Here is a 288,358-nt window from a genome sequence, read left to right on the forward strand (position 1 = left end):
GCGCGCGCAGGCTATACAAAATCGATAGCCTTGCGCGCGCCGATCCATGATTTTAGTGGATACGCGCGGCTCCGCGCGTATCTACTAAAATCCAGCGTACTTTTGCTTGAGTCTGATGCGCAAGCAAAAGTAGGCTGATCGCGCTTCTTTTAAAATCTACCCCATGATGTAACCCAACTTTGGTGAGTGATGGGGCCCAACAAACAGTATGAATGGAAGAGGAAGGGGGGGGGGGGGTCGATGCTCTAAAGGTTTGCTCACCCCTGCTCTAAACAAAGGGAATTTAACCCTAACTGCAGGCTAAAGGGGGCATTTCACCCCACAAAGACCTACAAGGTAAATAATTGTCTGGTTTTGTTTCTAAACTGTTGCTTTTTTAGGTAAGTGACACTGACTCCCTAGTATACAATACCATCAGTCTTATTTAATTACTACAAATGGTTTGGCCTGTGCTCTTGAAAAACTGATGGAATCCAAACGTACCACTAAATGGAGTCCATCTGTAACCTTACCTGGGTGTGTTTCCCCATAAAGGATTCATTTACACAACATCAGTATTCCAATCAAACTTATTTTATTTATTTATAAATAGTTGATATTCTGCTTTTCCCTAAATTTCTCTCAAAGCAGATTACAATTCAAATTACAATCCAAATTGCAATCAAGCAAATCAAAGACACTAAACAAAACCGATAGAGGTCCATATTCAGAGGCATTTAGCCAGATAACCCACAAATTAACTGGCTAAATTCAGATTTTTTTAAATATTTTGGGCACTTATTCAGCTAAACTAGCTGAATATCTCATTATCGAGCTAAAATTTAGCCAGATAACATAGGAGCATTTCAGGGGTATTTCTAGGAGGACTTAGATTAGCTGGATAAGTTGCCCAGCAAAGTCTGATATTCAGAGTTAGCCGGATGACATATGAAGTTAAATCTGGTCTGGCTATAGAGTTGTCCCAAAGATAGCCATCTATATTCAGTACTGTGGCTGTACCACTGACTATCCCTCCAAAGTTAACTGGACAAGTTTATCCAATTAATTTTGTAATCTGGGCAGTGACTGAATATGGACCTCTATATAGATAACAAAGAGTCCAGTGGGTGACATGGATAACAAGAATATGACAATGAGGACAAGAATACAGATGTATATATACTATAATAAGGCAAGCAGTTTTGCTTGTTGCGCTCCTGCCCGCGGGCCTGGCCACAAGCAGGCGCTTACCTTCGCGGCCTGGAGGCTGCCGACGTCCACCTGTCCTTCCCGCGGCATGGAGCCACCCCAGACCTTTCTACGTGGCAGGAGCCACGCTCAGCCTGCCTCCTGCGGCAAGGAGAGCCACCTCCTCCATGGCCCTTTCCTCGGCCCAGCCCTGCTCCTCAGCGTCAGCAGCAGCATGGCCGCTGTCCATGATTCTGCTTCCTGTTTCCCCTAGGTACGGGGCCATGCCTCCTTCTTAGATTTAAAGGGCCTGCGGCCGGATATGCCCCGGGCCCCACTTGAAACTCCTCCCTGGGCGTCTTCCTTCTTCAACCCTATAAAAGGGCCCTGCAGTGATTCCGTCTTCGCCTTGGCAAGGGGTTAGTCCTCCCTAGGAATCTTCGTTCCTGCTTCTGCCCGGCATCTCTTTATGTTCTTCGTGGGATCCCTTGTCGTCTGTGTTCCTGGTATCTGCTGACGCTCCTGATGTTTCCAGATGTTCCTGATGTCCGTCCGTCTGTATCCGTGATCCAAGTCCTAATTTTTCGTAATTCCAAGTCCTGATATTCTGTGATCCAAGTCCTGATGTCCCTGATGTTACATGATCCAGCCTTGATGTCCTGAACCCCTGGGTTCCTCGTCGCCACCTTTCCTGGCATGCCATGTCGTGTTCCGTGACAGGCCTGCCTTATCGCTTGCTGCACAAGCCTCCGTAGGGTCATCCCTGCCTGACGCCACGTCCCGTCTTGGTCCTGTGTACTGAATTTTGTCCCAACCCTCGGATTCCCTTGTGTCTGCTCCGTCCATATGTTAGACGCTGCTGGAACCTGCGCCACTTTAGCGTGGCCCATGACCAGCCACAGGCGGCAGTGTAGGGTGTGCCCCAGTGCAGGCCTCTACAGTAACTGGGACATGTTCCTCGCACTTGCTTCACTTCTTGTCTGGAGTCTGCCCCGCATCCAGGGTGGTTCATGACCAGCCTCGTTGGTGGGTTGTGTAGGGCGCGCTGTGTCGTAGCCTCAACCTAGTACTTGAACTTGAATCCTCGTCTAAGTCTTCCTAGAGCTCAAAGTTCTTCCAAATTCCAAGTTCCTTGTCTGATTCTCCATGTTCCAAGTTCCTCGTCTGAGTCTTCATGCTCCAGAGTCTTCATCCACCCTTGTCTCCTGTCCAGCCTGCTGCCTCTGCCGTTACCCAGCGGCAATCCAAAAGGTCTTGGAGTGGTCGGAGGACTACTCAGATACTAACCTTGCGTGGTTGGCCTCACCAAGGCTGGGCAGGTCAGCGGGGGGCCTGGGCTCCCAGTCTCAGCTCAGATGGGAAATCATCTCACCTGCCTCGGCGCTTCCTTGAAGCTCCTCTCCTGGTTCGCCGAGGTCCATGGGCACACAATCCCCTTGGAATGGGACCGCTTTCCTAGTGCTCCCTAACAGTGCTGAGGTAGTAAGAATAAATTAAGTAGAACTAGTCCAGTGATGGATGAGGTTATGGCCTCATGATCAGGAAGTTCTATCATTCAGTAGAGGGAAGTGTCTCTGCCTTGGAATCTAGGGAAAGGTTTGTTCAAATATCCACATCTTTATGTTTTTTTGAAAGGTGAAATAGGAAGTCTCAAGGTGCAGAGGTAATGGTGTCTTGTTCCATATCTTGGGGGCATAGCACTGAATGCATGATGGCTCATGAGAGCTAATCTGGCTGAAATCAGAGGAGGGGAAGTTAGGATGGCCATTTGGGATGAGCAGAGTTCTCTCACGAAAGTGCAGAACAGAGGGTTGGAGAGATACTCAGGGGCCTATTTATTAAGGTTCTGGTTCCAGATATGACTTGTCATTTTTTGGAGTGACCTATGGATCAGGGTACATTCAAAGTTCAATATAATCCCATGTTTGTTATACTGTGTTTAGAAGCAAAATTACATTTTGCAGGAAATAAAGCCTTGTTTTTCTGCTTCTAACCAGCTACACATCTCATCTGAAGCCTGTCTCTTCTCTTCCGTCAGAAATTTTCATTAACATATCTCCTTGAGCATTTGAACACCTTGAAATATTTCAACAATAGCCTCATAATAGGTATCTTTGCCCCATTAGTGCACGCAAAGAAGAAAAAGCAAGAAAGAAGGCAGAAACTATATAGAGAGAGGATAGAACTTAGATCCAGTGAACTCAACAGTATGTATTTCTGATTGCTTCTCTGCATTGATTAAAGGGGAAAATGTTATTGTTTGCTTCTGCTTGAACTTTCCAAGGAGTATCCTGTCCTGTATCTGACCAGGCAAAGGTATGTGATGCCTGAAGTTTTTCACTGGTGTGCTCACTGGTATCCTATTTCTTACATTTCATTGTGCCATTATGTTATTTGTTTCTACAGCCCAGAAAGTAAAAGGAGTGAAGCTGCATATCTTAAGAAACAATTTGACTATTTTTCACAGGATAATAGAGGTGATTCATCATTTTAGAAATATGCCAATTATCCATATTTTCTTTCAGGGCAAGATGACTTCTCTGAACCTAAATACTTCATTTACCATGAATTCATTCAGCAGTGATGGAAAAGAGTTGATGGTACCAGTAGCCATGAAGCCAAGTCCTCCAGCGGGACAGAAAGAGGAGCATCACATAGCTAGTATGGCAGAGGCAGACCCTATGGCTTCTCAGTCCAAGGTACTACAGCCACCACTTCATGAAAACATTCTGAATGCTGCCATCAAAAAAAGCAGAAATGGCAGGTTATGGCAAAAAGCTCCACAGCAGATGTGTGGCAAAATGGTGGCCAATGACATTGTGCATGAATGAGAAGGGCCAACATGAACAAGCTGGAGTAACAATAGTTCAGAAACTTTTTCCTATAGTTTATTAATTATTGTGAGAGAAAAGAACAGGGAGGCAGAGTTTAAGTTCAGAGTGGACCAAAAATCATCCTGATAACATAAAAAGATGGAAATAGCTGTTTGATACTTGTTGCGTTCGTGCCTCTTCTCGCCCCTCGCTCCACCCTCTTACCTTGGGAGTGACTCCCTTCGACTCTGATGGACAGTTGCAGCCGTGGCTTCTCTCTGCCTCTTGGTCCCGGTGTCCCCGGGCTGGCTTGACGCTACGGATCCACCATGTTCCTGATGACGTAAGGGCGCACGCGTGCTCCAGACTTGTACCAGCAAGGGCGCGAACCTCGGGGGCGTCCCCCCGTAGTGATGTCAACAATTTCCACTTTAAAAGGTCTTTGTTTGCTAACCTCTAACGAGTTAGCAAGGAACTCCAATGGGACTTGCTTCGGCAGTCCACGATACTTGCAACAACGATCCGAGTCAGCCCGGGGAATCCATCCCCACTGCTCAGCCTTTTCAAACTTACCAGGAGTACCCGCTCCACGGGGGGTCCGCTATCTATTCTTGATTTCAGATTGCCGGAATACTCAGAAGACTCCTCATTGCCTGGAAGCGATCGCGGACGTGAACACAGTGAGTTCTATTGTACATAGGAATTGGTACTCGCTCCACAAGGGCCTACATTCCTATAGCTCTGAAGACTCCCTTCCGTCCAAGATGTTATCGCAGGTATGGAGATCGAGAGTTAGATTGGCAAGATTGCAGCTAGGAACCGGTACTCGTTCCACAAGGGCCTATGTTCCTAGAATCCTTTACAGACTCTCTTCTATGCTAGAAGCCATTTCATATACAGCTATTGTGAGTTCTTATTACAGACTGTGTAGAGGAACGAGTGCTCGCCTATGGCTCCTGTTCTTGAATATACAGAAGACTCTCTGTGGCATAGAGACCATTGCAGACATCTACTATTGTGAGTGTACCATCTTGTATCCAGTATACCCTGTCTACTCACTACTTCTAGTCTCTCTCTACAGCTCAGCGATCCAGAGATTACATTCCAGTATCAAAAGGACTTCAGCCCTACTGGACACCTCAACTCTCTACTGCCACCTCTGGTGGTCCAGCTTCCAGCTTAATAAAGAACTATTTGTGTTTACTTCATGTTCTAGCCAAGCCGGTGGTTTCTCTCAGGATCTCCTCCTGGGGGCGCTGTCACTTGCCATCGGCCCAGGGATTCACCATTTCCTCCTAGTGGTCATTCCTTACACTACTATCACTCTGTGGGAGCCAACCACTACAGACTACTAGCACCGCTCACGGAAGTATTATATAGACAACTACCTTCTCTTTCTTTGAGACTTGCCAGCAGCTTATATATAACAGATTGCTACTCCATAGCAGAGGCATGATTGATTGCTATCTCAGTAGCGAAGTACAATATCATATTGTTAGTTCCTCTCCTCAGAAGAATATCATAGAACAGACTGCCAACTCCTCTTCCCTGGGGAGTTGGTCCATAACAGATTACTACCTTCCTTTCTTACAGGAACATCTAACAGTAGTTCGCTACAGATTACTAACTCTGCCCTCCTGGCAGGGTCAGCACTACAGATAGCTAACTCCTCCCTTCTGGAGGAGCAGATCATGACAGATTGCTACTCCTCCTCCTTTCAAGAGAAAAGCAGAACAGTTTGCTACTCCGCCCTCCTGGCGGGGTGAGTGACAGCAGATTGCTGACTCCTTCCCCCTGGAGGAGGAGAGCGAAGGCCATGAAATCCTAATAATTTGTCTTTTCCATGTAGAGGGTGTCAGTTATAATTAAATTAGGTTAACAACATGCAATATGCAGATTTGAAACCCCAGACTTTATCATATGCATTAATCAATATTAAAACCCAGCAACCACCTACCTCCCCTCTCCCACTTCACACACAAAAATCAACCAATTAAAAACACTACCCAATCTCCCACTCCCTCTGCCCCATCCCCAGATCCTACTTCATCAATCTCTATCCATCCCTCTACTTCCCTCTATCCCCTATCACTCCTACCCTTCACTATTACTCCTAAAACTATATAGGAGCAAAGGAGAGCTGTGTGTAGGTTTGTTGACCTTCCATTGTATGTGAATACTAGGAATATATTTATTTTGATCCAAATGGGTAAATATGATAAAGACAAGGAATCAGGAACAAAATGCTGCCCACCGGCAGTCCAAAGCAAGGTGCTGCACACCAGCAGTCTGGAGAAAGGTACTGCACACCGGCAGTCAAAAGCGAGGTACCGCACACCGGCAGTCAGGAGCAAGGACTGGGACAGGAACAATAGGAACCAACATCAAGGAACATCAGGAACGTGCAAGACACCGGACACCAAGCTGGAACAAAGAACGAAGGCCTGATGGAGTGCTGGAAGAGGAGACATCCAAAGGTGAGTGACTCCAATGCAAGGCAATGCATGAGTGCTGGAGAAGAGCTTTTATACCTTAGGAGCAGGCAACTCCCTGGGAGGAGTCAAGATGGGCTGCACCTCACTGGCCCTACAAGAGTGGGGAGAAGCCGCGGGCCCGCCCCATAGGAGAAGAGCGTGGCACACACCAGAGCATCCAGGCTGCAGAGGAGTAGGCCTCGGGTAGGCCTGAAGACACCAAAGGCCTCCCAGGCCGTGGAGCAAGATCTGGACAATCCTCAGGCAAGGCCCCAGCTTCAGAGTGGCCTCTAGAAAAAGGTGAGAGACTTCCAGTGGCACAGCTACGGGAGGAATTATAATACCCAGTGTGAGAGGACAACACATCACCTTGCTACAGGATCACTTCCTGCTACACCAGGGTGATGCTCTCTAACCAGGAGACCTTTCCGATCCAAGGCAGCACTGGGGCTGCCAGACTGGATGGGACTTGGCTACTATGTCCCTGAAGGTCTCATTAATGTACCTCTCTGTCTCAGCTCCACCAAGTCTGCTATTCTAGCCTCCAGAGATCGGACTCATTCCCTGAGAGCCAGGAGCTCTTTGCACCAAGTGCAATCTCTTACTGGCAAATAAAAATTCATACATGTGACACTCGATGCAAAAAACTGGAAAGCCCTACCCCTCCAGCCCCCTTCTAACTCAAGGCACATGGTCATTCCAGGAGAAACAATTTCAAATCAATTTCATCGAGTTGAGAGGGATAAGATATGGTCTAACAAAGTTCACTCACCTCCTTCAAAGGAAGAACATTCTTGTTCAAATAGACAATCAAGTCACTATATTCTCAGTGAACAAACAAGGAGGCACAGGATATTGGACTCTGTGCCAAGAAGTGATAAAAATACGAGAATGGTCATGCAAATGTCAAGCTGTCCTGCAAGCAACCTACCTTCCCAGAATCTCCAACACATTGACAGATCACCTCATCATAGTTTTTCAACCACATGAATGGCTTCTGCCGCAGTCAGTAGTCAACAGACTATTCAATCTCTGGGATTTCCAAACAATCAACCTATTTGTTTTAGAACAAAACAGAAAGCTAGAAAAGTTTTGTTCCATTCTTCCCAGCAAACTCAGATCTGCTGAGGACACTTTCTGGAATGCAGATTATTTCAAGACACGTAATTAAAAGAAAACATTCTTTCTTTCATTATTCTCTTCTTTCTTTCTGTTGCTTTTTAAATCACTTTACTTTTGTTACATGGCAGCACCCTGAATTTTAGGTTCAGCCAGTTTTGGTATTCATTTATTAGTTTAAAATGAATATTGTGCGGGTTTACTGAGAAAATCTGTTTGCATAGTTTGCCTTTTTATCAGATGATGTGACTAATTAACACCTACTCAGATGATGGCAGAAAGATTAAAAGCTTTTACATGTAAACATTTGCAAACAGTTGCTAGGATTCACAAAATAAGATTTGCATGACATGGCCTGTTGATTATTTGGGAAGAGGATTCTGAATTTTTTTTTATGCCCTTGAAACTATTAAAGAAACAAAACTGAAGTAGATAGCAGAAATATTTGTGCATATTTAACTTTGTAATACAATGTTTCTGGAAGGAGACTGCAAAAAACCACATTCCTTTCATTACTGACGTTGTTACTAAAAAGGGTGCATTTAGGAACTTATGCAATAACATGCATATTATGAGACTTTTGTGCATATAAAAAATATTGCTCTATGCAATAATGCCTTACTGTGCATGAAACATGATCCTGCAATTCTTTAACTTGAACATTCTAAAATTAATGCATATCTGAATGTAACTTAGCCAGGATATTCAGCAGTGCGGCAGCGGCACTGAATATACCCATCTAACTTAAAAGTTAGCTGCATAGGTATATGCGGCTAACTTTAGACCTGCCTTACAGCACAGCCAGAGTTAGCCAGTTAGGTTAGCCAGATAACATAACCGGCTAACTCTGCTCCTCCCAGAAATGCCTATTGCCTGCCCTCAGAATGCCTCCAATTTACCCAGCTATATTCTAGTTGGTTAACTCATTATCCAACAAGAAATTAGCCGGGTAAGAGTTTTAAAACTGTGATTTGGATAACCTTACAGTTATCCATCTAAATGGCTTTTGAATTTCTACCTCAATAAGACCAATATTCAGTAGGCTGTTTAGTGGACAAGTTATTTGGCTAAGGTTAGTCAGATAACCTGCCCTGAATATTCATTGGGATGAATGTGCCACTGAATACCTCCAATTAAACTTAACCATCTAACCTTAGCTGCATTGAAGGTATGTTTCATCGGCAAAAATCCTTAAACTTATTTACCATTAGCTGTTGGTCCTAATGTAAATAACCTTATATATGTATTGTTTATATTTTAGCTTTAAAGAGTGCATTTCATCCCTCCCGATGCAGCCTTCGGGCGAAACATGGGTCCGTGTCAGGGGACCCTAAAGAGAACTTTTCATGTTTGACCATTGAGCAATGGAGTTGCCGCATGGAAAAATAAAAGAATCTTTATTTGGAATTATAAAAAGTGTTGGACTAAGTTTCTTTGCATCTCCTTTGGCATTGAATAATAATCGAGGGGTGTCATAATGAGTGAATGAATTACAGTTTTTAAATTATTTTCCTCAATATGGGTGTATTCTCTGTATTAAATGTAATTGTAATAAGCTGTTCGACCTAACATTCTGTTTGCTTTTTTGGCTGCCGCAGCACACTGAGCCAACTTCAATATCTTATCCACTATGATGCCTAGATCTCTTTCCTGGGTGGTAGCTCCTAATATGGAACCTAACATTGTGTAACTACAGCATGGGTTATTTTCCCCTATATGCAACACCTTGCACTTGTCCACATTAAATTTCATCTGCCATTTGGATGCCCAATCTTCCAGGCTCGCCATCACTTGTGATTTAACTACTCTGAATAATTTTGTATCATCTTCAAATTTAATAACCTCAAATGGAAAAGAAAATGAATTATTAACATTTAAAATGCAGGAAGCAGGAGCAGGGGGATGGAGGGAAGGGAATAAATGGCATGGACTCGCCATGATATATTCTTTTAAAGCTAAAAACGGAGCCCTTTGGGGATGAGGTGGCAAGTTTGACCCCACAGGACTGGATCTGGAATGTCTCTGTCTGTATGGGTCTGAATATCTGTTCTCTTTGTGTCTGTCTGGGTATGAGGTATCTTCCTCTCTATGCTAGTGTATGTTTGTATGAGCTTAACTCTTTTCAGAAATTCAAAGAGAACAAAATAGGAGCTTTGAGCTATTGGTTGGCAGTGTGGCTGCCTGGTGAATACCCTTTATATATAAGGGTTAGAAAAGCATCATTGCATTGTTGACATCAGTTGGCTTTGGAACAGTTAGATGAACAAGAAGATTGGAATGACCATCGCAAAGGAAAAATGAATGGGAATGTACTAAAGAAAGGTATTCTCATTGAAGTATGTTGCTTTTCTGGCAAAGCAAGCTGTAGCAAACCTTTAAAGCATTTCTCTATTGTAAATGTACCCTTCCTGCCTCTCTCCCCCCTACCCTAAAACAAAGGGGGGGACTTTCTGAGTATCTAGAGAAAGTGAATTTTTTTGTTTCTGAATTTTTTAAATATTCTTCAGAGTTCTTTTACTGTGGCATGTCTTATTTTATTTTCTTGTTTTGATAAGTCTGTAGTGTTTATTTTTGTTTATGTCTGTAGTTTGATTTTATAATATATGTTTATTATTATTCATTGAGATTTGTGGATAAGTGGAATATAAATTATTTAAATAAATAAATAAATAAATAAAATTACATAAATTGGAGAACCACTAGGCAGCATCATTCTGAGCTCAGCAGCCATGCCAGAAGGAGGGATCTGCAGTCTTTCCTGCCAGTGAAAGAAACTCAGCACTTCTGGAATGGTAAGAATGCATTGCAGAGGAGTGGATTGGGGTAGATGATGTTCAGTTGCCCCTGGAGGAGTTGCTACATCACTGCTGCAGGGGGACTGTGGAGGGTAGTATGCTGAGGAGAGGGACTGTGTAATGTGTGTATATGTATATGTGTGTGGGGGGGGGGGTTTCAGGACATGGGAATTTTGAAGAAGTAAATCCTCTCTGCTAAGCATACCATTCAGTTTAGGTCATTAGCACAAGAGACTTCCCAGTCAGCAAGCATGTCTGTAACACTTTTCTGTGTTAATGTGCACACTGGTACTGAGCAGAGCCCTGTCTTAAGGGAAAATGTTATCATGCCCTAGGTAAAATGTATTCATAGCACATTAAGACTTCATTTAATATACACAAAAATTGCATTGAGTTGCAAACAAAAATTCTTTTGCATGAATTATTTTGCACAAGCCACCTTATTTATTTATTTATTTAACATGTTTTGTATACCGTCATTCGGTTTAGCCATCACAATGGTTTACAGGAATATATATATATATATATATATATATATATATATATATATGAGTACAGAGTAAAATTAGGGATTTAACAGAGAGTATAACATAGTTGAAAATAGGTAACATTGATGGAAATAATAGTAGAGGTTAGTTCTTATAAAGTATTGTTGGTTTCATGGTTGTGTTGAGATTTCATGTGTGTACCGGTTGGTACCTCTGATTTCTTGGTGTAGTCTGGTTGGGAGTCTGTTGGTGTTGATGATTAAGTGTTTCTGAGAAGGCTCTGGTAAATAGCCATGTTTTTTATTCTTTTTTGAAAGTTTTGGTGTCAAATTGCATTCTTAGATTGAGGGGTAAAGAGTTGCATAAAGAGGGACTGGCGATGGATATTACTTTCTCTCTGGTTGATGATAGATTCGTGGTTTTTGCATGAGGAATTTTGAGGAGGCCTTTATTAATTGAGCAAAGGTTCCTTTTTGGAGTATGTAATTCTATGTGTTTGGTTAGCCAGTAGTTTTGTTGTTCAGCAATTCTTTTGTGAAGAATTGATAATACTTTATATTCAATTCTGTATTTTATAGGGAGCCAGTGTAGGGAGATCAGAGTTGGTGTAATATGTTCTTGTTTCTTAGCTCCTGTAAGAATTCTGGCGGCTGTGTTCTGCAGTATCTGGAGTGGACGGATGGTAGAAAAAGGGAGGCCAAGGAGTAGGGCATTGCAGTAGTCCAGGTTTGCAAATAAAAGAAGTTGTAGGACTGTACTGAAATCATTTTGCGAGAGGAAAGGTTTAAGATGTCTTAGTATAAGTAATTTGTGATAACCTTCTTTGATTTTATTTGTTATGTGGGTTTTGAAGGATAATTCTTTGTCATTTGTAACTCCAAGGTTTCTGGCATGGACAACAGGAGAGATTAATGTTTCTGGGTTATCGGTTTTGAGTGGTCGTATGGGTGAGTCATTGATTTTTTTGTCAAGAATAATGAATTCTGTTTTCTCAATGTTTATTATGAGTTTTAGGTTGGAAAGGCATTGTTTGATTTTTCAGAGATAGAAAGTTATTTTCTCATAGGTTTCTTTTAGTGTATTTTGAAATGGCACAAGTATTTGAATGTCATCAGCATAGGAGAAATGGGTCAGTCCTAGACAATCCAGCATGTGACAGATTGGTAGGAGATAGATGTTAAAAAGTGTGGCTGATAGGGCAGATCCTTGTTGGACTCCTGTATTTAATATAAATTTATTATCATGCTAATGAAAAGTAGAGATGTGGTTCGTTTATCATGAATTAGGCAATTTCAATGAAATTGCCTAATTTGTCGTGGGTCGGGGGCCACGAACCCCGAAACGGATTTTCCACGAACTTCGGGGAAAATCCATTTTTCGGGTTTGTACGGGGAGAGGGATACATTTTATTTTTTTTAATTAAAAACCACCCCAAGCATTACAATTAAATATAATACAAACCCCCCCCCCCCCATCCTGATCCCTCCCCAAGACTTATTAACATCCCTGGTGGTTCAGCGGGGTCCCATGAGCGATTTGTCCCTCCGTGCCCGGCGTGCCTGCCTCGCTCAGAATGGCGCTGATAGCCTCTGAATTACTATGTCACAGGGGCTACCAGTGCCATTGGTCAGCCCCTGTCACATGGCAATTGGTGCCATCTTGTGCTCCGCAGGCAAACCCGAAAAACGAAATTTCCCCGAAATTCGGGGAAATTTCATTTCGGGTTTTGGGACCTCCGAAACCGCAACGAATTAGGAAATTTCGTGCAATTTCCTAATTCGGGCGAAAAACGATACACATCTCTAGTTGCTATCAGCTCACCTCTGCCTCTCGTCTCAGTATTCTCCTGCTCCTCCTTTTACTTTCAGCTGGGGATATCAATCCCAAACCTAGCCCTTCAAGGCAATTTTCACTCCATCATTCCATATCAAGCTGTAACCCCTCCAATTTAATCACTATTCCCCCTTCTCCCTCCCTCTTCTCTTCCTTTCTCATGCTCCCTGCGGAATACAAACTCCATCTCCAAGTGGGCTTACCTTTATTCATTACCTTTTTACCTCTAGCTCTCTTTATCTCCTTGCCTTAACAGAGAACTGGCTTTTCCCTGAGGACACTGCTTCAGTTGCTGCTCTCTGTCATGGAGGTTATTTTTTCTCTCACACACCTCACCCGGTAGGCCGTGGTGACATAGTATGGGCCGTGGTGACATAGTATGGGCAAAGGCTATCGGCGCCATTTTGGTTACTGGCAGCCGACAACGAATTGCTCCCGGACCCCCACTGGACCCCCAGAGACTTTTGGCAAGTCCTGGGGGGGTCAGGAGGCCCCCCAAGCTGGCCAAATGTTCCTGGGGGTCCAGCGGGGGTCCTGGAGCGATCTCCTGCCCTCGGGCCCTCGGGCCGTCGGCTGCCAGTAACCAAAATGGCGCCGATAGCCTTTGCCCATACTATGTCACAGGGGCTATCGGCGCCATTGGTCAGTTGCTCCTACCATGTGACAGGGGCTGACCAATGGCACCTCCATGAAGTTCTGTGTGATGGCGGCGACACAGCCTGGAGCTGCCATCTTGTTAAGGGCCTGAGCCCCAAGCAGAGAATCCCCCAAGGAGTCTGGGAAGATCCCTTGTGCCACCACCACCATACGGCCCCCCACTCCCTCCCCTTGAAGTGGTCCCAGTGCAGAAATAGTTAAAAAAAAAAAAAAGTAAGAAGAGCATCAGTGAAGGCTCCTCCCAAACCCACCCCTTTTCAAAAGTCCTCCTCCGACTCCTCTTTTTGCCATACCTTTACATCCCTGGTGGACTAGTGTGGTCCAGAGCACCCCATAGGCGCCAGGCCCAGTGATGTCACTAACAAAATGGTGCTGGTCAGTGTTCCTGTTATGCTCTTATACCACACATTATTGCTGTATTAAGACATTTGCTGTGCAGTAAATGCCTAACACAGTTTAGTAAATGACCCCCCTTAGATTGTTAGCCCTCTAGAGATAGGGAAATACCTACAGTACCTGAATGTAATCTGCTATAAAATGGTTGACATCGCAAAAAAGTCATAATATATAAATAAAAAAATACCATCATACCATAACTATCAGCTAGCCTAAGATGCTATTGTATTAAAGATATGGTATTATTGTTAAAAAAAAATGTGCTTACATATCATAAAGAACAATGCATCTGTGCTCAGTAGTCTGGCTGTAAGACTGCTGTGTTGTAGTGCTCTCTGTGGGAGTGCGAGTGCAGCTGTGTGCTCTCACTTTTAACAAGAGTGAGCAAAGAGAGGGAAACAACCCAGCCCTTGTTTAGTCTTGGTCTCCTGCTGTCTCTGGGCCTTTAGACCCTCCCACCCTCTCCTCACCCAGGGGTAGGTCTAGCTTTCTTACAGGCCGATACAGTAAAAATCGCAGAAAAGTGGGCGAGAGCCTGCTCTCCCGGCGTGTGTGATTCAGTAAATAAAATTATTCAAATTAGGGCCCGTGGTAAAAAGAGGCACTAGGGACACTAGCATGTCCCTAGCACCTCTTTTTTGACAGGAGCGGCGGCTGTCAGCGAGTTTGACAGCCGACGCTCAATTTTGCCGGCATCGGTTCTCAAACCTGCTGACAGCCACGGGTTCGGAAACTGGATGCTGGCAAAATTGAGCGTCCGGTTTTCAACCTGCGAGCCACGGGCCGATTTTAAATTTTTTCTTTTTCTTTTTTTTAATTATTTTTAACTTTTGGGACCTCTGACTTAATATCTCCATAATATTAAGTCGGAGGGTGCACAGAAAAGTAGTTTTTACTGCTTTTCTATGCACTTTCCCGTTGCTGGCAGAAATTAACGCCTACTTTTGGGTAGGCGCTAATTTCTGAAAGTAAAATGTGCGGCTTGGCTACACATTTTACTTAGTGAATCACGCGGGAATAACTAATAGGGCCAGCAACATGCATTTGCATGTTGCTGGCCCTATTAGTTTCGGGGGGGGGGGGTTTGGACGCGCGTTTTCGACACGCTATTACCCCTTACTGAATAAGGATAAAGCTAGCGCGTCGAAAACGCGTGTCCAAATGCGAGATAACAGTGCACTCCACCGGAGCACTCTGTACTGTATCGGCCTGTTTAATAGCTATCATAATAACCAGATAATTAATCTAAATTAGATTCATCATGTATAATTGCGATTTTCCATTTAGAATACCACCCTCAGGTTCTGAAGTATTTGCAGGCCTCTTCTTATTTCCCATGCCTCCAATATATTTTCTAGTCCTGTTGCTAATCCTCCCTAATCTTATTCCCTGCTGCAAACCACAATTACTATCAAATTCACTCACCCCTATCCCTACATTCTCTCTCTCACCTGCCATTCTGTCATTTGCACTGTGGCCACTGCTCTTGAAATTCAAAGTTTTCTTCCCCTCATCGTGCCTTTTCCACTATCCTTGACACCATCTTATTGCAGCTCACCTCTGCCTCTCGTCTCAGTATTCTCCTGCTCCTCCTTTTACTTTCAGCTGGGGATATCAATCCCAAACCTAGCCCTTCAAGGCAATTTTCACTCCATCATTCCATATCAAGCTGTAACCCCTCCAATTTAATCACTATTCCCCCTTCTCCCTCCCTCTTCTCTTCCTTTCTCATGCTCCCTGCGGAATACAAACTCCATCTCCAAGTGGGCTTACTTTATTCATTACCTTTTTACCTCTAGCTCTCTTTATCTCCTTGCCTTAACAGAGAACTGGCTTTCCCCTGAGGACACTGCTTCAGTTGCTGCTCTCTGTCATGGAGGTTATTTTTTCTCTCACACACCTCACCCGGTAGGCCGTGGTGGTGGTTTTGGGCTGCCGCTCTCCCTCTCCTGCAGATTTTAATCCCTTCTCCCACCTCAATCCCACTATTTTTCTTCCTTTGCAGCCCATTCTATCCCCCTACTCACTCCACTACCTCTTTGGGTAGCTGTCATCTAGTGAACCCCTGATAAATCTCCCTCCTCCTTTCTCACTGACTTTGATTCCTGGCTTTCATAAAAACATAAGAAATTGCCCTGCTGGGTCAGACCAAGGGTCCATCAAGCCCAGCATCCTGTTTCCAACAGTGGCCAATCCAGGCCATAAGAACCTGGCAAGTACCCAAACACTAAGAAGATCCCATGCTACTGATGCCAGTAATAGCAGAGGCTATTCCCTAAGTCAACTTGATTAATAGCAGTTAATGGACTTCCCCTCCAAGAACCTATCCAAATCTTTTTTAAACCCAGCTACACTAACTGCACTAACCACATCCTCTGGCAACAAATTCCAGAGCTTAATTGTGCGTTGAGTGAAAAAGAATTTTCTCCGATTAGTCTTAAATGTGCTACTTGCTAAATTCATGGAGTGCCCCAAGTCCTTCCATTATCCGAAAGTGTAAATAACTGGATTCACATCTACTCGTTCAAGATCTCTCATGATTTTAAAGACCTCTATTACATCCCCCCTCAGCCATCTCTTCTCCAAGCTGAACAGCCCTAACCTCTTCACCCTTTCCTCATAGGGGAGCTGTTCCATCCCATTTATCATTTTGGTTGCCCTTCTCTGTGCCTTCTCCATCGCAACTATATCTTTTTTTAAAGGCAGCGACCAGAATTATACACAGTATTCAAGGTGCAGTCTCACCATGGAGTAATAAAGAGGCATTATGACATTTTCCTTTTTATTAATCATTCCCTTCCTAATAATTCCTAACATTCTGTTTGCTTTTTTGACTGCTGCAGCACACTGAGCCGACGATTTTAAAGTATTATCCACTATGATGCCAAGATCTTTTTCCTGGGTGGTAGCTCCTAATATGGAACCCAACATTGTGTAACTACAGCAAGGGTTATTTTTCCCTATATGCAACACCTTGCACTTGTCCACATTTAATTTCATCTGCCATTTGGATGCCCAATCTTCCAGTCTTGCAAGGACTTCCTGTAATGTATCACAATCCACTTGTGATTTAACTACTCTGAATTATTTTGTATCATCCGCAAATTTGATAACCTCACTGTTACGGAAGCCAATCACGGAGGCCCGTGACTGGCCCCCTCCACTTATATGTGCTGCGGCATAGCCCAGACCAGCCCCAGGAACATGGTGGCGGTGGGGAACCGTGGCAGATGCGCTCCTCTCGCGTAGACTCCCCACCTGACGGCCACCGCCGGCACTCCTTCCGGCCACGATGCAGCCAAACACCACCCGGGCCCTCCTTCACACCCTGGGCGCCTTAGGAGCTTGCGCTCTGCTTCCAGGAATTTAAAGGGACCTCGGCAGGAGGAGCCGCGGCCCCTCCCTCCTAAGGCTATGCTCCAGCCTATTTTAGGCAAGGCCTGACCTGCAGAACTTGCCTTGGCTTCTTAGATCCTGCTTTTGTTTCCTGGGGGTTCCTATTCCTGTGTTCTGTGTCTTCTTTGGATTCTGACCTGCTATTGGATTTTGACTCTCGCCTGTACCCCAGACCACGAGTTTTGCCAACTGCCAAGACCCACGCCTATACCTCGAACCCCGAGATTCATTGCCAGCCTCAGCCGTGCCAGAGACCCCATGCAAGTCCTGCTCAACCTGAGGGGAGCGAGGGCTGGTAGTGGTGAAGCTCCAGCGGGGTCTCTGCTCCCTTCCGGCCTTGCTAGCTGATGGAGGGGGCCTGTGGGTCTTCTCCCCATAGGCAGCACCAACTCCCCCTCACCCCAGGGATCCATGACCCATAACACTCACTCATCTAATTCCTTTCCAGATTATTTACAAATATATTGAAAAGCACCAGTCCAAGTACAGATCCCTGGGGCACTCCACTGTTAACCCTTTTCCACTGAGAAAATTCACCATTTAGTCCTACTCTCTGTTTCCTGTCTTTTAACCAGTTTGTAATCCACGAAAGGACATCACTTCCTATCCAATGACTTTTTAGTTTTCTTAGAAGCCTCTCATGTCACAAGCAGCAGACAGGTCAAGGAAGATAAGGATATAATAAAGACCTTTGGCTTTAGCATAAACAGGTGTTTGGAAACTTTCTTGAGCAGTGCTACTTGCCAGCATTTTCTTGTATATTCCTGATGTTCCAGCTTCCTGCCTTGCTTCTGGTGACTTTCTTGTGAGTCCTATTGTTCCATGTTCCATTCTCTCTTGTTCTTGTCTGCCCTGGCACTTGTTCCTATGTTTCTCGCCTCAAACTCAGATCGGCCTCCAACCTCACTCAGCTCGACCAGCTATCTAGCCTCTGTCTCCACCTTTGGATCACGACAGGAAAGTTCTGCCACCCATCAGAACCCAAGGGTTCAACACAAGGGGGATGTGGTTGGCTAAGCAGAAAACCTACTCCGGTGGTGCATCACCTGTTGAGGCCTATCTTGTACTCCTATAATATAGGCAGCACAAACTAAATAGGCTTACTACCCCCCCCCCCCCCCTTCCCAACATGACATATGTGGAATCGTTTGTGGATAATATGACATATAAATATATTTAAAGCATAGTGGGGAAGGTGCAGAAACTGATTGAGTTTTCCCACTTAAAACTGGGGCCATGGGACACTAGCGTTGCTGTTCTGTCTTTTAATTTTTAATTTGGTGGTTTGGGGAGCTTGGGCACTATACCTGCACTTTTTTAAAGTGTTTTCGGGGGTAGGGTACTGGAAAATTGGGCCTGAAGGCCCCAAAGGGTTTTTTTGTTTTTTCCTTAATTTTCCAGAAACTATTAGCAGTCAAATTGGTTAAGTTTGAAAGTTATAATCCGACTGCATGTGGATGGATAACCTGCTCCTTAACTGGCTATATATAAAATGTAACCGATTTGAGTTAAATATTAAAGTTAGCAGGATAATTTTAGAAAAGTATATTCAGTGGCATATTTATCCTACTGAATAGCAAAGGACAAATTATCTAGCTAACTTTAGCTGGATAACTTGTCCACTCACCGGTTTACTGAATATTGACCTCAGTAAGAATCTTTAAATGCTCCTTTAGTTGATCTGCTAATGATTATTCTGATTTTGCCAACTAACATACAGGTGAATTTTCAAAGGAGTTACACATGTAAATGTAACATAGTATCGAAGAAATTTTCAAAAGCCATTTACCTGTGTTAGGTGCACTTTAATGCAGGTAAAATCTATTGACAATTCAATGGCATATATTGTAGCAATTTTTAAAAGCCCACTTACACTGGTAAAGCACATTTATACATGTAAAACCCAGTTTTAAGCATGTAAATGCTTTTGAAAATCAGGCCCTTATTGTCACAGGTTGCTGCCTAAAAGGTAGATATTAAAAGAAACGTGCGGGCGTCCATGTATATGCAGTTTCCAGCGTGCACGCATGTTATAAAATCGGCTACCCAATAGGAGCGGACTGGGAGGGAACTTTCTACACCCCCTACCTACCCTTCTTGCCTTTTCCCCCCTCTTCTCCCTGACTCTAAATCCTCTCTACTAAGTTTTTTCCCTATACTTACCTGCTCTCCGGAGCAGTAGTAAGTAGCACATCCTGGCCAACTGCTGGCATGCGCTTCACCAGGACAGCGCCTAAGGCCGCTGACCCGGCCGGCCCCCACCCTGCCCCGCCCATACCCCGACCCTTTAAAAAAAAACGTTGTTGTGGGAGATACATGTGTGGTCGCGATCATATGAAAATTCTCACAGTACACGTGTGGCCCGGCCATGCGTGTATCTCTCCCATTTTGGCACATGCCGGGCTTTAAAATTTAGCCCCTAAGAGCTGCACAATCTGCTGACAGATTCTGGAAAACATTGCTCAGAGCCAGCCACTTATAGTAAAAAGAACTTTATTCCAGACACCAGTTTTACCCCTGAGAGATACATTATTGAATAGACATAGGCCAGCCTTCCTTCTCAGGACCATGTAGTACCTACTTCCAAACTGTTCCTATTTGCAGATTTCAATCCCTAACTGCAGGCTATGGGCATTTCTGCATCTGGGTCCAGGTAAAACTTTCCTCTTGGCTTCTCATCTGGTTCTCTCCTTCTACCTCTGAAAAGCAGTGGTTTAAGAGTCAGGCTGAGGTCCGTGCAGGCTCTAATCTCAGCTCTGTCTCCCAATTAGCAACACATCTTTCCCTAACTACCGGCCTGTTCCTAATTAATTTCCTGTCAAGGTTCTTAAAACTACCTTTCCCAGCAGTTCTGTGCTTCCTGTCCCTTCTGGCTTTTCAATCTCCTAGTCTACTCTGGTTTAGTTTGAAGCATTGTTCCCACTAGATCTCCCATCAGAGCTTCTTCTGCCTTCTGAAGTTTCTAACTGTCCTGTCTCTCTAGGCTGCTTCAGTGTGTGTGAAGCCCCTACTTCATCACACTTAGTTATTGACATTTAGTTATACACATTATAATATGGTTTCTTAGTAGTACAGTATATGATAGGGTTAATTTGTCAAACTCAAAATTTTTACTTTGAATCTGGCCTTACTAACATGCTGTATATCTGAAAAAGATATGAAAAGAAAAATACTATCATACATTGTGGCCACACTCTCAAGCATGACTGATTCCCACTAACTACTTATAGCACTAAGTAGTACTATTACATATACAGGAGATAACTTTTAAACTGCTCCAGGTGGCCCCATATACAAGCATATATAAGCATGCAGAGATCTATAATAGTATTTTATAATCCACATACATCAGAATCACACATTTTATAAAATACGCACAATTCTACCCAGCAACATACATGTGTGTATACATACTTATCCACAAATACTTGCAATATAGTGAGAGCAAGTATTTCAATGTATTGAACAGGTACTTTTCCTATCAATTTAAAAAATGTAAAGTAAATTTTAAATGTGTTATGTGCGTAAATTTCAGGGTTTACGAGCGTGGCCAGGCCTTGCGTGCGCTGCGTGTATTTTACAACAGGCCCGGCCACGCACATAAACCCCCATACTTGCTGAAGTGCTGGGCCTCTCCAGAGGAGCAGTAAGTACTAAAATAAAAAATTTGGGGATAGTTAGGTTAGGTTTAGGGGGTGGGGAGGAAAGGGGAAGAGGGAGGAAGGTTAGGTAGGGGGGTAGGGAAGTTCCCTCCCAGTCTGCTCCTTAATTGGAGCGGACTGGGAGGGAACTGGGGGAGGCCCAATTGCGTCACCACACGTATTTTGTGAAAATCCCCCCCACGTGTGCTGCCCGCACATTCATGCGCAGATTTTAAAATCCAGCGCGCATGTTTGTGCGGCCATCGGATTTTATAACATGCGTGCACATAACTTTTTGAGAATTTTTCTAACACAGAAGTTAGGATGCAAGTAGTTCAGTAGTCCATCGCGGCTTCATATGTATCTCATAGATATCAGAGTGGAGGGCAGCAAGGTTATGATATAAAAATAGAAAATACTGAATGAGCCAGCCTTGAGCTAAGACTGAAATAGTATTCTGACTGAATTAGATTTTAGTTTATAGATATATATGTTATTTCATGACTGAGCCCTTGTATGCTGGGGTTGAAATGAAGGAAACAATTTACTGAAGCTGAACCTCATATTATGTTTGCTAGCAAACATCCAGAAGCGTGAGAGAGGAGCACTGTGACAACTGAAGTCATACAAGCGTAACCCCATCCCCGGGTGTGGATTTCTACGCAATGAGGCCATAGAAGAATTTGTTGTACTCTTTGGAGTAGGAGCCCTCCCGGCTAGCTTGGCACGGTTTCTTTATTGCAGGGCCTGGATCCTTTGTCGAGTGGGGGGAGAGGGAGATTTCTCCCAAGGCCCCGAGTATTGTGGGTGACCCTAAGTGTCCTTGCTCTGATCCCAGGGGAAAGGGGTATGTGTCTGTCCCAGTGTGTGCTGAATGTGCCAAAGAAAGTCACCGGAGTCACGGTGTTGGTGTCCTGTAAATCTTTACTATTGAACAAAGAAGAATTGATGGCACAAACTGACCCACAGCATCACTAACATACTTCCTTTATACAAATCCTTCCTTAATCTGTGCGGGAAGGTCTATAGCCAACGTAGGGATTTCTATCCTCAATGTGTGGAAAAAAAGTGTCCCCAGGTAGATAAAGCATCCTTTAAATGGGCAGAACACCCCTCCAACTGGCTATGATATGATGTTACACACTCTGCACAGAGATAAACTCTCTCTCTCCCCAGGCTTGATCGAAGCACCAGATGGGGCTTCAAAGGTGTTAGGTTTTTCCTTTTATTCACAGTTAGTTGAATTTTAGTTCTCTTGCACTCCTTTGTTCTTTTTGTCAGACCCCTGATGGGAGGGATCCCCTGAAGCAGGATTCTGGGTGTTCCAGACAGGCGGGAAGGGCAGTCAAAACTTCCTCCTGGATCTTGAAATTAATTTTTAGCAATAATGAAGATACCACCAGAGTGTATCCTTACATCAGGTCACCACCACTTCTGGAGCAGGTCTTCCCTAACCTGCCCATGCCTAGACCTAGGATTCCCCATTCCCTGGGCCCAGAAGCTGAACAGGCTCCAGTAAGGCTCCTACAACTTAAAAGGTTAAATTCAAAAAAAATGTACCAGAGGGAAAAATCTAGACCAGCCAGGTTGTGGACTAGAATAGAAAGATCCATCCCAACCCTGGTCAGGACCACCAAGCAGGGCTTGCTTGGCTCCTCTAACTGGACCTAAAAAAACAACAAAAGCTATACTCCTTTCTACCACTGAACTCTTGGTCAATCTAAAAGGAATGCCTCCCACATTATATATATATCCTACTTAGGGGGAAGGCCATTCCAGAACCCACGGAAGGAGGGCTGTATTTGAATGGAACCTTCCCATACTTCATCCTGCCTAGCTAGATGATCTCTATGAACCCAGGGCTTACTAGTAACAGAACTGAGTGTCTATTACACAAGTTTGTCAGCAGTGGCAACAATTATTATTTAGGCTTCAACCCTAGCTATTATTCAAACATATATATTTTAAGTAATTGAATTAAGAATGCTTATGAGAGAAGTGTGAATCAACAGTAGCTAGGGTTGAAGCATTGATTAGTGTTACTGCTGACACATTTCAAACTTGTGCAAATTTAGCTCCTTTATGTGTAAGAGAGAAAAGTAAAGCCACAAAATAAATTAAACCCACAATCTTATATGTGTAGGCTATGATATGGTGAGTAATAAGGAATGTGATGGTTATGGGAAATTAAATCCTTGTAAAACAGTTGCACTGTTTCAGAAATACCAAGCAAACTGTTTTTGGTTTTATTGGGATTTGTTTGTGCTGTAGAAACATAGAAATGACGGCTGAAAAGGACCAAATGGTCCATCCAGTCTGCCCAGCAATATTATGGTAGTATCTGCTTTGTTATTCTATGTTTGCCCAAAATTTGGCTCTTCATATCATAATCTAAAAGAATCAAAGTTTGCCTTGGTTGACTCTTAAAATTAATAAATTTAGTTTAATTTTGTCGATATTTCCCTTTTTCCATATAGCATATGCATACCTTCCTAGAGAAATGTATTATATTTTTCATAATAAAATCTTGTATTAAAAGAATACTTTTACTGCTCAGTAATATACTCAAACTAAGTGGATTTCATAGTTGATTAGACATCGCAACTTCACTTTTGATTTTAATCAACTGAGTCACAATCTTGACATTTACCTACAACAAGTAATTGCATTAGTATGTAAATATTAAAAAGGGCTCTAAACTTGCAATGAATATGATCCTGTAATTAAAAATGTGTCCTTCTTAATGTGTATATGGCTGCACGGAGATCTATTGTATGCCAGTATTTTATATCCTGTGTGCATTGTATAAGAGTAAATTATAAAATACACATATCTCGACTCCGCAACATACATGCTATGTATGCTTATATGTGAAGGCATGCAATGCATTGAATGCAAGCATTTCAATGCATGAACATGCATACTTCTCCAATCTATTTTAAAAATATACATGTGTATATTTTATGTGCAAAAATAAAGGAGGACTCACATAAAACCCAATTTACATGCATATCTCAGCATATTTTAAAAATATGCATAAGGAATTGAAAATTACTTCACTTAGGTCTGGATTTATCAAAATGCGGTAAATATCGCATGCGATGGGAAAAGGGGTGTGTTTTATGGTAATAGGGAGTTTATCACAATTTGCACTAATATATATGTAAAGAGCTAAATTACAATCACTTTTTTGCACTTTGAGATAAGTGCCAGAATATGGTATTTCCTACATACAACCACTGGAGGGGGAGAGAGAGAGTACCTAGCCATGATGTCCTGACCCTAGATAGGTATTTATATCTCTATGGGAGGCCCACCTAGTAACGTGAGGTGAGGTGAGGTTTAGGTATTAGTGTAGGGGTTAGGGGCCACTATGACATTCAATGTGAGACGTACGAATAGAACAGTGCTCTCTTGTGAACATTTGATGACCCTCTGAGTGCGGAAACTCACCCAAAGATGAGATTTGGGCAATGTTCTCTCAACCTAGCTTGATGGACTCTCTACCTGGGTAACATCAAGCTCTGTTGAGAAAACATTGCACAAATCTCATCTTTGGGTGAGTTTCCGCACTCCGAGGGTCATCAAATGTTCACAAGAGAGCACTGTTCTGTTCGTACATCTCACATTGAATGTCAAAGTGGCCCCTAACCCCCTACACTAATACCTAAACCTCATGTTACTAGGTGGGCCTCCCATAGAGATATAAATACCTATCTAGGGTGAGAGCACTATGGCTAGTCTCTCTCTCTCTCTAGGTGGGAGCTTCAAACTACCAAAATCAGCATCCACAAAAAACTTCACAACAGGTGATCACTCCTGAAAAAGTTGTAGCTAAAATCAGCATTAAAGCCATACAATAGGGTTTCACAAAACAGTAAACCCAGCCGGGCCCACTCCTTCTCTTTTTCGGATTTGCATCGCACCATACCATATGGTGCTATCGCATGCATTAAAGGCATTTTCACATGAATTAACGGCACATTTGGCATGCGATAAGCCCTTAACGCATGCGAAAATGCCTTAGCGCATTTTGATAAATAAGGGGGTTAGTTTGCCCAGTCCTTCTTCAGGTGAGACCCTCCTGATTCTTCAGCATAAACTCATGCAGTTCATCCAGACCTCCTACCCAGCCAATAATACACAGGGCCAGATTTTAGTAGCTACGCGCGGGCGTAGATTTGTGCACACAACCCGACTCGCACAAATCTACGCCAGATTTTATAACATGCGCACACAGCCGCGCGCATGTTAGAACATAAGAAACAAGAAAATGCCATACTGGGTCAGACCAAGGGTCCATCAAGCCCAGCATCCTGTTTCCAACAGTGGCCAATCCAGGGCATAAGAACCTGGCAAGTACCCAAAAACTAAGTCTATTCCATGTAACCATTGCTAATGGCAGTGGCTATTCTTTAGGTGAACTTAATAGCAGGTAATGGACTTCTCCTCCAAGAACTTATCCAATCCTTTTTTAAACACAGTTACACTAACTGCACTAACCACATCTCTGGCAACAAATTCCAGAGTTTAATTGTGCGTTGAGTAAAAAAGAACTTTCTCCGATTAGTTTTAAATGTGCCCCATGCTAACTTCACGGCACGCGCAAAGGGGTGCACACTTGTGCACCTTGCGCATGCCGAGCCCTAGGGGAGCCCCGATGGCTTTTCCCGTTCCCTCCGAGGCCGCTCCAAAATCGGAGCGGCCTCGGAGGGAACTTTCCTACCGCCCCATCCCTACCTAAATCCCCCCCCCACCTTTGTTTTGTTTACGCCTGCCTCTGGGCAGGCGTAGGCTGCGCATGCCGGGCGAGTGCTGGTGCATGATCCCCGGGCTCAACGGCAGTGGAGAGGCCTCTGGCCATGCACACAATCCGCCCCCGGACCGCCCCTCCCTGCCCCTTTTTTCAAGCCCCGGGGCTTGCGCGCATCACCGGGCCTATGAAAAATAGGCTCGGCGCACGCAGGAGCGGGTTTTTGCGGTTACGCACGTAACCCTTTTCAAGTCCACCCCAAAATGTATAAGTATCAATTGCGCCAGATAATTAGCAGGAATAAAATTATACAAGTTGCCAAATGTATGCGCGTAAATGTCTTTTAAAATAGCAACTTACAGAGGTAACTGTTGGCTCCGCCCCAAAACTCCCCTTTTTTTTACATCAGTATATGTTCACATGTAATGTACACTCGTGCTTTTGACTTTTATAAAATAGCGATTACGAGTAATGTGTGCATGTTATAAAATCCAATGGCCACACGCACATGCATGCTGGATTTTAAAATCCACACGCGAATGTGCAGGCGGCGTGCGTGGGGGGATTTTCGCAAAATACGCACGGCGACACAATTGGGCCTCCCCCAGTTCTCTACCCCCCCTACCTAATCTTCCTCCCTCTTCCCACCACCCCTAAACCTAATCTATCTCCACATTTTTTTATTTTAGTACTTACTGCTCTTCTGGAGCAGAAGAAATCTCTGCGCGCCGGCAGCCGGCCATGCACACTTCCCCAGGACAGCGTCGAATGGGGAATTTATGCGCGTAGCCCATTTAAAATTTACACGATGACTCATTGAAAATTAACTTCATAATGCAATGAAAATGTTAACAAGCAGAAATATATAAAGTGATAATTTTCTATCTGAAAAATTCATATATGAGGGGTACAGGCAGAATTCCAACAAGATACACAATAGGTGCTCACACAGGAATACATTGAACTAAATAAATCTTATCAACTTATTTCCAAAGCAAGAACTGTCTCAAATGGAAAACCTGACACAATCTATCCTTCTGTTGGTATCTGCTACATGCCTAAAATCTGCAAACTTGGAAACCTTTGCAAACCAAACATATCTGGTATTAATACACACACATTGGAAATATCTGAACTGTTACAGGGGATTCTCATACCCACTAAAAATAATAATAAACAGCTTTGTTCAAGACACCAAAGCTACCACCTGATACTCTCCTGGTCACAATGGATATAGAATTATTATAGGGCAATATTCCCTGTACAGATGACATAACTGCATGTTATGATTTTCTAAACAGCCACCGTAGAGCTCCAATACACACCAGAAATGTATTACAAAATTAACTTCGTCATGACCCACAAGAACAGGAAGAGACATTTGTAAGTGGATGCCAGACTACACCTTTCAAATATTACCAATATATGCCTGACATTTTTGTGATTTAGTCTTAGGCCTGGATTTTCCATTCTCACAGAGACTGGAGAATCCAGCGGTAACGGGGAGCAGGGGGGGGGGGGCAGGCCTGCGAAAGCCAGCAGCGATCGCACCACCGGGGTGTTATCACTGCCGGCTTTCGCACCCAATAGCGCCACTGTGAAAGGCGGTGCTATTGGGTGCGCTACTGGCGGCGATAATGTGGCTTACTTTATCGCCGCCAGTGAAGACACCGTGAAGTCCAGCCAGACTCCGCCCCTAGCAAGCTATCGCGTGCGATAGGCTTACAAAATAACCCCCTAAAGGAGAAGTGACTTTTAAACAGTTTTACAGTTCTTTTAAGGCATTCCATTTTTCAATTAGATTCAAAATAGATTACCATAGTCACAATCAATAATGGCCATGTACAAACATTTGTACATAGAAAACTGCCTGACAGATGCAACTGCCTCTACAATTCAGACTTCCACCCATTGCACACAAAGAAGTCCTTTATATACAGCCAATTCACATTGTACCATCATATATGCTCTGACTCAAAAGACAGGAGCAAACACCTTAAAATCCCAAATGAATCCTTATTTGAATCCTTCAAATAAGATTATAACTCTTCACTTAAAATATGCAGAGCAAATCTAAAGCAATAGAAAGAAAGTAAAGCCATGTAGAAAAATTATAACAGCCACTACCCTTGGAGGATGAATCACTCAAATATTCCCTGTTACTTCAGTAATAGCTTTCCAGTAATCAGCTAACCTGAAGTAAAAAGTAGTGAGAAGCAAATTTCTTTTTTTTTTTTTCTATTATCACTTTTACACATTATTTTCCAAGTAAATACACTTGAAAAAGGAAACACTTGATAAATACACAATAGCTCAGTGCATAGTCTGTAAACCGACTAACACCTCAGCAAACAGGAAGTCTACTAGATTTGTCCACTGCAGGAATCTTGTTTAAATTTACAGTACAGAACAGCTCAAATGCACAAGTCAGCGTCTCAGCATACCGGAAGTAAATAAAGCTTTTGTGCCTAAGCTAATGTCTGCAGCTGTACTACTAGTTACTGTGAAGGCAGTGTCTTTAAAACTTTCCTAAAACATTTAAAATTTGCAATCTGATCCAAAATGACCAGAAGAGCATTCCAAATTACAGGTGCAACTTCGGAGAAAAACTACTCCTAGTAGTGACTAGTCTAACAGATTTAGATCCTGGAATAGTTAACAGCATTTGAACTGTAGAGTGCAATGCTCGTTGAGGCCTCTACTCTATCACTAACTGTTGCAAATACTGAGGACATTTACCATAAATTTCCTGGAATACCAACAATAAAATTTAAATTTGAAATGGAACTCAACTAGAAGCCAATGAAACTGTCTCAAAACTGGGGTGATATGCGAGTGCATTGGACATCATGCTACTAAACGGGCAGGTGCTTTTAATAAGAGTTGTAGTGATCACAAATATATCTTAGGTAAACCTATACACAATGCATTAAAATAGTCTAAAACTCATAAAACAAAAGAGAGAATTAACGTTTTAAAATCTTGCTGACTAATTTTAAAAAGAATGTGCATGCGCCCATAAATGCGCATTTCAGCACAGGAGCAGAGAGATGCTGCAATTTTATATTGTGCGCACAAGTATGCACTTATCATTTAAAATGCCCCTCCCATGTGTATGTAATCTTAAGAGGCAGCTCGAGTAAATGACCAAGAGATGAGAAGGACCAGTGAACACCAGGAAATCTTTATTCTGCACAAACCATCATAAAAAGCCCGACTCAGGCCGAGTTTCGCTCAATGAGCTGCTTCAGGGGCTTTTCAAACCACAGTTGATGCCGGTGGTTGCCTGCATTCAGTAGTTCATATATCTTCCTTTAAAACAGCTTTCTTGAGTATACACCAAAGGTATGAGTTGGCGCGATCACTTCTTACCAACCGGAAATGAGCACATTATTTTAATGCTTACTGCTCCTCTGGAGCAGAAGTATCTTCCACGCACCAGCCAGCTGCCGGCTTGCGCTTCCCTGGGACAGCATTCTAATGGCACTGTCCCGGACCACCCCCTCCCCACCCAGACTATGTCCCCCGGACCACCCCTTTTACTTGGCCTGGCACTTCTGTGCATAACGGAGGATATGCACATGGCATGCCGTTTCCAAAATGCACCCGGCGCATGCAGGGCTTGGCCATGAGCATAACCAACTATTTTTATTCACGCAGGGCTTGAATGAATTATCAAAGATAAAACCTAAGTCACATGCAGTTTCCATAGAACCAGTATTCACTCCCTCTAAATGTACATTTGGAAGACTGAGAGGAGTTGCTACAAAACCAGTAGGAAGAAACTCTATCTTAGTAACATTCAAAAGCAAACCATTGTTTTTAAATCACTGATCATATCCAGAGTAGCAGATAATGATTTTGAGACATCAGCTAAGGCATTCCTAACAGGGAATATCAATTGGATATCATCAGCATAACAGTAAAAAGAGATCCCCTTGTCCTCCAATAATCTACACAATGGATGCAGATAGACCTTAAACAATATGGGAGACAAGGAAGAGTCCTGAGGTGCTCCGCATCGTATTGGTCCCCATTGTGATCAAGAGGTACCCACCTTCACCTGTTGAGAACGTTCAGTCAGATATGACAAAAACTATTGACCTACTCTCTCCTCAATGCCTATATCCTTTAACCTCTGTAATAGTGTCCCATGTGGAATAAAATCAAAGGTAGTAGTAACATCCAGCAATAATACAATGACTGGATGCCTCTGATCTAATTTGCATAATTCATAATCATGAACAGATACTAAAATAGTCTCTGTGCTGTGCCCTTGTCAAAAGCCATGCTGGAAATCACTCAAAATATGGGCGGATTCAATATATTCAGTAAGTTGAGCAGTTATAACTTTTTCAATAATGGAAGAACTGAAATGGGACAATAATTTGCTGGATCTTTTTATAATTGAGTGAACAATAGCACAATTATACTGTGCCAGAAAAACGCCTTCCACAAGTGAGAAGTACACTAATTTTGTTAAAATAAGAAAGAAAGTATCAATTAACACAAGTATTACCCAAAAAAGTACAGACATCTAAAGGAAAATTAGAAGCTTTCAGGGAAGCTACAATTGAAGTTAATTCCAAAGTAGCAATATCATCAAAAGAAGACCAACCTCTATCACGGACATCTTCAAAAGTGAGCAACAACACTCCAAAAACATCAGAAGGCAAGGAAGCTATAACCTTAGAGCCTTAGTTATTTTTGTAGCATAATATTATGCAAAACTTTCACTATCCACAACCACCATCTCCCACACTTCCAAAAAAGTAGTAAAATGTGATGCTAAACTAAATAAATAAATCCCATGGATGGTTCAATGATGCCTGTATCTTTGAGGTTGCGAACACTACTTCCTGGACTTCCATCTATCTGATGCTGCAGAGGTTAGTGGAATAGCAGATACCCTTTTATGATCTGTCTCTGGAAACAAAGAGAGCTATTGATCACTCCCTGTGGCATCATGATTGGGTAGTGATGACATAACTGATACAAATCATGAAGCCCTTCAAGGATTCCATTGAGGATCCAAGTTCTAGAAGCACCACCCTAGGTGAGGTCATCCCCATAGTAAATATTCTGGTTTCTATGAACAAGAGGGAATGGAAGCAGAGGTGATGCAGTTTGTGGACTCCTTGCAGTAGCAGGTGCACATGAGACTGAAACCTCTGACAGAAAACAATACTTACATGGTTTCCTCACTTTGTGATCCATGGATGAAAGATAATCTTGTCTTCCAGTCCCAGTGTCTTGTCAACATGAAGGAAATCCTGGCAGCTAGGGTGCATGAACAGGAGTGCAGGAGGCAGAGTCACATTGGACATATAGTACAAGAAAGAGTGGCCACCCCAGAGAGTACTGTGAACACAAGCAGCACTCTGTTAGTTAGCACTTCCTCCTCAGTCTTGCTACATTGCCCCAAAAGAACCATCTCTCTTGACACAGGCCATAGCTAAAGAAACTGGCAAGAGAGAACCTTGCCCCTCCACAGCAAAGATGACCTCAGCAGAAACGCCTGTGCTATGCTATCTAACAGCTGAAAGGCGGAATATAAATCCAATAAATAAATGAGACCATTGAGAACATGAACGCAGATCCACTAGCATTTTGGGCACACAAGTCCACAGTCTTACCAGACTTCACCAAGGTGGCTTAGGGGGTTATTTTCTAAAGCTATCGCACGCTTGCGCTACCAGCACAAGCGTGCACTAGCTAGAAAGCTTGGCGCTTGCATGCGCTAGCTACATTGCGGCAGAGTCGGCCCCGGAAGTGGAGGAGTCAGGACGTCACCGGGGCTGACTCTGCGAAGACGGCGCAGGCAGTGAAACAGTAAGGTTCCGTATCGCTGCCTATTTTGTGCCGAATAACTACACCTTTTATGGTGTAGTTATTCAGCACGATGCCGGCAGCGATCGCACCACAGAGGTGTGATCGCTGCGGGCTAGCACAGGACCACTCCCCCGCTTCACCCCCTCACCCACCGTTACCACCGGGATTCACTATGCCTTGCGGCATTAATGAATCCAGGCCTTAGTATGCCCAGTGAATGTCTCTTCTCAATGGCAGAGGGCATCGTAAGCCCTCACCATTCAAAAATAGCACCAGAGGTGATGGATAAGTTGGTCTTTTTGAAAATGTATTTGCTTTTGCTTGGCTTTCCAGAATTTTCATGCAGCTGGCAAGATGACTGAAAGCATCTTGGAGGTCTTGCTGCCACGCTGCCTACCTGTCATGTACCTGACACTATATCTTGGGGACTATGCTGCCACGCTGCCTAGTTGCCATGATCCTGATGTACCACCCTGTGAGTCTTGCTGCCACACTGCTTTGCTGCCATGTGCCTGATGTACCATGCTGGGGGAGTCTTGTTGCCACTCTGCCTTGCTGCCAAGCCTCTGATGCACCATCTTGGGGGGGGGGGGGGGGGGGGGGGGTCTTGCTGCAACTCTGCCTGTCTCACCCCTGATGTACCTCCTTGGAGGTTTTGCTGCCTCTTTGCCTTTCTCTTATACCTATTAGGGGTGTGCATCCGTTTTCCACGTATTTGTAATCCGCAACTTATCTGTTAAATACGTGGGGAGGCGAAACGCATCGCGACTCCCAACGTATTTAACAGATTTCTGTTTTATTCGGCCTCCTAAATAAAAATTTAACCCCCCCCCCACCCTCCTGACCCCCCCCAAGACTTACCAAAACTCCCTGGCGGTCCAGCGGGGAGTCCAGAAGCCATCCCTGCACTCGTTTGCCGGTTTCATCATGGCGCCGATAGCCTGTGTCACAGGGGCTACCGGTGCCATTGGTCAGCCCCTGTCACATGGTCACCGGCGCCATCTTTTGCTCCTACCATGTGACAGGGGCTGACCAATGGCACCGGTAGCCCCTGTGACATAGTATGGGCAAAGGCTATCGGCGCCATTTTGAGTCCTGGCATCGGATGGCCGGCGTGCAGGAGGTCGCTCCGGGACCCCCATTGGATCCACAGGGACTTTTGGCCAGCTTGGGGGGGCCTCCTGACCCCCACAAGACTTGCCAAAAGTCCAACGGGGGTCCGGGAGCGACTTCCTGCATGCCGGCCGGCCGATGCCAATACTCAAAATGGCGCCGATCGCCTTTGCCCTCACTATGTCACAGGGGCTACCGGTGCCATTGGTCAGCCCCTGTCACATGGTAGGAGCACAAGATGGCGCCGGTGACCATGTGACAGGTGCTGACCAATGGCACCGGTAGCCCCTGTGACACAGGCTATTGGCGCCATGATGAAACCGGCAAACGAGTGCAGGGATGGCTTCTGGACTCCCCGCTGGACCACCAGGGAGTTTTGGTAAGTCTTGGGGGGGGGTCAGGAGGGTGGGGGGTTGTAGTTAATTTTAATTTTAGCTGGGACACGAATTTAACTCGCCGTATTAACGCATCGGGGCGCCATACGGCCGAATGTAACGCATTTGCGCCCCGACGAATCCGAATCACGAATGCAACAAAAACTTTTTGGCTGCACATCCCTAATACCTATCATACTACACTTTGAGGGTCTTGCTGCCTCTCTGCCTTGCTGCCATATCCCAAACTCTACACCTTGCCACTGAGGGTGGCTGTGTTGTCCATCATGCCATTCTTTCTGCTGATTTGTTTCTCTGTTAGTGACTGGGTATTTCTCCACCACCTTTGCTGCTTCATTCCCCCATCATGGTGCCTTAGGATATTCGTGCCACTCTTGCTGCCATGTTGTCCCTGTTGTGCTGCCTTTTGGGGTTCATGCCACAGCTATCAGTATCTTCTTTTAAAGCCGTAGGGTGTTCTTGACATTCTTGCAGTTGCTTTGCTCCTCTGATTGTGACTTGGAGAAATCCTGCCACTGCTGGTGGTATTTTGTGCCCACTGCAGGTCCTTGTTCTTCATGCCACTTTTAGTACCATGTTGATAGTCTTTATGTCCTGGACTTCTCTACCTCCTTCTGATGTATTTTACTCACAAGTTTCATTAGAATTGATCAGAAAACTCCAGTTTTGAAACTCAAATTAGGACTCATTGCTTCCCCCATTAACTTTAATGGGAAACAAAAAGACTATTTGGGGTGACCTACAAAATGAATAAAAAAAAAATACAAAGAACGATTTTGTCTCTGCACATCCCTATCAATGGCCTTCAGAGCTATCCAGAAACATAAGACATTGAAAATTAAAATGATCAGACACTTCAAAACAAACATTAAAGCACTTAACAGAGACATGGGCTTTCTAAATTATTATAAAAACTGCCAAAATTACCCACACACACTTTACTGAAATTTCTTAAATGCCACTATGCCAGCATCCTATTGTGACTGAAGTTTATTTTAGATAAGTTGAAATTATTATAATGGGTGCACTCATACTTGGGATAAATGGTTCACATCTCTTGTCTCCTGCGCTATAATCATCTTTCCCAAAAAATAATTCCACTTTTTTGTCTTTTTCGCTTTTGCACATAAAAATCATCTTAAACCCAATACTTATGACCCCTCTTGTGCATACATATCTTGTCACAATAAGATGCTGGCATTCAAGAAAATGTATGTAAAGTGTACAGCAGGTAATTTTGGAAGTTTTTATAGAAGATCTTTTATTCTGCTTGTAGATTATAAAATACCTTTCTAACTCTCTACAAGACATAATCCAGCTGTCTCGCTGTCACCTTCTTACCACTATGATAATGCATCCCCTAGAGTTTGGGATATGGCAGCAAGGCAGAGAGGCAGCAAGACCCTCAAAGTGTAGTATGATAGGTATTAGGGATGTGCAGCCAAAAAGTTTTTGTTGCATTCGTGATTCGGATTCGTTGGGGCGCAAATGCGTTACATTCCCCCTTCCTCTTCAGACCATCATTATAATGCAATTTGAAATTCACCTCAAACATCATTCTCTGCTTTTACTTGCTCATTTTGAGGTCAACATTTAAAGAATTTAGTCCGGGTAACTTTCAAGTTATCCAGCAAAAAACGTGAAATGAAAATGTCAACCCTCCAGCTAAATTTTACTTGCTTTAAGTTATTACTGGGTAAAATTTAGCTGAGTAAAATGTAGGAGGGTAAGGGCTGCTCTGAGCGAGGGGCTTAAATTTAGCTGGGTACTGCAGATATTCAGTGTTATTCACCCTTCTGAACTTACCCAGGTAAGTCTGGTCGGAACACATGCAAGACTAAACTTACCTAGATAAGCTTTGGCACTCTGCACTACAAAAAATATAATATATGTAAATAAGTGTCCTGTACCCAATCTATCTCTCCTCTTCCTCTCCCTGCATTGCCAAAAAACATGAAGCTGTGTGTTGGTCTTCTGAAACCTGCCCCTCACTTCCCAAGCCCCTTGCAAAAAAAAAACAAATGGTGCCTGCTGGTGCCCGCGGCCCCCTTGTGGAAAAGAAGTTGTACATGGCTCTCCTCCCCTATCCATTTCAATTGTTAAAAAAATAAAGATAAACTAAATGACTGTGGCCCATATCTTCTATCCCCCATCCCTCTTCCTGCTGAACAAATACCACCCCACCCCATTTCCTTTCAGACCCCGACTCCCACCATTCAGTCCAGTCCAGTGCAGTGTCTGCAAAAATATTTCCCAAGTCAAGCGGAGGAACAGGCAGGCTTAGTTCCTCCCCCTCCGCATTCTGCATTGCTTTGACAATGGGTAAGAATGAAGACACTGAGGGGGAGGATTTAAGCATGCTTGCTCCTTCACTCAACTTGGGGAATGGTTTCCCAGGTATTGCACTGGAATGGATAAGCGTATACTTTCTCTTTGAAAACTGGTACAAGTTATGTGCATATGTGCCATCTAATTTACTTGAATTTTTACAAAACTACCTCTTTTAAGTAGCCATGCAAGATAGCACCATTCTGTGCATCCTGCTGTAGCCTGTCCATATCTTCCCAGATTCTGAATCAGTATGATTTGACTCAATGCCCTCATGCAGATATTCCATGTTGTTTTTGCCATAGTGTTCAGAACATAACATGTGAGACAAAATAGTACAGGACTTTGCAGAGTAATGCAGTGTCACGGTGTGTGAGCCCTTGAGCTGTGGTAAGGATGATGCTGCCCAACTGGGGATCCAGCTGAGCCCTCACCAACAGGAGATAGACTTGCTCGGACAGGGACCAGGTCGGGACTTCACCTATACCAGCCTCTTCTCCTACAGGTTGAACCCTTGGGTTCTGAGGCTTGCAAGACTTAGGTGAGGGTCCCAAAGGCAAGCAGGCAAGGTCAGGGACAGGCTGAAGTCAAGGTGGGAAGCAGACAAGGAATGAGAGAGTCTAGGCCATTGTCGGGGCAGGCGGAAAGCAAGCAGTGTCAGGTTCCAGGCAATGGTCAGGGCAGACAGAAAACTAGCAGCGTTATGTCCAAGCAAGGTCAGTCCAAGAAGGAAGAAGACAGATCAAAGGCAGAGGCTGGGCAAGCTGGAATGAGGTATGGCAGGCTAGAGGCAAGGTAAACAGGAACGAGCAACATGCACTATGACAAGGCAAGAGGACCTGTTGCTGAGGCGCTGGTTGAGAATGTAGACGGAGTTTAAATAGCCCGCTGTGCTAACGTAATCACAAAGTGCCTCCAGTCTTGTTCCCGCCGTGGGGCCTTTATAGTAGAGAGCAGTATACATACATGCGTGCCTAAGGAAGCAGGACCATCATGCTGCAATCTCGATGGTGGCATCTGAGCCGCATGTCACCACTTTGGCATCCTGGGTTGAGTGTAGGCTGGTTACGGTATGGGGACTGCTGTTGACCAAACATTACGTACAGTAATGTACCTTGAAAGGTAACAAGTCATATAAAATTGAATTTTAAGATTCCAAAAGTCATTAAATGACTGATCTGTTGAATTTCTGAGCTTCATTATAATGTTCCTCTTCAGAAGTTTGAAAATAAGTTATAGGAGTCATTAGCCAGGTCTTAAGAGGACAACCATGGTCACCTATGGGGGAAAAAAAAAGAGACTTAAGTACTGGACAAATATTCAAACAGGCAATGAAGACATTTAAATATAATAACATTCCTGTACATTTTTAAACACTTATCCTACAGCCTATTTTTATTTTTTATATTTTTAAGGTATTAACTCTTTAGATATTAAGTAAGTAAATAATAATAATAACACTGATAATATTGTTTAGATTTGTGGTGGTTTGCATTTTCTTTGATATCAACTAATTGTTGATGATTATTTATGATTTAACTTGGGACTGATGAATGATACATTGTTGGATCAAGAATGACTTAATTAAGTGAAAGCAATTAGGCTAATGAGCACACTATGCAGATCTGAGCATTGCAAGCTGGTGATTTGAAAACATATACTTTCCTTGAAACCATCCACCTCTAATTTGGCTACTGTTGTGGTCCCGGTCCGCGGACCATTCCCCCTTCCTACCTCTGAGCCGCTCCGAGCAACTGTGGCATTTTTTAGGCATGTTCAGGCCTGGCTGGCTCCTTCTCACGGTGCTCCCTCTGCGAGAGAGACGCTGCCAACGTTCTCTGGTGGGTCCTGCCCTTCTAGGCGCGTGCACGTGCAGGGGCTCCAAAGTTAAAGAGACCAGCGCGGGAAAGATGGCTCTGCCCCCGGGAGGATGTCAGATGCTGGCAGGGATTTAAACCCTGCAGCCAGACTACACCTTGCCTTGCAACAAGGTTCTCTCTCAGAGGTTTGCTAGTTGCTGTCTTCATTCTTGTTCCTGTGTGTCCCTGGTTCCTGCTCCAGCCTTGTTCCCACTCCAGCCCTTCCTTGCCTGCTCCTGTTCCTGGCTCCTGACTTCGGCTCATCTTCCTGGCTCCTGACTTTGGCTCATCCTGTGGTATCCTGCTTGCTGCCTGTCTCGACTCCTGGTTTGTCTTCGGTCTCTGCTGTCTGCCGCCTGCCCTGACTCCTGGTCTGTTCCACGTCATGCCTGTCTACTGCCTGTCTTGATCCGGACTGCTCTGTTTTCACTCCTTCCAGGAGAACTCGCCTAAGTCCAAGCGGCTCGGGTCCACACGGGCTCCTCCTGGGGGGACCTTGGGCTTCCAGTGGTGAAGTTCCTGTTGGTCTCCTGGCTCCAACCTCTCTTCCACTTCACAACTTCAGGACAACTCTTCGGATTCTCATCTTCAGGAGACCACACATAATTCCAAGCGGCTCGGATCCTCAAGGGCTCCTCCTGGGAGGATCTCGGGCTTCCAGTGGTGAAGATTTGGTGGGTCTCCTGACTTGATCCACCTCCCAGCTATGACCTCCGCTGTGGGTCTTCTCACAGTGCACCTTCATCATCCCTAGCCGGCTCAAGGGTCCACGAACTCAACAGTTTGCAAGGCCATGGACCCGGCGGACCTTGTCGGTCTTCAGGCCATTCCTGGTATCATCCAGTGGCTACAACAGCAACAACACTGCTTAGATGTCCTGATGGCGACAGTAGAGAGACTGGCAAACCATTTGGATTCCACACCCCCGGTAGCACCCCCTGTTTCAGTTCCGATGCCAAGCCCTGGACCTGCGGCATCCACGCAGCTACCAGCTCCGCCCAGGTACTCTGGTGAAGCCAAACAGTGCCGAGGGTTCCTTAATCAATGTTACGTACGGTTTACCCTACTGCCAACACAGTTTCCGTCGGATCTGGTGAAGACCAGCTATATAATTTCCTTGTTGGAAGGGAAGGCTCTGGCTTGGGCCTTGCCATTATAGGAACATAATGATCCTATCCTTGGAAACTTGCAACAATTTGTGTCTACATTTAGGCAGATATTTGATGAGCCAGCTCGTAAATCCACGGAGGTTGCTGAGTTGTTGCGGCTACATCATGGCTCTCGTTCTCTTGCCAAGTACACGGTCAAATTCCACACGTTGGCAACCGAGCTAGACTGGAGGGAGGACAGTCTCCATGGTATATTCTTGGAAGGATTGTCCTCGTGCCTTAAGGATGAGCTAGCGCAAAGGGACCTTCCGGATGACCTAGACAGAATGATAGACCTGGCAGGAAGGGTCGACTGCCGACTCCAACAACATTTCCGAGAAGGGAGATCGGTTTGAAGACTGGTTAACCTAGCACCCACATTCTCTCAACCGAATCTCTTCAATTCATGGAACTTCCCTCCCGGGGAACATCTCTACCAGCACTAAGGCTCTAACTCTCCATACTGGCCACCTGCACACCAAAGAAATTTCATTCCTTGTACTAGAGAAGGCCATTCATCCTATTGTCCTAGGCCTACCTTGGCCCCAGTTATCCACTGGGATACCCTCCAAATCACATCCTGGAGCCCATCATGTTTTGCTTCCTGCTTGACCACTGTTCCACCACCCTGTGTTCTATTCTTGACCACATCCCTGACTATACCCAAACACTATCTGGACTACATGGACGTCTTCTCTAAAGAAAAGGCCGAACTCCTCCCAGAACATCGGCCCTTTGATTGCACCATAGACTTGCTTCTGGGTACCACACCCCCCAGGGGATGTGTATATCCCTTATCGCTACCTGAAACCTGAGCTATGTCCAGCTACAAACAAGAAAACTTAGATTGTGACTTCATCTGTCCCTCCATGTCTCCCGCTGGAGCTGGATTCTTTTTCGTGGAGAAGAAAGATGGGTCACTCAGACCCTGTATCGACTACCGGGGCCTCAATGCCATCACGCGACGTGACAGATATCCATTGCCACTGATTCCAGAACTTTTAGACCGGCTGCAGGGAGCCAAGATTTTCACCCAGCTTGACCTCCAGGGTGCATACAGCCTTGTAAGAATATGTTCTGGTGATGAATGGAAAACTGCATTCAATACTTGAGACGGGCACTATGAGTATCTAGTCATGCCATTTGGCTTATGCAATGCCCCTGTGGTTTTCCAAAACCTAATGAATGAAGTCTTAAGAGATATGCTACACACTTCTGGCATCGTATATTTAGATGATGTATTGATTTACTCTAAAGACCTCGCTACGCATCGCTTACACGTGCAAAGAGTGTTACAAAAACTTTGAGACACCCATCTCTTTGCCAAGTTGGAAAAGTGCCAGTTTGAACAAGAATCCCTGCCCTTCCTTGGATACATTGTGTCTTCTGCAGGCTTCCACATAGATCCGGACAAAGTGGCAGCCATCAAGGATTGGCCTCAGCGAGTGGGGGTTAAAGCCCTTCAACGCTTCCTTGGGTTCACCAACTTTTACCACCAGTTTATTCTGCACTACTCTCAGATGGTGGCTCCACTCACCGCCCTTACCAAGAAAGGAGTGGATGCTAGGAACTGGTCCCCGCAGCACAACTAGCCTTCCAGGAGTTGAAGAAAGCCTTCCTTCAGGATACGTGTGTACACCATCCAGATCCACAGCGTCAGTTCATTGTGGAAGTAGACGCGTCTGACCTTGCGGTAGGGGCTGGAAGGCCAGTGTCTCTCCCTTCCTTTGCTCAGCTGAGGGCCTAATTCTGGAGAGCACATGGAAACAAGTCCTTCCTTCTTAAATCAAAAGTATACTGCTTCCTAGTTATATGGTCTAATCCCCCCCCCCCCCCCGTGCCTAACAAACTGCTTATTCCTGCAAGCCTCTGGGGGAGGAGCAGCATTGAATGGCATAGCCTGCAGTGCAGATGGATTAAAATTAAAGGCTGTGGACTAGGTCCACTGGTAGATACCTCATTGTTGTGAACGTGGACCCTTGGGCCTGTTACAGTGTGTGGTAGACCCACTGATGGAAGGCCTGCAGTGGTACTCGTAGCCGGGAGGTGGTTCAGAACCAGGAGACCAAACAGGACCTTCACCTATACCAGCTCTCATTCCCCGCAGTTTGAGCCCTTGGGTGCCAGGGCCGGCAGGACTTGGGAGAAGGTCTCCTGGTGAAGAGGAGTACAGAGAGCATTCCGAGTCGAGGCAGGCTGAAGATGTGGGGAGTCAAAGACAGTCCAGGGGTTCGAGGCAGGCAGCAGAGGTGCAAGATTTATTTATTTATTTATTTAACACTTTTCTATACCGACCTTCATGGTAGAGACCATATCAGATCGGTTTACATCGAATTGGGGAACTGAACCAAGAACAGTAACCAAAAACAATAGGTTGAACATGAAAAAACAAAGTTACATTTAACAGGGAAATTAAACTTGGAAGCATAGACTGCTAGAAGGAAGGAAAGGCTTGAGATAGCGGAGAAATTATTAGTATAAACAAAGCAGAGTCCGGGCTCTTATTCTGGACTCGGGCCAGAGGTCAGGGCCGGCTGAAGACAGACGAAACCAAAGAGCAAGCCAAGGGTCAGGACAGGCAGCAGATGGATGAAACCAGGTACCAAGCCGAAGCCAAACCGAAGAAGCAAGCAAGTGGAAAATGGAATTCCGGAGCAGGAGAGGAGCTGGAGTGGGCAGGAAGGGATTCAGGAACAAGCAGGATAATGGAATGGAGTCAGGAACAAGCAGGATACTGGACGGAGTCAGGAACAAGCAACTAGATTCTCCCAGGAGACGACCTGTTGCCAAGGCAAGGCAATGAGGTCTGAGGCAGACTATTTATAGGCCTCCAGCAATGACGTGGGATTTGGGGCCGGGGCGAAGTTTCCCGCAGCGGCCCCTTTAAATCCCGTGCAGTCGTGCGCACGCGCGCCTAGTGGGCAGAGCCGTCCGAAGATGCCGACGGCATTGCCCTCGTGGGGAGAATGCCGCGAGAAGGCCCCAACGCAGCCCAAGCTGGGCCGGGACAGCCTGCGGAGCAGGGAGCATGCTTGGTGGTAAGGGGACCCCGACCGCAGACGGGATTCCCAACTTTCATACTCTGTGCATAAAGTTGTGAGTTTGGGTTTATCTGAGAGCAGTGTGATTAAATTAATGTTTTTTTCGTGCCAGCACTGAGGGATAATTATAAGAGCCAGGATTCATGGGGGGGGAGGGGGGGGCTGTGTTCTCCCTGTCCAGTTAGAGGAACGTTAGCTACCAGTATTGTCTCTATTCAGGTCCACTTCACCATCTGCATGACCCATAAATTTGAACCCACTAAATACATTTGGGAGATAGACCCTAACTCCAATAGGGAAAACCCTCCTATCATTTTATGTACCCAAGGGTGGGGGTTAAATATAAAAAGAGATAGGGCTCCTCAGCTCGGTGTGATTAGTAGCAGGAGTTCAATGTGAGCAGTGGCTGCAGCTCGTGCTCTTTCTTGAGAAAATGAACAGAGGAAAGTTCAAAAAGTATACCCTGGGTTTCTTTTCACAAATTTCTGCTGTGTGAGGCAAGAACGTCAACCTAGCTGAAGTTGAAACAGTGCTAGCCGAAATCTGCCCAATCAGTGTGGGAGCTGTGTGCTGGGGGCTTCCTCTGCATGGCAGGGGCCTATTTTTATTTGCAAACAGTTAAGGCTCAACCACTTACTGTGATTAGCAGCTGGAGTTCAGTGTGAGCAGTGGCAACTGTATGCTTTCTGTCTTGAGAAAGTGAATAGGAGTACAGGAATTGTTTTTTTACTTTAATCCCTCCCACCCTACCCCCTCACTCACTTACCCCCAGGGTCTGCCTTTCTTAAATAAACTTCCAAGGGCATAGTTCAAATTTCACTCAAATTAAGTGGCACGTTAAGGGATTCTAGAGACCCATTGAAAATAATACAGGTGTTCCACATAGAAATTAATCAACACAGTGATTAATCAATGTATAGGAGAACTCATTTTACTGTACTGAATGTGCTTCCTTTCTTCCCAAACAGGGGAAACCATTACACTATACTGAATTTGTTTCCTTTCCCAATCAGAAGACATCCTTCTATTATTCTGAATGTGCTTCCTTTCTCACCCAAGAGGAGCCTTTCAGCTACTTTAATGATGACATAGCCCCAGAAATGAGGAAGAAGTAAGAATAGAATTCTCCCTTACAATGTGTCTTAACAAAAACATCTCACCTCTTTGCTGGATATCAAATGTTGATGTCAGAAGGCCTGTAAATAGAAAGGCATAAGGTAGCTCATCTTATCCACTGGAAATTGTGTAAACATTATAACATTACTTTGCCCCAAAAGCACTGAGAACACCACCCTGAGAAAATTGTACAGAATGAAGTTGTGATCACATGGAACAAATAAAAAGTTTCAAATACAATAATCAAAAAAGGAATTTGTTATATATTAAAATTGTTTATTTTCTATAAATACCCGATTTCAAACATGTGCAATGACCTCGCAAAATGCACAATATATCAATTACAGATGCATATAAAATATTCTTTTTTTTTATGCAAGTTTTACAATTATTTCAAGAACATCTTGTACTGAAATCAGAGAAAACATTGTAATTAACACGATATTATTTTTACACAGTATCGTCTATTATATTCAACAAAGGAAAAATTTTCTTTTTTTGTTTCTCTGACGAGATCCACAAAAGGAGGGGAGCGGATCTTACCAAACCTTAAGAAACAGATACAAACTTAACAATTACAGGAAATTCCGGATTTAAATAGCGCCTCTAATTACTTATGAGGTACTAGGGATCCTTTCTCAGGGTACTCCATCTGTTGCTACTGGTATCTTACCCACCAAGAATTGTGTTAACTGGGGTGGATCAAAAAAAACATAGGTATTTTGCATATATTTTACCACACACTTGCATGGAAATTTAAGGAAATATCTTGCCCCAATTAATAAGACCTGAAGTCTCAAAAGCAAAAAAGCCTTCCTTCCCCTCTTTGTCTCACGAGACAGATCAGGGAAGGCTCTAAACAATAAACCAAGAAATCTCTCATTTCTATGTTTTATACTCAATCTTAAAAGTCTATCCCTGTCTGCCTCTGAGGCAAAAGTCACAATCATTGTTGCCGGGGTGGCCATTTCAGTAACCGATGTTTCCAGCAATGCTGTTATATTGAGAGGTTGGTCAATCACTGGTACCTCCATCTCTGATCCTGCTCCTTGATTTTCTGCCTCTACTCTGAGCTTCGACAAATAAAATGATTTCAAAGTCATTGGACATTGATCAGCAGGAATTTTCAATATTTCAGACATATATTTATTAGGGATGTGCAGAGCAAAAGTTTAAGTTCATATGTCCATATGTCCAAAGGGGGTCCCATTTGCGGTCAATATGGACATAAACAGAATTCAATGAGTTGAGTATATGTCCATATGTGTAAATAAAAATTTAAACCCCTCACCCTCCTTAATCCCCCCCCCAAGACTTACCACAACTCCCTGGTGGTCCAGCGGGGTCAGGATGCCATTTGTGACCAACTTTGCAAGGAGCACGTGACGTCGGCGTCATGTCGGAGTGACGCGGCGTCACGTGATTCCCCGCGGGTTCGCGCCGGAACGCTCGTTCGGCCCAAAAGGAACTTTTGGCCAGCTTGGGGGGGCCTCCTGACACCCCCAAGCTGGCCAAAAGTTCCTTTTGGGCCGAACGAGGATCCCGGAAGCGACCCCGCGGGGAATCAAGTGACGTCGGCGTGACGCGGCATCACGTGATTCCCCGCGAGTTCCCTCCGGCACCCTCGTTCGGCCCAAAAGGAACTTTTGGCCAGCTTGGGGGGGCCTCCTGACCCCCCCAAGCTGGCCAAAAGTTCCTTTTGGGCCGAATAAGCGTTCCAGCGCAAACCCGCGGGGAATCACGTGATGCCGCGTCACTCCGACGTGGCGCCGATGTCACGTGCTCCTCGGAAAGGCTTTCAGAAATGGCGTCCTCACTCCTCGCTGGATCACCAGGGAGTTGTGGTAAGTCTTTGGGGGGGGATTAAGGAAGGTGAGGGGTTTAAATTTTTATTTTGGATCAACAATCGCGATTTCCAACTTATTCAACATAGCTATGTTGAATAAGTTGGAAATCCGATCGTTTATGTCTTATCACTTTTTTAAGTTAAAAAAAAAAAAAAAGTAGCGTTTTACATTTATGTTCAATATGAATGCACACCCCTAATATTTATTACAAACTTCCCTTGAAGATCTCAATGGTAATTGTGGAAAGTTTATATATTTTACATTCCGGTTCTTTGCACAGTTTTCTAAACTTTCAATCTTTTGCACCATAGTTTTTAGGGATGTGAATCGTGTCCTCGATCGTCTTAACGATCGATTTCGGCTGGGAGGGGGAGGGAATCGTATTGTTGCCGTTTGGGGGGTAAAATATCGTGAAAAATCGTGAAAAATCAAAAAAACGTAAAATCGCAAAACCGGCACATTAAAACCCCCTAAAACCCACCCCCGACCCTTTAAATTAAATCCCCCACCCTCCCGAACCCCCCCCCCCCCCCAATGACTTAAATAACCTGTGGGTCCAGCGGCGGTTCGGAACGGCAGCGGTCCGGAACGGGCTCCTGCTACTGAATCTTGTTGTCTTCAGCCGGCGCCATTTTCCAAAATGGCGCCGAAAAATGGCGGCGGCCATAGACGAACACGATTGGACGGCAGGAGGTCCTTCCGGACCCCCGCTGGACTTTTGGCAAGTCTTGTGGGGGTCAGGAGGCCCCCCCCCAAGCTGGCCAAAAGTTCCTGGAGGTCCAGCGGGGGTCAGGGAGCGATTTCCCGCCGCGAATCGTTTTCGTACGGAAAATGACGCCGGCCATACGCATATGGCCGGCGCCATTTTCCGTACGGAAAATGGCGCCGGCAGGAGATCGACTGCAGGAGGTCGTTCAGCGAGGCGCCGGAACCCTCGCTGAACGACCTCCTGCAGTCGATCTCCTGCCGGCGCCATTTTCCGTACGAAAACGATTCACAGCGGGAAATCGCTCCCTGACCCCCGCTGGACCTCCAGGAACTTTTGGCCAGCTTGGGGGGGGCCTCCTGACCCCCACAAGACTTGCCAAAAGTCCAGCGGGGGTCCGGAAGGACCTCCTGCCGTCCAATCATGTTCGTCTATGGCCGCCGCCATTTTTCGGCGCCATTTTGGAAAATGGCGCCGGCTGAAGACAACAAGATTCAGTAGCAGGAGCCCGTTCCGGACCGCTGCCGTTCCGGACCGCCGCTGGACCCGCAGGTTATTTAAGTCATTGGGGGGGGGGGGTTCAGGAGGGTGGGGGATTTAATTTAAAGGGTCGGGGGTGGGTTTTAGGGGGTTTTAGTGTGCCGGCTCACGATTCTAACGATTTATAACGATAAATCGTTAGAATCTCTATTGTATTGTGTTCCATAATGGTTTAAGACGATATTAAAATTATCGGACGATAATTTTAATCGTCCTAAAATGATTCACATCCCTAATAGTTTTATTATCTTTTATAAGCATTGCTTGCGTTTGCTGAATCATTTTTATCTCAGTCCGAGTAGCTGCAGACTGTTGCTCTAATTCCATATTTGACTTTTCAAACACCTCTAACTTCTTTTCATATCTTCTCAATTGTTCCATTGCTGGAGTTAGTTGTAAAATATTAGTCCTCATTTCATTTATGGCGTCCCACAAAGTCTCAAAGGAAAAAACCAAAGGCCTTACCATAGATGGTATTTCCCTCGTGGAGAAAGAGATAGCAGCTATAGAAGTTTCCCTGGGTAAGGTTCCTCCTCCTTCACCGCCCTGCCGCAGATCTTCTATAGGGTTAGAAACCACCGTCGGCAACACTTCTGCCCCCGCCAGGAGGATATCTTGACCACTTCGGTTCAGGGTGTCCTCCCCAGGTAATGGTGCCTCTCTCCCGGCGGCTGGATCAAGCGGTGGAGTCCTCACGGCGGGACTCAAAGGCGACATGGAGCCAGGCAGAGAGGGGAGCTCCAATTCCCCTTCCCCACTCTGCAGCGGCAGGTCTCCCGCCACTCTAGCGCTGCGTGTGACATGGGCATCCATCGGGCCGAACGGAACACTCACCGAGGATTCAGCGGGGTAAGGAGTCCTTGGTTTGCGCTTCCTTTCCATACCAGGCAAAATTTTCGCAAGAAACAGTTTTTTTTTTTTTTTGAGAATTACTCGAGGACGCTTTGAGCACAGCTACTCATCCGGTGGCCATCTTGGATCCACCCTAAACTATTCTTATTACAGTCATCCTAAATTTTCATGTACACACACACATTTAAAAATATTAAATCATGCCTCCATACTATACCATATGTATCACATTCACACCTCCTACATATTATATCTTATAAAAAACAAAATTACTTGTACAAATGTGTTCAAATATATGATATTTCAATGAAACGATAGTCTACCCCAGCTTATAGACAATGGTATAGTCAGTTACAATAAATGTCATTTTCAAATAACAGACCATAAATTTTCAATTGACATATGGTAAAATGTTCTCCTACAGGAAATTACCAATAATTAGAACCTTCAATTAGTATGTAATATAATGAACTCTTACAATAAACTCTCACAATGAATTTTCACAATAAGCTCCCGACATTAGGGTCCCATATATTTTGCCTAAATATGACTTCATTAAGGGAAATGTTCCACTGTTATATAGATTTTGCTAAAAATGCTCTTTTCATAATATACCAACAACATACGAATGGATTCAGTACCACAACTAACAGATGTTCACTAAAATCTCAGTATTCAATGATTCCTCTTCATGAATTATCAACCGCTTAACCCATGAAAACATAAGATGTCAATATGCCAGGCTTGAGCTAATAATGCCTATCCACTGTAACAAAACCACAATATACATATTTATTTGTAACTTTTATTTCAACAATAAGTATCATCTACCATTATTAATATTATATATGTATTACTTACCAAGTAATCACAATTACTCTGAAGCTGTGGCCTTCTTTAATGCTCTGGTAAACCACATTTCGTTTTTTTCCTTTTAACGATTTAATACTTATTTCTCACTTGTCAGTGTCACTCTGCACATGTACTCTACAAATTAAAATACAAATTACTAAACCCCATCAAGAAACTACCCGAGTTAACAAATATGGCTTCTGACATTATTTTATTAGGATATCTTTTATTCTTACTTGTTAAATTTTATCTCTTATTATTATTGTTTGTAATTTTCATTTATTGTATTTTATTGCTATGTTAACCGCTGTGAAGGCTATGCCGAGACAACGGTATATAAGTACAAATAAACCTTAAACCTTATTCATGCCTACTCCGACATTGCCGGCATGGATCTTAAAATGTCGTGACTGTGTGTTGCGTGTCCCACCCACGGCAGGCCCGTGACTGGGCCCACTTACCTCCAGTGCCTGGCTGTATTTTAAAAAAGTTGTGACAAGTTCCAGGAGGAAAAGTCCATTAACATTTATTAAGGGAGAGTTGCAGAAATTCACTGCTTATTAGGATAAGCAGCTTGTAATCTATCTATCCCTTAGGATCCTATCAGGTCCTTGTGATCTGGCTTGGCCATTTTTGGAAACAGGATATGACCCAGTATGGCAAGCCTTATGCCCTTAGGCTCTAAAATGGCCGCTGTAACATGATCCTGGTTTTACCCCATCGCATGCAGGGAACTGTAATTCTGATTTCCTTATTGCATTTCCTTAGAAAAGCAAGGCTACATATCCTTGCATGCGATGGGGTAAAACCAGGACTGGAACAACCTGTCCTGAAAATCTGGAGCCAGTTGGCAACTCTACCCATTCCTGAAAACTAAGAAAAGCCTCTTATTCCCTCACCCCCAAGCTACAGTTGGGCGCCTAAGCCCATGACTCCTTCAACACTCAAACCAGCAAAGATACAGGGGAGCTTCTCATCAAGTAAGTGGGGATTTAGGGAATGTGTGTGTGTGTGGGGGGGGGGTACTGCAGGCCTGAATGTCTGATTCTGACATGGGAGGAAGAAAGATCACAGGCAAGTGCAGGGTGAAGGAGTCAATGGCCCAGAAGGCCTGGCTATATCATGGGGGAGGTACAGGTTTAATGGGTCATGGGCCTAGAATTTCTAATTATGGTTTGGGGGTTGAAGGAGTCAGAAGCCTAGGAAGATCACAGCTTGTTGGAGGTGGGGTTCTAGGAGGGCTCAAAGGCCCATATGGTTTCTAATGAAGGGGAATTTTGAGAAGCCCAAAGACTTAGAGGACAGATTGCTATTTGGGGGGTTTAGTGCTGGGTAGGATTATGATATTCAAAGCCCAAAGACTCTTCAGGAATCTTTATTATTAGGCCTATACAGTAAGGAGCGGTAGGGAGAGCTGCGTTAGTGCCGGGCGCACCCGCGGTTGCCGCATGCACAGTCCAGCTCACCTACCGCTCGATACCGTATTGAAATGTCATGCAAATGCAAGCTGCGTCCGTGAAGCGTTAGGCCCGTGCAACCCATTTTACTGTATAGAGCACTATACAGTATCCTGGGTGCGCTGACCAAATGCTTCACGGACACGCTGGTATCTGTCATTTGAAATGACATTTGAAATGACAGGTACCAGTAAGTGGACAGTTCTCCTACACTCGGGATTGCCAGTCCTCTCTCCCCTCCTCCCGAAGCAAGGCGCAGGGAGGAGGGGAGAGAGGACTGGTGAAACAACATGTAAAATGTAAAGCAACGAAGCGACTTAATTTTCTTGCAGCCCTCCTCCGGAGACGGACCGCGGCTCCCCTGCCTCCCTGGGGGGGGGCAGCCGGTGGCAAAAGCGGCCCTGCCAGCGCAGATGGATGCCTGCACGGGCGAAAGCAGCCCCTGTGCATGCAATTTGGCCTCTGAAGACGTGACGTCACATGCCGTGATGCCAAATGTCGTGATGTCATGCCTTGAGCGGTCAAATTGCATGCACAGGGGCCGCTTTCACCCATGCAGGCATCCATCTTCGCCAGCAGCTGCCTCCGGGAGGCAGGGGAGCCGCGGTCCGTCTCCAGAGGAGGGCTGCAAGAAAAGTAATTCGCTTCGTTGCTTTACACTTTAGATGTCGTTTCACCAGTCCTCTCTCCCCCCCCCCCCCTGCGCCTTGCTTCGGGAGGAGGGGAGAGAGGACTGGGGCTGCCCCGGAGACCAGCACCCATGGACACGGCCAGGGCAGGTGAGCGGGGGCTGGGGAAAAGTTTGCCGCCTACCCTTACCTCTGCCTCTAACACAGGGGTAAGGGTAGGCGGTAAGTTAGCAGGTTAAACGCGCGGCAAAACTGCAGGTTAAAAAAGCGATAGTCGGGGCGCGCGTTACTGTATGGGAGGGAATAGCTAATTTGATCGTTTACATCTAATATACATGCCGCGGACAGAAGGGGTTACCCGGTGATTTAAAGAGGCAGTAAGAATGGGTTAAAGGGGATAGTGTATCACGGGTTGGACTAATGCAGCCGAAAAGTGAGTAGAAAGCAGGTTAGAAGCAGGGTAACCGCGGCCGCACTTTACTGTATTGACCTATATATTTATTTAAAAATGTGTCTTATAAACTGCATTCCTGACCCAACAAAGGGCCGCCCAGAGTGGTGTACAGAAAAATATACATAATATCAAGACAAACAATAAAATTGAATACCACATGCCCTAAAATTAACGGCTTAACCAGCATTTTATCATGTAAAACTCCCTAAAACAATTTTTTGGGATCCCAATCACATCTCACGCCCAACAACCTCACTGATCTTCCATTTAAAAGGTCCCAACATAAGGGACATCAAAAATTCCAACCAGGTCTTAACTTTTGTTTTCTTTTATAAAAGAACCATAGTCCTTTTCCAGCCTAATTAACTCATAATATCAACAGGAAGTGAATTCCACAAAGAAGGAACATTAACTGAAAAGGTTCATGCTCAAGGCCTCACTTACCTCATTTATTTAAAAGAGAATGCTCCCTGACTAGATTTCAGCTGGTTGCTTGAACGTAACAATTTAATTTGCTTCTCGAGTGTGCTGGACAATGCCCAGAAAGTCAATACCAAAATCATAAATAGTAACTGAGTCCTTATGGGCAACCAATGCAAATAATCTAAAATAGAAGAAATTGAAGCTCTTGGAATTCAGCCAGATATTACCCTGGCTGCTGCATTCTGGTCTATCTGAAGCCTATATATATGCCTCCCAGGGAGGCACACAAATAAGCCATTACAGTAGTCCAGATCTGAAATCACCATAGCCTGGATTATAGATTTGAAAGCTTTGAAATTCAAAAAAGGGCAAAGATTTTAAGCCAAATGCATTCTCCAGAAGGAACTCCAAGCATTTTGAGAAATCTTCTGTTCCAAAGAAAAGCCAGAGTCAAAAGCACCTAAATCTTTGATATAACCTGCCTGTGACTCAAGTTGATCATCAGCGGAGAAAAATCTTGACCAGGATTCCCAATCAGCATCACATCTGTCTTTTTAGTTTTTATAACCAAATTATATTTTAAAATCCAATTTGAAATCTCCAGCAAATTTATAATCAGTTTAGAGCAAAACATATTTGTTTATTTTAAAATTATTTATCTTGCATGATCTTTGGATAATTGCCAGGTTCTTGTGGCCTGGTTTGGCGTCTGTTGGAAACAGGATGCTGGGCTTGATGGACCCTTGGTCTGACCCAGCATGGCAATTTCTTAAAGGTACACAAATGGGTTACATATTCATACATAAAAGAAGCAGTTATAAGAAACATAAAAAGACAAAAACACAAATTATAATAGAACAATTAATCCAACTTGAAAAAATGCCAGCATTCTGATTCATCCTCAACAACAACAACAAGGAATAATTTTTTAGGTCTCACTGCCATAAATTAATTTTAAAAAGTGTGATTTCATCTGCTTCCTAAATAGCAAATAGTCATTGATTTGCTTCAACTTGTCAGGAAGCTCTTTCCAACATGAAAGGGCTGCACATAAAAAGGTCTTTCACGTGTCTCAGTCATATCTGCTGAGCAGAGGTGATCTCCAGCAAATTGTGGCCCACAGATCTTAGTGCTCTAGGGGGCTTGTAAATTTTTAATAGAGAACTGAAACAAACAGCAGTGTCTGCACTCAGATCCCGATGAACCAGGCATACGTTCTTAAACTTGATTCATCAAAAGATCAGCAACCATGTAAAGGGAACATAATACTAAAAGCCTAATTTTAAAACAAGCGCGTGAGCACCCATATACGTGAGTATGGGCATGCGAGCGGAGATATGCAGGAATTTTAAATCATGAGTGCGTTTACGTGAATAAGATTAAAAGACGCCTACTGCACTTAAGTATGCTCCTAATTTTAAGTCGTTACACAAAGTACATTTGCTCAAGTATCTTCCTTAGGACTTTGTTGGTATGAACACAATGGGGGTCATTTTCAAAGGAGTTACGCATGTAAATGTGACATACTATCGTAGCAATTTTCAAAAGCTATTTACTCGAGTAAAGTGCACTTACTTGAGTAAATCCTATGGACAATTCAATGGCATATATTGTAGCAATTTTGAAAAGCCCACTTACTTGAGTAAAGTGTATTTACTCGAGCAAAAACCAGTTTTGCTCGAGTAAATGCTTTTAAAAATCTACCCCAATATGTAAGCAGATTTTAAAACATGCTCAGGCAAGGGACATTTCTATTTTTTCCCAATTAGACCACCAATTTGCCCAGTCAATCTAGATCCCGCAGGTTCTTCATCGTGAACACTCCCCGGTTTACCCAGACCCTTCACCCTGTCATGTAAGCCCTAAAATACAATTTCTGCAGACTTGCTCCTTATCAGGAGCAGCAGTAAATATTTGCAGCTAACAAGCCAATGCATGCTGCAGCCTCTGATTTTAAAATACGGAGTCACATGTGCAACTGTTGGCCACGCCTTGGAATGCCCATGCCCCACCCCCATCTCCACCCCCCCCTTTTTTTTTTTTTTAAATTATCTCTTTATTACACTTTTAAACTATTACATAAAGCATTATTACACGCCTTATTTTCAGGAGGAGTATACATTAATCATCACCATAAAAGAAAATGAACATTAATTCAAAGGAAAAATATTCTGAACTTATCCTTTAGCAAGATTTTATCCATTACCAAGAAATATTTCTCTCTACTCCTTAACCTGTATACCATGTAATATTGGGGAGAACAAACAGAAAATTAGAGAAATGCTGACCACTTACATCTATATTCGAAGTTTTTCATTTACATTGAAATGAAGTAACAGGGTAATAATTATATACCAGTATCACTGACTGAATCTGGCCTAGATTCATTTCTTGAATTCAAAAATATTTCCAGCTGGTCAGGCTCCATGAAAACATATCTATCAATTGTTAACACACATTTACAGGGAAACTTTATCAATATTTGTGCACCTAATAAGCGAGCACTTCGACAGAGAGACATTTTTATCTACCCAATTGTGTTGATCTTATAATGGCCGGATATATCCATATTTTTTCACCTAAGTAAAGCTTATTTCTGTTGAGGAAAAAACATTTTAGAACATTGTCTCTTTGTTGCGACCGTCGCTGCCCGACGGCTCCACTCCGCCTACCTTTCCTTATCTGCGACTCCTCCTGCTCTTGATGGACGCCTGCCTGCCGCGGCATCTGTCTGCCGTCCTCTCCGGCGTCCCCTGACCGGCTTGGGCACTACCTCCCGCTGTGCTCTCCAGGTACCTTAGGGCATGCGCACCACGCAGCCCTCATTCTTATTTCCTCATTGGCACGTTCCTCAGGGGCATCCCCCTGTATTGATGTCATGCTGCCCGGATATTTAAGCCTACTGTTTATTGCTAGCCATTGAGTTAGCAAGGGTGATCTTACAGATGGGATTCGCTCTCCGTACCCAGCTACTCTGCCTTCCAACTTCTATTGGACTCTTTCTGCTAACGGGGTAACCGGTACTCGCTCCTCGAGGGCCCATGTTTCCTGACCTGCTGCCTGCACCTATCTCTTTTTCTACTTGGAGGAATTCACTACAGACACCATCAGTGAGTACTACTATCATCTACTCCTCAGAGCTGTCTCCCTGGAACCAGGTACTCACTCCTCGAGGACCTGCCCCCGTTCCAGCGCCAGTGCCATCTCTTACGTGGAACCACTGTGTGAGTACTTTGCCAACAAGTCTCTCTACCTCCAGGGATCTGGTGCTCGCTCCTCAAGGGCCAGCTCTCCCTATCTTGGGGCTTCTCCATACTTGAGACTCTGAATGTTCTATTGTACTCACTTTCTCAGTTCTTTCCACTACAGCACTGCTACTGGAGAAACCGCTGTTCCAGCGCCTGGGGAATACTAGTCCAGCTGGGTTACATCTTCTATTCACTACTGTCACCTCTGGTGGCTTCTCAAACTGTCTAAATAAAGAATTATCTGTGTTTGTGTGTCCAGAGCTGAGCCTGACCTGTGGCCCCTCAGAGGACTCCCCCCACCATGGGTGTGGTCAGCTGCCACAGTGTCCAAGGATCCACCCAAAACCTCACTAACTATAACAGATTGCTAACTCCATGGATCCGGCACAGCTCAATGCCTTGCAGGCCATTCCCAGCCTGGCCCTGCACATTGCTGAACAACAGGACTCATTGGAGAAACTCACTTCTGCGTTTCATCAGCTGTACGCACAGAAGAATCAAAGAGCTGCTTCCAGTAATGAAGGTCAGTTACCTGAAGTAACTATAAAGACTATGGTACCTCTGGCTGCTCCAGTTCGTTTCTCTGGAGAGAGTCAAAGAACTAGAGGTTTCCTAAATCAGTGCTGCATGCATTTTGCATTACAGCTCTCTCACTTCCCCACAGCCTACGCCAAGACTACTTATATTCTATCTTAACTTGAAGGAATGGCCTTGTCTTGGGCCTCAGTGCTGTGGGAACGTATGGATCCAATTCTGCAGGATATTGATGGTTTTCTGGATTTATTTAAATCCGTTTTTGATGATCCTGCTCGAGTGACTGTTGCTGATTCTGCTTTGGTGGTCCTGAAGCAAGGCAACCGACCACTGGATGATTTTGCAATAGAGTTCAAGACTCTTTCTACCGAATTATGCTGGGATCCTAAATGTCTGAAAACCCTCGTCTTCAGAGGACTGGATACTCGCTTGAAAGACAAGCTGAACGCTGATGAGACACCGGAGTCACTGGATGAACTAGTGGCTTTGGCTACTAGAATTGACCACTGGCTTCATGATAAGGTGAAAGAACTCAAGCCTAGTAAAGGACCAGTTCAGAAGGAGGTTCATGCTAAACCTGCATTTCAGATGGTTCCAGCAATACCTGTCACCAGTGGAGAGGAACTGATGCAACTTGGTTGCAGTCACCTGACTTCAAAAGAGAGAAGACTTTGGAAGAGGCATGGCCTGTGTATGTACTGTGTACAAGTTGGACCCAGAAAACACGAAGGAAGGAGATCTATAAAAGCCGTCAGGATGAACAAAGAGGATAGATGCCAAATGTCTTGTAAATTCCTTTATTGAAGTGGAGACACTGGATTTGCCCGACTCAGGCCGAGTTTCGCCGTTTGAAAACGGCTGCCTCAGGGGCTACAACGTAAATAAATAAATATAATATATAAATATATAAAAACATAGTAGTATAAATTCAAACATATTATTTTTAAAAAGATATTAAATATATTAAAAATTGGTGACATATAGGAAGCGCATTAATTTACATAAAAATGAAACTTTGTAGACAGCTATCATAACACTTATAATTTAAAAACTCACGGTTTGCATAACAAACCTCAATTAATAAAACTTGAAAGGACTTTTAGAATAAAAACCAAAATTACCTGTATTCTCTCTGATTCACAATGAAATATCTGTATGTCGAAGGTCGCACAGTTAGCTATGTGACCAACAGCATTATTGAATCTGTAATGGTTTAGAAAGGATGGCATAATTATCTAGGACATTGTTATAGATATCTTATTACTAAGAGGCTGTGTGAAAAGTTGCAAAACGCAATAGTTCATTTTCAGTGAATGGATGTGTAAAAAATAGTATATTTTATAGATCATTGATTGAATGATGATAAGAGGATTAATACAATTTGTATGAATATAGATATTAAATTAAAAGAGCTAGATATAAAAATAAAAAGTGCTTGATTCAAATAAAAAAATTTTGTGAGTGCATTATTTAATAATCAATAAATATTTGTGTGTCAATTATAATAATGTAAATCCAAGAATAATTTTGTATGTTGCACTTATAAAGTGTTGAATGTGTAGATGTGTAAATACATGTGAAAAGATAGAGTTGATAACCCGATCAAATAATAATGTGAAAGTATGCATCTAGCTAATAGTGAATGAATGCTGCCGTGACTTAGGTGTTCTAGATACCCCAAATTGATGTGTCTTTAATTGTAAATGCTTATAACAAAATTGTAATTAATGAAATGTAATACGGTGTCGCATAAGGTTGGAGATTATTATGCCTGTGTTGAAATAAATAATGATGGATGTATGAGAGTGTAAATGTATGAATGTATCGTTGAAAAATATAAGGAGGCTCATAGCAACACATGCCGCCTAGATTATCTAAGAGCGCTGATGTATTTTAAAAAAATAAGTTACTTTAAAGACATGCCGGTTCCTGGCATAAGCGCTGAAATTTTATTGTTGGCAAGTCAGAAAAAATATCGGCAAGTTTGATTCTACTATGTGTCAACAACTAACTTACTTAGTAGAATCTAAATTATAAAAATGTAATTAATGAAATGTGATACAGTGTCGCATGAGGATAGAGATTCTTATGACTGTGTTGAAATAATGAATGTATGAATGTTTCATTAAAATTATAACAGAGGCTTATAACAACGCATGCCGCTTAGATTATCTAAGAGCACTGATATATTTTAAAGTCTAAGTATCTATAAAGACGTGCCATTTCAACACAAGAGTTTACTAGCAAAATCAGAACGCTGAAATTTTAACGTTGGATGCCGAGTCAGAATAAATATCGGCAAGTTAATTCTTTTATGTGGTCAACAGCTAACTTGCTTAGTAGAATCTAAAAATCTAGTTTTATTCAGAGCATGCTGATCCAACAAATAACTTTCTAAAATAGCGATTACTGCAATAAAACGTTACCTCATGAGCGTATGCATGCTGTTCACCTGCAGGGAAAAGGGGTGCGGTTAGGGGAGAGAAGGGATATGTGCACATTTCATTTTGAAATTCCCATGTATACTTTCACCTGCAAATGCAAAGTTTGCTGGGACAAACTACCAGCATTCCACCACCATACCTAATTTAGAAAGGGAAACTCCATGGGGAGTTCACCTTCGAAATTTAGCTGGCAGGCTTTGCAGGCAAGTATTTTGAAAATTGGCTACATAGTGATCAAGACAAATACTGCAAAGATAAAGATGAAAACAAGGTAAGGATGTAATCTTCATCTCATTTCTCGCCCTTTATCACTTCATGTACTTCCTTCGTGATCTAGGATCTATCAGCAAAATAAATTGTCCTTGACAACATTTATGAGCTCCTGCCTATGATCTGGTTGTATAATTCATTTGTGATTCATTCCCTCCCACTATATACTAAAGTGATGGCGTGATTATAAAACTCGATTGTAAGAATATTGCAAGTTATTTATTAGTTTCTGTTCAGTGTATTAACTGCCTTCAAGTTTTACAAGGTCTTTGAATGAATTACTCTTATGATCATGTGAAGCTCTGCATTATTATGGTACCATTGCTGAGTAGGCTGGCTCCCATACATTGGGCAAATAAATGTTTTAACCTGTGCAACATATTCCTTTGCTGCCTCCCCTCTTAGCTCCTCCTTGCTTCTGTTTTGCCATTAACTCACTTTCATGATCTCTTTCTTGAGAAAATGTATACATGCAGCAGTGGACGTAAAAAGGCAGCAGTTTCTTTAATAGAACTTTTAGTGCAGCATTCTTAACCATTTTAATGTCCGATGTAGCATCTTCTGATCCTTACTAAACACGTCCGGACAGATACTAAATCTTTGGTGTGCCCTACCATATCTGGTTACCTCAGCCCTTGGGAAGATAATAGATATAATGTCATGTAGACTCTTTGCTCACTCCGAGATTAATTAATACATTATTCAGTTCTGAATTAGGTAGTCTGACTTCACTCCTTGTTTTATTGGGGGGGGGGGGGGTTTCACATTGTGAAACTACTCCAGGAATAAGCGTATAATAGTTTCTGTTTATATTAAACTTAATTCTGGAATTGACTGTAAAACTCCATTCACATACTTAGAATATAGTATTTCACTCCTGGAATAACTAATCCAGGAGTGAAAATGTCTCCCAGAGGAGGATTAGTTGGTGTAGCACTAATATGCACTAATTCACTGTTCATTTGGCAATATGAATGCAAATAGGGAGCAAGTCTAGCATTAAGAGTCCTATTCCCTTTTTACCATAGTAATGACAGCAGATAAAGACCAAAGGTGCATCTAGTCTGTCCAGCAAGTTTCTTTTGGTAGTATCTGCCAGTTTGAGTAGTTTATTTCCTTGCCTGTTGTTAAGGGTAGTAACCCCCGCTTTGTGCAGGTTATCCTCCTGCAGAAGTGGTATTCTGTGAGGGAATATAGAGGAAACTTCCTCAAACCACCTTAAAGTACCGGCCACAATTATCTAACCCTTAAGGATGAGCTCCACAAGGGGTTCTGGGTGAAGGGAGGCTCCCCTCTCCATAGTATAAGAAGTCAGAAGGATTAGAGAGGTCCCAGGGAACAGGCAGGAACCCAGTATAGGTGAAGACCTAATATATTTAATGTTTGAGTGCAACCAGAAATGCAAGGTGAGCTGCATTATTTTCTGTATTGCTCTTCACTGTAAATAAAAATTGCACATAAGGAAACAGACAGAGTCTGCCTCCTTTATCCCACTGGCTGTTCCCCAAACCAAGACCGCCACAAGTTACCACATACTCCTACATTTAATATAGGTTATCCCCATTTTTTCTTTTCTATTCTCTAGCCTGTAGGGATCCACAGTGCTTATCCCATTCCCTTTTAAATTCTATTTTCATCTTCACCACCTCATCTGGCAGGGCATTCCATGCATTCACCCCACTCTCAGTAAAGAAATATTTTCTGATGTTGGTTCTCAGTTGACACCCTTGGAATTTTTCATTGTGACCCCTAGTTCTATGATTTTCTTTCCAATGGAAAAAATGTGATGTTTGTGCATCATTAAAACCTTTCAGGTATCTGAAAGTCTGTATCATATCTCCCCTGCACCTCCTCTCCTCCAGGATTTACATATTTAGAGCCATCAGGATCTCCTCATAGATCTTCCAATACAAACTCCTAACTATTTTAGGTGCCCTTCTCTGGACCACGTCCATCATGTCTCAAGTCTTTTGGAGATACGGTCTGCAGAACTGAACACAGTACTCCAGGTGAGGCCTCACCAAAGACCTGTACCAAGGGCATTATCACCTCTTCTTCTGCTGGTTATTCCTCTCTCTATGCAGCCCAGCATCCCTTTGGCTTTAGCCACCACCTTGTTACATTGCTTTGATGCCTTCAGATCTCCAGACACTATCACTCCAAGGTCCCTTTCATTGTCTGCACATTAGTGTTTCACCCCCCTACCACATATGATTCAGATGGACTACTGCACCCCAAGTGCATGACTCTGCACATCTTGGCATTGAAACCTAGCTGCTAAACTTTGGACCAATCTTCAAGCTTTCTTAATTTGCCTTTCATTCTCTCTATTCCTTCAGGCGTGTCCACTATGTTGCAGATCTTAGTATCATCCATAAAAAGACAATCAGGCCGATACAGTAAAATTCGTGGGAGAGCGGGCGAGCACCCTCTCTCCCGGCGCGCGCACAGGCCACTCTCCTGTGTGCGTGATTCACTAAAAAAAAATATTAAAATTAGGGCCCACGGTAAAAAGAGGCGCTAGGGACACTAGCGCGTCCCTAGCGCCTCTTTTTTGACAGGAGCGGTGACTGTCAGTGAGTTTGACAGCCGACGATCAATTTTGCCGGCGTCAGTTCTCAAACCCACTGACAGCCATGGGTTCGGAAACTGTACGCCAGCAAAATTGAGTATCCGTTTTTCAACCCGGGAGTCGCGGGCCAATTTAAATTTTTTTTTTAAATTTTTAATTATTTTTAAAGTTTGGGACCTCTGACTTAATATCGCCATGATATTAAGTCAGAAGGTGTACAGAAAAGCAGTTTTTACTGCTTTTCTGTGCACTTTCCTGGTGCCAGCAGAAATTAACGCCTACCTTTGGGTAGGCGCTAATTTCTGAAAGTAAAATGTGCAGCTTGGCTGCACATTTTACTTACTGAATCGCGTGGAAATAGCTAATAGGGCCATCAACATGCATTTGCATGTTGCAGGCGCTATTAGTTTCGGGGGGATTGGACGCGCGTTTTCGACGCACTATTACCCCTTACTGAATAAGGGGTAAAGCTAGCGCGTCGAAAACGCGCGTCCAAATGCGGGTTAACAGTGCAATCCGCCGGAGTGCACTGTACTGTATCGGCCTGTATGTGACTCACGAAGACAATGAACAGAACCGGTCCATAAACAATCCTTGAGCGACTCCACTTAACTCTGTTCTTTCTTCAGAGTAAGTTCCATTTACCATTACTTGCTATTTCCTGTCAGTCAACCAATTTGTAATCTATTTCATCATGTTGGCATCCATTTCTAGACTTCTTATTTTATTTATGAGCCTCCTATGCAAGACCATTTCAAACGTTTTGCTAAAATCCATTGATTGCTCTTCCTTGATCTAATTCTCTAGTCACCCAATCAAAAAAATCAATCAGATTCATTTGACGGACCTTTCTCTGGTGAAACCATGTTGTCTCAGGTCGACTAATCCCCAAGATCATAGGTAGTTCACTATCCTATTTTTCAGCACTGACTGGCCTGTAGTTTTCAGCCTCCTCCCTGCTACTAACTTTGTGAAGTAGGACCACAATTGTTCTTCTCCAATCTTGTGGCACTATTCCCATTTCCAGGGATCTATTGAATAGGTCTTTCAGTGGACCCACCAGCAGATCTCTGAGTTCTCTTAATATCCTGGGATATACCTCATCCAGCCCCATGGCCTTGGCTGCTTTCAGTTTTCCTAGTTCTTCACATACATTCTCTTCTGTAAATGGGACTGCATTACCCCACTTGCATTTGCTCTTTTGTCATGTAGCATCGGTCCTTCTTCAGAGTGTTCTTTAGTGGACACTGAACAGAAGTATTTGTTTAATATTTCTGCTTTTTTTATTACCTCCCTCCATACATTGCTCCTTGTCTCCTTTCAGTTTTACAATACCACATTTGACCTTCCTTCTCCTCTCACTGATATATCTAAAAAACATTTTGTCTCCTCACTTGTCCTCATTGGCAATCCTTTCTTCTGCTTGATGTGTTGCTCTCCTGATTTCTTTCCTCATATCCTTCAACTTCACCAGACATTCTTCCCTGTTCCCCTCTTTTTGGGAACCCTTTTATTTCTTGAATGCAGATCTTTACTTTTTTAGCCACCTCCTTTGAGAACTAAATAGGTTTATTTTCCTCTTTCTTTTGCTTACATTTCTTACAAAGAGATTTATTGCCTTTGTAATAGTTCCTTTTAATTTGTTCCACTGATGATCCACTTCTCCCATCTTTTCCCAGTCTCCTAGTTCCTCCTCAAGATATGTCCCCATTTTACCAAAGATTTTAGTTTTGAAATCCAAAATATGGATCTTAGAGAGACTTCTTTCTGTCCTGGCTGCTGTATCAAGCCATGTCGTCTGATGATCACTGGTTCTCAAGTGAGCACCTACCTTGACATTAGGGATAGTATCTCCATTTATAAGCACCAGATCGAGTATTGCGTCTCCCCTCTTGGGATCCATCACCATTTGTTTGAGCATAGCCTCATGAAGGGCATCCACTATCTCTCTGCTTCTTACAGATTCTGCAACAGGGATATTCCAATCCACATTAGATAGATTAGAATTTCCAACAAGCAATGGGGCAGATTTTCAAAGGGTTATGCGCATAAGATACGTGCGTAACCCCCGAAAAGCTGCCCCTGCCTGCCCTGCGCGCACCGAGCCTATCTTGCATAGGCTCAGCGGTGCGCGCAAGCCCTAGGACACGCGTATGTCCCGGAGCTTGCAAAAAGGGGCAGGGCGTGGGCGGTCTGGGGGCGGGGCGTGGCCTGAGCCTCCAGGCACAGCGGCCATTTGCTGCTGTGCCCGGGATCGTGGGCCGGCTGTTGGCCGGCGCACGTAAGTTATGATTTCCGGGAGGCAGGCGTAACTTCTTCTACAAAGGTATGGTGGGGGGGGGGGGGTTCTAGGTAGGGCTGGGGGGCGGGTTAGGTAGGGGAAGAGAGGGGAATGGAAGCAGGCTGTGCGGCTCAGCGCATTCAAGTTACACAATTGTGCACCTCCTTGCGCGCGCCGACCCTGGATTTTATAATACGTACAGCTGCGCACGCATGATATAAAATCGGGCATAGATTTGTTCGCGCCGGGTTGTGTGAATAAATCTGCACCAGTGCGCAGGTTTTAAAATCTGCCCCAATATGTCTCCCTTCATTCTCACCTTTTTGATATCTTCTTCCAGATCTCTGTCCAAATCTTCCATCTGATTTTGAGGTCTGTAGACCATATCACTGTAAATGGAAGCACTATCTTCTTCTTCTTCTTTTTTTTTTTTTTTTAAGACAGTCTACAGTGCTTCTTCTTGTAATGAATCCTTCTGTCCGCAGGTTTCCCCACGAGCAGGCACTCACCCCATGCTGTTTTCTGCTTCACCAACGCAGCAGGACGCCGCCGTCGGCCTTCCCTCACTTCCGGAGCCGCAGACTGTGTTTTCCCTCGTGGCCCGGAGGCCGCCCGTGCTGCTCCTCTTCGCCACGGCTGGAGCCGCGGACTTCCTGCCATTTCTGCATGGCTGGGACCGCCACCGACGTCACCTGATCTTCGTGGCTGGAGGCCGCAAAAGCCTCGGCCTTTCCTGGTGGCTGGAGCTGCCCTTGATGCTGTCTGCAGTGGCTGGAGCTGCTGCCGTCTTCGGGGTCTGCGTCCAGGCCCAGCCCTGTGTCTGCGTGTGGAGTCGTCGGTGCAGGTCGCTGTCCGTGGGCCTGCACAGCCCTGCTTCCTGCTCCTTAGGTGCCGGCGCGCGCCTCTCTGCAAGATTTAAAGGGCCAGGCACAGGAAGTGTGCTGGCCCCACCTAGGGAGTGGATTTCCTGCCCAGCCCTATAAAAGGGCTGCTCCTTCATTCAGTCTTGGGCTTGCATCAGAGTTGCTTCACTCTGGAGGCTCCTGCCTGCCAGAGCTCTGTCAGGTCTTCTTTGTCTTCTCCATGGAGTTCTTCCTGTCACGCCATGTCAAGTTATGTCTTCGTTGCCTGAGGTCCCTGTCCAGGTGTCCTGGTGTCTCGCTTTGATTCTCCGTTTCCTGATGTTCCAGGTTCCTTGATGACCTGCTCCTGTGTCTTCGTCTTCGTCACTCTTGAGCCTTCTGGTCCTGTAGGCCGGGGGTCCCTCGGATGATGTTGTGCCCGAGTATGGACTAGCCTGCAGGTGGACTGGTGTCCTGTGCTCCTGAGCCATCATGTCCTGCCAGCCGTGGGTGGAGCTTCGGATGACATTGGCTCCGTTGTTGGAGTTCTGCTTCGACTGGATCCTTCCCTGCGCTTGTCCCGCTCCCAGCGTGGTCCGTGACCAGACTCCTTGGGCTGTGTAGGGCGCTCAGTGGGACAGGGTGGTCCACAACTCAGTCCCGTGGGTGGGCTGAGTAGGGCGCCCTGAGAGACAGTGCCAATATCCTTCCGCCCAGCTTCTTGTCTCGTCTGGATTTCGTCAGTTCCTCGTCTCGTCCTGGATGTCGTTGCATTACTCTTGGTATCATATCTTGTTCCCGATGTCATTGCATCGACCCTGGTCCAGGATGCCGTCGCATCGACCACTGGTCTGTGATGTCTTCACATCAGCTTTGGTGTCAAGTCTTCGTCCACGATGCCGTTGCATCGATCCTGGTGTCTTGTCTTCGTCCGCGATGCCGTTGCATCGATCCTGGTGTCATGTTTTTGTCCGCAATGCCATTGCATTGAGTCTGCTGTTATGTCTTTGTGTCAAGGCCTGTCTGCCCTCAACCTCAGGCCAGGCCTGCTGCTCCATGCTGTTCCATGCAGCAGGTCTGAAAGGGCTAGGAATGATTGGAGGACCATTCACATTCCAACATCATCTGTTGTTGGCCATGGGAGCTTGCAGGCCTGGCAGAGGGTAAGACCTTCAGCCATGGTGGATCACGCCGTCAACCCTCGGTTCTGTCCTGGATCTGTCTGGGGTCGGGCTGAGGCCCAAGGGCACACTAAAACACCCGAATGTAACACTTCTTTTCCCCATGCCCCCTATATTTCAGATACTCAGATATTGCTTTTGATATAAAGAGCTACTCTTCTCCCGTTTCTATCTCCTCTATCCTTTTTGAACAGGTTGTAACCTGTTATGGCTTTATCCTATTCACAAGCCTCACTGAACCATGTTTCTGTAATAGCAACAATATCTAAGTTTGCCTCCACATTAGGGCTTGCAGATCTGGAATTTTATTACCCAGACTATTAGCATTTATGTTTATAGCTTTGTAGCTTTTCTTATTCAGCTTGCTTCTCCTGACACCTTATCTGCTGTATTAAGCTAATTATTATTAATTTTTCTGCCTATTTCACGTGTTTGTTGGAGCCTTTAAACAGCTGAGATTATAAGCAAACATTTTATTTTGAAATGAAACAGCTGCAAATTGCTGCTCTGTAGTCTGTAATAACTACTTTTACTATCTCCTCTTTCTTTCCAATCTTATACCTTCACCCCTTTCTCTTGGTCAATGTAGTCCAGGCAGCCCATTTTTCAAGATTTCACAGTAAAGTACCCCTGACTTGAGAATTCAGTTGTTTTCTCTTTACCATAATTAATTTGTAGTTGGCTTGGTAGGCTGGAAGGCAGCTGATTGCTTTTGTACTTTTCTACCTAGAAATAAGTGTCATCAAGTTATAGATGAACCTTTTAATGGTACTAACTTAATACATTTTTAGCCTGCTTTCAAGGGCTAAGCTCACTTCAGCAAGTCAGTAAAAAATGAGGTAAGGATGATGCCGAAATAGGCAAGCTGGATTTACAACATCAGCATTCAGTTTCAAAGCTGAAAAGAGTTTTAAAGTAAACGAATGAAGGAGTAGGATGTGTTTAGAGAGGGGTGAGAAAATTGAGGAAGAGAAACAGAAACAGCAGAATTAAGTTACAGAAAGACTGGTAAGGAGTTAGGAAACCAGTACCCCAATTACATTGTGAGTGATCGGTTTAATTTCAGATATTGTTCTGTATGTGTCTGATAACATCAACAACTTGTTTGTTAAGTTTATTTATCAAAGGGGACCAACATGGCAGCCAACGCTACTTTTGAATCTGAATGCTTCTGTCTTTTACTTTTTCTCTTGGATTATTTTATTTCCCTGACAGAGAACAGCTCATTATTCCTATTTTCTATTTTTCTCCTATCATTTCTCTGTTAATTCATATTATTCCATGCTTTACATGAAGCTCTCTTTGGCTCTAATCAGGCTGCTGTCCCCCTTTCTGAAGGGAATTGATAGAACCACTTTTTTGGTAGCCTTCGTCTTCAAGCAGGGTAGAGAAATTATTTTTGGTTATTTTTTTGTTTTAAAAGCACTTTATTTCTAGGACCAAAGGTCTGCTTTTACCCAGATTTACGTAAGTCTACAGAAGGCAGGAAGAAAAGCCGGCACATGGCAGCAGCAGTACGTTTTTCTGTGATATGAAACTGGGCTGTTTAGGGATGCTTTTTTATTAGTCCTCTTTGCTGCCTTGAGGAGCTGGTATCTTCAGCAAGGCAGGCTCAGGGCAAATGGGAACTGTAGAAGAATGTTATGGCTCTCCTCACAGATCAGGTCATTGCATAGGACCAGGAGATCTAAGATGGACTAGAAAGGAATGTGGGTAACTTTCCAGGAAATTTCGAGCATGGCAACCTTTCCATTAGCAAATGTGCAATCGTTTGTTCAGCTCGGGAGAAAAGGAGAAGGTGTGTTTTTCCTTCATAGTGATGATAGAGCCCTTTCAAAACTCCAGGTTGCAGCAGTTGTTAAAGAAATATTTGTGTTATGCTGGGTTTGACCCAGCATTTTTTGGGACCCATTCCTTCAATGTAGGGGCAGCAACAATTGCACTCTAGGCAGGGTTGCCTTGTGAGAGGTTGAAAGTATAGGGAGATGAAGGTTAGACAGGTTTAAAGTTTATGCTGTGCCTCAGGAAGTATTTTTTTTTTTAAAGCGTGGGGGGTGTGTGTGTGAAATTTTACGGAGAGCAATAGGATTACATTAGTTTGCTGTATAGTCACTAACAGAGGGCTAGTCTTGACCAAAGTTTTTCTTTTCTGGTTTACATTATAAGGTGGATCTGTGGCCCATGATTTGGGCAAGGGGAAGAGCAATAGAGAGGTAGCATCAGATGCTAGGATTCAGTGGCTGAGCAAAAGAGGGACAAAATAGGATCAGCTGCTATCAATACTGATCGTCACAAGTAAAATGAATCTGGTCCCACATGTCAGTGTCATACAGCTTGGTGCAGGGCTGGAGTTTCCATTAGAAAAATCAAGCAATCACCTAGAGTGGAAAAATTTTGGGGGCAGCAAAATCCTGCCAGTGTATGGCCCAGAGGTGTGCTGTGCCAAAGTCAACACTGCCAAAGAAAGAAGCTGCAACCAGTAGGTAAGTTGGGGACAGGGATATATAACCAAAGGTTATTGCCACCCAGTCTTGCCTGGGTGGCAATAATTTCATGGAATTCAACAAGGGTAAGGAGGTGATCTTAAAGATTAAAAAGGGCATAGTACAGATGTTAGTTCTATTCCCTAGGTCTTGCATTACTTGGTCAGTCAACATGGCTTGTTGGGTTAAGCAGTCCCCCATAGAAATGAAGGGCATTAAGGCAAGGAGCAAAAGGATCAACAGGGAGATTTTAAGTTTGTTTCATTTCTAGGAGGTATAGCAATGAGACATTAATTGATATCAATCTATGCCTAGGTCTTTACAGACAAGATGGAGCATATTTCTGAGAAAGGCATGGATATTCTGTTGAGCACTTTCCAGGATGCAAAGGAAGCAGGCTTGTGGCTTCTAATTTAGGCTGCAGCTATGGGGGGAGCTTGGGGCAAGTAGAGTGCTATCCCAACTCTTGACGGGGTGAAACAGTAGATTTCAGGTTCAGCAGGACATTAGTTGGCCCAATCAGTTCACCTCCCAGATTGGGCCAAACTTTGTGTAAACGGTTGTGCAGTTCAAATTTTATTTATGCAACAATGCAGTTGGGCCTGTGTGGCAGGCAATTTGCATAGTACGTAGCCAAGCAAGGAAGCAGCCAGGTCTGTCTAGCAGGTCGCATGCATGAGAGGTACATTTTTTGATGGAAATGCTGGCAAAACATAGCTGGTTCAATGTGGCAAAAAAAATCCTTTGAGTCAGTTGGGTCTGCTGGCAGGTCAACAGCAGTCAGGCAAGCAGGCCAAACTAAGCAAAATGTATGATGATATTTATATAGTAATGTATACGTCAAACTTGGAATGTTAGGATGCATTTCAATTGTGCTTGCTCATTCTTTGACATAATTCATCTATGCCTTCCTCACTTGGTATCTGTCCATAATATGTAAGTAAAGGATTTGAGGATAGGAGTGAGGCTTGGATGACTTTTCCAAGAGGACAAGACAGAGACGGCCTATAGTGCCCATGTTTTAATACATGTGCTCTTATGCTTTGTTTAATATCCTTATATGGTTATATTGGAGAAATACTGCATAGCTTCATAGTCATATTTCATGAAAAATACACTTGCTTAAACCTTCCCTCAGTGACCTTAACTTTTTATTAGCTGAAGATATTTCCTAATAATGCCAACTTTATTTCTTAATGGTTTATCATTGTCAAAGTCTTTGGTTTTTATTGCCAACACTGTTTTTTTATTCTGTTAAGTTCATTGCTTTGTTTATGACAAATCCATCACTAACAAATGGTTTGCTAATACCTGCAATACATAAATGGAATATCTGCCTATTACTAGGACACATATCGCAGTTAAAAACTCAGTCAAATCTTGAATTTATTTCATCTTCTTATTAAAAACAAATTGACTGCATCAACTTTTATGGTGAATAAAAAGCAGGGGTAACATGAGGGATGGAAAGTATGTTTATAAATGGTAATAAAGGGGCTATGTATTATAGGATTTTTTTTCCCATTTCCATTGGGAAAAATTGTTTAGTACATTAGGTCAATAATATGTAATGGCTGAAATCCATTACAACTAGAAACTAATGGCAAGCAGCGGGAGATCCACTTTGGGCCATTAATCTCTTAATTATTAATTCAACAACAAATACACTGGTCTAAAGTGACTGTTGCTATCCTATAATAAAATAAATGTTACATTGACCTTTTTAGAGAATGTGTAGTACATTAGGAAGATGCAAACCATATAACATCTCTCACACACACATTTAATAGAAAACTGAACCCAGGAATGATTTGCAAAGGATGCAGTGTTACAGACTCTATGTAAAGTTTAATGGTGTATGGAGTTATCTGGGAAGCAGCAGATACAGGTAGGTAAAAGGACAGGTTCCTACATGTTAAATTAGCTTTTGTAGTACATTTTACACTGACTAGCTTGAGGTATGCAATGAATCTGTTTTGTTATTTCTTTTCCAAGTTGTGAGTTCTGCTTGACTCTAACTCTGATGATCCATCCACAATTGCTGTCAGGTTCAAACTATCACCGGAAAGGCCCAGATCTTTCTGTCTTTCTAAATACTTACCAGATGACAAAAAGAAAAGTTAGAACTGGTGGAGTACACGTTACTCTCAGCAAGATCCAATCATACAGTACTCAATGAGTGAGTTCTGAATGTCTACATAAAGAGCATATCATGTGACTTTAATAACAAAAAAACAGTCTTACATATCTATAGGAGATGTGTCTGTTAAGCATTTATTTAAAAAACAAAACAAAACCATATACTTTAATTCACATTGCAGGCTCTGCTTCTTTTGGAACCCTAAGAATTTCTATAGAGATGTTTCTTAAACGCTGCAAGCGGAGTGGGGGGATGGGGAGATTAGAAGGCCATACCAAAGATGGAAGCTTAATTTTCTTTTACTCCTCCTCCCCAGAGCATATTTCATTTCCCAGCCTTGCCTTTCATGGAAATCTCCTGAATGGAGGCTCTCTTTTATTCTTTTTCACTCACTTGGGATATTGCTGAGTTGATTCTTGGCTTTGGGAAGTTTGGAATTTGCTCTCTGAACCCCATGGGAATCAGACCTGCAGTGCTCTCGTACGGGAGAAAGCCAGCCCAATGAACAAAGTACGGTGAATGCGTGGTTATTAAAGGTCCAGGCCACATCTCGTCATGTTGGGGTGGGAGAGAGATTTTTGGAGCACCTGGTTTATTTATCTTTTTGCAGAAAATGAGGGGTGGGAAAATTGATAGGAGGTGCTGGAGCACAACCCATTGGTGTATCGGCTCGTTGGAAGTCTGCCATGCTGCAGGATGTCGGATCAATGATCCTGCAGCATGGTAGAAGGCCCCACTGATAATGTACTGCATGTGGCAAAGGGTTCAGCCATGGGAAGAGACTGGGGCACACAGTGAGTGCTAGGGAGGAGGTCCCACAGTGCCTGTCATATGGTCCTGAGTTCTGTGCTAGAAAGAGGACAGAGGCCTCATTGATTGTTTTGCAAAGTGCTAAAGCTGTGAGCGCACGATTTATTCTATTTTGAAGCCTGTGTCTCTCTCTGCTTAAGAGCTCCAGGTCTTTTTCAACTGCCTTTGTTTTTGTTTTGAACAGAGTGTCATGAAATTTAGCATACTGGACAAAACATCCTAATTTTTTAGACTGTTTTCTCTCATTTAATAGCGTTGCTATACTCCCTGGTCTTGCGGCATATTTTCTGCTCTATGTCTGCTAAAATGGAACAGAAGCCCTCGTATGTTGCTACCTTAGTGAAGTTCAATAGAGTGGCTAACAGCCCGTCAGACAATAAGGATTTTTCCTCTGAAGGGCAGGTTAGCAAGTCCTCATCTGGTGCTGTGCAGACCTCTGAAATCACAGTGCCGGACTCTATTATTTCTGATCTTGTCAAGGAAATTATATTGTTGTACACTGATGTGAGTAATGCCATTAATGACCTTAAGGATAAATTAAAAGTCTGAAGGAGTGGATCTCTCAAAATGAGATCCGTATTGGAGAGAAGATTGATTCTACTGAGGATTTTTATAGAAGTATGAAGGAGCTGAGAAAAATGACCATGGAAATAAAAGAGCACCAGAATGACCTGGAAAATCATCAGCAACATAAGAGTTCTCGAAGTCCCTGTGCTTCACAGAAACAAACATTCTGCTAAGTTGCTCAACAACAACTTCCCAGGCTTTGGTGAGTGTCCGATTAAATTTGATAGGGCCCATAAGGGTTGCTAAACCTGTCTCTGGTTAATGTAGACTTCTGAGAGTCATTGTGGCATGTGTGCAATATTGTGAAGATAAGCAAGTCCGCCTTCATTATATCAGGAGTAAGGATGGGCTGGAATATAAAGAAGATAAAGTTAAAAATTTTCAGGACCTGTCCCCCTACTCATTGGAAAGAAGGAAAAGTTTTCACCCCCTTACTTCTGTGCTGAAAGACAAAGGGATACAATACCAGTGGAGTTTTCCTTTTGCACCTCCATTTCACAGACCTGGAGGAAGGTAAGGACACTATAAACTAGGGATGTGAATCGGGCTTTGGACGATTGAAAATATCATCGATATTTTCAAAATCGTCAGAAATCGGGTCTGCCCCGAAACGATAGGAAAACCCCACGATATTGATCATGGGGGTTCTCTTATCGTTTTGGGGGAGGGCAGGAAAAACAGCACACAAAAATAACCCCTAAACCCACCCCGACCCTTTAAAACTAATCCCTTTGCTTCCCCCACCCTCCCGACCCCCCAAAAAACATTTTACAGGTACCTGGTGGTCCAGTGGGGGTCCCGGGAGCGATCTCCCGCTCCTGGGCCGTCGGCAGCCACTAATCACAATGGCGCCGATGGCCCTTTGCCCTTACCATATGACAGGGTATCCGTGCCATTGGCCAGCCCCTGTCACATGGTAGGAGCACTGGATGGCCTGCGCTGTTTTTAAAGATGGCGCCGGCCATCCAGTGCTCCCTCCATGTGACAGGGGCCGGCCAATGGCACGGATACCCTGTCACATGGTAAGGGCAAAGGCCATCGGCGCCATTTTGATTAATGGCAGCCGACAGCCCGAGAGCAGGAGATCACTCCTGGGACCCCCACTGGACCATCAGGTACCTGTAAAATGTTTTTGGGGGGGGTCAGGAGGGTGGGGGAAGCAAAGGGACTAGTTTTAAATGGTCGGGGTGGGTTTTTTGTTTATCGGCTCGGGCGCAGCTGATAAACAAAACCGCGATCGGGCCCGATGAAAAAAAACCCCACATGTGAATCGGAACCGGAATCCAAACCGATTCCGGTTCCGATTCACATCTCTACTATAAACTGCCTGGTGCATAGGCCAAAACCTAGATGATGTCATTCTTCCCTAGCAGAGCTTGAATGGTTGGAGGCCTCCCTAGAAGGAGCTGTCATCAACTTCAAAGGAAAAGTTGAGGTTCTCCTCTCTAGAATAGTTGGATGGGGAGATGGACCAGTCGGCACCAGGCTGATAATTGTTTTATTGTACAGATTTTGATCACTATTGTCTAGAATTTGGCACTATCGCCATTTTTCTTATTGGGTTGTTTATCTGTTCTCTTTTTGCCCTAAGTTGTTGACTGATATTTTTATGCTATTTAGAGACTGCATGCTTTAGGTTCTATGGATGGGCATGTGAAGGCTGTATTCTGTGGACTTTCTTCTTTTTTATGCTTTTGTTTTTTCTTCCACATTTTTTTTCTCTCCTTTTCATAGGTACTGGTCCAGAATGCTGTGGTTTTTGTCTTGAGGTTTGCATTTCTGGGGTTATTCTGTCTGTTTCTTTGGGAATTTTCTAGAGAGTGGAAGTAGAATCCAGTTTCCTTTTCTTCTCTGTTCTGCCTTCAGGGAGGCCTTTTTGCTCCCTGTCTGCACACTATGAAGGTAACTTTTAAACAGCTGCACGGGCATACATGTGTGCATGTATGATGGCTCGTGCACTGGACGTGGCCATTTTATAACATACAAGCGTATATGCGTGAATGATCTAAAATCGGCTGTACATGCAATTTTGTATGGATGCGTGCTTATGCACACAAATGCCAGCTCTACCACTAAGGGGAGGAGGGATTTTATTAGATATGTGTGCCGATGCAGTTACCAGTTTCCCCAGTCCATTCCCAGTTCACCCAGGTAAAGACTACTGACTTCCTAACCCCCTAATTAACCTTCCTTGCTTTTACCTTATTATCCCCAATCCTTCAAACCCTGCTGACTAGTCCTGATTTTTTTATTTTAAAACTTACACACCGTCCATAGCAGAAGTAAGGTTATGCGGCAGGGGACCCTGGAGCGCGGTTAGATACTTACGCGCGTACTTCAGGTTCCACACTCGGAATGTCCATGCCCTGCCCAGACTCTTGTGCGTGTACCGGGAGATATGCACGTATTCGCGTGCTTTTTAAAATCGGCGTGGCGCGCTGGCTGGACTTGTACACGTATCTCCTGGCTTTGGCACGCACAGGCCTTTTAACATTCACCCACATCTCTTTCAAAGCTGGATACATTTATGGGTTAGTGTCATTCCTATTTGAAAGCAAGCTTGGGATGGGGGAGGTTGTTTTTCCTTTTCATCCTTGGGTATCAGGCTGGCAGCTGTTGGCTAGTTCCTGGTGCTGGCTCTGCTACCCTGGGATTTAGGGGTTGTTGGGGGGGGGGGGAGGCGATGTTGCTTCTGGGAGGTTCTTTTTGTGTTTTCTTATAAGTTATCTGTACTTTGGCCTACAATACATTTTCTTATGTATATCTGCTCGGTAAAGGGCCCCTGATGTCAATGTTATTGTAGTTTTATGCCCCATCCTTTTGATTTTCCTGTCACTTGTTAAATGTAAAGAGGCTTAATTCCCCCTACTAAAATGGGTTTACTCCTTAGGGAAGCTGCTAGGAAAAAAGAGAAGTGTTTTATTTTGTACTAGAAATATATTTTTAAAAAGACAGTAAATTTTGTCTTAGGAGAAAATATATCACCTCTTTTAATTTGATGTTAGGAAGGGGGATGTGGGTATATGTTTAGCCGTGTGCTTTCTTTTTGCATTGAGTACGGTAAAGAAGGATCCAAGGGGACATAATATTTTTGTGAAAGATAGGGATGTCCCATAACCTTGGCGTCAGTTTACTCCCAAAACGTGGATCAAATTTCTTTCATTTCAGCCTGGTTTGTTGAGCTGTTTGCTTTGTCAGAGGGATAGTGTTTGTTGGAGAGGGGGACTTTAATTTAATCCTTTTTCCTCGGTTAGATAACATGGGTCCAGTTTATACAGATCTGCAGTGTAAGGCTCAGTTGCAGGTCCAGCAACTCACCGAATTCTAGAAAGTTCATTATCCTTTCCTTCAGCAGAGTCTCCATTAATTTTACCACCACCAAGGGATATATCTTCTTTTCTACATAGTCTTTATGTGATATCTTCTTTTCTGGACAGTCTTTTGTCTCTCATGAGAGAACGGGATATCTGGAGGCCTTGACTATATTTCAGAAGGTTAAGAAAGCAATTATAGCTTTGAAAGTAGGTAGGAGCCTAGGTGACAATGATTTTTCAATTTTATTCTACAACACTGGAAAACAATTTTTAACATAATTCCCGTTGAGTTTGATTTTTCAGCAGTTTTAGACTTAAATAGGCATTCTGATTTCAAAACTGCAGTTAGTTTTCTTCTATCATGTCAAATGTTTTCTCTACAGCCTGGATTTATCAAAACACAATAAATATCGCATGCAATAGGAAAAGGGGCGAGCAGATCTCGTGAGAAGCATTGGGTGCAGTCGAATTGGCCTCCAAGATCTGACTTCAAACCTGGTGATCCAAACATTCTACATGAGCCACTTGTTGACAGAAAGAACATTATATTTCCACCTCTGCACATAAAACTGGGTCTCATGAAGCAATTTGTTAAAGTTTTGCCAACTGAAGGAGACTGTTTCAAGTATCTCATTTTGGCATTTCCTAGCCTGTCGTTTGAAAAGATAAAGGCCGATGTGTTTGACAGTTCACAGATTTGGTAGCTCATTAAAGATGAACATTTCATCGGGACAATGTCAGAACTCCAAAAGAATGCTTGGTTGTCATTCAAAAACCTTGTCAAGGACTTTCTTGGAAATACATGAGCACAGAATTACACGGAAATTGTCCAGAAACTCTTGGAGAGCTTCAAAACGCTTCATTGCAACATGAGCATCAAGGTGCATTTTCTGCACAGTCATCTTGCTGACTTCCCGAAAAACCTTGGTGCAGTCAGTGATGAGCAAGGTGAACGATTCCACCAAAATCTGAAGGCATTGGAGGCACGGTATCAGGGTAGATGGGATGCACATATGATGGCTACTTGTACACAATATGACTTACAGTAACAATATATAGCCTTTGCATGAATAAAATAACTCTAAATAAACAGTATATTTGGGTAATTTTTTCTTTTATTTCCTTTGTATGTACATTTTGTATGATTTTTGGGACAAAGGGAGGGTATCCTATATCTTAAAAAGTTGACATGTTAGAGAAACACTGGGGTCATTTTTGGATTCAGATGTCAAAAGTTAGTCAAAAACAAGTGTCAGATCTAATTCAACAAAAATTGTGTTCCCCAGTGTAATACTTTTTTGGATTCCCTGGCTCACAGATTGGTGGCTCTTTACAATAGGGTTTTACAGGAGAAGTCTTTAGCACAATCATCTCTTTTAGTCTCTATTTTGGTAATGCGTAAGGTAGGTAAGGACCTGGAATGTAGTTTCTACAGACAAATTTAATTTTTAAATTATAACAACCAGATCTTGGCCAAAGTTCTGGCAAGCAGGTTGGAGCAGGTGCACCTTCTTAGTGGCTAGGGATCAAACTGGTTTTATAAAAGGGAGGCAAAAAACAAATACTGGGCTAGAATTTATAATGTGCACGTGCGTCCATGTGCGTGCGCTTCCCGGCCCCTCCGAGGCCGCTCCGAAATCGGAGCGGCCTCGGAGGGAACTTCCTTTTGCCCTCCCCTCACCTTCCCCTCCCTTCCCCTACCTAACCCACCCACCCGGCCCTGTCTAAGCCCCCCCCTTACTTTTGTCGGGGGATTTACGCCTCCTGGAGGGAGGCGTAAATCCCCGCGCGTCAGCGGGCCTCCTGCGCGCCGGGACGCGACCTGGGGGCAGGTCCGGAGGGCACGGCCACGCCCCCGGGCCGCCCTGGGCCGTAACCACGCCTCCTGGTCCGCCCCCAAAACGCTCCCGGCACGCCCCCTAAACGCCGCGTGGTTCGGGCCCGCCCCCCGACACGCCCCCCTCGGAGAACCCCGGGACTTACGCGAGTCCCGGGGTCTGCGCGCGCCGGTGAGCCTATGTAAAATAGGCTCACCGGCGCGCAGGGCCCTGCTCGCCTAAATCCGCCCGGATTTGGGCGGATTTAGGCGAGCAGGGCTCTTAAAATCCGCCCCTATGCGCGTATCGGCACTTACACGCGTGGCTGGGCCCCTTTGAAGATTCACTCGGCGCACGCAAGGCCAGCCACATGCATAAGTGCTGGAATTTATGTGCAAAGGGCTTTTAAAATCTGCTTTAATGTTTGTAGGTTTTTGGATTGATGTTCCATTTGAGGAATGGGGAGAAGAGTTTATATTATTTTACTTTAGACTCTGAGAAATCATTTGATAGGGTGAAATGACCTTATATGTATGCTTCCCTTATTAAGTTTGGTATTAGGGAGAATTTTCTTAATTGGGTCCAGTATCTTTATATGAATCTTATTGCTCAGATCAATGTAAATGGCATTCTTTCCAGATCTTTCCTCTTTTTAGAGGTACTAGATAGTGTTAACCCTCTCACCTCTTTTGTTTGCCCTAACCATAGAACCTTTTGCAGCAGTGATTAGACAACATCCTGGTAATTCGGGGACTATTGGAATGATGACATAGACAACTGTATTGTGCTGTTTGTGGATGATGTGTTTCTATATTTGTCATATCTTTTCCAAACTTTGAAGGTTGTGTTAGGCTTCTAAGAAAACTAAAAAGTCATGGGATTTGAGGTGATTTCCTTTTCTGGATTGCAAGCTGGTTAAAGACAGGAAACAGAGAGTAGGATTAAATGGTCAGTTTTCTCAGTGGAAAAGGGTAAACAGTGGAGTGCCTCAGGGATCTGTACTTAAACAGGTGCTTTTTAATATATTTATAAATGATCTGGAAAGGGGTACAATGAGTGAGGTTATCAAATTTGTGGATGACACAAAATTATGCAGAGTAGTGAAATCTCAAGCAGATTGTGATAAATTGCAGGAGGACCTTGCGAAACTGGAAGATTGAGCTTCCAAATAGCCGATGAAATTTAATGTGGATAAGTGCAAAGTGATGCATATAGGGAAAAATAACCCTTGCTATAGTTACACAATGTTAGGTTCTATCTTAGGAGATTCTACCCAGTAAAGAGATTTAAGCATCATAATAGATAATACATTGAAATTGTTGGCTCAATGTGCTGTGGCAGTCAAAAAAGCAAACAGAATGTTAGGAATTATTAGGAAGGGAATGGCAAATAAAACAATGGATATCATAATGCCTCTGTATTGCTCCATGGTGAGGCGGCATCTTGAATATTGTATACACTTCTGGTTGCCGCATCTCAAAGAATATATAGTTGTACTGGAGAAAGTGCATAGAAAGGTGACTAAAATGATAAAGGGACATGGAACCGCTACCCTATGAGGGAAAGGCTAAAGAAGTTTGGGCTGTTCAGTTAGAAGAAGAGACGATTGAGAGGGGATATGATAGAGGTTTACAACATCATGAAAGGACTTGAACAGGTTATTTACTCTTTTAGATAATAGAATGACCAGGGGACACTCCATGAAGTTAGCAAGTATCTCATTTAAAACAAATCGAAGAAAATTATTTTTCACTCAGTGCATAGTTAAGCTCTGGAATTCATTGCCAGAGGATGTGGTTATGGCAGTTAATGTAACTGGGTTTAAAAAAGGCCTGTAAGGTATCGAGTGTTGATTCTGGCTGGTGATGACATTCCAGCAGGATCTGCAGTTCCCTCTTCCTCAACACATTTGAGCACTGAAGCACATTGCAGCTCTTCGGTCTCTTTTGTCAGTCCTGCACAGCTGCCATTTTCAGACACAGAGCTGGTGGTGTCACCCATGTGGTAAGACTGAGGGAATTGTTTGACTCCAGGTGGACCACTCCCTCCAGAAACCCACCTATAGACTTTATAAACACCGCAGGAGCAGAGAGACGAAAGTAAAGAAATCATTCAGGATCTGTCTCTCAGGTCCCAGCAGAGGAGACTCGGGGAGATAGCTCCTCACCTTCCTTTCATTTTTTGGAGTCATATATCAACAGGTACATTTAATTATAATTCATCAGCAGGCAGTGTTGATGCTGGAGCTCCCACTGACCCATCCATCTAGGTTGCTGCATCTTGATTCCCCCAAAATTCTTTAAACCACTAAAACAGGTGGCCAGTTCTACTCTATGGCTCTGCTGGAGAGAAGGATTCCAGCGTCCTTCCATCTGCTCACATATCTTACTTCTGGTTTGTGGTGTCAGTTGGGGTTTAGTTTACATTTCATCTCTTTAGTCACTTCTTCCATAATCAGGGTGATTTCCAAAGTTTCTCATTTTTATAGTGTTTAACAGTTATATTGGTGTTCTTAGGTGAGTCTGGGAACTCCATTATTGCCCCTCTCTCCTCAAGTACAAAACTGTCTTATTGGTTAGAGCTCAGCTTTTATTCTTATTGAAATATGAACCTTGTGGTTTTAACTTCAAGGGGTGAATTTTCAAAGACTTATATGGAGTTTGAACATATAAAATCGGCATATACACATGTTAAGTAGACTTAAAGTGAGCCAAATACATGCGTATTTCCTCTGCAATGTGGAAAAGTATGTGCAGAGAAAAAGGCTGTTTCATGGACATTGCAAAGGCATTCCCAGGTGGGTTGGAAGGTGTGTGCGCACTCACCTAATTTATAAGCAAAGTATGTGCATAAATTATCAATCACGTGCATACTTTTATGATTGCTAATCAAGTTGCAGAAATCTGATGTCTCTTTTGTCTTCAATTTTTGAGTGGGGAGTTTGGGGCAAGTGGTGGAGAGTGTGAGTGAACCAGTGGGGGGGCTGGATCAAGTGACAGAGGTCTGGATCAACTGGTAGAGATCTTGGCACCTTGATGCTTGGAAATTATATGCATGCATAAATATTTTCAAAAGCAAGATGTGCACATACATCAGCTGACTTTATAAAAAATACCTCCGTGTTATTATTTGCACGTTACAGTTATTTTGCGCATAAAAGATGGATTTTAAAAGCCTGTCGCTTACATCAATTAAATGATATGCGAATATGTTGGGCCAGCACGTGCCGAGTGGATTTTAAAAAGTCACCCAAATATATACATATCTCCCGCTGTGCGCATAAAATATTTTTCTAAATGGGTGGGGTATGGGTGCTCCTGGATTTCATATTGAAATTAGTGAATAAATACTTATGCACACAAGCACACACTTGAGTCCCCTGCTGCGTAACTTTACTTCTGCTATGGATGACATGTAAGTCATGACACAAAAAAAAAACTAAACAAATCAATGGGGTTTTAAGGGTTGGGCTTAACAAGGGGGAAGGAGGACTATTAAACTAGGGAAATTTGGAAGTCCTATCCCTTAACTGGGAAAACGGGCAATGATGTCGGCACGCGTGTCTATTAAAATCCCCCCTTATCTGGTAGAAGCAGCATTAGTGCACATAGGTGCGCACCCACTTAAAATTGAGCACACATGTGCCCGTGGTCATCCTATTTTATAACATGCAGGTATATACATGCACATGCTATAAAATAGCCATATCCCTGGGTGCAAGCCGGTAAACATGCACACAGGTGTGCCTGCGCACCAGGTTAAAAGTTATCAAAATATATGCCCATATTATTGTAAAAATAGTTGTGTAAACTATGAGAATCCCTGCATAAAAACATGCACATACTTTCAGGGCAGAGACATGCACTGTTTTATAAATTGTGTGGGCTCTGCGGCACAGTTTATAAAATACATCTGTAACTTTAGGCACACCTACTCACTCATGTATGTGCTGAGTTAGTTGCATTAACTGAAGTGTAATCTCCTGTATACCAGGGGCGATCTTCCCAAGGTGGGAAAATAGATCTCCAGGGCCAATACCAGGCTGAGAACACTCCACATAAACAAACCACTTTGCAGACTCAAGCTATGCTCCAAATAATAAATAGTTTACAAAAGAATCTTTGGATTGAAACATATCGACAGTTCAAGTAGAAGCAGAAATGAAACAAAATTACAGTTCCAGAAAATCTTCAGTTCTTCTCCTTAAAGCTCCTCTTCTTAGAAACAGTTTCTTCTGATAGCAACACAGATTACTTTGTTTCTTTTCTCCCCTCTGCTTTGGCTCCCCCTAGCCTGGTCCTCTCTTTAATTTCCTCAGTTATCAAATGGTTACTCACAGGGGTGTCCTGTTGAGCACAAGGCAAAATCTTTCTGATGCAGCATCAGGATCCTCTGAACCCCCAAACAAGTTCCCTCTGACAAGTTTGGCTTCCTGGTCCAGAAAAATTCCTGTCTCAGTTAAGCCCAGGTTGTATCTTTTAACGTCCAACTTCCAGGCTGTATTACACTCTCTTCTCCTCTGCTTTCTCAGGGGTTTTTTTAAAGAGAAAATCCCTGCACACTCCTTGCTGCTCCCTGCTGTAATCCTGGAGCAGCCTCAAACTCTGTACAGTCAGGGTTTTTATCACTTCTGCTTTAATGATCGGACCCCTAAGGGATGTACCCCCTTGATCTTCTTAGTGTTTGGGTAATTGCCAGGTTCTTGTGGCCTGGTTTGGCCTCCGTTGGAAACAGGATGCTGGGCTTGATGGACCCTTGATCTGACCCAGTAATGGCAATTTCTTATGTACTTCTGTTCTGTCAAGAAGGCAGGTTACACCTTCTGACACTTACAGGTCGATACAGTAAGGTCGAGGTAGAAACAGTGCGGTAGTGTCAGGTAGTGTCAGGCGCACCCTTCCTCCCCGCACGCACAGTTCTCTTCACTAACTCCCCGATACTCTCCTCTAATCGCATGCAAATGCATGCCGCGGCTTTAAAGCGGTAGGGAAGGGTTATGCCCGCATAACCCATTTTACTGTATAGGCGCTTAATACAGCGCCTATACAGTAACCTGGGTGCACTGGTACCTGTCATTTCAAATGACATTTGAAATGACAGGTACCAGGAAGTGTAAAAATCAAAATTTTTTAAATACCTGTCGGAGGGCCGCGTGGGTCCAGGCGGCCGGCGGGATCCGGGGGGGCCGGTGGTCACGTGTTAAATCTAGGCCGCGGGCGGGTGGGCGCCTGTTCCGGGCGGCGGGTGGACGCGCGTTAGTTTCAGACGGCCGCGTGGGTCCAGGCGGCCGGCGGCGGCGGGAGCCGGGTGGTTGCGTGTTAAATCTAGGCTGCGGGCGGGTGGGCGCCTGTTCCAGGCGGCGGCAGCGGCGGGGGGACACGCGTTAGTTCGAGACAGCCAGCGGGCGGCGGGTGGTCGCGTGTTAAATCTAGGCCGGGTCCGCACAGGCGCGCATTCATTCACCCACCGGCATTGAATGAATGCGCGCCTGTGCGACCCCTGCGATTCGGCGCTCAAGGCGTGACGTCACGGCATGTGACTGCCTTGAGCGCCGAATCGCAGGGGTCGCACAGGCGCGCATTCATTCATCCAGGCGGAGGAGCCGGTGGCGAAAGCAGCCGGCTCCTCCGCCTGGATGAATGAATTCATTCACTGCCGGTGGGGGCTGCCTCTCCGGCAGCCCCCACCGGCAGTGAATGAATGAATGTGCGCCTGTGCGACCCCTGCGATTCGGCGCTCAAGGCAGTCACATGCCGTGACATCACACCTTGAGCGCCGAATCGCAGGGGTCGCACAGGCGCGCATTCATTCATCCAGGCGGAGGACCCGGTGGCGAAAGCAGCCGGCTCCTCCGCCTGGATGAATGAATTAATTCACTGCCGGTGGGGGCTGCCTCTCCGGCAGCCCCCACCGGCAGTAAATGAATGAATGCGCGCCTGTGCGGACCCGGCCTAGATTTAACACGCGACCACCCGCCGCCCGCCGGCCGTCTCGAACTAACACGTGTCCCCCCGCCGCCGCTGCCGCTGCCACCGCCGCCTGGAACAGGCACCCACCCGCCCGCAGCCTAGATTTAACACGTGACCACCCGGCTCCCACCGCCGCCGGCCGCCTGGACCCACGCGGCCCTCCGACAGGTATTAAAAATTTTTATTTTTTCTTCTGACAGGTTTTATGTGTCCCACATCATTACATTTTCTCGATCATCTCTGTATCGCTTTTTTTTTAAATTGTGTTTTATTGTTTTTGAGTGTCTTAAGCGGTGTCGATGGAATTGTTACTAGACTCACAGTCCTAACTCCTACTAGGGGGAGGCGGTAAACTAACACGTTACGGCCGTGGCAAAACAGTGCGTTACTAATGAGAGAACCTGAGTGCCCGTTACGGTATCGGAGGGGAATATCTAATTCCTTCATTATACAGCTAATTCGTTCATTTACATGCCGGGTGCGGGAAGGGTTACGCGTCTGTTTTAAGAAGCGCTACGGACGCGCAAAACTGGAGACTGTATCGCTGGTTTGCCTTACGCGTCCGAATTGTGCGCAGCGAGCTCGTTACAGACGAGAAATCTTCAACTGAACTTTACTGTATCGAGCTGTTAGAGGTAGATTTTAAAAAGTGTGTGCACATTCCTGCACATGCACGTGGGAGTAGCTTGCTTATTGCGGCAATTACTACCCCTAACAAATTAAACTTGATAATTCACTTTGATGCAGATCCAGCACTGCTCTCTACATCAATGGTGGGGGTGGAAGGAAATTAGAACCATAAAGTTACCAAAAAGGGCCCTGAACTCAGCGGTCAGAGTAACAGATAAGTATGAGAAAAATAAGTGTGAAAGCTTGCTGGGCAGACTGAATGGGCTGTTTGGTCTTCTTCTGCCATCACGTCTATGTTTCTAGGTTTCTTTGTGTGGATTTTCTAACGTGTGCACCTGCACACGCATGTTATAAAATCCATGGGCCACAAGCATGTGTGGGCTGTGCGTGCAGTGGGGGGAAATTTAGTAAATTACGTGCAGCGATGAATTCGGGCCTTCCCCAGTTCCCTCCCAGTCCGCTCCAATTAAGTGGACTGGGAGGGAACTTCCCTACCCCCCTGCCTAAACTCCCTCCCTCTTCCGCTCTCCTCCCCACCCCCTAAACCCTTCCCAGAAACTTGCAGTTTTTTTGTTTTATTACTTAATTGCTCCGATTGCTGGTGTGCGCTTCCCCAGGACAGTGGCTAATGGCTGCTGTCCTGGCCCACCTCTGTCTTGCCTGCCCCACCCGTCCACACCCAGACCATGCCCCTGGCCTGCCCCTTTCTCAGGACCTGGCACTTGTGTGCGTGGCCAGGCCCTTTTGAAAATGTGCAGGGCACGGCCACACATGTAAGTGCCAATATTTGCATGCAAGGCCGTTTTTTAAATTTGGCCTTTAGCCGACCCAGAGCTCTGGGATATTCCTATACTGGCTCCAGCTTAACCTCTTGCCCCATGCATATTCTGTGCTCTTCCAGAGCAGATGTTTGCTCATTGTTTAAGCCATTCAAGGCTCCCATTAGAAAGGAAACTTGTACTTTCCCATCAACCTTTTAACACTGTTAACCTCTATGCATATTCTGTGGTATAGGTACCACAGAAGCATTATGTACAATTGCCTAGATGCCATAAGTCAAAATTCAGTTCAAATCAGACTGAATAGATCCTCAACTGCATACTTCCATAACTGGGACTACAAGACATTATAATTGCTAAATAAACTGTCTTGTCAGCACAGACCTCCATGAGTCTAACCTGACCCTTCACCCAAAAGCTGCAGACAAAAGACAGTGCAATTTCACTTCTGAGACTTAAGTAGATTCTTAATTCAGCCTCTTGCTGTGCTTAGTAATTTTGTTCTTAATAGTTTTGGTCTGTAGTTATCCAGATTATCTCTGAAGTCCTTTTTAATATTAACACCAATGTAACACCATTTTTTAAAGGGCTTCAGGGATGATCCAAGAAGCTAGAGACCAATGATCATGTTGTCTGTGCTGGTTAAAATGATGGATGCTAATGTAAGGACAAAATTACTGTGCATATGAATAAACATGACCTATTAGAAGAGCCAATATGGATTAAGCAAAGGGAAGTCATGCCTCATTACTCTATTAGAAATCTTTGAAGGTGTCAATAAACGTGGATAAGGGTGAACTGGTTGATATCGTGTATCTGAATTTCCAGTAGGCATTTGATAAGGTCCCTCATAAAAAAAAACAACCCCAAAAACTCCTGGGATAGGAGGCAATGTCTTATTTTGGATTGGTAACTGGTTAAAAGATGGAAAACAAAGAGTAGAATTTAAATGGTCTGTTTTCCCAGTGGTACTGGGAAAAGGAAACAATGAGAGAGGCAGTGAAAAAACAGACTGAGGAATTGCAAGAGGACATTGAGCGACTGAGGAATGGGGCATCTAAATAGTAAATGCAATGTCATGTGGACAAGAACAAAGTGATGCAGATGGTGGAAAATAATCATAATTGGGGCAATTTTCAAAAGTGCCCACATTGTTGCAAATTGCCCTAGCAAATGAACCTGATTTTTCTGCAACATATTTTCCTTAGAAAAAAAATACACATGTAGATTTGAAATTGTAAGTTCTCTCCCCTGGCCTAAACATGGTCTCGAGAATGCCCATTTGTTACCCACCAAAATGTGCACATGTTGATTTCTGTGCATACATTTAGGCAGATAAGGGCTGGGCAATTTTTAAATAACCTGTCTACCCATGTAAATAGCTTCTGAAAATTCCCTCTGAAATATAGACAATATTGGATTCTACATCTATGATGTGCAGGGCAAAAAAATATTTGTTTTCGGGAGACTTTTTTCCCCATGAATTTTGGTTCATGGATTGCTTGATTCGTTTCATTCGTATGAAAAAAATGAATCAAGCAATTAAAAAACCCCTCCAAAACTGCCAAAAATTGAAAACGAGCCCTCCCTCCCACCCTCCTGAGAAAAATGCCAGGGCTAGGATCCCCCCAGCCCCCATTTACCCAGTCCAGGGGGGATCTGCTGGCTTGGTCTAGGCTGAGCAATTGTTGTACATCAAAATGGCACGTTTTAACTCTGGCGCGACCCCTGCAGACACAATCATTTTGTTTTGGGAAGAAGAAAGAAGAGGATGCATGAAAAGAAGTTTCCAGGCCTGGTCTAGGGCCGAGGCCCAAGCATCGGGACCTGAACTCCTGGTCAAGGCCCCGGTGTGGAGCCTGGGTCCATGCCTAGGCCCTTGCATTGGAACCCGACCTCCTTGTCGGGTCGTGACATTGGACCTGGATCCGAGCCTCGGCCTTGGTGTCTAGGCCTGCCCTCCGAGTGGGGCTGCGCCATCGGCCAGGCCCTGGCCTAGGTCAAGGCCCCTGTGTTTTTTTTGCAGCATTCTGACTTGGTCCAGGCCAAGGCTCTGGTGTCAGGATCCAGCCTCCATGTTGGATCACGACATCAGGCCTGGGCCCTGGCCTAGGCCAAGGCCCCAATTTCGGGACCAAGCCTTCAACAGATACCTGACAGATCAGGTAAGGTTCAAAGGTTTTTGTTCTGCTTTTTAAATTTTCTGTGTCTCAGACGAGGCCCTGGCTTTGGTTCTCTGTCAAGACCCCGGCATCGCACTCTGGCCTAGGCCACGGTCCTTGCTTTGGGTCTCAGCCTATGGCATAGGCGAGGCCCTGGCTTCGGGCCTAGACCTAGGCCCGATGTATTTGTTTAAAACGAAACAAACAAATAAGGTTTGTTTCATTTGAGGGGCCCCCCATTTGTTTTGGGGCCCTCTGAATGAAATGAATTAGCCTAATTCATTGTGTTTTGTACTTTTATTTTAAACAAATGCACTTCCCTATTCTACATTAGGAGTAATTGCTCAGGAAAAGGGCCTTGGAATCATTGTTCACTATTACTTGAAATCTTCAGCTCAGTGTGCAGAAACAGTGAAAGGAGTAAATACAATGTTATGAATTCAGAAAGAAATAGAACAGAAAAGTGGGAATAGCATAATGCCTCTGTATAAAACAACAGTGCAATCACACATTGAGTATGGCGAGCATTTCCGGTCACCCCATCTCAAAAAAGATTGCAGAAGTAGAAGAGGTGTAGAGAAGGGAATGAAAAATAATAAAATGCATGGAATGTCTCCCATATGAAGAAAAGTTTACCAGATTAGGACTTCAGCCTGGAGAAGAGAGGGGATAAGAGGGAAGTTTGTAAAATCATGAGTGGGGTGGAACCAGATAATTAGGAATGGTTATGAGGAGGTCGGTTTTCAAAGTGGTATATGTGGATATAAATTATTCACCCTTGTTAATTATCTATCTGGAAACTGCACTCCCTCAATGAGAAATACTTTTAACCATATTGAAAGGAGGTTCTCCGGGAGGCGTGTATTGAAGGAGGAAAAGACTGTTTATAGATGGCATTCTTTGTGAATGCTTTTCCAGCAAAATTGTAGCCACAGGAAAAGCAGGTGTGAGTGACCACTCGTGCTTTGTAGTGAAATTACACACGTCCTTCCCCTTTGGAAATTAGTGCAAAGCCTGCAGTTGAAAGGTATGTGCCGTCTTTGTCCCATTACAGACAGTTTGAAAATTCCCCCCTTATGCTTTCATATAGTTTTAGAATAAGAGGATGCTCCATGAAACTAAATGCTGGGAGCTGTCAGAGCTATTGGTATTCAGATATTCGGCAGAGCAGAGGCTCATAACACTATCCTGCTATACTTTGTTTTCAGGGTGTGAGGGTATTTCTAAACATGTTTTTGGAAAGGTACGGGTTGGGGGGGGGGAGGGTTTAGCTGCAGGTGCTCAAACTGGTCCATTTCTAAAGAATAAGCATGACATTTTGTTTGCATGCACATCCTCCTATAGGTATGCAAATATTTCTCATGCATATTCGTTAGGGATATCCTGAAACCTGACTGGCTGAGGGGTTTGGCCTGAGGATTGGTTTGAACATCCTTGGGTTTAACACTGCTCACTGCCCACACTTGTGTATAAATTGGGAGTCAAGAGGGGGTTCTTGATTGGGATGCAGAAGGGGTTCAGGGCTACATCCCGACATTTATTTTAAAGTTACCCAGCTATATACTGAATATAGCCAGGTAGGTTTAAAGTTATCCAGGTGAAAGGTAAAAGTACCTGGATAAGTTTAGACCTGCTTTCCACTACAGCCAGACTTACCTGGCTCGCTCTAAATAGCAGCACTACTTTCTTAAAAGTTGTAGCCCCACCTCTGGAATACTTTGGCACTTCTTAAGTTTTAGCTGGTCGATGACTTACAAGGCTAATATTTATCTGGTCAGTGTGTGTCTGTGCGTGTGGATTGGCAGGGGGATTTCAAACCTAGGTTTTCCAGCTAAATCCCAACCCTGTCCAGCTAAATCCCGACCCAGTGTAAGGATGAGGTTATTACACAACAGTTTATATACTGGTTGGTTATGGATTATTAGGTTTTGTTGGATGTCTGGTATTCCCTAATGGCCCCCCATCCATATACTAGGCAGGTTTGACCTTGCTTAACCAAGGACTCAAAGGGGCCGTGAATCAAACACTGATCTAACCGCTCCCAGTGCAGAGAGAACTATCATACAACTAGTGTTATGTGCAAAGAGAAGGGAAGTGATAAGTGAAAGGTTGCAGACATAAGGAAGAATGATGAATTATGTCTCATTTCATAGCCAAAATAAAGTTTCTCTTAATTGTTGCCAGACTGAGATATGAGGAAAAATATATATTTTTCCAGTTCCAGGGACTGAATACATAGTTGAAGTCCAAGTACTTGTTTTTCAGTTTATGAAGACTACATTTATACTTCATTTGATTAGCAATAATTAAAAAGAACACACATGTAGAGTACAAATACAGTATGAGGTACATTTTCAAAGGTATGCACGGGCGTCCATGTGCGCGCGCTACCCGACACTCACACATGGATGCTTGATTTTATATAACATGCGCGCGCAGGTGCGTGCATGTTATAAAATCAGGGGTCGGCGCGCGCAAGGGGGTGCACACTAGAGATGTGCATTCGTTTGCGACGAAATAGGAAATAGAGATATTTCCTATTTTGTCGCATTTTGGGGGGGGGGGTGTGTGTGATGAAATGATAAGAAAACCCACAAAATTTCGCGTGGTTTTCTTATCGTTTTTTGGTGGGGAGAAAGGGCACATTAAAAAAAAAAAAAAAAAAAAAAGGCCAGATAGGACACGGATGAAGCTAGCTTGGAGCGTCTATTCCTATTAAATGTTCTTATAAGAAATATGCCGCACACTTAAAGAAAAGGGAAAATTTGGGGAGCAATGTCCAGCTCACCCGTGGTTGACCCTTTCCAGCGATGCATCGAAGGCTTCTTCGCTGGAGCAGCCGAAACGCCAGGAGGACTGGTCACTGGGGGGACGCCGAGGGGCGAATGCTGTTCCCCCTGACCCTGGACATCACTCTAAGGCTTAGAAGCCCTGGCGAGCTGTCCAGGCCGATGCATCCAGCACCGATTGATTGCTCCCCGGTAACATCTGATGCCCAGAGTGGAGGATGGTCGGGAGAGTCCCGGAGCATGAGTGGAAGGAAGTATTTCCCCGCGAGACGGAGGCAGTCAACCCGTGCTTGAATTGGGCGTTGCAGGAGGGAGAAGGCAAGCCCAGACTGAGAGTTCGACTCCAGGTAATATGCTGCATTCGGCAACCGCAAGGGAAGAGGGAGAAGACCGGCCAGAAACAACGGCTGTGAGCATTAACTTAGGGCAGCCCAAGGAAATATCATTGGGGAATGTGTGGTATGCTTTAAAAGCGATTGAAACGGCTTTAAAACCATTAGCTCAAACCACAGCTGAAGTTAAAAATCAAACGGTAATAAATAACAACTTAATTGGAATTTTTAACCTTAAGATTCAGAATCATGAAGAAAGAATTACAAAAATGGAGACTTTGCAACAAAATATAGTAAAATCCTATATGCTAATTGGGAAAAGACTGGAGAGAGTTGGAAATAACTTAAGAATTCTGAACTTAAGGATATTGAATTTTCCGGTCGTTAGATTGATTTCTCCGATTGAACTGTTTAAAATATATATGAAGGAGATTCTAAAAATTCCTGAGACAGCGCTACCTGTATGTACAAAGGCGTACTACCTACCCCAGCCGGGACGCGAAGTTGAAGGAGAGAGAAATATTCCATCAATGGACATTTCACAATTATTAGATCTATCAGTAGAGTCAGAAATAAAGGAGAGAAAAGCAATGCTTGTAACATTTGCGTTTATATCTGATCACAATCATGTTTTGAAAACCTTTTTGAGGAATAGGTTACCTGTATTTTATGGTGCCGTGGTTTGGATTTACCCCGATGTGATGAGAGTAACGCAGCTACGCAGGAAAGAATTTCTTGCAATGAGAGAAAGGGTTCTAAATTTAGGAGCCTGATATGTGTTAAACTAACCCAGCAAATGATGTGTTATATACCAGAGAATAATTTTGTTTTTCTTGAGCCTGAGCAATTAAAGTATTTTCTGACTGGTCACTCTCATAGTATCCCTGGAGATGGATCGGCTATTTAGAAATGGGGAAGCTCTCCTATCTTATACCTATTTTCTTTTTGAATAATGTACGCTACGGGCCAGATTTTAAAAAAATACGTGCATGCACAAATCTACGCCCGATTTTATAACATGTGCGCGCAGCCTACGGGCAGGCTTGGATTGCGCGCGCTGGCTGATGGCAGTCCCATGATCCCAGGCACAGCAGCAAAGGGCCACTCTGCCTGGAGGCTCCGGCCCCGCCCCCACCCATCCCACTCCCCGGACCGCCCCCACCACGCCCTTTTTTCAAAGCCCCGGGACATACGCGCGTCCAGGGGCTTGCGTGCTTCGCTGAGCCTATGCAAAATAGGCTCAGGGATACATGCGTAATATACCCTGGTTAAAAATAGATTACTTTTTTGATGTAAGTTTTTCTCATATAAAAGTATGTGAAGGTGTATGTTCCATATTCTTGTAAGAATGTTTTTCATGAAGAGTTTTGTGAAATTTGAAAATAAAAAATGAAAACAAAAAAAAAAAACAAAAAAATCTCCCCAAACCCTCCCCAACCCTTCAAATTTAATTAATTGCAACTCCCCACCCTCTCGACCCCCCCAAGACTTACCCGCCCCCCAAGACTTACAGAAAGTCCCTGGTGGTCCAGCAGGGTCCCGGGAGCAATCTCCCCCTCTCAGGCCGTCGGCTGCCACTAATCAAAATGGCACTGATGGGCCTTTGCTCTTACCATATCACAGGGGCTATCGGTGCCATTGGTTGGCCCCTGTCACATGGTAGGAGCAATGGATGGCCCGTGCCATTTTTTAAGATGGTGCCGGAAGTCCATTGCTCCTACCATGTGACAGAGGCCGGCCAATGGCACCGATAGCCTGTCACATGGTACGGGCAAAGGGCCATTGGTGCCATTTTGATTACTGCCAGTCGATGGCCCGAGAGTGGGAGATCGCTCCCGGGACCCCCGCTGGACCACCAGGGAATTTAGGCAAGTTTTGGGGGGGTTGCAATGAATTAAATTGGAAGGGTCGGGGCGGGTTTCGGATATTATTTTGGGGGCAGCCGAATTAAAATCGGCCCAAACCACGGGAAAACGAAATTTTCTGCAGTGGGCCGATAATGAACGCCGAACCGAAAGGTTCGGCTGAATCACATCTCTAGTACACACTAGTGCATCTTGCGCACATCCACGGCCTTCCCCCATTCCCTCCCAGGCCACTCCGAAATCGGAAAGGCCTCGGAGGGAACTTCCTAATCCCCTAACCTATCCTCCCTTCCCCTTCCTCTAACCCTCCCTTCCCCTTGCCCTATCCTAACCCCACCTATTTTTTTAACTTACCTTTTGCGCCTGCCGGTACTCAATCCTCTGACACAGTGGCAAATGGCCGCTGTGCCGGAGGCCTCTGGCCCTGCCCCACCCCCTTCCCGCCCCTTTTTCCAAGCCCTGAGACTTAGATGTGTGCCGGGGCTTTACGCGCGTCGCCGGGCCTTTATAAAATAGGTCCGGCACACGTAACCCCCCCTACGCGTGTAAATATTCTGAAAATCCGGCCCTATATGCATATGGTGCAGTAGATTTCCTATCCTGAGAGAGAACTTCATGAATCACAATTTCTCAGAGTTTTATATCAACTATAAATAGTGGGATGGTGTCATAAAAAAACAAACAGTTTAGTGCAGGGACACCTTACCACCAGCATTTTAAATCTATTTTCCCTGGGTTTCAGCACAGCGAGCAAACAAGGAATGATCAGTCTGCAGTAAACCAGTAAGAAGAAAAGAACAAAAACCTTTCATTTTGTGCTTTTGTGGGGCACCTCTATAGTAATGGATGTTTTTATTTTTTTAATCCGCCTTACTTAGGTCTTTTGATAAAGGCAGAATATAAATTCTAAAAATAAATAAATAAATAAATAGATAGTAGCCTTAACCATCCTGTTTAGGGGTGTGCAGTTTCTCAACATAGGTTTGCTGAACAATTTAATGAACTTGGAAAAAGTATGAGGAGTTGTCAAACCATCTCTAAATCTGCCTAGTTTAAGTTTCACAAAATTGTTTTGTTTTTTTACATTTTCTGTCCTGTTGAAACACTGAAAAAAGAGAAAATGCAATTAAAATTAGACTAGCCTCTCCCTATATACAGCATCCAGAAAATCTGTTCCCATTCCCAGGAATACATTTGTTATAATGATAGGAAAAGACCTGTGAAACAGAGATACATCCCCCAAGTTATATGATTATAGAATGTCTCACCTTGGAAATAGGAAAATCTCTTAAAAAGGTATCCGAGATGTTGACGGAATTAAAGATAGGTTCTCTCCCATAATCTAAAGGAAGTTTCAAAAGAGCCAAATACTTACTGGCATCCTTGACTAGTGATATTGTTAGTATTATAGGAACAGAAGATCACCAAAGCTTGGACATAGCTGCATTCATTTTCTTCATTGCAACAGAAGCTGCCATTTGCATGTGGGTCTTTATAGTAACACAAGGCACTGCCAATCTGAAGTCTGACGATGATAATGGACACATTTCCATAGTCTCTTGAGAGTGAAAGAGCCGAAGAAGAAGAAGAGAGAGGAGCATAAAGAAGGTAATGTGCAATTGCTGTGATAGTCCACTTAGGGACCAACGACTTAACTAGTGTGTACCACTCTAGGGGTGGTAAGCCCTTTTATAGATAAGACTAAGCTCTGAGAGTGATTCTGATATGGGATTTTGAGGAAATGGACTTCATTGGATTTGGAAAGTCCATGTAGTCCTGGGCCCCTGTCACTACAAAAGTTAAGAGAGCAAACAATATGCTCCCAGGTCCAGAGATCCCTAGGAGGAGGTATGGATGCTAACCATATTACGGGAGATCACGTGGCCTTATCCGGAGAGTTCCATCTGAGGAGAATTCAGCAATGGCATGTGAATAAAGATAAGATTATAAAAGAATACAGACTAATACACCAGAGCTATGTGGAGAAGGAGATTAAGATCTAAATGCTAGAGAAAAAAGAAGTATAATGTATATTTTGCTGTTGCTATTTATTTCTGCTGTGAATCTTGTGACTCGTTCTTTTTAGTAATTTTGATAGTGTATTGGCTGTTGGTACCCTAGAAGAACAAGTATTATAATTTTGAAATATAATCAAGTGAGATTCTATTTGCTAAATCCCAGAGTGATAGGTTTGAGATTTTGAGTCTGACAATGTGGGTAATAGGGATGTGAATCATTTTTTAACGATTAAAATTATCGTCCGATAATGTTAATATCGTCTTAAATCGTTATAGAACACAATACAATAGAAATTCTAACGATTTATCGTTAAAAATCGTTAAATCATGTTAGTGCACACTAACGGGAGTTAGTGCGCACTAACTGAAAATGATACAAATTGACACTTTCCAGGTCAGTAAAGGTCAGTTAGGAATGAATATGTGTTCCTATTGGCTGGCTGCCCTCTTATCTATTGATGTTAACCAGGTTCCCACTGAGGTGATGGTTGGGGGGATGGGAAATGGAAATGGAAACTCAGGAACACTAACAGAAAATGATACAAATTATTGACACTTTCCAGGTCAGTAAAGGTCAGTTAGGAATGAATATGTATTCCTATTGGCTGGCTGCCCTCTTATCTATTGATGTTACCAAGGTTCCAACTGAGGTGATGCTTGGGGGGATGGGAAATGGAAACTGTTGGTACTTGACAAAAAAAGTAATGTGATCAGTCAATATGACTAGAACCTGTGCCCTATTCCTGATACCAGGGGTGTTGTGATCTTCCTGCACTCAGTGCCCTATCCCTGATACCAGTCTGAGACAGCTCCCTCCCTGCATTACTAGTGAGAGGCTGGCTTCACAGACAGGGGGGAGCTGCCTGACCCTCACTCCTGACTTCCCCCATGTCCCAGCTAGTGAATGGTGTGTGGGTGAGGGGGGGGGAGGATGGTGAAGTCTGAGACAGCTCCCTCCCTGCATTACTAGTGAGAGGCTGGCTTCACAGGCAGGGGGGAGCTGCCTGACCCTCACTCCTCCGGGGTATTGTGATCTTCCTGCACACAGTGCCCTATCCCTGATACCAGGGGTGTTGTGATCTTCCTGCATGCAGTGCCCTATCCCTATTAATACCAGGAGTGTTGTGATCTTCCTGCACGCAGTGCCCTATCCCTAATACCAGGGGTGTTGTGATCTTCCTGCATGCAGTGCCCTATCCCTGATACCGGGATGTGTGCAAGAAGATCACAACACCCCCGGTATCAGGAATAAGGCACTGTGTGCAGGAAGATCACAACACCCCCGGTATCAGGAATAGGGCACTGTGTGCAGGAAGATCACAACACCCCTGGTATTAGGGATAGGGCACTGTGTGCAGGAAGATCACAAACACTCCTGGTATTAATAGGGATAGGGCACTGTGTGCAGGAAGATCACAACACCCCTGGTGCCAGGTTTAGGGCACTGTGTGCAGGAAGATCACAACACTCCTGGTATTAATAGGGATAGGGCACTGTGTACATGAAGATCACAACACCCCTGGTGCCAGGGTTAGGGCACTGTGTGCAAGAAGATCACAACACTCCTGGTATTAATAGGGATAGGGCACTGTGTGCAGGAAGATCACAACACCCCTGGTGTCAGGGTTAGGGCACTGTGTGCAGGAAGATCACAACACTCCTGGTATTAATAGGGATAGGGCACTGTGTGCAGGAAGATCACAACACCCCTGGTGCCAGGGTTAGGGCACTGTGTGCAGGAAGATCACAACACTCCTGGTATTAATAGGGATAGGGCACTGTGTGCAGGAAGATCACAACACCCCTGGTGTCAGGGTTAGGGCACTGTGTGCAGGAAGATCACAACACTCCTGGTATTAATAGTGATAGGGCACTGTGTGCAGGAAGATCACAACACCCCTGGTGCCAGGGTTAGGGCACTGTGTGCAGGAAGATCACAACACTCCTGGTATTAATAGGGATAGGGCACTGTGTGCAGGAAGATCACAACACCCCTGGTGCCAGGGTTAGGGCACTGTGTGCAGGAAGATCACAACACTCCTGGTATTAATAGGGATAGGGCACTGTGTGCAGGAAGATCATAATACCCCTGGTATCAGGGTTAGGGCACAAGTTCTAGTCAAATTGACTGATCACATTACTTGTTTTGTCAAGCTACCAACTGTTTCCATTTCCCATCCCCCATATACTGTCAGTGGGAACCTTGTTAACATGAATAAATAAGAGGGCAGCCAATAGGAATACATATTCATTCCTAAACTGACCTGAAAAGTGTCAAATTGTATCATTGTATCATTTCGAGTTAGTGCGCACTAACTCGAGTTAGTGCGCACTAATCGGAAAAAACGATTTTTAACGATTTTTTAACTAAAAAATCGTGCCTAACACGATTTTCTTGCCCTGCCACACGATTTCTATCGTTAAGACGATATGGAACACGATTCACATCCCTAGTGGGTAATATTGTGGGGCCATGACAACTACAAATATTGTTTTACTCCCCCCACTAAACAAATCCAAAAGTAATGCCCCCTTTCTAATGTGGCAAAAAATCCATGCATTGAGAATCCCATGCATACTTTTTAGCTGTTCTGCGAAGGGCAATTTCTAGACATGTTACTGAAATTTGCCCTCAATAAGGGCAATTTTCAAAAGCCATTCGCCCTTGAAAAATGACTATTTAGCCAAGTAAAAGGGCTTTGTGAAAACTGCCTACCCTATATGCGGGTAAATGTACATGCGTTATTCCACAAATTCAAATCATTTGTTTGAAACCTGTCAGGCATGTCAATGGCATCGGTCTTGTGTGAGAGAGCAGCAGAGTAGCACCCAGCTGCAATAGTGCAATGCACCATGGGAAGTGATTCTGGGAAGACTCAAGATTTAAAATTGTTAAAAAAAAAACCCCCAAAACAGCCACCACCCAGGATGTGAAGAGACAGAATAGACAGACAAGGGCATGTTTAAAAGCTTTCCAAGAGCTTTTTCAATTGAAGTATTTTTAGAGTTTTTATATTGAATACATATTTGTTAGAGCTCGCATTTTAAGGTAACTATAGAAATCCATGGAGTTTTGGTCCAATTAAAGAGTTAATTGGTAAATGCAAAAAGGATAAATTTCAAACAACTCTGTGTAGCCCCATATAGGGGTAGATTTTCAAACTATGCGAATAGGCCTACTTTTGCTGGCGCATCAGGCGCCAGCAAAAGTACGCTGGATTTTAGTAGATACGCGCGGCTCCGCGCGTATCTGCTAAAATCCTGGATCGGCACGCGCAAGGCTATTGATTTTGTATAGCCGGCGCGCGCCGAGCTGCACAGCCTACCCCCGTTCCCTCCGAGGCCGCTCCGAAATCGGAGCGGCCTCGGAGGGAACTTCCTTTTGCCCTCCCCTCACCTTCCCCTCCCTTCCCCTACCTAACCCACCGACCCGGCCCTGTCTAAGCCCCCCCCCTTACCTTTGTCGGTGGATTTACGCCTCCTGGAGAGAGAAGTAAATCCCCGCGCGCCAGCATATATCCGCCCCCAATATGCATGCATATGTTTCAGTACACATGCATATTTTGCAATGCAATGAAAGCTTGTACTTAATGTTATAAATATAAGAACATAAGACTTGCCATATTGGGTCAGATCAAAGGTCCATCAAGCCCAGTATGTTATTTCCAACAGTGGCCAAGCCAGATCACAAGTACCTGGCAGGAACCTAAGGAGTAGATAGATTCCAAGCTGTACCTCTTGCAATCCCTCAGCACTCAGGTCATATGCCTCCCCCTTTTCTCATCCTCAAGTTGATCATCTAGTCCTTCTGGAAGAGGCAGGCCTCTGATTTTGGCAAAGTTAAGAAGCATGCAGCAGGCTAGAAAAATCTTACAGACCTTGGTGGGGTTGTAGAACTGATATCCGGCGATCTGTCCAGGCAGCAAAACATGTTTTGAGTAGGCCAAATGTTCTTTCAATGACTACCCTGATCTGCAGATGGACCCTGTTGTGCACATCAACTGCAGTCTGTGGGTATGCCAGTGGGATCATGAGTCAGGTCTTGATTGGATATCCTTTATTACTTGTAAGGGAGAAGAAAAAGAACTGAGTGAGATATCCCATGATGATAGGCAATGGGGCTGTTCCCATAGAGCTGGAGTGGGACTTCTGGGCCTTAAGAGAAAATCCATCTAGATATCAGGAAGAGAAAATAGGTAGAGGTTAGTAGCTATGTGGTCATAGCAACATTAGAATACCTATCTAGAAGTCACCCCCCAGTGATGTGTTCTTTCTAGAAGCAGTCATGAATTCCTGAGTGAGAGGATGTAGGCATCATGATAGGATCCTGGAAACCTGAGGACTAAGCATCACATACCACTTGCATAGAGGGAGTGGAAACCCTTGCGGTTGCAGTAGGTGGCCTTATCAGCTGATGTTACTTTTATAGGAATGTGAGGGCAATTATTAGCCCCAAGACTGAGGGGAAACATGCAGTTTGGTAAAAATCAGTCATAATTTGTTGTTGCTGTCTTCTCCCAAGAAGATATATATATATATAACAATGTATTTTCCTGAGAAAAGCAGCCAGAATTTGATCAATACATATGGAGGTGGCTGATTGACTTATTCTCTCTCTGACCCCCTAGAGATGTCTGGAAGGTGCTGGTGGCCAGAAATGTCAGGGGATGTAGTGATGTGGAGGTGTACTGGCAAGGTGTGTGGCCTCTCCAGGTGGAAGGGTGCAGATCCTGCTCTGACTGCTGGCATAAGAATAATATGGTTTCCTTGTTGAACCTGAACCTTGTACATGACTTACTCCTCAGGCAGAGCCAAAAACTGTGTCCTGGTCATGTATATTCTCTGTGAAGGGTATTAGTGTCTCCTCCTCCTCCTTCACTGTTCTCTCTCCCTCTTCAAACATTGTGCAATGAGTATCCATAGGTTAATTATTGTCATTCGGGAATTTATTTCCTCTGCCACTCATCCTTCCCCCCAGTATGCCCCAGCCATGCTCACCAATCCCCCTGTATGCTCCCACATGGTCTGGTATGACCCAGTCACACAAACTCACCACCCAGTATGCCTCAATCACCATTCACGCTAGCTCTCTCTGAAATGCTGTGCCATTCACTAACAGGCAAACTAACTTCTGGGAAAGGACTACGATTTTTCTGATTGCCCCCTACCCCTTCTGCTGCAGTATCCCCTCATTGAGAGAAGCCAGACACCAAACACCAAGTTGAAAAAGAGAATGCAAATTTTAATTTGGCATGCAAGTTAGTTATAGTAAAATTATTTACCCTGTCTTGATGATGTTTGCACGTATGTTCTTTATAAAATAGAAAAGTACTCATGAAAATGCTAACCTCATCCTGACATGCCCCAAAAATGCCCACCGTGTTCGTGCATACATTTGCTTGCAAAAGCGAGTATATTTCTGTAGGTCGCCATTTTTAAAACTCTGGTGTGTGCATGCATGCTTCATATTGCAAACATATATGCAGTTTTCTTTGCAAATTAAATCCTTTGAAAATTACCCCCATACTATGTAGTAGCTATATATGGAAAAACTGTCATGTTTAAACAGGTATAAGGAGGATTTTTTTCCCCTTTATTAGTTAGATTAGAGAGGTGTAAAGATGGAAAAGAGAACCCAAAAGCCCACTTTGAGGGACAGATTTGCCATGGAGCTGAACAAGGAGGGATCAGTGATCCAGAAAATAGCATTACACAAAGCAGTTTTCATGCAGATATGTGAGCACATGCTCTTTTAACATACATATTTTGTACTTTAAAAGATCTCTTAAAAGTATACCTTATGTGAGATCATTTTTAATTAGAGAGTTTACAAAGACAGACTAGTCATATGAAAATGAAAGGAATTCTGCAGTTTGAAAGAAATAAACACAGATTTACCTGACTAGAGACCTGAATAAACCAGGAAATAGATAAAAAAAAAGTAAAGTAGAAAAATCTTTGTCCTAACTGTCAAGGAAAAGAGTTGCATTTGAAATATTTATCTGATGTTAATTCCTAAATTTCAGGTAAACGAAAAAGCATGTTTACCTGAAAACAAGAATAAGAAATACATGAGAAAACAATGATGATGAAAAGGGAAGTTGAGCACACCTTGCACATTTTTTAGCAACTAACATGACAATTGACAGTAAATGAGAGCTTAAATAGATTATATGTAAAGGGGGACTCATTTTTTTAACAACACGAAATAAGAAAAAATTACTGAAAACTGTTACTGCAAGAAAAGATTCCAACGCGAATAGAATACTGAGCACTTTATATGTATTCAGTTTTAATAGCTATGCACACTTTACAAAGAGCACTTTAAATATTCCATGTAATGTAAAAGTTATTTGAATTGAAACATTTTTATCTGCAAGAAAATTGTCTAAACTTCAGCTGCCAGGCAAGAAAGACCAAGCTGAGAAAATAAAAATTCATTTTTAAATTTTAATTGGTGCACATTTTTTAGTGCTTAGAGCAAAATAAGATCTGACTGCTTAATTTGTAAATACCTGATTTGAATTAAATACATTTATATCAATTGTTAATTTATTTTTCATTTTATTGAATATTTTAAGTAAATCTCCATTCTCCTTCTCAACCTTCAAGAGGACCAATGTCTGGGTGGGAGTTCCCCTTACTTCAAATTACCTGATTGGAGAGATGGAATGTTCTATAAACCCCTGGGGAAACATTAAGGGATCACATTAAGTAACATCTACAGTATAATGAAATCCTTTATATCGCCAACCATCAAAGAGGAGATTCCTGACCCTTAGGATGCTTTACAGTTTCTGATCATTAAGAATTGAAAAGGATGAATCCCCTGTACAAAAAATCAGGTCTAACAAATGGTTGAAATATTGATCATGTGATCAAAGCCCGAAATCTGCCCGTACCAGTTTTCTCAGGGCCATCAATATGAATATTGAAGTCACCTTGCACAAATCATTTACCTTGGTTATATTTACTTTAGCAACAAAGGGCTTAAATGTCATCTTTGGCAGTTGGTAGATGCGGGAACCTTTTCCAAATTCAGGGGAGGGGATCCACCTGTGATGATGCTGCTATAGAGAAGTGACTGTGCTGGAGTTTAGGCCATTACTAATTGCAGTGGGCCAGCGACATTGAACATTGACATTTTATCCCGCATAGTGTTTTGGGCAGCCAACCTGTCTCGTGCGCCTTCTGATGGCCCTGCAGCAACACATATTAATTGACATGTAAATAAAGTTTATTTGAAATGAGCTGAGAAAGAATGAACTCAGCACATCAGGCCATATTTAAGAATTGAACAAAAATTAAGGCACAAAAGTGCAAAGGCTCTAACAGTCAATTCACTTGGCCAATTTTGCCTCAGTGCATCTTTTGGTCAAAGGATTTATTTTATTACAACTTCTGAAAGAGGAAACCCTAATATAGAAACATAGAAATGTCAGCAGAAAAGGACCAAATGGTCCATCCAGTCTGCCCAGCAAACTGTGGTAGCATCTAAAGTATCAGGCTTATAGGTTAAGGGTAATAACAGCTGCATCAGCAAATTACCCCCACTCCTTCTTGTTTGTTATGAAACTGACGGTGGACCCTAGTCTGAGGTAGAGTAAAAGATACTTAAGGGAGAACAAACTCTCTTAGGTCCCTACCGTCGGAAGTCAAAGTCGGGTAATCCAACGTTGAACAGTTACTTCGCCACTGGAAACTCACAGTCCCCCAGGAGGAGCCCAGGAGGAGCCGCTTGGACTTAGGAGACTTCCAGAAGATTGAAATTAGGTCTGGATGCAGGCGCCTCCTACAGGTCTTGGGGTCCCTGCCGCTGGCGCCTCCAGCAGGTCGTAATGCAATCCGGAAGTCAAAGCCAATGAAAGGTCAGAAGCCGGTCCAGTGGTCGAAGCTGAGAGAAGGGTCGGAAGCCGGTCCAGTGGTCGAGAGTTCTGAGGCTAGAGTTCTGAATTCAATAGTGTACTCCTCAGCGCATGTCCTCCTTGGCGAAGTTGCAGAAGGCTGGAACCCGCAACTACTTGTTTCCCTGGATCATCAAAAACTGTTCAAAATAGTTCCAAGAAGTTGGGGAGGTTTTGCAGCACCGGATCTGACCGTCTCCAATATGGAGACAGTCTTACCCTCCAACAGGGATAAGATGTATGTAGTCTTTGTAAGATCATCCGGAAAGAGGGAGGCCTGGAGACAAAAGTGCATGCTACATTGACCGAGGAATCCCTGGCACAGGTGGGGTTCACCTGAATAGCATGGAGGAGTCGTTAATGGAATTACTGGACAAGTATTCCCCTGCATCATGGACGGTGAAGGTAGAGGTGGAGGAACTGCATGAGCTGCGACTACCAAATCAAGATGGGCGTTGAGTCGCTCCATGGAAGACACAATGGACTCTAACATTCCTGGTTGCTCCATAATTTTCTGGGTCAGTCCAGGAATGGCCTGCAGAGCAGAGACCTCTGCCGGGTCCATGGCTTTGGTATTCTGTTATGAAACTGATGGTGGACCCTAGTCCGAGGTAGAGTAGAAGATACTTAAGGGAGAATAAACTCCCTTAGGTCCCTACCGTCGGAAGGCAAGGCCAGGTAATCCAACGTTGAACAGTTACTTCACCACCGGAAGCTCACGGTCCCCCCAGGAGGAGCTCGTAGGGATCTGAGCCACTTGGACTTAGGAGAATTCCAGAAGATTGAAGATAGGTCTGGACGCAGGCACCTCCTGCAGATCGTGGGGTCCCAGCCGCTGGCACCTCCAGCAGGTTGTAATAGAATCCAGACGTCGAAGGCGAGAGAAGGGTTGGAAGCCGGTCCAGTGGTCGAAGCCGAGAGAAGAGTCAGAAGCCGGTCCAGTGGTCGAAGCCAGGAGAAGGGTCGGAAGCCGGTCCAGTGATCAAAGCCAGAAGAATCCATCCAACAATAGGAGAAGCAGGAACTAGGACCAGAAGGACAACACCACAGAACACCAGAAGCGGAGTCCAGGAACAGGGAACTCAGAAACAACACCAACCAGGAGCCAGGATACCAAGGCAAGATCTGAGGGGCAGACCTTGCCTTAAAATAGTGAACCAGCAGGGGAGTTCCATGGAAGCAGCTGAAATCTATATCCGGTATATGTCCCTTTAGGAATCCTGCTTAGCCGCATGTGCGGCTCTAAGCAGGCTTGGCGGGGGAGGAGCCAGCAGCAGAGAACGTCGGCAGGGACGCGGCCAGGCCTCAGCAGTGGCCATGGCCGCGAGCCAAATGTCGGAGCTGGCTGCCCGCTACCGCGGCCGCCCCGGGAACGTCCCGACGCCACAGATGAGTGGCTGGCCCTGGTCACGGCGGTCCGCGACTGGCAGCCATAACATGTTTTCCCAGTCCTTAAACTTTAGCATTCTCATTCGTTGCTGTCTGAGTCCAATTCCTTCCCCCTCCCCTTTTCCCCCCTACCATTAAAGCAAAGAATAATATTGGAGTTGCATCAACAGCATGAAGGCCTATTAGTTAAGGGTCGTAACCGCCATACAGCAAGTTTCCCCCATGCAGTTCCCTCTTCATTTCCATCCTGTAGTCCCTAGGGATCCATAATGTTTATCCCATGCCTCTTTGAAATCTTTCACTGTTTTTGTCTTCACCAATTCTTGTGGAAGGGCATTCCAGGCATCCACCACCCTCTCTGTGAAGAAATATTTCCTGATGTTCTGAGTCTTCCTCCCTGGAGTTTCATTTCATGGCCACTAGTTCTACTAATTTATTTCTAATGGAGAAGGTTTGTTGATTGTGCATCATTAAGACCTTTCAGGTATCTGAAGGTCTGTATCATATCTCCCTTGCACCTCCTGTCCTCCAGGGTATATATATTTAGGTACTTCAACCTCTCCTCATAAATCATTTGATGGAGACCCCCCCCCACCACCATTTTTGTCGCCCATCTCTGGACAGCCTCTATCCTGTCTCTGTCCCTTTTGCGATAAGTTTCCAGAACTTAACACATTACTCCAGGTAATGCCTTACCAAGGTCCTGTACAAGGGGATTATCACCTCCTTGTTCTTAATAGTTATTCATCTCTCTATGCAGTTCAGCATTCTTCTTGCTTTAGCTATTGTCTTGTCACATTGTTGCGCCATCTTCGGATCACTAGACATTATCACACCAAGGTCCCTCGCTTGCTCCATGCACAACAGCCCTTCACCCCCCATCACATATATTACCATACCCCAGATGCGTAATTCTGCACTTCTTGGCATTGAATCCCAGTTGCCATGTCTTCGTCCACCATTCAAGCTTCCTTAAATCACGTCTTATTCTCTCTACTCCTTCTGACATATCCACTCTGTTGCAGATCTTAGTAACATCCGCAAATAGACAAACTTCTATCCCTTCCAATATGTGGCGCACAAAGATATTGAACAGAAATGGTCCTAACACCGATCCTTGTGGCGCTTCGTTTAATACCATTCTCTCTTCAGAGTAGGTTTCATTTACCATCACATACTGCCTTTTATCTGTCAACCAGTTTGTAATCCACTCCAACACCTTTGCGCTTACTCTCAAGCTTCTCATTTTATTCATTAGCCTCCTGTGCAGGACCATCAAAAGCTTTGTTGAAATCCAAGTAGATCACTTTGAGTGCTCTTCCTCGATCCTATTTTGTAGTCAACCAATCAAAAAAATCAATCAGATTTGTCTGACAGGACCTTCCCCTGGTTAATTATTGATGCCTTGGGTTGACCAACCCACTGGATTGTAGGTAGTTCACTATCCTTTCTCTTAGCAGAGTCTCCATTAATTTTCCCACCACTGAGATGAGGCTAACTGGCCTGTAGTTTCCAGCCTCCTCTCTGCTCCCACTCTTGTGAAACGGGACCACCACCGCTTTTCTCCAATCACTCAACACCACTCCTGTTTCCAGGGATCTATTGAACATGTCTTAGAGTGGACCCGCTAGCACATCACCGAGCTCCCTCAGTATCCTGAAATGAATCTCATCAGGCCCCACGGATTTGTCCAGTTTCAGATTTCCTAGCTCTTCCCATACATTCTCTTCTGTAAACAGAGTTTTGTCTACTCCACTCCTTTCCAATGTCTTGTTAATTAGTGACTGTCCCTCTCCAGGGTCTTCTTTAGTGAACACTGACTGAAGTAATTGATTAATATGTCTGCCTTTTGTTTGTCTCTCTCCACACATTGATCCCTGTCACCTTTCAGTTTTGTGATACCATTTTGGAGCTTTCTTCTTGCTCTGATGTATCTGAAAAATGATTTGTCCCCACTCTTTACCTCTTTGGCAATCCTTTCTTCTATCTGACTTTTTGCTTTCTTGATTGCCTTCTTTATCTCCCTCAGTTTCATTAGATATTCTTCTTTGTGTTCCTGTTTTTGGGATCCTTTATATTTCTTGAATGCTGTTCTTTTTACTTTTATTTTATCAGCCACCTCCTTTGAGAACCAGATTGGTTTCTTATTTCTCTTGCTTTTGTTTACTTTAACATATAGATTAGTTGCCTTAGTAATTGCAACTTTTAGTTTGGACCACTGTTGTTCCATCTCTCTCATTTTCTCCCAGTATTCAAGTTCTGCCTCCAGATACTTCCCCATTTCTACAAACTGTATTTTTGAAGTTCAAAACTAGGGTGCTTGTGTGACTTCTCTGGATCCTATTTGCAATATCAAACCATACAGTTTGATGATCACTGGTGCTGAGGTGGGCACCCACGTGGACATTAGAGTCATTATCCCCGTTAGTGAGCACCAGGTCAAGTATAACTCCCTCCCTAATGGGTTCCATTACCATTTGTTTGAACAGAGCCCCTTGCAGGGCATCCACTATCCCTCTACTTCTTTCAGATTCCCCAGAAAGGATATTCCTGTCCTCGTCTGGCAGATTAAAATCTCCAACAATCAACACTTCTCCCTTCTTTCCCACCTTTTGGATGTCTTCAACCAGATCTCTGTCCAGTTCTTCAGTTTGAGTTGGAGGCTTGTAAACCACTCCAGTAAAAATGGATGCACCATCATCTTTTTTTAGAATGGCCCATAAAGCTTCTTCTCTTCCCCACCTTCTTTGTAGCTCAGTTGCTTAGATATTGTTTTTGACATAAAGAGCTACTCCTCCCCCTTTTCTGACCTCTATCCTTCCTTAACATGTCATGGTCTGGTATGACCATATCCCATTCATGAAAATCTGTGAATCATGTATCTGCAATAGCAACAATGTCCAAGTCGCCTCCACCATTAGGGCTTGCAGGTCTGGGATTTTGTCACCCAAACTATAAGCATTTGTGCTCCTAGCTTTCCAGCTTTTGTTGTTCAGGTTTCTACTTCTCTTGGACTTGTTTTGTGCCTTATTCTGCTGACTTTTGTTATCCCCTCCACCCATTTCCTTTGTATTTGTTTTAGGGAGGTGATGTTCCAATGTCCTTCTGCCTCCTCTGTCATCTAGTTTAAATGTCTTATGGCATAGGATTTGAATTTATCTCTTAGGATCCTTTTTCCTGCCACAGACATATGTACTCCATCTTTAATATAAAATGTACAAGTAAAATCTTTCAGATTGATGGCTATTCATTATTTTTTGCCTGTTTTTCAAAGAAAAAGAAGGCATATGAGATCAGCAATGTATATAATTTTAGAGTTCAATGCTTAATTTCTATAATGGTTGCATTTAATCCCTGTAAATAGTTTTCCTCCCTCCCCAGTTGCCATATTGATGCCTAATCACTCATATCTGTTTTATGTCAAATGCATGCCCATGCGTATGTTTTTTGTTATACTGTAAACCAATGTGATATCTTTGATGAATGTCGGTATATAAAACTAATAAATAAATAAAATAAATACAAAATTTGTATCTCCTTAATAACTTTTGTGTATAGTATCCAATACACACTACATTTTCAAGAAATATCAGTGAAGTGATGAGGGAGGCATGAGGGCACTGACGGGGGTTGTTTTCTTTCAGATCCACACAGATGTGCAGACCGGAGATGTGGGTGCATGTCCTTCAGAGTAGGCTTCCTTAGTGCTAACTGGAATGTCTTATTAAGTCATGGTACAGGGCATTGAGATTACGAATGTCATTTGTCCTTTATTGATGCATTTACAAGAAAAAAGTTTGAACGAGAAAACTCTCAACCATTGATTGTAGTGAGCAACTAAAAGGTTTAACATTTCTTAATTCAGTTCTTCTGTGATGGGGACATGCCTGACAGACTTTGTACAGTCCATTGGTTTCACTAAAGCTATTAGAGATGTGACAAGTATTCAGCTTTGAATGCAAAGCTTTTCAAATCCCTTTCCTGTTTGTTTTTCATTGGTTGAGGATGGTATTATTTCAGAATGACTAATACATGCCACTTGCATTTTTTTTTTATTTCATAAAGCAGATCTACCATTAACATGACAGCTTTTTTTTTTTACCTCTTTTACAAAAATATAAACAGAAATTACATTGCATGCAAAGTATATCATTGTGAATGTTTTAAGAGTGCTATAATATATGCTGTAAATGTCATTTAAAAACAGCAGTATTAACAAAACAAAATTGCTCCAATTTCATTTTAGGTTCAAATAATTTCAAACTTGTTTTCGGTTTATTTCTGAGGAGATATCAGTGCATGTGTTTTTTAAAGTTCAGCTCACTTTGCTATTCCCACCATTTAGAATCTAAGTAACTCAGGCCTAGGTTCATCATTTTGCTATAAAATTGCGAAAAATAGCACCCATGATAAAAAGAAAGGTTGTGGTTAGGGTAATTTTTCACAAACCACATAGGTATTTTACCACAATGTGCATTAAATTTATTGTACCTGCGATATGTTCACATTGCAAGCCGAGAAGTACTCAGACAGGCTTTTATTGCATTTTGGGCTGCTGCTGGTGAGCGAGAGAGCGTACCTTTTTATAAGACTCTCATATAAGTAAACTATGTATACCACTGTAAGAGGGGCAACTAGTAACTTGAGGTGAGGTTTTGGTGGTGGCTTAGGTTTGAGGGGGAGCAGTTTTACATGCAAAGTCAGAGGTACAAACAGCACAGTAGACATCAGTGAAGATTTTTCACGCCAAATGACATAAAATCTTCACTGATGTCTACTGTGCTGTTCATATCTCCGATTGTGAATGTAAAACTGCCCCCCCAAAACCTAGGCCACCGCCACAACCTCACCTCGAGTTCAGAATGGCCCCTCTTACATTGGTATAAAAAGTAGCCTAATATGTGTATCTCCCCAGAAGTGCTCAATCTCTCTCTCTTTTTCTCTCACTCTCCTCCCTGAAACGGGATTTACAATATTTATTACAAATCTCATTTTGGGCATAACGCCAGGAAAAAGGTGGTGTTATTTTTGGCATTAAATCCTGCACGCAACGTTAAGCACCCCTCATTTTCATAAACTCTGCCCAAACTCCTATTTGACTACATTTTTTAAATTTGCATACACATCTTGTGACCTGTTATTTATCCATGCTTTATGGCATTATCACGAGCATTAGGGGACCCTAATGTCTGCGATAAGACCCTAACTTGATTTGATGAATAAAAACCTCAGGTTGGTATGGCAGAGTCACTCTGACAGATACAAAGCTTAAATGTTGCATGAGCAAGTGAATTGCATATTCAAGCTGGGAAATGTTTTACAAATGTAGGCTGTGATGTATTAAACATTTGCACCAATCTTCTCAGATTTTTAGATATCCCTATGTGATGCCCTTGGAGTGGTCTAAGACAGGAGAAGGTCAGAGAAAGACCAGGCTGGAGTCTGTTCTGCTTTTCAACAATTTACTTACAAAAAGTTCAGCAAGACAGAATCAAAATGGCTGCTTACCTCAGCAGACTGACAATGCAAGAATAGTTTTTCCAAAAGAGCATAGCACTCCATTACAGCTTCCTTCTTCTCCCTGGGGCCTCTCTAACTCTCTAAGGGCCTCACCTTTGTATCCCTTACCTCAGGGAAATGCCCTCACCTGAGGATCCCTTTCCTGTCTGTCTTGAGGTGGACCAGGCCAGATAGCTGGAGCCTGTTCATTAAGGCAGTCTGAGGCTCTCTGTCATATACTCTATCACACCCTAATGAACATATATGTAATAGATTAACATGTATACTGATTTAATTGCACCTCATCCATATTTGTTGGAAGTTGAAGATGACTACTTTGTGTTTGTATTAATTGGCAGAAATAAGACACACATACATGAAGACACTGGCAAATAAATGTATTGTAACTGACAATGACTATAAGCATGCAAAGTAGGCAACAAAAGTGATATACTGATAAGCTATACTATGCATAAATATGACCACTTATGAGAATGGTCTGAGATAAAAAGAAATAACATAAAGTTAATTAGTAATAGCAAGGATATGTCTTCTGTAACCTGCTCAGCTTGCTCAGCCTAGCAAGTCGATTCAGTCAGGTGAGTGACCGCCCTGTTCTGGTCCCCCTCAGGCAGGCAGGGCAACTCCGATGGTTCCTCTGAGAGTTGGGCATCAGATCTGGCTTTCCTGGAACTGAGGACTTCAGCATTGGTGTCACAGAGTTCACGTGGACTGTGCCAAAGATTCCTTTGTCTCTTCTGTCCTATATACTCAATTTGTGGAATTAATACTGGGCTGGTGTCCAGTTCTTGGATGGCAGCCAATTCTGGACCGGCAATCAGGGGCCTTCTGACTGAGCAGATGCAATGTAGTTCTCTTTGTTCTCTGCCATACTGTCACCACCCTAAACGAGGAAGTACGTGGGGGTGAGGAGTAAGGACTATTAGCTATATGCAAAATGTCATGTATATAATTTCTTATTAAGGCAGCAAGATGGTTCCCCATTCTGAGCTGTCTGTACTTACTGAGAACTAAAATAGCAACCTCCTCTTTGTTTACTGCAATGTCTCCTAATGTAAAGGAAGCTTTTTCTCTTGGAGAATTCTTAAAGGTAATCTTGTAAAGTAAGATCTCAGAACAGTTTCTGTAATTATTAAGCTATAATATTGTAAGACAGTTTATTTCAAGCAAGTTATAGAAACTCTTCCAGCCTTACAAGCAGTTCCTCAATTCTGGACCTTCGTCCATTTCTTGGCTTATGCCCAGGGATAGTCTACTTCCCTAATACACAGTAACAATTGGACCTTAAGGAGACTGTCATTTCTTAGTAGGCATAGAGCTCTCTGCTTTTAATGCTTATGTATCTGCTCTTAATTCTGAAATGGTGACAGAGATGTCTTTTTAATTAGGGGGAAATGTCCATATTATCCTATCTCAAAGCAGCTTAATATATCCTACACTAATTATAATATGTCAACTAAATTATCCCTAAAGCAAGCAATGTCTCATCCTGCAACTTGCAAGTTTCTTAGAAAGTAAAACAGTTAACTATGATATTTCACTGTATATAAGCAAGCAGTATATATGTGTCCCTTGGCAGTATCAGACTACTTGTACCTGTTCATACACCAAAATGTTTTCACATCCTCTGTCCCTAATTCCTAACTCCAATACAATATTCATTAGGTGTATTCTGAAAATCCAAGCAGTCCATAGGGACTGCAGTTTGCCTACCTCTGAATTTGATCACAATCTAGCTTATAATGCTGAGATAAAAGAAAATGCACCATGGGAATGCACTATGTGTTGAAAAAGGTATTTATCAAGTAGTTATACATCAATTATTTTTTTATTTCTTTAGAAAATGTAACTTGAGTTGTGGTATATGAAATATTTTATTGGACCAAAAAATGTTATGTACATGAGCTCAGAACTCTCCACCAGTGAATTTAGAGCTTATGACAGGTGCTAGACTGAGAGTACTGGAAATCAATGTCTTTCATTTGTCCACAGAACAAGTACAGCATGAGCCAGTGGCAGTGCAAGCTTCTTTATGCTGCCTGTCAGTGTGCCTTAGTAATGTTCTAGACAGTGGATATATTGTCGGAACTGCAAGCAGAAAAGGTTAGAATTACTATAACTTTTTATTTTATAAGAAGTGGCTTTCTTCCTCTTGGTAATGCCACACACCAAGAGGAAGGCAAAATTGAGAGAAGTTTCCTCTACTCCTAATGCAAATTCAAATCAGCCAACTATTCAAGACTGCTTTGCAAAGGCTCCCTTGATAACATCAGGAAGTGATGTCGCAGGAGGTTTAAATTAGGAGCAGGGCATAAACCTCCAGACACATCTTTAAGCCCAGGTGCACCAGCAACACCAAAGCCTCCAACCAGAAAAAGAGAGGGAGAACTTTTGTTCGAGGACCCCCAAATTAAGTATGGATTTCACATCTCCTTGTAATCAGAAGGGAGCAGTAAGGTCATCTTGCTCCTCGGAGAACACTGGAAGATTGGGTTCCAGAGAACAAGGTGGTGAGTCTTTATTACAACATGATGAAGCCGGGAAAGCTCCAATGGAGGAAAGAAGTGAAAGAAACCAAGTAAGACCATGACAGATTTATCATTTATTACACCTAAGAAGTTTTCTATGGAAGAATTTGGAGTCTTGATAATATCAATGCAAAAGTCTATTAATAATTTAACAACGATTGTGCAAGAGGCTTTGAATAACAATAAGGCTTTGCAGACTAGGGTTGAAAAATTAGATAATTCAGTAAATACCTTAGAGGTTAAAATTGTTGAAGTAGAAAAAATACAGGGTAATTTAATTAGATCAGAAAAACTGCATTTAGATAAGATTGAACAGTTAGAAAATCAACTTAAGAAACCTAATCTTAGGATGTTGAATTTTCCTAGGTCACATTTGATTTCCCCTAGGGATTTATTCAAAAGTTATATGATAAATGTATTAAGATTGTTATGCTCAGGCTTGTGAACCCTTGGGCCGATGGGAGGATGGTATACCTTGCAGAAGATCCGTAGGTTCTCTTGTCGGGTGGCGAGGCAGAGCAGAAGAGGAGACCAGCTGACCCTCGGCACTGGAGACGGAGGCGACTGCGGAGGCAGATGAAGAGACGAGAAGAGGAGCTGTGTCTTTACCACTGGAAGTCTGCGGTCCCCCCAGGAGGAGCCCATAGGGACCCAGACCCTGGGACTTAGGTGGACCTTAGAAAGGCCAAGGTATCGGTGCAAGGGCTGACTGGAGCTTCACCCTGGAAGTTGCGGTCCCCCCGGGAGGAGCCCGTAGGGACCCGGACCACTGGGACTTAGGCGGGCCCTTGGAGACGGTAGTCCAGAAGGAGTCCAGGGTCAAGTGCCAGAGGGTCGTCGCTTACCAGTCCGAGGTCACACACCGAGGGATCACCACTTGCCAGTCCGAAGTTACACACGAGAGAATCACCGCTTGCCAATCCGAAGTCACACACCAGAGAATCACCATAAGCCAATCCGAAGTCAGGAACCGGGAACACCAAGACGTAACAGGAACAAGGATCCAAAGCTCAAGGAACTCACCGAAGTAAGCAGACTAGACAGCGCCGGAGGACGTTGCCAAGTCAGAGAATGAGCAGAGGAAGCCTCCCTTTATACTTCCCCTGCTCAGGCTCATCAGAAACAGGTGAAGCTGGTTAAAGGGATCAAGTCCTTTTAAATCTGTGAAGGAGGCGCGGCCTCGTGCCTAAGAATGGCAGCGGCCATCTTTGATTTCCCCCGCGGAGGAGAGACGCTGCTGGAAGCCACGAGGGGGGAAGCAGGAACGGCTCCCCCTGCAGCGAGCAGCACCGAGGGCTGCACCGGAGCGACGGCCTGAGTCAGTGCCCTCCCCGGGGCTTCCGCGGTGGGGAAGTGCCGTGGGCAAGGTAGGAGGCCGCGGTCGTGGTCTGCCATGGCCGCGGAACACAACAATGATATGCAGAGACTGCAATACCTGCAGTCTCTAGAATATATTATACTTCTTCACTTCAGAAAGAAGATAACATTCAAGATCAAGGACAGGCAAGTCAATTAGATAGTAATCTGAACCTTACAGAATTAATAGAAAAAGTTTTTGAGGTGAATATTAGTACACGCGCTACCCTTATAGTACAATTCCCATTTGTATCGGAGAGAGATCAAGTCCTAAGATCATACTTTATATATCAAAATATCAACTTTCATGGTCAGAATGTCAGGATATTTCCAGACATTGCTGAGACATCCAAGTTAGAAGAAAGGAGTTTTTACAAATGAGAACAGAAGTATTACAAAGAGGGGCTAAATTTATCTTGAGGTTTTCTTGCTGATGTATTGTTATATTTCAAGATGTAAAATATATATTCAATCAACCGGAACAACTACGTTCTTATTTGAATTCACATTCTTAGATTCTCCATTGAATTATCAGCTGGTAGAAATTAGTTAGTCAGGGAAAGACACAAATTGAGTAAATATTGTATTGCAAGTGTATAACTGCTCTCAGTTTCTTTTCTCCAAAATCCCAATTATCTTATGTTGTAATTCTTAGATAAAATACATTGAATGTTAATATAAATTTGTGGATGATATAATTGCTGTTTGAATATTCTGTATATCATCTGTGTATTGTATCTTAAGATATGTAAAAATTTAATACAAATAAAATAAATAAATAAAAAAAGACAGTGGATATATCATGTGGAAAATCTTTTGCTGAGATTGCCAACAATGGTACTCCTTAGTTCTGAATTGTGATACAATGTTTTTTGTTTTGTTTTTTTAGTGTTGTGTACATTGGACGCTGGTCTAAGACCTTCGACTCATTTTCTATAGGTCACCCAATGGCTTTCAGATAGCAATGATTTATTGTCAATATCCACCTATGCCAGATTAAAATTGGTGAGCTAGAGGAGAAGGGTTTGTAACTTGTGGTCAAAAATAATTTTTTAACACTTTTTTGAAGTATTTCCTTGCGATTTCTTTTAACTTTTGGCTGAAGCCATGTTAGAGAGAGATACAAGCATTCTGACATTCACAGTATATGATTTTCTATATTTGGCTATGATGGTACAAATGACATCATATATACTGCATACACTAAATGGATTCCATTTCATGTGAGGTAATGTGACAGTGTTCCAAACATGACTGCTCCTGGGAACCAAGAAATCACTGCAGGGGACTAAGAATTACAACGATCCTATTATCCCACTCTGAAATGTTTTTTCAGGATCACATTGGTGTGCTGATGACTGTGAGGCCTGGTGAGGTATTATCAGCAGGAAGACTGCTGGGGACTTCCTCTCATCTGAATAATGCCAGTGCAATCTCCTATAGATATGATTTGACTCTTTCCTCTTCAGACTAGAAAATAATGTATCAATGTTTTTTTACAGTAAAACATATTCATGAATTACATATTATTTTGGCAAATATAGGGTATTCGACCTTGGTGCTGAAACAAATCCCCCGTCCCACTTTTATAACATTGAATCTGATTTTCAAAGGGTTTAGGTGCCTAACCTTAGGAGATGGGCTCTTAGGCGTTCGCATACTTTTGGTGGCGCACCAGTCACAAACAAAAGTACGCTGGATTTTAGTAGATACGCGCGTAGCCGCTAAAATCCAGGATCGGCGCGCGCAAGGCTGCCGATTTTGTGCAGCCGGCGCGCGCCAAGCCGCGCAGCCTGCCTCCGTTCCCTCCAAGGCCGCTCCGAAATCAGAGTGGCCTCGGAGGGAACTCGCTTTCGCCCTCCCCTCACCTTCCCCTCCCTTCCTCTATCTAACCCACCCCCCCGGCCCTATCTAAACCCCCCCCTACCTTTCTCCGGGGATTTACGCCTCCCGGAGGGAGAAGTAAATCCCCGCGCGCCAGCGGGCCGCTAGCGCGCCGAGACGCAACCTGGGGGCGGTTCCGGAGGGCGCGGCCATGCCCCCGGACCTCCCCGGGCTAAAACCACGCCCCCGGGCCCGCCCTCGAAACGCCGCATCCTGCCCCCAAAACGCCGCGCCGATCGGTCATGCCCCCGACACCCCCCCGACTGAAAACCCCGGGACTTACGCGAGTCCCGGGGATCTGCGCGCGCTGGCGGCCTATCGAAAATAGGCGCGCTGGCGCGCAAAGCCCTGCTCGCATAAATCCAGGCGGATTTACGTGAGCAGGGCTTTTAATATCCGCCCCTTAAATTGTCCCTTTTGAAAATTTACTAGGGCTAGGTGCCTAAATGTAGGCACTAAGAGTTCGGTATTCACAAGCCATTTAGATGGATAACTGAAAAGTTATCCGTCTAAATGGCTAAAGTGGCATATTTAAAGACGTATCTGGCTAAATTCCAATTGGATAACTAGTTATTTGGTTAGAATATTATCAGATAAGTCGGGGGCATTCCAGGGCAGGTGGGAGGAGTTTTGGGGAGGAATAGAGTTAGCCACATAAGTTAAATGGCTAACTTCGATATTTGGAGTTAGCCAGTTAACTTATGCGGCTAACTCTGTGCTGCTGACCTGTCCTAAAGTTAGCTGGGTAAACATATCTGGCTAACTTTAAGATAGCCAGGTATATTCAGCAGTGCAAATATATCCTGCCAACTGGCCAGAAAAGTTTATCTGACTAACTAACCAAGCAGTGGCTGAATATTTCCCCCCTAGAGTCCATATTGTAAAGGATTTGTCAGGGTAACTTTATGGCTTGATCCTTCCTCCAGCCCCCATAATACTTAAAAAGCAGTCAGGGTGTAGCACCCAACAACCCTCTCACTCCCAAACTAAAGAAAAAAAATTCTTGGCCATAGTGACAAACGGCACACCCTCCCCCGATATTATAATAAATGCCGCCAAATAAATAAATACATGAATAAATAGATGATTAGAGTTCTGGTTCTGGGCCACTTTCTACTTCCATCTCAATTTTTCCACCCATCAAGAACTCCTGCTTGCACCCTCCTGTCCCACATGGAGCTGCCTCTGATCTGATCTGGAATGGCAGAGTTCATACTGCTCCAGTGGTGCACAGCATTTTTCTGAGAACAATGCCGGTAGCAAATGCCACCAAAGTTGCTGTGAAGTAAGACTGATGCAATGAGTGTCTGTGCAGAGGAGCCAGGCAGCTGCTGTTGCTGCTGCTGCACCCTCCTATATATTAAGTTTCCTGTGACAAAAATTAAAATGATCACAAAACTGAAAGAAAAAATATACAGAGGAACTGGCAGCCCTGCAATATTAAAGCAAAGTGGATAGTTCTCGCTCCCCTTCCTCATGTAGCTAATATTTATTTATTTTACAAGCATCTGTGGGTGGATGGTGGTCATCTAGTCTATTGAGACTACTGTGGCTGGCGGTACTCTCGAGAGTGCTGTTTACAGAGCTGCAAAATTGGGCCTGTAAAACTGAGAGGGTGTTTTATTTGTTTGTCTTGCTTTACCCTCTTTGAAGGGAGGACTATGAAAATTGTTACCTGCTCCAGCCCGGTGAAGTAAAGGACTTTATGGTTTAATTAGAGCAATACACTCACTAGTTTACAGAAATTTGAAAAAAAAACAAAAACGAAAAACCTAGCATCCAAGAGGCAGTTGATCCCTCCCCCCAGACCATCAGAAATTGTTGCGTGTGCCAAGCTGCCCCTCCCCTGCCCTCTAATTTGTTAAAAAATTGAAGGGGGACAAGTAGCATTGATCCTCCACTGCCTCATCCCCTACCTCCAAAAAACTGCGGGCAAATCTGCTCCTGCTTCCAGCCCCCCAAAGGTGTCCATAAAGTTGGTGGAGAAGAGGTAGAGCTGACAGGTACCAGCACTCAGTACTAATTTATTCACTTCACTCTGGAGTGTAAGGACCAACCCCTCCCCCCCATTCAGAATTCAGTACTGAATGGGGATTGGCTCCTTCCCTGTCAGGGAATAGACCAGTCCCCAACCAACACTCGCTGACAGGGAAGCAGCCAATCTCCATTCAGTACTAGGTTTTGAATGGAGATTGGTTTTTGTACTCAGCAGTGATTTAAATAGACCAAAAATTGTATTAGTTAAACCTTATTATATATAAGCAGTTTATAAAACTCTTGGTATTAAACAATTTAAGAGACACAGCACTAACAGTTTTCTTTTCCATGAGTTACCATCTTCCACACACTGTAAAGATTATTTCTATGTGTGGATTTCAATGTAGCCTTACAAACTGAAGGGCTAGAGAAATTGCCAGGGAACAGTTTACAATCTGAGTGTGATAGAGAGTATAATAACAAAAGATCTGATAAAGAAAACCTGATAAAAAAGAATAAGTTAAAAAAAGAAAAATAGATTATGAGTGCATTAAACACATATAAAAGAACCTATTTTGGGATGACTTTTGAGGGGGCCTCATATGCAATTAGTTAGAATTGTAAAATAAAGATCTGAGATTAATATAAAGTAAAAATACAATCACAAAAGTTTTCCAGGAAAAACAAGAATGCTCTGTAAGAACTATAAATATCTGCAGTAATAGATTTAGAGAAAATAATAGACACAAAAAAGAGCTTGTGTTGGAAACCTGTGAACAGCAGTGCCCCTTATTAATGCCCCCGAGTGTGGCCGGGCCTTGCTTGCGCTGCATGCATTTTATAACGGGCCCGGCCACGTGTGTATCCTCTGATACATGCCAAAGTGCTGGCCTGTCTGAAAGGGGCGGGCCGAGGGGGGCGGGTCAGGACAGTGCCATTAGCCGCTTTTCCGGGGAAGTGTGCGCAGGCAGCCGGCCGACGTACGGACTCTACTACTGCTCCAAAGGAGCAGCAAGGTAAATAACAAAAAAATTATAATAGCTAGGAAGGGGTTAGGGGTCGGGGAGGAGAGGAGAGGGGAAAGGATAGGAAGGTTAGGTAGGTGTACAGGGACGTTCACTCTCAGTCCGCTGCTTAATTGGAGTGGACTGGGAGGGAACTGGGGAAGCCCTGTTCGTGTAACCGCTCATAGCTTTTTAAATTTCTCCCCCATGTGTACCCAAGTCCCAACCCGCTCGCACATGCGCACACGGATTTTAAAATCTGGCACGCATGTGCACGCGGGAACTGTATTTTATAACATGCGTGTGCCAACGTGTGCAAGTTATAAAAATACCCGTATCCACGTGCGTGCCGGAAACCGCATGCATATGGACGTGCGTGCGCGCATGTTTTAAAATCTACCCCATAGGCTTCAGACTTGGCTACTGTCCATTTTATATATATATTCACAATTCAGTACATTCATAATTCAATTTCCTTAAACATTAGAAAAACTCTATCTAAATTGAATTTGTATCTTGTATTCATACCTCTCATGCTTTGAAATGAAAAGCCTGGGCATTCTGGCTGTGTACTTCCAAGTAGTTTCTTAAGGAAATGTAAATTTCAATTGGAAAATAGATAGGTAAGAGGATGTCATTGTCTAGAAAGGGGAGGAAAGAAGCCCATGAAAAATATATATTAAAAAAGTAGTTGAGATGTGAGCTAAGGAGCTGGGGATAAAACCACAAAACTATAGTAAGAATCATATACTGCCATAGATCCTGCAGTAGTTGCCATAATTCTCATTGCTTTCTGTATACATTTCAAAGCTTTTCAATTTTATAGTATTTCTGGCAATATCATAGTCATTCAGGGGATTTTGCATTTGCAATTTTTACATTTATAAAAATGTATTAATTGCTTAATTCTAAAAAGGTCTAAGCGATGTACAACAAAAACATACAAATTCAAAATGAACAATACAGAAACATCAAATAAAATAAACCTGTTCTAAACAGGGAAGTCCCTAATGCATCATCATTACTCTTTCAATGCACGCGTAGGAGACTCTAAAACACTTAGATGTTAGAAATGTTGATTTTACAATGTTCCTAAGCAAGCCTTTAATATTTGATCAGAGTTTGGTTACATGTAGGCCTGCTTAAATAGAAAAGTTTTTAACAGCCCTCTGACAGTCTTCAAACAATTGCATAGTCAAAGTTCTAATGAAAAAGAGTTCCAAAGAGCTGGAGCAGCAACTGAAAAGGCACATTTTTGAATTACATAGAGACAAGCTGATTTCACAGAAGGGATGTCTAGCAAGCCTCTGGGGCCCATGCAATAAATATGGGGTTAAGGCAGGTGCTGAACACTCAGCGCTCGCTTTTCTAACACGTCCCTAGGCACCCCTCCTGGGGGGTGCCATGCAATATGTAAATTAGGGATCGTGCCCCTAGAGCCTTATGTTCTTAATCTGCGAGCGTCGGCCATCCGCCGGTTAGGAAAACAGATGCCAAATTTATTGGTGTCTGTTTTCCTAAACGGCGCACAGCCGGTGGTTCAAGAAACGGATGCTTGTCAACTGAGCATCTGTTTCCTGCACCCGACCACCAGTGCTTTTTTTTTTAACTTTTGTTTTTATAATTTTTTGAAATATTTGTCGTCCTACTTAATATCACAACAGTATTAAGTAGGAGGCTGTACAGAAAAGCATTTTTTCTGCTTTTCTGTACTAATTTTAGCAGCACTCATCAATTAATGCCTGTTCCAGGCAGGTGTTAATTTCTGAGTGCAAACATGTGCACCTTAGACACACATTTTTTTTTTTTTTGCATGCGGAGTGAATAGCTAATAGTCTCATTCATATACATTTGCATGTGATGAGCGCTATCAGTTTCACTCCACGTTGGAAGCACGTTGTAGAGACGGTAATCCCCTTATTGCATAAGGGGGCCATGGACAAGAGTTATTGTTGATCAGTTTAAATATAATTATCACAATCTTAAATTTAATTTGCTGGTGTATAGGAAGCCAGTTGAGGTTCATGACATTAGGAGTAATATGATAATGACATAAGTTCTTGGAGGAAAAGTCCATTAATGGCTATTAATCAATTATACTTAGGAAATAGCCACTGCTATTAATTGCATCAGTAGCATGGGTTCTTCTTAGTGTTTGGGTAATTGCCAGGTTCTTGTGGCCTGGTTTTGGCCTCTTTTGGAAACAGGATGCTGGGCTTGATGGACCCTTGGTCTGACCCAGCATGGCAATTTCTTATGTTCTTATTTCATTTAGAATCAGTGATAAGGCATACTGAAGAACTGAGTAGTAATTGTAGAGGCTGTAGCATGGCGCCTGGAAGAGCTAGATAGAGACTATTACAATAGTCAATTAATGGGAATAAAGAAGTCTGCACAATAGTGCAAAATCTGGTTAATGTAGCATTTTCTTTTGGCCTGATAATACATGTAATTGGATGAAGCCATGTTTAATGACTATTTTAATATGTAGATGGAAAGACAACTTATTATGTAGAATGACCCCTAAACATTTAACACAACTTTGAATAGGCAGTACATGATTCTGAAAACTGGCTGATGAGTTTGAGAATACAGAATAAGCCCATCTGCTGCCTCCACATGTATGGATCAGTTTCTGACTGCGATTATCAGGAAAACATACCAATATATTTATTTTCCTCAGAGCAGAGAGCAACAACAAATAATGACTGATTTCTACCAAATTGCATGCTTCCATCTATCTTGGGGGCTATCAATTGCACTCAAGTTCCTATAAGAGCACCAGGGAATGATGAAGCCACCTACCATAACCTCAAAGGCTTCTGCTCTTGTTATATGCACCTCCTCTCTCTCACCTCTTCAGAGCTTTTCCCATCCCCCAGCTGATCCTCTCAAGCCAAATTCCTTTTTATGATCACCGACAACTCCTCTGTTATACTCTCTATTTATTTTATTTATTTATGTATTTACAAGGTTTTATACACCAACATTCGTGAGGAACATCGTGCCGGTTTACAATTAACAAATAAAGTTGGAGAAATTACAATGAACAGGGAGGGGGGAAGGGGAGAAGGCTAGAAAGAGAGAAAGGGAGAGTAACAGAGGGAAAAGAGAGCTAGCAATGGAAATTTAGAGGAACAATTATATGATAAGAAGTGGAAAACATAGCTTCTATAAGTGATAACAAAAAACACGGCTGAGTAAAAGCAAAACTTACATTATATACAAACTTATGATTACAAAATAAGATGGTTAAGTAAATCCTAAATCTCATCCCCCTTCCCCTATCTGTCACATTCTCAATCCCCTCCAGCCCTTCTCTCACAACCCCCCTATAGGTCCCCACTCAACCCCCTAGCTCCTCGCACATCTACAGTCATTATTTCATACCCCTTCTCTCACCCTCCACAGCTCATATAACCCTCAATACCCTCAAACAGCCCCTACTCTAAACATACCCCTTACCAGGGTCAGCAATGACTTTTTCCTTGGGATCCGGGCCAAAGATGGATAACATGAATATAGGAGTGACATTTTTATATTGGCTAGGTTCAGTAGTAGGTGAGGGGAGAGAATCCATGGCAATCTCCATTATGCACACTCAGTCTTCCTTTCCCCTCATGGCTGTATATCAGCCTGACAGTAATCAGCAAGTGACAGTAGCATTAGTAATTTAAAACAATGCTGGGCCTATGAGCTATTGCAAGATGATGGATCACATTTAACCTTAGAAACACATGCAAGGACAGTGCCACTGCAGAGTCTGAGTGTATATTGGCTCACATACCACATGCTAATTTCCACTACTAATGTTGCCTAAATAGTTCTGCCATTTGAGCCACTAATGACCCCCCGAATGACACATACTTTGAGAAGGCATGAGCTAATAACATAAAAATTGCCATAGTGGGTCAGGCCAAGGGTCCTTCATACCCAGAATCTTGCCTCCAGTTGTAGCCAATCCAGATCACAAACACCTGGAAAGATCCCAAACAATAAATAGATCCCCTTTTGCTAAGACTCAGTAATATATAGTGACTTTCCCCACGTCCACCTGGTCAGTATCAGTTTACTGACTTCTCCAACAAGAATTTGTCCAAACCTTTTTTAAACTCAGCTTTACTAACAGCCTTAACCACATTCTCTGGCAATGAATTCTAATGATGTGCTTTTGGATAATCCAAATTTGAAAAATGAAATGAATAGGTCAATTTGTTTGTTTTGTGAGGCTCCAAAACAAATTGAGGGGCCCCTGAATTAAATGAATCCTATTAATTTCCATCATAAAAAAAAAAAATCTCCCATCAGACTTCTGCCTGAGGTCAGGGTCTTACCTAGAGAATAAGCCAAGGCCCAAAGCAGGGGCCTTGGCCTACACCCAAGTGTGATGCTGGCATCTCAGCCTAGGCCAGGGACTCACCTAGACAGAGGCCACAGCCAAACACAGGGTCCTCTGCCTACACCTGAGTGATGCCAGGGTCTTGTTTGAGACCAAAGCAGAACCAGGCCCCCCTCCAAAAACGTTCACCAGGATTGGGAAATTTCCTGACCCCCAATTACCTGATCTGTTGAGAATCTGATGCTGTGGCCAGGGCTAGCACTGATGCTGAGGTCCAGCCTGGAGTTGGGTTGCTGACACTTGGGCCTGGCCCTAGACCAAGGCATAGGCCCAGGCTCGATGCCAGGGCTTGGTCCACAAGCCAGATCCAAACTCCTGGGCATGCCTGATGCTGGAGCCTGGCCCAGAAGCTGGATCCCAATGGCCAGAGCCCAGACCCAGGGCAAACAACAGGGCCCAGCCCAGAAGCTGTATTCCAATGTCTGGGCCTTAGTCCAAGCCCAGACCCAATCTAGGGCCCAGCCCAGAGGCCAAGTCCTGACACCTGGGCCTCAGTTTAGGCCACAACCCATGCCCAGGCCCAATGCTGTGGCCCTATCTAGAGACTGAGTCCCGATGCCTGGGTCTCAATCAAGGCCAGAGCCCAGACATCGGCCTGATGCTGGGGCCCCTGCCAAAAGACTGGATCATGAAGCTGGCACCTTGGCCCAGTGTCAGGCTCAGAGGTCATAGCCCAGGCCTCGTAGGAATCTTAATTCTTGTTTCTTCAATCTTTCTTCAAATGATGCCGTCCACTGGGGACATGCCGGAATAAATTACTCCAGTGCATCCTCCTCAGCGGAGGGTACCATTTCCTGACCCCTCAGCAGAGGGTACCATTTTGCTGTATGGCACTGAATTGCTGGGCTCAAGGTCCAGGCATCGGGACCTGGTCTCTGTACCGAGTCCCGGCACTGGGGCTAGGCCCAAGCATCAGGACCAAGCCTACAGGCTGGACCCCAGTATTGGGCTTGGATCTGGGCTCTGGCCTGGACTGAGGTCCAGGTGTTGGGACCCAGCCTCTGGACTGGGCTCTGCCATGGGCCTGAGCCTAGGCTCTGGCCTAGGCCCAGGCCCAGGTGTCGGGTTCTGGCCTGCACCTGGGCTGAGGCCAAGGCTCCTGCATCTGGCCTAGGCCGAGGCACATCAGGATCAGGCCTCGAAGATGGGGAAAATCTGCTATGCAAGCCCTATCACCTCTAGACTGAATAAGAGGCATTCTTATGGGTGGGAGGGATGGGTGGTGGGGATGGCAAGGTTTGGGAGGCCCTGTTTCTTTTTTTTCCCCCCATTTTTTGTAATGTTATTAAAATTTATGGAAGCCCCACCCTGAATATGAATCAAAAAACAAAACATTTTTTACCATTGCACACGCCTTCAGTGTTCTCTCAACCTAGCTTGATGTTACCCAGGTAGAGAACATTGCACAAATCTCATCCTTGGGTGAGTTGCCTCACTCTGAAGGTCATCAAATCTTCACAAGAAGAGCACTGTTCTGTTTGTACATCTCAAAGTGGCCCCTAACACCTACACTAATACCTAAACCTCACCTTGATTGACTAGGTAGGCCTCATATAGAGGTATATATACCTACCTAGCATGAGGGCATTATGGCTAGGCTTGCTTTCTCTCCCCCCCCCAGTGGTTATATGTAGGAAAGATAGTACACTTTGCAATAAATTGCCTATTATATATCACATGCAATATTTAGTGCATTTTGATACATCCAGGCCTAAGTTTGTACCTGAGGCAATGGAGGGTAAAGTGACTTGCCCAAGGTCACAAGGCGCAACAGCTGGACTCAAACCCTGGTCTCCTGGTTTCTAGCCTACTACTCTAACCACTAGGTTACTCCTCCACTTGCACATTTACTCATTCTAATCTACTCATGATTTTATAGACCCCTTTGGCGCACCCTTGGGTCGGCTAATAGATGGTCTCAGATCCCTGCATTGAACCCTTACATCTATGAGCCTTTCATTCCTTTCTGCCACTCTCAACCTCGAGGGTTTGGATTGGAAGATACATCCTATTTAGTGCAGCCATTTTAATGTTCAGTATGATCATTTTTTAGTTAGTTTTAGAATAGAAAGCCTGCAGTTTTTATACTCTCTGGTGAGGCTTCCCTGCCTCATCAGGTACTTTAGTTTGGAGGAGATTTCTTACCCTACCAGAGAATTACCCTCCTATGTTTTGCAGTAAGATACATTTTTGCTGGATTTCCTTCAAAACTCATGTGAAGGGGATTGGAGACCTGTGAGCCCACTCTTCTCCCTAGGTGAGGCAAGCATAAGTGACAATAGCCGCAGCATGAGATTTTTGTTGGCCAAGATGAATTCTAATTTTTTTCAGAAGGGTCTCCTGCTTTAACTCTACACCCTTTGGAGAAGGCTTCCCCTGGATACAAAGGACAAGGGCTAAAGACCTATGAACCCTAATATACTGCCTAGATGGGGCAAGCATCAGTGATAGTGAAGCAGTAGTCACTGAGAGATTTTTCAGAGAGCTAGTATTCATATATTATTTGTGGGGAGGTTTTTTGATTCACCCCCTCAGGGTTCAGGGCTGGGATAGAGTGATTCCCACATTCTAAAGACTTTTCCTGCCAGAGAAGTCACAATCACCAACATTGAGAAAGGAGGACAAAGATTCTGGAGTTTTCCAATTGGATCTCCACTCCATGGGACCAAGACAGTCTGGGCAATCATAAATAAACTGGACTCAGGTAGGACTTTTTGTGTTTGAGGGGACCTCTCCAATAGGATTCCCATTTGGCACACAGTAGGAAATATTTGTGCACTTTTAAAATCCCCATGGTAAGCTTTATCCAGATACCTGAGATAAAGGACACCTACCAAGAAAAGAAAAAACACCTTTGTAGATCAATCAGCTGTAAATTAATGTTTATGAAAAATGAACTTTAATTTCATTGTTAAAGAATCAGTAAACATATAATTTAACACCCAGTGCCTTGTCCTGCCTGGTTCATCCCAGCATTTAACACCACACCTAAACACACCATTGCCTGGTTCATAAGCGAGAGCTTCCCCCCACGAAAAGGATTCACCCTTGGGACAGAGAGTCAAGCATAGGAAGAGTGCTAGCTGGATGCATGCCTTGAAGAGGAAAATAAATTTGTGTGTCCTTGGGATCTAAACCTCCCAGAAAGGGTAGCACCTCTATTATATCACCCCTCAGCATTCTTTTCTCCATGCTAAACAGCCCTAACCTCTATAGCCTTTCCAGATAGGGAAGCCGTTCCATCCTCATTTTGGTTGCCCTTCTCTGTACCTTTTCTTGAGATTCAGCAGGTAAATGGTGACAAAACTCTCAGCTATGTTGTGTTCATTACAGCAAGGTTATTCTGGGGAGCTAAGTATACATTGCACATCCTCATAACCAGAGGTCACATGCAGGCAGCTATAAGGAAGATATGAAGAGGACAGAGATTATTGTACAGAACTGCATAGCTAGCTACATGCATAGCAGTGAGTGGGTGATTAAGTGATTGCAAAAGGTTGTCCTGAAAAAGGCTTTAGTGGGATGGAAAAGAACAACACATTCATGGAACAAAAAATGGACACACACAGCAATGAAAATAATAAAAATAAATTTTATAACAATCATTAAAATTTTTTAAAACTATTTACAATTGAAAATAACATTTTGAAGTAGGAGGGGGGAACTTAGAGAGTGAACTATTTACACAAAAGAAAATGCCATGGTACACCAGAAGGCTCAGTCTTGAGAGGTCTAGTGGGCTGGTGGCTGTGGTGATTGCCTCACTGCCATCAGCTCAAAAGCTTCTGTGAATATCTCTTGATCATGGCAAGGCGCTCCAAGATATCCACCATCCTCCTGATAAGTGGGACAGTGACATTTTTTAATCCTCTGGAGATGAGGAAGAAGTTGATGAGGGCTGATATGCCCCACTTAAAGACCTCAACAAGGAAACAGAACAGAGTGAGGGCTTAACTGCTGCCAGCTATGCAAGATCACAAGCTTGTTCGCTTGTAAAATAGAAAATGTAAATTCCTGTAGATAATGGTGTGGAGAGACATCAACAGGCTCAGTGACTCATGCAGGATTTCTCACACCAATAAACATTAGTAATAATTGACAAATTTCAGCAGAGATTTGTCCTTTTGTAACTACCCATCACAGCCTTGCATGTGCTCTGAACTCTAATAATTTAACTATTGTTTGTTGGACAGAAACCTATATTAAAAGAACCGGCTGCAATATCAAAATAATTTATCTACGTAACTTAATTGGATAGATATAAATATCACTACTTATCTGGCTAAGGCCAGGATTAATCATTCCGTACAGAATGATGAAGCCTGCGCTACAGGGGGTGGGGGTGGGGGGCGAAGGAGGGGGCGGGCAGCTGTCTGCAGGCTATCGCGGGCATAGCACCACTTTTTTCGGTGGTGCTATTCCCCACGCTATTGCCGGCAATAATGTTTGAAACATTATTGCCGGCAGCGGTGCCACTGCCGACTCCTCCCTAACTCCGCCCCATCTCTTCTCCTCCCCCTAATTTTAATGTTACCACCGCAAAAAAAGCCCTTTTCGCGTGCGATAAGAGCCTTTTCACGTGTGATAGGGCCTTATTGCGTGCGTTAGGGCCTTATCACGTGCGATAAGGCCTTAACGCACGCGATAAGTCCTTAGAAAATAACCCCCTAACAGGCCGATTCAGTAAAAGTCACAGGAGAGCGGGTGAGCGCCCGCTCTCCCGGTGCGCACACCGGCCACTCTCCTGTGCGCGCGATTCAGTATTTAAATGAGGGCCCGCAGTAAAAAGAGGCCCTAGGGACATTAACGCATACCTAGCGCCTCTTTTTTGACAGGAGTGGCGGCAGTCAGCGAGTTTGACAGCTGATGCTCAATTTTGCCAGCATCAGTTCTCAAACCCGCTGACAGCCATGGGTTCGGAAACCGGACGCCGGCAAAATTGAGTGTCCAGTTTTCGAGCCGTGGGCCGATTAAACATTTTTTTTTTAATTTTTAACTTTTGGGACCTCTGACTTAATATCACCATGATATTAAGTCGGAGGGTGTACAGAAAAGCAGTTTTTACTGCTTTTCTGTACACTTTCCCTGTGCCGAGAGAAATTAATGCCTACCTTTGGGTAGGCGCTAATTTCTGAAAGTAAAATGTGCGGTTTGGCTGCACATTTTACTTACTGAATCGCGCGTGAATAACTAATAGGGCCATCAACATGCATTTGTATGTTGCAGGCGCTATTAGTTTTGGATGCACGTTTTCGACCCCTTGCTAAATAAGGGGTAAAGATAGCGTATCGAAAACGCACGTTCAAACGCGGGCTAACAGTGCGCTCAGCCGGAGCGCACTGTACTGTATCGGCCTGTAAGTTAGATAAGTAGTTCTTCTCCAAAACACCCATTTTCCACTCACCACTTATCTACATAAGTACTTATAACTAAAAATGGCCAGATATTTGGTTGCTGCTACTTAGCTGAATAATGCCTTACTTTTCCGGCTAAGTGGTACTGAATATCAATCTCTTATTATCCTGGGATCTACTGTCATTCCAAATTGGTGTGTAAGTGTAATGAGCAGTGTTTATATAGTATGTGAAGTGTCTAGTGAATAGGAACCTGTCCAGGAGATAGTTTGCAGGTTCTGGGCTCTTTGTTTGTCCTCATCATACCCACATGTAACAGAACAGAAGGTAAAGATGCATTTATTTACATGGTATGCTAAGACATAGAAAAATGTTGAAAGAAAAAAAGACCATATGGCCTATCTGGTCTGTGCAACCATCAAATTTATGTAGCCCTTAAAATTCCCATCACTTCTTCAGAGATCCCCTGTATTTATCCTATGCTTTCTTGAATCCAGATATCGTTTTCGTCTCCACCATCTCCATGCACCCACTATTCTCTCTGTAAAGAAATATTTCGTAAGATTACTCCTGGGTCTACCCGCTTTCACCTAGTCTCCTGTGAATGGAAACCTTTGAGATATTTAAATATCTCTATCATATCTCCCCTATCTTGATTTTCCTCTAAGGTATCCATGTTTAGACCTTTAAGTCTATCCCCATACAATTTAGAATAAAGACCACCGATCATTTTAATAATCACCCTCTGGACTGACTCCAACTGGCTTATATCTTTTTGAAGATGTGGTCTCCAGAATTGTACACAATATTCTAAATGAGGTATCACTAGGGACCTATACAAGAGCAGTGTCACCTCTCTTTTTTTGCTGATCATTCCTCTCCTTATGCAGCAAAGTATCTTTCTGGCTTTTGATGTCATTTTATCCAACTGTTTGGCCACCTTAAGATCATCAGATACAATTGCTCTCAGATCTTGCTCTTCTTTTGTGCTCAGAAGAATTTCACTTCCAATACTGCACCTCTCCCTTGGGTTTTTGGATTCTAAATCCATTATTCTGTATTTTTAGCATTACATTTTGGCTGCCAATCTGTAGACCATTCCTTGAGTTTTGCTAGATCTCTCCTCATGTTTTGCACCTGGTTGCCTACCTTATTGCAGATTTTGATATCATTGGCAAAAAAAGATAAACCTTTTCTGACTGATCCCTGAGGCATACTACTGGTAATGCCCTCTTTCTCCATTTACCATTACTTTTTGTTGCTTCCCTCTCAGCTACTTTCTAACCTGGTCATTACTTTAGATTCCTATGCGGAACTGTGTCAAAGGTCTTACTGAAATCCAAGTTCGCTATGTCTAGTGCTCTCCCTTTATCAAACTCTGGTCATCCAATCAAAGAAATTGATCAGATTTATCTGACAAGATTTACCTCTAGTAAAATCATGCTGCCTTGGATCATGCAATCCATTGGATTCCAGAAATTGCACTATCCTCTGTTTTAGCAGCAATTCCATTATTTTGCTCATCACAGAAGTTAGAAAAATCAGCCTGCAGTTCCCAACCTCCTCCCTGCTTCCTCTGTTATGAATAGGAACCACATCTTCCCCTCTACAATCCTCTGGAAGTGCTACCAATTCTAAAGAAGCATTGAAAAGGTCAGCCACTGGAGCTGCCAGTACTTATCTATTACCTCGATATACCCTCAGATGTATCTCATCTGGTCCCATTGCCTTAAATACTTTAAATTTAGTTAGCTCCTCACAGACTCACTGTTCTGAAAATTGATTGAGGTTTACTTCACTGGAATCTTATTTATGTTCACTTTATGTGGTCCTGCTTCAGACCCTTTCACAGTGAACACCAAACAGAAATATTTATTAAGCAATTTGGCTTTTTCCTGATCAGCCTCTACATATGCTTCTCCTTTCCCTCTGAGTCTTATAATGCCACTTTTCCACTTCCTTTTATCCCTAGCATATAAATAAAAGTCTTGTTCCTCCCCCATTTTACTGTATTTTTTATTTTTTCTTCCTTTAGAATGTTTGCATTTAAGACTTTTAAGAAGATGAAGGTGATTTAGTTACATGGAAAAATCATGGAAACAACAAAATTACAGAACATATAGATAAACATGGTTTAATGGGACATAGCCTGCATGCATTTACCCAAGGGATGTCTTGCCTCACAAATCTGCTACATTTTTTGAAGGGATTAACAAACATGTGGCTAAAGGTGAGCCAGTAGATGTGGTGTATTTGGATTTTTAGAAGACGTTTTAAAAGTTCCCAATGACAGACTGCTACGAAAATTTAAAAGTCATGGGATAGGCTGCAATGCAATTGCAAACTGGTTAAAAGATAGGAAACAGAGTAGGATTAAATTGTTTCTCAGTGGAGAAAGATAAACAGTGGAGTGCCTCAAGGATCTGTACTGGAACCAGTGCTTTTTAATATATTTATAAATGATCTGAAAAGGGGAATGACTAGTGAGGTGATCAAATTTGCAGAAGACACATATTTATTCAGTTGTTAAATCACAAGTAGATTGTGGTAAATTGCAGGAGGATCATGCAAGGCTGAAAGAATGGGCATCCAAATAGCTGATGAAATATAATGTGGATAAATACAAAGTGATGCACATAGGGAAAAGTAACACACGCTGTAGTTATATGGTTAGATTCCATATTAGGAGTTTCCACCCAGGAAAAAGATCTAGGCATGATATGGACAATACATTGAAATTGTCAGCTCAGTGTACTGCAGTAGTCAAAAAAGCAAACAGAATGATAGGAATTATTAGGAAAGGAATAGTGACTAAAATAATGTAATAATATGTCTGTATTGCTCCATGGTGAGGCCACACCTTGATTATTATGTGCAGTTCTGGTCACCCCATCTCAACAAAGATATAGTTGCACTGGAAAAAGTACAGAGAAGAGCGACCATAATGATAAAGGGGATGGAATGGCTCCCCTATGAGAAAAGGCTAACGAGATTAAGGCCATTCAGCTGGAGAAAAGACAGCCTGGGGGGGGGGGGGGGGGGGGGGGGATATATGATAGAAGTCTAAAATATTCATGAGCAGACTAGAATAGATAAATGTGAATTGGTTATTTACTCTTTCATGTAATACAAGGACTAGGGGGCACTCTGTGAAGTTAGGAATTGCCATATTTAAAACAAATTGGAGAAAATTCTTTTTCACTCAATGCACAATTAAGTTCTAGAATTCATTGCCAGAGGATGTGGTAGTTAGAGTAGCTGGGTTTAAAAACAATTTGGACAAGTTCCTGGAGGAGAAGTCCATAAACTGCTATTAATCAAGCTGACTTAGGGAATAGCCACTAGTTATTACTGGCTTTATTTATGTATGTATTTATTTTGCATCTTGTATCATGCTCTTTTCAAAGTTCAGGGTGGGTTATAAAGATAACATTCATAACTTAAAAGAGCAAAGAACATCCATAAACAAAATAAACATAAGAGAGAAATCACAAATACATCCTACTTGGATTAGTAGCATGGGATTTTTTTATTCTTTAGGTATTTGCCAGTTACTTGTAACCTGAATTGGCCACTGTTGGAAACAGAATGTTAGGCTTGATGGACCCTTGGTCTGATCCAGTATGGCAAATTCTTATCTTCTTATGGAGTGCTCAATGTAATGATTATTAAATTCCATAAATGTAGTGCTTCCTTGGCCGGCCTTTTTTTCAAGTTGGGGAATGTTCTGGTGCCTTTGCCTATCCCCATCTGGTGCATCTCTCAGTGGTGTGTAATCACAGTTTATGCAGCCCTTCGAGGGCCTGGGACCTAGGGACAGTGGACCATCATGATAGCTGCTGGAGGGCCAGGATGACTGTATGACTGCTGAGAAGATGGGCCTGGAACAGTGGTAGGTTATCTTCTTCTCCTCTGTGCCCTCAGAGAAGGGGGAAGCATCTTTCTGGTGGTGGTGATGTTGCAGGCTGCATTGGTTTAGGTGATAGTGGCAGAAGAGGAGGTGGAACCACAATGAGCAGTAGTAGAGCTATAGGTGGAGCTGCCCATGGGGCAGACAGAACTCTAACCTGGGGAGGTACCATCCAGCATGGTGGTGCTGAAAAGGCTGGGGTGAGGGGGGATGCATTCAGGGAGGGATGACAGTTTGGAAATGGTGAGGACTGTGGCTGTCAGGGGGGGGGGGGGCATCCTTGCAGCTTGTTCCTCAGTATTGAAGTCTGGACCTGCATTTCTTCACAAATTCCCTTTAGCTCCTGCCATATGCCCTGCATCTCCTCTTAGACAACATCCCTCAGGCTCTACGTGTCATTCCTGAGACCAGTGATCTCTACCACTTTGGCATTCATTTCCATTATATGCCTCGTCACTGGAATGGCCTGCACCTCCTCTTCTCTAGGAAAGATAAAGTCCTCCTCTGCTGAGCTTCCCTCCACCTAGCCACCTGCATGATGATGTAGTACTTGGCTGACTCTCCTCCTCTTCCACCTCCATCATCGGTTGTCACTGCTCTTGGTGCTTGGTACTCTTCTGCTGTTCTTCATCCTCTTCAATATCCTCTTCTGGACTAACAGGAAGCACCTGCAAGTATTACCTTGCCCATCAAAAAACACTGGGAACCAGGGCAATGGGGTCCTCACCTGGCTGTTCGGTTACAAAAAGGAAGACTGTGCATACTTTCAATATAGATGCTATGTGACTTTTTCTCTTCACACTCACTGGACCTTTCTTTCTGCCTAACAGAACAATTCCATGAGTCCTACTCCAGCACCTCCAGCTACACAACTATCTATATATAGAAAACATTCCCATAGTACAAAAATCTACCCTTATTTATCTATTTATTTATTTATGTAAGAGATTTCTATACCGTCTTAACAATGTATAATTGACCAAAATGGTTTACAATAATATTAAAATAAAATAAGAAAATAAAATAAGAAAAAAAATAACTAAAATAACATTGTATAGCTTGTATAGTTTAAGTCTGTGTATAAACAGATTTAAAAAGCTAAAAAAACAAACAAACCCAAAAGCGAAAACCAAAAAGAAATAAATATAATAAAATAAATAAAATTTGGAGAAAAATACAATTTCCATATTAAAACCCTATACTTCTCTGACATCTTAATATATCATAGAACTAAACTCCCTATTATTATGGTTACATAAAAAATCAAGAACAGCAAGAAAAATGAAGAACCGAAAAACCTAAAAGAAGGAGTAACAAACATATGAGCTTTCTCTAATATGCCAAGTTATTATTGACCTGTGACTGCAAATGCTTCTTTGAAGAGATGTGTTTTTAGTGACTTTTTGAATTCTTTACTGTTGGTGATTTGTCTCAAAGCATTTGGGAGAGAGTTCCTTAATATGGGACCTGCTACGGAAAACACCCTTTCTCTCGTGATATTCAGTCTGGCTAGTCGTACTATGGGAACTTCAAGCACATTCTTACTAATGGATCTGAGGTTTCTCGTTGGTTTGTAGAGTCTCAAGGAGATAGGGATGGCCATTCGTTTGCAACATATTGGCAATCCGCAACATATACATCCCTATCCGTTTTATTCGTGGGTTCGCAAAATGGATCACAATCCCCCACGAATACAAACATATCATACGTTTCATTCTTTTGGCTCTCAGTGATTTGATTTCTTAGCGGCCATTTGAAATAAGAGAAGGCCATGGGGGGAGTATCCATAGCAAAAACCAGCCCTTTCGTGTGAGTCATAAGTGACCTCACAGCCCTGTCATAGAGTGGGTCAGACAGGTTGGCAAGGAGACCAGAATGCAACCTATCAGCGCTAAGCATTTTTCTAATGCGGCCAATCGCCGCTCTCACTCAGTGCTCTGTGAAGCTATTCCTGATAATGCAGCACTTATACAGTAAGCACGTGGCATGCCACACACTTTCTTGGCGGGGATGGTGTGGGGAGGTGGCTATGCTGAACGTCTCAAATCTGTATTTAATTGCTAGCTACTGTAATAGAATTTGCCATTGGAAAAGATATTTGTTCGATTTGGCTGCAGTGCTGCCGCTAGCTAGCCATACTATTTTTTCACCGCACTTTGTTTTATTGGTGTGGTACAACAGTGCTCTTTTAAGCCAAGGCACTGCCTGCTCGTGGGGGTCTGTGGGCAGTTTTCCAGACTCACCTATATTGGTACAGCAGTGCTCTTTTAAGCCAAATCCCCAGTAGGCCTCTTTTGTAGTTACCAGTTCGTTGTATGAACACATTACATAAGTGCACATCAAGGCACTGTGCCTGTGGGCAGGCAGTTTAGCAGATTCACATATATTGGGACAGCAGTGGTCTGTGAAGCCAAATCCCCAGTGGGCCTCTTTTGGAAATAATTCTTCTAATTGAAATCCCTAGTAGGCAGTGACATTAAATCCATAATGTCATGGAAAGCTAGATGTGGTCAATTGATTGGGACTGGGAGACGAGACACCTCAAAAGGGTGTGGCATTCCCCCATTAAAGTTAAAAAGGGACCTGTTCTAATCTAAAATCTCTGGAGGGGCAGGCAGTTCCATCCGGAAAAAAACAAAATCTAAAGATGATGCATCGCCACCACCTGTTTCTGACTCTGTAGATTTGGAGGTGAGGGAAGGGGAGGCTGAGTCATGCAAGACAAATTGGCGACACCCAAAAACAGCAGTGTGACAGCAGTCTTGACTTAGCATTGACAATGTAGCGCAGGCACAGTTTGCTTCTGATTCCAATGAAGAATCATCTTGTGTGGGATTCTCATCAGAAATGGAAGACGTAATAGCTGACGAAGGTTTTGGAGGATCCGTTAGTCCTGTCTTAGCCTCCACTTCAGTGCTGCAGGAGAGAGATGAAACTGATGATGATGAGGAGGAAGAGCAGTCAGTACAGGCACAGAGTGTGGTTGATGCCCGTAGGATTGCTTCTCAGGGTGCGCCCATTACTTCAGCTCCAGTGCCAGTATTCACCCCGAAGGGATCACGAAAGACATCTGCGATCTAGAGCCACTTTAAAGTGATGGAGGACCCATGTTTTGCTCAGTATATTTACTTTGGCAGGGCTATTAGCAGAGGCAAGCAAATGGGACATCTATCTGATTTTGGCATGACGCATCATATGAAGAGGCAACACCTAACAACAGTACTGCCATCTGGGGATGCTGGCAGTACTAGTCAGGGGACCCCTTTTTCCAGGCAGCGTAAAGTGGTTGAAAAGGAGCAGAGTCACCTCACGCCCTCAGCCCCTTCTAGCAGTCAGGTGGCAGGTCAGGAGCCCCTTGCCATGTGGCAGAAGCAACAACCCATCATGGAGGAAATGGGGTGGAGTGCGGTAACGCAATCCCGGGGTAGGAGGCAGGCAGCCTCAAAAGTTGTAACCAGGAGCATTGGGGAAATGATTTCCCTTGATGACCAGCCCTTGCAGATAGTGGAGAATAATTTTCTGAAGGTCGTACCTCCAAATTACAAAGTCCCCTCTAGAACCACTTTTAGCAGAAAGGTCATCCCCAGCCTGTACAAGCAGTGTCGCAGTCGCATCTAAGCACTGCTAGCTAAGGCAGAGGGGAGTGTGCATTTCACCTGCGATATCTGGACCGCCATGAATGCTGCACACTCTTACCTCACCCTAACAGCACACTGGTGGGACCTGGCTGAGGCAGGGGCAGGCAGCAGCTCTATTAGTGAACAAGTATCAGGGTGGAGGAGGGCTTTACTGCACGCCCACCTGACAGACCAGGCCCATACTGCAGCCAATATTCTAGCATGCATCAGACAGATGCTGGAGGGCTGGCAACTACACCAGCGAGACAGGAATCCTCAGGCAGGGTTCTTTGTCACAGACAATGGTGCAAACATGGTTAAGGCAATAACCGATGGGTGCTTTAAGAACATCTGATGTTTTGCACACACTCTCCACCTGGTAGTGAAGTCAGCTCTGGGGTTAGTGTCCAAGCACCAAGAGAAAGAATACCTGCAGGACTTAATACACAAGTGCAGGGACATAGCAAGGCACTTCCACAGAAGTGTGAAGGCGGGGCAGGTTCTCCAACAAATGCAGACTGATTTGGACATGCCTCACAAGCGTTTCATTCAAGACATTGCCATTCGGTGGAATTCCACCTATATGATGCTGCAGAGGTTAGTGGAGCTTCAGACATCCCTTCATGAACTTTCTGGTTCAATGGACATAAGTGTGCAGAATCCCCTAGGGCATCATTATTGGTTAGTCATGAGTCAGTTGGTAAAAATCCTGCAGCCCTTCAAAAATGTCACGGAAGAGCTGAGTTCCAGACGTGCCACCTTGGCTGACATCATCCCTATAGTTAATTTCCTGGATGAAAATTTGGAGGGCTTTAAATAGGAAGAGGGAATGACAGCTGAGATGCTGCATTGTCTGGATGTTTTGCAGCAGCAGGTACAAGAGAGATTAAGGCCTTTAACAGAAGAGCACACATACATATTCACCACAGACTGTGATCTCCGTGTGAAAGGGAAACTCGCCCTACAGTCCAATTGTCTCTCATTTGGGAAGGACCTGCTGTTAGCAAACGTCCATGATCAGGAGCGCCATAGGCAGAGGCAGAATAGGCATGAAGCAGAGGAGGAAACAGCGGCGGGTACTTCAGAGAGTTGTGCTAGCCCAAGCATGTGCAGCACTTTGTCAGTGACAGCTAGTACCTCCTCCTCCACTTCAGTATGCCAAAGGCATGTTGCCCATAAAGATTCATCTTTTGTGCTACGGGCTAGAGAGAAAGCAGCTGACTCTCAGCCCACCCAACCAAAGGAGATACCAGCACAATTATCAGTGACACGGTATCTCTCAGAGTCCACAGAGGACATGCAGAAAGAGCCGCCAGCATATTGGGCACACAAGTCCACTGTCTGGCTACACCTAGCCAAAGTGGCTCAGCGATGTCTGTCATGTCCACCAACCAGTGTGCCCAGGGAACGTGTATTTTCAATGACTGTGGATATCATGAGCCCTCACCGCTTTGTCCCTACGTGGGCTTGACCTCGAATGCTGTGCCTGTCCGTGCAGGCTTTATGTCCCTACGTGGGCTTGACCTCTATCCTCGAATGCTGGGCCTGTCCATCCAATCTTTACATCTCTACAAGGGTTTGACCTCGAATGCTGTGCCTGTCTGTCCAGGCCTTATGTCCCTACATGGGCTTGACCTCGAATGCTATGCCTATCCATCCAGGTTTTATGTCCCTACATAGGCTTGACCACTATCCACGAATGCTGTGCCTGTCCATCCAGACTTTACGTCTCTACAAGGATTTGACCTCGAATGCTGTGCCTGTCTGTCCAGACCTTATGTCCCTACGAGGGCTTGACCTCAAATGCTGTGCCTGTCCATCCAGGCTTTATGTCCCTAAAAGGGTTTGACCTCTAATGCTGTGCCTGTCCATCCAGGCCTTATGTCCCTACATGGGCTTGACCTCTAGCCTCGAATGCTGTGCCTGTCCATCCAGGCTTTACATCTCTACAAGGGTTTGACCTCGAATGCTGTGCCTGTCTGTCCAGGCCTTATGTCCCTATGTGGGCTTGACCTCGAATGCTGTGCCTGTCTGTCCAGGCCTTATGTCCCTATGTGGGCTTGACCTCGAATGCTGTGCCTGTCCATACAGGCTTTATGTCCCTACATGGGCTTGACCTCTATCCTCAAATGCTGTGCCTGTCCATATAGGATTTACGTCTCTACAAGGTTTTGACTTTGAATGCTGTGCCTGTCTGTCCAGGATTTATGTCCTGTACCTGCTCCTAGGCTGCCCCCAGCCTTGCCCCCGGACCGCCCATTTTTTAAAGCCCCAGGACATACGCGCATAACCCTTTGAAAATCTACCCCTATATATCATCTGCTGTTTGGATACTCAGTCTCTTAAGATCCTTTTGCAATTTCTCACACTCCTCTTGTAATTTAACAACATTGAATAATTTTGTATCATTAGCAAATATAATCACCTCACTTGTTAAAAAGCAGTGATCCCAGGTACATTAGAAGCAACTAACTGGGGGCACTTCATTATTTGTTATCTCCATTGAGAAAATTGGCCATTTAGATATACTTTCTCTTTTCTATCTTTTAACCAGCTCTCAATTTTCAATAGAACATTGCCTCCTATCCCATGACCTTTTAATTTCCTCAAAAATCTGTCATGACATATTTTGTCAAATACTTTCTAAAAATCCAGCTACATTATATCAACTGGCTTACCTTTGTCCATGTTTATTCATGCTTTCAAAAAAGGCGTGTCTGTGTCCAGGTGTGTGTGTGTGTGTGTGTGTGTGTGTGCAAGATTCCAGATGTGTGTGTGTGTGTGTGTCCAGATGTGTTTGTGTGTTAGATGTGTGTGTCTGTGTCCAGGTGTGTCTTTGTGTGTGTGTTCAGGTGTGTGTGTGTCCACACACACAGAGCTGGTGAGACAAGATTTAACTTGGCTAAAACCATGTTGGCTTTGTCCCATTAAACTATGCTTATCTATATGTTCAGTAATTTTATTCTTTATAATAGTTTCAACCATTTTTCCCAGCACTAATGTCAAGATCACTGGTCTGTAGTTTTCTGGATCATTCCTGGAACCCTTTTTAGAAACTGGCAATAGGTTGGCCACCGCCAGTCTTCAGGGTACTGTACCTGATTTTAATGGTAGTTTTCAAATTACTAATAATAGGTCTGCAGTTTCATTTTGCAGTTTTTTCAACCTTTTGGGATGTACAACATCTGGTCCAGGTGATTTGCTACTCTAGTTTGTCATTTTGCCCTAGTAAATCTGCCAAGTTCACCGAGATTTGTATCAGTTCCTTTGAATCATCACCTTTAAATATCACTTCTGGCACGGATATCTGCCTTAGATCTTCCTTAGTAAAGTCTGAAGCACAGAATTCATTTAATTTCCCTGCTATGGCCTTGTCCTTCCTTAGTGACCCCTTTAGCCCTTGATCATCCAGTGGTTCAGCTGACTCATTCACAGACCTTTTGCTTCTAATGTTCCTGAAAAAGATTTTATTATATGTTTTTTGCTTCTGCAGCAAACTTTTCAAATTCTTTCTTTGCCTACCTTATCAAGCTTTGCATCTAACTTGCTAGTGCTTATGCTGTTTCCTGTTTTCTTCATTCAGATCCCTTTTCCATTCTATGAAAGTGTTCTTTTGGCTAGAATAGCCTCTGTCACCTCATCTATTAACCATGCCAGCAGTCATTTGGCCTACCTTCGACTTTTTTTAATGCAAAGAATACATCCGGTCTGGGCTTTCAAGATGCTATTTTTAAACGACATCCATGCATGTTGTAAACTTTTAACCTTTGCAGTTGCTTCTTTCAGTTTTTCCCTAACAATTTTCCTCATTTTATCATAGTCTCTCTTTTGAAAGTTAAATACTATTGCAGTAAATTTCCTTAGAGGTAGATTTTATAATGTGCGAGCTTCCTGGCATGCACACATGGCCGAGCCGGTGCGCGCATGTTCTAAAATTGGGTGGCTGCTCCAATTAAGGAGGGAACTGGGAGGGAACTTCCCTATCCCCCTGCCTAACCTTCCTTCCCCTTTCCCACTCCTCCCCATCTCCTAAAACTAACGTACCTTGGCTCAATTTTTTTTTGTTTTATTACTTGCTGCTCCTTGGGAGCAGAAGTAATTTATGCACGCCTGCTTGCTGCCAGTGCATGCTTCCCCGGCACTGTCCAGGCTTGCTTCCGTCCCACCCCTCTTCTCCTGTCCCCCTGCCCCACCCCTTTGAAGAGGCCCAGCACTTATGCGCAAACCGGGCTTTACGCACTTGGCTGGGCCCCTTTGAAAATTCGCCCGGTGCGCGCAAGGCCCGACCACATGTGTAAACCCTAGGATTTATGCGCACAGGCCTTCTAAAATCCGGCTGTTAGTGTCCTCCCTCCAGTTATCAAGTCAAATGTGATCATATTATGATCACTATTGCCAAGTGCCCCAACACTGTTACCCCTTGCACCAAATCATGTGTTCCATTAAGGATTATGTCTAAAACAGCAACCCCTCTTGTCGATTCTTGTATCAACTGCTCCATGAAGCAGTCATTTATTTCATTTAGAAACTTTACCTCCTTCTCATGTCCTGATGTGATTTTTTATTATTTTGCTCTTCAGTACAAGAGAACAGGTTCTCCACTGCATATCCAAATGGAGAATTCACTGATCCAGGGCTGGGCTGACTAAGGATTTTGCTGCTGAGTTCTGGCCACAATAAAGTATCACCACCTCTGGATGCTTCAGTCTTCTAATACCTAGATGTACTACTACGCCTTTTCATTTACTTTCCTAGGGCAGATTTCTTTCTCTCCATTTACTCTACTGGGGCATGTCTTTCTCTCTTTCCTAAGGGGCCCATATGCATTTCCTATCTGGAGTATCTCACTTGTTCTCAAGACGCAGGGGTATGCAAGACTGTACCATTATCATCCCAGATGTAGGGACTGGATCTGGTGTTAGTAAAGAAGGGAACCTTGCCTGTGCTTTTGCATTTCTGATTAGAAATGTTACACTTCATATTAAGAAATACCCTATAAAATGAGCAAACTACATCTGTGAAGGGTCTTGATTCAGGCGATGCCTCCCTCTATAATATTTATTTATTTTATTTATTTATTTAAGGCTTTTATATACCGACTTTCTTGATACAGATCAAATCAACTCGGTTTACATCGAACGAAACAGAGCTATAACCAACCATATAACAAGAGACAATTTGAAGGAGCATAAAAGTTACATTCTAACAAGGTTGCCTTAACTGGGAGAAGGAAAAAAAAGAGGGGGAGAACGAAGATAGATTACTATATACAATAAATAAAATACTATTTACAATGGAGAATGGGAGGGAGGCATGATAAGTCCTTCTGTGTTCTATGGGGGAAATGACAGAAGTAAAGGGGCATTTAAGAAGAAAAGCAGATCAGTGTGTGTATACCATTGTAGAGTTTGTGAAAATTTTCATTCTGCATTCTTTTATGACTCTGGTATATATTTATGGCTCAGTATTTTGGCTGTATTGCTTGGAACCCATGCTCCTTTATACTAGCCTCTTCAGGCACAGAGTGTATTATTTGTTCTAGAAACATTTTAAAAAATATTAGCTTGTTTACTGGGAATTTTGCAGAGCGAATCCAGATTTTGATGCTGACCGTTTATAGTTTAAATGTTATCACACTTATGGGACTTCCCAAACTGTGAGAATAGCCTGAAATACTAATAATTTTCATAAACAAGAATATTAATACTACAGTCAGATTAGTTTTGTGTTACATTTAGAATTCATATTAAAGAATTGTAAACAAAAAAAACATTGAACTTTTAAATTGTTCCCAGAATGAACAAAAAATGCAGTGATCTAAATATAGTTATCTTTTTAACTCAAATATTGTCTTTCCATTACACTGAAATACTGGGTGAATACAATATTTGATAAGGTCAAGTTCACATGTATTTGCATTTGCAGCTTTTCTAGTCCTTGGGATCCATCCTCTCACACTAATGCTGGTTGTGGGTTCTTTTATTTTAATATTCAAATGGTAAACTGGAGTGGTTCCAAGAGGCAGATAAAAGATTCACATATCACAAGTATAGGCTACACCAGTCCTTAGGGACACACTATAAATATTGTTGGCAAACATAAAAATAAGTGAGAGTTGAGCAGACATGTTTACAGTCAATAAAAGCAACTAATAATAAGATATCCTGACATGCTGAGAGTAGTGGGTGAATTTCTCTCAACCCAATAACAGAAAACTATGAATGTCACATTCCCTCAAAAAATGCATCCTCCATTTCAGGTATCCACATTTTCTAAATTATAGATTCATTATTTCATAAATCAACATATTAGAAGAAAAACTCCTCTCATTCATAAGGGCTTGGAGAAACAAATCTAGTAATTACCAAAACATTTATGGTTTATGTATTGTACTAAAGGTCATTAATATTATTGCCTGCATTTTATATGCATTAACATGTGGTATCTAATACCCATGCATAGCATGCATTATTTGTATGTATGTTAGGGTTACCAGATGATAACATTCTGTGCATGCAAATGATCCCCTCCAAAAAATATGTATAAAAGGCTAATGGCCTCATTTGGAATTGAGTGGGGAAGGCAATTTTCAGACAAGATTTTGAAAGGGTAATTTTCAAAAGGCTTCAGCACGTAAAACTGTAAGCTGTATGTGAAAGTAGCATGTACGCATGCAAGTAGTATTTTGTAAAAGTCCAAAGTATGTATTTACTAGCAGTGTTATGCATTAATGTGAACCAAAAAAAGGCACAATTTAAGGGTGTTCCAGGGCACTCTGGGGCAGGGTTCAGTAGTCTGCATGCAAGTTAGCATCATTGTAAGCAGTACATGTGCATACATTACCAAACTCATACAAACACTTTTACACATGCTAATTAAATCACAGAAATGAAAGTGCACTTCTCTCTTGCCTGCAGATTTTGGATGGAAGGTCTGGGTTAACTGGTGGGGATCTGGATGAAGTGATATAGGATCTAAGTGAACTGGACAAGCGAACTGGTGATTAAAGGTACACACACAAGTATTTTCATAAGTGGAGTACACTTATACTTTATAAACTCTGCACATAAATATAGTAAATACACACATATGTTACAATTCCTTTGGCAATAAAATGTGTGTGTGTATGTTTATAAACTAGTTATTGAAAGTATGCAGCTCCCTGCATTTAAATATGTGAGTACTGAAACATATGAGTATACTTTGGGACAGAGATATGCAGTATTTTATAAACTGTGTGGCTCCTGCTCCAGGCATAACTGTGCACACATATTTATACATATATGTGCTGATTTAGGAACACTGTTGAAAATTACACTTCCTATGTATAAACACAATTTTATCTATGTAAAATGTTTTGAAAATTACCCTTTCCCGCAGGTAAGACCAGGAGGAAGCCAGCACTGACCCACCCAACAGCCCACCACCACCAGGGCAGAAAGGACTGGCTGCAATGCCAGAATCGAGAGCTCCCCAGCCCCTGGAACAGCAAAACCCCAATGGGGCCAGGAGGAAAAGCCGGCAGGAGATCACGTGAGGTAGTGCCCCCTCCCCGCAGGTGAGGCATCACTGGAAGCGCATGCACAAAGAAGTACAACAAAGGAGCCTGCCCCTTTGTGCGTGCCTGAAGCAAGCAAATCTAATTCAGCCATAACCTAGCTCAACAGAAAATGGAACCAGTCCATTCCATTGAAACAATAACTGGATGAAGAAATCATGGAAACATTCAGAGAACAACAAAACACAAGCTAAGAAAGGAGAACAAACTAATTTATCCCAAAACGAGTAACAATTCTCCCACTGTGATCTCTTCCAACTTAATGTTCACTCTCCTATTACTAAATGTTCAATCGCTATAAAAAAAATACCACTGATAATTGACCTGCTAGAGGAACTAAGTCCCACTATATTCTGCATTACTGAAACATGGCTCAAAGACAGTGATAATGTCCTACTAAACCAAATTGATAACCCAACCTATGATATTTTCCACTACCCCAGACACAAGCAAAAAGGTGGGGGTTTATTAATAATCTGTAAAAAGGAACAAACTTAAACCCTACAAAATTAAGATAAACCCACCCAACGAGGTTGCAATACTAAAATCTCCACTTCTAAATATTGGTGTGATCTATAGCCCACCCAGAAAACTCCAAAAAGACTGCTCATTCCTAATCGAAATCTGTACTAAAACTTTTCCACCCCTGAATCAACTCTAATTGTAGGAGACTTTAACCTTCATGTAGACAGCACACCTAAATACACAGCATGTGAAATTTTTCTAGATACCACAGAAGCATGGGTTGGTCACAATTTGTGTCCAACCCTAAAGCAGGACACATCCTCGACCTAATTTTTGCCAATCGCAATAACTGTGTAATCAATTCTTCTCGCAAAATAATGCCCTGGTCTGATCACCAGCTAATAAAGGCAGAAATAACTCTCCTCACCACACAACAAACAAACCCACATAACAACCAATCCTTCACTTACAGAAAAAAAGCTAGTACACGAAACACTTGAAGAAACTTTAAAAATAAAATAATTGACTTTGAACATGATAATACCACCTCATCTTTTGACTCCTGGGATAAAATCATTTATTTATTTATTTATTTATTTATTTTTAATTTTTATAGACCGAAGTTCTTGTAGGAACTACAAATCAATCCGGTTTACATACAACTTTTAAATGCCCAAAAAGAGCAGATACCTTATGCCCAATCCAGACAAAAATGTTCCAAAATAAAAGTAACACAATTAAACAAAAAAAACCCCTTGGTATAACGAAGAACTAAGGCACACTTAACAAACATTGAGAAAATCTGAAAACAATGAAGAAAACACCAATCTATGGAATACCTAGAAAAATACAAATCTCTATCAACAAAATACTGTGAACAAATCAACAAAGCAAAAAAAGAATGCTACACAAAACAGATCCATGGTGAACTCCAAACAACTCTTTGAAACAGTAAAAAACCTAATCAAGGACCCATCCTCCTCCACATCCATGACTTTTCTAAAAACTCTTGCAATGAATATGCTACCTCGCTGTTGAAAAAAATCACAATTCTCTACCTGCTCGACAACAAAAGAGCCTGAAGAAAAATTTGGACATAAGAACATAAGAAAATGCCATACTGGGTCAGACCAAGGGTCCATCAAGCCCAGCATCCTGTTTCCAACAGTGGCCAATCCAGGCCATAAGAACCTGGCAAGTACCCAAAAACTAAGTCTATTCCATGTTACCATTGCTAATGGCAGTGGCTATTCTCTAAGTGAACTTAATAGCAGGTAATGGACTTCTCCTCCAAGAACTTATCCAATCCTTTCTTAAACACAGCTATACTAACTGCGCTAACCACATCCTCTGGCAACAAATTTCAGAGTTTAATTGTGCATTGAGTAAAAAAGAACTTTCTCCGATTAGTTTTAAATGTGCCCCATGCTATCTTCATGTAGTGCCCCCTAGTCTTTCTACTATCCGAAAGAGTAAATAACCTATTCACATCTACCCGTTCTACACCTCTCATGATTTTAAACATCTCTATCATATCCCCCCTCAGTCATCTTTTCTCCAAGCTAAAAAGTACTAACCTCTTCAGTCTTTCCTCATAGGGGAGTTGTTCCATTCCCCTTATCATTTTGGTAGCCCTTCTCTGTACCTTCTCCATCGCAATTATATCTTTTTTGAGATGCGGCGACCAGAATTGTACACAGTATTCAAGGTGCGGTCTCACCATGGAGCAATACAGAGGCATTATGACATTTTACGTTTTATTCACCATTCCCTTTCTAATAATTCCCAACATTCTGTTTGCTTTTTTGACTGCCGCAGCACACTGAACCGACAATTTCAATGTGTTATCCACTATGACGCCTAGATCTCTTTCTTGGGTTGTAGCACCTAATATGGAACCCAACATTGTGTAATTATAGCATGGGTTATTTTTCCCTATATGCAACACCTTGTACTTGTCCACATTAAATTTCATCTGACATTTGGATGCCCAATCTTCCAGTCTTGCAAGGTCCTCCTGTAATGTTTCACAGTCCGCTTGTTATTTAACTACTCTGAATAATTTTGTATCATCCGTAAATTTGATAACCTCACTCGTCGAATTCCTTTCCAGATCATTTATATATTTATTGAAAAGCACCGGGCCAAGTATGGATCCCTGAAGCACTCCACTGTTTACCCTTTTCCACTGAGAAAATTAACCATTTAATCCTATTCTCTGTTTCCTGTCTTTTAACCAGTTTGTAATCCACGAAAGGACATCGCCTCCTATCCCAGGACTTTTTAGTTTTCGTAGAAGTCTCTCATGATGGACTTTGTCAAACACCTTCTGAAAAACCAAATACACTACATCTACCAGTTCACCTTTATCCACATGTTTATTAACCCCTTCCAAAAAATGAAGCAGATTTGTTAGGCTAGACTTCCCTTGGGTAAATCCATGTTGACTGTGTTCCATTAAATCATGTTTTTCTATATGCTCTATGATTTTGATCTTGAGAATAGTTTCCACTATTTTTCCCGGCACTGAAGTCAGGCTCACTGGTCTATAGTTACCTGGATCACCCCTGAAGCCTTTTTTAAATATTGGGGTTACATATAAACATATTAATCAAACAGGATACGCCAAGCTGAGAATATTACATCCGCTAAACCACTGCTCACAACACAGGACTACTGTAACTCCCTATTACTAGGCCTACCCTCAGGTCTACTAAAACCACTACAACTACTTCAAAATGCCTCTGCTAGATTATTACTAGGGACAAGTAAATTCAAACATCACCCCCTCGCTGATAGCATTGCACTGGCTTCCGGTACAATCCAGAATTCACTACAAAGTATTAACTCTAATTTTCAATATGATCAACAATATTAACCCATGCTTATTAGGAGTGACACTTCAACATTACACACTACAAAGAGCCCTAAGATCACAAAACAAAGGTCTCCTAAAGGTGCCTTCCACTCAGAACACACACCTAACACAAATAAGAGACCGAATGTTTTCCATAGTGGGCCCCAAGCTATGGAACTCTCTTCCAGAGTCTTTATGTCAGATAACAGAAAGTAAGAGTTTCAAGCAAGAACTGAAAATGTGGCTCTTTAGAAATGCATACATTCTAACATAAAATACCAATACAACGATATTTCCAACATCAGTACCAGAGATAAAAGCAGTACAGCGAACAAGTAATAACCAATGTAAAGTATAATGTTAGCAGAATCATTATTGGGATTTGTGTCGACCAAAAATGTATAAATATGGTCTAGATTTTATAGTTGTTAATGCAATGTCCTAGAATTTGTATGAATATGAAGTAAAATATGCATTTGATATAATGTTAACCTAGAATGTGAATGCTGCCACACAGCATGTGATTGTTGATCAAGAATATAAATGCTGATAATGTAAACTTTTGTGATCTTCTTTTGGAACGATGGCATACAAAATGCTTAAATAAAATAAATAAATAAATAAATAAATATATCAATTAAGTGCAAGCTCCTACCAGAATTCACAGATGAATTAATATCTGCATAGAGCTCCAGATGAATGATTTTACACAAAATATGTTCACTAGTATTAATTCTTTGTGCAGTAATATGGACTAATCTAATAGTGACTTCATCTGCATTACTTAGGTAATAACTAAAAGGCCTATGTCGGGGGTCGGGAACCTTTTTGGCTGAGAGAGCCCTGAACGCCACGTATTTTAAAATGTAATTCCGTGAGAGCCATACTAACTACAACCCCCCACCCTCCTGACCTCCCTAAGACCTACCAAATTAATTTACTACAACCCTTACTCTCCTGACACCCCCCAAGACCTCCAAAATTAATTTACTACAACCCCACCCTCCTGACCCCCACCAAGACCTGCCAAAAGTTCCTGGTGGTCCAGCGGGGGTCCAGGAGCGATCTCCTGGACTTGGGCTGTCGGCTGCCAGTAGTCAAAATGGCACCGATGGCCCTTGTACCCTTACTATGTCACAGGGGCTACCGCCGCCATTGGTCAACCCCAGTGACATAGTGAGGGCAAAGGCCGTCGGGGTTGGCATCCAATTTAACATACCAGTCCAGAAGAACTTTCCCCGAATAGCACACCGTGTAAAGATTGCAAGCTGCACTAATTGGTGTGGCAAGGAGCTGCTTTGCACGCCACACAGCTCATTGTATCTGATTGAAGCAATAATGCAAATAATGTTCAAAATTGCTAGGTAATGCACATTATTTTCCTAATAATGTGCAGTATTTTCCCATTATCATGCGTTATTTTCCTTATCACGGATTAGTATATAGGCCCCTGCATGCCTTTTGGAACCAAAAAAAAGAATGGATTGTGAAACTCTTCTTTCAAAATATTTCTAAAACTTTTATGGGCTGTTGGGTTAGGTTATTCCCAGGTGCCTCGTGCTTGATGCAGACAGAAAGGAAAACATTTTTTACTTTATGATCTGATATGTTGAAATTGGGCATTGTTTCTTCATTATGTTACTCTTAGTGCAGACTTATTTATAGGAATTTGGAATACATATTATGGAACCTCAAGAGGCTCCCCTCCCTGATTCTGTTCCCTGAAACAACTTAAGCTCTGTTCCCTCTGATGACCTTTGAGTGACTGTGCTTTCCTTTTGATTTTTATTGTTTTGATAATTAAATTTGAAGATTGGCTTCTAGGATGGGTTTGGCATCATCTGTATGCATTTTAATGGATTTATTCTTATTATATACCTTTCCATCTCCAGTTTTATATAACTCTTTTAATGGATATTCTGTTGATATGTATCTATTGGATGACTTACTTATTGTTTTCCTTTCTGTTGTAAACTGAATAATTGAAATTATTAATAAATAGAAGTGAAAAAAGGAACTGTCTGACTTTAAAAATCTTCTTGAAAAGACAATCTCAGTCAAGTTCTAATTCTAAGATAATTATTAATGAAGATGGTACAGCCACGCCTGAATCTGAACATTCCAAAAGGCCTGTAATGTCTGGACTATCAAAAGAAAGTTGTGAGCTTTATAATGGTTTGTCCATTTCTTTCTTTTTAAAAGATGACAGATAAAAGTCCTTGGAAACAGGAGAGAGAGAGACTGAAACAGTATCATCAAAACCTCTATCTCATACCTTTTAAACATATCAACCTCAAGCAAAGAGATAACACTTAGAAAAATTAATCAGTGAAAAATGCCAAAACATTTTTAAAATGCAAGTACCTCTTAAAGTGGTTTTTGCATGGAAACTTCATTTTTAAAAATAGAGTAAGGACTCCTAGTATTAAATCTTCAGTAGGAGTTCCTCAAGGATCCTCCTTATCCCCCACCCTATTTAACATCTACCTCCTCCCCCTCTGTCAACTACTTACCAACCTAAGATTAACACATTATCTCTATGCAGACGATGTGCAGATCTTAATCCCCATAAAAGAGTCACTCTCAAAGACTCTCCTATACTGGGAAAATTGCCTTCATTCCATTAACCAACTCCTCAACAATCTGAATCTAGTCCTAAATACGTCCAAGACTGAACTACTCATCATTTCAACCGACCATTCCAACTCCTCGCTTCAGCCCCCTCTTACAGCCCAAATCTCTCATGCTAGAGACCTCGGAGTAATCCTTGACAATCGCTTAAATTTAAAGAAATCCATTAACAACACGACAAAGGACGGCTTCTACAAACTGCAAGTCCTAAAAAGGCTCAAACCCCTCCTGTTTTTCCATGACTTCAGGAGTGTCCTCCAAGCCACGCTCTTTGCCAAGATTGACTACTGCAACACACTCCTTCTGGGGCTTCCACTCTCCTCCACAAAACCATTGCAGATGCTCCAGAATGCAGCAGCTAGAGTCTTGTCTAATACAAACTGCAGAGAGCACATCTCCCCCATCTTAAAGAACCTACATTGGCTGCCAATAAACTATAGAATCTTACACAAATCCCTTACCATAATCCACAAAACGATCCACAAACAACACCCGCTGGACCTCCAGTTCCCCTTCAAACTCCATTCCTCATCCAGACCCATCAGAGAATCATACAAAGGATCTCGCCATGTGCCTCCTAACAAAACTTCACACCACACCACAACTAAAGAATGAGCATTCTCGATAGCAGGACCCACTATTTGGAACAATTTACCTCCTGACCTCAGACAGGAACCCTGCCTACAAACATTTCGAAAAAAAACTTAAAACTTGGCTATTTAGCCAAGCTTTCCCTTAATCTATTCACTTTCGGAACTCTACATCTCAAGCCTACCTGACATCTTACATAGCGAATTCCTTTTAATCACAATGGTTATCCCTCTGTCTTTCTCTTTCTTCTATTCCCAAGTTTGATCTCCTTGTTATATGTAACTTTTTTACCTCCTCTGATTATTTTTCTGTTAAATGGTTGATAGAATGTTTACCCCTTGTTCCATGTAAACCAATTTGATATGACACCCGCCATGAAGGTCGGTATATAAAACAATTAAATAAATAAACAAACAAACAAACAAACAAACAAATAAATAAATAAATAACAATTAAGTGAGTTGCAATAGAGTAAAAAAGCTTTCCTATTTTTCTTCAAGCTTTAAAAAGTTATACACGTGCAAAATTGTTCCCCTAGCAAATACTGAGAACTTTGTAGCTGGAGCAGTTTTCCAGTCTGGAATCAGCATCAGCATAAATATATGCAACTCAGAGCTCCAGAAGTTGAATAAAATAGAGGTAATTTTCAAAAGGTTTTTCATGCATATATGGGCTTTTGAAAATTACTATTTTACATGCATAATTCCTTTGAAAAATCACATTATAGGGCTGAATTTTTAAATGGTTTTAAGTGTGTAAATGGACTTTTGAAAATTGCTACGATATATGTTACTTTTACACATGTCGAATCTAGAGGGATTCTCTGGTTAGGATCCCACCTGTATTGATGCATTATGGCTGGCAAGGCCCTGGACACACACGGGCCGATTCAGTAAAGTCCGCGGGAGAGCAGGCGAATGGCCACTCTCCCGGCACGTGCAAAGGCCAGTCTCCTGTGCGAGCGATTCTCTATTTAAATGAAACAGGCAAAAGGAGGCGCTAGGGACACTAGCGCATCCTTAGCGCCTCCTTTTGGCCCGGAGTGGCAGCTGTCAGCGGGTTTGACAGCCGATGCTCAATTTTGCTGGCGTCGGTTCTCGAGCCCGCTGACAGCCACGGGCTCGGAAACCGGACGCCGGCAAAATTGAGCGTCCGGTTTTTGACCCGACAGCCGCGGGCTGACTTCAAATTTTTTTTTTTACTTTTTTTTACCCTTCGGGACCTCCGACTTAATATCGCCATGATATTAAGTCGGAGGGTGCACAGAAAAGCAGTCTGAGACGCACACTTTTTTTTTTTTTTTTGGAATGCGGAGTGAATAAGTAATAGCCTCATTCACATGCATTTGCATGTGATGAGTGCTATCACATTCACTCCATGTTGGATGCGCATTAAATAGGCGCTAATCCCCCTATTACATTAGGGATGGATTTGCGCCTATTGAACCCATGTCCAACTGCGGGTTATACAGTGCGCTCGGCCCAAATATAATTTAGCAGGATAACTGGCAAGTTATCTGGCTAAATGCCTCTGAATAAGGACCTATAAGTATTTCTCCAGCTACCTTTTGGAGTTAGCCAGACAAAAAAATCGACATTTAAAATATGTCCCCTGTTCACCAGCTTAATTTTTGCCTGGTAAGTTAAGAGCTATCCTACAGTTAGCCAAATAAACTTATCCAGCTAATTTTAAGATAGCCAGGGTATAGCAGATTCGGGCCTGCTGCAGCTGCAAGAATCCTTCAGGAATATAATAAGACTGGCTCAACTTATGGTGCAGATATTTATTTACAGTGCTTCAAAGATCCAAGAATCAGGATAGTAGCTCAGCTTGCATCAGACACATCTATCAAGTAAACACCCACTGTCTGGGTGTATTGTGACATCCTACCTGCTCCCTAGGGCCTCCTCAAGCCTTTCTAGGCCTGGGTTCTTATGGTAGCATGAAGGGCACCTCTCTGTAACCCAGAATCCCGTGTGGCATTCTGCCTTAAGGAGGACTGGGTTAAAACCTTAAACGGGGCTCCATAAGGTAGAATGAGGGCATTGTTGATATACTCTGTCACATGGGGGATTTTCAGGATTCATTTAGAAACAAATGCACATCCCTAGTGGTAAGGCTCATGATGCCAGATCCCAGCCACTCTTCCAACTGAACTAGAAACATTTGCCTTTTAAATGCTCAATAACTGCACTGTTTAGAAAAATATGTGCTCATATAATGGGCACATGGCAACAGACACAAAATGGCATTGGAATAAGTTTGAAATTTGTGAGAAGTAGTGGCAATCAAAGTTTCAACTATATCTACTGTCCATTCACGCCTCTTTCATATACATTCATAATATAATCATCTTAAAAAAAAATCTATCTATAGTGCAGAGTATATCTATATTAATTACCTTCTGCTTGGATCAGAAATGGCTGGACATTCAGGTTGCAAGCTCTTAAGCAGTTGCCCTGGGAAATTTAAATATCAATAGGGTTTATAATTGGATGTCATTGTCCAGGGAGGGGAGGTGGGCACTAGGCGAGAAGTACAAGTTAGTGTTTTAGAATGTAATGTCTGTCCTGTGTACCCTTGAGAATGGGCAGAATAGCACTCTCTTGCCAAATGTTTAATGAAGCCCACCCATACTAATTTTGGCACTGGTTCCCTATGGAAAGTTTGAGTTAGCGAATTATTTTAAAATATATTGCCCCCCCCCCCAAAAAAAAAAAAAAGACCAAGCATCTTCAAATGGTCCTATATGCATTGTATGAGATTTGCTATAGAAATTTCAGCCAAATATTGAAGTAATTTCAGTTAATCTGCAAGTTATGTGAGTCAATACTCAATAAGACATTTCTCACATTTTTTTTTTAAGTCTTCTGTGAAAATCATAGTGAAAACTGAATCCAGCAACAGAATTTTCCTTTGGAGGACACATTTACATTGAATACATTTCTGCATTTGTTGCATGGTACAATATGTTCTTGATTGCAGTTTAGAGGGCTGTAACCTGCCTTTCATGGCCTGGAGGATGAAATATGTTCTTCTCCTTTGCTTTGAATCAATGGTAGTGGAGAAAAAGTTACTGCATGGACTACCTTATACAGAGTATGAGCACAGTACAGAACAATACCCAACCTTTCATACTAATCTCTCACTCTGCTAATTAGGTTTTGCTCTATAATAATCTTTTTTCTTTTAATGTTAGACTTTAAGTCTCAAGAGGGAGGTCGGCTCCAAGGGGATCGATGTTCTAGACCAGCCTTAGCCAGCATGGCTCCTTCTGTATGTGTTTCCTCTGTGGTCCCTCGTAGGATGAGTGTTTGTTGCATATAGCAGCATCCAAGAAGAGAGATTCTCATAGTGCCAGAGTGGCAACACCATATGTGGTTTGCAAATCGGGATCACCTCGCGATAGATGGTACCATCTGTTGGCTCATTAGCAGGGGTTGCTGTGACAAGGGCCCATCTTTTCGGATTGGATGGATCACTTTCGTCTCACAGCTTGGCTTTTGAAAGGTGGCGGTTATGCTTAAAAGGGCACTCTGAACTGGTGATTGCACTTTGCTCCAGGCTAGGAAGCCAGCCACTTCTCTTGCTTATATTAGCGTGTGGAAAATGTTTAAGATGTGGTGTATGGAAGAGAGCCTGGAACCCTTGCAAGTGGACATTTCTTAGGTCTTGGCCTTCTTGCAGAGGGGCTTGGCAAAGGGATTGGCTTACGATTCACTCTGAGTGCAGGTACAATCTCAGGATGTCTTAAAGGCAAGCTGCAAGGGGTGCCTTTGGCCTCCAATCCAGACGTCATTCGTTTTCTAATGAGAGCGAAGCATTTGCGACTGCTGGTCTGTAGGATGTGTCCATCGTGGAATCTTAATCTGGTATTTCATGTTTTGTGTGGACCTCCCTTTGAGACGTTAAGACTGGCATCTTTGAAGGATCTCACCCTAAAGACCATCTTCTTTCTGGCAATCTTTTCAGCCAGGAGGATTTCAGAGCTTCAAGCCTTGTCGTGTAGGATCCCTTTCTGCAGATCACAGATCATGGCATTTCATTGCATACAGTTCTTTGCTTTTTACCGAAGGTCATCTCTTCATTTCATTTCAACCAGATGGTGGAGCTACCGGCTTTTTTTTCACTTGGCATCAGATATGCTGCATGCGAAGGAGCTTCACTTATTAGATGTTTGCTGAACTTTGTTGCACTATCTTAAAGTCACTAATGGTTTTTGGCAGTCAGATCATCTAATTGGCTTCCAAAGTAAGGCTTCCAAAGCCACGACTGCTTGCTGGTTGAAGGAAACAATTCTTTCGGTCTATCTCGGTAAAAATCAAATGGTTCCAGAGGGGGTTGCATGCGCATTCTGCTATGACACAGTCAACCTCCTGGGTGGTGTGTCAATTGATATCACCACAGGAAATCTGTTGGGCAGCTACATGGTCTTCACTACATACTTTTACCAAACATTAACAACTGGATATTCGAACACCAAAGGATACATTTGGAGAAAGTGTGTTACGTGTGGGTCTTTCGGGCGCCCACCCAGTATAGGGGAGCTTGGTAACATCCCACTTGTATAGACTGATCTGGGATTTTGAATAGGAAAAAGAAAGGGTTCTTACCTCCTAATTTTCATTCCTGGAATACTACAGATCAGTTAAGAAGTCTGTCCCCTTAGATTTCAAAAGACCCCTTTTGCTTCGGAGTGCTGATAATGCTGATCTTATGAGGTTTTATATATGTTGAAGGGTTTCTTTTCCCTTGTTTTTATGGAGCTCCAGGTTAGAGTGTTCCAACTTTTTTTTCCTGCTTGCCCTAGTTGGGGAGTTAGTTTGGTTTTTGAGAGTGGAGATCTTGGCTTAGGAATAGGTCACTACTGAGAGACTGCAGGTGGAACTCTCAGTTATATAGCACTACCTGAAAAGTTTTTATTCTCTGTCTCCATCTGCTGGTAGAGATGCAAAACCCACTTGTTTGGACTGATCTGTGGTATTCCAGGAATGAATATTAGCAGGTAAGAACCAATTTTCTTTTTTTTACCTCCTCCTGACTCAGAAGGGTTTTTATCCCTTGCCTTAGGAGTTTGGAATAGGGTGCCCTGCATTCCATTAAAGTGTAGTTTTCAGAAGAACTTACTTAAGGAATTGAAAGTGAACTCACTGGAAGGCAGAAGATAAATGGGGGAGCGGCATGTACAAACATACAAATATTTGCAAGTTTCATTAAAATGGAAGGAGGTATTTTCCATACAGAAAAAGATTCACAGACAAAAGATCATGATATGAATGGGAGGGGGGGGGGGGTTAATGCTCAAAAGAAAAGGAAATAAATACTTTTTCTCTGATAAAGTGGCAATGCCTGGAATAACAACTGACTACTAGAGGTATTAGCATCCTAAATTATAACAGAATTTAAGCTTGCTTAGGACATATACAGAGTGCAGTGATAAAAGCATGTAGGGGAGTTGCAGGTATAAGAAATGGGGGAAGGGAACTGAGAGTTGAATTAATGTTAGAACTCTATTTGCCCAATCAAACATAACATTACAGGATCAAAAAGGAGAGAAGACAGACGTCATCCTGCACATAACCGTGGTATGACTATATGAAGCTTTCTAGAGGAGGAAGCAATGAACAAAAAACTGCAGTAAAGCCATGAGATATTATTAGGCAGGGAAACCAGGCTGACTGGGTGGGCCAAATGGTCCTTATCTGTAGACATCTACTATGTTACCATTCTGGCCCAACATCTTGGAATGAATTCCACTTAACCTGCGTAACTGTTCAACTCTTGGTAGTCTTAAATATGCTGTAGATGAATATCTGTTAATTAAACATGTTTGCTCTGACTAGCTATTAATGTAATTGTTATGATGTAAAAGTCTATTTTTGCTATCAATAGTTCTCATGTATGCTGCCACTTCCTGGGACCCTGTTGAAAACAAGAATTTTATCTTAATCTAGTTTTTCCAGTCAGCAAATATAAATATATAAATTTAAAGATATACAGGTCTTTTCTAAAGTTCTTTGCAGTTCCTCTTGCATCTCTCTATTGTCCAAAAATAATATGAAACTGGATATTATTTGTAGGCTGCATTGCATTTGTTAGCAATAAAGACAAATGTGTTAAAATAAAAAATTTCCAGTAAGATATAACTGTCTGAATTGTATAGGGAAATTTCTGCTACATTTATTTTAACCCTTAGGTTCCTGCAGGATACTGAGTTCTGAAATGCGCTAGAGGTCTAAAAGTATAGATACCAGACAGCAATGGCTCTGTGAATAAAGTGTGGTAAGATGTTAACATGATAAAAGGTTTTACTGTGCATTAAACACTCATAGAAACATAGAAATGACGGCAGAAGAAGACCAAACGGCCCATCCAGTCTGCCCAGCAAGCTTCACACATTTTTTTTCTCATACTTATCTGTTTCTCTTAGCTCTTTGGTTCTATTTCCCTTCCACCCCCACCATTAATGTAGAGAGCAGTGATGGAGCTGCAACCAAGTGGAATATCAAGCTTGATTAGTTACGGGTAGTAGGGGAAGTAACCGCCGCAATAAGCAAGCTACATCCATGCTTATTTGTTTTACTCAGACTGTGTTATTCAGCCCTTATTGGTTGTTTTTCTTCTCCCCTGCTGTTGAAGCAGGGAGCTATGCTGGATATGCGTGTAGTATCAGTTTTTCTTCTCCCCTGCCGTTGAAGCAGAGAGCTATGCTGGATATGCGTGAAGTATCCGTTTTTCTTCTCCCCTGCCGTTGAAGCAGGATATGCATTGAAAGTGAAGTATCAGGCTTATTTGGTTTGGGGTAGTAACCGCCGTAACAAGCCAGTTACTCCCCGCTTTGTATATCAAACTGTTAGCATGCCTGTTAAGTTGTGGTAAATAATGTTACCATGTCCATGGTAACTGCTTTGAAAGCCATTATTCTAATATTCCTACATAAGAAAATAAGATTTGCCATACTGGGTCAGACCAAAAGTCCAAGTCCAGTATCCTTTTTCCAACAGTGGCCAATCCAGATCACAAATACCTGGCAAGATCCCAATGGGTAGATAGAGTCCATGCTGCTTATTCCAGGGATAAAAAGTGGATTTCTGCATCTCCACCTTAATTGTATATGGACTTTTCCTCCAAGAACATGTCCAAACCTTTTTTAAATGCAGCTATACTAATAACTTTCACCACATCCTCTGGCAATGAATTCCAGAGCTTAATTATGCATTGACTAAAAAAATATTTTCTCTTATTGGTTTTAAACATCTCACCTAGTAACTTCATTGTGTGTCCCCTAGTCTTTTGTACTCGTTGAAAGAGTAAACAATCAACATTTATTTATTCTTTCCCACTCATTTTATAGATCCCTATCATAGCTCCCCTCAGCTGTCTCTTCTCCTAACCTCTTTAGCCTTTCCTCATAGGGGGATCATTCCATCCCCTTTATTATTTTGTTTGCCCTTCTCTGTACTTTTTCTAATTCTGCTATATCTTTTTTGAGATGCAGTGATCAGAACTACACACAGTATTCAAAATGAGGTCACACCATGGAGTGATATAGAGGCATTATGATATTCTCTGTTTTCTTCTCCATTTCTTTCCTAACAATTCCTAGCATTGTTTGCTAGGGATGTGAATCGTTTTTTGACAATTTAAAATATCGTCCGATATATTTTAAATCGTCAAAAATCGTTAGAAGCGCGATACAATAGGAATTCCCCCGATTTATCGTCAAAAATCGTAAATCGGGGGAAGGGGGAGGGCGGAAAAACTGGCACACTAAAACAACCCTAAAACCCACCCCGACCCTTTAAAATAAATCCCCCACCCTCCCGAACCCCCCCAAAATGCCTTAAATTACCTGGGGTCCAGAGCGGGGGTCCCGGTGTGATCTTTTACTCACGGGCCTGCGGTGCGTTGTAGAAATGGCGCCGGCGCTACCTTTGCCCTGTCATATGACAGGGCAAAGGTAGCGCCGGCGCCATTTTGTTTTTTGTCCCCCGACGTCAGGAGCGTAGGAGATCGCTCCCGGACCCCCGCTGGACCCCCAGGGACTTTTGGCCAGCTTGGGGGAGCCTCCTGACCCCCACAAGACTTGCCAAAAGTCCAGCGGGGGTCCGGGAACGACCTCCTAAACTCGAATCGTTTTGCCATACAGCAAAATGGCGCCGGCCATACCCCAGCAGGGTTTACACGAAGCTCCTTTGACATAACACCACAACTGCTGCCTCCTGACGTATCAGAGTATACTTGGATATCATTGATGGTGACTGGTCTAGGGTAGGAACATAGACCATAAAGCCAGGTCTTCCCTAACTGACTTGCTTTCAGACTCACTCTTCCCGACTGCATTGTGAGCCAGAGTTCATGCCATTGTATAACTCCTTATCCCAGGCATTTGATAGTCCAGCCCAAATTTCCTGATCATGGCCCTTTCCCGGGCATTCATGAAGAATGAGTGGCTGACTATCCACGCAGAACGACATCAGACGACAGCTGTAAGTGAAAGGAGAACTTAAATCATAGCATGTGCCCGACACGGTGCCCATGCAGGGGAACCGTCGTCATGCCTAATATATAATGCATAAGCTCCTGACCTCCATTGACCCATCTGTTGCATAACAGCCTGTGGGATACCAGCAGTGACAGCACTGGAAGCAGCTTTGATGCAGAATGATTGAGCACCAAAAATTTGTTCTGAAGCCCTGTTTCCGTGAGTGTTTTTCTTGAAGACTGCTGAAAACTGGTAACGGCTTAATGGGGATTTATCATGGTGAAGCAAAACAGACCATCCCCTTTTTGGGTGTAGGGTTAAGTATAGGGTCATGGCCATGACCAGACATGTCACCAAATCTCTAACTGCTGTCAATTTGATGGCTTGACCGTGGGCCTCCTGATTAGTCTTGGACTGGATTGCTAATCTTAGATATAAGGTGCTGTTTGAGATGCTGTTGTCTTCCCACAGTAAGTCACATAGCTATGATGCATTCCGCGATGGCGCTGTAAACTCACTAAAGTGCAAGGCTCCAAAGAATACCAGTGCGAATGCAACCCAGAAGAGCATAGCCTAGAACTCGTCTATTGCTACCAAGGGCAAAACTAGCTGAAGCTGTAACAGTGGGTCATGGGTCAGTGGTCTCCATGCGACGTGCCAAGGCAAGGGACTCCCTGGTCCCGCCTAGCATTTCCTTTTTTTTTTTTTTATGGCGAAGTACTGCCCTGCACGGCCCATTTGCAGCTTTGAGCAAACTAGAGCCACTAGGTGTGAATGAACCATGTTCCTGGACAATCCCTACTGTTTGGTATGCATTATGTAGTTAATCAAGAGGTCCTCTGAAACCTGGTGATCGGACCAGCGGTTCACAATAAGAAATGCCTTCGCTTTGTTGTAGTTATGAATGTAGGCCCTCCATGTGGGTGGGGCGAGTGATCTTCGCAGCATCTCGCATGCTGTCTGATTCCAAAGGTCCATAGCTATTCTGGGACCTCTCTGCCATTCAGCTCTGCTTGCGGCGCCAGCTTCCTGAACAGGGACCACGCGTTCCTCAGTAGGCCGAGGTACTAGTACAGGAATCTCTGCTGGCGGCTTTGGTGTCAAAGACCAGCCCATTTGTGGTCCTCTACCCATCCCCTGCTGCACAATCACCATCTCGTTCACCAGATGCCGTCTGGCCTGGTGCTTCCTACTATGTCAGCATAGGAGGCGCACTTCCTGCCTCTTCCCTGATGTGTTTGCAGCGCCTCATCTGCGCTGGGGCTGGGATCTGCTGGGGAAGAAATGAGTAGATTCTCCCACCCGGCTAGGGATCCTCCTCTACTTAACCCTTACTGGGGGGGGGGGGGGAGAACCCCTTTCCTGGTGTCTGTGCTTGACTATGGGACAGGATGGCTTCCGATGCCTGATCAGTTAGGCAAGGTGACTTACTCAGAGATATTAGGGCCCCTGTAGGTTGGAGAACCGGTATTTTCATATGCTACTACAGGGGTGCTACAGCAGTGACCCTACATGGGGGCCAATAGGGGGGCATAAGGTATAGGGAGATTGTGGAATCCTGCTCCATAGGACTATGTAGGGGCAATTCTAAATACTACTCCCCTCCCCCCCCCCCCCAGTGCCTCACCAGTTTGGTGGCACAGCTGTGGCCCCTGCAGACTAATGATTAGGGTTTGTGTTCCCATCTCTGGCATCTGCCCACAGCACTGCAGCATTGTATCCCTCTTTCTTACAACTCCCCCATGTAGTTGGGTAGTGCTAGGACCCAGATGAAGCTGGGTCTGAGGGGTAGAACTGGCGGCAGCTTCTTGTGTAATGTGAGATGAGCACTCCCTGTTGTCTATGCTCCACAGTGCTGGGACACCAGAGGCAACCACATGTGTGGTGGGGGAAGGGGCTGTGAGAACACTTGCAGCTCAGGCTGCAGAGCTGAGAGTTGAGGTTGAGCCTGAGAAAGCAGGAGCAGAGGTGAGAGATGCTACAGTGGCTTGCCTGAAGGCAGATTGTAGGGGAGACTCAGGGCTTGATGAAAACAGACAGCAATGGATGCCGCGGTCTAAGCTGTTCCGTAACCGGGCTTGCCTGCAGGGAGCAGTGGAGACTGGGGAGATCACAAAGGGAGAAGCACATGGGTGGGGAGGGCTCCAAGGGAGTCTCTGAGGGAGGACGAATGGGGGAATCCCTGAATAGGAGAGGGGAAGGAGAGGCAGGTGCAGCCAAGGGAGGGGAAAATTAACTGGCCAGGCTGCCATGTAGGGAGAGCCCAGGGTAATTACATGCAGCTTACCTTGCTCCATGGCCAGCAGGGAGGGAAGAGACAGAGAGTCACCTGGCTCGCTCCCTTTTATCTCCCTTAGTTGTCCAGTATCCACCTGCAGACCCCCCAGCCCATATTAAACATTGCCTTTTGTTATCCGGCTAACTTGAATATCTGTTCGTACATATCTTTTACATACAAGTGAATATATTTATGCATATTTTATAACCTGCACGGATATGATACACAGGTTATAAAATACTGGAGTAGATCTGTATGCAGTAATATACACACGTATATGTGCATGCACACAGATCTTATAAAGTTATCCTCATAGTTAGCAGCAAGTGTACATTTCAGCAAGAATAAAAGGGGAAACCTAACAGGAAACTTTTTTCACTAACGTGGAACAACAGAGAGGGAAAGGGAGAAAGGAGCATGAAAAAGATGGAAAAAAACTATAAAAGAGGAGGAGTTAAAGAACAAAAGGAAGGGAAGGAAGGAAGGGGGGAAAGGAACCCAGAAAACGCAAGGGATAATTCTCAGCAAACACTACTGCTGAGCAGGCCACTTGAGTAGTACTAAGCCAGGTTTATTCAACCCAGGACCATGGTATTGGGCTTTCAACCTGTTCGTTTTCCAGGTTAGCCTTCTGATTATCCTCCATGCAACAGATGTGGATGGATCCAAACAAAAAAGAGCGCAAATAGATTTCCACCTTACAATCTAATGCGAAAAAAAGGAAATCATAATGTGTATTATTTCAAAACGGAGCCACTCACAGGTTGTTGTAGAGATACTGGGGCAGATTTTTAAACAAGCGCGCGCGCGGGGTACATTTGTGCATGCTACCCAGCACGCACAAATGCATACCCAATTTCATAACATGCGCGCGCTGCCACGCGCATGTTAGAAAATCTGCGGTTGGCGCACGCAAGGGGGTGCACACTTGTGCACCTTGCGCGCGCCGAGCCCTAGGGGAGCCCCGATGGCTTTCCCCGTTCCCTCCAAGGCCACCTCGGAGGGAACTTTTCTTCCACTCCCCCCTACCTTCCCCTCCCTTCCCCTATCTAACCCATCCCCCAGCCCTACCTAAGTCCCCCCCCCTACCTTATTTCAAGGAGTTACGCCTGCCTCTGCCGGCGCACGAACCTCTGGCACGGCCACTGTGCTGGAGGCCTCGGTCCCACCCCTGGACTGCGCCCAGATCAGCGCCACGCCCACGACCTTGCCCCCTTCCTGCCCCTTTTTCAAAGCCCCGGGACATATGCGCATCCCGGGGCTTGCACGTGTCGCCAAGCCTATACAAAATAGGCTTGGCACGCTCAGGGGCAGTTTTTCAGGGTTACGCGCGTAAACCTTTGAAAATCTACCCCACTTGAATAAAGATTAGTGAAAGAACACTGTAATTCAAAATTATTTTTGTCTCTTATATGCCGCATCAGTAAGCCTGACAACATGCCTCAATTATTTCTGTCTGAGGCCGATCGGTCTTTTCTATCATTTGCTGTGTAAAGAGTGTTAGCAATGTCCAAACAATTCCACAAACTTATATCGTGTCCAAACAATATCTATCTATCTATCTATCTATCTATGTATATATATATATATATATATATATATCTCAACGGTGATGTCACTTCTGTATTGTTTCTGGCTCAGTAACTGCTGAGATCCCAACTCCAACTCTATTTAATTCAGGCTCAATCCAAATTTTTAAGCTCACAAAACTAGCTCGACAACGGCCGGTGTTTCACGGGCAAATGCTTCATCAGGAGCTATCCAAAACTCATCTTTTGGTCAAAATGACTTTGACACTGCTTCACTTTTTAACTCTGTTCATATTCCTATGTAACCAGAAAACAATTCAATTATAATCATATGTCAATGTGACTATTGTTACTTATCTTGTATTGGCAAAGAATGTAACCTTGCATCAGGACGAGCTTCGTCTCAACAAACTTCAAAAGAAAGGAACAGAGACTGCCGACATACTGGCAGTCTCTGTTCCTTTCTTTTGAAGTTTGTTGAGACGAAGCTCGTCCTGATGCAAGGTTACATTCTTTGCCAACACAAGATAAGTAACAATAACGTAGGAAGTTGAATCAACATGATGAAGGCATGAGATTCTCAGGAAAGTATCACATTTTTATATTTTTTGAATTTTGAAAATTTGTGAAATAAAATATATTGAAAGTACTCTTTTTAAGGATTGCCAAAGGGTAAAATGATTACAAATACAATATAGCTCAATACATGTTTTGATGTGCAGCAGAGACGTATATGATACCCAAGTAAGAAATCATTTTTAAAAATGATTCTTACAGAGTTTAGTAAGAAGAGGAGGGCACAATCGAAATAGTTGTATTTTATAATGATGCATGTTATTTATTGTAATTTGTGTATGTTTAATTTGTAAACTGCCAAGAGTATTGGATTATGTAGATCTAAATCTGTTAAATAAATAAATGGCAGAGGGAGAGGAAAAGCTTTGCCTCCTTCTGGAAAAAACGCCTCAAAATGAAAATCCCAGAACATCTGGTAGCACTAGTAGTACCACCAGCACTCTGCTGCCCAAACTAATGAGAGAAAATCACAGGCATAAGAAGTAGTATTAAGCAAGAAGAAAAGTAGGCTGGAAGAACATGTGCTACCTGCTGCCATTGTTAGTGCAAGGGCAAGAGAAGGCTCTCAGTAGAGGGCGGCATTGGCACTGGAAATGGAGAGGTAAGGTCAAGGGCATTACTAGGTAAGCAGCAGTCAAAAGCAGCACAGCACTCCTCTCCGATGCCTTCTGAGCAAAGTCTGGAGCAGTTCCTGCAAGAAACTACTGATTCAGAGGAATCATGTAAGAGCTTCCCAGAATTAGAGGAGATAGTAGCTGTGCAGAACTTTCGGGGGAAGTGTCTAATTACTGACGTGCTGTCCTCTATTGAGCAGGTAAAGGAAGCAGAAAGCAATACTGCCAAGGCAAAGAGCACCTTCAGGAAGAGGAGGTAGTAGAAGGCTTCAGTAATGCTGCTGGTCTTTTCCTTCTTAATCTGCCCTCACCCCCAGTCCCAGCAGCAGCAGCAGAACCCAAACCTGCAGAGAGACCTAGGAAGTCCCATAAGAAATTAGATATATGGAGGCATTTCAGAACAATGGATGACCCATATTTTACAGAGTGGATTCACTGTTGTAAGTGCATCAGAAGAGAAAAGGTCCTGGGTCATCTTACAATCAGTAGTATGCTGCATTACATAAAAAGAGAACACCCATTAGCATGGTCTTCCTGTTGCAGTCCGGTCCGCGAGGCTCGCGTCCCGGCCCTTACCTCGGGGGTCTTTTCCAGCTAGCAGTGAAGCGGAGTCGGATACTGGGCGTCTCCGCGGGGAAGACGCCATTGCTGGCCAGCCTCTAGGCGCACGCACTCAGCTGCCCCGCACCTTTCTAGACAGTTTCCCACCCGAGGATGGCTCCGCCCTCAGTCTGATGTCAGACGCCACGGCCTACTTAGGGTCTCCGCAGACGCCTGATCAGCGCCTTGCAACAGGGTTCCTTTGGTCCCCAGTTGCCTCGAGCCCCGAAGTTCTCTAGCGCTCTAGCCACTCCGTCCTTGCCTGCCTGCCTGCCGTGCCAGTACTTGTCTTGCTCTCTTGTACCGGCTTCTTCCTTTCCAGCCTGCCTTCAGCCCGAGCCTGGTTCCTGTCTGCCTACAGCCCAAGCCTGGTCCCAGCCTGCCTACAGCTCGAGCATGGTTCCTGCCAGCTTCAGCCAAGCCTGGTTCCTGTCTGCCTACGACCCGAGCCTGGTTCCGGCCAGCTTCAGTCAAGCCTAGTACTTGCCTGCTTCCGCTCCACCAGCCGTCGTACCTGTCCGAGGTCCCACTCCGAGCTTCGCCTAAGTCCTAGCAGTCGGGCCCCTACGGGCTCCTCCCAGGGGGGCTCCGACTTCCAGGGTGAATCTCCTAAGTCCAAATAGCTGGGCTCCTAAGGGCTCCTCCCGAAGGAGTACCAGCTTCCTGGGTGAAGCTGACCCCGCCTGCCCGCCAGAGATCTGCCTCCCGGCCTGTCTAGTTGAGACCAGTGAAGTCCTTCCCAAGTCTCCTGCAGGCTGGCCCAAGGGTCCACTAGTCTTGTAGTTCACAACACTTCCAGAGGATGGTGCCAATATTCACACTGTTAGTCTGCCTCTATCATGGTACCTTGGAGAATTCTTGTCATTGCTGATATTGTTTTGCCTCTTACCCAAGCCTTGGGGTATTTATGCTCCTGTTGGTTTTGCCCTTGCCTCTCTTTTGATGCCTTGGACTGTTCATTCATTTATTTATTTATTTATACAATTTGTGAACCATTTTGCAGGTTTAATAATTAAAATCTTCCAAAGTGATGTACCCAAAATCATATAAACAAGAACAAAAAAAAACCCCATCATAAAATCAGCTACACATGAAGTAGCACCCCTTCAAAATTAGATTAGATCAGCTCAGTTTCCACTATTGGTGCTGTTTAAGTTGATCATACCCCAGATGCCTTCAACCACATCTTTAACTTGATAGTGGAATCGCATTCGGTTTTTTTTTCCTCCCTAATTGATAGAGGAAGATTGTTCCATAATTTAGGGATTGTCGTGGAAAACTATCTATTCTGTAATTTAGCATGTTGATAGGCTTTATTCAATGGAAGCTGAAGTTGATGGCAATATTGTGAACACACATTTCTACGTGACAGTTTCCAACTCAGCCTGCGAGACATATGTGGTGGACAAATTCCACGCAAGATCTTAAATGCAAGTACCAGATGTTGCATAAAATTTGCCTCCCCTCAGCGCCCCACTGGATTATTTCACTAATTTAATGTTTGTACCATTTTGTAGGTCATTCAATTTGCAATCTAACAGACCCTTACACATTACTTAAATTTATTATTTATGTCCAGTACGTACGATAGCGAAAAACAGCATTAGCTGGATCGTATTAAGTATTGCAATTTGTGAGAAGAATGATGCTGGAGCAACCTTTATTACAAAAAAGTGGATTGTCGAAAAATTAGGTTGAAGTGAAAGCTGGGTTCAGAGGACATGGGCCAAGACTGCCAATGAGTGTTTTATGGAATTTCTTGATGGTTGACTGCTAAAATTGTCTCAAAAAAACCAAAAAACTATTGAAAACTCCAGCAAGAAGCAGAAAATAAGCTGTTACCCTGCTTGTTTTAAAGTCATTTTGCAAGTTAACAGTGGGCATACCAACTATGAATTGTATGTTGTTTAATTCCATTTTGAATGCTGATAAAATGGCATATTGCATGTTTCTATCAGAATTCTGGTTGCTGCTGCAATGGGGGAGGCAAAGGTTATGCAATACCCAGTACAAGAAGTTTAAACTTGCATCGTAGCTTCATTGGAAACCAATGCAACTTAAAAAGGAGAGGGGCAGCCAATTCCAGTCTAGACACATAATCCTTGCAGCCATGCTCCAAACCACTTGGAGCCTCTGTACCAAAACACCAGGGAGATCCCAGTAAATAGCATTACATAATCTAAGACCACTATTATAAGAGCATATATCATTGATTTTAATGCTTTAAAGCTCCAAAATGATTTTAATTGCCTTGCCATTCTTAAGCATCCATAAGCTGTTCTCAACACTTCAGAATTCAACTTGATCCCTAAGGATCTCACTTTATTCGTTGCTGTAACCATCACCCCCTCAATTGGTAGCTGTCATTTCTCCATACCAAATCCCACTTTCAATACTTCAGTTTTCTTAGAATTCAAAATCAAGTAGTTCTGTCTTAAGCAATTACTAACTGCATACATACAATCTTTAAACTATCTTTTCACAGTCCCTCAAGGATCCATCCTAGTTTTAAATAAAGTATTTTATTTATTTATTTATTTATTTATTTTATTATTATCTATCCACAATTTTATTTTATTTTTTGTTTTTGTTCCCGGTTTGTTATGGTTCCTTGTTTCCAAATGTTTTTCTGAATGTTACAATTGCTAATGTTCATTGTTTAATGTATCGCCTCCCAGCAAAAGTTCTGTTCCATTGTAAACCGGTGTGATCTATATTCTTTATAGGAATATCGGTATGTAAAAATTCAAAATACATAAATAAATAAATAAAGTGGAATAAAACCGATTCTGGATTAGATCCCAGCGGCACCAAAATGTGAACATCATCTGCCCATATAAAAGAGAAAAAAACAAATGACCAAAAAAATATATATTTAATAAATAGAGGACAACAAGCATCCCTGTAGAACTCCACAGTTTGTTTTACACAAAAATGAATGGGACCACTGAAAATATATCAGCTGCATCCTGTTCTGCAAGAACCTCTTTATTCATTTCAGGACTGTTCCCTTTAGATGCAATGCCTGGCAGTGTGGCACAAGAATACCATAATCCACCAAATCAAATGTGCTGGATAAATCAATTATTACAATCAAAACAATCTGCCCTTATCCAGTTAGGATATATGGAATCCATCATGTCCATCCACCTGATGGTTTTCATTCCACACCCCCTTCGAAACCCAGCCTGAGGTGGATTCATCTTCGCTACTTCATCTAAAAGCTCAGAAATCTGGCAAGTTACAGCCATCTCCAACACCTTGGCTACAAAAAATAGATTAGCTTTTGGCCTATAATCGCCAGCATATCCTTGGATCTACATGTGCACTCTTTAAACTGGGGAAACAACTGCCTGTTTCAGTATCTCGGGAACTAACCCTTCAGTCAACAAAGAATTAACCATACCACTGTTGTTGGTGCCCTTTGCCAGCGTGCATATGTTATAAAATAGAGAGTAGATTTGTTCGCGCCGGGTTGCACGAACAAATCTACTCCCTCGCGCACCTTTTAAAATCTACCCCTAACTGCACAAGTTCAGATGGATTAAGGGCAAACTTATTTTATATGAATCCAATTGAAAAATTTTTAAAAATCATAAAAGTGGATCTATTTTAATTCAACATACATTTATTGTATGGGTTGAATAAGTGGCGGTCCTACATATATACAACTGACAAACTTTCTATGATTTAAATTTGTTTAAGTGTACCACCAAGACTTTTTTCATGTTGTTGATTATTTAAAATCATCATGGAAACCCAAATAAAATCTATTCCATGCATTAAGAAACATCAAAGAAGATCAAATGACTGCCAGCATGGTAAAATGATAAGTTAAAGAGGCTATTAAAGAAGAAATAGCATCTTTCATATACAGGAAGGCAAATCCAAATGAGAAAACTGGGAAATAACATAAGCACTGGCAAGTTAGATGTAAAATATTATTAAAGCAGGTCAAGGAAGAGTATGAGAAGACACTTGCCACAGAAGCAAAAGGTAATTATAACAATTTTTTAAAGTACATATAAAGCAAGAAACCTGTGAGGGAGTAACTAATAAAGGACTGGTAAAAAGGGGTGCTCAAGGAGCACAGGACTATTACAGAAAAACTAAGTAAGTTCTTTGCTTCTGAGTTACTGAGAACAATGTTGGAAAGATACACCAGTAACGATCTATGCAGATGATGATTCAGAGGAACTGAAGTAGATAACTGTGAAACTGGAAGATGTAATAAAGGAACTTGATAAACTAAAGATTAACGATAGCAGTTTGATCCAAGATGGCGGAGAGGTAAGACGTATGTGAGCGTCTCTCTCCAAATTTCCTTACCGTTGACTGATGCCGCATTCGGGCCGCAAGAAGAGAGCGAGGGAGAGGCTAGCTCTAGAGCCCCCCTCGACCCATGCGGTCCTGGGTCCCATGGATGCTCACATCCGTCGGGGAGTTGAAACTCCTGGCAGGAGCTCGCTGGCTGAACCTCGGAGGGAAGAGGTGTCCGAGAGCAGCCCTGAGCAGTTTTTGGTATTCTCGCGAGAGGATAGACGCCCACCCGGGAACCCTGCTGAGAGACATGCCGAGCAGCGTCGAGAGGAACCACCAGAGGTACAGAGTGTTGTTGCCTCAGGGGAACCCTCTCTAGAGCCCACGCTGCCGGAGGTTAGTCTCCCCACACGAATACATCCGGGTTCTGGGACGGGAGAAACGCCTGAAGTGGAGCTGCAACAAGTGGTGAGAGAAGAGACGCCAGAGCGATTTTCACAAGAAGAAAGAGAAGAAATATCTGCAAACAGTGGGGAAGCTACTGAAAATGTGGCCCAAGTATGCCAGCTGGTAAGACCTCAAGACTTTACTTTGCAAACGATTTGGGAAGCGATAAAAGAAACTAATAATAATATTCAACGACAGATTCTCTCAACTGTAAAGGCAGTGGAAAAGTTAGAAACTAGAATGTTGACAGTTGAAAAAGACCTGGGGGAAAATAAGAAAAAGACACATGCAATGGAAGTAAAAACGGACAGTTTAAATAATCTTCAATGCAACTTAATAAAAGAAAATCAGATACTACAACAGAAAGTGGAAAATTTGGACAATCAGATGCGTGCTAGACACCTGAGATGTATTAACTTTCCTAGAATATCATATATGCCTGCTAAAGATCTCTGGAGGAAGTGTATGATGGAAAATTTAAAAATTGCTGAAGAGACTCTTCCAATAATATCTAAGGTCTTTTATATACCACCAAAGAGAATTATTGAAAGTAACCTGGATAATTTTCAGATATTAGCTCCTAGGGAAACAACACCAACTATGAATATTTCTGAGCTGCTTGAACAGTCGGAAGAAAATGTAGCAGTCCCATCTACATTGATAGTGGTCTTCCTGCTTCAATCAGATAGAGAATGGGTTTTTAAAAAGTATTTTTCCCACCGTAATGAGAATTTCCTGGGTGTTAAAGTTCAGATATTTCCTGACCTATCGAGAACGACGCAGAAACGTCGTCAGCAATTTCTTTTGTTAAAACCACAAGTGTTAGAATTGGGAGGGATGTTTTTGTTAAAGTTCCCATGCAAGTGCTTGGTTAAATTTCAAGGAAATTCCTTTATGTTCTTTCAACCCTCTCAACTAACATCTTTTATTTCTAGTAGAAAGAGCCCTATAGTGTCCTCCTCTCCTATGACTTGATGCAAACTTCTAGTGGCGAATTAAAAGGTCTATGAATAAGAAAGTAACTTCCCCTATGTTAGAATTAATGTTTAATTATAATTTCTTTAGGTTGTGAGATTCTTGGATCCAATTTGTGGGCTATAATACACTTCATTGATTTGATTTATGGAATAGAATATGAGTTATTAAATGTTAGATAAATATATTACTTCTGTAATTAAGAAGTTGACCTAATTGTTGGATTACTAAAATATGTGAAGTGTAAATGTTTCATTTCAAGTATTCTTGAATTAAACTTGTAAAATTGATAAATAAGAAAAAAAAAAAAAAAAAGATTAACAAATTACCAGACCCAGATAGCATTCACCTCAGCATTCTAAAAGAAATCAAATTTGAAACTGTAGATTTGTTCCTAGCAATCTGTAACCTATCATTAAAATTAATCACTATGGGCCTTATTTTCTAAGGCTATCGCAGGTAGCGCATGCCTGCGCTACCTACATCGGGGCGGAGTCGGCCCCGGAAGAGGAGGAGTTGGGGTGTCACCGTGGCCGATTCTGCGAGGATGGCGCGGACAGCGAAAAGGTAAGGAGCCTTTTCGCTGCCTATTTTGCGGCCAATAACTACACCTTTTATGGTAGTAGTTATTCGGCGCGACGACAGCAGTGATCACACCGCGGCAGTGTGATCATAAGAAGAACATAAGAACATAAGAAAATGCCATACTGGGTCAGACCAAGAGTCCATCAAGCCCAGCATCCTGTTTCCAACAGTGGCCAATCCAGACCATAAGAACCCGGCAAGTACCCAAAAACTAAGTCTATTCCATGTTACCATTGCTAATGGCAGTGGCTATTCTTTAAGAGGTAGATCTTAAAAACATACTCGCACACGTACCTCCGTTCGCGCCACCGGCGCGAACAAAAGTACACCAGATTTCACGCGTAGCCGCGCGAATCTTATAAAATCAGGGGTCGGCGCGAGCAAGGCTGCGCAAAATCGGCAGCCTGCGCGCGCCGAGCCGCATATTTCCCAGGGCTTGAAAAAAGGGGCGTGGAGTGGGCGGGGCAGCCCGGGGGTGGGGCAGGGCGGGACCGAGGCCTCCAGCACAACGGCCGTGCCAGGGAATCGTGCACCAGCACTTGGCCGGCGCGTGCAACCTATGCCTGCCCAGAGGCAAGCGCAACTTTTAAAATAAAGGTAGGGAGCGGAGCGCATATTATAAAATCAGGTATACATTTGTGCGCACCAGGTAGCGCGCACAAATGTACCCCCCCCCGCGCATAATTTTAAAAATCTGTCCCAAATTTCTTTGCCTGGAGAGTAAAATATCAATAACAAGGAAATGTAAAAAAGAAGGTGGCTCCAATAGCCAAAATGTTACTCTTCATGGAAAGAAAATGCTTCCTATGTACCTGTGTAGCCTTGGAGACATCAGGGTATATTTGAATTTTCTGGCAACAAAATTTTGCATCCTTATTCTTGAAAAAATTTCTAAACACATGCTCCTTATCCTGTTCCAACATAAAGGAAACAAATAGAGTTGTCCTATTATTGATTATATCGATTGATTCATTTAAAAAGGTGGACATTCCTAAGCTAGCTGAAATATCAACATCATCACTTTGTACTTTTACCATACCGTTTTAGAAACTTGAGGAATATTATTATCACTATATAGCAAAACTTCCTTAAGGAATTTTTTAAACATTTCATATGGTGACAATAAACGAATCTGAGGGAAATTAACCAATCGCACATGTTTTGACTGCATTAAATTTTCAATATTATCTATTTCACCATGTAATACTAAATTATCTTTAATATACATGTTTTGTGAAGTTTGTATTAACTGATATTTAGAAGTTAATAAACCCACAGTTGTTTCTAAACCAGCAATTTTCCTACTCTGTTTATCAATAACAGCTCTATTTGCATTTAGTAAAGAGGACAAGTGTGCATTCATATGAGAAACATTTGAGTCTAGTTTAGTTATTAAACTCCACAAATCATAAGTGTGACATTGGATGGGGATTCTGTAAGTTGTAATCTACCTGCATTCACAAGTGTGCCTTCATCAGTAAAAGACTGATTAGCTGTTTTAGCTGCAGTCTGTGTTGGACCCATTACCAAGACACTTTCATTACCTCCTATAGTTGTTACCATGCCACTCTTAGTAGTTGAAATACTTAATGGTTGTGGAGGAGGAGAAGGACCTTCATCAGGACACAAGGTAGTCGAAAAATCGTAACCCTCGCAGTCCTCAATAGGTGTCTCATTCATCCTGGTTACATGAAAGTCCATTGGGCCTTGGAGTGGTTGTAATTTAGGAGAGGAGGTTATTATCTTTGCCTTCCTTTTCTTCCCCATGAAGGAAGGATTGAATAATCAACAAAAGCAAGCTAGCCAAGCAATCCAAACAAATCCAGACTAAGCCGGACAAAGCCGTGCTGCTGAAGCGACGCACCCCCCTGCCGCTGGTTTAAAGGACCAGCAGCCACTCCCCTCCGGCATTCCAAGCCACGCCTCTCGATTTCGATTGGTGGCAAGGGCTGGTCTGTTCAAACAGCCAGCTCACTCTGTAAAGGAGAAATTCTCCTTTACGCTCGCTCTGTAAAGGAGAAATGGGAAGCCCAGCTGCTCCTCTCTCTCACCTCCGGAGCTCCCCAGATTAGCTGGATTTAAAAGGGGTTTGAGTAAGTTCTTAGAAGATTTCTTGGCCATGTTCTCTTCCTTACGAGTTCCAACTGGGATAAAGATTGCTGCTATGCTGCATTACCTCTCCATAATACTATAAATCAAAAACCCGAAAATGTATAACATGTAATTAAATACGGATTATATATGACATGTTATATAAGGAATGTCAATATAAGACCGTGTGTACCTTCATACGATGCTAGAAAAATACTTTAGTTATCGTGTCTGTGAGCCATTAATTTGGACTTCAAAAATCATTAGGTACCAGGTCTCTTATGACTCTGTGTTACTTAATGTCCACTTCCACATTGAAAGAATATTGCATCAAAACTGGCCAAAGAATAAAGCCTTTGATATCACTTATCTTGCATAGTTCTGTGGTCGATCTTGTGCAGCTGACACCTAGATGTTTCGGAGCGAAGCTCCTTCTTCAAGGGCTGATTGTTATCAAGAAGGACTCGTGGAACACTGTATATCTCTACAGAGAACATAGTGAAGACATCCTTTAGTTATTGAAAGAATTTTTCACTTAACTGGGTCACTTAACAGTAGGACTTGATACATACGTATAGCGGCGGCAAAATTCCATGCAGAATTAATTTCTTTATCGGATGTGGACTGTTGTGCTGTCGCTGCGGTCTAAGAGGCTCCGCTGTGAACGATGAAAAATCCCAGAGTGATTAGGGATAAACTTGCTCAAAATCGCTAGTAGTGTGAAACAAGATAGCTAGCTTCTGAATAAATTGTTGCAATGCGATAAAAATACTCACTGTACTGATAACGGCTGCTCTTGGCGGCAGGATAGCTGCTACTTTACTGGCGCGAGAACGCCGGCTGAGACGCCATATTTAAAGGGAATCCCTTCAAAAGCTGTAGATGACGTATGGGCGATGCTACTGATGTCACAATGGCTCACAGACACGATAGCTAAAGTATTTTTCTAGCATTGCATGTAGGTACACATGGTCTTATATTGACATTCCTTATATAACATGTCATATATAATCCGCATTATCTCTCCATGACATGATTTACACTTCTTGGCGGGAAATGTTAGCAACTGTATTAATACATATTCACTAGTGCAGAGACCAGCTTTTCTGTGCCCAAGTGTCCCTTCTCCTACAGGTGGTAGCACTGGCACCATGCACCCTCCTTCAGTGGTGGCAGCAGCAGCTTTAGTATTGGATCCCTCTTCCTTTTCCCTCTCATCTACCATTCTTTCTCTACCCTAGAATCTTCATCTTCTCCCCCATCAAATATCCAGCACCAGAGTCCCCCTTTCTTTTTACTTTGTCCACAGTGCTTAGCTTCCTCCTCTCTCTTCCGCTGCTCAGAACTTTCTTCCACCTAGCATTCTCCCTCGTTCCCCCACCCTCTGCTGGCTCACTCTTTACCCTCTGTTCACAATGTCCAGCATTCCCCTCTCTTCCTCTCCCCCTTACCTTCTAAAAATCCCTCCTTACCCCTATCCAGTATCCTTTCTTTACCTCCTGTCCTCAGTGGCAGCATTCCCCTCTCCCTTTCTCTGCCAAGTTTTTTCTCACCATACCCCATCTTCTGCCCAGCACTAACATGCCCCCCCCCTCTTGACTTGATCCCGGCCTACAGTGCATAACATCTCCTTCTCTCTTCCCTTCTCTACCCAGCAGCACTCCCCTCTCTCTCTCTCTTTCTTCTCCCATCCTCCTGGGAGGCTGATCCTTTAACACAGAAGCCTCGTTTGCACTCTTTACTGACAGTGGCTATATCAAGGCACAATGCTATTGAGTCCTTCCATTGGTGATGGTAGTAGCACACCACTGAGCACCTTCTTCTCCTTCAGGCTTTGATTGTTGGCTGTGGTAGCTCAGCATCTCCATGCTAACATAGTTCTTACATGTGCCTCTCTCCCATGTTTTTGTTCTGTGGCAGTGCCTTCTATCAATAACTTGGAGAACAGGAGAAATATTTGAGTGTGGGAACTGTATGGGCTCAGATTGCCTACGCTGGGCTGCCTAGTTGCTGCTGCTTCAAGTTGATCACAGTAGAGCCACCTTGCATTTGGACTCTGATGCAGCATTTCTGAAGTTTCAAAATTTGCTGCACTCTAGACAAATTCCTAACGGTTACACCGACCCTAGGAAGATGACATAGAAGAAACATGGTAAAATACTTCTTTAAATATAATATAATATAATGAGAGAACATAACCAGAGAAAGTCACAGTAAATGAATGTATAAGAAGAAATGAACACATGATGAATGTTTGAGATAAAGAGACAAACAATTGTAGAAGAAAAGTATATATTTATGATGGAATATGGGCTGTTTGCATCACAGTCTTCATTAGTGTTTTTAATTAATGTGGATATGAATGTGCAACTGTGTAGGTAGGTGCGATATCACATTGTATTAAGCAATAAGGCACAGCAGTTCCAGTGATTACCAAGTTGTTTATCTATTTATGAATATTACTACAAACGATGTGATAATATTTAAGAAACTTTGATTTTCTCTTGTTATTTTCTATTATATTATAGTTGTTACATTTTTGAGAGCGTTCTTCCTTTTGTTTGAAATACTTTATTCAGAGGATAGTAGATGCTTGTAATAACCTACCAACAGAGGTGGTGGAAACCAGTACTTTGATGGAATTTAAGCATGTTTCGGATAGAACCAGAGGGCAATAATAGAAACACGTTTAAAAGACTGCATAAAAGACATGGGTGAGAGGAACGCAGTTATTGGTTCAGGTATGAGAACCTGTATTCTCTTCTGCATGGTAGAGAATAAAAGGCTTCTACAGCTGACAACTGGAATACTTTCCTAGATAAAGGAGCATAGACAGGAACAGCCAGGCAGATTGCATGGGTAACATCTGCTGTCATCCACTCTGTTAGTTTATCAAAGCATGAAATCTATTTCAAACATGTTCTGTGCTATTATGTGCCTCTGACTAGCATCTGATGAAAAAAGAGGTACTTTGATTTACTTCTATAGTAGAATAGAAGTGGGCATTCTTATTTTATTCCTACATGTTAATGGAGATCAAGTCATAATGAATGTTAATTGAGATTTAAACCCATACTGACAGGTTTAGAGGAGTAGTGAATTAAACTTATGCAGAATTCATCATGGCTATTGTAATTAAATAGGAAGGAGCTATTTAGAACAATAAGCACCTATAATATTATGACAAGTTGCATATTTTATTAGTAGCTGCCAAATGCTGTATTGCTGCTGCTTGGAAATGATTGGCACCTCCTGACAGATCTTCTTAGTTCTAGAGAATTTGGCTTGCCCTTATGATGGAAAAATTAAATATTTTATAAGAAAGAGAATTTAAGAATAGGAGGTCCATAATGAGGTGGAGAGAGCAGGTAAGTCACCCAGGTAAAGTAACTTGCATAACTCGTATATTCAGTGGAACCCAGCTGGTTATGCATTCCATTGAATATACATGGATAAAGTCCAAGTTATCCAAAGTTATCTGGATACTTTTAGTAGTGCTCTCTGGTACTAACAGATTTACCTTGATAACACTGAATATCAGCATTGCCCAGATAAGTTAGTTTCTCTCTGAAACACCCTCAGATCACCTTCATTTATCCAGGAAAGTTTTAACTGGATAAATCAGTGACAGTCAGCGCCATGGGAAATTCAAATCCTGTAGTTTGTCCAGCTACGTCCAAACTTTGCAGCACAAACCACTTTGAATATTTATTTCTAGTTCTTATATACCTGTGGTGCTGTAGCGATGGGCACTGTCGCTTGGCCAGGGGGTGGCGATGTTTCTGCCCGCTTCTAAGACACAGGGGCTGCAGTTAAGCTTCACTTGGCTGGGGTGTACCAGTAGAGGGAGTGTTGTGGAGCAGGGACTTGACCTATTGCCTCATCTATAGCATCACCATAGCCCTTACAAAGCTTCCTACTCCAAATGCCTAACCCTTTAGATAAGCCTAAGATAGACTCTCATGTAGAAGAGAAAGAAAACCAACATGACAACCAAGCTGTGGTTTAATGCAAGATTTTATAATTTTAGAACGTAAGTTTCCAGGGGTTAAAAAAAACAAAACAAAAAACCAATATACACACAACAAAACATCATTTTGCTTTGGTCCTAATAGTTACTTGTTTCCCCATCTTCAAACCAGTACTTCTAATATAGCCTTTTCTCAAGAGAGGCCTTCTCACAGCTCCCAGTATTTCACCTTAGTATTCACCCCTGTCAGGGCTAACTGGTGACAGTCTTGCTTGCCTGAGCTTAAGTTTCTAACACATTCTTATGAAGGCTCCTGGCTTAACTTCCCAGATTTAATTCCTCCCAGTTTGAACTGCCCCAGAGACCTACAGTTTACAGCAATTTAGACTGGCTACAAAGCAAGTACAAATACCTGAAACCTTTACTTACGCAAGTACTAGTGAGGTCTAGGCTGCCCTCCCACTTTAATTAGAGAAAGAACTTCCACCAGTGCTTTAAAGTTTACCAGGAATTAATTACTGCAGTCAACCTTTCAAACAGCTTCCCAGCACAGCCCCTAAAAAAAGAATCGCCTTTCAGAGCCTAAAGTTTACAGGGGCTCCATTATTGCAGCCAAACATTCAAGCAGTTCAATGTTTGACTCTCAGTACTCAATAGTGAACTTAGAAACTTTACATGAACTCTTAGTAGTTTCAAGGCAAATCTCTTTCATAGATTACTAGAGCTCTTAACATTCCCAAATCAAAATACATAAGACAGAGACGCATTCAATTATCCCCCCCTATATCTTATTCCCTTTTGCTAAACTACTTGATAGAGAGAGAAAACTAGCACCTGGGAAACCTGCTGAGTCACTCTGGCCAAGCTCATGCTTTCTCAGATTCTGGGAATTGTAGTCCCCTTTGGCAGCCATCTTAGCTTTTCTTTGCTTAGGGGCGGATTTTAAGAGCCCTGCTCGCCTAAATCCGCCCAAATCCGGGCGGATTTAGGCGAGCAGGGCCCTGCGCGTCGGTGAGCCTATTTTACATAGGCCTACCGGCGCGCGCAGAGTCCCGGGACTCGCGTAAGTCCCGGGGTTTTCGGAGGGGGGCATGTCAGGGGCGTGTCGGGGGCGGGACCGAGCGCAGCGCCATTTTGGGGGCGTGTCGGGAGCGTTTCGGGGCCGGGTCCGGGGGCGTGGTTACGGCCCGGGGCGGTCCGGGGGCGTGGCCGTGCCCTCCAGACCCGCCCCCAGGTCGCGTCCCGGCAAAGGTAAGGATGGGGTTTAGACAGGGCCGGGCGGGTGGGTTAGGTAGGGGAAGGGAGGGGAAGGTGAGGGGAGGGCAAAAGAAAGTTCCCTCCGAGGCCGCTCCGATTTCGGAGCGGCCTCGGAGGGAATGGAGGTAGGCTGCGCGGCTCGGTGCGCGCCGGCTATACAGAATCCATAGCCTTGCGCGCGCCGATCCCGGATTTTAGCGGATACGCGCGGCTCCGCGCGTATCTGCTAAAATCCCGCGTACTTTTGCTGGCGCCTGATGCGCCAGCAAAAGTACGCCTATTCGCGCGGTCTGAAAATCTACCCCTTAGGGAGGAGTGTGACCAGGGAGCTGCTCCTGAGCTCTTCCCTTAATTTCAGGGGAAAGCTTGTTCCCCTGGCTTCTTCATCTGCTCCTCCTAGGAAGGGAAGAAACTCTTTCTTTTTCATTTGGTTGGCTTTCTGTTTTTTTCGGAGGAGCTGGAGAGAAGACCTGCTGCTGCTTGCTGCACCTAGGTAAAGGCGATTTTCTTCCCTTTTTACTGAGCAACCTTTTCTTCCTAGGCTAAGCACCTGGGGGTGCAGCAGCAAGCCCCAGCTCTCCCTCTCCCTCCCTAGTTTCTAGTTAGTTAAAATTGTTTCAGGATTTTTTCTGTTTGTGCATTTTGTTTCTCCTGGCCCATTTCTTTGTGTTCAGAGTTTGAGTTTGTTTACAGTTTGTTTTATTGAGTTAAGGGGGTGATCCGGGTAACTATAGACCAGTGAGCCTAACTTCACTGCCGGGAAAAATAGTGGAAACAATCATCAAGATCAAAATTGTAGAGCATATAGAAAGACATGATTTAATGTCTTTCTATATGCTCAGTCTACATGGACTTTCTATATGCACAGTCAACATGGATTTACCCAAGGGAAGTCTTGCCTAACAAACCTGCTTCATTTTTTTGAAGGGGTTAATAAACATGTGGATAAAGGTGAACCGGTAGATGTAGTGTATTTGGATTTTCAGAAGGCGTTTGACAAAGTCCCTCATGAGAAGCTTCTACGAAAACTAAAAAGTCATGGGATAGGAGGTGATGTCCTTTCGTGGATTACAAACTGGTTAAAAGACAGGAAACAGAGAGTAGGACTAAATGGTCAATTTTCTCAGTGGAAAAGGGTAAACAGTGGAGTGCCTCAGGGATCTGTACTTGGACCCGTGCTTTTCAATATATATATCAATGATCTGGAAAGGAATACGACGAATGAGGTTATCAAATTTGCAGATGATACAAAATTATTCAGAGTAGTTAAATCACAAGCAGACTGTGATACATTACAGGAGGACCTTGCAAGACTGGAAGATTGGGCATCCAAATGGCAGATGAAATTTAATGTGGACAAGTGCAAGGTGTTGCATTTAGGGAAAAATAACCCTTGCTGTAGTTACACGATGTTAGGTTCCATATTAGGAGCTACCACCCAAGAAAGAGATCTAGGCGTCATAGTAGACAATACATTGAAATCGTCGGCTCAGTGTGCTGCAGCAGTCAAAAAAGCAAATAGAATGTTAGGAATTATTAGGAAGGGAATGGTTAATAAAACGGAAAATGTCATAATGCCTCTATATCGCTCCATGGTGAGACCACACCTTGAATACTGTGTACAATTCTGGTCGCCGTATCTTAAAAAAGATATAGTTGCAATGGAGAAGGTACAGAGAAGGGCAACCAAAATGATAAAGGGGATGGAACAGCTCCCCTATGAGGAAAGGCTGAAGAGGTTAGGGCTTTTCAGCTTGGAGAAGAGACGGCTGAGGGGGGATATAATAGAGGTCTTGAACGAGTAGATGTGACTCGGTTATTTACACTTTCGAATAATAGAAGGACTAGGGGGCATTCCATGAAGTTAGCAAGTAGCACATTTAAGACTAATCGGAGAAAATTCTTTTTCACTCAACGCACAATAAAGCTCTGGAATTTGTTGCCAGAGGATGTGGTTAGTGCAGTTAGTGTAGCTGGGTTCAAAAAAGGTTTGGATAAGTTCTTGGAAGAGAAGTCCATTAACTGCTATTAATCAAGTTTACTTAGGGAATAGCCACTGCTATTAATTGCATCAGTAGCATGGGATCTTCTAGGTGTTTGGATAATTGCCAGGTTCTTGTGGCCTGGTTTGGCCTCTGTTGGAAACAGGATGCTGGGCTTGATGGACCCTTGGTCTGACCCAGCATGGCAATTTCTTATGTTCTAATGAGTTCAGTCCTGATTTTTTTCCTCTAACCCCCTTCCCATCCTTTATTTTTCTTTTTGCCTTTTTTTCACATACAAACATACAGGAGACAAGGGTTGAGAACATCAGAGGGAGGCGCTACCACTGCAACATCAAAATTAAGGCCCTTACCAGAAAAATTCCTTCCCCACACCACAGCCAGAGGCTCCACTGGTATCTCGGGGCTCTCTTGAAGACTATGATGCCCAGGAAAGACCGAGTGAGATGGAAGTGCAGGGACTCCATAAAAGGAGAAAAAACCTGCAAATAAGTAGAAGCAAAAACCTGCCTCAATACCAAGCCTAGAACCTGAGGTTGAGAGCCCAGGGGGAAGGGACCTCGGAAGGCTTCAGACGTCTGTCTGAGTTCTGATTAGCCCAATTGGTTACCAGGGTACAATGGGCCCACCACTGCAGATGGACAGGAATTGGGAGAGCCTCCCCAAAATTCCCAACATACTATGACTAAAACACCAGATGTGACAATTACCCTCCCCTGAGGACAGGCCCCACAAGATGAGGTCATGCCCCAGGGAGGGAACACGATAGACAGCACTAGCCCCCAGGATAGGAATTCCCCAGATGGTATGGGCCCCCAGGGTGGGAACTCTGTGGTAGCTCCCTGGACAGGAATCCCGCAGGTGATTCCCTGGGAGAAACCTCTGCAGAAGACCAGCCCTCAGGGAGAAAGACCACCAGACAATATCAACCCACAGAGAGGGAACCCTATGAACATCTCAGGCATCCAGAGTGAGGTACACCCACAGGGTCCTGACCTTTGGGGCAGAGATGCCCATCCAAGCTGGCATGACCTGGGGATAGTACCCTTGGGCTACCAGTGGCCATAAAGAAGGAGAACAGTTGATGGGGACTGAGCCCTGGGGATGAAGCACACAAGTAGCCTCTGATCCCCAAGGGTCCCTTAATCTCCAGGGTGGCACCAACTCTCATGGAGGAATAACCAGGCCACCTCTGAACCCCAGGGAAGGAATGACCAAGGTGTTCAAAGTCACAGGTGAGAAACCCAAGGGAGGAAAAGAAAACTTAAAATTAAATGAAGGGAAGGAGCAGAGCCCGAACACCCAAGCCCCAGCTGTCAAATCTTACGTGGTTGTCATAGCCGGAAACCTCCCTCCCCCACCCACTGGAAACATTAGAGCTAGGCCCACAGCACCTCAGAGAGTCATCATGGGAGGATGCTGCATCCTAAGCTGTAAACATGCCATACGCTGTAAGATGCTTGCCTCAGGGGGTATACATGTGTATGCCCTGGCAGCGACGCAAGTAATGGGAGCAGAGAATGTTCACTCCACCAGCAAGGAGAGGGGTAAGATGGTCATTTACCTGCATTCTCTGGCATCAGTTCGCACATTGTCTTCTCCAAATTAGCCACACATCTAGGTCTACCTACTTTTCCCCCAGGTAAAAAAATGCATGCATTGTTCATCTACACATGTACTTTTCCAGGAGAAAGAGTGAGCAATTTTCAGACAGCCTATTTAGCTGGTAATAGTAATTTACGAGGTATGAAGGGTATACCCAGAGAAACCCCAGAACACCTTAAAGGAGCAGATCCAGAGATCTTGCCTGGTTCATCTTAAACCTGATTTAGCAGGGAATCCTGGTTCTGGGAGGAGGCCACTGGGAAACGAGTATAACTAGCTAGGCTCAGGATGGGAACAGGAGGCCCAGGGGAGGGAAAGAAGCCTAAGGAAAGAGAATACAGCTGGAATATAAGTTGCATTATTGCATTTGTTTTGTAGAACTGCAAAGAGGAACAGCGATGTTTTGTTCTGGTCAAATAAAAGTATTTGAAAGCTTTTTGCCAGATTCCAACCTGAAAGTCTGTTCTCTGGCTATCCTAAGATCAGTCATGGTGCTACACCAAGTAAATGGCTTTTGAAAATTTTCCTCATTTATAACAAAATAAAGATGTGGAAAAACAGGTACAAGGCAAGAATTTTCAAAGGCTAGAAATAGCAAGCATAGCAACATGAGTGTCAGAACTAGGGGCCCCAACAGAGAGACATGGCAAGTATTCCTGAGAGCTAGAGTCCCTGATAGTGAGTCCAAAGCAAGTAACTCCTGGGAAAGCAGCAGTTAAGTGTTCCCTCAGAGGTAATAGACTTTTCCTTCTTCTTTTAGGAAATCTTAGGGTTGCCAGTGCACCTCAATCACCTCTAATTCAGGTTCCTGTTTATGTCATAACCAGTCCTCATAGCCCTGTTTTATGGCAGTTTCTGTTAGTACAAAGAATATGGGAGTCTACTAGTCACAGGACATGTGGGAGTATTGATCATAAGCTGAACAAGAAAGATAATAAGAAAATAGAAATTAGCTATTCTTCTGAACTGTTCAAACAGATTTTTGGGAACACAATTCCATACTGTGTACTTGGATGATATGATTCTGTTGTCTTCAAATTTCTGGGTCATATAATATTCATGTCATGGAAACTGATTTGCTACATGAATTGTTCGAGTTTCCCTCGGATATGGTGGGTCAAAGCGCAGCTGCTGTTGGATCCTGCGCAACATCTCAGTGGGGGCCAGCCACTGAGAAGAAGCCAGCAAGAAGTTTGATATCTCTCTATACTTCACCTCAGCATACCATCCACAGTCTAACGGGCAGAGAGAATAAATAGGACACTCAAGCAGTTCATTCGTGCCTATGTGGGCACTCGCCAAAACAACTGGGCTGAACTGTTGCCCTGGGCTGAATTCGCCATCAACTCTCATCCAGCAACATCTACTGGATCAACACCATTCGAAGTGGTCTACGGACGACTACCAGCACCACCACTACCACTTCCACTTTCAGTGTCTTCCCCGACAGCTCAATCTACTGCCAAAGATATTCAACAACTATGGACTAAGGGCAATGAGCTAAGAAAGGCTATGATGCTCATCACTGCAAGGCTCCAGAATTTCAGCCTGGTGATAAAGTCTGGCTTTCCACAAAACACCTCAGACTCAAGCTACCATCAGCTCATTTGCTCCACGCTTCGTTGGACCCTTTCCCATTCCCTGACGATTAGGTACTCTTACATACAGTTTGAAACTTCTACCAGCATTGAAGATTCATAACGCATTCCATGTCTCACTATTGAAACCATTAGTCCTCAGTGAGTTCTCAACCAAGACACCTGAACCTACACCTATTAATGCAGAAGAAGACATTGAATACAAGGTAGACGCATCCTTGATGTGAGAAAGAGAGGCAGAGTATGGGAATACCTCCTGTCATGGGAGGGTTATGGACCTGAAGAAAACTCTTGGGAACCTTTGGCTAATATCATGGATAAAGAGATGCTTCAGCAATACCACAGAATGCATCCTCAGAAACCAATACCAGGTAGACCTTTGAAGGGGGGTGCAGTTGCATCCGTTGTTCTCAGACGGCTTCAACCCTTGTGCCTCACCTTTTTCTCTGCTCTCCCTGCTAGCTTTGGGAAGATGGCTACCGCCGCGTCTGCAAGCCGCACTCTCCGGCGTCCCTGGAACGGCTATGGCATTGCCTCTTGCCATGTTTCTCCCAAGGGCCTCCTAGGGTGCGTAGCATGTGCTACCCAAATCTTTATTTCAGCTATGGCGCAAACCTCGGGGGCATCCCCCTCAAGTGACGTCACGCCATCCGGGTATATAGCCTATTCTTGTTTGCTAGCTCATCGAGTTAGCAAGGATTGGACTCGTCTGGTCTAAGCTACTCTGCTGCTTCCGTGCTGCCACTGGAAGCTCTCTCTCTCTCTGCCCTTCAGGGTAATCTCTAATCTGGGTACCCGCTCCTCGGGGGCCCTCTGCTTTATTTCAGGTGCCTTACTGGGATCAGGTACTCGCTCCTTGAGAGCCTGCTCTCCCTGCCTCGGTGCCTGTACCATCTACTTCAGCCTGGTGGAATCGCCAACCTACAGCTACCATCTAGTGAGTAATCTAACTCAGTCTGTCTCATCTACAGCATTGCCTTGCTGGGAAACCTACTCCAGAATCCCCCTATACCAACGTGGTGAGACAGGTTCCATCTGCTGAGGGTCCCGAGACTGCCACCTCTGGATCACCTCACTACTGACACCTCTGGTGGTAGACATCAAGCTGTACAATAAAATATCTAATTCTGTGTTTGTGCATCCTGAGTCTAGCCCAGTACTGTAGCTCCCCAGGGGGCTCCTCCCCGTGGGCATGGTCATCTGCCACAGTACCCAAGAATCCACCCAAACACCGCTAAACCATAACAGAGGGAGAGTAAGACACACACAATTTGTCAATTTTCTATCATTATGGGCCACATGTATTAAAGGTTTTCTCACATTTTGGACCTAACTTCCGAAGGCTGTTTTCCCATTAGGAGTCTATGGGGAAAATGCATAATACATCTGCCCTATGTCGGTTCCATGGCTTTCTATGGATATTTGAATGTAAGAGGATTAAAATATATTACCACAAAAACAGTATTCCTTAAGCTGTTAGTCCAATTTCATTATACATTATTATCCCGTATACTAATATCTGATAGGATTGACTTTCTGTTTTCTCCCTGCTTTCATTTCTTAAATGAACATGCTAAGTACATTGTAATGCAAATGTCAGTGCCCATGACGTGACTACTAATAAGGAGAATCTTGTATGGTTATTTTACTTTATTTCAGCTCCACATCCCATTTACTTAAGTACATAAGCTGCTTTATATAAAGTTGATGTTTATTCATTTTGTGCACTAGTAATTGTTTCCATTAATGATAAGAAATGACAAACAGATTGCTTGAAGTGGAACAAGTCAGGAAATTTGGAAAGAACATGAGGTTGACAGAGAAGTAAAGACAGATGTTGGGGGGGGGGGGGGGGGGGGAGAAGCTATAGAGCACAAATTTGGATTTGACTCCATGAGCTTATACTATGTTCACACATATTTCTAATAGGATAGTGAATGGAGTAGAAGAGTGGACTAGTGCAGGGGTAAGTACTCCAGTCCTCGAGTGCCACAAACTAGTTGGAGACAGTGCAGGCAAATGCATCTCATGAATATTCAGCATTTATATCTTGTAAACCCAATTGGCTAGTGGCACTCAAGAACTGGAGATGCCTCCATCTGACTGGTAGTTAGAGCAGCAGGCTGAGAACCAGGGAAGCCAGAGCTCCAATCCCACAGGAATACTTTTTGGCTTTGGGCAAGTCACTTCACCTTCCATGGCCCAGGATCAAATTAAGGGGGTCATTTTCTAGGCATTTTCCATAGACCCAGAATGGAAAAAAATGCCTTAGCAAATCAGGCCCTAAGACTGTAAGCCTTCTGGGGCAGGGGACTTGAATGTAACTTGCCTTGAATTTCCAATGAGAAAGTGTGAGCTAAATCTAAATAAATAAAATAGTCCATTCATTCCACATATACTGCTGCTTGTATTCATACTCGAAGAAGAAGACTGAAGAGCAAGCGCCATGTTAATTCTGAAATAACTATCAACTGAGCCTGTTTGAGCATGGACATTTTTCTTTGCCCATCAACATGAAGAGCTAACAAAATGCTGAATCGGATCAAGAACTAAGTTACAAAAGCTTCATAACATGCACAAAGCTGAGATTCTATGGAGAAGTTTAAGCATCTTAAAATGTATTTGTAAGTTGCCATGGTTGCTGCAGTGATTTCTTCCAGTAGATGATGTAAACTTGAATAATTAACCTTTTGCCTGCTTTCATCCAATATTCATTTCAGGATTACCTTCTATCACTGAAACACAGGCAATATGATGGGGTATTGGAGGTGAGAGGGATGATCTGTATATTACCCATCCCCCATCCATGGATGTGCCTATGTGCTTTCTGGGCTGGTCAATTGCAGCATAAACTGCCCCAACATGGGGGGGGGGGGGGATGTTGCGACCGTCGCTGCCCGATGTTTCCACTCTGCCCTCCTTACCTCTTTGGCGATTCCCTCCTGGGTTGATGGAAGTTTGGCTGCCGCGGCATCATCTTGCCAACCTCCTCCAGCGTTCCCAGACCAGCTAGACGCTGCCTTCCGGCCAACCTCCTCCAGCGTTCCCAGACCAGCTAGACGCTGCCTTCCGCCATGTTCTCCTGAGACCTAAGGGCGCACAAGCGGCACGGCCCCAACACAAGTACCAGCAGTGGAGCGAACCTCAGGAGTGTCCCCCTGAGATGACGTCATCATCTTCGGATATTTAAAGGTCTTTCAATCACTAACTAATCGAGTTAGCAAAGGGTTTCCTACCTAGCTGCCTCCAAGTATCGCTGCGGATGGAATTCGCTCTCCGCATACCTTGCTACTCTGCCTCCTTGGACTTTACCAGGGGTACTCCTCCTCGGGGGCCTCACTCTCTCTTTTACCTTTCAGGTCGCAGTCTGGAACCGGTACTCGCTCCTCGAGGGCCCACGTTCCTGGACCTGCTACAGAATATAACTTCTGCCAGGAAGTCACTGCTGCCTACTACACCAGTGAGTTACCATCTCTCTCTCAGAGCTTTCCCTGCAACCAGGTACTCACTCCTCGAGGGCCTACTTCATTCCAGCTCCTGGGCTATTCTAAAAGACTACAGTGTGAGTGTTACCATCAAGGTTCTGTTCCTGAACTCTGTATACTCTTCCTACTCACTATTTCAGTTCCTCTACAGCTCAGCCTTCCTGGGATGGCTGTTCCAGTGCCTGAGGGACTAAAGCCCAGCCGGGCTATTCCAACTCACTACTACCACCTCTGGTGGCTCTCAAGAACTGTTTAATAAAAGAACTTGTGTGTGTCTGTCTCCCAACTCTGAGCCTGACCGGTGGTCCCTCTTGGGATCTTCCCCCGAGGGCGTGGTCATCTGCCACTGGCCCAAGGATCCACCCACAACTATCACAAATAATAACAGGGGAAGAGGCCAGGTTAGTGCGCACCTTGTTCAGTTCACATTGGGAGATAAGCTAAAATAAAATTGGGATTAGTTTCCATTTATGTTAAAAGTTAATATTGGAATTGTCTTACAAGCAAGCAGCTTCACTTTTTTTTTTCCTGGCAGGAATTCACACCCTACTAACAGCACAAGGCTGTTTGCAATTGGATCTTCTTCTGGAGGGCTCTGGTTCCCTTGCTTCTCTTAGATTAGGCCAACTCTTTAGTTTCAGAAGTTTCTTTTATTCATGTGAAAATTAAAATACAGGAAATAACAGGAGTGAGGATGAGTGTAATGGGGTCAATACAAATTACACAATAGATAGTTATGTGAAGAGGGGTAAGCCTGTTCAAAACTTACAGATTCAACATTTTGCCACTGAATCTCTCTGCAAGAGGCATGCTTAGTAAGGTTGAAAGAGATATTTATTTGGCTAGGAAGCTGAGTAGTCGGCCAGCACAGTGCCATACGTCGAGGAAAACAGAATTTAGTAGTTTCTTGAAAACAACGGGAAAAGCCCGCTTCTCTCAATCATTAAGGACTTTTTCCTGCAATTACTGGGCTTTTACTGTTTTCAAGAAACTACTAAACTTTGTTTTCCCCACCATACTGCACTATGATGGCCAACTACGCAGCGTCCCGCCAAACTAAATATCTTTCACACTTGCTAAGCGTGTCTCTCGCTGCAAGATTTAGCAGCAAAAATGTTCTTTCCCTGGCGGCTGCCTTCTCTAACATGCTACTGGTATAGACTTTGTTTTGGGTCCCTCCCGACACAGCCCCTCCGGCAAAATATGGTTGTGTCGGGACTATAGTACTTGTACCTACGACTACAATTAAATTACGTACTCTGGACTCTTAAGCACTTACAGTGGGTTTTTTTTTTAAATCTGTAAGTTTTGAACAGGCTTACCTCTCTTCACACATCTATCTTAATTTTTGTCAACAATCACATAGACCACCCCCACCCCCCATCAGCCTCAACCATCCCTGGTCAGACCACAAGCTCATCCACACCAACCTACAACTGATTCACCCACCCGTAGATTCAAACCAAACCAAGAAATCCATCGAATTCATCAAACCATGCCCAATCAATGAACTCATCGAAATCCTACCAATCAAGCTAAAAGACCTCGACATGAACGATGCAAACACCACCACAAACTCATGGATAGCCATCAACAATGAAGTAGCAAAGATCAAATGCCCAACTATCAAAAAAGTAATCAAGACCAACAATAAACACAAAACACCATGGTACATGCCTGAACTAAAGAACATCAAACATCTTCTAAGACAATCAGAAAGAAAATGGAGAAAAGATCCATCCCCTCAACTAAAAGATAGATATAGAACCATGCTATACATCTACGGAACAGACATTGACAAGGCCAAAAGAGACTACTACGCCAAAAAGATCCATGACCACCAATTTAACCCCAAAACCTTATTTGCCTACGTGACAGATCTGATACAACCGAACCCTAACACACCTAATCAACAATACTCCATCAGCAAGTGCGAAGAACTCGCCAACTACTTCAAAGACAAAATTACTAGAATAATCACCACCAACCCACACATAAACCAGCCTGCTCCCAACTCAGAACACCTCACCACACCATCTTGGACCCAATTTGAAACAGTCACCTCCTCCAAAGTAGAATCAATAATTCAAAAACTAAACCCAGCTGCACACCCTCTCAACCCCATCCCCATAAAACTCCTAAAGCAAATCCCAAACACCATAGCCAGACCCATAGCACACATAATTAATATGTCACTTGAACAAGGCACTTTCCCCGATGCTCTCAAATGTGCCAGCATCAAACCAATCCTCAAGAAGCCACAACTCAATGCAACTAATCCAGCAAATTACCTACCCATCTCCAACTTCCCCCTCATCACAAATATCCTTGAAAAAATCATCAACCGTCAACTCTCAAGACACCTGGAAAACCACAACCTCCTATCTCACTCCCAACATGGCTTCAGAAAATACTTCAACACTGAAACGTTCCTCCTCTCCCTCACAGACCACCTCCTCAGAGGCCTTGGTCATGGACAATCCTACCTCCTCATCCTACTCGACATCTCTGCCACCTTTGACACTGTCAACCATGAAACCTTACTAAACAGACTAAGTGACATCGGCCTGGCCAACACCACACTAAAATGGTTCAAATCATACCTGACAAACCGATCATACAGTCAGACTTAACACCACTGAATCCAAACAAATTCCCCTCACACATGGTGTACCTCAAGGCTCATCCCTCTCCTCCACCCTTTTCAACATCTATATCCTCCCCCTATGTACACTCCTAATCGGACTAAATCTAACATAAAAGAAACTATCACAAACACACTAAAGACATGGGACAAATACCTTCCAAAGATAACACAACTATTATCTCAACTGTCCCTCAACCTCAACAAAACCAAAATACTTCACATTAATAACAAGACCATCTCAACCCTCAAAGACAACAACTCAGCACTTGCTACTGACAGCCCAATAACCTCCTCAGCCAGAGATCTTGGTGTACTCATTGACAACCAACTCAACATGAAGAAACATATCAACTCAATAATAAAAGATGGATTCTTCAAGCTGCAGATACTAAAAAAAAATCAAACCACTTCTCCACGCCCCAGACTACAGAACAGTTCTCCAAGCACTTCTATTCTCCAGACTCGACTATTGTAATGCACTCCTTCTGGGCCTCCCATCCAATTCCCTCAGGCCACTACAACTCCTCCAAAATGCAGCAGCAAGATCTCTCTCAAACATCACCCCAATCCTTAAAAACCTGCACTGGCTGCCCATCCCAAACAGGATTCAATACAAAGTGCTAACCCTCAGACTCAACCCCATAACCCAATCATTCAAAGAGAACCGTAAAACATGGCTCTTCAGAAAAGCATATCCAACAACCACCCACCACACAAAGATAACCCCCCCCCACCTCCATTTTCCCCCCTCTCTCCCCTCCCACAATACCCCCCACAGAATCCACATAATTACTCATTGCGGTCAACCCCAACGACCCAAGCTTTCTTATTATACTGCAGACAGTGTCCCAACGCTTTCTACCTACCTCCTCTATTATATATAACTACTCTACACAGACCAATTATTAGACAGGTCACAAAGAGGCAACGCCAAATATCATAAAATTCAATCTTCATAAAAAAAGCTACAATTCTCACAGTAAAATGTTATAAAATCAATGTGTAACGTAACATAATGTTATACTGCAGACAGTGTCCCAACACTTTCCATCTACCTCCTCTACACGAAGCCAGGTTCTATTTTAAGAAATGAACCTTGGAGTCCTTGTGGACAATACCCTGAAATCTTCAGCTCAGTGTGCGGTGCAGTCAAAAAAGCAAATAAAATGTTAGAAATGATCTGAAAAGGAATGTAGAATAAAAACAGAAAATATCATATTGCCTCTGTAAGGCTACATGGTGCAACCACATCTTTAAGTACTGAATGCAGTTTTTACCAAATCTAAAAAAAAAATAAAAAATACATAGTATAACTTGAAAAGGTGCAAGGGGGGGGGAGTAACAAACGATAAAAGCAATGGAAGAGCTCCTTCATGATAAGACTACACAGGTTAGGGCTCTTCAGCTTGGAAAAGAGACAGCTGTGAGGGGACATGATAGAAGGATGGAACAGGTAAATAAATGATAGCCATTTACTTAGTCAAATAATAATACAAAGGGGCACTCCATGAAACTAGCAAACAGCAGATTCAAAAAAATTGTTGGAAGCAATTCTTCACGCAACAAACAGTTAAGCTGTGGAATCTATTGCCAGAAGACAGCATTTGCCTTTCTTTTTTATGATTAAGATTACAGATCGACATTGGTCATTTATTAGGCCCATTGATCACAGAGAGGAGATTGGAAATAAAAGGCCCTTTGGCCATAGATAGGTTGGGGATTGTTGAGGATGATTATGGAAGCCATAGTATTTAGTCTCTAAATAAATTCTCCTGCCTGTCCATGCTAGAGCTGAAGAACATCTTAGCCAGGGTGCGTCCATCGTGTCCTGGTTTGAACCCATATCCACTGTATATTGTAAAATATCATATTAAGGAAGTGTTAGATTAGTTGCTGCATGTGGTTAATGCATTATTAGTACAGGGTTGTCTACCTCGCCATTCCGGGGCGAGGACAAGATTTATGTGCATACCTACAAATTTTAAAAACGAAAACCACAGCGCATATGCTAGAAATCCATGTAACTTTTCTGCTGCTCCACAAGAGGATCAATTCTGTAGATTCCAAATTTCGAGGCTTATAGAAAAGGGTGAGAGGTCTGGGTCAACTAGGGGGCATGTAGGATGAAGAACCAGAGAGGTCTAACAGACCTCGCTATTAACTGGACAAGCTGGTGTACTAATTGCAAAAATGGGAATGTGCCTCACACGAGTATGTTTTAAAATTTGCTGACTAACACACATAAAAACCAACAAGGTCCTATGGAAGACAAATGCATGCTAGCTGTGCTCAAGTAACCTTTTAAAATTATGAGCAAACCTACACATGGTTGGTGCATTTTAAAACATACGGTAGAAGTGTGTGCACAATTAAAAATTCAAGCATTTCCTTGCTCGAGCGCCAATTTGTGGGTGTATGGCTGCAGGTGCGCTCATTTTAAAATCCATCTCTGTATGTTGTGCTTCCTGATAGGTTGACCCATAGAGTGGATCATCTTCAAAATGTTGCAGTAAGGGTAATTACTAGGAATTTGGTAAAAATGAGTACTTCCTCCTGTCTTTGCCAGCTACACTTGTAAACTTCAAATTGCTAGCCCTTACCTTTCAGGTATTAAGGGATGGGAGCTTCCCACTTAGTAAATCTACTTAAATAGTACACTTCAAACCAAGAATTTTACTCATCCCAGGGATGCTAATTGTGAGTTCCCCCTCTCCTGGAATTACATCTATATGCTACAGATCAAGGACTTTTGTTGTTGCAAATATTACACCAGGCATAACACACCAATACACCCCCTATTAAGAAAAAGGAACAAGCCAAGCTGCCATAGATCCCTACATACAAACTACACACTAAGGGGTGGATTTTCAAAGGGTTAAGCGCGTAACCCTGAGAATCTGCTCCTGTGCGCGCTGAGCCTATTTTGCATAGGCCCGGCAACATATGCAAGCCCTGGGACACGCGCATGTCCCGGGGCTTGAAAAAGGGGGCGGGGCTGGAGCATCCAGGCACAACAGGCCATTTGCTGCTGTCCCGGGATCGTGGGTCGGCTGTAGGCCGGCGCGCGCAACCTACGCCTGCCCAGAGGCGGGCGCAACTTCTAAGTTAAAGGTAAGGGGGGGTTTAGGAAGGGCTAGGGAGCGGGGAAGGGAGGGGATGGAAGGAAAGTTCCCTCCGAGGCCGCACCGATTTCGTTGTGGCCTCAGAAGGAACAGAGGAAGGCTGCGCAGCTCGGCACATGCAAGTGGCACAATTGTGCACCCCCTTGCGCGTGCCGACCCTGGATTTTATAACATTGCGCGTGGCTGCGAGCACATGTTATAAAATCAGGAGTAGATTTGTGCACGCCGGGTTGCGCGCACAAATCTACGCCCGCGCGTAAATCTTAATATCCGGCCCTAATGGAATACCTCACACATGCAAAACACAGATAGACCCTCAAATACAGAATAAAGAGACCATAAAATATGAATAGAAATGTGCAGACAAAAACTGAACAGGAAACCACAACAAGCCAAATTCTATTTGAATGCTGCTCACCCCCAAGGTGCTACTGCAATCCCCATCATTCACCCTCCCTGCTCCTGAAGGATTGAAGGATTGGGCCTTGTAGCGTGGGCTGCTTCCTCCCTCCCAGCTGCTGGTGCCTGAATGACATCATCAGGTGCTGACAGCCTGTTCATTCAGAGAATTCTGAATGAACAGGCTGGCCAGAGACAACAGCTTGAGATAGCTGACAAAAAAGTGGAATCTCTTAATGCTACAATTATTCAGGAATAGAGTTGCTTGACACAAAGATTAGAATTTGTGAACAATCATCTTAGAAGTTTAAACCTTTATTTCACCAAGTTTCCAAAGATTTTGGGTGAACTTTCTCAATTGACTTTGAGAAAATATTTAATGGAAAATTTTGTATTTTTCTCAAGAAAAGATTCCACAATTAAACAAGGAGTTTTTCTTTCCATTTAAGTCCAGTCCTGTTCAACAAGTTGTTTCTCAAGCACTTTCTGAATTTGTGAATTTGACTTCTTTTTTAAATCCTCTTCACTCAAGATAGTTGAGAGGACTACGTTATTAGTTTCCTTTTTTTTAATGAAAGTGATTTAAGTGCTGTTCATGAAATCTTATTTCCATAATTTGAATGTGAATTTCATGGGTCAACAGGCCAGGATTTATCCTGACTTGGCTAGGTCAACTCAAGAAAGAAGGAGAGACTTCCTGGCCTAACACCAGGAGGTAGAGGCTTTAGGAGCCTCCTTCTTATTAAGTATAAGTGTGAAGTCAAATTCCGAGTAGAATGTTATATATTTTTTGCTCCAGAGCAGTTGAGGAGTTTCCTGGATAGGAGAAAAGTGATTGTTTCATCTGTATTGTCTAGAAGTCAAGAGCAGAGTATATGTCAATGGAATAGGAATGGGATTCATGTTATGGTATTTCTTTTGCTTCCTGTTGTTTAATCTCTTTTTTTTATCCTCCCTCTTTTGATTGGAAGGACTATTTCAAGGAAAGAAGGTTTCATCGTTTGTTGTTAGGATGCATTTTTGCTTCTGATTTGTTATTACCTATGTTCTCTCTGCTGTTTCTGTGCAAAGTTGGTCTTTGTATTATATTTAAAATTCATAAATAAAAAGTAAAAATAAAGTTACTTTTCATCATAGGACTAGGGTTGGGAATTGTTAATCACCACTCCTGTTGTGACATTCTCTTTGGGGTTTGTATCTTAATATTAGTAGATAGTATGTATTGACTTTCTGCTTCAAGTTGCATACTGTTTACTATGACTGTATTTTCATTTGTTGATTTTTTATATTTGATGTGTGTTTCCTTGTTTGCTGCCTCTGGTATTCTTTTGTTCAGAGAGGCAGTTATACACATTTTTATAATGATTATTATAATAGCATTTTTAAACTTAGTCTGTATCTGTGGATGACTTTTGCCTCAAGAAGATCCTTCAAAGTGGTCCTGGGTTTAAAAATCCTGACTGTATAAAGTGTGCATTGTCTCTTTTGGCAGCGATGCTTACCGAAGTCACTCCTCTTGTCTCCCTTACTGATCCTGGACTCCTTTCCCTTGCTCTTACTTTCTTGACAGAGCACCAGGGGGTAAAGTTAGACAGGGGAAATGTAGTAGAAATAAGAGAGTGGATATGAGTGTTGCTCAGTCATAATACATTTTAGAGTTGCTAAAGAGCAGAGAATACAAGCCAATGAGCAAAGAGTGGTGGCACAGCTGCATTAAGCTTCCAAGAACCCTGGAGAAACCTTGACCAGAGCAGCCATGCTTAGAATCAAATGAGCATGGAGTGACCACAGCTTCGTTCATTCTAGTAGCCGTCTGAATTACTTAAAAGCTTCATAGCATGATATGGGGAGTTGCCCGAGTGTTGAATTAAGGATGGGACTTGAAAGAGCCAAAGAAGATAATGACAATGCCTGTAATGACTTATCATTAGAAGCGGTAAAACCAGCACTGTAACAGAATTTAAATATTCTTGGAAGAGATTCAGAGGTCAGTGGTGGGAACATGGTTGAGATGTTGAGTAAAAGTCATGGGGGGGGGGGGAATCCTGTGTTTTTAAGTATGGGAATTTTTTTGTAATCATCTACCCAATGTTATATAGAACCAGAAAGGAGACAACTGGGTAGGTTCGTCCTTATCTACTATGTATCTAATGTTGCCCTCCTTTCTTCTCTCTTTACATCGGCCATGCCAGAGGTTATAAAATCGGGTGTACATTTGTGCGCACCAGGTAGCGTGCACAAATGTACCCCACGCATGTAAAATTTAAAATCGGCCCCAAAATATATACACCACCACTTATAGCATCTTACTACATGGAATGCCTAATCTTATTCTTATCCTTCATTTGCATACAATCAGCAACCACAATAATTGTTAGAGCCGTTGCACTAAACTATTTATCATGTACTTCTTCTCCAAAGTGGCTTTCCATAGTCACTAGACATGTCATGGGGAGAAGGAGGATTTGAACTGGGGCTTTACTGTGTCAAGCCCATTATACTAACACACTAGGCCAAGCTTTCTTTCATCTCCCTGAGGTGTTCAAATGAACTGTACATGTACGTACTCTGAATAGCCAGCCATAGTGACACAGCAAAGCCAGCTTATGACGCTCAAGCTGATTTTGTACATCATCACAACAGCAGTTGTATTGTTCAGAAAGAAAAACTCGAATATTCCTAGTGATTTCCACTGTGCTATGACTAAGAAGAAAAGAGATTTTAGCAATTAAACTGTGTCAAATAGGAGCCTGACAGCATAAGGCAGATACACAGCACGGAGTGTGTGTAACCAAATTGTTTTATTTTTACTAAATGAGTTTTATCCCAGCACGGTCACTTTAAGATTATGTAGTTCTGATTTGAAACTTTGCTTTTTAAGTACTTAACTTCGAGAGTATGCAAATGAGATGGTTTAAGAAAACAGTTTAACATAGAACAATTGTATAGTAACAGTAAAGTATTGTGCCTGGTAACAAGCCTGAGATGTTTCATTGTTGGACAATAATACATGCCCTGGAGTGCTCATTACTCTGATATTCAGGCCAAATACAATAAAAAAATACCCTAATGAAAGAAATAACAGATACAGAGATTACTAGTTTGTGTAGTTTTCACTACTTCCTTCCACTCAACAGTGCATAACACCTGGACTACAAAACTCATTTTATAACGTTTAGTTTACTTAATGGGACAAAACAGAATGAATCAGGGAAAATTATGCAAAATACAGGTGAAGGGGGACCAAGGACCATTAACTTGAAGAAAATCATATGCACACAACATTTCATCAGAAAATTACAAACCGACTGCTTGAGATTATTCCAGGTCCATATGCACAATGTGAACTTGGAAATTATATTAATTTTGACCCTAATCTTTTGTGTGGCAACACTAATTTTGTAACTTTGGAGTTCTGTCTGGAAGTGCCTGTAACATCAGAACACCACCAATAATTTACTGTTATAATGTATTTGCTTTACCAAGGGAAAACAGCTATGTTACTTTTGGACTTTAATACCTTTTCCATTGTGCATTTTTTAATTGGGCTTTTTGGTTTTTTGTTTGTTTGTTTTTTTAAATAAATTACCATATGTGGAAAAAATAAATAAATATAGGAAAGCAGCAAGAAGCATCAAAAGTAAAGATACTGAGAAAACAAATTGTATACAGACATCTGGAATGCTTTGTACATCTTTAATGCTGAAATCAACTAACATTTCCCGTGTACTTAAATATTTCTGATTAAGCAAGGGGTAGAAAAAGAAGGAACAAAGTAAGAAAAGAAACGTGTGTCTTTTATTATTATTATTATTATTATTATTATCAAATCATGCATTTCATTTTCATCTGTGACTCTTTGTTACATTGACAAAAAAAAAAGGGGACACCTGCTAATTAATGTCACTTTCAGAGATGGGCAAAGTGAAACATATATAGAAGTGATATATATTATCTATCTATAAAGAGGACATTGTAGCTGTTAGCCAGCTCCAGCACAAAAAGGTTGTGCTAGCTTTTGTGGAATCACCTACATCCCTTGCTACCTTTAGCATTAAAAAAATTAAGGAGAAAATGTTCAAACTGTCCACATTGGGAGAAAAACAGTGTATAACTTTTACCAGATGACTTTGCACCAGTTCCCAAGCTGCACACTTTTGGTTTTAAACTTGCTGTGGTTACAGAAATTTGCTGGAAAAGTAGCCCCTTAGATTTGCCCTCTGTGCAAGTACTTTTCCTGGACCCCAGGATTAGCAAGACAGAATAAAGGATGGGGGCCAAACAGTGCTCCAGTCTCTTCCTTCTCTCTCCTATGTTGCTAGCACTGTGAATTCTAGCCACCCCGCTTCCTGCAGCGAGCAAGAACAAAAAAAAAAATAAAAATAAAAATGCACTGACTTTTCAGTGGCACTGCAGTGGTAGGAAACTAGAATACAGAAAGGCATGCTTCATTGTCCAGACATGTGGCCTTGCCTCTCTACATGTCCCCCTTCAGAGTGCAGCCATGCCAGCAATGGCAAAAACACAAGAATATCCAAGGAGTTGCAATAGGAGTGCACGGGCTCCACAGCTCATGGCAGGTCTAACTTTTCTGATTAACTTAACTGGATAACTACAAATATCTCTACTTATCTGGCTAAGGGGGTCATTTTCAAACGCTTATCGCATGCGATAAGCCAGTATCGCACGCGAATAGTCCCTTTTCACGTGCGATAGCATGCTGGGGGAGGAGTCGGGGCGACGAGGGGAGGACTCCGTGGTGTCTTCACTGGTGGCGATAAGGTAAGCAACGTTATCGTCGCCAGTAGCGCGCCCAATAGTGCCACCTTTCACGGTGGCTTTATTGGGAGCGAAAGCTGGCAGTGAAAACACCGCGGTGGTGTGAAGGCTGCCGTCTTTCACAGGCCCGCCCCCACCCACCCCCGTTTTCGCTGGATTCACCATTCTGCGATAGAATGGTGAATCCAGGCCTAAGTTAGCTGGATAAGTAGCACTGCCCAATCCACTCACTGCCCGCCCACTGGATATCCAGATAAGTGACTTATCTGGCAAAGTGAAGGCCGCTGAATGTCTCCACTTCACCGGATAAGTCATTCCTTATTCAGATAAGTGGCAAGGAATATCGGCCTCTAAAATTCTACATATAGAGAGAGTCATTTACCAAAATGCGATAGGGCCCTAACGCCTGAACACATGCAATAAAAACTGCATCGCAAATTGCTTATGCAAATTTTTCATTTGTATTCAAGTGGGAAGAGTTTGGGTGGGGTAAATGGAAAGTAGGATCAGTTAGCATGGCATGAGAGAGTAATGCTCAGTAATGCAGGTTTTAGACCCGGAAATAATTACACCGTTTTCCTGTGCCTTGTGCCTATGTTTGCTGGGTGTTACTGCCCAAAAACCTTTTTATCGTGAATTGTGTTTCAGGAAGGGAGAAGGAGCCTCTGTGGAGGCTCACTTATATCTGAACTTTTTATACCACTATAAGGAAGGCATTAGGAATTCGGGGTGAGGTTTGGGGGTGAGTTGCATTTTGGGAGGCAGTTTTACATGCACAGTCATACATACGAACAGCATAGTTACCATCAGTGAAGATAATGTGATTTGGAGGAATGAAAGGTGAAAGAAGATGTATCATATTCTCTCTAGGTAGAGAGTGCATCAAGTAAGGAAGAGAGAACATGGTACACATCTATTCTTCTTTCACCTTTATCCCTCCAAATCACATTAAATCTTCACTGATAGTAACTGTGCTGTTCGTACGTATGACTGTGCATGTAAAACTGCCTCCCAAACCTCACCCCGAGTTACTAGTGCCTCCCTCTTATAATGATATAAATAGTAAACTTTTTTGTGAGCCTCTCCCTCTCCTCCTCCCCAGCAGTCCAAAACACCAAAAGTCTGATTGCTGATAAATTTAATGTGTGTTGCGGTAAAATACCTATGCAATGCGGTTCCAGGAAAATTAGCAAAATGATAAATCTAGGCCATGGATTGTTTCTTCTTGAGGAATATGCCAATAGTGAAAGAACAATCAAGAATTGTGAAATGTTGAATCACGTTGAATCACCTGTCCGTCACATGCCATGTTCCATAGTGTACTTGGTCATACAAACACAGTAAACCTATTTACTTCCTGGCTATTATCTTGGTTTACTTAAACATATTTTCATTTTTTTTTCTATTTTAATCTGTTCACAGTTTTAAACTTGGCTTTGTTTAGTTATTTTGAAATATTTGTTTATTTTTACTTAGATTTGTGTTTTTGTACTTGTTTGCTTTTAATGATTTGATTTCTATCGCAAATTGCTTTGATTATTACTTCAGAAAGGTGATTAAAGTTTTAATAAATTAATAAAGCATTATTTAATGACTTGTGGTGTGTCTTAATCATTGAAACTTCCAGTTACACTAGCTATCACCCACAATTTATTTCTCTTAATGTATTTCATCAGACAAATTTTGTACTAGAACTAGACACTGGGAAGTGACATATTAAAGGCCGGCTTTTGGGGGTGGATGACCTAGATGGCAGAGAGCACCTTCCCCACCATGGCCCTTAATCCTTGTGGTGTTTTGGGTCCACTGGCCATAGCACACCATGGTCAGCAAACCTGTCAATAATATATAACATCCGCTGCCCCCCTTGGTGTGAGCCTTCACTATAGCCAAACCTCTTCCACCTCTTGCCCCCCCAAACCCCTTGATAGCATGATCTTCCCTCTGGTTGGAAGAAAGAAAGCAGCAACAGTGCTTCTTGCCTATGACTGCAAGCCTCCTTCTCTGCCTGCTCACTTGTGTAGGGTCCTATAGTCTTGCTGGGCCTCCTGGCCCTATTCGAGTCAATTTTCATAGTGAGCCAGCAAGAAGGAAACAGGAAGGTGCAGATAAGAAATGCTGTTGATACTTTCCACTTGCCATCAGGAGGGGGATGTTGGGAGGAAGATCACACGAATAAGAACGAGCAAAGGAAGAATGTGAAGGCGGCAAAAGTGAAAGAGGGAGAGTAAGGGACAAGTGAGTAAAAAGTTGTGGGGATAGGCAAAAAAAGTTGACTTAGAGAATGGCCTCTGCTATTACTGGCATCAGTAGCATGGGATCTTCTTAGTGTTTGGGTACTTGCCAGGTTCCTGTGGCCTGGTTTGGAAACAGGATGCTGGGCTTGATGGACCTTTGGTCTGACCCAGCATGGCAGTTTCTTATGTTCTTAAAAAAAATCAATGTGGAGAAAAATTGGAGGACAATAAACAAGGGGACTAGGTGAGACGCAAACAATGAGGACTGGATGGGTGGGGAGCACAAGGGAGGCTGGTGGGGGGAAAGCAAGTGAGCATTGGATCTAGGGGATGAGTAAATGACCAAGGAGGTACTGGAGGGTTAAAGATGAGCAAGTGGGTATGAGGGGTGATACAGCAAAGGAGACTGGGTGTGCTAAAGTGAGCAATAGTAAAATGGGAGTGAGAGCAAAGGGGGCTAGAGATTAGAAAGTGAACAAAGAAGGGTTGGAGTCTGAGAGCATGACCAAAGGGAGATTAGAAAGTGAGCAAGTGGGTTAGCGTGAGGGGAAGGTTGAGAGAGTGAGCAAGGGAAAACTGAAGAGATGAGTATATGTAAGGGGAGCTGAAGAGATAAAAGTGAGAGGATTTAACAAGAGAGAGGGAGAGACTGACAGATGAACAGACCTGATATGGGGGCAGCATTTTATCTTTTGATCCAAATTGGAAGATTACAAACAGGCAGGCCCACCCATCACATTAGGTGAATTTTTAGACCCTGCGCACACGGACACCCCGATTTTAAAACATGTACGCGCCGACGTGCACAAGTTATAAAATTGGCTACCTGCGCACACGTGTGCCCAATTTTATATCAGTGTGCGCATGTGCTCAATTGTGCGTGCAACGGGGGGGGGGGGGGGGGGAGGGCGTTTTATAAAATGCGCACAGTGATGGACTGGGCTTTTCCTCAGTTCTCTTCCAGTCCGCTCCAATAAAGGAACAGACTGGGAGGGAACTTCCTACAACCCCCTACCTGACTTTTCCCCTCTCCTAGCCAATCTCTAAATCTCCTCTAGCAAGTTGTTTGTTTTTTTTCTATACTTACCTGCTCTCTGGAGCAGTAATAAATTGTGCGTGCCGGCCAGCTGCCAGCACGCGCTTCACCTGGCCCGCCCCTTTTTTAAACTGGCTCTTCTGTGCGTCCAGGCATTTAAAAGTTCACCTGTAAATGTAAACAAAAACAACTTGATTTTGTTTCCATATTTATTTTATGCTGTATTTAACAATGTTTTACATGTAACATAGTAAACAAGAGCAAAAGTGACCTAATTGCCCCACCTAGTTTGTCCAGCTGCAATTCTTCCACTTGGGTATGAATTTCTCATTTTAGTTATTTCTTGCCGAGAACTGGTAATAGCAGCTAACCCCCCCCCTCCCCCCTTCTCCATTTTCTTAGGTGGGGCAGCACCACATTTGGCACTTGCACAGGGTAACCATTAATCCTAGAGCTGGCCCTGTTTACATTTGCAATTCTTTGTCATTATTTAGGGACTCTAATTTTGCTACAAGCATCAGTTTATCCAGCACATTTTTTCCAATTATTGAGCAGCAATTTTTGAAACAGATATAGAGGCTTGGAGAAGTATGTATAGTTTAATTATATTAAGCACTGAAGCACAGAAGGGGGCCATTAATGTACTTCAGTGAATGGGAGCACTACACAGCAAATGAGACCCTTGATAAAAGAGGTAAAAAAAAACCCAATCCTGCAAACCACAAAAAAAAAAAAAAAAAAATTAACATGAGTCTAAAATCATTGCACTATGTATTAAAGAGGCTCTGACATCAACAAGGGAAAGATGAATTGACCATCGAGCAAAAAGAGAGAGGACTTGCGAAAAGGATTTGCTGAAGATCTTTTCAGTGGTTTTCATTTGATCGGGATTTTGGTTCACCGTGTCCACATTACAGCACATAGATTATGCTACTTGGAGCCTTTGCTTCATCAAAGCTTATGGCATGTGTTTTCTTTCAATTTAATACCTCCAAAATAGTTTTGTCTACTGTGCATTTTCCTCAGACTATCAGCAAGCACAATTTTCTATGTTGTATACAGCTCACATACAGTACGGAGCACTACAAACGTAAATAGCAGGAAAATCTTTTGCTTTATATAAATTCAGGCAATAGATCACAGACACCTGGAGTCCACATAAAGATACTATTTGATCGAAACAATCACTCCTCTAGCCAGAGCAAGCTCTTAAAGAAATAACATAAACAAGCAGCAGAATATCAGGTCTACTCAGTGACACAAGGAAACTTCCTGTGTGTTTTTATGGGGATGGTATTTAAGCACAACCCACAATAAGTTAAAACGGCTTACGTGTTAAAAGCTGATGCCAGTGCTTGGTTTGTCTCTTGGGCATAGTTCAGGATTCTATTCACAGAGATGCTGATCTGGACCTCTGGTGGAGGGAGACAGATGAATCTACTTTAGGCATACAAATGGTAAACCATGCCATTGGGTGATGCAATAAAACTCATGTTAAAAAGTTTTAAGTGTGATCTTGCAGACCAATTTGATATGCCTGCAAAAATGCTATTTAATATGCTATGCGAAGAGTTTTTGTGTCAGAAAGTTAAATTTTGGTCATCCTGGCATGGCCACAACAGAACAAAGAACCATTCATCTAGCAACAATTACAAATCCCCACTTCTAATCAGCTCAAAAAGAACAGCATTTTCTCACTTGTTCCTTCCCTACTGGGTATCTTCATCTCTCCCTGAAAGAAATTATCCTGTATGGGGCATGACAACACTATCCTTACCCACCCCATGGCAGTAAAGGACATATTCCAAAAACCCAGAATTCCCCCAGTGCAAAATATACCCGTCTCCTGAATCACCGACAACCCCCCCCCCCCCCCCCCCAAGTCACAGAAACCTCCCTGATTCAAAAAACACAACTTTCCTGATCCAGAGATGCTTTCCAGTCCCCACAACTCTCCCCCCCCCCCCACCCTGATACCCTTGTGAAAGGTACACTTGTAACCTGCACTACACTGTCTCCCATGAACAGGTAGAATTTCTCAAGGGTGTCGACCTTGCATGCACCTTCCACATCAGTGACTCCAAAATAAAACACAGGATCACTCTAGTTGAGTTTAACCATCTTGTTTAAATTTCTTGTATACATTTTGTCAGTGAAGAAAGATAAAACAGTGGAGTGTCTCAGGGATCTATACTTGGACCGGTGCTTTTTAATATAATTATAAATGATCTGGAAAGGGAAACAACGAGCGAGGTGATACTAAATTATTTAGAGTTGTTAAATCACAAGCGGAATGTAATAAATTCCAGGAGGACCTTGCAAGATTGCGAGACAGGGAGTCTAGACAACCAAATGGCAGATGAAATTTAATGTGGATAAGTGCAAATGATAAGTTACCACCCAGAAAAATGATCTGGGCATTATAGTGGATATTAGATAATACATTGAATTCGTCAGCTCAATAAAAAAAACAAAAAACAATGTTAGGAATTATTAGGAAAGGAATGATGAATACAATGGAGAATATTATAGTACTTCTGTATTCGTCTATGGTGAGACTGAACCTTGAGTACTGTGTGCAATTCTGGTCACCACATCTCAAAAAAGACATTGCTACACTGGAAAACGTTCAGAGAATGGTGACCAAAATGATAAAGTAGATGGAACAGTCCTCTATGAGGAAAGGCTAAAGAGGTAAGAACTGTTCAGCTTGGAGAAAAGATGGCCTGGGGGCATATGATAGAGAACTATAAAATCATGAGAGTACTAGAACAGGTAAATGTGAACTGATTATTTACTCTTTCAGATAATACAAGGACTAGGGGTTACTCTATGAAGTTCACAGGTAGTACATTTAAAACAAATTAGAGAAAAAATGTTTTCACTCAATGCACAATTAAACTCTGGAATTCATTGCCAGAGGATGTTGTTAAGGCAGTTAGCATAACTGGATTTAAAAAGGTTTGGACAAGTTCCTGGAGGAGAATTCTAAATGCTATTAATCAAATTGACTTAGGGAATAGCCACTGCTTATTACTGGCATTAGTAGCATTTACTGTTTGGGTATTTGCCAGGTACTTGTATCCTGGATGGGAAACAGGATACCTGGCTTGATGGACCCTCGGTCTGACCCAGTATGGCAACTTCTTATGTTTTTATGTTCTTAACACAATTCGCAAAAATTCCAGATAGGAGATAGTTGTCACAGTTCAATTAAATTCCAAACTGCTGATGCACCAAAAGACATTAATTTTTGTCTGATTCAATGTTATCATCAGACATCAGGCATATTGTTCATTTAATTGGAGATTTCACTAAACAGTGAACTAATGCAACCCACATGGTACTCACAGGAAGAAGGTTTACTCCATGCATTGGTTTGAGGCGTCCAATTAAATTTGTTGGCATAGTCCTCCCTTGAGCTTTCAAATGTTCTATGGGGAGCTGTGATCCTCCAGTGCTACATGCTGGAGAGAGGTATCTTGCTTGATCTAAGGCTCTCTAAAGAGTGATTCAACTAAAGTTGGAGCATGCTCAGTTGTCAATGTTGAGCCAAATGAGTAACTTGTCGACACTGTTTTTTATTTTCTAATAGTGGTTAGGAGAATGAAGTCATTTTTTGAGAAACCAAAACTTATGATCATAACTCATGTACTTGTTGCATCCAGTCTTGATTACTATAATGCAACGTATGTAGGATGCAAAGAGTCAGTTTTAAAGAGATTCTAAATTTTACAGAATCTAGTAGCCAGGGTTATTTTTGGTGTGTCAGAGTTTGAACATGTAACCCTGCTTTTGTGTGAATTATATTGGCTATCAGTAAAATGTAGAATTGCTTTTAAAATTCTATTTCTTATATTTAGAGCTGTCTACCATGATGTGCTTTCTTATTTAACTAATCTGGTATTCTCTTTTAGGCCAACTATTGAGACTGCCAATTTCATTGGAAATTAGGATAAAAGGTACAAGGCAATCTTGTTTTAAATGCCAATCTCCCTTAATGTGGAATTCCTATCGTTAGAGATGAGGCTAAAAAATAATTATTTGAAATTCAGGAAGGATGTGAAGAACTGTTTAAGTAAGCTTGTACAGATTTTAATGAATGAACTGGTTTAAATCATTTTAGCTGATTTTATTGGATTCAATATTTTATTGATGGGTTGTTTTTTGTTTTTTTTTTATAGAGTATATGCTTAGTTTTAAGTTTTATTTTTTAAGTATGTTGCTGTTTTGTTTTCTATGGTTTTTTAAAGGTTTGAATTTATTGTATACCCTTTTGATCTTATTGGAATAATGGTATTTCAAATAAATAAAATCTAACGTCTAAATCTAGATAAAATAACAATAAAGCATTAACAATGTCACAAGGGGTGCTAGACTACCATTTTTAATTAGCAACTATGGGTTACACACTCAAACTTCTAGCAGGTCCTAGGTCTTTAATATAGATACTTTAAATATGAATTTGATATTTATGTACTTTTGTTCTCTGATTAGAACAATATGGGGTATATTTTAAAACACAGCGCGAGCGTGTTCTTTGTTTGCGCACCAGGCGCGAACAAAAGTACACTGGATTTTATAAGATACGCGCGGCTTTTTAATCTTTAGTGTAGCCGCGCGTATCTTATAAAATCCGGGATTGGCGCGCACCAGGGGGTGCACATTTGTGCAACTTGCGCGCGCCGAGCCCTGCACATGCTGCCCATTCCCTCTGCCTCCCCCCACCTTCCCCTCCCTTCCCCTACCTAACCCCCCCTACCTCTGTCGCAGAAGTTACACCCTGCTTGAGGCAGGCGTAACTTTGTGCACGCCGGGCCCGGCCTGCTGTGCGCCATGTTTCGGTCTGGGGGCTGGTCCGGAGGCCACGGCCATGCCCCCAGAACGCCCCCGGGCCGAACCACACCCGCAGTACCGCCCCTGGATGACGCACTGACCGCGTCATGCCCCCCGACACACCCACCCCAGAAAGCCCCGGGACTTACGCACGTCCCGGGGCTTTGCGTGTGCCAGAAGCCTATGCAATATAGGCTCGGCACGCGCAGGGGCCTTTAAAAGGGTTACGCGCGCGTACCTTATGTGCATAACCCTTTAAAATCCGGCCCTATATTTTTAATTTGAGGTTTACAAATTTTACAAGTAAATACATAATAGAGTGTACATTTATTCACAGAAAGTGAAAGCCATCCAAGAGGCTGCAATGCCTACCACATTTTCTGAAGTCTGTTGTGGCTTGCAATTAAGGCAGGTGCTATGGTAATATGACTCCACTGAAACACACAATATAAAAATGTATGTGCCCCACCTTAGTTTGCCAATATCTCTGAAAGTGGGGGACAATGTCCTAGTGGGATTTAAAGCTATGGATCAAGTTGAATATCCTCAGCTATATCAGCCTATACAAAATCATTGAAATAAATGGCAACATGATTGCCGTTGAGAGGAGAATAGAGAGTCATATCATATGCCTCTCACTACAAAGTGCTCTATAGACCTTTTCTGCCCATTGGATAACAAAGAATATACAGATGACCACATTTCATAAACTACCCCTTGATGGAACCTGAAGATATATGGGTGACAGCGCCACCAATTTTCCTTCCCTCAGATTCACTTTCACTGCCTCTATCTCCAGAACCAAAACAACTGAGCCAAGCACGTCCATTTAAATGAGGCACCAGGAATGAATCCCCCTGCTGCTGACAAGGTCAATATGACTCACTGTTCACACCAAGTACTTGCACAGGGCTGCAGCTTTGGTGGGGGGGGGGGGGGGAAGACAGTGATATCAAATAGCTGGGATACTTGATGTAATCAGCGGTGGCTTGGAACTTGGCTTATCCTTTAAACACCCCCCCCCCCCCAAATCTGGTTGAAATGAGGTGGTGGCATGAAGCCTGGTTTAGTCTTAACTCCAACTTCATGTCCCTCTCCTTCAGTCCAGTTTGAGGAGCAGGACTTATCAGATCATCAACTTCTTGTGTGTGAGGCCAGTACCAGGGTAAGAGCCATGAGATCTACGGGACTTGCACACAGGAAGCTAAAACTCTGTTAAGCACTGCTTCTCTCAGATAGGAAGGACTTTGAAGTGGTTGGGCTGCTGTGGATTGCAGTTCAGGGAAGATCAGGAGGAGAGCTGGGGGGGGAGGGGGGGTCCAAGAATGCTCAGAGAAAATATGGGAGAACATCTAAGGGGAAATGGAAGACTGCAGGGATAGCTTTGAGGGGGACAAGAATGTGGCAATGTTTCTTGGGGGTGGAAGAATGCAGGGTGAACTTCCAGGGGAGGTTTGAAAAAAAATGTGTGGAGAGCTGAAGAGAGGGCAAGAATGCAGGAGAACTTCTGGAAGGTGGAAGAATGCAGGTAGAGCTTTCAGGGAAGAAGAAGAAATGTGGGGTAAATCTTCCAGAGGTGGGGGAATAATGTGGGGAGAATGTTCTGGGGATTGAGAACAGGGAAGATTAAACTGGGATGGAGGACAAAAAGAGATAGGGAAGGAAGTTTGAGAATGGATGGGTGGGGACAGAGAAAAGGGAAAGGGTACCCTGGATAGGGGAGAAGGGAAAAGAGAAAGGAATGAGGATGGAGGGAGTGGGAAAGGAAACTGGTTACTGGGTGGAAGGAGAGGTAGAAAGGATGGGGAAGAATGGAAGAGTACCATGGATTAAGGGGGAAAGGGGAGGGAAAAATCCAGGAAGTAATGTAGGAGAAAGGTGGATGAGGAATGGAGGAGACTGCATAGGAGAAAAAGCATAGAAAGAATGTGGAACAATAGGAATTAGAGACAAGGAGAAATAAATAAATAAATGAGACAAAGAAGAGAAAGAAGAGAAAGACACTGAAGCAGAAAGCAAAATGGACACCAGAGAGGTGAAACAAGGAACAGATAAAAACCAGAGCATGAAAAAATAATAGACACACAGAGATAGAAATATCAAGCCAGACAAACCAAAGGTTGGAAACTATTTTATTATCTGATAGATAACATTAATTCATCAGTGTAAAATATTCTGAGACTCATTTCAAAACTTTCTGAACTGAATATGTCTCCCACACAAAACCACATGTTGATAACAGCCTTGACGCTTTTATATTGGGTTTGAAAATTTCTTTGGCAGCAAAATTTAGAGAATCTGTTCTATTATTTTGAGAGTAGATTACTACAATTTTCCATGGGGACAGTCCACTGGAAACAACTCCCTTCCCTCCCCACTCACTCACTACAGGCACCAGATTTGTCCACCAGAAATCTGTAAACGGTGGGCACAAAATGTATGCGCAACAAAAGAGATGCTCAATGAAGAGCTCCGATACAATCCGCCAAGGGGAGAGGGATGGGGGGAGGAAGGGCAGGAAAGTAATTGTTTGCACAAGGCAGCAAAACAGGTAGCACTGGGCTTGGCTGCTGAGGTTGGAGGTTAACAGCAGTAGCCTCACTGGATACATCCTTCAGTTTCAGAACTAATTGTATTAATTCATCTGTTGCGTCCATCGGTGCTAGACGGCTTTGCCCCATTTGCCTCACCTTATTCACGGCTCCTCTCGCTTACCTAGGAAAGATGGCTACCGCTGCGTCTACAAGCCAACCTATCCGGTGTCCCCAGCATGGCTATGGCGCTGCCTCCCGCCATGCTCCTCCAAGGTACCTAACTAGGGTGCGCGCGCCACTCACATCTTTATGCAACCCTTGGCACGAACCTCGGGGGTGTTCCCCCTTACTGACGTCACGCCATCTGGGTATATAACATCTTCTATTTTGCTAGCTCATTGAGTTAGCAAGGACTTGTAAGGACTTGATTCCGGACTCGAATCTGTTCTTGTCTACGGTACTCTGCCGCTTCCGTGCTGCCGCTGGAAGTTCTCTCTCTGCTCTTCGGGGTAACTGCTAACCTGGGTACCCGCTCCTCGGGGGCCCTCTGCTTTATTTCAGGTGCCTTACAGGGAACAGGTACTCGCTCCTCGAGGGCCTGCTCTCCCTGCCTCGGTGCCTGCACTTACTTCTACAACCTGGTGGAATCGCCTATCTACAGCAAACACCTAGTGAGTACTCTAACTCTCAATCTATCTCATCCACAGTACTTTCTTGCTGGGAAACCTGCTTCGGAACCTCCCAATACCAACGGGGTGAGAAGGGCTCCCTCTGCCAAGGTCCCTGAGACTGCAACTACCAGACTGCCTCACTACTGCCATCTTCTCTGGCGGTACTCTTCAAAGCTGTATAATAAAGATCTAACTGTCAGGCCGATACAGTAAAGTCCGCAGGAAAGCGGACAAACGCCCGCTCTCCCGGCGCACGCACAGGCCACTCTCCTGTGTGCGCAATTCACTATGCAAATTAGGCCCTGCAGTAAAAACAGGTAAAAGGAGGCGCTAGGGACAGTAGCGCGTCCCTAGCCCCTCCTTTTGGACTGGAGCAGCGGCTGTCAGCAGGTTTGGCAGCCAACACTCAATTTTGCTGGCATCGGTTCTCGAGCCCGCTGACAGCCACGGGTTCGGAAACCGGACGCCGGCAAAATTGAGCGTCCGGTTTTCGACCCGCAAGCCGCGGGCCGACTTCAAATTTTTTTTTTTTTTTACTTTTGGTAACTTTCGGGACCTCTGACTTAATATCGCCATGATATTAAGTCGGAGGGTGCTTAGAAAAGCAGTTTTTAATGCTTTTCTGTGCACTTTCCCGATGCCCGAAGAAATTAGCACCTACCTTTGGGTAGGCGCTAATTTCTGAAAGCAAAATGTGCGGCTTGGCTGCACATTTTGTTTTCTGAATCGCGCGGGAATACCTAATAGGGCCATCAACATGCATTTGCATGTTGCGGGCGCTATTAGGTTTGGGGGGTTGGACGCGCGTTTTCGGCCCCTTACTGAATAAGAGGTAACGCTAGCGTGTCGAAAACGCGCATCCAATAGAGGGTTAACAATGTGCTCCGTCGGAGCGCAGTATACTGTATCATCCCATGTGTTTGTGCGTACAGAGTCTAGCTTAGTACTGTGGCTCCTCACGGGGCTCCTCCCCATGGGCGTGGTCATCTGTCACAGTACCCAAGGTTCCACCCAAACACCGCTCATTCATAACATCATCCAGTCCGGTGTTTTAATTTGTTAGGCTTTTTAAGATATACGCTGGTTGTGTCCTTTGGATGTATTTAAAGAAAAAGAGAGTTGTGATATCCCAGCAGTCTGGCCAGGGTTTAGTTTGCTTCTTTCTAGTTCAGTTCTGCTTATGCTCCATCGCAGGTTTTGGGGACAGAACAGTGCTACCAATTTGCCAGGCGTCAAGGGTTCAGGTTCCATATAGGACAGATTAAGAAAGCGGGAGAATAAGTAACTTGACTGTAAATTCCATGACGTCTAAATACATTTTAGTTCAGTCTTCAGCTTTGGTCCTGATCTCTGAAACACACTGGAACACTACACATATGAGTTCACTAAAAGTGTCCGACTCAAGGGGGTCAAGGTTTAACTGTCTAGTGAATTTTCTTCAATATAAAATGTATTTCCTTCAATTTCCATGACTTAAATTCATTTTGCATTTAGACAGTAGCTTTAAAATAAGCACACGGGCACCCGTACATGCACATATGGGCACGTGAGCAGACATATGCTGGAATTTTAAATCATGTGCACAGCTGCACGCATATCATTTAAAATATACCTATTGTATATTCCTATATATGTGTGTTCCTAATTTTAAGCCCTTACCTGAGCAAATATACTTTGTGTTTTTTACTTAGGACTTTGTCGGCTGTAATGTGCACAGGTAAGAGGATTTTAAAACATGCCCATGTGAAGAACATTGCCAGTTTTACCCATTAGTCTAATAGTTTGCTCAGTTATCTCGAGCTAATCCAGATCCCTCTGGTTCTTCAGCCTGCACTCCCTCAGTTGACCCAGATGTCTCACCCTGGCATGTTAGGCCTAAGAAGCGATTTCTGTAGACTTACATCTCACCAGGAGCAGCAGTAAATATACAGGGCTAAAAAGCCGCCATGCGCTGCGGCCACTGGATTTAAAATACAGATTTATGCGTTCAACTGTTACGCCCGTCTTAGAATGCCCCCGATGTGTCCTAGTTTCACCCCTTTCTTTTTTATTCCTTCTGTGTATATACTCACGTAATTTCTGGCTTTTCAAATATGTGTTGCTTGCTCATGGCCCAGATGCTCACGTATAGGGTCTTTTAGTGCAAGCAAACCTTTTAAAATTCACCCCTTAGTGCAAACAGTCTCAGGAGAAAACTAAATGCAAAACAACATAGCATGTCTTATATCCAAAGGCTCTTAAAACTGAATCATCTCAAAAAATGTTTACTCGAAACATCAAATTCTAATAAAGGCATTTGTCCATGCTGTTAATGCCTTTACAGTATTACATTTGTTTTGTTAATTTTATAAATCTTATGTCAATAAGAGAACATAAAACAAAGGGGCAGATTTTAAGAGCTCTGCTCGCCTAAATCCGCCCAAATCCGGGCGGATTTAGGCGAGCAGGGCCCTGCGCGCCGGTAGGCCTATGTTCAATAGGCCTACCGGCGCGCGCAGACCCCGGGACTCGCGTAAGTCCTGGAGTTTGGCGAGGGGGGCATGTCGGGGGCGTGTCCGGGGGGCGGGCCCGAGCCGCGCGGCGTTTAGGGGGCGTGTCGGCAGCGTTTTGGGGGCGGGCCCGGGGGCGTGGTTACGGCCCAGGGCGGTCCGGGGCGTGGCCGCGCCCTCCGGACCCGCCCCCAAGTCGCGTCCCGGCGCGCTAGCGGCCCGCTGGCATGCGGGGATTTACGCCTCCCAGAGGGAGGCGTAAATCCCCTGACAAAGGTAAGGAGGGGGTTTTAGACAGGGCCGGGCGGGTGGGTTAGGTAGAGGAAGGGAGGGGAAGGTGAGGGGAGGGCGTTAGAGTATTCCCTCCGAGGCCGCTCCGATTTCGGAGCGGCCTCGGAGGGAACGGGGGTAGGCTGCGCGGCTCAGCGTGCGCCGGCTATACAGAATCGATAGCCTTGCGCGCGCCGATCCAGGATTTTAGCGGCTACGCGCGTATCTACTAAAATCCCGCGTACTTTTGCTGGCGCCTGATGCGCCAGCAAAAGTATGCCTATTCGCGCGGTCTGAAAATCTACCCCAAAAGTTTTTATAAATCAATCTGTCAGAGTGTTACCCTTATTAATCACATTCTCATGGACAATCCTCATTCAAAAACATGATGGGCATATGTTCATTTTTTTATATCACTATGTTATCCAATTATTTGATTCATGTATCATACATCCAATATATCCACCTTGAACTTATTTTTAATAGTAGGTTCTATGACACAACTTGAATTCATTTTGCCAGCAGTAATTACTGTGGTACAGGTTTATTTCCAATTTAGAGAATTACTAGTAACAATATATTGTTTTCATCCTAGAAGGTGTGGTCCTAATATCCGTATCCATTCATGCTAACACAAGTCACAGAACAGAAGTGAACTGCTTTGTTAGAAGCCCAGATTGTGAAATGCTAGAGAAATTAATAAGTGAATTAAACATACAGAAGGGGATTGATTTATTAAACAATAGATAGCCTATTGTATGAATCACAAGACATGACAGAGAATTTCTAGTTGATGGCCATAGCACTATTTAATAAAGAGGAAAATAAATCAATGCCTCAAACAATGTTTTGCATATAAAAGCCTTTTTTTGAAGAAATGGATGTGTTATGAACCCAAAGATAATAAAGATACTGTAGACCTGTGTCTAACTCCAGGATTAGAGACGAGCCAGAAGAGAGGCAATCCAAAACTCTGTCTATATTCTTGGAAATAACTGAACTATGAGTGGCATTTTGAATCATAATCTCAGACAGTGATTTTCCAATGTATCTCAATCTGGACGTTAATCCTTTTTCCATATTCAAAACAGGCTGGCAGTGATACACATAATTGGGTACTGTAGATACTGAAGCATGGATAAAACCAGATCAAAGCTGGATAAGAACTTAGGGCTAATGGTAATGGTGGGTTCCATTCAGCATCCACTCAGGGCTCAGAAAAATTTATGGTCAAAATGTATTCCTCATATTAAGCAAATAAAATATTTGTATCTTATGTTTTGAAAAGGCTGTCAACAGGCCCCATGAATTTAAGAAAAATCAACCAAATTCCATTACAGGAGTTTTTAGACTAGACCTTCTTTCTCCAGTTCATGATATATATTACCTGTTTGCTAAATAATGCATGAATTTGATTATCTCTGATAGAACCTGAAAAATTGCTCTCATGTCATCAGCAACAACTGGGAAAGGCTGAAGAAAGTGCACGGAGCATGTTCATGACATGTCAGTGCAAATTAAGGGCATGAAACTAAACACCTATGGCCGAAACTTTTAATTAGTTACACGTGTGGCCAGGCCTTGCGTGCGCTGCGTGCATTTCAAAGGGGCCCGGCCACTCTCGTTACGCACAGAAGTGCCAGGCCATGGGAAAGGGGCAGTCCGGGGGCGGGGCTGGAGGCAGCTGGTACAGCAGCCATTTGCCACTGTGCCAGGGGAGGGACTGCCGGCATGCGTAAGTTGCTTCTGCTCAAAAATAAAAAAACAATAAAAGGCAGGACAATGGGTGGGTGTGGAGAAGAGGGGAAGAGGGAGGTGATATGGGTAGGGAGGTTGGGAAGTTCCCTCCCAGTCCGTTCCTTATTTGGAGCAGATTGGGGACGGAACTGGGAGAGGCCTGATCTCATGGCCACATGTATGTTTCTAAAATTAGGCCCCCCTGCGCGTGCCATCCACACATGTGCGCAGCCCACAGATTTTGATAGCATGTGCGCACCAGTGCATGCATGTTATAAAATCAGCGTATCCATGTGTGTATGCCAGGAAGCGTGCGCACATGGACGCGCACTCGCTTCTTTTAAAAGCTACCCCTTACTCTTCATTCAGCATTGAACCTCATTTAATTGTGCTCTAACACACTCTTTTCTTTTATCTATCTGATGGACCAGATATGTGCCTCTGAATTTCTGCTATAAGTTAGCTGGATAAGTTTATCTGACTAACTTAGCCAGACTTTTTACATTTCAGTATAAACCTCTTGTATTCTGCCACTGCTTTGGTTTTCTGTAACCCCCAAATGCATGAATTTGCAATTTTTGAGATTCAAAGGTAATTGCCATACCTTTGACCATTTTCCAAGTTTTACATCATCTTTCAGCTACCCTCTTCTGGCAAATCTACATGGTTGCATATTTTTATAACATCTGCAAAGAGACATATTTTCCTTTCTAACCCTTCACAATGTCATTTATACACATTGAAGAGCACTCTACTGGTCATTCCCCTTTATCAGAGTGGACCCATTGACTATCATTCTCTGGACCTGTCACTCAATTAGCTTCCCAACCAATTTATCCAATTCCCTGACTGCCTAGCATGCTCTCCAGTCTTCTATGTGAAATAGTGGCAAAGGTTTTAGCAAAATTCAGATAGGCCTCATCTACTGTATTCCTTTCATTTCTATTCTTCATGAAAGAAACTGATCAAGTTTGCTTAGCAAAATCTTATCCTTGAAAAAAGAAAACCGTGCCCCATGGTTAGTAAAGCTTCAATTCTTTAATAAATATCACAAAAAATGTTTAAAGAGGTAACTCATACAAATATAACAAGTGAAAAATATGTTCATAGACAGCTCAAATCCTAGGGTAGCAACAAGATTAGAGTAAAAATTGTCTAATCATGGCATGCCTACAAAATACTTATAACAGCAAATGTCTCGAGATAATATTCTACACACACAAAAGTCTTTTAACCCTTCTAAATAAAGTTAAAAAGATTATTTAGCTGTAAATAAGCTGTAATATAAGTTATACTGTACTCATGGTTATGAAATGGCAGAAGCTCTCAGACGAAAGTTGCAGCTCTCGTACATGGACCACATTTTGCAGAGAAGACTTTCTCAGTGGTGCTCAATGAAACAATACAGTCTGAAAGAAGAGCTTCAATATATGTCAAACTTGAACAGGAGCATTTGTTGTGAAGCAAGTGTTTTAGTGTGCCCCTGGGGCTCAGCCCGACCACAGACAGATCCAGGACTGAACCGAGGGTTGGCAATGTGTCCCAGGATGGCAGAGACATGGTCTTACCCTCTGCCGGGCCTGCAAGCTCCCAGCGCCAACAACATGATGATGTTGGTAGGGGAATGGTCCTCCGACCGTTCGGAGCCCTTTCGGACCAGCCGCTTGGATCGGCATGGAGCAGCAGGCCGGCCTGAGAATGAGGGCAGACAGAAGCCTTGATGTGAAGACATGACACCAAGGTTGATGCGACGGCATCACAGACGAGAGTTGAGGCAAAGACATGACACCAGGGCTGTTGAAGACATGACACCAAGGCTGATGAGCAGACATGACACCAAGGCTGATGCATCGGCATCAGAGACGAGACGAGGAACTTGAAGCAGTCCAGACGAGACGAGAAGCTGGGAAGGTAGACATTGGCACTGTCTCTCAGGGCGCCCTACTCAGCCCACCTTCATGGGCGGACACAATGGGCTGGTCGCGGACCACCCTGTCCCACTACGTGCCCTACACAGCCCAAGGAGGCTGGTCACGGACCATGAGGAGAGTGGGACAAGTGCAGGGAAGAATCCAGCCAAGGCAGAACTTCGACGATGGAGCCAGATGTCATCCGAAGCACCACAAAGGCTGGCAGGACAAGACGACTCAGGAGCACAGGACACCAATCCACTGCCGGCATCTCCCATGACGAAGCTGCATCACCCGGAGATCCACGGCCGGCAGAACAGAAGGCTCCGGAGCAAGAACGAACACCAAGGAGGGCTATAGAACACCAGGAAGCAAGACATCAGGAGATGAGACACCAGGACACCTGGACGGGGACCTCGGGCAATTAAGACATGGCATGACGAGATGAGGAACTCCACGAAGAAGACAGAAGACCTGACGGAGCTCTGGCAGGCAGAAGCTTCCAGGACTGAAGTCACTCTGATGCAAGGACATGAGGAATAGCAGGAACAGCCCTTTTATAGGGCTGAAGCAGGAAACAGTCACAAAGGTGGGGCCCAGGGCATATCCGGCCATGGGCCCTTTAAATATAGAAGAGAGGCACGGCCGCGCACCTAGAGGAAGCAGGAAGCAGCAGGACTGTGCAGGACCATGGACAGCGGTCCTGCACTGACGTCGAGGACACAGACACAGGGCTGGGCCTGGAGGCAGGCCCCGAAGACGGCACCGGCTCCAGCCACTGCAGGAGGCCCTGGGGGCAGCTCCAGCCACTAATCCAGCTCGGGGCTGTAGCCTCCAGCCCCCCAAAGATGATCAGACATTGGCGGCGGCTTCGTGCCGCAAAGATGGTGCTGAAAGTCCATGGCACAGCCGCAGTGAAGAGGAGACCCGATGGTGTGGCCTCCGGGCTGCAGGGGGAAGGCAAGTCCGTGGCTCCTGCCACAAAGAAGGCCCGACTTTGGCGGCGTCCGGCCGCGTCAGGAAGCAGGCAGAAGGTGAGGAGCCTGCTCACGGGCAGCCGCGGGCAGGTTCATAACAGGAGGCTCCAGCCCCGCCCCACCCCTTTTTGCAAGCCCCGGGACATACGCGCGTTCCGGGGCTTGCTCGCACTGCCGAGCCTATGCAAGATAGGCTTGGTGCGCGCAGGGGCAGCTTTTCAGGGGTTGCGTGCGTAACCCTTTGAAAATCTACCCCTAAATGAACAAGGAGTAAGAGGAGTACTCAGGGAGGAGAAGGAAATAGCAAAAACACTGAACGAATCCTTTGCCACAATCTTTACTGTGAAGAATGCTGGGAACATACCTACATCAGAAACATTATTTGATGGTGATGATTCTGAGCACCCAAAACAAACTTCTGTGATAATGGAGGTTTTAAAAGAGCAAATTGACAAAACTAAAGAATAACAAATCACCAGGACTGATAGTGTTCCCAGACTCTTGAAATATCTCAAGCATGAAACTTCAAATCTGTGTCCAGTAATCCATAACTTATCATTTAAGACTGTACAATTTTATTTATTTATTTATTTTTAATTTTTATATACCGAAGTTCTTGTAGGGACTACAAATCACTCCGGTTTACATAAAACGAAGAACAATATCTAAAGACTGGAGGATGGCTAGTGTAAAGCTGATTTTTACAAAGGGCTCCAGGATGATCTGAGAAACTACGGACCAGTGAGCCTCGTAAAATGGTAGAAGCTATTCTTAAAAACAAAATTACTGGTCATATAGATAGATGTGGCTTAATAGGGATGAGTCAACAGAGTTTAAAAAAAAGGACATCTTGCCTTACAAATCTATTATATTTTTTTGAAGTTACAAATAAAAATGCAGATAAAAATGAGCCTGTTGATGTAGTGTATTTGGATTTTCAGAAAGCATTTGGCAAAGTCCCCTATGAGAGACTCCTCTGGAAATTATAAAAGTTGTGGGATAGGAGACTGTGTCAAATTGTAGATTAATAACTGGTTAAAAGATAGGAAACAATTAATAGTTTTCAAAAATGGAGAAAAGTCATTAGTGGTGTATCATAGAGATCTGTACTTGGACTTGTGCTGTTTAACATATTCATAAAAGATCAAGAAAAGAGAACAATGAGTGAGATGATCAAATGTACAGGTGACAGAATTTTCAGTTGTTAAAACACCAGCAGATTATGAAGAACTGCAGAAGGAGCTTGCAAGACTAGGAGACCAGCCATCTAAATGGAGGAAAAATAATCCCAGCTACAGGTACACAAATGCTGGGTTCCATATTAGAGTCACCACCTAGAAAAGGACCTTGGAGTCCTTAAGAAAATAAGAACGTAAGAAGTGCTATGCTGGGTCAGACCAAGGTCCATCAAGCCCAGTATTGTCTCCGACAGAGGCCAGTCTGGGTCAAAAATACCTGTTAGATCCCTACAGTTGATCTATCTCTTGTATCTCACTTAGATACAAGAGATAGATCAACTGTTCAGAGTAGTTAAATCACAAGCAGATTGTGATAAATTGCAGGAAGATCTTGTGAGACTGGAAAATTGGGCAATCGAAATGGCAGATGAAATTTAATGTGGATAAGTGCAAGGTGAGCATTTAGGGAAAAATAACCCATGCTATAGTTACACAATGTTAGGTTCCATATTAGGAGCTACCACCCAATAAGAGATCTAGGCGTCATAGTGGGATAACACATTAAAATCATCAGTTCAGTGTGCTGTGGCAGTCAAAAAAGCAAACAGAATGTTGGGAATTATTAGAAAGGAAGATGGTGAATAAAACGGAAAATGTCATACTTTATTTTATTTATTTATTTTAGTTTTTATTATACCGATGTTCCTGTATAATATACATATCACCACCGGTTTACATGGAAATAAAACTGATGCCTCGGAGAGAGGCAGTTTACATTGAAACATTTTTTAACAGAATAACCAAAGGGGCAGGGGAAATGGAGGAGGTTACAGTGGTTAAAAACATATCTAGTTACATAGTTATTGTACCTGTAGTTGGGATTATAATGCCTCTGTATCGCTCCATGGTGAGACCACACCTTGAATACTTGTACAATTCTGGTTGCCGCATCTCAAAAAGATATATTTGCGATGGAGAAGGTACAGAGAAGGGCGACCAAAATGATAAGGGGAATGGAACAGCTCCCCTATGAGAAAGACTAAAGAGGTTAGGAATTTTCAGCTTGGAAGAAGAGATGGCTGAGGGGGGGATATGATAGAGGTGTTTAAAATCATGAGAGGTCTAGAACGGGTAAGGTATACATGTGAATCGGTTGTTTACTCTTTCGGATAATAGAAAGGACTAGGGGCACCTCCATGAACTTAGCATGTGGCACATTTAAAACTAATCGGAGAAAGTTCTTTTTCACTCGATGCATGATTAACTCTGGAATTTGTTGCCAGAGGATGTGGTTAGTGCAGTTAGTGTAGCTGTGTTTAAAAAAGGATTGGAATACGTTCTTGGAGAGAAGACCATTACCTGCTATTAAGTTGACTTAAAAAATAGCCACTGCTATTACTTGCAACAGTAACATGGAACAGACTTCGTTTTTGGGGTACTTGCCAAGTTCTTATGGCCTGGATTGGTCACTGTTGGAAAACAGGATGCTGGGCTTGATGGACCCTTGATCTGACCAAGTATGGCATGTTCTTATATTCCCTAGTCTACATGGCTAATAGCTGTTTATGACATTTTCCTTCAGAAACTTGTCCACATTGCTTTTGAACCCCATTATGTTAATTGTGTTGACCATATCTTCTACTACAGATTCCAGAGCTTTATTGTGCTCTGAGTGAAATGATATTTCCTACAATTTTTTTAAATCTGCTGGTTGCTAGTTTCATGGCATGTCCCCTAGTCCTAGTGTTATTTGAAAGGGTAAATAACTGTTCCCTATTTATCCATTCCACCACATTTGTGATTTATAAATCTCAATCATAACCCCTCTTGGTCATCTCTTTTTCAAGTTAGGTTAAACAGAATAGGGCTCTTTCTCAAAAGGGAGCTTTTCCATCCCTTTTATTATTTCTGTCACCCTTCTCTGTACCTCTTCTATGTCCGCTATATTGTTTTTGAGATGAGGCGACCAGAAATGCGCACAATGCTCAGGGTGCGGTTGCACTATGGATCTACAAAGGCATTATGATATTATCAGTTTTGTTCTCTATTCCTTTCCAAATAATTCCCAGCATTCTATTAGCCTTCTTGACCACCACCACACACTGAGCCAGAAATCTCAAGGCACTGTCCACAAGGACTCAGAAGTCCTTTTCCTGGACAGGAGACTCCTAACACAGAACACAACATCTTGTACCTGTAGTTGGGATTATTTTTCCTTACATATATCACTTTGTACTTATCCATATTAAATTGCATCTGCCATTTAGATCCCAGTCTTCTAATCTCATAAACGTCTTCCTCAATTCCACACAATCAGCTTTAACGACTTGAAACAATTTTCTGACATCTGTGAACAATATATTGAAATCCTCAGCTCAGTGTGATGCAGCAATCAAAATAGCAACTAGAATGTTAGAAATGATCTGAAAAGGAATGCAGAATGAAATGGAAATTATCATTGTGCCAGTGTATCAACCCATGATGTGACTGCACTTTGAGTACTGTGTTCGGTTATGGTTGCCTCATCTCAAAAACAACATAGTGGAACTTGAAAATATACAGAGGAGGGCAACAAAAATGATAAAGGGGAAGGAACTGCTCCCCTATGCTGACAGGCTACACAGGTTAACACCCTTCAAGCATGGAAATCAAAAGCTGCTATTTTAGAAAATCATGAGTGAGGTGGAGCAGGTAAATAAAGATGGTTATTTACCCATTCAAATAACATTAAAAACAAGTGAACACTCCAAGAAACTAAAAGCAGCAGATTTAAAACAAATCGTAAAAGGTATTTTTAACTCAATGCACAATTAAGCTGTGGAATTTGTTGCCAGAGGACGTGCTAAAAAAAAACTATCATAGTGGGATTTAAAAGAATTTTGGACAAGTTCCTGGATGAAAAGTCCATAAAACATTACCAAGTAGATTAGATAAAGTGATCGCTATCCCTGGGAGGTGAGTAACAAGAGAGAGATCTATTTTTTGGAATCCGCCAAGTACGTGTGATCCAAAATGTCCACTGTCAAGAATAGGATGCTGGGACTGATGGACTTTGGTTTGACCCAGCATAGCATTTTTTATATTATACTCTTAAACAAGATGTAAAAGAAAAGTATAAACAGGTAGCCATGTTATACAAAAACTTGTTCAGCCCTAGTACAAATCAGGAAGGAATGTTATGGGAGCTTTCTTTTTCAACAGCACAGACCTAGAAGAAAAACTGTAAATGAAAACCTAGTGCAGCCTGATCCCAAAAGAGAGAAATTCTAATCCATTGTAGCTTTGGATACAGATCTCACCTTAGTTTTGTATATGCCCAGGAAGTCTAAAGCAGTAATCTTGCTATCAGCGTTGCACTATGAAATGGCAGTAGTTGGAGAAGTCTGGTCTGTGATACCCTCCCCTCCTAGAGAGCTTCAAGGGAGGGCTCTAAGTTCCCTTATCCACCCTCTCCCCAGATATCTCTACCTACCCTATCCAAAGTGGTAAAAGGGCAGTGGGATGCAGGAGCAATCCCCACATCCTCCTAGCCCACTCTTCTGAAACATCAAATGTTACAGGCTCATCTGATGCACTCCTTGTTCCCCACATGTGAACAGTCCAGAGGGAGTGCTGAATGCAGAACCTTCATCTACTGATGATAAGTTGGACTTGCCTGTGAAAAAGCGCTTATGTCTTTTAAAAAAAATTCTTAAAGGGTTAAGCTATTAATGGTCTAACCAGGCCTTATGCCTTGTTTGCCTTATGGCCTAACTTGGCCTTCTGCCTTGCAGCCTGCCTTGGCCTCCTGCCTTGCTCTGTGGCATTCTAGAATTATCTACCTTGCTAAGGGCCTTTCCAGACATTTTGGTCTTGCTCTGCAGCCTTTCAGGTTCACTTGCCATGCTGAATGCCTACTTGGACTTTCCTGTCTTATCTTATGACTGTTAGGCCTTCTCAGTTTACCTAGCTAGCCTTGTACCCTGTTTGGGCTTTCTTGTTTCCTGTTGTCTATTCCAATCCTTCTCTAGTCCTGTCCTTATCTTGCTCTGCCCAGTCCAGTGCCTTGTATGCTATCCTAGGCCTTGCCCTTGCCTCTGGTCCAAGTCTGCCCTTGATTCCAAACTTGTAACCAGCCCTGCCTTTATCCAACTCACAGCCTGTGCTTTGTTTCAGCTCACATCTTGTGATGTGTTCCAGCACCAGCCATGCTTACAGAAAAGTCCTGCCTGCCAGCAGAACCCAAGGGCTCTACCTGCGGGGAGGAGGCTGGTACTGGCAGAAAGCGACCTAGTCTGGCCCTGCCCACAAGTCTGGCTCTACTCCTGCTGAGGTAATACCAGCCCACTTGGCAGAGTGGCAGCAAGACCCACAAGGTGTTGAGTGCAGGGAATTGAAAACAGCACAAAGGAATTAAATCCCCAAGGTGAAAACTGTGGGAATCACAAAACAGCACAAATGCATGAAAACCCCTAAGGTCTACAAGCAGGGAACCACAAGCAGTACAAAAGTGAAGAACGTGGGCCAATCACAACAGCTCAAAGGGGTCAAAACCCTTAAGGTGTATAGATTACATTAAAGTTCATGGAAAACCAGAAAAAGAGGTGGAGTAGAAGGAGAAACGTTTTTTCTCATTTTTTATTTTGAGTACAAATTATTTCAGTAAAACCAAGAAAGATGCAGGGTGGGAGAACTATTCTGGGATTGCAGAGGAGTACCATAAAATAATAACTTGGATAACCAAAAGAGGGGGTGGGACAAAATCCCCCAGTATAACCAAGAAAGAAGAAGAGTGGCAGAACTGGCTGGGATCCAAATAACAAACAACACAGAGGCCTCAAAATCTCCAAGGTGGTATATCAGGGTCATGCAGCTAGACATAGTAGAAGCAAGACCCTTAAAGTTGAATTTTCAAAAGTTGTGTGCATAAAAATCAGCATATATGCATGTAAATAGCATATACTTGCATATATGCAAATTTATAAACCTCAAATATATATGCCTAAGGGTTTGTGAGTAAATTTGTGTGGGCACAAAAAGGGGCAGGTTGGGGCCTTCTGGGGTGGTGGCTAACATTATACATGTAAGTTGCTATTTATAAGCAATTATGCAAGTAGATTTGGCAGTTTACTTATGGATATTTACACATGCTCTATATCAGTAATAAGTGATAGTAAACGTCTTAAAAGTGAAATACTAACGGGTGGATTTTAAATGCCCTGCCTCACGTAAATCCGCCTGGATTTACGCGAGCAGGGCCCTCGCGCGCTCTATTTGCATAGGCCGCCGACGCGCGCGTAAGTCCCGGGTTTTTTTTAGGGGGCGTGTCGGGGCGGGGCCAAAGAACGCGGTGTTTCGGGGGCGGACCTGGGGCGTGGCGCCGGCCCGGGGGCATGGTCGAGGCCTCCGGACCAGCCCCTGGGTCAGATGACGGCGCACCAGCAGTCTGCTGGCGCGCGTAGATTACGTCTGCTTCTAGCAGGCATAAATTGAGGGACAAAGGTAAGGGGGGGGGGTTAGATAGGGCCAGTGGGGTGGGTTAGGTAGGGGAAGGTGAGGGGGGGGCGAAAGAAAGTTCCCTCCGAGGCCGCTCCGATTTCGGAGTGGCCTCGGAGGGAACGGAGGCAGGCTGCGCGGCACGGCGCGCGCAGGCTGCCCAAAATCGGCAGCCTTGCGCGCGCCGATCCAGGATTTTATAAGATATGCGTGGCTATGTGCGTATCTTATAAAATCTAGCGTACTTTTGGCTTGTGGCCTGCTGCGCGAACAAAAGTACCGCGATCGCGCTCTTTTTTAAAATCTACCCCCTAAGTGAGGGGACTGGTGATGAAATGGCTAGAGTTAAGGCTGAAGAACCAGGAGGGTCTCGATGACCTGCATATAGACCTGGGGTGAACTAGTAAATTAATTGGTAAACTGATAATTTTATTGCCACGCTATTGGAAAATCTCCCAACTTAACACACGTAAAACTCGACTTTCAGGGAGTAAATGCACATAAATTATTGCAGGTTAAATTCTCTATGCATATATTTTTAAAGTAGATGTAAATATATGCATGTATAGCACCTGCATGCCACTTATCTGGAGAAATTCTGAATTAATGGGCATTTATCCAAACAAGTTTCAAGTTGACCGGCTAAGTCAGTTAGAAAGATAAGTCTACAAAGCACTATTTAAGCAGCCATCCAACTTAGATGGATAAGTAGTGCTTTAAAGACTTATTAGGCTACCTGACATATATATTCATGGATAATTCTACCAGTCTATCTCCAGACTGATACCCAGAAGATTGTGACTGATGCCTTCTTCAGTCAGGTGTGGTGGGCATTTTCTTTAGTTGACTCTGGTCTACTACCATGCCATTCCCATGGATTCGCTGTCCCATCCATTCCTACTCTTGATTTATGGAGAGCCACTGCCTGAGAATATCATGGCTGTATCCTGACCGATGACCCTTAGGGTGGGCCTCCTGCAATACAAACAAAACTGATTTTATGTTCTCAGATGCTTTGTCAACCCTCTAGTCCTGGGCATACCCTGGCTCCAGTAGCAGAGCCAACCATGGACTGGTCTATGGGGCACATCCATTTGTGGAGCCCATACTGCTTTCAGCATTTCCTCAACCCAGTTGTCTCACCTACAGTCTTCGCATACTTGTATCATAAGAACATAAGAAATTGCCATGCTGGGTCAGACCAAGGGTCCATCAAGCTCAGCACCCTGTTTCTAACAGAGGCCAAACCAGGCCACAAGAACCTGGCAATTACCCAAACACCAAGAAGATCCCATGCTACTGATGCAATTAATAGCAGTGGCTATTCCCTAAGTAAACTTGATTAATAGCAGTTAATGGACTTCTCCTCCAAGAACTTATGCAAACCTTTTTTGAACCCAGCTACACTAACTGCACTAACCACATCCTCTGGCAACAAATTCTAGAGCTTAATTGTGCATTGAGTGAAAAAGAATTTTCTCCGATTAGTTTTAAATGTGCAATACCTCCTGGTCTTCCATGGGTCTATGCGGCCTACTTGGACATATTTAGTAAGAAGCAAGTGGAAACCCTTCCTCCTCACCAGACCTATAATTGGGGAAAATGCCATCTCATGGGAGGGTCTACCTGCTGTTTGTGCCAGAAAACTCAGGTCATGTCACAGTATATTAAAGAAACCTAGAGAGGGGTTTCATCTGCTCCTCTTGTCACCAGCAGGAGCCAGATTATTCTTTGTTGTAAAAAAGGACTGCCCCTTAGGCCTTGTATAAACTACCATGGCTTAAATGCCTTTACCATAAAGAACAAATATCCGCTACCCCTTATCTCTGAGTTCTTCGATCAGTTCTAAGGAGCCAGGATTTTCACTAAACTGGATCTTCGAGGAGCCTATAACTTGGTGAGGATTGGACAAGGGGATGAGTGGAAGACCACATTTAATATGAGATGACATTACGAGTATCTCATCATGCCCTTTGGGCTGTCCAATGGTCCTGCAGTATTTCGAAATTTCATAAACAACATCTTAGGGGATCTCCTGGTATATCTCAATGACATTCTAATTTTCTCCAAGACACTTGCCCAACACTGTTCACAGATCATAATGGTCCTCTAACTACTTCATGAAAACCACCTATATGCAAAATTGGAAAAAATGTCCCTTCGAATACTCAGAGTTACTCTTCTTAGGCTATATAATCTCCGCACAAAGATTGAAGATGGATCCTACCAAACTCTCACCCATCAGAAAACTGCCCCATCCAGTAGGATTACAAGCTCTGCAACGCTTCTTGGGATTCAAAAATTACTACTGCCAATTTATCCCCTTCTAATCTTCATGTACTGCACCTTCTTACAGCCCTAACCCACAAGAGGACCCACCCTAAAGATTGGCGCGAGGATGCTATTCAAGCCTTTGGACAACTCAAGGAAACCTTCACGTCCACTCCCTTCCTATGATAACTAGACCCAGATCAGGTCTTTTTTCTCAAGATGGATGCCTCCTCATTTGGAGTGGGAGTGGTCCTTTCTCAAGCAGCCCTAGATGGAAAACTTCATCTTTGTCCTTCTTTTCCCAGAAATTTTCCCCTGCAGAAAAAAACTACCCTATTGAAAATCAGGAACTATTAGTCATTAAGCCTGCCCTTGACGAATAGCGTCATTTCCTAGAGGGGGGAAGGCAGACATCCCATTACTGTCACAACAGGTCATAAAAATATTCTCTACCTCCAGGAGGCCAACAGACAATCCCCGCCAAGCTTGCTGGTTCTTGTTTTTCAATAAATTTGACTTTCACCATACCTTTCTCCTTCTGAGAATACCAGAGTGGATGCCTTATTCCACTTGTCTGACTTCACATATTTATTTATTTATTTGTTTGTTTGTTTGTTTATTTAATTAATTAAGTCTTTTCTATACCGTCATTAAGGTGTGTACTGTCACAAAATAATCTTTCATTTTACCTAGGTGCCATAAGGTTCGGTAACAGTTTTTAAACAAGATTAATATTAGAAGAGTGTAAAAAACATGTCCAGGTCAATTCTATAGCAGTTTGAGTACAGGACTCATTCTATAATTGTAACTTTATCCTTTACTGCAGGGTTCGCTTAAACCTACACACTTAGTGATTACTGTTGTGTGTGTGGGTGCTCTTTGATTGTACCTTGCGCTTCTATGGTTTTCTATTCTCCCTTCTCTTTTTGAAAAGCTTGTTTGAAGAGCCAGGTTTTTAGATTTTTTCTAATGTTTTGTTTTCTCTTTGTAATCTTAACTCCAAGGGCATGGAGTTCCATAGTATGGTCCTGCTAAGGATAATGCTCTCTCTCTTACCTGGGTCGGTCTTGCTGTTTTGACTGAAGGAATAGTTAAGGAGTATACCACCACTGAATCACAATTCATCTTCGATCTTACCAAGATTCTTCTCTGTTCCAGTTGGGAAAACAATAGTACCTACACTTCTCAGAGAGAAGGTCCTCAAGTGGAGTCACAACTTAAATTAGGTAGATAGGCATCCAAAAGATGACAGAATTGATTTCTCACCAGTACTGGTAGCCTCGGCTGGTCCACAGGCATGTGGGCATATGTGGATTTGTGCCCCAATTGTACCCAAAATTAAACCATCTCACTAATGCTCTTGGGGTCTTCCTCAACCCCCTACTAGTACCAGATAATCCATGGACTCATATCCACCAACTTTATTACCAAATCTTACCCCATCTGGGGACTGTACATTGATACGGGTGGTCATGGATTCATTTCTCGAAGATGGCGCATTTCATTCCCTTTCCTTCTGTGCCTTTCATCAGCAGACCTTACATGTCACCTTTTCCCAGGAGATCTTTGATTATATTAGCTTACCGGAACACTAACAGGCAAATTTTAAAATGAGTGTGCATAATATGGAAACTTTGATTCTGTAACCTTTGTGTTCCATGCTTGCTCCTTCACCGCTAGTTCCTTGGTTCCTATATCCATTATCTCTGGCTCCTTTCCAATGCCTTGCCTCTACCACCATCTCGGGCAGCCTTCCGGGTGTATGCTTCCTCTGATGTGCAAGTAACTCCTCATAGGGGAGATTCCTGACATTCTTGTTTGAACCAGTTTACTGTTGCTAGGGGAGTCTCAGAAACAGAGTAGTTCTGTCAAAGTCAGAGAGATGATAATTATTGAGTGACTGAGTGGTAACAGCAGGCACTGATATAGTCAGTGAGTATGTTCATGACATCTGCCAATAACCACCACATAAGCACTTACAACATCTGGGTCACACACACATGTGCATATATGAATTGGCAGTAGTAGCAGCAGCAGTAGCAGAGGTAATGACACACATTATGGTGAGTATCTGGCAAACAAGGCTTGGAATAGGTATTATAACCATGTCAGTGCAAGTGCTGACAACTGATTACAATCTAAGACCTGTGGCTTACTGACTTGAACAATCTCTTTCCATTCTTCTCTCTCCCAACACTCTGTGATACTAGGCAGGTTAAGTCCCACCTATTTATCCTCAAGATGTGGGCGGCAAATCGATTGTGAAAACTTGAATTTGTCTCATCTCAAACTTCTAAATAAGGGTGGTATTGAAATGATCAGACCTTGTGCTGAATCAGTGAGAAATTAATTTCCTCAACTTCAACAAATCTCACCAGTGTGGGAGAGAGAATTCCCAAAATTTGTTGAACTTGAACCAGGCTAAAACTCATCTGGCCTGAGTTTGTGCTCAAGTTATTTGCACATCTGTACTGATGAATAACAGAAGAAAATGTTTCTTCACAGAAAGAATGGTAAATGCATGGAACAGCCTCTCAGTGGAGAATATGGGGGCAAAAACAGTAGCAGAATTCAAGAAAGCATGGGAATAAGTATAGAGGGTCCTTAGCTGCTGCCATTAAGTGAAATTAAAGCTAGAGATCAAGTATGGTCTGTGAGATTTCAAAGGAAGGTAAAAGGGGCAGGCTAGATGAAACTTGTGGTCGTTATCTATCATTAGATTCTACATTTCTTTGCATCTCTCTTATCTAATCAGTGTGTCGCCCTGAGTTAGCAAATTACACACTTGCACAGAAAGACCATTCAGGGCTGTGGCTGTTTAATGGGAAATTCCAGGGAACAGACTGCATGTATTTTCTGTTTAATGTTCAAATGACTAGTTCTAAGTGGAACTTTTATGTAGGTTAGATTGATTCTGATGAAAATAAAGCAAAATTGCTTACCTTGTAATAGGTGTTATCCCAGGACAGCAGGATGTAGTCCTCACATATGGGTTGACGTCACTGACGGAGCCCTATTGCGGGGAAAACTTTCTGTCAAAGTTTCTAGAAACTTTTGTCTGGCCCTGTGAGGCCACTGAGCATGCCCAGCATGCCATGATATTCTCTGCCACAGGGGGTCTCTCTTCAGTCTCATATGTAGCAATAAGCTTTAGCAAAAATAAAAATAATAAAAGGTATGAGACCCAACTCCACAGGCTGGCGGGTGGGTTTCGTGAGGACTACATCCTGCTGTCCTGGGATAACACCTATTACAAGGTAAGCAATTTTGCTTTATCCAGGACAAGCAGGATGCTAGTCTTCACATATTGGTGATTAGCAAGCTAGAGGCTGAGTCATTTTGTAGAGAAGCAATAGTGAAGTACTGTTGGTGAAAATGAGGCAGCCGAAGATCACAGCAGGTTGGATGTAGAAGGAGTTGGGATTAAACTGGAAGCAAGTTCTTTAAGACAGATTGTCCATAGGCTGAATCTTGTCATCCTTCTTTGTCCAAACAGTAATGAGCTGCAAATGTGTGAAGAGAACTCCATGTTGCTGTTTTACATATGTCAAGGATTGGCACTGAACGATAGTGTGCTACTGAGGTTGACATTGCCCTTACTGAATGTGCCTTTACTCGCCCTTGGAGAGGAAGGCTTGGTTTTGCATAGCAAAACTGTATGCAATCTGCTAACCAGTTGGAAAGAGTATGTTTACCCACTGCTTTTCCCGGTTTGTTTGGATCATAAGATACAAAGAGTTGAGTGGATTTCCTGTGGACTGCAGTGCGGTCTAAGTAAAATGCTAGCACACATTTATAGTCCAAGGTATGTAAAGCCCGTTCTCTTTGGTGAGACTGAGGCCTTGGAAAGAATGTGGGTAAAACTATGGTTCAAGTGGAATTCCGTAACTATTTTGGGAAGGAATTTTGGATGTGTACGGAGAACCACTCTGTCATGTAATAACTTTGTGTAGGGTGAGTACGTGACAAGTGCTTGTAACTCACTAACCCTTCTAGCTGATGTAATGGCTATGAGGAAGATAGTCTTCCATGTGAGAAATTTGAGATCACAGGAATTCATGGGTTCTAAAGGAGAATGCATGAGTCTTGTTAAGACCAAATTCAGGTCCCATTCTGTGACAGGTGGCCGAATTGGTGGTTTAAGTTGAGTTAAACCTCTCATAAACCTACTGACAAGAGGTTGTATGGATATTGGTTGCATCTCCCATCTTGTTTATGGTAAGCTGAGATTGCACTTAAGTGTACTCTTACAGATGAAGTCTGGAGGACCAGATTCTGAAAGATGGTATAAGTAGTCTAGTAGAGAAGTAGTGGGGCAGGTGAAAGGATGTATACTCTTTGCCTGCACCACAAAGTAAACCTTTTCCATTTGGAGGAATAGTTCTTTCATGTGGAAGGTTTACGTGAAGCTATAAGCACTTGAGATACATTAGTTGAAAGATTGAGTGGTTGTACGATCAAGCTTTCAACATCCATGCTGTCAGGGATAGGGATTGAAGGTTGGGATGGTGCAACCGACCCTGATCCTGAGTTATGAGAGTGGGAGCTACTCCCCAGATGAATTGTATCCCTGAATGAGAGGTCTAGAAGTGTGGGAAACCATACTTGTCGAGGCCAATACGGGGTTATGAGTATCATGGACCCCTTGTCTTGTTGTAGCTTCACGAGAGTTTTGATTATGAGCGGTATTGGAGGATACTCGTATAGTAGGCCTGAGTTCCAAGGGGGAGCAAAGGCGTCCTTGGCTGGTTGGTTTTTCTGTTTGTGTAGGGAACAGAATCTGTCCACTTTGTGATTAGGTGTGATGCAAAGAGGTCTATTGTTGGTTGACCCCCAACACTGAAAGATCCTGTCGCTACTGAGGGGTCCAGGGACCATTCGTGTGGTTGGAATTGGCGACTGAGTCGATCCGCTAGCACATTTTGAATGCCTGCCAGATAAGTGGCCCGGAGAAACATTGAGTGTGTTAGAGCCCAGGCCCAAATCTGTGCAGCTTCTTGACAAAGGAGATACGAGCCTGTACCTCCCTGTTTGTTGATGTACCACATGGCAACTGTGTTGTCCGTTTGGATGAGAACAGTCTTGTGTGAAAGGCAGTCCTTGAACGCATGCAGCGCATAACGTATAGCTCAAAGTTCCAGAAAATTATTTGAAAAGTTGCTTCGAGCTTTGTCCAAGTACCCTGGGTCTGGAGATTGTTATGTGAGCTCCCCAACCCAAGGTGGATGCATTTGTAGATAAAGTTATTTGTGGGACTGGTTTGCTGGAAGGGTAGGCCCTTGTGCAAGTTGTCCTTGTTCGCCCACCATAGTAGAGATGAACCTAGCTGGTGGGTGACTTGGACTGGAGAATGTAGTGGTTGAATGACTTGGATCCATTGTGATCTTAGAGTCCATTGAGTTACTCTCATGGCTAATCGTGCCATAGGAGTGACATGAACCGTGGAGGCCATGTGGCCTAGTAAGGTTAGAAACTGATGAGCTGTCGCTTGTTTTTGTGAGTAAATGGAGCTTGCCCAGAGGGAAAGTGTGTTTGCCCGATCCTAGGGTAGAAAGGCTTTTGATAGGATAGTGTTCAAGTCTGCACCTATGAATTGAAGTAGGTGAGATGGAGTGAGATGGGATTTTTATTAGTTGATGAGAAAACCCATGGAGTGAAGTAGAGAAATTGTTTGACTGAGAGAAGTGAGAGCTCCTTGTTGAGATTGACTTCTGATGAGCCAGTTTTCTAAATAAGGAAATACATGGACACTTTCCTTGTGCAAGTGACCTGCAATTACTGCCAGACATTTTGTGAATACTCTGGGAGCAGAGGCAAGTTTGAATGGCAGAACTCTGTATTGGAAATGTTGATGGACCGACCATGAAGTGTAGATATTTGCGGTGAGGAGGGGAATATTGGAATGTGAGCGCAAGCGTCTTGAAGATCCAGAGAATAAAGCCAATCTCCTGTTTGAAGAAGTGGAAGCATGGTGCCTAGAGAAACCATCCTGAACTTTTCTTTCTTCAGAAATTTGTTGAGATTTCTGAGATCTAGGATGGGTCGTAGGCCTCCGGTTTCTTTGGAATGAGAAAATAATGGGAGTAGAATCCTCTGCCCTGCTGAGTCCAGGGCACCAGTTGTATAGCCCTGGCTCTCAGGAGGGTGGATAATTCTGCTTGTAGAGGAATTATGTGAGATTCGTTCTGCAGATATGACCTCGGTGGAGATTCTGGTGGAATTGAGAGGAAATTGAGTTTGTAACCTCGAGCTACTATGGAAAGTACCCATTGGTCTGTTGTTATTTTTATCCAATGGTTGTAAAAATAGGATATTCGGCCCTCCTACTGGTAGATGTGCTCAAGGGTTGAGGAGATGGATTTGTTCCCTGGTCTGCGTTTCAAAAGCCAGCAGCAGGTCCTGTCTGTGGTGGAGGATGAGGGCAAGCAGTCCTTGGTTGTCTGGCCTGGGAACGTTGTTGCAGCCTAGTGGATCTGCCCCTCGATGCTGGAGGGTAGTAACGTCGTTGTCGGTAGTATGGGTGTCTGGGTTCGCGTCTGGCAGGACGACGAGATGGCTGTGCAGAGGGTTCCTGTGGAACTTGTGACAGTTGGCGTAAGATCTCAGAATGTTCCTTTAGTTGTGCCACGGAATCTTGGACCTTGGAACCGAATAGGTTGTCCCCCAACACATGGGCAAATCAACAAGTTTGTCTTGGACCTCAGGCCTAAGGTCAGAGGCCTTAAGCATGCCCAACGCCTAGCACTAATTCCAGCAGCTGCTGTTCTGGAAGCTGTCTCGAAGCTATCGTAAGCTGCCCTTACTTCATGCTTCCCAGCCTCCAGGCCTTTATGTATAATTGCCTGTGCTGCTGTGGTAAAGATGTGATGAACTGCTGCATCTGTTTCCACAGATTCCTCTGATATTGTGTCATGTAGAGTTGATAAGAGGAAATTCTGGTATTCAGGATAGCCCCTTGATATACCTTCCTTCCCAGGGAGTCTAGATATCTCTGATCTTTACCTGGGGGGGGGGGGGGGGGGTTTGAAGAGTGTGGACGAATTCGTTTTGACTTCTTTTGAGCAGATTCTACTACTACCGATTGATGTGGAAGCTGCGATTTTTGATATCCAGGAGCGGCCTGCACCAGATATGTGGTATCCACTCGTTATTAACAGCAGAGAAAGAGCATGGGTGCTCCGAGATTCGATGTTGAAGATCCAGAAGAACCTCATGTATTGGTATAGCCAATACAGCTTTGGAGGGTCAACAAATTGAAGTACCTCCAATGTCTGCTGCCTGGTATCTTCTTCCGCAACCAGGGTAAAGGGTATGGTGTCTGCCATCTCTTGAATGAAGGTGGTAAAAGACAAATCCTCTGGTGGAGACTTTTTTCTTTGATCTGGGGGTGAAGGCTCTCACATGAATTCTTCAGAGGATGTATCAGTATGTTGATCATCCCAAGTGTCATTTGGATCATCACTATATGGAGGAGAGTGGGGAAGATCTTGGTTGCTGATGAAGGCCCGAAGGTCCTGGTTGCGGATCATCAGAGGGTTATTCTTGGAGAAGTGTCCCTCTGATGGTTTTGGTGGAAGGGCATCGATAACTTCTTAGTATCTTTTTAAGAGACTTTGGAAAAATGCCAAATCATGTTGTTCTGGATCCCCAGACGACGGCTGCATCGATGGCAAGGAGGTTGACATCGATGTTGATATTGATGGAAGTGCAAGTAATGGTGTCGAAGACGTCAATGGGGTTTGGCATCGAGGTCAGCATCGATGAACCGTCGGTATCTGCGCATAAATCGATGTCAATGTAGTAATTATCCTCGGTGCAGGAACCGACTTCGATCCTGGCACCGGCATCGGTATTGTCACCAGCATCGGTGTGACCACCGGCATCGGTAAGGTTACCGGCATCAATGCTGAAGGCACCGGCATCAGCGGGAGCGCCAGAGTTACTTGCTGTTCCTTAAGAGCCTGGATGACCGCTTTGCCTGATAAGATCAGACAATTCCGGCGTTACAACTGATGAAGTCAGAGCAGTTGTACGCGGTGCGGAGGCTGTACTGGCAGATCCACCAGAGAGCCCTGTGGAGGTTCAGGAATAGACGTATCCTTTTGAACAGGCCAGGCGTTGAAGGAACCGGCGTTTCCTGGCTCCGTGGCCGCTTTGCACTTGATTCCTCCAGGAAGAGATGATTCCGACGTCGATGGACGTCGGTGTTGATGACGATGCTTTGTTTTGTGTTCGCTGATTGACCTCATCGATGCAGTCGACGACGCTGGAGACGGATGATCTCCTGATCCTTCCGGACGATGTTTTTTTTTAATCAAGATACGTTTGGGAACTCTGACCGGAGACAATTTTGACGACGTTGAGGGAGATGGCTGAAGCTGGAGATGGAACAAATGTTCCATTTTCTCTTGACGAGCGTTCCGTCCCTTCACCATCATCTCCGCACATTTTGGGCAGGTGTTGACGTCGTGATTCTGACCTAGACACATCACACACTCGAGGTGTGGGTCGGTGTGATGGACATTGTCCGGTTACATAAAGAGCATTTTTTGAAGCCCGTAGCCATTTTGGATTGACGGATGTCGATGACAAATGAGGGTATTCGTGAGAGAAAAATTCTGTTTTACTCGAAGAGTAAAAATGAGACAGAGGTACTCACCAGCTAGTGGAAACCCCGAGAGATCCCGATGGGAAAAATATTATTTAAAAATATGACTTTTTAGTCAGAAATTGTTGTGAGAGACTCGCAACGGCTCCTACTCTGCGATGCCTACAGCAGCATGGAAAAAACGAAGACTGAAGAGAGACCCCTGTGGCAGAGAATACCATGGCATGCTGGGCATGCTCAGTGGCCTCACAGGGCCAGTCAAAAGTTTCTAGAAACTTTGACAGAAAGTTTTCCTGCAATAGGGCTCAGTCAGTGACGTCACCCACATGTGAGGACTAGCATCCTGCTTGTCTTGGGATAAAATATACTCTTGATATTTTTCCCAAGTAACAAAACACAATCCCCTTGCCAGTGTAAAAGTTTATTGTCATCCCCATTCAAGTCATCAATAAATGTGAAACTTTAAACAAAGCTGAGCTTTTTTCTGACTAGCCTACACAACTTTTGGGGCCAAGAAAGTGAGTGTAAAATAACTTGGATATAAATTACACTTGATTACTATTAAGTTCATCTGTGGAAACCAACCCTTAGGATTTCATCGAAATCAGCAACAGAAATGATATACTCTTACTAAAGCTGCAGAAACCCATTCATTCCAAGTTTCATCATTTAATAATTCTCATTTCTGTTTCTGAAAGGCACTTCCTTGTAAACATGTCCTTGTTATTTTCATAAATGTAATTACTTTTTGCAAGTAAGTATAAACAATTACAAAATAATGTCCTTCAACAAAAGATTAACGGCAGATTTCTTAACAGATGAATAGCATAAGAACATAAAAACTGCCATACCGGGTCAGACCAAGCCCAGCATCCTGTTTCCAACAGTGGCCAACCCAGGTTACAAGTACCTGACAAGTACCCAAAAACTAAGTCTATCCCATGCTGTTGATGCCAGTAATAGCAGTGGCTATTCTCTATATTCTCTAAATCAACTTGGTTAATAGCATAAGAACATAAGAAATTGCCATGCTGGGTCAGACAAAGGGTCCATCAAGGGGCCACAAGAACCTGGCAATTACCCAAACACTAAGAAGATCCCATGCTACTTATGCAATTAATAGCAGTGGCTTTTCCCTAAGTAAATTTGATTAATAGCCATTAATGGACTTCTCCTCCAAGAACTTATGCAAACCTTTTTTGAACCTAGCTACACTAACTGCACTAACCACATCCTCTGGCAACAAATTCCAGAGCTTTATTGTGCGTTGCGTGAAAAATAATTTTCTCCGATTAGTCTTAAATGTGCTACTGAATGTAACAAGTTATAATTTTTGGAACCAGATACATGTGGTGCTTAATGCTCTATTTGGACTTACCATAAAATAGAATGGAAAAATGTCTTATCTATATCTTTTTGATGAATCTCCTAATCTGCCTCGGAGTGGAGCTAGGGTGATTAGTATTGTTTTATCCATAGCCGAAATAGTAATTTTATCTTGTTGGCATAATGAAGAAGTACCGAATTGGAAATTAGAAATGTTGAACTATGCAAAAATGGAAAAACTGAGACAACAAGGTTTATTTGGTCATAGCTCTTTAATGAAACAATAATATTATTTTCAATTATGAACACGTTTACAGGCATTACTTTAGTTTCTTATCAAGGATATTAAGTGACTGACTTCTGGGCATAAGCTTAGGCTTAGGAAAAGAATGTGTGAGGAGAGGATGTATGGGTATATATGTTGAGAAGCTGATTGATAAAATACAAAAATTAAAATTATGTGAAACAGATTGGGCCATACTTTAAAAGGTACGCGCGGGTGTACATTTGTGCGCACAACCCGGCACGCACAAAAGTATGCCTGATTTTATAACATGCACGTGCAGCCGCACGCATATTATAAAATTCAGGGTTGACGCGTGCAAGGGGGTGCACAAGTATGCAACTTGCACGCACCAAGCCGCGCAGCCTTCCTCCATTCCCTCCGAGGCTGCTCCGAAATCAGAGCGGCCTAGGAGGGAACTTTCCTTCTGCCCCCCCCCCCACCTTCCCCTCCCTTTCCCTACCTAACCCGCCCCCCTTACCTTTAGCCTATAAGTTGCGCCTGCTTCTGGGCAGGCGTAGGTTGCGCGCACCGGTCAACGGCTGGCCCGCGATCCCGGGCACAGTGACAAATGGCCGCTGTGCCTGGAGGCTCCGGCCCTGCCCCCAGACCGCCCCACCCATGCCCCACCCATGCCCCACCCCTTTTTTCAAGCCCTGGGACACACGTGCGTCCCGGGGCTTGCGCGCGTCGCCAGGCCTATGCAAAATAGGCTTGGCCAATGCAGGAGGGTTTTAAAAGGGTTACGCACATATATTATGCGAGTAACCCTTTTAAAATCCGCCCCATTATGTTTAGTTAAACCAAACTTGTTTTAATGTTGTGTTGTACCTGTAGGTATTGCATTTACACTGTAGTTTACATTGGTGCTTCAATAAAGAAATAATAAAGAAAAATAAATATATTTGGCATAAACATACATATATGCGTATGTTGTGAGATAAAAATGTGTATTTTATAATACATGGAGGTTATAAAATACTATCATAAAACTGTGCCAGGCCATATATGTGTGTACATGCCACCGTGCTTAGTTGTCGGAAAGTTATCTATCCAGTTTATGAGTGATATTAATTAGAATGTAAACACCTCGTCAATTAAAATCTGATCCGCATCTCTTGTGAAAATATTAAAAATCAATACATGACCATCAGCAAGACTTTTATCCGTGTCCTATATTTTTATTTCTACTCAATAGGAGATCACTTGAAACATTTTTATAAATTAATGCTTACACAAGCCTATCCTGGGATATAATTAAAAATTTTGAGAGACATTCTCTTTCGCATGCTATATTTATTAAGCACAATAGTTAGACTTACAAATGCAAAATAAAAAGCATTACAAAGCCATCATCACCAATCAAAATATTTCTTTGGGGGCCAGTTTTTAAAATTGTATTTAAATATATTATAAATACATTCATTTTCCATCATATATCATTTTATCCACCTATGCTGAAGTACATGCATGCAGGCATTCTAAAGCTGGGAAAATATTGTTAGTAAAATACCAAAGGTTCCATTTTCCACCCATATTGCTTGGTATTTGAAATCTGATTGTTTGCATATCCATGTAAAAAATGGAAAGCAATATCATTGTTTCACAATCTATACTACTGAACAAGCACTATGCTAGGCAATTATAAGAATTCAGGATCTACAGTATGGTGTAATTTCTGAGCATTCATACTGATAACCACTGCTGTCTGCGTTCATATGACTTTTAATCTTTTCACACCAGAAACTGCCTTTTATATGACTACAGTTGGAATTAGTGTTCCTGCCAACATTGCCCATTACTTCGTAATCACCTCTCATGGCAACACATTGCAAATCTATTTATTTATTTATTTATAAATAAATAAATTAAAAATAATCACCTCGCATGGCAACACATTGATAATTAACAGCAATCTACCCCTAAAAGTAGGTGAAAAATCACATGGGCTGGGTTGGACTTGCACACCACCTGGGAAGGAAATGTAAGCTGGCAGCATGCACTAACCCTGAAATATGAAGGGAAACAATTGTTTTCTGACGTTATTTTATTTTATTGTTACTTTTGAAGGGGTATTTTTTGCACTGGATACATTTTGGAAAACAGACGTAAATTAGCCTTAAGCACTGCTGGGAAATGAAGGTCAAATTTCAAGTTTACATTACTTCTAAAATACCATGCAATTAAAACCTTTTTTGGTTTATAGAACAGGAAACAGATTAGAAAGGCCAGTCGCACTGACTGTATACCAAAGCAGAAGACAGCCAATGGAGAGATCAGGTAAGTTGGCACAGGCACTTTCACTTTTTATTTGGTCCACAAAAGTCAGGAAGAGGAGAAATCCTACACCACCTCCATTGCTGTTTCAGAGGTGCCCTTGCTCAAGGCATCCTTGTGGGAGGTCTGCTGTTTCGCCTGTTAATGGCTACCACCCATGGACTAAAGGTGATGTATTTATGTCCATTTTTTATTTTAATTTTATTTTCTTCTTTATTAAGTCTTCTGAGAGATAACGAGTGCCAAGTTACCTTTCAGGAATTTCTAACATTCCATAACATGCTTTTCCTTAAACAAATTTCACTATGGAATTTCACCGTGGGTCAAAAGAAGGCTAAAAAATTTGGATGGTAACTTTAAAACTGGTGCGCAAGCGCAAATGCGTGCAAACGCGGCGGTCCATGCCCAAGGACGCGGCTATTTTATAATTTGCGTGCATGTTATAAAATAGCCTGGCCACATGCACATGTGTTCCAAATTTTAAGTGGGCATGCACATGAGTGAGCAAATGCCGCTTCTACTGTGTAAATTGGGGGATTTTAAAAGGGGCATGTGCCAACGCTATTCCCAGTTTTCCAGTTCCCCCAGTCGAGAGAGGTCCTCCAAACCCTCCTAGTTTAATAGCCTTCACTCCCTCCAGTGAGCCCTGGGCCCTTAAAACCCCGCAGACCTGCCTATTTATCTTTATTTATTTATTTTTTACTTACATATCATCCAAAGTGGAAGTAAAGTTACGCGGCAGGGGATCCTCAATGCACACTGGATTGCATAAGTATTTACGTGCATGTCTCTGGTTCACGGCCTGAAACACCCATGTCCGCCCAGATCACACCCACTTCCTGCTTTGAAAACTTTCTAAACTGTGCGCGCTACAGGAGATACGCATGTATCTCACCGGCTGTTAAAATCTGCTCGGCGTGCACAAGCCAAACTTATTCGTGCATCCCCTAATTAATGTGTGGAACGGGCTTTTAAAATTCGTCTTTTAGCGTATTTGAAGTCACAGCAATGGAAACAATTCCATTTTCCTCTTTACTGGCGATAGAAAACATTTTTCTAATAAAATATCTTCTAGATTTTTTTCTGCAATATCCTTGGACTCTAACTTGCTAGACCTTTTTTTTTTTTTTTTTTTTTTAAAGTTAAATTGCACCTTTTGCTACTTTTATCCAGCCTGATCCTGACCTCGGCAGTTTCTACTCATTTTCTCTGTTATCAGTAACGCTCAACTTTGCTGTTTTTAAAATTAATTTTGTTTCTGTTTAGCTACTGAGTAGAGGGCTATGAAAAAAAACGAGAACAGGGGCAGCAGTGCCTTAGAGATCCCGATGAAATACTGACCTCTATACAGCTAGAGAGCAGTGGGCAGACCACTGCAAACAGGCAATAAACTTGAAAGGCTTATTTGTGTATAAAAAGTCAAAATAGGTCTGATGCAAATATACCTCTATATTATAGTCAGTTAAAGATAACATCCAAAAGTACTTGCGTTAATAATTTATTGCAAATAAGATTTTTCTCTGAAGCAGAATCATAACACACCTTACATTTTAGTGTTTCAGAAACTTCAGCAAAGCCTCTTTTGGGAAGTATGGTGATGCAGTAAATTTCTGGCATTTCTTAATTGGAAGAGGAGCAGCAGTGATATTATCATTACTACACAATTACAGCTGAGTAAACTGAAGCACGGATTGTAAAAATGGCTTTCCCACAATCACATAAGGTGGGTTTGAACTGTGGCCCAGGAACTTCTCCTGACAGGTACTCCCAATGCTCTTATTGCTAAACTACAACTCCTCCTCTGGACAGATGTTTCCTATCATGGAACTACTTTCCTCTCACCCTTCACCCATCTGTTTGTTTTCAAGCACAGGCAATGTTTTTTTAAGGGTCTTTTTCAGTAGAGAAATGGAGGCAATACAATCAGAGCAGGGTTATTTTTTCATTTTTACAAATGTGTGTGCTTCCTTTAAAAGCATTTCCATGTCTTCAGAATCTTTATCTTCAGAATCTGGTTTCCAATCAGAATCTTCATCAGTCTGGTCCAACTCCTCCTCTTCTTCCTCATCATCTAGAAAGCTGTCATTCAGGTCATACTCATTAGGTTCACCATCATTGTCACTTTCATCATCCAAAATACTTTTTCCTAAAAAAGCCAAAATGATAGATAAAATGTTTAATATTTATAAATTCAGTTCAGAACTTACTATTAGGAAAGCGCAGAAAACCATTTATAAAATGGTAACTTTCAAACCAGTGCGCGGGTGCCACTTTGACGTGTGTGCTTTGCGACACACCCAAATGCATGGCCATTTTATAACTTGGGCGTGTATATGCGCAATGTTATAAAATATCCTCACCGCGTGCACATAACTTTAAGTGGGCATGCACTTATATGCGTAACTCTTGCTTCTACTGTGTAAGTTGGAAAATTTTAAAAGGGACGTGCATCCATGCCATTGCTAGTTTCACCAGTCCGTTCACCAGTTCACCTAGTTAACAGCTCGGTGCTCCAAACCTCCCAGGTTTGATATTCTGCACTCCCCCCAGCTACTCCAGACCTCTTAAGCCCCTGAGAAATATCTCTTTTTTAGTTTTAAACTTACACCTCCTCCATAGCAGAAATAAACTTACACGGTAGGGAATCTGGGAGCACACACATCTCTTGGCCAGGCCGTGAAACATTCATGCCCCGTCCAGATCATGCCCCGCCCCTACTGACAACTTTTGAGATGTGTGCACAGTGGGAGATACACATGTGTCTGGGTGGCTTTTAAAATTCAGTAGGCACACGTGAGCCTGACTTGTGCATGTAGCTCCTGATTTTGGCGCACGCTGGGCTTTTAAAATTCACCTCTAACTGTCCATTGAGCACAGTTGGCTTAAAGGAATAGTCCATGATAATGTAGTTGGAAATATTTACATTTATTTGTATGATATTAGCATACAACAACATAGAGGCTGATATTCAAAATAAACTGAGTCCTTAAATTTAGACACCTAGCTGAAATTAGTTTCCTATTTCAGTTGAATTCAGGATCCTAAATGTTTGCCCCTTAAACTCGGGTTACAAAGGTAGGCCTGCAGATCATTTGCTTAGATTTTAACTGCTTAAGTTAAGTGCCTAATGATGAAACTCCGTGCTAAGCCCTAACTCTACCCCCCCCCTGCCACCTACTTTTTAAAAACTTAAATTTAGGAACCTGGTGAAACTCGGAACCTAGATTAAGGCATTCAGCCCTAGTAAATTTTCAAAAGGGTCACTTCAGGAGACAAACTCCAAAATTTAGGAGCCTAAACCTTTTGTAAATTGCCCTCATAACTTTTAAGTTAAAGCAGTGATATATAAATTGAAATGCCAACACAATATTTGGTCATGAGGTGAACTATTAAGGTTACAAGGCTGATGGTATAGTGCAAGAATATTTAAACATTTAAGAGTGAATTTCAAAAGGTTTCCAGACATTAGAATAGCATATACATGTGAAAGTAGCATGCATGTGTGTAAATGTTGGGTTGTTTTGTTTTTTTTAGAAATGTTGAATGGACATGTGTATTTTTAGTTTTGCATGTAAATTTTACTAGGGAAAAAAGGGACAATGTAGGGGTGTTCTGGGGCAGCATTGAAAAGCATGCATGGTAGATGCTATTTCATAAGAGATATATTTGTGCACATTTCTAAACTTATTCATACACTTACACCTGCTTATTGTCTCATGCAAGTGGAATCGGACTAGTTTGTCTGCAGTTTTGGGGTGGGAGTCTGGGTAAACTGGTGTTTTGTCATTTGCACTCCTTCATGTGCCTTTTGGGGCTGAGTGTATGAGCTCTTGTGAACTGGTCAGTAATTTCTTTGTATGAAATGTAGTTACTTCTTATAGTCAAGTATTTATTTCTTTTGCTTTGATTTCTTGCCTTTCCCTATAAACCACAAGGCAAGTTACAATTAAAATCCACAGATATACTTTTATATTACTTTTTAGTGGGAAGACAAATGTTATAAACAGATTTTTTTACCAGCGTGCCTCGTGTTTTAAAAACAGCAATGTGTTCAGATGCATTGCTTTTTAAATAAAAGTGTCTTTAATAAAATGTTAACTATATGTAAAAGATATTTTAATGAGCAGTTATAACCTGTAAAATGGTAATTAATACACATGGTTTAGATTAGGCAAGTACAACTGTATTTATTTTCCTAAGGCACAAACAGTTCTTAGTGTTTTACAGCTGTCATGCAAATAGAAAGTGTGTGTAGGAAACCAAGAAACAATTGACACATACAAGTCAGTAAACTACACTAGAAGGAAAAGAAATGTCATAACAAATGTCTACGCCACTGGTAGTCAAAATAAAGCAACTTTTTAGTTACAGTAGCTGTTGATCAGTAACGATTACAGCAAAAGGGGTTCTGGGTGTTAGAAGAAAGTTATACCGTTAACCTCCATATGGTCTACTGGTCTCTTCCTTGTAGACTCCTAATTCCAACTAACATTTATCCCTCTGGCAGCAATTAGGCTAATGACAATAAGAATCAAATATAAAAAAATGTCATTTTCTGAGCATCTTTCTCTTCTTGACTGGAAAAGAAAAAAATAGTATTTATAGGAAAATGTCAGCTTTGCACGGGTTCCCATTGCAGTTGTTAATGGATTCTTGTCATCAAACCGCTTGAAGGTCCAGAAAATCAGTTTTTCCATCAATTAAGCTTCTTAATTTAAAGTTCAGTTTTTAGATCTGAAATGCAGTGTTATACTATTCTGATAGGGAAATCTATTTACTTAATTAGCAGAAACATAAATGCCATCTCATGTCAAAGTAACTTGAAAAACAAAGTCTCAAACTTCACTAATCAATGATTATAACCTGCACAACATGGGCTTTTTCCCTGTTAGTGTGCGCTAACTCATGTTAGTGCGCACTAACAAAAATAGCAAAAAATAACAAAAAGTAACAAAAATAAACATTTTTTTTGTTAGTGTGCACTAACCCGAAAAATGATTTTTATGAAAAATCGGGGGAAAAATTGATCGTTTCTTTCTTTTAACCGATTTCTAACGAATTTAGAAACATCGTACGATATTTCAATTAGTTAGAAAAACGATTCACAACCCTAGCTATTACTGGCATCAGTAGCATGGGATCTGCTTAGTGTTTGGGTACTTGCCAGGTACGCCGGGACGCGACCTGGGGGCGACCTCCGGGAGGCGTAAATCCCCCGACAAAGGTAAGGGGGGGTTTAGACAGGGCCGGGCGGGTGGGTTAGGTAGGGGAAGGGAGGGGAAGGTGAGGGGAGGGCAAAAGAAAGTTCCCTCCGAGGCCGCTCCGATTTCGGAGTGGCCTCGGAGGGAACAGGGGTAGGCTGCGCGGCTCGGTGCGCGCCGGCTATACGGAATCGATAGCCTTGCGCGCGCCGATCCAGGATTTTAGCGGCTACGCGCGTATCTACTAAAATCCCGCGTACTTTTGCTTGCTCCTGATGCGCCAGCAAAAGTACGCCAATTCGCGCGGTTTGAAAATCTACCCCTTAGAGAATAGCCACTGCCATTAGCAATGGTAACATGGAATAGACTTAGTTTTTGGGTACTTGCCAGGATCTTATGGCTTGGATTGGCCACTGTTAGAAACAGGATGCTGGGCTTGATGGACCCTTGGTCTGACCCAGTATGGCATTTTCTTATGTTATGTTCTTCTTATGATAGGTTATAAATTTTAGCAAATAGATCTGAAATTTCATGTTTGAGTTCCTTCAGAACCCTGGGGTTCATGCCATCTGGTCCTGGTGATTTGCTACTCTTTAGTTTGTAAATCTGGCCTGCTACATCTCCCAGGTTCACAATGATTTGGTTCAGTTCATCTGACTCATCACCCTTGAAAACCATCTCCAGATCCGGTATCTCCCCAACATCCTCATTAGTAAACACAAAAGCAAATAATTCATTTAGTCTTTCTGCAATGGCTTTATTTTCCCTAAAAGTCCCGATAATCCCTCAGTCATCTAATGGTCGAACCAACTCCCTCACAGGTTTCTTGATTTGGATATATTTTTTAAAGTTTTTATTATGAGTTTTACCTCTACAGCCAACTTCATTTCAAATTTTCTCTTATCCCGCCTTATCAATGTTTTACACTTAACTTGACAATGCTTATGCTTTTTCCTATTTTCTTCTGATGGATCCTTCTTCCAATTTTTGAAGGATTTTATTTTGGCTAAAATAGCCTCTTTCACCTCACCTTTTAACCATGCCGGTAATCGTTTTGCCCTCCTTCCACCTTTCTTAAGGCGTGGAATACATCTGGACTGCGCTTCTAAGATTGTATTTTTAATCAATGTCCATGCCTGTTGTACACTTTTAACCTTTACAGCTGCACCTTTCCGTTTTTTCTATTTTCCTCATTTTATCAAAGTTTCCCATTTGAAAATTTAATATTAGAACTGTAGATTTACATATTGTCCCCCTTCTAAGTCAATAGTTCAAATTTGATCATGTTATGATCACTATTGTGAAGTGGCCCCACCATCGTTACCTTTCTCACCAAATTCTGCATTCCACTAAGAATTAAATCTAGAATAGCTCCCTCTCTCATTGGTTCCTGAACCAATTGCTCCATGAAGCAGTCATTTATTCCATCCAGGAACTTTTTGTCTCTAACATGTCCTGATGTTACATTTACCCAGTTAATATTGGGGTCATTCAAATCTCCCATTATTACTGCACTGCTAAATTGGTTAGATTCCCTGATTTCTTTTAGCATTTCATCATCTGTCTAATCATTTTGGCCAGGTGGACGGTAGTATACTCTTATCACTATACTCTTACCCAACACACGATTTCTATCCATATAGATTCTACTGAGCATTTAGTCTCTTGTATGATCTTTATCCTGTTGGACTCTATACCCTCCCTGACATAAAGTGCCACACCCCCACCAAGTTGATCCTCTCTATCACTGTGATATAATTTGTATCCTGATATAGCACTCTCCCATTGGTTATCCTCCTTCCACCAGATCTCTGAGATGCCAGTTATATCTATCTCATCATTCACTGCTATACATTCTAACTCTCCCATCTTTCTTCTTAGACTTCTGGTACTGGCATACAGAAATTGGTGATGAAGAAAAAGCTGAACTGCCTAACAAATATTTCTGTTCAATTTTCAGTGAGGAAGGATATCACAGAAAGCAGCCACACATAAGAATGGAAGTGAAGTTGACCTCAATAAATTTTCAGAAGACTATCAGGATCATTTTTTAATTCATGTTAGAGACTTAACATGCACTCTACATATCGCAACACACATTAGTATGCAAATTTTACATTTAATATGCAAGTTGAAGGAGTTAGGAAGGAATTAATGGAAATGAGGGTCTGCTAGAGTGGAATGCGATAAGAGAAACATGGGATTTAACATCAGAAATAACTATGCCTTTTTTCTTTGTGTTGTCCTTGCGTTACAGGGCGAAAATGTTTTTATTGCACAACTGCAGCCATTATCGCAGGCTGGTGGGAAGAAGGAGAGAAAGAGAGAGAGAGAACTTTAATAGGGGAATAGGACTCTATATAAGTAGCACTGTTGGACACATTCAACTCAGGCTGGGTTTGGGGGTTGGTGCTACATACACAGTCAGAGAAATTAACTGCAAATTTAATATGACTGAAGAATTTCTATCATTTGAATCAATGAAAGGTACAACAAGTGGACTTCATTTGAACAATGCAGTCTGTTAGCTAAAGACTGCAAATTATGTGTGTTTTTTATCGTGTGTGCCATTTCTGCTATATTTATAACAAAATGATAATTCTATGTTAGAATCTGTTAGAAATCTGTTAGACTCCGTAGGCGGAGTTAGCAATCTGTAATGCTTCTGCTCCCCGAGAAGGGAGGAGTTCGCAATCTGTAATGGTTGACTCCTCAAGAGAGGAGGGGTTAGCAATCTGTTATGCTTCTGATGCTGGATGGGCAGAGCAATCAGATAGGAGTTAGATAGAGGAGTCAGCAATCTGTAGGAACTGCTCCTATGGAAGGAGGAGTTAGTAATCTGTATGGTATAGACTGCGGAGACAGCAATCTGTAAGGAACCTGTTGCTGAAGACCCCTGATGGAGAGGGAGTAGCAATCTGTTATCAGTGGAGTGCTTGGAGAGGGCACTCAGCTGTAGAGAAATGTAGAAAGGTGGATCCTTGGACCGATGGCAGATGACTGCGCCCCCAGGAGGATATCCTGAGAGGGACCACCGGCTAGGCTGGAGTATGGAGACAGACACAGATAGTTCTTTTATTAGACAGGTTAGTAGAACCACCAGAGGTGGCAGTAGTGAGCTGATATGCCCGGCAGGGCTGAAGTCCCTCAGGTACTGGAACAGCGATCCCAGGGTAGCTGAGCTATAGAGAAACTATAGAATGTGAGAAGACAGGGTATGAAGCATTCATAGCAAGCAATAGATGACAACACTCACATAAGGTCTTAAAGAAGCTCAGTAGCTGGAAAGGGTCAGGCCCTCGAGGTACCTGGTTCCAGGGAAAGCTCTGAGAGAGTGCTGGTAACTCACAAATATCTGTATCTGCGATAACTTCAATGTCTGTATCTGTGATGGCTTCTAGGCAATAGAGGATCTTCAGAGTATCTAGGAACATGGGCCCTCGAGGAGCGAGTACCGGTTCCTGTCAGCAATCTGAAATAGAGAAAGAGAGTGAGGCCCCCGAGGAGCGGGTACCCCTGTAAAGTCCGAGGAGGCAGAGTAGCATAGAGAGACAAGCAATAGCGAGTTCATTCCTTGCTAACTTGATTAGTTAGCGAATACTGAGACCTTTTATCCTAAAGGCGGATGACATCATCTCGGGGGACGCCCCCGAGGTTCGCACCCTTGCTGGTACATCAATGGGAGCGCGCGCGCGCACACCCTACGCCATCAGGAACATGGCAGATCTGCAGCATCGAGCTGCTCCGAGGATGCCGGAGGAAGATGGCAAGAAGACGCCGCGGCAGCTAGCTGTCCATCAGGCTTGGAGGGATTCACCATAGTGGTAAGGAGGGCGGAGTGAGGGCGTCGAGCAGCGACGGACGCAACAATCTAGGCCTATTTTTGCAAGAAGTTAGCAAAACTAGCAGTAGATAAAGCAATGGGGCCAGATGAGATATATCTGAGGGTATTAAGGGAGCTCAGACAAGTTCTGGCAGCTCTGCTATTTTGCCTTTTCAATGCTTTTTTAGAGCAGAGAGTGGTTCTAAAGGACTGGAGATAGGAAGATGTGGTCCTTTTCTCAAAAGAGGAAGTAAGTGGTCTGACCTTGGTAGTGAGTAAGTTAATGGAATCACTGCTGCTGCTGCTACTACTAAACATTTCTATAGCGCTACATGACACACAAACACACAAAAAAGAGTCCTTATTCTATACAGCTTACAATCTAATAAGACAAACATACAGGACAAGAGATGTGGGGCATTTCATAAAGTAAAACAACGGTTAAAAAGAGAAGAAAAGAAAAAGAAAATAAAAGTTAGTTAATGAAGCTATACACAGACAATCAGGCCTAAGATATAAAAAAGCCTAAAAAAGGAGGATCTTCAGATGGGATTTAAACATGGCGAAAGAGGGAGCATGATGAATCCGTTCAGGAAGACTTTTTCAAGCACACAGCACAGCCAGATGGAAATCACAGAGTTGGAAATTGGCAGTAGAAGAAAAGGGCAAAGATAGTATGGGAAGTGAAGAGGTTCTATACGCAAAACAAGAGTGGGATCTGGGGATGACCATATCTAATGCTATGAAGGTGCCTAAACAGGTAGTTAAGGTGACAGCAAAAGCCAGAATCATACTTGGGTCATTGGGAGAGGAATAACCAGCGCAAAAAAAAAAAAAAAAAAAGATGATGATAATGCCTCTGGTGAGACCTCATTTATAGTAGTGTATACAATTCTGCAGAATATAAACTGATTAGAGTCGGTCCAGCAGGCTGCTATTTAAATGATCAACAGTCTTCATCAAAAAGCATATGGAGTCAGACTTAAAGATCTAAACATGCATAACCTGGAGGAAAGAAAATAAAGGGAAGCTATGACAGAGGCATTTAAATACTTCCAAGAAATAAATGCACAGAAGACAGACCTCCTTCAACAGAAAGTAAGCTGTAGTCAATGGCAAAAGAGGGTAGACTCTTTGGAAATTTAATGAAATATTTCTTTACAGGAAGGGTGGTGGATGAATGGAAAGTCTCCCTGTGGAGATGCCTGAGACAAAGACAGTATCCATGAAAACATGGGGCAAGAATAGAGGATCTCTGAGGGAGAGGAAGGGAAAATAAAACTGAAAAGGTTATGTGGCTGAGCTAACTGAATTGGCCCATATGGTCCCTATCTACCATAGGGTTGGCAACTGGCTCCAGATTTTCAGAATAGGTTGATCCAGTCCTGGTTTTACTCTCCTGTATGCAAGTACTTATAGTCTTGATTTTCTTAGGGAATACAATAGGGAAATCAGAATAAGTCCCAGCATGCAATGGGGTAAAACCAGGACTTGGATCAACCTGTCCTGAAAATCTGCAGCCAGTAGGCAATCCTAATCTACCATCATGTTTTATGTTTCTATTATGTTGGCCTATCACTCTTTAATTTAATAAACTATCTGCTTCTTTGTATATCCTCACTCAATTAAAGTATGTATAGGTGGGGTAAGCAGAACTCATTTTTCATCTGTCTCTATTTCCTTCCCCAACAGGAACTGGTTTTCAAAACCCTTTAAATGTTATTACTGTTTTACAATGCAGCACTATAATTCATTGTGCCTTACACCTAGCTGGATATATGGAACATTTTCTTCTGGTAGCTAACTGAAGCAGTTAACTGTTTAACTGCTTATGAGGAAACTTGTAATCTCATTGATAAGTTCAGCTTGTTTTGTTTATTCTCTGCCACCAAAAACATGCATTGTGATTTATCTACATATGGGATTCATATCACATTTAGCAAATGCAAGGTATTGCATTTTGAATTAACAGTTTCTGAGGATATCCACAATTTTGCCTACAATGTACTGTAGATTTCCTTTAAGCAGACTGTACAAACTAAAACGTTTGTTAGTATTTGGTTTCCACAATGAGCTCTGCATGCTTGATGTTTTGACATTTTTTCAGTGTTTGATGTAGTGATAGCTTTATAAAATTCAAAGTTGTTTTTCTTCTCAAAGGTATATGATCACAGTCTCTAGCTCCCTTTCCCTTTCAGAGGAGAATGTGTATATGTATTATGAACACCTTCCTTAGCTTTATGCTTTTAGTAGCATTTTCTTTCTAACTCTGCATGAAATTTCATTTTGGTGTTTGAATTGTTTGTTTCCCATGATCTTGTTCTAACTTATTGTATTTTTCGGGGTATAGGTCATGGTTTTTTACATTCAGTTTGGAGGGTGCGATCTATACAAAGGGCGACCTATTTATGAAATTTACAAAAAAATAATTGTCACATTTGTTTAAGAGTTTTTGGCAAATAGCAGGCAAGGCTTTGTCCCCATATTCTAAAAGCATTGACTGGTGAGCACTACCTGGGATGTATTAGGTGTACTAGGCATGGTGAGATTTGAGGATGCATGGGCACCAATTTTAAATTTGTAGACGGCAAGTGCTTTAAGAGTGGAGGCACTGGATTGTAAGTAGATTTTTTGTACTGTCAAGGGAACAATGCTGACAAATGTTCCGTGGTAGTAGGGAAACGAGGCTGATAAATGTTTGGCGGTATCGGGGGACCGAGGCTGATAATAGTTTGGCAGTATCGGGGAGCAAGGCTGAGAAATGTTTGGTGAGAGAATCATGGTTGGGGTGCGACCTATATTAAGTGGTGACTTATTTATTAACTTTACAATATTTTTGCCATTTTTTCACTAATGCGACCTATACTCAGCAGCGACTTACAATGCAATAAATATGGTTCTTGTTAATTTTGTTAAATACACATCTTTATTTAATCGTTAAGAAACAAACTTGTATACATTTGTGGATACAACTACAGGGTTATCCATGGAAAAGTAGCCTGCCTCCAATGCACTGGTATCGGAGGCGGGCTACTTTTCCATGCAAAGTATCGAATTACTTTGCATCGTTCTCAAATTCCAATATATTAGAGTTGCATAGTATTGTTATTTTATATTTGTATATTGTTTTACTTAAACCAAGTTCAACCTAAACCAGTTTTTCAGTAATCACATACATAAACAATATGAATAATTATGTATTATTAGATTACTGATGGATTATTAAGTATGTCAGTTACAATAAACAAAATGAAGAACCAAAGCTAAGTTATGGTGGCGCATCAGTTTCATTTAATTTCAACTGTAAAGGTCAGAGTGTGAGAAAAGATTCCAGGTGTTACAACTTTCAGTGAAATAGTGACTAAATATGCTTTATCATGTAGCAGTTATTCAAAGAACACTGGGGATCAATAGATAACAGCAGAGTTGCTTACCTGTAACAGGTGTTCTCACAGGACAGCATGATGTTAGTCCTCACATATGGGTGACGTCAGAGGACGGAGCCCTGTCATGGAAAACTTTTCTGTCAAAGTTTCTAGAAAGCTTTGACTGACACTGGCATACTGCGTGCACTGAGCATGCCCAGCATGCCATTATCCCTGTGTCCACAGGTGTCTCCCTTCAGTCTCGTGTGTAGCAAAAAGTGCGAGCGAAAAATAAAATAATAAAACATATATAGACCCAACTCAGTGGGGTGGCAGGTGGGTTTCGTGAGGACTAACATCCTGCTGTCCTGTGAGAAAACCTGCTACAGGTAAGCAACACTTGCTTTCTCACAGAACAAGCAGGATGGTAGTCCTCACATATGGGTGATTACCGAGCTGAGGATGCCCTAGCAATGCACCAAATGTACCCAGCCATGCAACAGGCACAACAGGGGTGAATTTGGGTAGGAGGGCATCCTGAAAACCCTGAATGGGTTGCTGGTAGGATGTTGGGTAGTTACGTTGAGAATAAGTTGCGTAAAACAGACTGGCTAAAAACGGAATATTGCCGGCCAGCCTTATCTAAGCAATAATGGGCTGCAAAGGTATGGAGAGAGCTCCAGATCATGGCCTTAAAAATATCAACAAGTGGCACCGACCGAAGGTGAGCCACTGAAGCTGCCATGGCCCTAACAGAGTGTGTTTTCACATGGTCTTGTAGCGGAATGCCTGCTTGCTGGTAGCAAAAGGAGATACAGTCCACCAACCAGGAGGAAAGGGTCTGTTTGCCCACTGGAACTCGCAGCTTGTCTTTTGCCATAGAAGGAAAGAGTTAGGTGTAATTCCTATGGAGTGTAGTGCAATCTAGATAGAATGCAAATGCACTCTTACAGTCCAAGGAGTGGAAAACCCTCTCTCCCTGGTGAGAGAGAGGTGTTGGGAAAAAGTGGGCAGAGTATATTCTGAGTAAGGTGAGAGGATGCGGCTACCTTAAGAAGGATATGAGGGTGAGTACATATGACCACTCGGTCATGGAGGAACGCAGGGTCGGGTGAGTATGTAACAAGGTGTGTAACTCACTGACCCTGTTGGCAGAAGTGATGACTACAAGGGAAAGAAGTTCCCATGCCAGACTGTTAAGTGATAGGAATGTAAAGGTTTTAATGATCCAAAGACAACGACAAACCTTTTCCATCGGAAAAAAATCAACAGAGCCAGAAGTCACAATTTGAAGCTCCAGGGAGGAAGACTCAGAACCAATGTCAGAAAGTATTTCCTCACGGAGAGGGTGGTGGATGCCTGGAATGCCCTTCTGGAGGAAGTGGTGAAGACCAGAACTGTGAAGGACTTCAAAGGGGCGTGGGATAAACACTGTGGATCCATAAAGTCTAGAGGACGTGAATGAAGAGTGGGTGGCTCGTGGGAATGACGGCTACTACCTGGAGATAATACCCTTATTCAATAAACATACACACGGTTAATGCGACTCCAACATTGCTCTAAGAGTCCAACATTGCTCTAAGCTTCAAAGGCAAGAGGAAATGTGGAAAAAAGGATTTACATTCACAAAAAAGTGGGGAGTAGCTTGCTTGTTACCGCGGTTACTACCCCAAACCAAATAAGCCTGATACTTTACTTTCAATGCATATCCAGCATAGCTCTCTGCTTCAACGGCAGGGGGGAAAGACCGATACTTCATGCATATCCAGCATAGCTCTCTGCTTCAACGGCAGGGAGGAAAGACCGATACTTCACGCATATCCAGCATAGCTCTCTGCTTCAACTGCAGGGGGAATGAAGAAAAGTGGATCTATATACAGACAACAACCAACAAGGACTGAATTACATAGTCTGGGTAAATAAGCATGGGTGTAGCTTGCTTATTGCAGTGGTTACTACTCCTAACTAATTAAGCTAGATATTTCACTTAGATGCAGTTCCAACACTGATCTCCACATTAATGGTGGGGATGGAAGGGAAATAGAACCAAAAGGTTACTAAGAGCCAAGAGAAACAGATAAGTATGAGAAAAAAAAAAAAGTACGAAGCTTGCTGGGCAGACTGGATGGGCTGTTTGATCTTCTTCTGCCGTCATTTCTATGTTTCTATATGTTTCTATGTAAAGGCTTGAACGGGGAACGTATGAGTCTTGTAAGCACTAAATTTAGGCCCCATTCCGTAATCAGTGAAAATAGAGGCAGCTTAATCAGTGGATAACCCATGGTAAGCTGACTCAGAAGGGGTTGAACCGTTAATCGAGCATCCCCACTCCCAAGTGGTACGCCGAATTGGAACCGAGGTGTACCAATGCGGAGGATGTCTGGGGAGCAGAATCCGAGGGAGAAAGAGAAAAATTGTGGTGTAGAAAAAGGGGGTAATACCCTTTTGTATGCGCCATGTGGTAAGTCATGCCATTTCGAATGGTAAGATTTATGTGTGGAAGGCTGTTGTGACGCTACAAGTATCTGAGAATATCAGTGAGTCCGTGATATGAGATTGACCTGTGAGAAGGCGAATTGATTACTGGTGTGATAGGTTGAGAAGTATGGGAAAGTATACTTGTCGCGGTCAGGATGTGGGTCTGAGAAACAGTGAACCCCGTCCTGTTGCAGCCTAATGAGAGTTTTGGCTATGAGAGGCATCAAAAGAGACACATATAAGAGGCCTTTGTTGCAGAATGAGCAAAGGCGTCCATGGGAACGCATTCTGAGACATGTGTAGGGAGTAGAATCTGTCCACAATATGGTTTGATTCAGATGCAGAGAGCAAGGTTGGTTGACTATACATGTAGTCAGAGACCATTCGAAAGGATGGAAACATCTATGGAGAAGGTCTGCTAGTGCGTTCGGTAAGTCTGTTAGATAAGTGGCCCGGAATGCATGGAGTGTGCAAGGGCCAAAGGCTAGAGTTGCGCATCTTCCTGGCCGAGCAGCTAAGAGGTTGTGCGTGCTTGTGTGTTGTAATACTACATTTCCACTATGCTGTCTATCTGTATGCACAAAGGTTTGTTGCAGAGGCAGTATTTTAAGGCATAAAAGGCATAACTCATGGCTCGAAGCTCCAGGAAGTTGATGTGAAACTCTGTATGAAGCAGAACTGGCGCATATTGGGTTGGGAAGATGTGGATTTGAACTCTTCAACCCTAAGTAAATGTGACTGTGACCAGGACCATCTGAGGATTTGGTTCTAGATCGGTAATATGGATCAGGGACAAAAGCGGTTGAACAGCTTAGAGCCACTGATAATTGAAAATTCCACTGAATCTTACTCATAGCCAATCTGGGCATATGAGTAAAGTGGATAGTGAAAAAACCCCATGGCCCATCAATGAAGGAATTGAGGGGCTGAGGTTATGTTGCATGCACGCAGAGATGTGTAGGAATCTGTCAGTATGTGTGCACGGTTGTTGGGCAGGAAGTTCGTTGCGACTGTAGTATCCAGAACTTTTCCATATGGGATTTATGGTAGTTAAACAGCAATCTCAAGTAGTAGATTTATAGTGAGTCGTGGAGAATTTAGAGCTCCTTGCTTGGATTGTCTGCTGTTAGGCAGTCATCCATGCAAGGAAAAGCATGAATGATGTTTTACTCCATAGAGAAACAGCAATCACTGCTAGTGATTTGGTGAGATACACAAGTTGTAGAAGCTAGTGCAACCGGCAGAACTTGGGATTGGAATATTGTTGACTCACTATGAAGCACATAGTAAGACTAGAGGAGAGAGGCAACCCACTTACTGCGGTAAGGGAAGCATGGTGATGAGAGACACCATTTCCTGTCCCTTCTGAAGAAAGTTGACATTTCTGAGGTCCAAGATGGGCGGAGAGCATCTGTTCTCTGTTGAAAGAAAGAATAGTGAGATTAAAAACTCCCCAGCCCCCACTCCCCGTGCTTTGGAGCAACCGGGGGACTGTACCCTGAGCCCTGGTACTAAGTGGGGTGGCCGCTCTGATATCCGGCAAAGTTGAGAGACCCGGAGGTGTCCAACTGGTGGAGCTGATGTAATCTGGAAATCAGCTAGCCTCCCGCAGGAGCGTGAGCGGTAAAAGTCTTACCCGCATCTCTGTCTGCTGTGCAAGAAAACGTCGAGAGCTGTCGCCAGGTCTCGAGGTGGGCTTGCAATTGAGGCAGTGTCTGCTGGATCTTGTGTCTAGTAGATCAGCTAATGTATCTGGGACTTTGGGCCTTAATTAGGAATCAGAAGCCAGAGTAATATCGAGGATGGAGTCCCGTTGCTGACAACGGGAGGATGTCTCAATACAATCCCAAATTATTGGAAGAGAGGTTTCTCTTGGTGTAGTGTCAAACATAGCTGGCAATAGCGATATGTGACACTAATACGGTTCTTGGAAGATAACACGACCTAGAACCTTCCGAAACCATGTGGCCCAACTTGGCGACCAGGTCTCGATGGGATTGCAGCTGAAGCGGGATCAGATTACTTACCATCCTTCGTGGTGGATCGCAGAAGGACGAGTCGTTGAATATCGATGGCTCTGTGGATTTCGGGAGGCATCGAGGACAGCCTGAGGGAAGTAAACGTCCGGCTCAACTCTGTAATCTGGTATGGTAGCACAGCTACAGAGGAGACAGGCTAGGTGTGTCTGGCGTTTCCACATTATTTTGTGGTGGCTCAGAACCACGCACTGGTGTCAGTGGGGAACGGCTTGGTACGTCGGGTGCAGAGGAGCACATGACTCATGAACCTGGGCCCGCTTCGCAATTGGCTCAATGTACATTGACGCCAGTGTGGAATAGGTATCCCTCGGAGCTTGGCCCGGTCATTCTCCAGCACCGAGGAACTGCCACCGATGTGCGGAACAGTCGCAGTGGCAGTAGTGATGTCTCCTTCAGCACTCGGCCCGGTCATTCTCCAGCACCAAGTTAGATAGCACCGATGTCCTGGATTGCGTCGGTGGTGGACTGTCACCGTGCCGGTGACGATGATTGCCACGGTGCTCAGCTCGGTCTTTCCCCAGCATCGAGGTGGATGCCCTCATTGGCTTGGATGGCGAGTGGTGACGAACTGTCAGCATGCCTGCACTGCTCCTGGCACTATGTAATGCCCTAGAATGATAAGGGGCTTTGGTTAAGAACACGAAGTATGGAGCATTTTGTTTAGTTGAGGGCATTGCGTTTAGGTGTTACGTTAGTACTGACAGTATCAATGGCTGTATTGAAGGTGGCCTTGAGGATATTGTTGAAAACATCGATAGAAGCGTCAATGGCATGGGCGGAGCACCAATAACATTGACGGGGTATGTATCGATGGAATCAATGTGGCATCGAAGAATTGAAGAGTCATCGATGGCATGGGCGAAATTGATACCAGCATCAACAGAATCGATGGTGGCATAGACAGCATTGGTGGAACTGATGAAGGCATCGATAGAATAGACAATGGCATGAATGAAATCGACACTGCCGTCGACGGCATTGATGAAATAGACACTGCCGTCGACGGCATGGATGAAATCGACATGGGCATCGATGGCGTCGACGGAATCGACATGGGCATTGATGGAATCGACCCAGGCATCGATATGGGCATCAATGGAATTCATGGGGGGGATCACTGTCATGGATGTAAACATTATGGTACTGACAGAATCGATGTGGGCATCGATGGAACCAAGGGGGCATCAATGGTGGCCGGATGGCATGGATGGGGGCATCGACCGCAACGAAGGCACCGAGGGAATCGATGAAGGCATGGATTCGACAGCGGCCCTGGAGGCAATGGTAACCGTGGATGTCCCTATCCCACTATCCCTTAATAACCAGGTGGAGGATCGCAGGAGGACACTCGCAGGCTTTGTGGGGATAACTGAGGACAAAAACATAGGGAGAGGGAAAGCCACAATTCGGTTGGTAGGCCGGGGAAACCGTTAGTGAGGTGACAGGAACCGACCAAAAAACAGGGCATAGTACTCACCGAGCGTCGATTAAATGTACGCAATGGGAGACCCATGTAGGGAAAAATAATTTGTGAAGTAAAACTTCAAGTGTTTCCGTGAGGAAAAGTTGTGAAAATTTCTCTCAGAGCGCGGAAAAAAGAAGACCGAAGGGAGACACCTGTGGACACAAGGATAATGGCATGCTGGGCATGCTCAGTGCACTCAGTGTGCCAGTGTCAGTCAAAGCTTTCTAGAAATTTTGACAGAAAAGTTTTTCATGACAGGGCTCCGTCCACTAACATCACCCATATGTGAGGACTACCATCCTGCTTGTCCTGTGAGAAAAGATGTATAGATAGCAAGATATTCCCATTCTACTGGATAAGGCCAAACTGAACAGCAACTGAGGAAAGAATGTGAATATTTTCTTTTGTAAAAAGTATGGCCATGAATCATTGTCTACCTATTATGATTACTGTAAACCGTTATGATGGTGAAACCGAATGACAGTATACAAAACATTTAAATAAATAAATAAATAAATAAATAGATTGGATAGGTGTGTCTTTAGGCTAGCTAATCTCACACAGCATTATTAAGTATAAGAAGTGCAGTTTGGCTTTCTATAGCGCACAAACTGTACCATGAAATTATGCACCGCATAAAAGTATATAGTACATACAGGATTCAGTCCAATTACAGTTCAGTTTTACTCCTTATGTTTTCTGCAGTGACATGCTTCCTAAAATTAGGGATCGACATTCAAAAATCCACTGAGCAGGCAAACTAACTGGGCTAATTTCCTGGTTATCTTTACACAGCTATCCAATTACACTTGCCCGGTTAGTTGCATATCCAGCCAAATCTACGATCTCAAAATTTCAGTGGGAAGATTTAGGGCTGCCATTTGCATGGCCAAGTTACCTGGCTAAATTTATTTGTTTATTGATGAATATTACACTAACTGGCTGTATTTGCAAGCTTGTCCCAGGAATGCCTTTGACCTGGCCTGCTTTATTATCCAGCTAAATCTGTGAATCTTGCAATTTTAACAGCACAAATTTAGCTGGATAATAAACGGCTAAAGGGGCTCAATTTTTTATGGGGTAGATTTACATGGCTAAAACCTGATTTTAGCAGGGTAAATCTTTTCAACGTTGACTTCACTGGTGCTAGAGTTAGGGATGCTAGGAGTGCAGGAGCATTCCCTGATATGTAGTACAGAGCTGCTGGCTTCTATTATAAGTAGGGTTCAAAAGGGGTTTTCAGCAAACCCAATATACATTTTTTAGCATCCTTGCTCTTAACTATTTTTATGACAATGGGTAGTCTTTATTTTTAGGCATAGGAGATAGCTTTTGTAGGCTCTAAAAGAGAATAAGTCTCTGTAAATAAGTGCCAGGGAGAGATCTATTTCTTTATTTCTAACTCTGAAAAGGAAGTAGTGTCATGAATCCTATTTGACCACGTCTCAAGTTTGAGTGTGAACCTCTGAGAGACATAAATGCTCTTGCACTTGTTTCCTAGTAACATTCTTTCAAACTGAATTACAGTGGAGCTGAAACTTGCAATCCAACTCTAAAGGCACAAAAGCAATTCTCAAGAAGGAAAGCCTACTTTTGTATTATAAGCAATACAAACATTTCTTTGTGTGGTCATATAAAAGTGAAAGGTAAAATTGTCACATGGACTGGATGGGTGGTATAAACTTATACTATTTGTAAAACATGCAATTTATGGCTAGCTATGTGTAACAATATTTAAAACAAGCTCTAGAAAATTAGGAAAAGCGGATAAAAGCAAACTTGGCCATTTTACAAAAAGGCTCTTAAAATTCCACAGACTGATTTAAAAACATAATGAAAACAAAAGTGCATGTGTCCCAGTAGTCAACCCTGAATATACACTGATGGAAAGGAAGAGGTTGAACATGTAGTACTGTAACGTATAAGGCAAGTGTTAACAATAGATTAAATTATTCACTTTCAAACAGCAGATAACATTTGATTACGTATACACAGTCGTCATATCAGCTTTGTAATTATAATATAACTTCAATTAAACTTGTTCAAATAGCTCAGGATAGCAGCAGAGGCTCATATAACCACACACTATTAATCTCTACAAAGCATACCATTCCATGTTTTAGATTTTGATTAGGCTTTCTACCTTAAATAATGGTATAACTCCTTGAGTAAAAGTGAAGGATTAAAGAAAAGTGCACTGAACTGCAAGTGGTTTGCTAGCTCTGTAGCAGAATGCAATCAGTAGCCTGGGAAAGTGAGATCCAGTCAAATGAATCCTTTGCCATGAAACTGGAACAATACAGTTTCAGAAGTAAGGTTATGTATGCCCCAAAATCCCCAACTTTTCCAAACAACAAACTAATGCTTGATAACCTGTGTATAATATTGTAGCAAATGCACATTTTGTTTTCTTAAAGAGAGCTCACCTGGTTTCAGCACTGCTCCTGGTCTCTTGCTTTGGCTTAGTTTAATTTAATCTAACTTTTTATTATGTATGTTCCCAATATTGTTTACTTTATCTCTGCTGTGTAGAATCTATTCTTGTGGTGGGCAGGATTAATTTTTTTTTTTATTAAATAGACATTGCTTAATTCTCCTTTTCTACTTCAGTTTTGTGTGTGGCTGAATAATATAACAGAAAACAAATTCTCCAATAGATAGCAACCTTATTTCTGCAGGTTCTTAATATCTCTCTGGTATGTTGAGGTAATATAAAATTTTGCTAGCCTTTTTTTTTTTAAACCCTGTGTGTTTTTAAAAGAGGAACACAAGACTATACCTACTAGACTTTCTGTGTATGGTATAATCAGTTGCACAGTGAGGGGTAATTAAGCCAAGCATTACTAAAGTCCAGTTACACACAAAATTCAAGGATATCTCACTTGGTTCCAGCACTGCTCCTGGCCTTCCTGCTTTGGCTGAGTCTAATTTAATCTAACTTTTTATTGTGTATTTCTTCACGGAGAGGGTGGTGGATGCCTGGAACGCCCTTCCGAAGGAAGTGGTGAAGACCAAAACTGTGAAGGACTTCAAAGGGGTGTGGGATAAATACTGTGGATCCATAAAGTCTAAAGGAGGTGAATGACGAGAAGAGGCATGGGGGTAGTTTGTGGGAATTACGGATACTACCTGGAGATTAATACCCTTATTCAATAAACATACTCACTGTCAATGAAACTCCAGCATTGCTCTATGCTTCAACGGCAAGTGGAAATGTGGAAAAAAAGGATTTGCATTCACAAAAAAACCAAGGAGTAGCTTGCTTGTTGCGGCGGTTACTACCCCAAACCAAATAAGTCTGATACTTCACCTTCAGTGCATATCCACTCCAGCATAGCTCTCTGCTTCAATGGCAGGGGGGAAAGAGGTAAAGAGGATTTTTATTCAGGCAACAACAAACAAGGAATGAATTACATAGTCTGGGTAAACAAATAATTATGGGAGTAGCTTGCTTGTTACGGCGGTTACTACCCTGAATCAATTAAGCCTGATTCTTCACTGGGAATACATATCCAGCGCAACGCACTGCTTCAACGGCAGGGGGAATAAAGTAAAGAGGAATTATATTCAGACAACAACTAAAAAGGACTGAATGGCACAGGCTGGGTAAACAAACAAGCGTGGGAGTAACTTGCTTATTGCAGCAGTTGCTACCCCTGACCATTTGAGCTGGATGCTTCGCTTGCTCTCTACATCGATGGCAGGGATGGAGGAAAACTGGAACCAGGGGGTTGCTGATGGGGAACAAGAGCAACAGATAAATATGAGAAAAAAAATTGTGAAAGCTTGCTTGGCAGACTGGATGGGCCATTGGTCTTCTTCTGCCATCATTTCTATGTTTCTATGTGTATATTGCCAATATTGTTTGTTTTATCTCTGCTGTTAAGTCCCTCCCACCCCTAGAGTGTTTCCTTGTTAAATATTTCTTCTAAGGACATAGGATAATTGATTAATATAGGCCTGAAGTACCAATCTCTCAACTAGCTTATTAGCCACTATTAGCAAAATGTCCATTATTCATTTCAGGAATTGTGGTGCTTATAGCCCAAGGTCTATCATGTGGAGAATTAAGGGTTGTCTAATTTGCCTTCAGCTGTCTGCCATGAGCTAATTCACCTGAGAGAGATATTATACAAGATTCAAATAACATCCCCTTCCTTACAGCATCCAGAATATCTCTCCTAACTCTCACAGAGGATTCAGAAACCCAGGTATAAATGGTTTACAGTGGGCATCGCTAGAACAAGACCTGTGACTCTGAGACACCCATTTTTCCCAACTTTGAAGCATCCTGAGTATCCACCCCCACTCCCACAGAGAAGTCTGACATCCAGGATTCAGAATCCGAGGAATAAATGGATTACAGCGGGTTCTGGTAGAATAAGGCCTGTGATGAAGGAAGAAACACCCACACTCTCCACTGCTACCCTTATATAATGCATTTTCTGCATTGGAGAATGAAGAGGCCCAAGTAACAGAATATGAAATGAGGTCTGAAAGGGAAATAGTCACCCAATGCACCCAGAAACATTTCAACATGATCAAATGTCATAAAAGAAAGTTGCTTTTGTTGGGAGAATCAATCAGAGGATACAATTTAGGAACTCATTTTGATGGGGACACAACAGTTAAATGCCTTCCAGGATCCTCAGCTAACAGAAATACAAACCAGGTGATGAACACAATTTAAAAAAGTAATAACTGATATCACTGTTATCATCCATCTGTGGACCAATGACCTTGCTAGAAACAGTGTCCATAAAGTACAGAAAGATTTCCAAAATCTAGGGGAAAAGATTAGACGCATGGCAAAGACTATTGCCTTTCTGAAGTATTCCCCATTTATGGAAAGGTAAAGGTTATGTCATATAAAGAATTCCAATGCCTGGTGTAAAGAATGTGGTTTTGGATATACTGGAGGCTGGGGGCCATGTATGGCGCAATAAAAGATTATATGGTAAAGATGGCCTACATTTGTGAATGGCAGGAAAAAGGATGCTAAGTGAAAAATTCAGTTCATACATTATCAGGCATTTAAACTAGGCAGGTAGCCAGTGAATTTGGCATATTACTACCAAGCTAAACAGGAAGAGGGAAGAGGAAGTAAAATCAATCAGTTCAAAAAAGAGCAGAAAAGGTGAATGTGAAGAGCAGCTGGAAAGCTATGACTACAAATGCTCGAAGTCTGGGCAAGAAAATCTCAGACCTGCAAGCTCTAATGGTTGAGGTGAACTTGGACATTGTTGCTGTTACAGAGACCTGGTTCATTGATTTTCATGACTGGGATACGGCCATTCTGGGCTATAACTTGCTAAGAAAGGACAGAGAGGACAGAAAAGGGAGAGGAGTAGTTCTTTATGTCAAAAACAATATACAAGCAACTGAATTGCAAGGGACTTGGAGTAGAGAAGAAGCATTATGGACTGTCCTAAAAAAGAAGATAGTGCTTCCATTTTTACTGGTGTGATCTAAAGGCCAATGACTCAAACAGAAGAACTGGACAGTGAACTCACTGAAGATATCCAAAAGGTGGGAAAGAATTGTGGCTTGTTGGAGATTTTAATCTGCCAGATGTGGATTTGAATATCCCCTTCAAGGGACTCTTCTTAAACAAATGTTAACGGAACTCACAAGAGAGGGTGTAATACTTGTCTGGTGGTAATGTCTCTAATGTTCGGGTAGGGGCACACCTGAGCAACAGTGATCATCAGATGGTGTGGTTCGATTTTGCGAATAGGACACAGAGAAGTCATTCAAAGACCTGAGTTTAGAATTTCAAAAATACTGACTTTGTCAAAATGGGGACGTACCTGGAAGAAGAACTAGAATACTGGGAGAAATGGGTGAGGTGAAACAACAGTGGGGCAAGTTAAAAAAAGCTACTGCAAAGGCAACAAATCTATATGTTATAAAAGTAAACAAGAGTAAAAGGAAAAAGAAACCGATTTGGTTTTCTAAGGAGGTGACTGAAAAAATGAAAGCAAATAGAATAGTGTTCAAGAAGTATAAAGGATTCCCAAAAAAAGAACACAAGAAAGAATATCTGTCAAAACTGAGGGAGATGAAGAAAGAAATAAGGAAAAAGTTAAAGCGGTAGAAAGCATGGCCAAAGAGGTAAAGTAAGAAGAGAAAACATTTTTCATACATATCAGTGAATGAAGGGAGGTTAGTAGTGGTATAGTGAAATTGAAAGGTGACAAGGAGCAATGTGTAGAGAATGACAAAGAAATGACAGAAATATTAAATAAATACTTCAGTTTAGTATTCACTAAAGAAGGACCGTTGCTGGTCAATAAGACTGTAGATGGGCAGGGAGTAGATGAAACTCCATTTACAAAAGAGAATATAAGGGAGGAGGTAGGCAAACTGAAAGTGGACAAGGCCATGGGGCCAGATGAGATATACCCCAGGATACTGAGAGAGCTCAGAGATGTGCTGGTGGGTCCGCTGAGGGATCTGTTCAACAGATCCCTGGAAACAGGAGTGGTGCCGCAGGATTGGAGAAGAGTGGTGGTGGTCCTGCTTCACAAGAATGGTAGTAGAGAGGAGGCCAAAATCTACAGACCAGTTAGCCTCACTTCAGTGGTGGGAAAATTAATGGAGACTCTGCTGAAGGAAAGGATAGTGAACTATCTACAATCTGGTGGGTTGCTGGACCCGAGACAGTCCTGTCAGACAAATCTGTTTGATTTTTTTGATTAGGAGACTAGAGAATTGGATCAAGGAAACGTGCTCAATGTGATCTACTTCGATTTCAGAAAAGTTTTTGATATGTCCCACATAGGAGGGCTTGTACATAAATGAGAAGCTTGGGGGTGAATGCCAATGGGGTGGTGTGAATTAAAAACTGGTTGACTGATAGGAGACGAAGTGTAATTGTAAATGGAACCTACTTTGAAGAGAAATCAGTGTTAAGTGGAGTGTCACATGATTTGGTTTTGGAATTGGTTCTTTTCAATATTTTTGTGAGTGATATTGAGGAAGGGATAGAAGGAAAAAATTTATATATTTAAGGAAGATACTAAGATCTGCAATACAGTGGACATGACTGAAGGATTAGAAAGAATGAAAAGGGATTTAAGAAACCTGAAAGAGTGGTCAAGGCTTTTGCAGCTGGGATTCAATACCAAGAAGTGCAGAGTCATGATTCTTGGGTGCAGTAATCTGAAAGAGCTGTATGTGATTGGGGATAAAAAAAAATGATGTGCATGGATCAAGAGCGGGATCTTGGGGTAATAGTGTCTGGAGATCTGAAGACGGTGAAGCAATATGACAAAGTGATAGCTAAAACCAGAAGAATGCTGGGCTGCACAGAAAGAGAAATAACCAGTAAGAAAAAGGAGGTGATAATGCCCTTGTACAGGTCCTTGGTGAGGCTTCACTTGGAATACTGTGTTCAATTCTGGAGTCTATAACTCAAGAGGGACAAAGTAAGGATGGAGGCGGTCCAGAGGAAAGTGATCAAAATGATGTGTGGTCTGCATGAGAAGACCTATGAGGAGAGGCTGAAGGATCTGAATATTTATAACCTAGAAGAAAGGAGGTGCAGGGGAGATATGACAGATTTTCATATACCTGAACGGTTTTAGTGATGCATATTCGGCAAACCTTTTCCATTGGAAAGAAATCAGTAGAACTAGGGGTCATGAAATGAAATTCCAGGGAGGATGACTTAGAACCAAAGTCAGGAAATATTTTTTCTCGGAGAGGGTGGTGCATGCCTGGAAAGTCCTTCTAGAGGAGATGGTGAAGACGAAAACTGTGAAAGAATTCAAAGGGGCAGGCGTAGGTTGCGTAGGGCAGGCGTAGATTGCGTAGGGCAAGCATAGGTTGCGCACACCGGCCAAGTGCCGGTGCGTGATCCCCCGGCCTAGAGGCCCTATGGAGGCCTCTGGCCATGCCCACGCCCGCCCCTTTTTTCAAGCCCCGAGACAAACACGCGTCGCCAAGCCTATGCAAAAGTAGGGCTTTTAAAATCTGCCCCTGTGGATCCCTAAAGGCTAGAGAATGGAAATGAAGAGAAGAATGCATGGGGGTAACTTGTGGATATGGCAGTAAGTACCCTTAACCAATAAGCCTGTTAGTCTGATGCAACTCCAGCATTGCTCTCTGCTTGAATAGCAGGATATATAAGGGAACTGGATTTGAATAGCAACCGAGAGCCCTGACTTTTACGGTCTGGGAAACTAATAAGTATGGGGGTAACCTACATGGCGCAGCAAATAGTACCATATGCTTGTTGGGCAGACTAGATGGACCATTTGGTCCTTTTCTGCTGTCATTTCTATGTACAATTTTTATATGCATTTTAATATATCCAAGCATATCCTGAGAAGAAAACAAAATGAAATTAACAAAGAAAAATAATGTAACAACTTAAGCAATAGAAAAAAATAATTTACATTATTATATCTAACACATACCGAGATTCATCAAAATGCTATAAATATAGCGGAAGTAGTGCCTGTGATAAATAATGAGTGTGGTTAGGCAAATTGTAGAGTTACAGCATCCCATCGCACATTATTTGTTGTTTAACACACATGGTATATTATTGTGGGTACCACAGATGATAAAGAAAGAGAGTGACTCTGTATAGAGTCAAAGTGAGAAGACAGACAGACAGACAGACACAGACACACCCCGCTCTAACGATATTAAATCCTGTCCCAACAAGGGCCTTGTTTCACCGTCCCGGCTTCTTCAGGGGAACTTGCAATAGGAACGATCAACAATGGGTGAATCACCTCAAACGATTGACTTTAAAGACAATGTCTGATCTCACTCCCACCTGAACATCAAGGGGCGAGCCAGAAAAATCACCGGGTTCAATGTTGCCTCATGGCTGAATCAATCAGTTTCTATATCGGGCTGTATATTCAATGTTCCTGATGTCCTAGGTGTTTTACATAAAAAAGATGTGTTCCTCTTTGTTCAAACCTATTGTATGGTCAACAATGCACTTAAGTTTCCCTCAGTCCACTCATGCCTCAAAAATAGACAAAGATTATTCCAAACATTTTTCCTGAAACCGTTAAACACTGAGAGTAGCGGACTTGGGGGTACATTCAGCAGAAGACATTCTGGGCTTCGCTTGGGAGGTTCATGGAGAGAGCGTTTGATAAAGTTTTGAGCTCCTTATATCTCCGACTGTTTGGAATAATCTTTGTCTATTTTTGAGGCATGAGTGGATTGAGGGAAACTTAATTGCATTGTTGACCATACAATAGGTTTGAACAAAGAGGAACACATCTTTTTGATGTAAAACACCTAGCACATCAGGAACATTGAATATACAGCTTGAAATAGAAACTAATTGATTCAGCCATGAGGCAACATTGAACCCGGTGATTTTTCTGGCTCGCCCCTTGATGTTCAGGTGGGAGTGAGATCAGACATTGTCTTAAAGTCAATCGTTTGAGGTGATTCACCCGCTGTTGATCATTCCTATTGCAAGTTCCCCTGAAGAAACCAGGATGGCGAAACAAGGCCCTTGTTGGGACAGGATTTAATATCATCAGGAACACCACAGCTTGGAATATAGTTATATGTTACATCGTTCATATTCACATGACTATTTATAAATTAAAGGGTTAAGAACTATATTGTTAGAACACGTGTTACAATAGACATTATTAAGTAAGTTTTCATGTGAATATGATTATAAATGAATAAGGTTGATTGTTCAATTGAGTTAGTGATAACAGTGATTGACACTGCATTGTTTAATAGGAGAAGTACTGGTATTTAGGGTTAGTTTGAGATTAGCAGTAGTTTAGAGCTGAGAATTAGGAATATTGATGTATTCTATATTCTTAGGAATCACTAATATGTGTTAAAAGTTTTAAATTAAACAAAGCAATAATTTCCAAAAAATATGTTTAGGATTGGATATCAGTAATTTGTTTTTTATGTAAAATGTTTTAATAAAAAATGTTTTTAATAAAAAGAAACATTTAGGAATTATCTTTGTGCTTTAGAATATATAGTATCGGTTGATGTGCTTTATCTTTACTCCTTCTTGGAGTTTTTTTGAGATATAATAAGCACTAGTTAGGTGTATACATTGCCTGATTTTTGGTTTATTATATAATATATATACACACACACACCACTGTAAGAGGGGACACTTTCAACTTGGAGTGGGTGATCTTACATATACAGTCAGAGGAATTAATTGCAAATTTGATATGACTGAAGAATTTCTATCATCTCAATCAATGAAAGGTACCAACAAGAGAAGTTGATTTGTACAATGCAGTTAATTCCTCTGACTGTGTATATAAAACCACCTACCCCGAATTGAAAGTGTCCCCTCTTACAGTGGTATATATATATCTATAGAGCATTTCATATGGACTATATACAGAGTCTGTCTTTCTCTCTCTCTCTAATAAAACAAAACAAAAAAAAAAAACTAGGTTAGTCAGTGGGGTTTTAAGGGTTGGATTAATAGGGGGAAAGAAAGGCTAATAACCTAGAAAGGGTTTGAGGTTCTATCCCTTAACTGGGAACGAACTGGCCGGCGCGCATCCCTTATAAAATTCCCCTACTTACATGGTAGAAGCATTTGCATGCACATGCGTTTGTCCATATAAAATTGTGCGTGCATATACGCACGTTATAAAATGGCCACAACCTTTGGCGCAAGCATGCATGTTCACCTGCATGCCGGTATCAAGGATACTGTCAGTTTTTGCACAGTAACTTTAATAAAAATAACATTCCCAGTTGAAATACTCTAGATCTCATAGACCAAATTTGCCTTCGTTTGTTCTATGTACCATTAGCTGGGTCAGAAAAGACTAAGATTTTCATCTTAATATACAATTCTTTCCAAAGCTTAAAAATAATCTAATTAATCTCTATCAGTGTCTAAAATCAGCATTACAATCATAGTAATTGGAGTTGTCAAATTCTTATCTGATGTCTCAAAAAAACATGCACAAATTCAGGCTATCATCTGAAAAATGGGACAGTTTTGTTCAAGCACATTCAGGCTCTTTTCTTTTGTAAAGCAGGTGGCCTTAGAGACCAGGGAGAATGACTATAATTGAATTTTAAGTATCCTATCATATAACGTTTAAATATCTCCAAAGCACAAACTGCTTGAATTTTAGGAGAATTTATGAAATGAAAATTGTGGTGCCTGATGTAATTTTCTAAACAAGAGCCCATGTTCTAGCTCAGCAACATATATAAAAGCCCTGCTCTTCACAGGCAAATTTCTTAATCTCATGTTGCTTTTTTTTCCAGTGTGATACAACTGTTGAATGTAATAAACTAAAATCAAATAGACACTCTAAAGCAAAACTACTACCTAAAGGTGTTTGAAATCAGGAGAGGTCTAGAACGGGTAAATGTGAATCAGTTATTTACTCTTTTGGATAATAGAAGGACTAGGGGGCACTCCATGAAGTTAGCAAGTGGCACATTTAAAACTAATCGGAGAAAGTTCTTTTTCACTCAACGCACAATTAAACTCTGGAATTTGTTGCCAGGGGATGTGGTAAGTGCAGTTAACGTAGCTGGGTTTAAAAAAGGTTTAGGTAAGTTCTTGGAGGAGAAGTCCATTACCTGCCATTAATCAAGCTGATTTAGAAAATAGCCACTGCTATTATTGGCATGATGTAGCATGGGATATACTTAGTTTTTGGGTACTTGCCAGGTACTTGTAGCCTGGGTTAGCCTCTGTTGGAAACAGGATGCTGGGCTTGATAGACCCTTAGTCAGACCCAGAATGGCAATTTCTTATGTACTTATGTTCTATAAGGAACTTTCTGAAGACAGCAATTCACCAGTCATATAAGTGGGTCAATGTGATTGCTTTTAATGCTGAAAGGTCATCTCTTCTGGAGCTTTCTGGTAAGGTCTAAAGCTCTTTAAGAAATATGTGCAGGATTTACCACCCCACCGTGGCCATGCTGCTCTCCTCAGTTCAGAGCTTTGAGTGAGGGAGAACAGCTCCAAAAGGGGAGATGGGAGAGTCTGTTTGACTGGAGAACGGCTGTCTTTAGAGAATATCTGTTTACATTCTCTGAGAATGAGCAGTTAACCAAAATTATAAAAGTGAGATTCCCTAGCAAAGGCTTGTCATCAACAAAAAGAGGAAAAAACTATCAACTACACTGCAAATAAGTTGGAAAGCATGTTTTTATTGGGCAAACAACCAAGCTGGTTTTCTGTTTTAAGATTTTTTTTTTAAACATTCATTTGTTTTTAAACAGTCACAAGGAAGAGAAACCAAAATAATATTATAGGCCCATGGGGAGATGGAGTTGGATTCCACCTCTTGAATAGGCTGTGGAGAACAGACAGTCCCAGTATACTATGAGGCTGAGAGGCTGTGTCTAAGCAGGAATGGTATTGTAAATGTGTGGACTGAACTTTAGATCGCAGATTGCTGATGTAGGGGGAGAGGGGGCTGCTGCTGGGTGGGCTTCTAGGGTGCTTCTGTTACTGAGCAGGTGATTGGGAGAGAGGGACTGTTAGGCAGGAGGTGAGGAGGAGTGATGAGGAAGCTGCTAGGCAAGGAACGGGTGGTGGTGGGGGGGGCACTGAGCATGCGGTGGGTGAGAGAGAGAGAGGAGGGATGCTGCTGGACAAGGAATGGAGGGCGAGAAAGAGGAAATGTAGGGTAAGGAGTGGGAGGAGTGAAAGGAGAATGGATACCAGGCTAAAAGGTGGATGGAGTGAAAGGGGAATGCAGAACAAGTAGTGGGGAAAAGAAAGAGAGCTGCAGAGCAAGGAATGGGGAGGGAGAGAGGGAGATACAGGGGAAGAGAATGGGAACACTGGACAAGAAGTGGAAGGGAGGAGAATGGGGTCACTGGGCAAGATGTGGGGGAAGAGAAAGAGAGGGGATGCTTTACTGGAGTAGTCACCACCTGAGGGACAGCATGACTTTCCTGCCAAAGGAGAGAGTGCTGGACCAGAGCTGCCACTGGTAAGTTAAAGAGGGTGAGGGCCTTATTCTGAATATCTATCCTGGCCACAGAAAATGTTGGTCCTAGCACGACCTGAAAGAGAGGGTAGGCAGGCGCTACCACCAACAATTTGGTGGCATCCAGTTATTTAAGGAGGCTTTAGACCAGTGTTTCTCAACTTTTTGTATGCCAGGGACTGGCTAACTACCTTCCTTAAATAACATCCAATCATTTGAAAAATAAGAAAAATCATCAGTCAGCTAACGCCTCATCATTAAAAAAATAAAGGTAAGAAATCCCTCCCTCTCTCTCCATACCGCTTGCCAACCAGCAATACTACTACAATTAATACCCATCACAGTGGACTTTTTTTTTCCAGCTGGGGCCAGTACTGAGGTCCAATCTCTGAGAGTGAAGCAACAGCAGCTGAATGTTAATGAGCCTGCATGAGACTGAGTCAGAGTCTACTCCCCTCTCAGGCCCCTTGGTGGCCCTGTCTCTACCTGGCTTCTATATGGAGGCAGTGCCTACAATCGGAGCAGGTCCTGATTCAGTTTCACAACAGCTCATTAAACTTCAGCTGCAGTTGCTCCCTTCCTAAACGTGTGAGCCTCAGGATCAGCCCCAGCTAGAACAAAAAAGGTCTGAAGAGCAAGGAAGAGGGTTTGCTGATTGAAGTATTGTGCAGTGCAGGTCTTGCTTCCACCTCATGCTCCTGCAACAGTATTTGCTCTATAGACTGGGAGAAATGCCTTTGGGGACTGACTGGTGGTTGAGAAACACTGCTTTCGACTTAACCTCCCCCTGTAAATCAAAAGGAATGGCCTTAACTATTTTTTCCAAAAGAAGAGAAGGACAGATCTTCAGGGGGATATCTTTTCCCTGCTTGAAGCAGAGATGGCCCTGAAGGGAGGTGAGAAAAATATTAGAAAAGCAAATCACCTGACACACAAAGAGACATCAAACACCCCTGAGGCCTGAATTTAATTTGCTTGATTCACTGAGTAAACATCCTCAATCCTCCTCTGCCTCGAAGATTAAAGATGGCCAGGGTCGGCATAGTAGGTGAATTATCATCCTGCAAGGCTCTTTGGAGTTGAGTGTCAAAAGCTTTTGAATGGACCTTTGAAGACTGATGCAAAAACATCTTGTCATGGGAAGCTGAGTTCACTTTCAGGTGAAGCCACGTAAGATATTGCAGCATCTCCTGCATCTTCATGATCTTGGACACGTGCTAGAGAGCTGTCCTTTTGCTTTGGAGCCTTATTCGATGTGGCCCTCTCAGCCTCTATGCTCTACTTATTAGAACCTTTGACTTGGCTCCAGCAGGGGGAGCCACACTTGTCATAGAAATGAGATGACAGAAAAAGACAGTATAGCCTATCTTGCTGCCCATCTACAAGAACTACTCATCTCTACAATCTTTTCCACTCCCTCATAGACCCCCTGTACTTATCCAAGGCTTTCTTGAATTCAGATACTCTCTCCTTGTCTCCCTTACTTCCATTGTTCTATGTATCCACCACCCTCTCTGTAGAGAAATATTTCCTTAGATTACTCCTGTCTACCCATTTTCACCCACATTTCATGACCTCTTGTTCTAGATCCCCCTTTCCATTGGAAGAGGCCCACATTCCGTGCATGGAAAGCCTGGAGGTATTTAAATGTCTATCATATCTCCCCTATCTTGCCTTTTCTGTAGGATATATATATACAAGTCTGTCCCTGTATGCTTTATAATGCTTATTTTAGTAGCCACCCTCTCGACTGACTTTATCTGGTTTATATCCTGTTGAAGGTGTGGTTTCTGGAATTGAACACAGTATTCCAAATCAGGTCTCACTAGGGACTTATACAGAGGCACTATCACCTACTTTTGTCTGCTGATCATTCCTCTCCCTATGCTCTTGGGCCTATCCTCAGATTAAGAAGCTGAAAAGGTTGAATACTCCTTTGGTACAGCCTCAGCAGCGGTACTTGGTGTGCTCCTAGAGCTATGTGTTACGTTTTGTGGAGCAAGGTAGCAGAGGAGCCTTCTGGACCCTAACTGCTTGAGACATCTTTGTGCAGATACTGCAGTCTGAAGCATTGTCATTTTGCCCCTCAAATTTCTAGCAAACCTTGTAATAATAAGTGATAGACATCTTCTATTGACACTTGGAGCAGAACTTGAAACAGGTTCTGCTTCTCTGATATGTTTATAAAAATAGATCCAGCTAAATAAAACAAATAAATCTTCAAGACATTAGAGGGCCAGAAACAAATCTGAAACGTGGCTGAAACAGACTGCTTCAAGCCTAAAACGAGGGAAGAAAACAAATATTTTTGTGCCAGGAAATAGTACAATAAAAGAGACAAGGAAAGGTAAGACCTTGCCAAAAACCGCACCTAATAAAGTTGGGGCGGTGAGGGTGAGGGTGAGTGTGTGTGTGTGTGTGTGTGGAGAAAGCTTAGAATGAAGAAAAACACAAAGAAACAGCAAAGAAGAGGGGTTGCTGAAGCTCACACTTCCAACAATTCTGGCAGATTAAAAGGAAGCAAGGTGAACAATGGGGCCATAGCAGTGTGGGAACTCCTGTGCATGCACAGAAAAGACCTTTCCAAAAAGCTCTGGAAAAAAAAGTCTGTCTGGTACTAAGCAAAGTCATATGACTAACTTATATGACTGAAGTTGAAATGTTTGTCTTCAGACAAAGTTAATATCAAAACAGGGTTCAGTACATTATAGTACAAAAATGAAATGTCAACCTCAGTGATTTCTGGTGGAGAGCATAAGACAAAAAAGGGATGCTTGAAATGGATCTACTGTGTTCAGCTTTCCTTTTCATATGAAATCTTTCAAGATAATTTGAAAAATGATGGATTTGAAAATAAAAAAGCTTTTGAAGTATTTCTAATCTGCTAAAAGTTACTTTCCAGACCATCAGGTTGTACAGGAGAAGCTGATCTATTACTTATTGATTGTTTCTTCTTGGTAGTCTTGCTGTAGCACAGACCCTCAAATATTGCAGATTTCTGTGCAAATCTTTGGGCAGCGCCACATAAATCAACTAACTTTATTATGGGAGGATGAAAATTGCCCAGAAGAGTACATATTTAAACTTTTTATTAAGAAAATATTATGTAACAATTTCACATACAACACAGAAGAAATTAGCATGACTAAATCAGGAACTACCATTAAATACAACAGAATGCACATTCAGCACATCTGCAATAGGGAATAATACTTCTACACATACTCTATAATATTCCCAGAAAAAGAGGCAAAAAAGAAAAAATAATCAGAGGAAAACTGAGGAAAAAGGCACAATCCTGAGGACCGGCACCGGAGTGTGATATACCAAAAATGCTAAAGAACTAGAAATCAATAGTCAAAAGCCAACAAATGTGACAAACTAGCTCACATGAAAATGCAGGAAGCAGCAACATTTTCATTCAAAAAGGACCTAAATTGTTCAAGGCAAAAAAAGGAAATATCTGTTACTCTATCAGTCATGGCATTTGCAATGCAAATATACAGGTCGATACTGTAACGTGCGGTTGAAGATTTCCCATCTGTAACGTGCTGGGAGCGCACAATTCGGACGCGTAAGGCGATCCAGCGATACAGTCTCCAGTTTCACGCGTCCTTAGCGCTTCTTAAAACAGAAGCATAACCCTTTCCGCACGCAGCATGTATATGATATGTAAATGAACGAATTAGTTGTATAATGAAGGAATTAGCTATTCCCCTCCGATACTGTGACGCGCGCTCAGATTATCTCCTTTGTAACCCGCTATTTTGCCGCATCCTTAACCTGTTAGTTTACCGCCTACCCTCTACTTGGTGTTAGTGTGGTGTTAGTGTGGTGTTCGAAAATTAAAACGGGAATAAAGTGTAAAAAATGGGGGTAAAACCGTAAAGTGTAAAAAACATTGCAGCGTAAGTTGTTTATATATATGTATAAATACCTGTCACTTTCCGAATCCCCCAGACGTGCGGTCATCGAGGCGGCGGCGGGAGCCGGCGAGCGGGTGCGCGCGCGTTGGATCCAGGCGGCGGTGGGAGCCGGCGGGCGGGTGGGCGCATGTTCGATCTAGGCCGCGGCCGGGTGGGCGTGCATTCATCCAGGCAGAGGGAGCCGGCGGCGAATGCGGCCTCCGGCTCCCTCTGCCTGGATGAATGCACGGCCCCCGCCGGGAGTGAATGAATGCCCGTGTGATTTCGGCGCTCGTGTCAAAAAGGAGGCGCAAGGGACGCGCTAGTGTCCCTAGCGCCTCCTTTTACCGCGGGCCTAATTTGCATAGGCCACCCTCCTGAATCACGTGCCCAGGAGAGTGGCCTGCGCTTGCCCGCTCTCCCGTGCATTTTTCTGAATCGGCCTGTCCCTTTCTCTTTGAAACTTGCTATGGGTACAAAGTAAATGTATTTTTAATTTTGTTTGGGAAGAGTTTGCAAAAAAAAAGAATGTGTGTTGACTTGAAAATACAAGCTACACATATTTCCCAACCCCCCCCCCCCCCCCCTTTAACCTTGCCCCAGGAGATGCCTTCCCTAAATGCAGCTGAAAGTTTGCACATTTTTAATCCCATCCTTCCATCTAACCTATGCGTTGACATGACAATCCTTCAGTTAGGCACCGAAGACCAAAACTCTCTCTGCAACCTGGTACAAGCACATCCTGAGTCATAACTTTAGATGTCACAGCTGTCAAATGGCTGGAACGTTATCAATCCCAGAATTGGGAACATTGCCTAAGTGGCATTCTGCCCTGTAAGCCCAGAAAGCAGAAGCCAGGGTCAAGAATTGAACTCTGATCTTCCACATGGCAGTGCATAATACTGTCATTGAAGCATCAGGCTGACTTCTTGTAAATCTTGAATAGTCTACAGGGAAAACATTTTTACTGGGGGCATAAAAAGATGGCTGGCAGAACAGATGCAGAATGTGAACCTCTCCTCCTCGGGCAGCCTGACTTCTCTATAATTCCTTTTTAATAGCAAAATTACCCTTTGATGATAGGGGGAAGAGGAAGGGACACCCAGTAATCTTCCCTCAGAGCCTCCTGCACTGCAACTAATCTAATAGACTCTTTATTGTGGCAGCAGCCTAGCAGTCTCAGAGGGCATTGCTGGATGGTTTAAGCCCCTCTGGACTTGTATGAAATCTTCCTCCCAATTTAGAAGTTTCTCTTAGCCTGGATTAGCACACAACATTCTCCTCCATTTTCTGTGGCATCAGAGGGCCCCCTGGAAGCTATTGCTGCTCCTGAGTTGGGGTGGTTTGAGAGATCCAGTGAGAGGTGGGCCCTTTGCAGGGAGCACCACTAAACAGCCCCACTGGACCTGTAGGAATTGGAGTCCTATTGGAAGCAATGGTAGATTCAGCTCCAACTGGAAGCTCACATACATCCTTAAATCTGGGAATTGGCATTTGCCCACAGGTACCTTTGGTATCAAGAATGGAGCCTTGAGCTATAAAGAGCCCTGCGGGGAAGTGGAAGCAGAGGAGAGATTTGGATAGACCTATCAACTAGGGATATTGCCCTGAGAGAGATTTGGAAAGCCAGTGTCAACATGGACAAATGTATCCAATGATTGACATTTTAATTAATTTAAAGATAAGATGCATGCAATGGCTCAAGATCATGTGGTTACAAACACTATAAATTGTAGAGATGTGAATCGGAGCCAGAATCAGTTCGGATTCCGGTTCCGATTCACATGTGGTTTTTTTTTCATCGGGACCGATCGCGGTTTTGTTTATCGGCTGCGCCCGAGCTGATAAACAAAAAACCCACCCCAACCCTTTAAAACTAATACCTTAGCTTTCCCCACCCTCCCGACCCCCCAAAAAACTTTTTACAGGTACCTGGTGGTCCAGTGGGGGGTCCCTGGAGCAATCTCCTGCTCCCGGGCCATCGGCTGCCACTAATCAAAATGGCACCGATGGCCCTTTGCCCTTACCATGTGACAGGGTATCCGTGCCATTGGCCGGACCCTGTCACATGGAAGGAGCACTGGATGGCCGGCGCCATCTTATCGTTTTGGGGGAGAGCGGGAAAAACGGCACACAAAAATAACCCCTAAACCCACCCCGACCCTTTAAAACTAATACCTTAGCTTCCCCCAACCTCCCGACCCCCCACATAAAACTTTTTACAGGTTACCTGGTGGTCCAGTGGGGGTCCCTGGAGCAATCTCCTGCTCCTGGGTCGTCGGCTGCCACTAATCAAAATGGCGCCGATGGCCCTTTGCCCTTACCATGTGACAGGGTATCCGTGCCATTGGCTGGACCCTGTCACATGGTAAGGGCCGGCCAGCTGTTCTTGAATCTTGATGAGCTTTTGTACTGGAGTTCAGAACCAATACTGGAGTTCAGAACCAATACTAAGGGCTGTGAATGACTTGCTGTTTCTTTCATTTTTTAAAAGTAATTTCTTGTAACTAGACTTGTTCTGTTTTTCGTTATAGTAAAAGCCTGTTTTTTTTGCCTTTATACGATTTTTGAAATGTATTTAGAAAAAAAAAGTTTAAAAAATTGTAAAAAAGGAAAACATTCTTACTATATGGTTTTCCAAAATGCCTATGTTTAATAAAACAATGCATTAACATCTGATATCAAGTGATATGGGCATGTTATTTTCATTTGGTGCTTTAGAGGAATATACATAATGAACAAGGGCTTATATATCCAATTCCTTGTCCTGATTGAAGACATATTTGAAAAGACATTCAGTATTATTTATTTATTTATTTAAAATTTTTATATACCGGCATTCATGTTGCAAACACATATTATTGCAATTTACCTCAAGGCATTAAAGCAACTCCTTTCACATATGAAATTAGCATTAAATATGGAAAAAACTGAAATAATATTATTAGATAGAAAAGCTAGAAACGAAGAAATTCCCTCACTGATTTTCGAGAACACAATAAAGATAAAACCGACCGTCATGGTGCGAGATCTCAGTATAACCTTAGATACAGACCTTAATTTTAAAAAACATATAGCAACCAAACTGAGAGAAGGTTATCATAAACTCATTACCCTACGAAGGCTAAAACCACTACTTGAAACAAACGACTTTAGAACAGTATTGCAATCGCTGATCTTCTCAAATATCGATTATTGTAACGCACTTCTATTAGGAATCCCGCTTTCCACTATTCGACCCTTACAGGTGTTACAGAATGCAGCTGCTAGAATTCTGACAGGAAGCAAAAAGTGTGGTGTGATCATATCACACCAATTTTGATCTCACTGCATTGGCTCCCAATTAATTATCGTTCCTAATATAAAACAGCCTGCATCATACATAAAATAATTTATGGTGAACAAACAGAATGGTTAAACACAGCCATCCGACTACACGTTCCCCAAAGGAATCTCAGATCAGCAAACAAAGGCCTACTAACTATTCCCTCAGTGAAGTCAGCACATTTGAGCCAGGTATGAGAGCTAGCAATATCAATAGCAGGCCCTAAACTCTGGAACACACTGCCAGCAGACTACATTAGACTACAAGCCGACATGAAAAAATTCAGATCCGATCTCAAAACATGGCTTTTTAGTTGTGCTTATGCAGCTTCTAACTAAAGATTTTCATTTATTGTTTTAAGAATTTTATACTTTTATTGCTTTATTTAAACTATGTACTTAATCTTTTATGCAGTTGTGCTTCCTTTAGATTTTAGATATTTTGAATTAATTTTAATTATCTTAATTTAGAATTACTTATTTTATCATTGTGTTTTATTGACAATTTTATGTTTCATGTTATGCGATTGTAAACCATCGTGATGGATACTCTGATATGACGGTATATAAAATCTAATAAACTAGAAACTACATGGTAGGATTTATTCACAAGAAGCTCTCTTGAGTACCCATGTCCTATCTGCGTGCAGATTCTTCTATTATTTACAAACCTTTGAATAAATTCCATTCTGAAATATGTATAGAGGAGAAGAGAGACAGAGTACATAGGATAGATACATGAAAAGATAACAGCAGTTATCTTTTTTTTAATAGAAGGGAAAGCCTAGGATAAGGGGTCATGACATGAGGCATCAAGGAGAAAAGACATGAGAATCATCAGGAAACTTTATTTATTTTTTTCACAGAAACGATCGTTGTAGTGTAGAATGTCCTCCCAGAGTGGGTGGTTATGGTTAAAACATTAATGGACACAAAGGGTATGATTTTAAATTGGGTTATACAAGTAAACATGGGCTTTTGATAATTATTACAATATATATCATTCAATTGTCCACAGGTCATACCATGCGTAAGTGCACTTTATGAGGCTAAATGGCTTTTAAAATTGCTACGACAGTATATTACATTCACGCCTGTAACTCTTTTGAAAATTACCTCCTAAGAGAACGTAGGATAAGCACAGAGGATCTTTAGTGCATAAATGAAAGAGCAGAAACATGACCTAGTGGCATGTTTTTAAGTATCTAAAGTGCCCTTTTGGAACAATTTGACAAATAGTAATGGGACTGCCAAAATGAAAGGCAAGATGGGTAAGAAGTGTTAGAAGTCTATTTATAGAAAAAGCTGGTGCAAGTCTACACCTGGGGGAATTCTGTGCAAAAAAATTTAAAATTCTACAAACTTTATATTGGTCAAAATAACACAATTTACATGACAGTCTTGTAATTACATTTTAATTAATACCATCTCCTCCCCTTATATAGGCTCCCTCTCTCTGAAACCCACACAAGCATTCCCCCACCCCCATGCTCTCTCTCACACCCTCCTTCTCTCTCTCCCCCTCACCCTCTCCTCTCTCTCTCTCTCACACACACACACACACACACACATTCTCTCTCACCGGGACCTTCCATCTTCGCCGCGACAGGGGTACACTCCATTCGCGGCACACGGGGGCCTTCCATTTTGCTGCAAACAGCGCGCCGGAGCCTTCATCTTTGCCGGGGTCTCCTCTACTATTTTCTGCGCAGGGGAGGAATTCTGCGCAAATTCTGCGCTCCGCAGTAGCGCAGAACTAAAGTAGCCTTATGTACTATGTACATGATGCAATTTTTAAAGCCAAAGTATGGTGCAAAACCTGCAGATTAAAAGTATACATGGTCTTTGCCCCAATGTGGACCAGCCAGGTTATAGTAGGCAGAGGCCATGTGTGTAAAGTACTGAACGAGATTTCATTCTGAAGTCCTTGTGTGTTCTTTTCTGCGCACACTCTACAGCAGGGGCAAGTCCTGAAGACCCCAAATTTTCAAAAGGAAAATCCACTGGGAGTTTTCCTTTAAAAGTCGGCTAGCAGGTCTGTGGGTTCAAAATAATGCCCAGGAGGTTTGAAAAGGGCTCCTGAAAGGACATTTTCTGAAAAACCTGCAAGTCTTGTACTTCATTTTCAAAGGGAAAGTACATGGGAAGATTTTTGCTGGAAAACAGCATGCATACATTTAAATATCCAATCTACATGTGTTGTTTTCGAACCCCGCCCTGAACACAACCTTGAGAACCTTGAAGCTAAATATATGCATGCTATGGATCCCTACCCAGATTGAAGGAGGGCAGTTTTTAGACTGCCAATTTACTCAGAAAATTGTCTTCTAAATCACTCTTGCATTTAGCAGTCCCTTTTGGGTTCATTGAAGAAAGCAGAATATTCTTACCTTTCTTTGCAGTTTTTCGTCTGGATCTGCTAGCTTCAGTTTCTAAAATAAGCAACATGAAAATGTTATCTTTAGAAAGGCTAACATGGTATTGGGTTCTCCCTGAATAGTTCATGTACCGAATTCACAGCTCTCAGGTTTAGAAAACTAATAAATACTAATAAAGTAATAAATACAAGAACAGCAGGATGAATAGTTGCACATAAGGGCAATGTCATCTGATGGCTCCAATGCGGAGCATATTTATTATTTATTTATTTAGTCATTCTTATATTCCACACAATAGCAGCATAGTTACTAAGAGCAGATCACAACATGAACACTGATAGAATATGCACAACACAACCTACATAAATTAAATCTAAAAATAACACAGAAACAAAAGTTTAACATAATGAAAGCTTCATTAATAGGGCCTTACGTTTTTTTCTGAAGCTTTTCACGTCCCATTCATCCCGCAACCAAGCTGGCAAAGCATTCAATTACATGGGACCCATGTATAAAAATGCTCATAATTTTGTACGCTGCAGCCTAAAATCCTGAATGTTGGGACTGTTAGATAATTCACGTCAAAAGTTCTTAAAGTACAGGAAGGGTTGTACTGCTGTAGCTTATCACTTAGAAAACAAGCAGCAACAGAATGTAGTACTTTATGAACGATGATCACAATTTTAAACTGAGCAACCATTGCATTGGCAATTAATGCAGCTCACATAATATCAGTGTACTGTGCTCGGTCCATGGTATACCAGCTATTAAGCCTCGATGTAGCATGTTGGATGAGCTGCAAAGTATGCATACAGTTTTTAGCAGACCATTATAGAGGCTATTACAATAGTCTAAATGGCCTATCACAATAGCTTGAAAAACAGAATAAAAGGATGCCCATGATAATATGTAACTTAAAGGTCTTAGCATTTTAAGTTTTTAGAATGCAATCCGAGAAACATATCTCAGGTGGGCCTTAAAAGATAAATTTGAATCAAGCATAACTCTGTTTTGTGCCTCATAGAAAACGGGCCATTGAACCCTGACATGCATTAAATAGTTTATGCACTCTTTAGGGGGATATTTCTCAAGTCATAAAAGAGATGTTTTCTGTAAATTTAATACTAGCGAATTATTGTGCAACCATGAATTTACAACATCCAAATGCTAATAAAAATGTGATTGTGGAAAACTTCCATTTTTGGAGTGGAGCAAATAAAACTGGAAGTCATCTGCGTATATATAATACGACACACCCAGAGATTTCAAGACTGCACCAATGGGCTGCAAATAAATGTTAAATAATAGCGATGAGAGCTCAGAGACCTGAGGCACACCATATGTCAAGGTCCTGCAATTGAAGACATCCCCTTCCAATCTGAACATGCTATTTTCTATTTTGAAGAAAAGATTCAAACCATGTAAAGACAATAATCATAACCCTGCCAGACGACCAAGTAAAGTACTATGATCCAGGGTCTCAAAGGAAGTGGATATGTCTAATTTTTCAATATCCCAGACTCCTCACCATCTAGCCAACAATAAAGAACATGTAAAAGAGATACCAATAGTTTTTTGTGCTATAACCTTTTAAAAGCAGTAAAGGGGTAGATTTTAAAAGGTGTGCCTGCACGTCCATGAGAGTGCGGTTCCCGGCGTGCGCACATGGACGCACGGATTTTATAACATGTGCAAGCCAGTGCGTGCATGTTATAAAATCCGTGGGCCATGCGCACACGCATGCCAGATTTTATAATCCATGCACACGGGGAGGGGGGAGGAATTTTACTAAATTACATGTAGCAATGCAATCGGGCCTTCCCCAGTTCCCTCCAATTAAGGAGCAGACTGGGAGAGAACTTCCCTACCCCTCTACCTAAACTCCCTCACTCTTCCCCTTTCCTCCCCATCCCCTAAACTTGTCCCAGCAACTTACAGAATTTTTGTTTTACTACTTACTGCTTCCCTGGAGAAGTAGTTTGCACATGCCAGCTGACTGCCAGTGCGCGCTTCTCCGGGACATCGGCTAATGGCTGCTGTCCCAGCTGGCCTCTGTCCCACCTTGCCCACGACCCCCGATCCTACTCCTTTTTCAGGGCCTGGCAATTGTGCACGTATTGGCACTTACATGCATGGCCGGGCCCTTTTGAAAATGTGCGCGGCGTGCATTATTTGCGCACATGGCTCTTTTAAAATACACCCTTATATGTGTAAATGTAACCTGCTAACTTAGCAATTTTAAAAAATCATTTATGTGCATAAAGGGGCAGATTTTCAAATGGATATGCGCGTAACCCCCGAAAAGCTGCCCCAAGCTGCCCCTGCGTGCGCCAAGCCTATCTTGCATAGGCTCGTTGGCGTGCGCAAACCCCGGGACACACGTATGTCCTGGGGCTTTGAAAAAGGGGAGGTCCGGGGCGGGGCCGTGGTCCAGGGGCATGGCCTGGGGGCATGACGACGGTCCGGGGACGGGGCTGAGTGCTCCGACACAGCGGCCTGTGCCAGGGCATGGCGCGCCGGCAGCAGGCCAGTGTGCGCAAGTTACGCCTGCCTTGGGCAGGCGTAACTTTTGGAACAAAGGTAAGGGGGGGTTTTAGGTAGGGCTGGGGGGCGGGTTGGGAAGAGGAAGGGAGGGGAAGATGGGGGGAGGAGGAAGGAAATTTCCCTCCGAGGCCGCTTCGATTTCGGACCGGCCTCGGAGGCAGCCTGCACGGCTCGGCGCGCGCAAGTTGCACAATTGTGCACCCCCTCGCGGGCGTCGACCTTGGATTTTATAACATGTGCGCGGCAGCGTATGCATGTTATAAAATCGGGCATAGATTTGTTTGCGCTGGGTTGCGCGAACAAATCTGCGTCCGCCCGCAGGTTTTAAAATCTGCCCCAAAGTGCACTTACACGTAAATATCATATGGACAATTTAATGGCATATATTGTAGCAATTTTCAAAAGCCCATTTACACGGGTAAATTGTACAATTGTAAAACCCAATTTTAAGCATGTATTTGCTTTTTAAAATCAAGCCCAAATTATCTTTCATCATCTAAATTGGGCTTTTTAAAATCAAATTATCTTTCATCATCTAAAAATTCACCAAGTTGCATCTAAACACATTTTTCTTATACTTTTCCTAACAAGGGAAGATTAAAAATTGTGCATAGGTTTGACAATGGACTTCGGGATAAGGCTTGATTTTTTAGCACCGTCTTTAACAGTGGCCAGCTTTGAGTAGAAACCAGACTCTTTGTTAATGATTTGCTCAATATCATCCTCATAGTTTAAAAAATAATTTCCTTCATCCCTTTTATTAAAATAAACAAACAAAGATCTAACCGCCAATGAGACAATATTATTTTTTTCATCACTATAGAGAATTCTTTAGCAGACAATAATAGGACAAAAGTCCATCTCTCCACAAATATAGAGCGACTCAACGGAGGCACAACTGCCTCACAATCAATAGAAATTTGAGATTTCAACTTTACAATTTTGTCAGAGCATATCCCAGAGAAATGCTTTACTGGGCATATGTGAGAATTCTTGCACAGTCATTGCCTCGTGAGCTCCCTCAGTCTTATAATATTAGCTGAAGCATAAAACAACTCCAGGAGGGTGGAGTAAGGGTACATATAACTGATCATCCTACCATTCCTCAAAGAACAGTTGTTACAGGTAAGCAACTTTGCTTTATAGATTTTAATAGCTAATAGGTTTTAGTTACTTTTTCTTTTAATTTTGTTTTATTTTATAACTGTTTGTAATTTGATTGTATATTTATTGTTTTATCCTTATTATTGATTGTATTTTATTGTATAATTATTTGAAATGTAAACCGCTGTGAAGGCTATGCCGAGACAACGGTATATAAATAACAATAAACCTTAAACCTTTCTCTGAGAACAAGCAGGATGATTAGCCACACATGTATGAATTCCTAGCTAAAGGTTGCCTCAACGAAAAAGAGAATAAAGAACTACCACTATCACACTGCCAACGGGCTCAGAGAACATGTTTTCTAGAGTGAAAACCCTCATCTTATTTTTCTCTCTTTGACTTTTTTTTTTTACATTTACAATAAGAAGGGTAACCTCAAATAATAAAAGGGAGTAAGGAAGGAGGAAGAATGAAGTTGGACTCTACTCCTCAAATGGACCCTGGAGAACTGACTGTCATGTTGGGAGTCAGTGTCAAAACACTAATAGGATGTAAATATGTGCACTGAACTTTACATCAGTCTTGAAAATCTCCTAAATGGTGGCTCACCTTGGATAGGCTCCAATGCTATGTCAGCTCAATCATTTTGAGGACAATTTTCAAAGCCATTTACCTAGGTAAATAAGCATGTACCTGGGTAAATTGGCCCGACTGAAAATTGCCCTCCCCAAATGCATCTAGAATTATGCGTGGGTCCATGGCGTGCATACATTTAGTTGCATAAAGAAAATAACATGCAAGGAGGTGTTCACTATGGAAGAAGAGAGCCAGTGAGATCCTTGGTGGGAATTTGTTTTCCCTTCTTCCCTCCCACTCCAGTTGAGAGCGTCTGCCCGACGTCATCATTTGGTTACTGCTGGGGCTATTTAAACTTCACGTCTGTGGGAGGATTTTTAGAAGCTTGTGCTGATATCTTCATGTTTCATGGGAAGGAAAAGGAAGGATAACGATGATTAAGTTTTCTTCTGCTTCTCCTTAGGGTCCCATGGACCAACATGTCCAGCGGTTATCAGTGTCTATCCCTGTGGACAAGAGCAGGGAGGTTTCTATAGCATCAGAGGTCTCCCTGAGTCCAGGATTTGTTTTACCCCCACCCCAGCTAAGGAGGCTCAATGGCATGTTTGAGGCACCCAGCGAATATGGGGCCGCTGTTACTACTTCAGTGATAAATGGGAGAAAGACTTTGGACAAACATATTGGTCATCAGATGTTTCTTCTCCCGGATTCTCTTTGCTCTTCACATTTTGTGGGAGGATGGATGAGGATAAATCATCGATGAACCCTCACTTGTCAATTTCAAAAGCCTTACGCGCGCCAAAACCAGGAGAGCGCAAGTCTCGGACCCATGCATGCTGCGTGGATTTTAAAAGGACCGCAATTACACCTTTCTCTTGTTACACGCATAAAACTTTTTTCTGAAAAAAAGGGGCATGGCGTGGGCATGGTCTGGGTGGGTCATGGGCAGGCCATGTCTGAAGCATGAATTCAGCATGTAAGTATTTATGCGCACAAGTGTATGCCGGGGGTCCCCTACCACATAACTTTACTTCTGCTACGGTTGGCGTGTAAGTTGTGAAATAAAAAAATATATATATGATAGCAGGGTTTTAAGGGTCGGCGCTAATAGGGTAAAAGAGAGGCGAGTTAGCTAGGGGGTTAGGAAGTCCTCCTCTTTACTGGGGCAAACTGGGAACGAACTGGGAAAAGAGGTAAATGCGTCGGCGTGAGTGTCTAGTAAAATCCCTCCCACTTACTCAAGCGAGGTGGCATTTGTGCGCCTCAACATGAAATCATGTACACATGTACATGCTAATTGTCGATTTTAAAACATTTGTACATTTTAAAATCACTGCATTCATCTTCCCTAAAACAAGATCTTAGAAGCAAAGAACACAGATGGCGGAAAAAACCCTTCCGCAGAGACAAAGGCCGCCTACAAAGATACCATGCACAGTTACAGGAATATGATCCTCTGTACGAAGAGAGACTTCTTCGCCCAAAAAATTCATCACTTCATCTTTGACTCCAAAGCCCTGTTCTCTACGTCTCATCTCTTACAAAAACTGCCCCACCAACCATTCCCGACGACCAAGCCGAAACCAAAGCTACAGAACTAGCTATTTTCTTCGATAAAAAAATCTCCAACCTGGGAGCATCACTTAATGCCAATAATCACCAGTCTTATTCCCCCTATAACACCACTATTCAGCAAAATTCTAGACTTGAATCATTCGAGCCCACTTCCTCATTGGAGATTGAAATCTTGCTCAAGAAGCTCAAACCATCCTCTCATCCGGACCCAATACCATCAAATCTCCTCATCTCCATCCCAAAAATTGTAGCGAAGCCTATTTCAGAAATCATCAATTGCTCTCTTGCTCAAGGGCTGGTTCCAGACGCCCTTAAGATCGTGATAATCAAACCGTTGCTAAAAAAAACAAACTTGTCACCTGATGACCCCGCCAACTTCCATCTGATAGCTAACTTACCGTTTATTGCGAAACTTATAGAAAAAATCGTAAACAAGCAACTCTCTGAATATCTGGACTTACACAAGATTCTTGCCCCAGCTCAGTTCGGATTCCGAAAATCACTAAATACAGAATCACTATTAATCTCTCTTTCAGACACTATCATCCTCAGCCTAGAAACAAAACAACCATACCTCCTTGCTCTTCTCGATTTATCCGCGGCATTCGATACAGTGAGCCATGCAATTCTTTTAGAACGCCTCTCGGACATTGGTATCACTGGGACGGCACACAGATGGTTCAAATCTTTTCTCAATAATAGATGCTTTAAGGTCAAAATCAATAACAAAGAATCCCACCCCGTCAGCTCCTCCTTTGGAGTCCCACAAGGTTCTTCCCTCTCTCCTACTCTTTTCAACATTTATCTTCTTCCGCTCTGCCAGCTTCTAGCAAATCTTAACCTAAAACACTACATATACGCTGATGACATGCAGGTATTAATCCCCATCAAGGAATCCCTCTCCAAAACTCTCAGCTTCTGGAACAATTGCCTTCAATCAATCAATCAACCACCTCCTCGCCAGCCTGAACCTAGTCCTAAACACTAACAACCTAATCAACTATATCACATGACGACAAGTACGGACTAAACAAAATACCAATCACTTTTCAAATTAATATCTCCCCGCATGTCAGAGACCTTGGGGTTATTCTGGATAAACAGTTCAACCTAAAAAAATTTATCAATACAACCTCAAAAGACTATTTCTTCAAACTTCAAGTACTGAAAAAGTTGAAACCCCTCCTCCACTTCCATGACTACCGGACAGTGCTTCAGTCCATCATTTTCTCAAAAATCGACTATTGTAATTCGCTCCTTCTAGGTCTTCCAGCAAACACTATCAGACCCCTGCAGATGGTTCAGAACTCCGCCGCTAGGATCCTGTCTAACTCCAATAGAAGAGAGCACATCACACCCATACTTCACAACCTACACTGGCTTCCCATCAAATTTAGAATTCTCTACAAAATACTTATGATAATCTATAAAGCCATGCACAATCTAACACCTCTTGATCTTAACATTCCTCTACATTCCCATGAATCCTCAAGACTGATTAGATCTGCATACAAAGACACACTCTATGCCCCACCAGCAAAGAAAGCCTTAAGGAGACGTGCTCTATCCACCGCTGGTCCCTCTCAATAGAACGCTCTTCCCCCAGAACTCCGGCAAGAACCATGCCTTCTGACTTTCAAAAAGAAACTCAGAACCTGGCTATTCAAACTAGCCTACCCATAACCAGACGATCTTCACCATTAACTTACTTTTCAAACAAGCCTATCCATAACCAGATGAGTATTACCACTAACATACCTCTACGAACATTTCCATGACCTCCTTCACTGACTTATTATTGTATATCTATTTATTTTACTTTTACTTATATTTATTTTAAATTGTACTGGTGGAGATTTACAGTCTTCCGCCTAATCGATTCTTCGTTCTCTAAATGCCTCACTTGTTAACAGTTGCTTATTCTTCCTCCAGTTGTATCTTCTGTTCTCCCAGTTCTATGTAACCCGGTTCCATGTAATGCTAGTTGCAATTTTGTGTTACACTGTAAATCGATATGATATGTATCTTGCCACAAGAATGTCGGTATAGAAAAGTTCAAAATAAATAAATAAATAAAATAAAATGTATCTCTCAGAGAATAAAAGAGCACCTTTTCTATCTGTTTCAATGTCTTTTCATGCGCCTGAGGTGACTGATGAGACATTACATATTTGTTTGACATTTGGCATGTAGTCATTAACTAGATCATACTATGTCCTCTTCTATGCTGTAACTTTTTAAATTGATAAAGGATTCTAAATCTAAATTCCAGGAACAGTAGAATACTCTTGAGATTACATGTTCTAATGTTACTGTTCAGATAGCCTCACTGCAATCCACAGCTGCAACACAAATCAAAGATAATTTGCTACGCACAGTCAAGTAGAAAATACGGAAAATCAATATAGTGAGAAGAATTTGCTATTTTTACATTTTCCGTAAAGTAGACTATTATCAGCTCAGGAATTATCAGGAATTATTTAGGAAATATCTTATGGAATTCTTAATGATAATTGAAGACAATTATCCTAATCTTTTCAAAATGTATTATAATCCTAAAAATAAGATGTCTTTTCTCCTGTTGAGGGTGGGATTCACTCTCTGCTTAGAGAGTCCTTTCTCTATCTGATTTCCTTGAGGCTTCTAATGATCATGGACCTATGAGAGCAACTCTCCTGGCTTCTTTTTGTTCGGAGTAAGAGAAGGGTATGGTGTTTCAGAAGTTCTGTAGGAATAAAGATATTCCATTCTGTGGACAAAAAACAAGTTTTCCTGGATGCTTCCCAGGTGATGCAAACTCGAAGGAAGCAGTTTCTACAGTTGAGACATAAATATTTGGACTTAGGGCCACTTTCTTAAATTTCTATATAAAATGTCTATAGTAACATAGTAACTTAGTAATGACAGCAGAAAAAGACCAAAATGGTCCATTTGGTCTGCCCAGTAAGCTTTCCAAGGTAGTATCTGCTGTTCCGTGCAGGTTACCCCCCGTTTCTGTTAAGGATAGTAACTGCCGCTCCGTGCAGGTTACCCCCAAGCCTTTTTATTTATTCCCATCCTCTAGCCTTTAGGAATCCGCAGTGTTTATCCCATGCCCCTTTGAAATCCATCACAGTTTTAGTCTTCACCACTTCCTCCAGAAGAGCATTCCAGGCATCCACCACCTTCTCAGTGAAGAATATTTCCTGACATTGGTTCTAAGTCTTCCTCCCTGGAGTTTCAAATCATGACCCCTAGTTCTACTAAATTGTTTCCAATGGAAAAGGTTTATTGACGAAAATGGATCATTAAATCCTTTCAAGTAGCTGAAGGTCTGTATCATATCACCCCTGCTCCTCCTCTCCTCCAGGGTATACATATTCAGGTTCTTCAACCTCTCCTCATAAGTCATTCGATGGAGACCACCCACCATTTTGGTCACTCTTCTCTGAACCGCCTCCATCCTGTCTCTGTCTCCTTTGAGGTACAGTCTCCAGAACTGAACACAATACTCCAGGTGAGGCCTCACCAAGGACCTGTACAAGGGGATTACCACTTCCTTTTTCTTACTAGATATTCCTCTCTCTATGCAACCCAGCATTCTTCTGGCTTTGGCTATTGCCATGTCACACTGCTTCGTCAACTACAGGTCGTTAGACACTATCACCCCAGGGTCTCTCTCCTGCTCCTTGCACATCAGCCCTTCACCCCCCAACGCATATAGTTCTTTCAGATTACCACATCCCAGAATCATGACTGCATTTCTTGGCATTGAATCCCAGCTGCCATATCTTCGACCACTCTTCCAGCTTCCTTAAATCCCACCACATTCTCTGTACTCCTTCCGGCATGTCCACTCTGTTGCAGATCTTAGTATCATCCGCAAATAGACAAACTTTATCTTCTATCCCTTCCGCAATGTCGCTCACGAAGATGTTGAACAGAACTGGTCCCAACACTGATCCCTGTGGCACTCCACTTAACACTATTCTCTCTTCAGAGTATGTTCCATTTACTATTACCCGTTGTCTTCTATCTGTCAACCAGTTTGTAATCTATGCCAACACCTTGGAGCTGACTCCCAAGCTTCTCATTTTGTTGAGTCTTCTATGTGGGACCGCATCAAAAGCTTTACTAAAATCCAAGTAAATTACATCGAGCGCTCTTCCCTGATCCAGTTCCCTAGTCACCCAATCAAAGAAATCAATTAGAATCGTCTGACAGGACCATCCCCTGGTGAATCCATGCTGCTTCTAATCGAGCAACCCACTGGATTGTAGATAGTTCCCCATCCTTTCCTTCAGCAGAGTCTCTATTCATTTTCCCACCACCAAGGAGATGCCAACTGGCCTGTAGTTTCCAGCCTCTTTTCTGCTTCCACTCTTGTGAAGTGGGACTATCACTGCTCTTCTCCAGTCACTAGGCATAACACCCTTTTCCAGGAATCTATTGAACAGATCACACAGTGGACCCGCCAGCACATCTCTGACTTCCCTCAGTATTCTGGGGTGAAACTCATTAGGCACCATGGCTTTGCCACTTTCAATTTTCTTAGCTCTTCCCATACATCATCTTCCATAAATGGAGTTAAATCTAATCCATCCCCTTCTACAGTCTTGATAACAAGTGACGGTTCTTCTCCACGGTCTTCCTTAGTGAACACTGAACTGAAGTATTTGTTTAATATTTCTGCTAATTCATCATCTCTCTCCACCCATTGATCCTTATCCCCTTTCAATTTCACTATACCACTATGCACCTTTCTCCTTTCTCTGGGAGGGAGGGAAATAAACAATGGCTAGGAGGACTGGCTGGTCTTTATTTTAATTCTTAGCCCTAGAAAGCAGACAAAATAGCTCTCTTTCATGTATCAATTTCAAAAATGCCCTTAACAGAAAAGGCACAATCTTTTGCTAATATAAAGCCCTATTACATTAAGCACAGGTAAATTACAAATAAATTTACACTTAGTTTCAGCAAGATCATGAAGCTCATGAAGATCCCAGCTCCAAAAGTTTCAGTCTGATAATGTATCATTTGTACTCACTGACCTTCACTTAGAAACTTTTATTAGAGACAAGGGCTTGGGATGAATTGTTATCAAGTTGGTAAAATGTCTATTTATGGAATAAAATTCAATACAAATTAAATGGAAAAAAAAGAAAAGAAAACAACATGCGGATTTCTATGCTATTTTGCTCCAGCTTGACCAGCCACTCAAATGGAAGGTGTAAACTATCTGGAACCTTTTAAAGCACATACTTTGGACCTTCTCATTTTAGAAGGGAAACTGGTGCAAATTACACTGACAAAAGTAACCTGAGTACTTTGTACACAACCTGGGCTATTGAAAATTGTTCCCTAAAAGTCATAACATACCCTTACAGAGAAAGCAAGTGTTGCTTACCTGTAACAGGTATTCTCACAGACAGCAGGATGTTAGTCCTCACATATGTGTGACATCACAGGATGGAGCCCTGTACGGAAAACTTTTCTGTCAAAGTTTCTACAAAGCTTTGACTGACACTGGCACTGAGTGCACTGAGCATGCTCAGCCTGCAATTATCCCTGTGACCACAGGTGTCTCCCTCAATCTCGTCTTATAGCTAAAAGGGCAAGCAAAACTAAAATAAACGTAAAAACGTATACAGACCCAACTCTGCGGGGTGGCAGGTGGGTTTCATGAGGACTAACATCCTGCTGTCCTGTGAGAATACCTGTTATAGGTAAGCTACCCTTGCTTTCTCACAGGACACGCAGGATAGTAGTCCTCACATATGGGTGAGTACCGAGCTGAGGATGCTCGAGAGTGCACCAAATGCACCCAAGACGTGCGAAAGGCGCAATATCGGGGGTGGAATTTGGATTGGACGGCATCCTGAAACCCTTAACGGGTTGGTGGAAGGATATTGGGTAGTGAAACCAAAAAGAATAAGAGTAGACGGACTGGCCAAACATGGAGCATGCCGGCTAGTCATATCTAAGCAAGAATGGGCTGCGACGGTATGGAGAGAACTCCAGGTTGCAGCCTGATAAATATGTGCAAGCAGCAGCGGCCGAGGGGAAGCTATTAAGGCCGGGACAGACGCAACAGAGTGTAGTTACACACAGTGTTGTAGTGAAATGCCTGCTTGTTGGTAGGAAAAAGAGATACAGACCATCATTTAGGAGGAATAGGTCTGTTTGCCCACTGGAACTCGCAGCTTGACTCTTGCCACAGAAGGAAAGAGTTAGGTGGAATTCCTATGGAATGTAGTGTGATCTAGATAGAATGCAAGTGCACTATTACTGTGCAAGAAGTGGAAAAAAAACCTTTCTCTCTGGTGAGAGAGAGGTGTTGGAAAAAATGGGCAGAGTATATTCTGAGTAAGGTGAGATGCAATGTCTACAATTAAGAAAGATAGGAAGTTGAATTCGAAAAAACCACTTGGTCACGGAGGAACGCAGGGTCAGATGAGTATGTAACAAGGTGTGTAACTCACTGACCCTGTTGGCAGAAATGACATTTATGAGGGAAAAAATTTCCCACGTCAAACTTTGAAATGAGAGCAATGGAAAGGCTCGAACGAAGAACGTATGAGACTTAAAAGATAAGATATAGGTTCCGTTCCGTGACTAGTGAAAATAGAGGCGGCTTGATCAGTGGATAATCCATGGTAAGCTGACTCAGAAGGGGTTTTACCATTAATCAGGTATCCCCACTCCCAAACGATACACCAATTGGAACAGAGGTGTACCTATGTGGAGGATGTCTGGGGAGCAGAATCCAAGGGAGCAAGAGAAAAGAATGGTGTAGAAAAAAGAAAAAGGGTAATACCCTTTTGTATGCGTCGTGTGGTAAATCATGCCATTTTGAATGGTAGGGTTTATGTGTGGAAGGTTTTGTGATGCTACCAGTACCTGAGAACATCAGTAAGTCTACGATTTGTGACTGACTGGTGAGAAGGCGAACTGGTTACTGGTGTGATAGATTGAGAAGTATGGGAAGCATACTGGTCTCGGCCAGGACGTGGGTCTGAGGAACAGTGAACCCCGTCCCGGTTCAGCATTAGAAAAGTGCTGGCTATGAAAGGCAGCGGAAGAGACACATTTAAGATGCCCTTGAAGGAAGAAAGGCATCTATGGGAATGCATTGGAAACATGTGTAGGGAGTAGAATCTGTGCACCGTATGGTTCGATTTGGACGCAGAGGGCAAGTTCGGTTGACCTCAGCGCTAGAAGATTTTTCTCGCTACACATGTAGTTTGAGACCATTCTAGAGGATGGAAACCTATATGGAGAAGGTCTGCTAGTGCATTCAGTAAGTCTCTTAGATAAGTGGCCCGAGGATGCATGGAGTGAGCAAGGGCCAAGGGTAGAGCTGCGCAGCTTCCTTGCAGAGCAGCTAAGAGGTTGTGCGTGCTTGTGTGTTGGAAAGCACATTGTCCCTATGCTGTCTGTCTGTATGTACAAAGATTTGTTGCAGAGGCAGTATTGGAAGGAATAAGGGTATAACGCATGGCTACAAGCTCCAGGAAGTTTATGTGAAACTGTGCCTGGAGTGGAATAGACGCATATTGGGTTGAGAAGATTTTAGGTCAAACTTACAACCCTGAGGAAATGCGAACATGAGCAGGATCAGACTAGGTTTTGGTTCTAGATCTGCAATATAGATGAGGGACGAAAGCGGTTGAACAGCTTAGACCCACTGATAATGGAATTTCACTGAATCTAACCCATAGCAGTTTTGGATCTATGAGGAAAGTGCATAGTGAAAAAACCCCATAGCCCGACAATGAAGAATTGAGGGGCTGAGGTTATGGAAAAATGCACACAGTTACATGTAAGAATTTATTAGAATGTCTGCGCGTATGCTGGACAGGAAGGTCATTGTGACTGTGGTGTCCAGAAGTGTTGTATAAGGGATTTATGGCAGTGACAGTAATACCAGTTAGTAAATGTATAGTGAGTCATGAAGAAGTAAGAGCTCCTTGCGTGGACTGACTGTGGTTATGCAGCTGTCCATGCAAGGAAAAGCGTGAATGATGTTGCACTCCGCAGAGAAGCAGCATTCAACGATAGTGATTCAATGAATACCCCAGTTGCCGAAGCTGGTGCAAATGGCAGAACTTGGGATTGTAA

General features: G+C 43.0%; 1 protein-coding gene and 1 long non-coding RNA gene across 3 annotated transcripts in view; one reads left to right on the forward strand and one right to left on the reverse strand.

The window, feature by feature from the left end:
• The first annotated feature begins 10,295 nt into the window (after nt 1-10,295).
• LOC115088649 lies at nt 10,296-141,196 on the forward strand. Its single transcript, XR_003855812.1, has 3 exons — nt 10,296-10,365; nt 138,931-139,022; nt 139,394-141,196. It is a non-coding gene; the product is annotated as an uncharacterized LOC115088649 (long non-coding RNA).
• Nucleotides 141,197-234,635: 93,439 nt separating this feature from the next.
• The window catches only part of APLF (aprataxin and PNKP like factor), a 447,297-nt gene continuing 393,574 nt past the window's right edge, over nt 234,636-288,358 (reverse strand). For both annotated transcript variants that reach the window (XM_029593580.1, XM_029593581.1), the window contains exons 10-11: nt 274,469-274,510; nt 234,636-235,681 (exon numbers count right to left, since the gene is read on the reverse strand). In XM_029593580.1, coding sequence (XP_029449440.1) covers nt 235,470-235,681; nt 274,469-274,510 — 254 coding nt within the window. In that variant the 3' untranslated portion in view covers nt 234,636-235,469. The remainder of the gene's footprint in view (nt 235,682-274,468; nt 274,511-288,358) is intronic.

Source organism: Rhinatrema bivittatum, chromosome 3 (assembly GCF_901001135.1).
Source record: "Rhinatrema bivittatum chromosome 3, aRhiBiv1.1, whole genome shotgun sequence".
Classification (NCBI taxonomy): domain Eukaryota; kingdom Metazoa; phylum Chordata; class Amphibia; order Gymnophiona; family Rhinatrematidae; genus Rhinatrema; species Rhinatrema bivittatum.